The sequence below is a fragment of the Haematobia irritans genome, chromosome 2 (genome assembly GCF_050003625.1).
Source record: "Haematobia irritans isolate KBUSLIRL chromosome 2, ASM5000362v1, whole genome shotgun sequence".
NCBI classification, from domain to species: domain Eukaryota; kingdom Metazoa; phylum Arthropoda; class Insecta; order Diptera; family Muscidae; genus Haematobia; species Haematobia irritans.
In genome coordinates, this window is record NC_134398.1 from 228462057 (window position 1) to 228731787 (window position 269731).

General features: G+C 32.9%; 6 protein-coding genes and 2 long non-coding RNA genes across 12 annotated transcripts in view; 3 read left to right on the forward strand and 5 right to left on the reverse strand.

Annotated features, from left to right (window-relative positions):
* The window catches only part of Syt1 (Synaptotagmin 1), a 176477-nt gene extending 136042 nt beyond the window's left edge, over positions 1-40435 (forward strand). For 3 of the 5 annotated variants that reach the window (XM_075297700.1, XM_075297703.1, XM_075297701.1), the window contains exons 7-10: positions 22186-22300; positions 24068-24201; positions 38795-39232; positions 39388-40435. In XM_075297700.1, coding sequence (XP_075153815.1) covers positions 22186-22300; positions 24068-24201; positions 38795-39001 — 456 coding nt within the window. In that variant the 3' untranslated portion in view covers positions 39002-39232; positions 39388-40435. The remainder of the gene's footprint in view (positions 1-22185; positions 22301-24067; positions 24202-38794; positions 39233-39387) is intronic. The other 2 variants (XM_075297704.1, XM_075297705.1) reach the window with 1 other exon arrangement.
* Positions 40436-62578: 22143 nt separating this feature from the next.
* kl-3 (dynein heavy chain 8, axonemal kl-3) lies at positions 62579-96131 on the forward strand. The gene is made up of 29 exons (XM_075297706.1): positions 62579-63718; positions 63782-63885; positions 64156-64519; positions 67904-68274; positions 68338-68944; positions 71765-72339; positions 75351-75562; positions 75649-75957; positions 76023-76230; positions 76297-76426; positions 79113-80429; positions 80634-81070; positions 81133-81353; positions 81857-82094; positions 82147-83228; positions 86132-86437; positions 86697-87031; positions 87096-87904; positions 88005-88145; positions 88210-88499; positions 88553-88686; positions 90539-91165; positions 91224-91492; positions 91555-93878; positions 93946-94497; positions 95006-95184; positions 95269-95484; positions 95541-95870; positions 95939-96131. The coding sequence occupies exons 1-29, from the start codon at positions 62630-62632 to the stop codon at positions 96062-96064; spliced, it is 13902 nt and encodes a 4633-aa protein (XP_075153821.1). The 5' UTR covers positions 62579-62629; the 3' UTR covers positions 96065-96131.
* Positions 96132-105602: 9471 nt separating this feature from the next.
* osi (electron transfer flavoprotein regulatory factor orsai) lies at positions 105603-106414 on the forward strand. Its single transcript, XM_075297707.1, has 2 exons — positions 105603-105773; positions 105876-106414. The coding sequence occupies exons 1-2, from the start codon at positions 105732-105734 to the stop codon at positions 106086-106088; spliced, it is 255 nt and encodes an 84-aa protein (XP_075153822.1). The 5' UTR covers positions 105603-105731; the 3' UTR covers positions 106089-106414.
* A 4575-nt stretch (positions 106415-110989) lies between these two features.
* On the reverse strand, positions 110990-111498 carry LOC142227265 (NADH dehydrogenase [ubiquinone] 1 beta subcomplex subunit 2, mitochondrial-like). The gene has a single exon (XM_075297708.1). It carries the CDS (start codon positions 111379-111381, stop codon positions 111091-111093), a length of 291 nt encoding a protein of 96 aa, XP_075153823.1. The 5' UTR covers positions 111382-111498; the 3' UTR covers positions 110990-111090.
* A 3131-nt stretch (positions 111499-114629) lies between these two features.
* LOC142227266 (carbohydrate sulfotransferase 11) lies at positions 114630-154100 on the reverse strand. Its single transcript, XM_075297709.1, has 3 exons — positions 153290-154100; positions 115612-116080; positions 114630-115549 (listed from the first exon to the last, which is right to left on the reverse strand). The coding sequence occupies exons 1-3, from the start codon at positions 153716-153718 to the stop codon at positions 115320-115322; spliced, it is 1128 nt and encodes a 375-aa protein (XP_075153824.1). The 5' UTR covers positions 153719-154100; the 3' UTR covers positions 114630-115319.
* A 10-nt stretch (positions 154101-154110) lies between these two features.
* LOC142227267 (uncharacterized) lies at positions 154111-161337 on the reverse strand. Its single transcript, XM_075297710.1, has 3 exons — positions 160979-161337; positions 158757-158828; positions 154111-154614 (listed from the first exon to the last, which is right to left on the reverse strand). The coding sequence occupies exons 1-3, from the start codon at positions 161270-161272 to the stop codon at positions 154111-154113; spliced, it is 870 nt and encodes a 289-aa protein (XP_075153825.1). The 5' UTR covers positions 161273-161337.
* A 1320-nt stretch (positions 161338-162657) lies between these two features.
* Positions 162658-220982, reverse strand: LOC142227269 (uncharacterized). The gene is made up of 3 exons (XR_012719811.1): positions 220968-220982; positions 219184-220878; positions 162658-164065 (listed from the first exon to the last, which is right to left on the reverse strand). It is a non-coding gene; the product is annotated as an uncharacterized LOC142227269 (long non-coding RNA).
* Positions 181514-183773, reverse strand: LOC142227270 (uncharacterized). Its single transcript, XR_012719812.1, has 2 exons — positions 183637-183773; positions 181514-181810 (listed from the first exon to the last, which is right to left on the reverse strand). It is a non-coding gene; the product is annotated as an uncharacterized LOC142227270 (long non-coding RNA).
* Positions 220983-269731: the final 48749 nt, after the last annotated feature.

Sequence of the window (269731 nt, forward strand, 5' to 3'; positions counted from 1 at the left end):
GTTTATATGTGTCCTAGGAAAAAAAAAACAACAAATCATTTTGCTACAATATTAGTTTGTGAAGACAAACCAAAATCAAGTTCACTAAATGTCAGTAGAATAAATTATTTTTACATGGTTATTAGAGGGCATATACTAATATTACGTACCAAATTTCAATTGGATCGGATGAAATTTGCCATTCCAAGAGGCTCAAATTGGGGGATCGGTTTATATGGGGGCTGTATATAATTATGGACCGATATGGACATATTTTCCCATGGATGTTAGAGGATATTTGGTAACATCACATACCAAATTTCACCGGATCGGATGAGATTTACTCTTCCAGGAGTCTCCGTAAGGCAAATCTGGAGATCGGTTTATATGGGGGCTTTATATATCTAAGGACCGATATGAACCACTTTGTGCATGCTTGTTAGAGGTCATAACATGTTGGCTGATAAGTCCCCGGTCTAACAAAGAAAAACACATTTTTTTGTCAAAATTCATTTTTATTATTCAACATAGTTCCTTTCAAGAGCGATACAACGAGTACTCCTTCGGTTTTGCCTTAAAATAGACCTCAGTTTCGGCGATCACCTCTTCATTGCAGCTAAATTTTTTCCCTGCGATCATCCTTTTGAGGTCTGAGAACAAGAAAAAGTCGCTGGGCCAGATCTGGAGAATACGGTGGGTGGGGAAGCAATTCGAAGCCCAATTCATGAATTTTTGCCATCGTTCTCAATGACTTGTGACATGATGCGTTGTCTTGGTGGAACAACACTTTTTTCTTCTTCATATGGGGCCGTTTTGCCGCGATTTCGACCTTCAAACGCTCCAATAACGCCATATAATAGTCACTGTCGATGGTTTTTCACTTCTCAAGATAATCGATAAAAATTATTACATGCGCATCCCAAAAAACAGAGGCCATTACTTTGCCAGTGGACTTTTGAGTCTTTCCACGCTTCGGAGACGATTCACCGGTCGCTGTCCACTCAGCCGACTGTCGATTGGACTCAGGAGTGTAGTGATGGAGCCATGGTTCATCCATTGTCACATATCGACGGAAAAACTCGGGTGTATTATGAGTTAATAGCTGCAAACACCGCTCAGAATCATCAACACGTTGTTGTTTTTGGTCAAATGTGAGCTCGAGCGGCACCCATTTTGCACAGAGCTTCCGCATATTCAAATATTGATGAATGATATGACCACCATCATATATTGATGAATGATATGACCACCACCACGTTCCTTTGATATATTTAAGGCCTCTGCTATCTCGATCAACTTCATTTTACGGTCATTCAAAATCATTTTGTGGATTTTTTTGATGTTTTCGTCGGTAACCACCTCTTTCGGGCGTCCACTGCGTTCACTGTCCTCCGTGCTCATTTCACCACGCTTGAATTTTGCATACCAATCAATTATTGTTGATTTCTCTGGGGCAGAGTCCGGAAACCCATTATCAAGCCAAGTTTTTGCTTGCACTGTATTTTTTTCCCTTCAGAAAACAGTATTTTATCAAAACACGAAATTCCTTTTTTTCCATTTTTTTTTTCACAATAACAAAAGTTGCTTCACAAAAGACGCTCTATTTCATAAACTAATTGACTTACAGACGTCAAATTTTGACACGTATCATTTGAAGGTTGCTACAATATAAAAATAATATGCATTTAATACTAGCGACGCCATCTATGTGTCAGACCGGGGACTTATCAGCCAACCTGTTATACTAACATATGTACCAAATTTCAACCAGATCGGATGAGATTTATCTTCCAGGAGTCTCCGTAACGCAAATCTGGGGATCGGTTTATATGGGGGCTTTATATATTTAAGGACCGTATGCTAGTTAGAGGGCGTATACTAACATCACATACCAAATTTCAACTGGATCGGATACAATTTGCTCTTCCAAGGGCATCCGCAAGATATATCTGGGGATCGGTTTATATGGGGGCTTTATATATTTAAGGACCGTATGCTAGTTAGAGGGTACTAACATCACATACCAAATTTCAACTGGATCGGATACAATTTGCTCTTCCAAGGGCATCCGCAAGACAAATCTGGGGATCGGTTTATATGGGGTCTATACCTAGCAGTGGTCCGATATGGCCCATTCGCAATACCATCCGACCTACATCAATAACAACTACTTGTGTCAATTTTCATGTCGATAGCTTGTTTCGTTCCACAGACATACGGACGGACATCGCTAGATCGACTCTGAATTTTACCACGACCCAGAATGTATGCATTTTGTGGGGTCTGATATCAATATTTTGATGTGTTACACACGAAACGACAAAGTTAATATCGTTTGGTGGAGGGGATACAAATAAAAGTGTAATAAAAATAATTGTATAATTAGATGTAATAAAAAATTTATAAAAATAAAACGTTAAACTTGCAAAGATATTTTTTCATTCAAATTAACTTTCAAGGCATAAATTCTTAAGCAATGCTATGTATTCGGACAGAGGTTAACGGAATACTTCCGTCATAAATTTGAGATCCGAACCACTTTTTCTCTTTGTCGAAGAAGAAGTTTTCTTTTGCGAACTAATTGGAATTGCTATCGAAAAGATTTGTATCTGGCATTTTCTTTTAATTAACTTAATAACGACTATTCCTCAATCTTGATGCCTAAGTTGCTCGTATTAAACGAAGTTTTCGTTTGATGCTACAAAAGTTTCTTTTGAGGAAATTAAACAAGTACAAGATAATGGTAGATTCGTACTTTATAATCATGGTGAATTTTGTTTGTCTACAATTTTATTCTAGAGAAAAGTATTTGGGTGTAATTGTATGAAGGCCAGTTTATAACATTTAGGACTTTTACGCGCTAAGGCCCTACATGAGGTTTGGTACACGAGAGTTACACCAAAATTTCTCCCTGAAATTGGGAGAAAACGTTTTTAATTTTTTTTTTACCTTTCCATCACTCCTTAAATGTGAAAATTTCTAACCAGGGGCCAAGATATAAAATTTTCACATATACAATTTTATTTAATACAGAATTTAACATTTTCCCTAGTAATTCGTATGTATTTTTTTTTTGTCTTCATTCTACTGACATTTTACTTGATAGCAAAACAAGATCTAAATAATTCCTCATTTATTTATTTTTCATTTGAATACATTTTTCATATTTTTAAAATTGACATTTAAGTATGACGTCCAATTTCCAAGTTTCCTCTTTTTTGCACCAATTTTTAATAATAATTAAAAAAGTAAATAATAAATAATCCCAACAAATATTAACGAAACCTAATAAAAGTACGTAGCTAAACATTTTTTTAATGCACCAACAAAAAATCTCTTAATAAAATCCTTAACAATTTTTTTTTAATTCTCTTCCTCTTAAAATATTTTGTATAAACTAATAATGCAAAAAAAAACATCTATACAAATATCGTCTAATGACACATGTTAACGCACTCACACACACACACACCCTCTAGATGAATACTCGTCCTTTACAAATTCCAGTACCCAATACCACTTTTATAACTTCAACGTACACATGTCCATTTGTTGATTACACTCAAATTCGTTGAGTGAAATGCTAAGCTGCCATTTATAACAGTTATACACACAAACACACTCAAGTCATAATTGAATAAAGCTAGAAAACACACCACATCTAAACAAGAAAACAAACACAAGAAGTAATCGGTTATTGGCTAACACTATTAAAAAGAGGTCATTTAACATATGGGCCCATCTTCTCTATAATCATTATGCAACTCATTCATTCAAAGAAGTATTAGAGTTAACGACCAATATTGTTTTTTAATCAAAATATTTATAACAGCTTGACATAAGGCTTCAAAATGCAATTTCAGTTGTTTTACCCTATAATCATACTAACAGGTTAAGAATAAACTGTGTTCCAATTGCATTTACTGGAAAAAAAACAAATCATGAAAGCGGCTAAACACTTCAATCACTAGATCATCCACAAATTCGCTGTGGTGAATTTCAGATTTTCGGTCCGCATAACAAGTCGATTTTAGGCAATATGAAAACTAGATTAGATGACTTTGGACACCATGAAAAATTAATTAATCGATTTTGAAAAATACAAGCCAAAAGTGAGCCGAAATTTCAGATTAAAAAAAAACAAACTGGACTTCTGTGTCTCTATCAATTTCATTGAGTTTCATTTATTTCTAATAAGAGAATTATATGTTATTTTAGATTTGAATAATTGTGCTAAATTTTATATAATTTAGAATTTATCGATTTTATTTCGGGATAATTTTAAAAATGTCCTATTCTAGCCTACATCATTTTATTGTTATTTGAACACAGTTTCTTCTTGTTGTAACTCAGTGTTGCCAGTATTGGGGATTTTCCCAAAATTGGGGATAATTTCTCGTGGATGAAGTCTTCTTCATTTTTCAGTTGGGAACTTGGGATCTGGTGGAGAATTTACATAAAATTGGGGATTTTTCCTATCTCAGTTCAGTATAGTAAATCAGGTTTACAATAATAGTTTATATGAAATCCTTTCTATTTCTACTTTATTTAAAACCTAGTAAGGAAAGTCTAAAGTCGGGTGGGTCCGACTATATTATACCCTGCACCTCTTTGAAAATCCACATTTTCGATACTATATCAAATCCGTCAAATGTGTTGGGTGCTATATATAAAGAGTTTTGCCCCAAATACATACATTTAAATCTGACTCCATCTGAACAAAATTTATAATCTATAGACTTAAAATTTAACTCAGCTAATGCCCTGGGATGGTACACAATGTTAGTAAAAAAATATGCGAAACATTTTAATCTGAACCAATTTTGAGGCAACTTCGCAAAAGTGTATTTATGATTTATCGGTCGATAGATGTGTATTGGAAATAAAGGAAAATTTGAGTCACTTTTACAACTTTTCGACTAAGCAGTTGCGATTTTATAAGGAAAATGTGGGTATTTTGGTCATTTTTGCCTAAATCGGAAAAGCATATATACGGAAGCTATATAGAAATCTGAATCGATTTCAACCAAATTTGACATTCATACTTAGTATTTTAATTCTACTCCCTGTGCAAAATTTCACATAAATCGGACTACAACTTTGACCTCTGTGGTCATATGACGAAATATCTGGCGAAAGATATATATGGGAGCTATATCTAAATCTCAACCGATTTCAATAAAATTTAGCACACTTGACTACACTACTAATTGTACTCCCATTGCAAAATTTTAACCAAATTGTGCTAAAACTCTGGCTTCTGGGGCCATATAAGTCTATATCGGGCGAAAGATGTATATGAGTGCTATATCTCAATCTGAACCGATTTCCATCAAATTTGGCACACCTGACTAGAGTACTTATTGTTCTCCTGGTGCAAAATTTCAAGCAAATCAGGGTAAAACTCTGGCTTCTGGGTCCATATTAGTGCATATCGGGCGAAAGATATATATGGAAGCTATATCTAAATCTGAACCGATTTTTTTCCAAAATCAATAGGGTTCTATTCTGACCCAAAACAGGAACGTGTGCCAAATTTGAAGGCGATTGGACTTTAACTGCGACCTAGACTTTGATCACAAAAATGTGTTCACAGACAGACGGACGGACGGACAAACGGACATGGCTAGATCGACTCAGGGACCTAGGTCCTGGGTCAGGACCCTGGCTCCTCTCCTCCTTCTGGGTGTTGCAAACATATGAATTAACTTATAATACCCTGTTCCACAGTGTGGCGCAGGGTATAACAAGCACAAGGAATCATCAAAATTAAAAAAAAAAAAAAGTTTTTTTACTGTTTGGTAGATTGGTAGAATTTTTGATGTTTTGGCAGATTTTGCAAAATATTTCTCTCCCACTATGAAATGCTCCATAACTTTTCTAGATAAATAAAATACTATAAAAATAAAATTTTGACAAAATTTTGTATAGAAATAAATTTTTGACAACATTTTCTATAGAAATATAAATTTTGGGGGCTATATATAATATAGATCCATACGAACTAATTTTGGCATGGCTGTTATAGGCCATACACCAGTGAAATGTACCAAATTTCAACCGGAACGGATAAATTTTGCTCGTCCAAGTGGCTCCGTATGTCAAATCTGGGGATCGGTTTATATAAGGGCTATATATAATTATGGACCGATATGGACCAATTTTTTCATGGTTTTTAGAGACTATATACCAACACCATGTACCAAATTTCAACCGGATCGGATGAAATTTGCTTCTCTTAGAGGCTCCGCAAGCCAAATTTGGGGATTGGTTTATATGGAGCTATATTTAATTATGGACCGATGTCGACCAATTTTTGCAAGGTTGTTAGAGACCATATACGAAATTTGAGCCGGATTGGATAAAATATGATTCTATTAGAGGCTCCGCAAGCCAAATCTGGGGGGTCCGTTTATTTGGGGGCTATACGTAAAAGTGATCCGATATGGCCCATTTGCAATACCATCCGACCTACATCAATAACAACTACATGTGCCAAGTTTCAAGTTGATAGATTTGCTTCTCTTTGAGGCTCCTCAAACCAAATCTGGTGATCGGTTTATATGGGGGCTATATATAATTATGGACCGATGTGGACCAATTTTTGCATTGTTGTTAGATACTATATACCAACACCATGTTCCAAATTTCAGCCGGATCGGATGAAATTTGCTTCTCTTAGAGGCTCCGCAAGCCAAATCTGGGGATCGGTTTATATGGGGGCTATATATAATTATGGACCGACGTCGACAAATTTTTGCATGGTTGTTAAAGACCATATACCAACATCATGTACCAAATTTCAACCGGATCGGATGAAATTTGCTTCTCTTTGAGGCTCCGCAAGCCAAATCTGGGGATCGGTTTATATGGGGGCTATATATAATTATGGACCGACGTCGACAAATTTTTGCATGGTTATTAGATACTATATACCAACACCATGTTCCAAATTTCAGCCGGATCGGATGAAATTTGCTTCTCTTAGAGGCTCCGCAAGCCAAATCTGGGGATCGGTTTATATGGGGGCTATATATAATTATGGACCGATGTCGACCAATTTTTGCATGGTTGTTAAAGACCATATACCAACATCATGTACCAAATTTCAGCCGGATCGGATGAAATTTGCTTCTCTTTGAAGCTCCGCAAGCCAAATCTGGGGATCGGTTTATATGGGGGCTATATATAATTATGGACCGATGTGGACCAATTTTTGCATGGTTGTTAGAGACCATATACCAACATCATGTACCAAATTTCAGCCTGATGGAGTGAAATTTGTTTCTCTTAGAGGCTCCGCAAGCCAAATCTGGGGGTGCGTTTATTTGGGGGCTATACGTAAAAGTGGTCCCATATGGCCCATTTGCAATTTCATCTGACCTACATCAATAACAACTACTTGTGCCAAGTTTCGAGTCGATAGCTTGTTTCGTTCGGAAGTTAGCGTGATTTCAACAGACGGACGGACGGACCTGCTTAGATCGACTCAGAATTTCACCACGATCCAGAATATATACTTATGAGGTCTGAAAGCAATATTTCGATGTGTTACAAACGGAATGACAAAGATAATATACCCCGCCCCCCATCCTATGGTGGAGGGTATAAAAAATCTTTTTCCATGGCAAACAATAGGGTGCAGTCCAGCATTTGGACTCGAAATAGACATAGGATTTTATTTTGAAGACTCAAGCGCTAATTTATAATTTTACTCTGCTTGTGTTTTTCCACAATTGTGAAATCATTTCGGGAATCGGGTTGAGCCTCATAAGTTTTCATCACTGATTTGGACATCCCATAAATATAGAAATAATGAAAATGGCCCACCTTCATATTGATATACCACCCAACTTAGGGAGCCACCGTGGTGCAATGGCTAGCATGCCCGCTTTGCATACACAAGGTCGTGGGTTCGATTCCTGCTACGACCGAACACCAAAAAGTTTTTCAGCGGTGGATTATCCCACCTCAGTAATGCTGGTGACATTTCTGAGGGTTCCAAAGCTTCTCTAAGTGGTTTCACTGGAATGTGGAACGCCGTTCGGACTCGGTTATAAAAAGGAGGTCCCTTGTCATTGAGCTTAACATGGAATCGGGCAGCACTCAGTGATAAGAGAGAAGTTCACCACTGTGGTATCACAATGGACTGAACAGTCTAAGTGAGCCTGATACATCGGGCTGCCACATAACCTAACCTAACCTAACCTACCACCGAACTTTATTATTTAAATATTTAGAAGTAAAATTTCGTTCATAAATACGTGGTCTCCAAAAAACCCTTTTTCATTTCCCGAGCATTTAAAACGCAATCTTCGCTCTCCTAGATTTGTGTTTCAAAATCTTGATGTTATTGCAGCTCGCAAGCTGGTATAATAAAAATTTTATAATTTCAATTTTTTGCAGCAGAGCATATTCTTTTATAAAAATTTGTCTAATATTTATTGAGGAGAAATTTTTTTGTGAGGACTTTTAATTTAAGTTGGAGATTTTTAGTCCCATTTTATGGACAAGAGCCAGAAAAATACTGGTAACACTGTTGTAACTTGTTTTCCATATGCACTCATAAAACCATCACTACACCCCAACTCACCACTTTCTAATAGGAAAACAATTGGAAATCATGAAAATACAAAGCAAATATCTTGCATGCCACAGCTTAAGAACAATTTTTTCCAAACAAAAAAAATCCAAAACATTTTTCCTTTGCAAACTAACTTAGATGAGAGAATCATAAAAAATCATTCACTATAACCAAAACAATCGATACCATCATTCTTACTTATATAACAGGCATACATATCGCATATCTATTCTATTCGTATAAAAATCAAATCATCAATTAGAATCAAAACCAAAATGTTATCAACAATCCATATTTCGTCTTTTTTTATATAATATTTTTTATATATTTATATATGACTTACAAAAAAAAAGATACAGCAAAAAAGCATTTTTTAATCTTTTGTATTCTTCATATATTTTTTTCTCTAATTTCGTATGACAAAAAAAATATGTATCGCTATAATCGAAAAAACAACTTTAAAATTAAAAAAAAAAAAAACGAAAACAATCGTTCATAACATCTGAAAAAAAAATAATGAATACATACTGTGTATATGCATATTCGAACATCATCCTTCAAAATCAAAAACAAACAAAATATAATCAACCAAAACGAATTCGAAATCCGAATTCAAACCCGATTCAAAATTCGTCAACGCTGTGCTCACCACTCACGATTACTTGCTCAATCTCTTTCTCTGTCTCTCACTGACTACTGACTTACTGTGTGTGTGGTTGTGTTGTGTAAACGAAACATGTAAGTACCCGAGTTTAGAAGAAAAGAAACACATTTAATGACTACCAATTCCAAGTGTTTCATTTCGTTTTGTTCGTATTTATATTCGAAAATATTTAAAAAAAAAATCCTATAATTTGTGAGTGTTTTTATTTTTGTTTTTTATATATTTCATTGTTCAAATATTTTTGTGGTAATTTTGTTTTTTTTTTTGTATTTATGTTTATAGATGTTTTCAAGCAAAAAATAAAAATAAATATATCTCCGCTTTAGTTTTATAATGGGCTGGAGATAATATTGAATTGGCTGTTCGCAAAAATATATAAATTTATTTATTCATGTTGTAACTAAATGGATAATTGATAGTAATGAGTACAAAATAAAATCAGTATAAACATAAACATATATATAGCTATGGTATACGTATGAATGATGTTTAAATTTTTTTCTCTTTAAATAAACAAATGTACATCACCAACTGCTTGTTCCTTTCAATTTTTTTTTTTATTTTGATGCTTTTCTAGTTTTGTTTTGTTGTTTAGCTATATTTTGCATAATTTTTCGATTAGGGGAAACTTACCTAATCCCTATGAAAGAGCAGCTTCGATATACCTCATCCCCTTTCATGTCTATTAGATTCGTTTGTTTGGGGTAAGATAGTCATCCTTTCAGTTTTTTTTTCTAATTTTTAAAATTTCTCTAAGCTTTTATACTTTTTTTATTAATTTTGTTTTTGGTTATTTTCCAAATACTCGCAAACATTAAACACTTTACATATCAGAAAAATATTCTCACTCCAATTTCAATTTGTGGGTAAGTTAATCATAATCAGTGATATATATATTTTTAAACATTTTTTAAGCCTTAAGTAGTTGAAAGAATATCCCTACTGAATGTAACATAAATATCAAAATTTACATTTACACACAAAAAGAAAACATATTTAACATTAACACTTTGCATAAAATCTTGGATTGAATGTGCAAGATGTGCAAAAATTAAAAAAAAAAATTATTAAAGGTGTACCCAAAACTAATTTTTCGAATCTTCAAAAGTGTTTTGAACTTTACATGCATGTTCAAGTATACTTTAAACCAAAACGATCGTTAATAATTTTCCTATATAAAGAGTTTACCACTCAATATCATGATCACTATAAAGACATGAGTTGATGCTCCAGAATAGTTTCTCGAAAAGGGAACTTCAATCACAGTTACAATCAGGGCTTTGGAATCGAGTCAATTTTGCTCGACTCCGGCTCCGACTCCAGCATTTCTTATTAGCCTCGACTTCAACTTCGACTCCGGAGTCGACTCCAGGTGGTGTACCTATATCTCATTTTAACAGTATTCCAATAGTGATTTTAAGGTGTAGTGTTCCAAAAATAGACCGATATAACATATGTCCAAAAGAACTCTAATTATACCCTAAACCACATAGTGGTCAGGGTACAATAAGTTTGATCTGCCATAAAATGTGCCTACCAGATATATTGATTTTAGATCCTATAAAATATATACCGATCGACTCAGAATCACCTCCTATAAAATATATACCGAACGACTCAGAATCATGTCCATGTATTTGTTGTTCACAGGATTCCGGTCGCAATTATTAACCGATTTTGATAAAATTTGATACAGGGAGTTTCTGGGACGAACGCTATTGAATTTGGAAGAAATCGGATCAAATTTTGATATAGCTCCCATATATATGTATCGCCTGATTTCGACAAATGGGGTTACGTTGCGCTTTTTTACAAACGGATCGTCACCAAATCTGGCAAAAATAATCTTTTTCATCGTCCTTCAAGTCTGCAAAATTTCATCCAAATCGGTTCAGATTTCGATATAGCTCTCATATATATGTATCGCCCGATTTTCCCAAATTTAGCCACAAAACCCTTATTTATCAATCGATCTTACTCAAAGTTGGCTAAATGTAATCTTCTATAGCACTAACTATATATGCAAAAAATCATGGAATAGCTCCCCTATATATGTACCGCCCGAATTTTCTAAATTTGGCCATAAAACCCTTATTTATCAACCGATTGTACTCAAAATACTATCCACAAATGCTTATGATTACTAATTCAGTAATGGTGGTTTAGGGTATGATATAGTTGACTCCGCCCGACTTTATACTTTACTTATTTGTTTTAAATTTTGATACGACTCGACAACAAACCTCAGCATTTTAGGGTTGGAAAGAACTTTACATTTTAATTTCAGGCCTATAAATTAAAATACGACACGAGACTATATAGAGACCACATTAAAATATGGGTAGATAGCAACAATGAATTTATAACAAGTATATACGGCCGTAAGTTCGGCCAGGCCGAATCTTATGTACCCTCCACCATGGATTGCGTAGAAACTTCTACGAAAGACTGTCATCCACAATCGAATTACTTTGGTTGTGGTATCTTAAAACTTCTTAACATCGTTTTCTAAATTGTGAATTAGTCCATACGTGGTATATATTAGACAAAAAAGGTATGTATAGGTAAGTCTACAAAGAATTACGAATCGATATGGACTTTGGAACGGTACGTAGAGAACCAGAATTGAAATATGGGGGTGGCTTATATGTGGGCTATATACAATTATGAACTTGATATAGACCAATTTTTGTGTGATTGGGGATCTATTTATCTGAGGGCTATATATAACTATAGACCGATATGGACCTAGTTAGGCATGGTTGTTAACGGCCATATACTAGCACAATGTACCAAATTTCAACTAACTAGGATGAAATTTGCTCCTCCAAGTGGCTCCAAAACCGAATTTCGGGATCGGTTTATATGGGGGCTATAAATGATTATGGACTGATATGGACCAATTCCTGCATGGTTATTAAATATCATATACTAACATCACGTACCACATTTCAACCGAATCGTATGAATTTTGCTCTTCCAAGGGGCTCCGGAGGTCAAATCTGGGGATCGGTTTATATGGGGGCTATATATAATTATGGACCGATGTGGACCAATTTTTGCATGGTTGTTGGAGACCACATTCTAACGCCATGTACCAAATTTCAGCCGGATTGGATGAAATTTGCTTCTCTTAGAGGCTCGGCAAGCCAAATCGGGGGATCGGTTTATATGGGGGCTATATATAATTATGGACCGATGTGGACCAATTTTTGCATGGTTGTTAGAGACCATATACCAACACCATGTACCAAATTTCAGCCGGATCGGATGAAATTTGCTTCTCTTAGAGGCTCGGCAAGCCAAATCGGGGGATCGGTTTATATACTAGCACCGTGCACCAAATTTCAGGCGGATCGGATGAAATTTACCTCTCTTAGAGGCTCGGCAAGCCAAATCGGGGGATCGGTTTATATGGGGGCTATATAGAATTATGGACCGATGTGGACCAATGACGATGGCTCCAAAACCGAATTTCGGGATCGGTTTATATGGGGGCTATAAATGATTATGGACTGATATGGACCAATTCCTGCATGGTTATTAAATATCATATACTAACATCACGTACCACATTTCAACCGAATCGTATGAATTTTGCTCTTCCAAGGGGCTCCGGAGGTCAAATCTGGGGATCGGTTTATATGGGGGCTATATATAATTATGGACCGATGTGGACCAATTTTTGCATGGTTGTTGGAGACCACATTCTAACGCCATGTACAAAATTTCAGCCGGATCGGATGAAATTTGCTTCTCTTAGAGGATCGGCAAGCCAAATTTGGGTTCGTTCGTTCGTCCGATATGGCCCATTTGCAATACCATCCGACCTACATCAATAACAACTACTTGTGACAAGTTTCAAGTCGATGGCTTGTTTCGTTCGGAAGTTAGCGTGATTTCAACCGACTGACGGACGGACATGCTCAGATCGACTCAGAATTTCACCACGACCCAGAATATATATGCTTTATGGGGTCTTAGAGCAATATTTCGATGTGTTACAAACGTAATGACAAAGTTAATATACCCCCATTCTATGGTGAAGTTAATATACCCCCATTCTATAGTGGATAAAAATATGGGAAACATTTTAATCTGAACCAATTTTGAGGGAACTTCCCAAAAGTGTATATATGATTTATCGGTCGATGGATATATATTAGAAATAAAAGAAAATTTAAGTAATTTTACAAGTTTTCGACTAAGCAGTGCGATTTTATAAGGAAAATGTGGGGATTCTATTCTGATTCTATTCTGACCCAAAACAGGAACTTGTGCCAAATTTGAAGGCGATTGGATACTGCGACCTAGACTTTGATCACAAAAATGTGTTCACAGACAGACGGACGGACGGACAGAAGGACATGGCTAGATCGACTCAGGGGCCCACTCTGAGCTTATTGCCAAAGACACCATGTGTCTATCTCGTCTCATTCTGGGTGTTGCAAATGTATGCACTAACTTATAATACCCTGTTCCACAGTGTGGCGCAGGGTATAAAAATAATGGAAAGAAATTTATTTAAGAGTGATTACCATATAAATGCTATTTCTCGATTTTGCTGAAATGTAAAGTTTATTGCATATTTTGAAGAATTCAAATCTGTACACCTTGTTTTAGCTAAGAAAGTGATTTTGCAAAATTATTGAATGTGACGAATTATAAAAATATGTTCAGAGAAAATAATGTCAACTTTTAAATAAAATGGTACACAATATTAATTTGAAAACAAGTAAGGAAAGTCTAAAGTCGGGCGGGGCCGACTATATTATACCCTGCACCACCTTGTAGATCTAAATTTTCGATACCATATCACATCCGCCAGATGTTTTGGGGTCTATATTTTAAGGTTTGTTCCAAATACATACATTTAAATATCACTCGATCTGGACAGAATTTGATAGACTTCCACAAAATCTATAGACTCAAAATTTAAGTCGGCTAATGCAATAGGCTGGAACACAATGTTAGTAAAAAAAAATATGGGAAACATTTAAATCTGAAGCAATTTTAAGGAAACTTCGCAAAAGTTTATTTATGATTTATCGCTCGATATATATGTATTAGAAGTTTAAGAAAATTAGAGTAATTTTTACAACTTTTCGACTATGCAGAGGCGATTTTACTAGGAAAATTTTGGTATTTTGACCATTTTTGTCGAAATTAGAAAAACATATATATGGGAGCTATATATAAATCTGAGCCGATTTCATCAAAATTTAGCACGCATAGCTACAATGCTAATTCTACTCCCTGTGCAAAATTTCAACTAAATTGGAGTTAAAAATTGGCATCTGTGGTCCTATAAGTGTAAATCAGGCGAACGATATATATGGGACCTATATCTAAATTTGAACCGATATCAATCAAATTTTGCACACTTGAATACACTACTAATTGTACTCCTAGTGCAAAATTTCTACCAAATTGGTGTAAAACTCTGGCTTCTGGGACCATATTAGTCCATATCGGGCGAAAGATATATATGGGAGCTATATCTAAATCTGAACCGATTTCAATAAAATTTGGCACACTTGACTATAGTACCAATTGTTCTTCTTGAGCACAATTTTAAGCAAATCAGGGTAAAACTCTGGCTTCTGGGGCCATATAAGTCCTTATCGGGCGAAAGATAAAGGGTGATTTGTTAAGAGCTTGATAACTTTTGTTTTTAAAAAAACACATAAAATTTGCAAAATCTCATCGGTTCTTTATTTGAAACGTTAGATTGGTCCATGACATTTACTTTTTGAAGATAATTTCATTTAAATGTTGACCGCGGCTGCGTCTTAGGTGGTCCATTCGGAAAGTCCAATTTTGGGCAACTTTTTCGAGCATTTCGGCCGGAATAGCCCGAATTTCTTCGGAAATGTTGTCTTCCAAAGCTGGAATAGTTGCTGGCTTATTTCTGTAGACTTTAGACTTGACGTAGCCCCACAAAAAATAGTCTAAAGGCGTCAAATCGCATGATCTTGGTGGCCAACTTACCGGTCCATTTCTTGAGATGAATTGTTCTCCGAAGTTTTCCCTCAAAATGGCCATAGAATCGCGAGCTGTGTGGCATGTAGCGCCATCTTGTTGAAACCACATGTCAACCAAGTTCAGTTCTTCCATTTTTGGCAACAAAAAGTTTGTTAGCATCGAACGATAGCGATCGCCATTCACCGTAACGTTGCGTCCAACAGCATCTTTGAAAAAATACGGTCCAATGATTCCACCAGCGTACAAACCACACCAAACAGTGCATTTTTCGGGATGCATGGGCAGTTCTTGAACGGCTTCTGGTTGCTCTTCACTCCAAATGCGGCAATTTTGCTTATTTACGTAGCCATTCAACCAGAAATGAGCCTCATCGCTGAACAAAATTTGTCGATAAAAAAGCGGATTTTCTGCCAACTTTTCTAGGGCCCATTCACTGAAAATTCGACGTTGTGGCAGATCGTTCGGCTTCAGTTCTTGCACGAGCTGTATTTTATACGGTTTTACACCAAGATCTTTGCGTAAAATCTTCCATGTGGTCGAATAACACAAACCCAATTGCTGCGAACGGCGACGAATCGACATTTCACGGTCTTCAGCAACACTCTCAGAAACAGACGCAATATTCTCTTCTGTACGCACTGTACGCATTCGTGTGGTTGGTTTAATGTCCAATAAAGTAAACTGAGTGCGAAACTTGGTCACAATCGCATTAATTGTTTGCTCACTTGGTCGATTATGTAGACCATAAATCGGACGTAAAGCGCGAAACACATTTCGAACCGAACACTGATTTTGGTAATAAAATTCAATGATTTGCAAGCGTTGCTCGTTAGTAAGTCTATTCATGATGAAATGTCAAAGCATACTGAGCATCTTTCTCTTTGACACCATGTCTGAAATCCCACGTGATCTGTCAAATACTAATGCATGAAAATCCTAACCTCAAAAGAATCACCCTTTATATACGGGAGCTATATCTAAATCTGAACCGATTTCTTCCAAAATCAATAGGGTTCTATTCTGAGCCAAATTACATACTTGTGCCAAATTTGAAGTCGATTGGACTAAAACTGCGACCTAGACTTTGATTAAAAAAATGTGTTCACAGACACACGGACAGACAGACATGGCTATCTGGATTCAGGAGCCCACCCTGAGCATTTTTGCCAAAGACACCATATGTCTATCTCATCTCCTTCTGGGTGTTGCAAACATATGCATATCTTATAATACCCTTTTCCACAGTGTGGCGCAGGGTATAATGAATTCATGAGATTTGAAATGAAGAACAATCTACAACTTTAATTTAGATTCTAGCCTATATTTTGCACCTTTAAAAGATGTCATAATATGACTGGAAGATTTAACGTAGATCAAAACTTTTGGAAGACTGCAGTTTCATATTTTCTTTTCAAATCTAAAATTTCTATTGTAACCAAAATAAAAAGACGATTAGTCGCCCATCCTCAACAAAATAATTCGAATACCCGAGGTAAAATTTACTCTTGGCCAAGATATTTTTCTTCCAAATAAACTTCAGGGCCTCCTCTTCTGTGTACATGCCTGCTGATCTTCTAGTATGGTACGATATGCAAAATTCCGTATTTTTTTTTTTTTTGTTTTTTGTCAAGGAATTTCTTAAATCAATTGCAATCAACTTTAATAACCTTTTACTAGCATTGAATAGGAATATAAAAATATAAAATTCACAGACAGCTTCAATAATTTTGCAAAACACTCTACATCATATTGTATATATCCTAAAACACTCACACAAATGAAATGAAATTTGAATATCCCCTCGACTCTCCATCGACGAATGTCTTTTATGGGTTCATCTGAATTCTGGGCATAATTTTATTGTTTTTCTCATTCCTAAAGGTTTTCTTTGGATTTTTTTATGAGTAATTAAAAAATCAATATTTGTTTTCAATTCTACCTTTTTCAATATCTATGGTATGCTAAATATATATATATAGTATAACTAAAAAAAAACTAGAGCTTGAACATTTTTATTCTTATAACATATTTTTATTAAATCCAGATTTTTTTCTACTTTTTTCTATTGCCACTCAACACAATTGTAACAAGAATTGTTTCTCCTTTTTTAAGTTTTCATTCATTTTCTTCCTAAACGTATTTTAATTAATTAATAGATTTCTTAGAAATAAAATTATTTTACTTTGAAACAAAATTAATCTTATTTACAACTGAGAGAATTTTCGTAAGACTAGTAATGGTCTAACATCATCATGAGTGATAATGACCTTTTGTTTTTTGTATAGCTATACAGCGATGAAAACATAAATGTTTATTTCCTTAAATATTATTAAAAGCAAAATTAGAAAAAAAAACAACCAAAAAACACATTGAAATCGAATTTTGAGCTGGGTGTAAGCAAAACAACCACGTAAACGAAACTAAGTAACGCTATGAACATTTACTACCCTCCCAAAAAAAAAAAAAAAAAACTACAAAAAAGACATTTAGATATAAGCCTAAGTTGTAGACCACACAAATGACTAACAAACCAACTTACAACAAACAACCAAATAAACTACAAAACCAACAGGAACAACAAGTAACCAAACACACAATCAACAACAACAATCTTCTTACAATATTTATATACACTATTTTCCAAGTTCTTTTCTATTTTTATTTATATCTATCAATATGTGTTGCATTAGTTTATGTTCTATTCTTCGATTTATTTTTGTTTTATTGAAACGAAAGCAACTTTTTCTTTTTTTTTAACTTAAAACAATAAATTAATAATTCTAATCGAAGCTCTCGGACAAACAGCAACCATGAAGACGTGTCGTAATTAAATGTATTGATGTGTTTTAATAATTTCATATTCTTTTTTTTTAATTTTATTTTTCTATATTATTATCTAATATTTTGTGTTTAGTATTCGTAATTAATGATCGATGTTTGTGTGACCAATTCAAATGAAAAAACAAAAAACAAAAAGAATATATGGAAAAAGTAATTTAATACATATCTATCAATCACAAAAAAATATCCCTCCGATATGTTTTTGATCGATTTTGTATAAATCCATAATTGTAATCTCTGGTATATACATATATACGTAATTGTTTTATTTGTGTTCTACTTAATATCCTACATATATTGCGTACTACTCTACTCTAAATGTTGTCGATGTTGTCCAAAACCTGCAACAGTTAAATATTACTTTTATTGGATCCGGAAGGTTTACATGAATGCTATTACAATACAATGGTTTTAAATCTGTATGTTTGTCTTAGAATTGATGCAAATATTGAAATTTCTTTCTATTACTTTTATTTTAACAAAAATCTTATTTCAAAGTTTATTTAGCCTGGGCTAAGATAAGGCAATTACAAGTTTTAGCATTGTCGGGAGCCACCGTGGTGCAATGGTTAGCATGCCCGCCTTGCATACACAAGGTCGTGGGTTCGATTCCTGCATCGACCGAACACCAAAAAAAGTTTTTCAGCGGTGGATTATCCCACCTCAGTAATGCTGGTGCCAATTCTGAGGGTTTCAAAACTTCTCTAAGTGGTTTCACTGTAATGTGGAACGCCGTTCGGACTCGGCGATAAAAAGGAGGTCCCTTGTCATTGAGCTTAACATGGAATCGGGCAGCACTCAGTGATAAGAGAGAATTTCACCAATGTGGTATTACAATGGACTGAATAGTCTAAGTTAGTCTGATACATCGGGCTGCACCTAACCTAACCTAGCATTGTTGAGTTAATTCTAGTATCGGTGGGGCTTACCTTTTTGAAAAATTAAAATACAATTACAAATCGGTTATGTTTAGGACAAATTTATTTATTCATGAGAAGTATCTTCAATATCACGATGATTTCTCTACGAATGAAATCCCAATATCTTGATAAAGCAATTTTTTGAAAATATACCTATATATACATTCTGTTTAGGGCTAGGGCTAGACAACGCAAAAACTAGCTGTAAAAAGTATTAGCGATTACAAAATTGCTAAACACTTTTTTATGTTATGACTCAAATAAAAACAAGTATATACGGCCGTAAGTTCGGCCAGGCCGAATCTTATGTACCCTCCACCATGGATTGCGTAGAAACTTCTACGAAAGATTGTTATCCATAATCGAATTACTTGGGTTGTGGTATCTTAAAACTTCTTAACATCGTTTTCTAAATTGTGAAGTAGTCCATACGTGGTATATATTAGACAAAAAAGGTATGTATAGGTAAGTCTACAATAATTACGAATCGATATGGACTTTTGCACGGTACGAAGAGAGCCAGAATTTAAATATGGGGGTCTCTTATATGGGGACTATATACAATTATGAACTTGATATGGACCAATTTTTGCATGGTTGTTAAAGACCATATACTAACACCATGTACCAAATTTCAGCCGGATCGGATGAAATTTTCTTCTCTTAGAGGCTCCGCAAGCCAAATCTGGGGATCGGTTTATATGGGGGCTATATATAATTATGGACCGATGTGGACCAATTTTTGCATGGTTGTTAAAGACCATATACTAACACCATGTACCAAATTTCAGCCGGATCGGGTGAAATTTTCTTCTCTTAGAGGCTCCGCAAGCCACATCGGGGGATCGGTTTATATGGGGGCTATATATAATTATGAACCGATGTGGACCAATTTTTGCATGGTTGTTAGAGATCATATGCTGACACCATGTATCAAATTTCAACCGAATCGGTTGAATTTTGCTCTCCCACGAGGCTCCGCAAGCCAAATCGGGGGATCGGTTTATATGGGGGCTATATATAATTATGGACCGTTGTGGACCAATTTTTGCATGGTTGTTAGAGACCATATACTAACACCATGTACCAAATTTCAGCCGGATCGGATGAAATTTGCTTCTCTTAGAAGCTCCGCAAGCCAAATCGGGGGATCGGTACAAAATTTCAGCCGGATCGGATGAAATTTGCATCTCTTAGAGGATCGGCAAACCAAATTTGGGGGTGCGTTTATATGGGGGCTATACGTAAAAGTGGACCGATATGGCCCATTTGCAATACCGACCTACATCAATATCAACAACTTGTGCCAAGTTTCAAGTCGATAACTTGTTTCGTTCGGAAGTTAGCGTTATTTCAACAGACGGACGGACGGACATGCTCAGATCGACTCAGAATTTCACCACGACCCAGAATATATATACTTTATGGGGTCTTAGAACAATATTTCGATGTGTTACAAACGGAATGACAAAGTTAATATACCCCCATCCTATGGTGGAGGGTATAAAAATACTATTTTCCCCTTAGGTTTTCATAAAAATTAATTGCCATTTGGGAGTTATACTCAATTACCAGATTTTCCTATGTTGACACTAATAATCTTCCTCATAAGAATTCAGTAGTTTGGTTATAAGATTGAAACAAATTTGTTGCAATTCCATATTTAAAACAATCCACTTAAATTAAGTCAACATTCGCTGGAAAACAAAAGACTTAAGACACAAACTCAAGTATTTATCGAATGGGAGAGAGATAGAATAGTTGGAGGCCTCCTCTCCTATATCTTTTGTCTTCGCTCATTTTGGTTACCAATAATAGGGTTTATGTCTTAAGTCTTTTGTTTGTCAAAGTTTCATAATTACCATCTATACGTAAAATATAGTTTAGTTAACAGAATTTTTTCAATCTGACATAATTTTTTATTAAAAAATGTACTTGCTCCCAGTAACTTTGTCCTATTAGTGAGCATATTGTATTTAGCCTTACAATGAACTTTGTATTAAGGTAATCAGTCAGTTAGGTTTTTCAAATACGGCCAGTGATAAGTTTGCATTATCGTGCTAAATTGGTTATTTGTTCATGGTTACTTTTCTTTAATAATGCATTTGACCGATAATAAACATTTTTAATTTTTGCATATAATAAAATTTGCAACAAGAAGATATAGTTTTATTTTTTTTTTGCAGATTTAGTTTTTAATTTAGCGGCTAAACTCGAACTTGCAATAATTTTTGAATATTTATTGCTTTAACATTGAATGAAGTTTTTCCAAGTTTAAATATAAAATATCTTGTTTTTATGAATTTTAATTGTACAGTGCACTCGCGGTAACGTGAACACCGTATAACGTGAACACGCTTTTTCTTGCCCTACGTAACGCTAAAAAACATTAAATTTAACGTTAAAGACACTACGTAACGCTGAAAAACATTAAATTTAACGTTAAAGACAGATTCACAATGTCAAATACAATTTCAAATACACTTACGGAATTTGTTAGTGATCTAGTTTGGCTTTTTTCGTGAATTTTAATTATTAATTTAAATTGCTTTATAATTCCATATCCACTGATATTTTTCCGATTTTTGTTTTTATTTGTTCATGAAAATAAATTAAGTTTTTAATATTACTAAAAACAAAAGTAAAAGACTATCACGCTGCTATGCGTAAAACTCCCGAATATGGTTATGTTTTGTTCTGAAATTCGCTGAAGTTCAACATTTTCGCTAAAGTGAACTCTCTTGGTTTTAATTAGTTCACGTTACCGCAAGTGCTCTGTATATCTATTGGCACAATTTTGTTAACTAACAACATACAGATTTACTATCATGAATTTATTAAAAACAACAAACGAACGAACAAAAAACTGTTGCAATGACTGTACTGCTACACTAAAACTAAATATACGTTTGTTAAACGGAAAATAATAATTTAAATTTATTTAATGTTTGTTTAATGGAGACCACGAAACAAACAAAAACAAAACTTAAAATAAATCCAATACTCATTTGTAGTATTATGTATCTAATTTAAATAAACTCAGGAGTCTATAAAATTATTACATTAAAATATGTGTCTAAAAACTTTTGTGTTATGTTCAATACAAAAACAAAAAGTTAAAATAAAAATTTTTAATAATCCACAATGTTTGACATTTTTCTTCTCTTCCCCCTCCTTATATTATTTCGTGAAATATATTTTATAAACAACAGGAAAAGCTTGGAGATATCTGCTTCTCACTGCGTTATGTACCAACAGCTGGCAAGTTAACCGTTGTCATCTTGGAAGCTAAAAATCTGAAGAAAATGGACGTCGGTGGATTGTCTGGTAATAAATTTTGGCAGCCAATTTTTTGTGAAATAATTTTTGAGTTTTATATATATATGTATTTAATATTTGCATTTATGTGTGTATGTATGTCAGTCAGTATGTGTTTTTTGCAATATTTTATGTTGAAAGCAAAACAATATGTATTACATACAATTTTTTATAAAATTTTATATTGATTCATAGTTTTAGTTTTGTGTTATTTTTTACATAAATTTTATCACAAATAACTATGATGTTGATAAAGAAACTTATGTAGTTTATTCATAAACTAGAAGCATTGCGATGGATATGGTTTTTCATATTACCTAATACCACTAGATGATGGATAAATATTCGAAGAATTTATTTTTTGATAATATTTTTTCGTTTTAAATTGTGTCCAGATTAAGTGTAGTACACTTAACCAGTTTATGCTGGGAATTTCTATTGATTTGTCCCTGTTTAATGTTAGAAACAAAAAAATGAGTTTTCTAATGCTAGAAACAAAAAAATTTATTTACGCTCTCTCTCTCTCTTTCTTCCACTCTGTTGATACTCATTGTAAAGTACTATAGTTCGTGTCTTAAGTCTTTCGTTTTTCACAGCCTCTACTAATATGTTATTTATTTGATTTACAAACGATTTCTGAAATCCATCACAGTGCTTCAGGGTAGAAGTATTTAAATAATCAATTCTTATGTTAACAACGTTTTTCAATTAAAATTTACTTTTACATTTTTTTCTCAATCATTAATTTATCAAAATTAGTTGTTCATTACAAAAATAATTGCTTAATATTTTTTGAGATTTCTAACAAAAAAAGCTTTTCAAATGCTAATGATTACTTTCAAATCATTTATCAATTAACAACAAAAAAAAAGCTTTCATTCTTATTAACATAACTTTTTTCCAATTCTTAAAGCCTAAGACATTTTTTATATTATCAAGCATAAAATTTTTTTCATATCTACCTTAAAAAAAATGATATTTTTTGAGACAACAACAACTACAAAGTGAATGAATGAATTATTTTCCGCACCTAAGTATAAAGAAAAACCTACAAGGGTTTCTTTATGCTTAAAGCAAACTGCCTGACTAAATGTCTTATTTATAATTTTTATGTTGAGCTTAGCTTTATATATTTATTATTATATTAGTGGTTGGCTTATAAATTAGTGCTTGAAATGATTAGTCTAAATTTTCATTATTTTACGCAGTTACGTTGACCTTTATTTCTTATTTGCATTTGTTATTTTACTTTATGCTTTCTCATAAAGTTGCCTCAAAAAATATCAGCGCCCCCTCTAATCCATTAATGAGAAAAAAGATCTTCTAGGCTTTTACAAACAAAAATATTTTGAGAGAAAATATTAAAAATAAAAATGCGTTTTTGGTAAATTTTTATTAATTTTGTGTTCATCGAAATTGTTGTAACTTTCCGTTGATATTTATTTGAAACATTTTTTGGTGTTTATTTATCTTTTCTTGTTTTTGAGATTATAATAATAATGTTAAATTTGAATATATATATGAGAATTTGTGTTTTAAATTATATATCCGATTTTGTGTTGGTTGATAAAATTTTTTACAAAAAAACGAATAAAATATAATCCAAAAATAGAGTTAATATTGCCTTAATCGTAAATGATAATAATGATTTAAAGACTATTAAATATGTGTTCTTTTGGCAAAACTTAAGAAAGATAACCATTCAAAAATAAGAAAAAATATGGAATATTTTATTATTTTCTCTTTCTTTTTATTTATTTCTATTTTCTTTTATAGATCCATATGTGAAAATTGCCATTATGCAAAATGGAAAACGTTTGAAAAAGAAGAAGACAAGTATCAAAAAATGCACCCTCAACCCCTATTATAATGAGTCGTTCTCATTTGAAGTACCATTTGAACAAATACAAGTATGCGAGAATGTATTATACTATCCTATATATGAAAAGAATTACAAAAACCAACAACTACAACTACTACCCGCCCCCACCCCACCTACCCTACCCACCTAGCAAATACCAGACAAAAAGAAGAAATTTAATAAAAATATATCAACTATCGAATATTTTAAATCCCACCCCACTCAAGGCCTGTATTAAAAATATCCCTAAGCGTATCTCAGTCTGTTCAGTTCTATTTCTCTGTCTATCTCTGCCTCACTCTCAGTTTCTTTCTCAAAAACAAACTATTCGAAATCAAATCAAATGACACTAAAACTTTTGTAGAGAATTTCAATCCCTACTCCAAAAACAAAACAGAAAATGCCCCTAATCACACTTTGCCCCCCCTTTAACATTACACTGAAAGCATAGTGGGATATTTTTGTGCGAAAGACACCAAACAATCTCTAAACAAATGCATCTCAGCTTCCCCCAAGTAGGCGACTGACAACGACTATGACATTATCCATGCCCTAATGAATGAACAAAAATCTTTCCTTCCGTGATTTGATGATTTACAAATTCCTATAAATAATAAATTGATGTTTTGATGTTTTAATGTTGTGCTTTACCCAAAGAAATAATCACTAAACAAAAACAATTCAAAATACTTAATTGTGTTTATTTTTTATTTGTGTAAACAATATTTGTTTTTATATATTTATATAATTTTGTGTAAAAATTTTTGTATTGTGTGTTTTTGAGTATACTTTTGACTCTGCAAATGTATAAAAATAATGGCAACAGACGGTGTGTTACTTATACGTTAACATTAATTCAAATTAAACTATTAGAATTTTATTTTAAAAGAAATACTAATAAATTAATGATTTTTCAAGCTCGAGGTCTTTTTTTTTTTTGAATATTTTATTTATTTTCCCAATATTTCGCGATTGTCATATTGAATCGCTTCTTCAGGGGATCTACAATAGATTTTAAGAAATTACATTTCATATTTAAACAATTTTATAATTTTTTAATACTGTGATATTTATGAAATTACATTTCATATTTAAAAAATTTTATAATTTTTTAATACTGTGTTATTTATGAAATGTAATTTCTTAAAATCTATTGTAGATCCCCTGAAGAAGCGATTCAATATGACAATCGCGAAATATTGGGAAAATAAATAAAATATTAAAAAAAAGGCCTCGAGCTTGAAAAATCATTAATTTATTATTATAACATAAAAAGGTCGAAGAAAATCAAAGAAAACAATAAAAAAATACTGTTAAGTCTTTTGAAGATTAGTAAAATACTTCAAATTTGTAGCATATTTTAGGATTTGCTGTAGTATGTTTGTGTCTTAAATCTTTTGATTTAAGTGCGTAACAATGAAGACCTTAATCAGATTATATTTTCTCTACGAATAAAAAAAATATTTCAGCTTTCTTTAGACTTACACAGATAGATTTAATGGAATTTTTAAATATAAATGTTAATATGCCATAAACATTAACGCCCATTTTCATGAAGCTCCGTTAGTGCACCGTTAACTAACGAACTTTTAAACCGTATTATGGGCATAGCTGCCATCTTGCATATATATTCCATATGCCAATTAGGAACTTAACTGCCGAAAATTTTTCAGTTAAAGTTAACCGGAGAGAATATATTTTGAATTTACTTTCTGTTAACTGGCAGTTAAAGCCTAACGGAGCTACATGAAAATGACCGTAAGAGAGTATTGTGGCATGCGTAAATGAATAATAAATAACAATTTGTAGCATATTTTTGGGGGCTATATTTTAGTATGTTTGTGTCTTGAGTCTTTCACTGAAGTTATAGGATAGTGGGGTGGATTATTATACTAATCAATGAAACAAAACAGATATGAATATATTGCTAAAATTTTCTAGTGATTAAGAATGTTTAGGACTTATATCCTTGGTAGTAGATTTTCTGTCAACACCAATCGATATGTGCTTAGTAATAAACAGTAGGCGCTCAAACTTCTATTATACTGCAAAATTATTTCTAAATAGTTTTTTATAGACCGGATAACTTATTATAACTCGGACTCTAATAAGTACGACAATGTTCGTTGTTCAACCAGTATATGATTTCAAGTATTTATTAGTATGAATTCATTAATTTGTTTTGAAATTTCCCTAAAAATCTGGTTTCTTTAATTGTACACTCATAGAAAAAAGTCTGCTGTTATATTTTTGTACTTCAGGGCCTAATGAACAACAATTTATAAAATTTTTAGGTCATAAATTTTTCCCCAAATATTTATTTAAGTATTTTAAGAACCAAAAGTAGTTTTTGGTATATTTTTGCAATGTAATATATTTACAAGCTCCTAAATACTATCAGCAAACATTTAGTTTGCTGTTATAGGTCAATTCGATAAATATTCAGATTTTTGGTCAAATACTATAGATATTCATAAAATATTGTTTTAATTATGTTAGGATAGCTCCTAAGTTGACATTTTTATTTGATTCGGCCAAAATAAAACATGTTTTGGTGTAATCGAGCTTAAAAAATAGCAGGAAATGTTTGCTATTTCAGCAAACAGTGTCTGCTGTCCCTTTTTCAGCAGACTTTCTGCTGTTTTAGCAGACTTTTCTGCTGTCCCTACTAACAAATTTCTTTGGGTTTAATAAATATATTGCTAAAATTTTCTAGGGATTAAGAGTGTTTAGGACTTATATCCTTGATAGTAGATTTTCTGTCAACACCAATCGATATGTGCTTAGTAGTAAAAATTATGCGCTCAAACTTCTATCATACTGCAAAATTATTTCTGAATAAATTTTATAGGCCGGATAAAAATCTTCGGTTTTGCTGAGGATGTTGTAAACTCTAATAAGTACGACAATGAGTATACTAGTTGATTTCAAGTATCTATTAGTACGAAGTCATTAATTTGTTTTGAAAATTTCCCTAAAAATCTTGTTTCTTTAAAAATTTATGGACTTTAGGTCGATATATATGTACGTGATATTAAAGAATTGTCCACTTTTTCTTCTTAGTTCTCCTATAAAGAAATTCAATATAAAATATAATTCAATTCAATATAAATATATAACTAAAATAAAAAAATATGTATACATTTGAAACGGATATAATTTAGAGAAAAAAAATCAATAGTTATTCTAACACACTGTTCTGTTTGCCATGGTTGATTTAAAAAAAAAAAAAAAACAAAATCTAGTAGTATTGACAAACAAACACAAAATAATTTCATTACAATTACAAAATTGCAATTACAAATAATCGAAAAATCTACTACAAGAATACAAAATATTACACGTAGATTGATGTGCTTTTATTTGTTTTCTATTGTTTTTGATTTTTAATATTTGTTTACCATTTGATTTGCCTAAACAAACTAAAAAACAAAGCAAAGGTTATATACTTCAAAACTTAGTTTGCAGTAATGACAAAATTTTTTCAAAAAAACCAAAAAAAAAATTGAACTTTCTCCTAATATCCAAAATAGTTGGAACCCCTTTCCCTAAACCTAAAACCTATCTATCTGAAATTTTAACAAAAAAAAAAGCAAAACGAAGACATAACAACAAACAGCAACAAATATATACAACAAAATGCATAGATATTATATTTTGTTTTGTAGTTCTAAAACACTACACATTAGATGTTATATACTAAGTATAAATTAAATTATGTTGCTTTTCAAATGCCACACAGAGCATACACCACTTTACTACAACCAACCAATCAATCAATCCAATACAACAGCTAACAGAACTCAATACTAAGGGAAAGAATTTAGAAAACAAGAATCCAGAAAAAGTATAGTTTCTTATTACAAACCCTAGAAGAACACACTTGCCATTATTAAACACTCGTTGTGTTAGTTTTGGAGTTTAGTTTTTTTCACCTTGTGGCGAGAAAACCACTTCAGAAATAATTTAACGAGACCAGATAACATTTTTTTTTTTTTGGGAATACATCAGTGAGTGTTTCATGGTGACGTGGCCATGGTAAAGCTCACTGCAGCGTCTTCAAACACGCCCCTGGGGTTCGTTGTTTTGACACTGTCTTCTGATTTGATACAAAACCAAACCGAAATAAATATGCGAAAAGTGAAATGTAAAGAAAATGATTAACAGGCAACAGAACACCAACAACATCTATTACTACAACAAAGAAAAACACCTTCTCTTCCACCACTCAACAACAACTACAAATAAAGAACAACAACAACAACAACATCAACAACAGTAACAAAAGTAACATCAAGTGAACTTCCATAGAAAAGTTTACTCATGGTATATTCTAGGATTTTCGGAAGACAAACCTAAGCCGGCCTTAATGAAAACCGAACGAAAAAACAAATGCCGGTTACAAATTTCCAACTGGTCTGGTGAATTCTATAGAATAATAATGTCCCCATTTTAAGTTAGTTTTTAGAAATGAGAAAGTCTCTTATACGATATAAAGACTATAAACTAAACCCTAACGCCCTGTCAGCTGTAGGAGAGAGAAAACGAAAGTCCCCCCTTAAAAGCATAACCCCGCCCTGAAATGATTACCAAGTCGTCAACATTAGGATTGAATATTATACATTTTCGTTTACCAGTATTTAATGAACAATGTTCTTTTCTCCCTAATAATTTTCGCATATAATAAAAAGTTCTACTACAAAACCAAGCTAAGGAAATTACCTTTAATTTGGCCCAACCAAAATTGGAAGAAAAAGAAAATTGTTCATTTAATTAAGAAACAATGTTCTACACCACCACCACAATACATTCCAAATATGTTTATCTCCAAAACTAAAGGGAATACACAAATCGAATACATTTGTCATTCACTCACATACTAACACTAAGCCATAGCATCCAAAAGCATATATTAAAAAATTTGTAAAATTGCAAAAACACCAGCAATTTCCTTCAAAAAGGCTATTGAATTGGATGTAGTAGAAAACAAAAACTAAAAACTAAGAACACTTTATATCACCACCAATATGCATGTTTCAAATATGAAAAAAAAACAAATTCAAGTTTTTCACCAAATTCACTACAACAAAAAAAAACTCTTAACTATCTCTCAACAATCACTTCTGTTATCATAATTAAAAGTTGACAATATTCACTGGCTCAATTTCACTCAAATACCTATCAATCATTCTAAGTCGAGCATACATACGTATATACATATCCACTTATGTCTTATATACACACACTCTAATTAGTTATGTATGTGTAAGCCTCACATTTGTATGTATGTAAGTTGTCAACAGCAACAATCTGCAAAACAAACAAAAACTAAATGAACATGGCTGTCTTTAAACTAAAAACTAAAATGCCCTAAGTAGTTAATAAATAGCTTTTAATTTGTGTTATCTCTTTCATTAATTTTTTTAATGATATATTTATTTTATTTTTTTATTTATGATACATATATATTTTCCATAATATTTGCATTAACCAACAACAACAAATGTTTATTTTCAGCGAATTTAATAATATTTTTGTAATGAAGTCATATTATTATATAAAAACAAAACATGTTGAATACTATTGAGAAAATTTAATATTAATTCTACTCTTCCGAAAAATTTATCTTGAAAATTAAGCATATCATATGACACTAAACCCCAAACGCAAAAAAATAGTTTTTAAATGGAAAAACATTGACATTCTTTAAATAATTGTGGCATTGATTTAAAGAAGAAAAATCGATTTTTTATACAATACCAAAGGCACCAAGTATTGGTAGTAAGTTCCTAGAGTTGAGTACAACCAAGTAATTGAAGGCGATATTGTTCTTACATAGATGTTCATTTTGTCGGCCAATTCACGTGTTGTTTGGTGCCCATTTTTTTTTTTTTCGTAGAATTCTATAGGTCGTCCGCTTCAAGGCGTGTCTTCAAGGTCAAAGTCGCAATTTTTGAAGTTCGCGAAGCATTTTTATTCAGTACAAAAACCTAAGACACATTTTTCTTACACAGTATATGTAGAGCTTGACTTCGGTGGCTTCTTGATTTCGATAAAAAGTGGATGTTGAAGTCGATGCCCAAATAAATCATTTTTCCTAGAAGAGAAAGTGCTACTCCAAACTAAAAAAAAAACAAGTATATACGGCCGTAAGTTCGGCCAGGCCGAACCTTATGTACCCTCCACCAGGGTTGGCCTGTCACAAACTGTGACTTTTGCGACATACATTTGCGACGGTATAATACGTATGTCGCAAAAGTCGTAAACCTACTGTAGAAAACCAAATTTTGAATAGAAGAAATTCTGAAAATTTTTTTAATTTAGTTTGACAGCCTTCGCTGTGAGTTTCTGCAGAAATTTGTGAAAGCTTTCCCATGGTCATGTCTATTTTCTTAGGTGGTATCGAAATTCCCGTTGGTGAGTGTGCAAAATACCTCGGGGTTATATTGGACAGGAGTCTGAACTTAAAGCAAAGAAAGGACGAGAAAATCCACGGTTACCCTGTAATCGTGCAAAAGGCAATAGGACAACTGTGGGGACAAAAAAACCGAAAATTGTGAACTTTCCTAAGAATTGCAACTTCTTCGCACATACCATCGTCTTGGATATCATCGAATTCGCTGCCTAGCTGACGCGACTAAAGTATTTTGAGTTTGCGACTTTTGTTACTTTTTCTACATTTACGACGCGTATGTGACGTTTACAACTTTGCGACAGTCGCAAACCTAAAAATGTTTGATACAGACCATCTCTGCCCTCCACTATGGATTGCGTAGAAACTTCTACGAAAGACTGTCATCCACAATCGAATTACTTGGGTTGTGGTATCGTAAAACTTCTTAACATCGTTTTCTACAAATAATTACGAATCGATATGGACTTTTGCACGGTACGTAGAGAGCCAGAATTGAAATATGGGGATCGCTTATATGGGGGCTATATACAATTATGAACTTGATATGGACCAATTTTTGTGTGATTGGGGATCGATTTATCTGAGGGCTATATATAACTATAGACCGATATGGACCTAGTTAGGAATGTTTGTTAACGACCATACACTAGCACAATGTACCAAATTTCAACTCACTCAGATGAAATTTGTTCCTCCAAGAGGATCCAAAACCAAATCTCGGGATCGGTTTATATGGGGCTATATATGATTATGGACTGATATGGACCACTTTTGGCATGGTTGTTAAATATCATATACGATCACCAAGTACCAAATTTCAAGCAGATCGGATGAATTTTGCTTCTCCAAAAGGCACCGGAGGTCAAATCTGGGGATCGGTTTATATGAGAGCTCTATATAATTATGGGCTGATAGGAACCAATTCCTGCATGGTTGTTGGATACCATATACTAACACTACGTACCAAATTTCAACCGAATGGGAAGAATTTTGCTCTTCCAAGGGGCTCTGGGGTCTACATATAATTATGGACCGATTTCGACCAATTTTTGTATGGGAATTTGAGGCCATATATTAACACCACGTACCAAATTTCAACTGAATCAGATGAATTTTGGTCTTCCCAGAGGCTCCGGAGTTCAAATCTGGTGATCGGTTTATATGGGGGCTATATATAATTATGAACCGATGTGGACCAATTTTTGCGTGGTTGTTAGAGACCATATACTCACACCATGTACCAAATTTCAGCCGGATCGGATGAAATTTGCTTCTCTTAGAGGCCTCGCAAGCCAAATCGGGCGATCGGTTTATATGGGGGCTATATATAATTATGGACCGATGTGGACCAATTTTTGCATGGTTGTTAGAGACCATATACTAACACCATGTACCAAATTTCAGCCGGATCGGATGAAATTTGCTTCTCTTAGAGGCCTCGCAAGCCAAATCAGGGGATCGGTTTATATGGGAGCTATATATAATTATGGACCGATGTGGACCAATTTTTGCATGGTTGTTAGAGACCATATACTAACATCATGTACCAAATTTCAGCCGGATCGGATGAAATTTTCTTCTCTTATAGACCTCGCAAGCCAAATTTGGGGGTACGTTTATATGGGGGCTATACGTAAAAGTGGACCGATATGGCCCATTTGCAATACCATCCGACCTACATCAATAACAACTACTTGTGCCAAGTTTCATGTCGATAGCTTGTTTCGTTCGGAAGTTAGCGTGATTTCAACAGACGGACGGACGGACATGCTCAGATCTACTCAGAATTTCACCACGACCCAGAATATATATACTTTATGGGGTCTTAGAGCAATATTTCGATGTGTTACAAACGGAATGACAAAGTTAATATACCCCCCATCCTATGGTGGAGGGTATAAAAAAACAGAACAGAACAAAACAAAACAAACAAAAAACAACCACATATATCGGCTTTATAAACGGTCAGGTTAACCGTCTGTCTGACTGGTTGCTGTACACCTGTTAGTATTGTGGATACTTTATTTTATTAACCCTTTAAAAAATATACAGAATTCCTTCTATCCATAGTGCCATCTAGATCATTGACATTTTCTCTATCAATAAAAGAGAACGAATTCTGTCATATTACTAAATAATATATAAATTAATTCCTACTAAAAACCAACTCAATGGGTTTTTTATTGCAATGATCTAATTACAATATTTTAAATAACTAGTAGGCTGATAAATCCCCGGTCTAACAAAGAAAAACACATTTTTTGCCAAAATTCGTTTTTATTATTCAACATAGTTCCCTTCAAGAGCGGTACAACGATTATAACGACCTTCCAATTTTTTGATACCATTTTGGTAGTATTCCTTCAGTTTTACCTCAAAATAGGCCTCAGTTTCGGCGATCACATCTTCATTGCAGCCACATTTTTTTCCCTGCGAGCATCCTTTTGAGGTCTGAGGACAAGAAAAAGTCGCTGGGGCCAGATCTGGAGAATACGGTGGGTGGGGAAGCAATTCGAAGCCCAATTCATGAATTTTTGCCATCGTTCTCAATGACTTGTGGCACGGTGCGTTGTCTTTCTTTCTTTCTTCTTCATGTGGGGCCCCTTTGCCGCGATTTAGACCTTCAAACGCTCCAATAACACCATATAATAGTCACTGTTGATGGTTTTTCCCTTCTCAAGATAATCGATAAAAATTATTCCATGCGTATCCCAAAAAACAGAGACCATTACTTTGCCAGCGGACTTTTGAGTCTCTCCACGCTTCGGAGACGGTCGAAGCCCAATTCATGAATTTTTGCCTTAGTTCTCAATGACTTGTGGCACGGTGCATTGTCTTGGTGGAACAACACTTTTTTCTTCTTCATATGGGGCCGCTTTGCCGCGATTTCGACCTTCAAACGCTCCAATAACGCCATATAATAGTCACTGTTGATGGTTTTTCCCTTCTCAAGATAATCGATAAAAATTATTCCATGCGCATCCCAAAAAACAGAGGACATTACTTTGCCAGCGGACTTTTGAGTCCTTCCACGCTTCGGAGACGGTTCACCGGTCGCTGTCCACTCAGCCGACTGTCGATTGGACTCAGGAGTGTAGTGATGGAGCCATGTTTCATCCATTGTCACATATCGACGGAAAAACTCGGGTGTATTACGAGTTAACAGCTGCAAACACCGCTCAGAATCATCAACACGTTGTTGTTTTTGGTCAAATGTGAGCTCGCTGGCACCAATTTTGCACAGAGCTTCCGTATATCCAAATATTGATGAATGATATGACCCACACGTTCCTTTGATATCTTTAAGGCCTCTGCTATCTCGATCAACTTCATTTTACGGTCATTCAAAATCATTTTGTGGATTTTTTTGATGTTTTCGTCGGTAATCACCTCATTCGGGCGTCCACTGCGTTCACTGTCCTCCGTGCTCATTTCACCACGCTTGAATTTTGCATACCAATCAATTATTGTTGATTTCCCTGGGGCAGAGTCCGGAAAATCATTATCAAGCCAAGTTTTTGCTTCCACTGTATTTTTTCCCTTCAGTAAACAGTAACAGAAGTTGCTTCACAAAAGACGCTCTATCTCACAAACTAATTGACTTACAGACGTCAAATTTTGACACGAATCATTTGAAGGTTGGTACTATATAAAAATAATATGCATTTAATACCAGCGACGCCATCTATGTGTCAGACCGGGGACTTATCAGCCAACCTGTTAAACCCAAAGAAAGAATATTTTAACACGCAAGTTGTTAACTCACAAGTTCTCTAATGCCAATCACCAATAACTTCTTCGAGAAATAACGTAGTCCTTAAAGTTTTCTCGTAATGTTGCACGTAGTGTCGTCTTGTTAAAAGTACATGTTGTCCAAATCTACAATCCAACTTCTGCCACAAGAAATCACTCGATAGTGCAATCTATTTACATTAGCTACTGATCCAACCTCATTTTCGAAAAGTAAGTTACAATGGCCTCGCAAGACCATAAATTACACCAAACAGTTACAAGTTGTGGATGGAGAGGTTTCTCACGAACAATTCATGTATTTTCCGAGCCCCAGATGCGATTCGACCTGTGCCTGCAAAATTTTCACAATTTTATAGGGAATTTTAGTGATTTCAATGCGTTTTTTTAAACGTGTATTCTTCAATTTTTAATTTTGCCACAGTTTTATTTGTCAAATGTCAAAGAATAAAATCTTCAAAAGTGACAGCCATTGCGTAATTTAAGTACACTTCTTGTGGGAAAAATTAAAAATTTTATTTCTGTTAATTCTGGCGCCTGAAAGTATGCACCTACTGTGGCGTGCAGAAATGAGTACATAATTATTTTTTTTTCAATTCTAATCAAATAAAATAGCAGCAATAAAGAAATTCAAAATAATTTATATTTTTCTTTATTCCTTCTTCAATTCTTAATAAAACAACAACAAAAAAATCTAAAAAAACTAAAGAATTCAGAGAGATAAATAAACATAACAAAAAAAAAACTCGCATGTACTCAATTTTGCACTTTTCTATACCGGTGTCAGTTGGAACATTTTCTAGTACCTGGTCCATATCCCTTATTTTTTAATACCATATTTATACGTTATGGCATACTTTCAACCAATTCCTGTATAATTCATCTGGTATATTCTGCCATTCAATCTGTACTCGTTCCCAAAGGTCTTATAATTTTGATGGAGCTGATTTGTACAATCCCAGCCGTCTTCCCATGATTGACCATAAATTCTCAATAGGGTTGAGGTCGGGGCTTTGCCCTGGTCAATTCGTTACTTGAAATTTTTGCTCACAAAGCCATTTTTTCACTATTTTTGCATTATGCTTCGGATCAACATACTGTGGAAATACAACTTCATCTTCATGATAGAGTGCCTATCAAACTCGGGAAGATGAGTATGCAAACTGGCGAGGTAGTCTTCCTTCTTCACTATACCATCAATTTTCTGCAATGGCCCAATGTGCCACGAATTGAAACAGCCGCAAACCATGATGCTTCACAGTTTGCTTAACAGGGTGGCGTTGAATGGTATCACCAGGACCGTCCGATTGGAAACGGTTAAATTTTGATTCATCTGACCAGATAACACGTTTCTTGTCATCTGTCGTCCAATTTTTATGCTCTCTTGCAAACTTCATTCGCGCCTTTTGATTCTTTTCGAACAATGCAGTTTTATTTTCTTTACAGCTGAAACATAACCAATGTTGTGGAGCGCTCGTCTTGTTGTCCATTCCCTAACTTACTTATTTTTGGCAACAGTAGTATTTTTCGGCCTGATCTCTGCCATCAAGCGTCCGCTTCGGTCAACAGTTTTCGGCAGCCTCTAGTTTCCTTTTTGAAGTAGTATTTCGTTTTTTTTTGGATGCGGGCATGCTAACAGCAATGGTTAGCATGCCCGCCTTGCATACACAAGGTCGTGGGTTCGATTTGACAGAACACCAAATAGTTTTTCAGCGGTGGATTATCCCACCTCAGTAATGCTGGTGACATTTCTGAGGGTTTGAAAGCTGCTCTAAGTGGTTTCACTGCAATGTGGAACGCCGTTCGGACTCGTCTATAAAAAGGAGGTCCCTTGTCATTGAGCTTAACATGGAATCGGACAGCACTCAGTGATAAGAGAGAAGTTCTCCAATGTGGTATCACAATGGACTGAATAGTCTAAGTGAGCCTGAAATAAAGGGTGATACGGTCAAAGGAAAGGGAAAACGCGCGTAAATCGGTGAAATCGTTTATTTAAAAAATCAAATTAAATTTCTTTTTCAAGTTCAATTAGTATAAAATTCAGGAAAAATATTCAGTTAGGCTTTCGCTTTTCCAAATCCGAATTGCCGGGCCTCACGCTTGACACCTGCCATCAAAATTTTGTGCAACCACCTTGTCCACCTTCTTCGCCGCAGAAAGCCAGTTTGTCTTGAACTGCTGCTCGTCCTTAGCAGTTTTTTGGTCTTCTTTAGGTTCCGCTTGACAATAGCCCAGTATTTCTCAATTGAGCGGAGCTCTGGCGTGTTGGTAGGGTTCTTGTCCTTGGGAACCACCTGCACGTTGTTGGCGGCGTACCACTCCATGGCCTTTTTACCGTAATGGCAAGATGCCAAATCCGGCCAAAACAGTACGGAACAACCGTGTTTCTTCAGGAAAGGCAGCAGACGTTTATTCAAACACTCTTTCACGTAAATTTCTTGGTTGACAGTCCCGGAAGCTATGAAAATGCTGCTTTTCAAGCCACAGGCACAGATGGCTTGCCAAACCAGATATTTCTTTGCGAACTTTGACAGTTTTATGTGCTTGAAAATATCTGCTACCTTTCCCCTTCCTTTTGCCGTATAAAACTCCTGTCCCGGAAGCTGCTTGTAGTCGGCTTTGACGTAGGTTTAGTCGTCCATTACCACGCAGTCAAACTTCGTCAGCATCGTCGTGTACAGCCTCCGGGATCGCGCTTTGGGCGTCGTATTTTGTTTATCATCACGATTTGGAGTCACTAACTTCTTGTAAGTCGATAGTCCGGCTCGTTTTTTGGCTCGATGCACGGTTGTAGACGATACACCCAGCTTATTTGTGGCATCTCGGAGAGAGAGGTTAGGGTTTCGCTTGAAACTACCGGCAACTCTCTTTGTCGTCTCAGCGGCTTCCGGTTTTCGATCTCCCCCCGACAAACGTTCCCCAAACACTTTAATTACATTTGTAACGGTTGATTTGGCAACTTTTAGCGATTTTGCCAGCTTTGCGTGCGAGTAGCTCGGATTTTCGCGATGCGCGAGCAAAATTTTAATACGCTGCTCTTCTTGCTTGGACGGCATTTTGACAACTGAAGAGTGAATTCCAAAATCAAAATAGGAGCAACATTTTACACACACACACCTTCAAAATGAGGGTGTTAAGGTTTTTTAAATGCAAAATTGAAAGAAATACGTCAAGTTTATATTGACCAAATTTTGACCGTATCACCCTTTAACCTAATGGTATATTTTGGTTTTATCCTGAGTACATCAAAAAGTGAAAATTTGAGTGTATGCGAGTTTTTTTGTTATGTTTATTTATCTATCTGAATTTGAGTTTTGAGTTTTTTGTTTGTTTTATTAAGAATTGAAGGATGAATAAAGGAAAACTAAACTTATTTTGAGTTTCTTTATTGATACTTTTTTATTCGTTTAGAATTGAAAAAAAATATGTACTCCACGAAAATGTCTTTTAATGAATTTTTCTTTCAAGACAATGTCGAAGGTCATCTCAGACCTTCCAAGTTAAGCTGTTGGTATTATATGACTTAATTTTATTTAAAAAGAAAGAAAAAAAAAACAATTATTTGTAAACAATTTTCGAAAGATTCCAGGTACACTTCACTTTCTTTTTTTAAATATAAATATTTTTGTAAATTATTTACTAACATATTTAACACTGAATTTTTTTATAACATTATTAAAATTCACCTAACAATGTACTAAGCAAAATGTTCAGCTATAATAATAAACATTTGTTGTTTTTGTTTTTCTTTATATGTCATATGTTCATTGTAATATGGTTTATAATAATTTATAATTTTATTTTGTAAATATTTTAATGCCTTAATTATAAGTGTTCAAAAAAATAAATAAACTATGGCACCAAATCCCGAGTATGTATAACACCTCCGATATAAAACAATCAAAAAAAATAGCATTTAACCCTTAAATGTATTTTCTACGACTCTTTTTGTATCACCACTTCGACTGAATAATACCTGCCTCTTTTAATGTTTGAAAGTCAAACTCTTAAACTATCACAAAAAGAAACAATTAACATCACCAAAATGACTCTTGACCGAGTAACCACAGTCTTCTTACGCCCGAAAAAAAAAAAAACAAAAAACCTATTTTTCCAAAGCAAACCGAATACCACGAGATGATACATGACCATGTAAAAGAAAAGAAAGAAACCTAAACATATCTGCTCTACTTACAATCAAGAACAAGCAACAATTTTTTGAAAACATTTTTGAACAATAATATAAACAATAACTAATAATGATTTTTTCTCTCTCTCCCTATTCTCTATTTCCTTTTGTCGCTCTATGCTTTTGCTCCATGTATATGTGCTTGATATCGAAACTATACATTCATCTTTAATCATCAATCAATTAATCGATCAATCGCATTGGTCTTCATCATGTATATATTGTCGTTGTTGTTATTGTATATCATTGAAAATATGAAAAAAAAATGAAAAAAAAACTCCATCAAAGAAAATCTGTCTGGTTATTACTGTTGTGGATTACGATCGTATCGGTACTTCTGAGCCCATTGGACGCTGTATATTGGGATGCATGGCTACGGGCACTGAATTGAGGCATTGGTCAGATATGTTGGCTTCACCACGACGACCTATAGCCCAATGGCATACCCTCAAAGATCCCGAGGAAACAGATGAAATTCTTAAGAATATGAAGTAAAATGCAAACAAATAAAGGGATACGGACTAATCCATCATCAATCATAACCAGCAGCTGAATCGATCGTCATCATTATCAATATACTTTCTCAATCTCAATATATATATATACAATCATCTCAATGCAAAATGCATAACAACAAGCAAGCAACAACAGCAACAACAAGAAACCCAAATGGAGAAAAGGAAACTGGAAGATCACAACAACAAAACTAAGCAACTACGAAAACAAGTAAGCATTTTCGTTAAGTGGTATGAGACCAAAAAAACACACAAAAGGGCCTTTGATTGTTGGATACCTTGACTAGAAAAGTTAAAGGTTCTCAAGATAGCCAAATTATTTACAAAAAAAAAAAATTATCCTCAATCTTAATTTTCTATTTCAAGGATTTCAAGTGAACTTTTATCACCTTTTGTAATCACAATTTCCATGAAGAAAGAGAAAACCTCAAACGCCATCATAGACATCAGTAAAATAAAACACCGGTAACAGGAAACCGATCAAACAAATCAAGTAACCAACCACAAACCATCGTTCACCATTGTTGATAAGTAGTATAAAATAAAACACAAAGTATATAAATTATAAAATCCAACACTGTATTCCATGGAAAAAAAGAGATATTCCTAATTCTCCTCGTAGCCATCCTTTTCATATCTAACACCACCCCAAAAACATTGAAACAACCAACCCCCATATATAGTAATAATAACAACAATAACTACCGAAACCAAAGAAATTACAAAAGAAAAAAATAGTTAAAATTTTCAAAATAAAAACAAAAAACGAAAATTAAAACAAAAAATTTAAAATCTTTACAAAGATGATGGCCATTCCATTCCATTAAAGAGAAAACGGAAACTAAAGTAAACGAACAACTATACAATCAAGTCTGTATAACAACAAGAACAACACAAGCTCACCACCCACGACTACATTGCAGACAAACTATCAACCAACACTAAAACACTATAAATGGATGGGTGATAAAATATTATTAATCATATCTACTAAAAATATATAAACAAAAATATTGTCGTTTCGTTATTAAATAATTTCTTTAAATATTTTATTTTAGAATTTCTATGAAATGTTAGAAACAAAATTTACAAAATTTTTTAAAAATTATTAAATGAATTCTTTAAATATTTTATTTTAGAATTTCTATGAAATGTTAGAAACAAAATTTACAAAATTTCTTAAAACTTTCTTAAGTTGTTTGATGTCATCATTGTTATCGTATGTTATCCTTTTCAATTGCTTAATCCTTTCCGATTAATCAGCTAATTCGTTGTATGAATTAAATTAAATCCGTTGCTTTTATATTAATATTAACTATAACCACATATAGTTAAAATAAAATATTTTTAGTCTATCAAGCCGTACTGTTTCTAACAAATACAAATTATTTTAAAATTAAATTAAATTAAATTAAATTAAATTAAATTAAATTAAATTAAATTAAATTAAATTAAATTAAATTAAATTAAATTAAATTAAATTAAATTGAATTAGAAAAACAAATTGTGTTAATAGAAAAATATTAAAATAAAATTAAATTATTAACCATGATTCACAAAAATTGTTTAATTAAAAGATATTTGAGACAAAATACTATTAAAAATATGCGAAAATTCTATAAATCATTGCCTTCTAGATTAATGCAACAAAAAACAAACAAAACACATGCGTCCTTTCAAAATTATGTATCACATTCCTAGGTATTCACGAGATCTGGTTAAATTGGGTATAATTGGAGGCATGCGCAAGGCTATCTTATAAGAACCTAAACTTGGTCATTTACTCATATTTTTATCGATTTACTAGCGAATACCAAAGCAAATGTTAATGGAGAGACCTATGTTGTCTAGATATCAATGAGTGATTTTGAGGATCAATTCCATAAACAGTCCTTATTAGACTCTACACTCAAAAAAAGTTTACTTGGATTCAAAGATTTTGACCTTCCTTTAAGGATTTTGGTATTGATTCCGAGCCAAAGATGCGGCTTCTTTAAAATAAAGACATTTTTTAGGGACCTCCCTGGCTTTAAATCTAGGATCGATAAAACTAAAATTGGATACAGATCTCATTCATCGAATTTTTATTCTCTGTTTGCGATATATTAATAAAGGAATTCATGTACAAACAAAATCCAGTTTCAAAATCCAAATTATGCCAAGTACTTCAAAGTAAAAACTGTTTTCTTGATGCTAAAAAAACTTTAAACCAAAGATGCAAATCCTTAAAAGAAGTCTTAGCCTATATTTGAAGCATTTTTATCTTAAATTTAAAAATTCAATATGTCAGTTGAGTTAAAGACGATTTCTTTAAATTAAAAATGTTTTTTCTTTATTTTAAGGACCATTTGCCTTACTTCAAAGATCTACAACTTCAACAGAGGGACGCAAAATTTCAAGATTTGTGTCATAAATTTAATGGAAAAAAAATTTTGAAGCAAGGATTATAAACTTTCTTTTAATTGAAATACCATTATTTTAAAGAAATTTGTCCTTAGTACTGCATAACTTTCGAGTCCTAAAATTTAAGTTGCATAATCTTCCATATTAGGTCAATATTTTTTTTCAGTGTAAAAAGACTAGACTGGAAGTGGAAAATTAAACAATGAAAGTGTGGAATTATTAAGCAATTTTCAAGAGAAATAATTTAGACGATTCGTAAGGGTTTCTACATTATGCAATGATTATGGCTTTACTATATACTGAATAATATGCCTACTTTTTATCATTCAAGTGCTTAAGAATCTCGAAGAATAAACGGAAATTTTTATAAAACGAAACTGGGATTAATCTATTGACCATAATTCAATGAAGTTTAAGAATCTCGAAGAATAAACGAAACTGGAATTAATCTATTGACCATAATTCAATGAAGTTGTTTAATTTTATCTGGTCCTTAATTTTGTTCGAGTGATATTATCATTCACAATAGTTGATATAGAAATATTCTTCATGATCCTAAACGTATGCTATATAAATGGAATTTAATCTAATGATGAATGGGAAAGGATTCTACAGCTTACTAGAGACATCGAAAAACACAAACAAACTACCGAGAGATTTTAAATACACTTGAATTTGATTGTAAATTGCCTCCACACGAGAATGTTTCAAAAATGTAAAAATTTAAGTTTAAAAAATAAATCGCAAACCAATATTTATTATTCTATTGATCGGAATGAAAAATTCCATGTTAATGAAAATCTTCTTCACATTACTAAAACAGTATAAGAAGGTATTTTCACGTTTTTTATCAATTTTTCAATATCCATAAATGTGGATGTTAAATAAAATTAAATCGCAACTCGATTAATGACAGTATCACAATATTTCTTCATGTGGTTTCAACTACCGAATTATTGTATATTGAGGTTAAGAGACATCCTAAAAATATGCTGTACTTTTAATTCATGTGCATATTTACACATATGACCAATTGCATAGATTTATTGGTCAAAATGCAAGTCAAAAGAAAACAACCAAGGTGATTATTAAATTAAATAAATATATAAGTTTCAATCTTTACAATAGTCCTAAAATTGTTTTTATATTATTTGTTAAAAATTGTTGTTTGTTTCGTTAGTATTATGACAAAATATCAAGAATAATTCAATAATAAAAGTATAATTCTGCAAACTTTCAAAGTAAATTTAAAATTCCTATTATTGGTAAAAATTTAATTTCTTCGTTACACACAAAAAAAAAAATTTCTGATTCAATCACGAAATTAATTGATCCAATTAATTGTTAATTGAAATGTCTTCAATCACAGAAATGATAGTATCAATTAAAAAATTAATTGAAGGTCAATTAAAAAGTTAATTGATTCAATTAAAAAATTAATTGATACTATTATTTTTTGATTGATTTTTGTTTCAATTAAAAAATTTGTTGAATCAATTAAATTTTTAATTTAATATTTTTTAAAACTCAATTAAAATTTTAATTGGAAAAATTTTCGTGAAATTTTTTTATGTGTATTTATATTCTCTTTAATTTATTTATTTCCCATTCTTTTTCAAAACTGATTAATAAAATGATCACCCATCCATACATGAGCAATCTAAGACGTGTTGTATATTCTTTAACCTACCGGTTAATATAAACATAATTTCTATATAAATTCGAATTGTGCTTACATATGCATTTGTTTCTTTTTCATATGTCATTTCTTTTTGTAAAAAAGATATTTTTGTAAAAGATACCAGATACAAATTCAAAGTCATACAAATACAAACAAATGGTTTGTGGGCTATTCAAAGACAATATTTATTGAGAAAATTGTTTACTAAGAAAACAAAATGTAAGCAAGGCAAATAATCAAAGGCGACTATAATCTCAAAAGATGGTTACTTGAGTTAAATGTCAAAGAATTTCTCTTATTACAAAAGAAAACGATAAAACAGATTTTTTTTTAAAAAATATCTCATTTGAATAAATCAATAATTTTGCAAAAAAAAACAAAATAAATAATAATAATTTTAATTATTTGTTTAAAAACTCAATTATAAAATAAAATTGTAAAGAAATAATTTCTTAGGTTTTTCTTTTATTCTTTTATAAAAACGAATTTAATATATATCTAAAACCTATAGCTACTTTGTATATTTTTATTTAATTTTCACTTTCATAATTCCATATTCCTAACTCAAAATCAATATTTGTTTAATATATATTTTCATTAAATGCCTTGCTTACTTATGTTTGTCATCTTTAACTCTTGAGAAACTACCAAAATGAATATCTGAAACTTACAAAAACGAAAAGCTTTTCCTTTAAAGATCTCTATTATTGTAAAAAATAAAACACTAAAAATAACTGAACAAAAAATTCTATTGAAAAATTATTATTATTATTATTATTATTATTAACAAAGTCTATATTGAAAAATCGATTTCAAAGTTGTTAAATTTTAGTCAAACCAAAAAGATCTTACCTTTCAAAAAAAAAAAAAATATGCAAAAACCTAAAAAAAAAATGTTAACCTATATAAATAATAATTCTTATTATTTATTAAGAAAATAAAAATTAAATGCATATATATTAAACCTCAGATGAAAAAAAAACCAAACTAAAAATACAAAAATATTTAGTTTCAAATTCAGTTACACAACTTTTTAATTATAATTAGTCTGTTTATAATTTTTGAAATGAAATAAAAATAAATAAACAATGTTACTACTGTTAAAATGTTAAAAACAAACAAAAAGAAAGTCATAATAACAAAACGAATGATATATGCCAGCAACAAATAAACAGTGTTAAATTAGAATGAAAACAAAAATAAGTAAAAAAAAATGCAAGATATAGAGACACACACAAAACACTCAAAAAATTTAACGAAATACAGAAGACGGACCTTAAACGGACTTTATGAAGACTTTCTAAGCTGAAAACTCCCGCAAAGAAAACTTGTTATGTACATTATAATATTTTAAAAGAAAACAAATGGAAACATGATTATTTAGCAAACAAAAACACTTACAATAAAACAAAACATATATATTAACTAAAAAATATAACATACATTACACTTACATATATATATACAACTAAACTCTATATATATATAAATAAATAAAATATAAATAATAATAAAATAAAATCTCTTTCTCTACAGTAAACAGAAATAAAAAGAATTCCTTTGAAACTATAATGATAATTACAACTAAAAGCAAATACCACAAAGTTTAACTTTAACCAGTGATTTGGAAAGAAAATTATACATATTGTAATTGAAAATTATTATTATAATTTCACAATAAAATAAACCAAAATAGTATACATATATACGTTTTAATTTGATTATTTATGTTCTTCCAATTGGTTTCATATGTATAATGTATGATGAATAGCATTCAATAACAAACAATTAATATAACAAAAAAACATATTGAGTAGAATAATTTTGTTTAAATATAATTTTTCAATTTCTTGTTATTTTTTATTTACCATATTTTCAGTGATCGTTGGTAATATGTCGCCCTAAATTAATTAGTAGATTTACATTAAACTTAATTTTATATGTGAGTATTTTTTTATTCTTCTTATAACAAAAACTCAATTAAAGGCACGACATAAAATAGGGTGTAGTTTTTTTTGCTATTATTTTCCAAAAAAACAAATAAATCAGTCATTTTTTTTATTCATTTCTATAATTGTTTTGTTTACATTTTTCTTCAATCTCAATTGAATATATATTTAAAGTTACCTTTATTTTCTTCTTTTTTAATTAACTAACAAAAAATAAATCAGTCCTTTTTTTATTCATTTCTATAATTGTTTTGTTTACATCTTTCTACAATTTGAATTGAATATATATTTAATTTTTATTTATTTTCCTCCTTTTTAATTAACTAACACCTTTTTTGTTTACTCTCCTTTACTTACCCTTCAATATTTATTATAAAAATAATACGTTTGCTTTAATTTTTATAAACATTTTAATATTTTATTGGAATTTATCATATTTAAATATAATATTCTTCTTCTATAGTGTTTGGCAAAAGTTGTCCTTGTTACAGTTTGAATTTTTCCAAAATATTTTCTAAAGCAAATTTATTATACATTTGCGTATAAGGAAACTGTATTAATACTGGAAAATTTAGTAACTATACATATACAACATATACAAATATATATCTTTATAAGCTTAGTAAATTTAATTAATTTAAAATAAAAATTGTTGTAATAAAATAACAATTGGCTCCAAATAAATTATATTTAGTCTGAAAAATTAAACATACACCCTCTTTTGAATATTTGGCACAAGGTATGAATTGATTCCTTCAAAGTTGGAGAGAAAACTGATAGATATAGGTATTTGAAATTCTACTGGAGGCAATACTAACAGACATGGCGATTAACCCTCCGATGGAAGGTAAGATCCCTGTGGAAGTTTCTGAATTTTATTATTTCATAACTCTATAGTATACTTGATCTCAATCAAGATAGTTTACTAATTAGTAAAACAACCATCCAATTTGAGATCATATTAAAAAAAAACAAATTTATGCTTGAATAAAAATACACTGGGAACTTATCACCCATGGAAGGGTTAATAGTCATTTTGAGGATATTATGGACCAAAAAGGGGAAATGATGATTTGATTTTTATATCCATTAAAAAGATGACTAAATAAACAGCCACTTGGAAAAGTTACTCAAAAATCGAAAATCTAACAATATTTCATTTTTGAGTCCGTTTCACTTTGGCAAAGGAAATGAAGCTATTTGACATTGTTAAAACACAATGAAGCGGTAGTCTATGTAAAATCATCCACATCTTACGTAATCTACAACCAAATTGAAGACAGTTAAAAAATTAGCAAATTTTATCTTTTTTCCCGGTAAAAACCATTCAAACTTTGATTTTTAATATTCTGCTTATCGCTTCACTAAGACTCAATGATTGGAAACACATTCTGTTATTTCAATACAGACTGGGAGTATTTCTCCCATTTCGTTCTCAATCCCTTTTTTACATATCATATTTCGTGATTTCTGCAATGGCTGAAATCAGTTATTAATGAACTTCTTTCATTCATTAATGAACTTCTTTCACGATTTTGTTAATTCTTCTTCTCTGAAGAACATTAACTTCAGAGAAGAAGAATTAACAAAATCGTGAAAGAAGTTCATTAATTATTCTCTGAAGTGGTAGGAGGTTGGGAATAAATTCCAATAAAATTTTGTCTAAAATTACATTCGAAATGATCTTTTAAAAAAATAAAAATTATATGCATATATAAATATTTATATTTTATTTTTGTTAATATGAAATTCTAATTTTATTAATTAAAATGATTGATAATATACAAAATTTTATTTTAATATGCTATATAAAAAAACAATTTTGATTTTAATGTTTTAAAATATGTAATCTTTCAAAAGAACCCCTTTTTGCCATAAAAAATATTCTTTAGGGCATACCAAGCCCACTTTTATAATATAAAATCCAATCCCCCTAAATAAATTTCTTGAAAGAAAAAAAACAAATTTTCTTTCTTTCTTCTGTTTCCATATATTGAAATTTTAAATTCTCAAAAGTGGAAACTTCCCCTGTAGGAAATTGAGGTGACTTTAAGTTAATAAATTGTTAGTCTTAAGTGAGTCACAGGTGACTAAAATCCTAACTCATTTCCCATGTAAAATCCTATTCAGTTTTAACACGTGTTGTCATTGGAACGAGTCAGTCCTCACTCAAACCTGCATAAGCTTCAGCTAACCAAAAGTTAGCTCAAAGTGAGTTAGTTTTAGGCTGATAATATATGAGCATTCTATGAGTTAGCTCTTAACTGATTAGTTTATGGTGAGCTCTTTGTGGATAATAAAATATTTTGTTTTTGTTTTATTATTTTTGATTCATTTTATTTTGAATTAATTAAAAAATAATAACAATTCAGATTTTTTAAAATTATTTTACAATAAATAAAATATAACGTAAGTAAAAATTCGGATAATATTAGTTGAGTTCATCTTGTCTTGAGTTTGAGTGTTGTGTTAATTTTCTCGTTTAACAGAGAGGGAGTTGTACCTACTTTTGTAATGACGTACACTGAATGGAAGTGGCATTCGTCAGGAAAGTCCAAAAGGCTTAAGTGTATTTCCCAATATCTTCGTCCTCAAACAGCCATTTAACACTTTTATTCGAAGTTTCCATTTATTCCTTCACTGATAATTATGGTATGGTTATATGGTTCTAGTGGAAATAAGGAAAGTTTAAAGCCAAATCCAAATTGACAGTTATAGAAGTCAATACATATTTTTTGTTTGTTTATTTGAATTGTTTCCATGACTTTACTTCACTTAAATATGCATCAGCTTAGAGTGAGTAAAAAGGTAACTCATTGCTGATCGAGAAAAAGTGAGTTTGGGAAAAATTCAACTGACTCAAGACTGCATAAATAATGAGTTAGCTTAAAGTCGCCTCAAATTAGTTAGTAAAAAGTTAGTTTGATTTTGAGTGAGTTCGAGACATTCCTACAGGGTCTATATCCTTTCATTTTAAACAATTACACATATATAGATTTTCTATAGAAGCTGATGGCCTTAGCAGCCAATGCTACATTTCTCTTTTTATCATACATTTACTGTATGATTAAAATAAACAATAAATAAATAAATAGATTTTCTATAGAATTTACAAAATTTAATTATTTATAAAAAATATGTATTATTCATAATATTGAACATTTGGTTTAGGTATTTACGTTTTTTATTTTGTTTTTTTTTTTTTTTTGTTGTTTATTTAGCCAACCTTGTATGATTTTTTGTTATTATTTAATTTTAGCTATTTAGGCCTAAATTATTTTTGAAATAAAACTCTTTTATTTCATATTCTCCCGACGTTTCTCCACAATTTGGTGGCTTATTTATTTATTGTATTTATTATATGAATGATTTTATTTTTATTATATATATGATTTCCTTAAAAAGCGCTAACCAAAAGTAGCGAATAAATCATTTTGATTTTGTTACTTATTCTAAATCAGGTCTTCAACTTTTGCCAGACTCTATATATACAATCTTGTCTAAATCAGAAATTTTATCTTAATATAATTTTTCATATTAGTACATGAATTAAAGTTTTTTGTTGTTTTTGCATTTATTATTTTTAAACCTAAAAATATAGATATATTGAAAAACTTGCAGAAAAGAGATTATTAAGAACAATAATAGTTATTACTTACTTATTTATATTATATATGCATATTATTATAAAGGAAAAAAATATATATTATAATACTAATGATAAATATTAGCATACAAAAAAATATGAAAAAACACAACTAACTATAAAAACAAAAACTATGTAAAACAATAACTAAAGTAACACAATATATTATGTATGTGCATACAAAACAAATAATATATTGATGAATTAGTTAAATCCAACACAAAGTAAAAAAAAAAAAACAAATAAATTAGAACATATATAATATACTTAATTATATATATATACATTAACAATACAATAATATTTGGTCTTTTTTTAAACACAAAAGAACTCCAGATATAAAGTAGATGTTTTTTGTCTTGTATAAATAAGAAGAAACAAGAAAAATTAAAAAAAAAATGGCCATACAGAAAAATGCAACTAAACTAAAAATGAAAAGTATAAACTTATGTATAATATTAAATATATAGAAAAACAAAAACAAAAAGCCACAAAAATAAATTTTGGTTTCTATTTGTTACATTGTGTTTTGTTGTTTTTTGTTTTTAAGTTTATATTAATTTAGAATAGTTTAATAAATATAAAATAATAAGATGTATAATATTAATTTGAAAACAAAAACAATATATATAATATACATATAAAAAAAAATCACTCACCCACACCGATTCATACATATACAGTGGTTATCAGCACATGACATATTAATACAAACATACATTAAATAAACTAACATGTTAATATAATTTATCATACACACGAACACTCTCACACATATACACATCCATTGGTGGTATATTATATACACATACATTATATACAAATACAAACCATACATATATTGAAGATGGAAGAATACGAAGAAGAAAAAAAAAACAAATAATAAAAATGTGTTGAATGTTTCAAATTTGATTTATATAAAAAGCAAAAACAAAAAAATCTTATTCTATACGTTCCAATAATAAACGATAACAAATTATTATATTATTATCATGAAATCATAAATGAGTTTTAGTCCGTTTTTTTATGACTTGGAGGAATTCCAGATAAATTTTCTTGGACCATTCATTATCGTTATATCGCATCAGAGAAAAAATGTTTAATCTGGTTTCCCAAAATTCTAATATAAACATAAAACAAAAGCATTTTTTTGGAGATGTTTTGTCAAACCTCGGGAAACTTTTCGTATTATGGAAACAAATATTATTTTATTTTTAAAATATTTTATTTTCCTTTTCATTGAAAAAAAAATTGACCAATCAACAATAAAACATATAATATTCCACAAAAACTAAAGACGTTTATTTTATTCATTACAATTTAGTGCGTCCGTTTTTGTCAAATAGATATATTAGTTGCGCCTGGAAAGGGAAAACAGAATTATAGTATATAGGAAGTTCTAAAGGTAATATCCATAAGTAGGGCATTATCGAATCTATCTATCGAAATTTAAAATGGAAATACTCAATAGAAGTTCGATTACATTGAGTTTTCGTCACATCATTGACTTTGTCATGATTCCTTACTATGATACCACACTGAAAAAAAATTATACTCGGTTCCAAAGATTTTGTCTTTACTTTAAAAAATTTGGCATTGATTCCGAGCCAAAGAAGCGGAGAATACAAGTAAGGATACTTTTAAGACACAATTCTCTTTTAAATTTAGGTTTTGTGTACTTGCTTCTAGGAAGCAAATTTTAATTTTTCGCTTTCTCAGCTTTTTTTCTTCATATGCTATCAAAGTCCTTTAAAAACGAGTTAACGGCAACTTTATTTTCCAAATTAGGACTCGACTTCCAGTAGAAATTATGCTATGTTTGAAGTAAAAAACTTCTTTAAAATAAAGTTTTGAAAAACATGTCCTATATTTGAACGATTTTTTGCTTTGTAGTCAACATGCAAAAAGACAACAAATTTAAAGACAATTTCATTAAATTTAAAGAATTTTTCTGAATTATTAAAGTCAAGTTGACCTTAGACTATAAATTTTTTCTTTCATGTTAAGATACCAATTTTTAAGTCAAATAACTTAATTATAAGGACAATACGACTTCATTGAAAAGTTTATCGACTTTTGTACAAGGAAAATAACTTTATTTTAGAGAAATGCGTCTTCTATGCTAAGCAAAATTTGTATTCGTATTTTAAAGACATGAAATCTTTGACCTCACGGCAATATTTTTTTCAGTGCAGTTAAATACCTACAAAATTCCCAATAATATCCTATGAAGGATAAAGGAGAACTACTATTAGTATATCTCAACGTATTGGGCATACTACTCTCAGTCTAGTGAGAAGGAACAACAACTACAAAGTTGAAAGGACTGAAAATACTACAAAATATTGCAGGCATTATTACCCTACGGGAAATTGGTGCAAATTGACACTGACGGACCTATCACAGGTGATAGGTCCGGTGATCCAGTTTATCGCAGTTTTTAAATAGTGATTTCCATACACGCTTAATATAAAAATCTGTGTGGATCCACATTTAGTGAAGTAGAATTACCAGAATAACCTCCCAGAAAAAAAGAGCCTCCAAAAAAGTAGTTTGGAATCCCAATCTGTGATCCGGAAGTAGTGCAAACTTGGATCATCTCCAATGAATTTTACACGGGCTTGTCATAGGACGGAAGTACTCCCTTTTTGGATCCTTTGCATTACTTTAGAAGTTGTGCCCTGGAAGTTAATTTGAATGAAGAAATTTAAAAACCAAAAAATTTTTTTTTCAACCAATTTCACTTTTTTTTTGCAACCATATATTTTATTACACTATTATTTTTCTATTATCTAATTTTTACAATTTGAAAAACTTTTTCGCTCCGACCAGGGGTTAAACCTGGGTTTGCTGGCACCATAACAGAACGCCTTAGCACACTCAGCCACAAACGCCATTGAATATAAAGCGTCAAAAGGTCAATTCAAATGTGCGTAATATGTTCGTAATACGACACCAGGGAATAACATTCTAATTGCTTCTCGAGAAGTTCTTTATTAGTATGAACGAAGGGAGCCACCGTGGTGCAATGGTTAGCATGCCCGCCTTGCATACACAAGGTCGTGGGTTCGATTCCTGCTACGACCGAACACCAAAAAGTTTTTCAGCGGTGGATTATCCCACCTCAGTAATGCTGGTGACATTTCTGAGGGTTTCAAAGCTTCTCTAAGTGGTTTCACTGGAATGTGGAACGCCGTTCGGACTCGGCTATAAAAAGGAGGTCCCTTGTCATTGAGCTTAACATGGAATCGGGCAGCACTCAGTGATAAGAGAGAAGTTCACCACTGTGGTATCACAATGGACTGAATAGTCTAAGTGAGCCTGATACATCGGGCTGCCACATAACCTAACCTAACCTAGTATGAACGAAAAAATAAGAAACGCAGGTTCAAATCTCACCAGCGGCAATTTTTTTTTAAAAAATATTTTTCAAAAAAATTATTTTTTTATATTATGCATCCTTTTTATTTTTTATTTTCGGCATATATTTTCGTATAAATATATTTTTTTCATTACAAATCAACAAAAAAAATTCTCGTAATTTGCAAAATCTTCTCAAAAGAACTTCCATGGAAGCGAAAAAGCCAAACGGCACAGGTTCAAATCCCAGCGGGGATGAAATTTATTTTTTGTTATTATTATTTTTTTACCTTTTTATTAATTTTCTATTTTTTTATTAGTTTTCTATTTTTTTAAATTTAATTGTCCAAAATTTGCACTTAAAATAGCCTGATTGCGTTCTTTCAAATACTTGTCCAAAAGGACTGCATCGGAAGTAGAAACAAATCATTGGGGGATCCAAAGATGAGCTTTAGAAGAAATATTTGTGCACTTGTCCGAAAGGACTGCATCGGAAGTGGAAAAAAATCATTGGGGGATCCCACGATGCTCTTTAGAAGAAATGTTTGTGGACTTGTCCAAAAGGACTGCATCGGAAGTTGAAGAAACTCGATGGGGGATCCTGGGATGGGCTTTAATAGAAATGTTTGTGGAACAACTTCCAATTTTTTTGCTGGGCTATTGTTCAATAGTATTCAAAAGTTTTTTTTTCATTTCTGGTGTGATTCGGATAACCAAACTGAAAGAGAATTCTAAGAGTTTGTCCGAGACTGGTTCATGAGGACCTGTCTATGGAGTGCTACTACTAACATGCCCCAGGATGTGTCATTAGGAACGAGTTCAAGGCGTGTTCTAAAGTGGAAATTTACCCCGTCAATGACAAACCCATGTTAAAGTGACCGGTCCATTCCATACGTCTTGACCAGAACTAGGACTGGTCCATGCACACCAGGGACCAATCCTGTGTTTGATCCATTTCCCGTAGGGTAAGTGTTTGAATTTATAAATGTTCTGAAATTAATCCTCTCCCCTGAGTACTACACACAAAAAAATATTTTCTGATTCAATCACGAAATTAATTGATCCAATTAATTTTTTAATTGAAATGTCTTCAATCACAGAAATGATAGTATCAATTAATTGAAGGTCAATTAAAAATTAATTGATCCAATTAAAAAATTAATTGATACTATTAATTTTTGTGATTGATTATTGTTTCAATAAAAAAATTTGTTGATTCAATTAAATTTTTAATTGAATATTTTTTAAAACTCAATTAAAATTGTAATTGGAAAATTTTTCGTGAAATTTTTTTCTGTGTAATATTTAATATCTTTACGAATTTGTATCATATTTTACAAACAAATCGAAATATATACACCCAAAAGAAAACTACCTTCCTTCTAAACGAAATTGTAGAGAAATGAAATTACGCTTTTAAAAAAAATCTTCAAGAGGAAATAATCCCACATTGTGAACAGCATTGTTTTCAGCCTTTTTATACGCTTCACCACTACTGTGTTACAGGGTATAATAAGTTTGTGCATTTGTATGTAACGCCAAGAAGGAAAAGTCTAAGACCCATCGTTTAGTATACCGATCGTCTTAGAATTAAATTCTGTCTGTCTGTCCATCTGTCTGTTCATGTATTTTTGTGCGCAAAGTACAGATCGCAGTTTAAGTCCGATCGTCCTCAAATTTGGCATAGGGTCGTTTTTTCGGGCAAAGACAATCGCTATTTTGGAAAAAATCGGTTTAGATTTAGATATAGCTGTCATATATATTTATCCCCGATCTGGTAATAATTGGCGTGTTTATCAATCGATGTTCTTCAAATTGAGTACATCCGAATATTTTATGAGTCTCGAAAAACTTGCAAAATATCCGCTAAATCGGTTTTCAGATTTAGATATAGCTCCCATATATATCTTTCGTCCGATTTAGACTCATATGACCACAGAGGCCAAAGTTTACTACCGATCTTCGTGAAATTTTGCACAGAGGGTAACATTGACATTCTACCAATGCTTGGTAAATTTGATTGAAATCGGTTCAAATTTAGATATAGCTCCCATATATATCTTTCGTCCGATTTGAACTTATATGGCCACAAACGCCAGAGTTTTGCCGTGATTTGTTTCAAATTTTGCACAAGGGGTACGTTTAATAGTATCGTTAAGTGTGTCAAATCGGTTCAGATTTAGATATAGCTCACATATATATCTTTCGCCCGATTTGGACTTATATGGTCTCAAAAGCCAGAGTTTTGCACTGACTTACTTCAAATTTTGCACAAGCGGTACTTTTAACGATACTATTGTATGCGTCAAATATGGTCAAAATCGATTCAGATTTAGATATAGCTCCCATATATATATATATATATATATATATATATATATATATATATATATATATATATATATATATATATATATATATATATATATATATATATATATATATATATATATATATATATATATATATATATATATATATATATATATATATATATATATATATATATATATATATATATATATATATATATATATATATATATATATATATATATATATATATATATATATATATATATATATATATATATATATACATATATAGATATATATATATATATATATATACATATATATATATATATATATATATATATATATATATATATATATGTATATATTTATATATATACCCAAATTCCCACACTTTACACAAACGGTTGAGTTTTAAATAAGGCTCCAAGTTGCCCGACTTGACCAAATAATATATCACAACCCACACTTGACTACATACCTTGGCAAGATCTAACCAATAACCTTGTAAAATCGTCACTGCTGAGTAGCAAAAATTGTAAATGTTACTCAAATTGTCCTATATCTCGAATACATAAGTATCGCCTGATAAATCGCAAATGCTCTTTTGTACAATTGCATATAAATTTCTCTCGATTCATATTTTTTTATTAACATTGTGTTTCATTCCAGGGCGTTAGCCTATTTCAAATTTGAAGTAGTTGAGATGGTAACACAAATGTTGGTCTACATGGTGGTGAAGGGTATAATATAGACGGCCCCACCCGACTTTAGACTTTACTTACTTGTTTTATTTGTATTTAAAGTGAACACTTCGTTTGTGTAAAATTTCGTTCATCTAAAAAGAAAACTCTTCTTTCAGTGTAGGTAATTTGGGAACATTATTCCTATACCAGCAATAAAAATTGGAGGTCATTACTTTAATGGACTTCATTTTCACTTCACAAGAAGTTCATTAGAGGTGATATATAAAAATTCTCTGTTTTACTCGTATTCAGTTTAGGCAATAAAATTCAGAATTCCTACATTTTTAAGTGTATAGACACAAAAAGAACAATTGTACCGATCCATTTTTCGGCAGACATGGAATTTGCCATATGACAATCCCATGAACAATTTAATGTGTCACCACTTCCGAATCCTAAAAGACCATTTTCATAGGATTTTTGGCTGCGATTTTTTCTGAGATGTCCAGCATTTGTATTACATATGGAATGGTCAGTGTTGCCAACTATTGAGAAGTAAAAATAGTTAGATCAAATAAACTTTATAAGAAACAAATCGATTTTTTAAAAACTCTCCAGAAAATATGAACCACTTAGGGGGGAAGATATAATTTTTTTTAAACAAAAAATCAATTCTTCAATTAAATTAATAATTCCGCCCATGTATTTTCTGACTCAATTAAAAAAGTTAATTATTTCTATCTAAACTTTATATTGATAACCATTTTCACCTATTCATGGAGGTAAGTTTTCTCTTTTGGTCATGACAAAGTCTATCGCTCTCCCTCTCTCTCTGTCTCTCATTGACATTTAAACTTTTTCTCATTCCGTTAGCCCCGCCGATTAATAGTTTTTCAGGTCCTTTTAATAGGAATCTATAGCAAAGCACATGCACGATATATATGATCTATTAGGATGTCACCAATATATAACGTATGATCTGATGAATGTAAGTAAGTATTATGGCTTATACATGGAGATGACGTTTAAACAAACAGTCATTTCTGATAATATAGCCTACTCCTCTTATTACATGACAAAAGCATAAATATTGAATTTATATACAAAAGATATACACCACAACAAATACAATATATACTTATGTAAGACGGATAAAAATTATACACATATGTAAACCATTTTTTTCCAAAATGGATTAAATCCCTGAATTCTAATTTGTATACATACCAAACCCCCAAAAAAAACAGAAATAGTTATAAAATAAAAATAGCAACAAAACACATAGTTTTAAACTATAATATCGTACATAATTAAATGGAAGACAACAAATCATTTATACATAATCATCAGCACCACATAGTATGAACTAAAACCAATCACTATATAGTTATAAATTAATACTTTAATTTAGTAAACGAAAAAAATATGCACCAAGTTCCACAATATACTAATCAAATAGAAAGAAATATAGGCTTTTATTTTTATTGATAAAAAAACTGTATGCTCATCTGATTTACAAAAAAAATTTCCTATTTTTGTAATATAAATTTTACTGATTTTTTTTCCCCATCAATAAATTGAAAATCATAACATTAGATAATTATCATAATTTTTATTTTTATTTATTCAAACATTACCAAAACAATCTTTAGATTTAATTATGATAAACTAAAATTTAAAATATAAAAATGTAATCCTAATATTTATAACTAATTCCCCAAATTCTCATTAAAAACTTTTGAAATTTATTATTAATTCAAAAAGAGCAACAATGCTTTGATACAATTGAGTTGACAGCAAAGAAAAAGAATAATAAAGGGACAAAAATATGAACGAAATCTGTTAAATGTTAAACACAAGATATACTAAAATTAAAAGAATAACGTATATTAATCATATTTCTTAAAATAAATAAAAACAACAACAACAATAACCTTATAATAATTGGATGACTACAAAAAGACAAAGAACATTTTATTTAAATGAACGCAAGGACATGTGTTTGCTGATATACAGCAAAAACATCTTGTAATGAATTTAAAAAATAAATTTACCAATAACAAATCCAACCAAAACAAAAAATAATATTAAAAAAAAAACAAACAGAGCAACAAAATCCAACAGACATGTGTAGTTAAATGAAATACAAAATTTATATAAGTTAAAATAAAATATGTTTGAAACTAAATATCTTGGTTTTATTCTAAACAATCATTTGGTTATAAAGGGTGATTTGTTAAGAGCTTGATAACTTTTTTTTAAAAAAAAACGCATAAAATTTGCAAAATCTCATCGGTTCTTTATTTGAAACGTTAGATTGGTCCATGACATTTACTTTTTGAAGATAATTTCATTTAAATGTTGACCGCGGCTGCGTCTTAGGTGGTCCATTCGGAAAGTCCAATTTTGGGCAACTTTTTCGAGCATTTCGGCCGGAATAGCCCGAATTTCTTCGGAAATGTTGTCTTCCAAAGCTGGAATAGTTGCTGGCTTATTTCTGTAGACTTTAGACTTGACGTAGCCCCACAAAAAATAGTCTAAAGGCGTCAAATCGCATGATCTTGGTGGCCAACTTACCGGTCCATTTCTTGAGATGAATTGTTCTCCGAAGTTTCCCTCAAAATGGCCATAGAATCGCGAGCTGTGTGGCATGTAGCGCCATCTTGTTGAAACCACATGTCAACCAAGTTCAGTTCTTCCATTTTTGGCAACAAAAAGTTTGTTAGCATCGAACGATAGCGATCGCCATTCACCGTAACGTTGCGTCCAACAGCATCTTTGAAAAAATACGGTCCAATGATTCCACTAGCGTACAAACCACACCAAACAGTGCATTTTTCGGGATGCATGGGCAGTTCTTGAACGGCTTCTGGTTGCTCTTCACTCCAAATGCGGCAATTTTGCTTATTTACGTAGCCATTCAACCAGAAATGAGCCTCATCGCTGAACAAAATTTGTCGATAAAAAAGCGGATTTTCTGCCAACTTTTCTAGGGCCCATTCACTGAAAATTCGACGTTGTGGCAGATCGTTCGGCTTCAGTTCTTGCACGAGCTGTATTTTATACGGTTTTACACCAAGATCTTTGCGTAAAATCTTCCATGTGGTCGAATAACACAAACCCAATTGCTGCGAACGGCGACGAATCGACATTTCACGGTCTTCAGCAACACTCTCAGAAACAGACGCAATATTCTCTTCTGTACGCACTGTACGCATTCGTGTGGTTGGTTTAATGTCCAATAAAGTAAACTGAGTGCGAAACTTGGTCACAATCGCATTAATTGTTTGCTCACTTGGTCGATTATGTAGACCATAAATCGGACGTAAAGCGCGAAACACATTTCGAACCGAACACTGATTTTGGTAATAAAATTCAATGATTTGCAAGCGTTGCTCGTTAGTAAGTCTATTCATGATGAAATGTCAAAGCATACTGAGCATCTTTCTCTTTGACACCATGTCTGAAATCCCACGTGATCTGTCAAATACTAATGCATGAAAATCCTAACCTCAAAAGAATCACCCTTTAGTATGGAGGGTAAGTAAAATTTTACAATACGACTTGACTTGCAATGTTTACATAACCTTAGTTTGGTTCCCTGATAAAGGGTGATACGGTCAAAATTTGGTCAAGGGAAAACGCGTGCAAATCGGTGAAATCGTTTATTTAAAAAATCAAATTAAATTTCTTTTTCAAGTTCAATTAGTATAAAATTCAGGAAAAATATTCAGTTAGGCTTTCGCTTTTCCAAATCCGAATTGCCGGGCCTCACGCTTGACACCTGCCATCAGATTTTGTACAGCCACCATGTCCACCTTCTTCGCCACAGAAAGCCAGTTTGCCTTGAACTGCTGCTCGTCCTTAGCAGTTTTTTTGGTCTTCTTTAGGTTCCGCTTGACAATAGCCCAGTATTTCTCAATTGGGCGGAGCTCTGGCGTGTTGGGAGGGTTCTTGTCCTTGGGAACCACCTGCACGTTGTTGGCGGCGTACCACTCCATGGCCTTTTTACCGTAATGACAAGTTGCCAAATCCGGCCAAAACAGTACGGAACAACCGTGTTTCTTCAGGAAAGGCAGCAGACGTTTATTCAAACACTCTTTCACATAAATTTCTTGGTTGACAGTCCCCGAAGCTATGAAAATGCTGCTTTTCAAGCCACAGGTACAACTTTGCGAACTTTGACAGTTTTATGTGCTTGAAAATATCTGCTACCTTTCCCCTTTCTTTTGCCGTAAAAAAATTCCTGTCCCGGAAGCTGCTTGTAGTCGGCTTTGACGTAGGTTTCGTAGGGATCGCGCTCTGGCCGTCGTATTTTGTTTATCATCGCGATTTGGAGTCACTACCTTCTTGTAAGTCGATAGTCCGGCTCGTTTTTTGGCTCGATGCACGGTTGTAGACGATACACCCAGCTTATTTGCAGCATCTCGGAGAGAGAGGTTCGTGTTTCGCTTGAAACTACCGGCAACACTCTTTGTCGTCTAAGCGGCTTCCGGTTTTTCCCCGATCCAGACTTCCTGGCTGTCGACAAACGTTCCCCAAACACTTTAATTACATTTGTAACGGTTGATTTGGCAACTTTTAGCGATTTTGCCAGCTTTGCGTGCGAGTAGCTCGGATTTTCGCGATGCGCGAGCAAAATTTTGATACGCTGCTCTTCTTGCTTGGACGACATTTTGACAACTGAAGAGTGAATTCCAAAATCAAAATAGGAGCAACATTCTACACACACACACCTTCAAAATGAGAGGTTTTTTAAATGCAAAATTGAAAGAAATACGTCAAGTTTATATTGACCAAATTTTGACCGTATCACCCTTTATTCTAATAGCGGGGGCAATTTAGCTACGAAATAGTAAACGAAAATAGGTCAAGAGGAGTGCATCTGGATATTTGATTTGGATTTGGATTCAATGATTTTAACCATCATTTAAGTATTGTGGTATTAATATTAAACAACAAATAAACCCAATTTAATCCATGTTTTGTTATTTAAAACTTGAATACAGATTGCACTTAACGAATATTCAACTTCCATTGAACTGAAGTGAAAAGAGTTCAAGATTTCAAAGATGAAATTTTAGGATGCTATATCAATAGAATTTTAACCAATTTTAGGATGTCGAAATGACCAACGGTAGTTTAGTTTAGCGCAAACGTCTAACGGATTTAGATCACGGTTGGTAGAATTCTAACAAAAAATGTAGATTTTTTACTGTTTGGTAGATTAAAAGAATTCCTGATGATTTGGTAGATTTTGCAAAATATCCCTCTCCAATAAATAAAATATAACATTTTGACAAAATTTTCTATAGAATTAAAATTTTGACAAAATTTTCTATAGAAATAAAATTTTGACAAAAATTTCTATAGAAATAAAATTTTGACAAAAATTTCTATAGAAATAAAATTTTGAAAAAAAATATATAAAAATAAATTTTTGACAAAATTTTCTATAAAAATAAAATTTTGACAAAATTTTCTATAGAAATACAATTTTGACAAAATTTTCTGTAGAAATAAAATTTTGACAAAATTTTCTATAGAAATAAAATTTTCAAAAAATTTTCTATAGAAATAAAATTTTGACAAAATTTTCTATAGAAATAAAATTTTGACAAAATTTTCTATAGAAATAAAATTTTGACAAAATTTTCGATAGAAATAAAATTTTCAAAAAATTTTCTATAAAAATAAAATTTTGACAAAATTTTCCATAGAATTAAAATTTTGACAAAGTTGTTTAAGAAATAAAATTTTGCAAAACAAAACTTTGTGATTTGGGAGTTTTTGGTACAATTTTCTTCAAAATTTGGTAGATTATTTTTGACTCGAGTGGCAACCGTGATTGAGAGGCGAAGATTTTGGTGGTTATAGTGCGAGAACATCCTTTTTAAACCATTCTTGGTTTATGGCCGAAATGTCTTTCTGCACAGTGTTTTAATGCTGAAAAATTTTCCTATAATTTTACGATTTTTTTTTTTGCCCCGCGGTCGATCGTGGGCCATCACGACGCCTTGAGTTCTAGTGGTCAATCTAAGGTATACATTTTTAATTAACTCTTTTTACAAATTGAAATAGCTTCTCATCGGAGAAAAACAAATTCGGTAGTTCACCACTTTCGTGCAAGCGAAGCAATCCTTTGGCTCTTTCTAGTATAACTTTGTTTGTCGGTCAGTTCTTTTTTGAACTTTAATGGCTTCAAAATCATTTTTCAATATGTGTTGCATACTTCCAGCTCACGAGCATGTTTTCTACCACTGCGGTGTGGATTTCGACTAGAAATTGTCCGATCACTTTTCGGATAATTTCTAGTGTTGTTACCATTACTTTTGTTCACTTTTTGGACGCCATGTAATATTTCCAGTATCACTGTAACGAGCAATGTTAAGAGAAACAAAATATTTATCCACATTTAAATGCTGGGGAGCTCTAACGATAGCCATTTGTTGTTTTCCAGTCAAATATAAAGCAATCACACTATCACTCTTGAATTCCATCCATGAATAACTTTTGGAGCTTGTAAAAAATAAAATGAACTATTACTGGAATAACTCTGTCAGCTGCCAGACGAGCGGTTTAAAAATTAGCATCCCTATATTGACAATTTTTTTCCGAGTCAATTACGAAATTAATTAATCCCATTAATTTTTAACTGAAATTGATTCAATCACGATCAATGTTCAATCGCAGAAATATTTAGACGTCAAACATATACTTGATTAAAAATTTAATTGGTTTCTTGGACACATTCAATTAAGTTAATTATTATTCAACACTAAATTCAATTAATTTTTTTTTTATAGAGACAATCAATTATTTAGTTAGACTTTCTACTTTTTCAATTAATTTTACAATTTGTAGCCATTTTTAATAATTTAATTGATTATGTTTTCAGTTTCACCCCCATTTTCATAAAGTTCCGTTAGTGCTACGTTAGCTTACGATTTTTTAAACCATACTACGGATACATCTGCCATCTTGACTATATATTCCATACTCAGCAAAAAAAATTAAAGTTACTCTAACGGCACAACTTTAAAAGCACTTCCAAAAAGTCCTCCCAAAGATGTGCTTTATTTCAACTACACAGGAAGTTCTTTTAATTCAAATTGTAATTGTTCAACTCGCTTTTTTCATGTTTTAATGGGTTATTTTTATTCAAATAAGTTGCTGAATCCATTCTAGAAAAATTGCGAATTTTTGTCAGTTAGGAACTTAACTGCTGATAATTTTTCCGTTAAAGTTAATTAAAGAGAAGATTGACTGGCCGTCAATCGATTACATTTTGGTTATATTTTTTTGTTTGTAAGGAGATGTACTGCATTATATGTCAAATTGTATGCTTAGCTGATATCAGCAACCAAAAAAATAACCCGAGTGGTGAATATAACAAAATATCCAAACCTAGGACTTCTCTAATATTTTAAATTTGGTAATACCACATTTGAATTTTTCTATCCAATTTTCAAGTAAAATTGACAAAGTCAGTTTTCAAATCGAAGAAAATTTTCACATACACATATTATAGAGCTTTTGTCAATTCGAAATAAATCTCAATTGCAAAAATGAACACGGAACAAAAAATGAAGGTCGATGAACGTAGTTCCTATTACATACAAGTAAAAGGTATAGATCCTGATCGCAATATAAAGAAATTGCGAAAAATTTTTGGTGTCTCACATACCATACAAAAACAGGCTCTAAGACGATTCAGCGTCACCGACGAAGAGAAGGAAGAATTGGCACGTAAACGTGGCCAACAGCTAAAGGAACTGAGGCAACAACGAATTTCATCTTTGGGCGCTAACCACAGATATATGCTAGAAATTGTAGCAGATCTTATGGACACAGAAACGGAAGAGATCATAAGGGGTGTAGTCGATGACCCTGCTTTTGTCGACCTACTAACACAAATGTTGGAGAAAAATGGTCTTAGGGCTTGCATGATTAGTTATGCCAGCTTGATGGGATATCCCCCTGACTCGGGACGCTATGTTGAGAGTATGAAAAGACAAACAGTCAATCGTGCTATTGTCCATCGAAGTGATAATGTTGAGGTGTTTGGCAAATGGGTGGTTGTCTATCGCAACAGTAACAGGAAGAGCATAGACAACCGTACTATCTCAGAAGATATAGGCTTTTTCTGCTGGAAAACCGACAAAAAAGAATCCGCCTTATATGTGATTAAAACGTTCATGGACCGCATACTCTTGAAATCCATAGAAGCTGTTTCAGAATTTGGCGTTGCTGAATTAGAGCACAAACGGAAATTCTTCCATACCCTCAAAATGTTCAATACGTTTCTCAAATCGTCTGAGGCCACTGTGTCGAGTCGCGTACATTTTGAAGTATCACATGAGCTGTTCAAAGGATTCCTTTTGGTTAAATTCCAAATAGAGGCCAGTTCGAAAGATGTGAATCGTGTACGTCTAGTGGAAAAATATTTCAATCATTGGATGCGTCAAATTCAAGGAATACTCGTTGAAGGTAAACAAATTCAAAAGGATTCTGCAGATGTGGGACCCTTAGAAATGTTGGTCTTTTGGAGACGGATTTTGGCCCGATATACATCCATTAAGGAGTTTGTTTCATCTCAGGCCTTTAACAATCACAAGGAATGTCTTACTTTATCTCGATCATCGAAACTATTGAAGGTATATGTATTTCAATTATTTCCGGATGAAATGTTAATACAAGTATCTATAATTTGGTTTCAGAAATGGGCCGAGATAGACAATTTAGTAACCGTGGCATTAAATGAGGCCAAGGATAATGTATGGTATATGACTTCTTTACAAAAGTTTTGGGATCCCTTATATAGGTATGCCTATTTTTTATTTCAGTTCGAAATAGCATACTGTAAGTGCTTGAAATATACAAAAAATAATAATATTTATATTAGAGATAGAAAAGTCTAAAATCTAATTTTCGACTATTCAATCTTGTGCTAAAAAGTCTAAGTCAACTTTTGGTAATCTTTAAAACCTGAAAATGTCATTAACAATTCCATTTTATTTGGACATAAAATCTATGTACCTTATTTCATTGCCGTTTTTTGTGAATATTAATATGTTTTGGCTTTTCTTTTCAGATCTTCTCCAGATGAAATAATAAGCAGTTTACCTGGCCTAATGGTAGCCATAAGGAATGTTTCGAAAACAGCTCATTTCTTTAACACACCCACTAACATTACCGGATTATTTGTAAAGATATCCAATCAATTGACTTTAGTCAGCAAAAACTTTTTAACCGACAATGGCAAAATGAACATATGGAAGATGTCTGCCGATGATGTGATTACAAAAATAGAAAAGTGTCGTGATGTTATGGAAAATTATAAACAGCAGTATTTCGCTACATGTGGAGATATGGCTGAATCTGATGAAAAACCATGGGTTGTATCATCGGTGTATATATTCACATGTCTGACGAAATTCTTAGATCGCTTGGATAAGGTAAATAGAGATAGTTTCTAGATTTTTTTTTTAAGAAAAATATTTAAAACCTTAATTGATTCTATTAATTATACCCTGCGCCACACTGTGGAACAGGGTATTATAAGTTAGTGCATATGTTTGTAACACCCAGAAGGAGACGAGATAGACACATGGTGTCTTTGGCAATAATGCTCAGGGTGGGTCCCTGAGTCGATATAACCATGTCCGTCTGTCCGTCCGTCCGCCCGTCCGTCTGTCTGTCCAAATTTAGCACATGTTCCAAATTTGGGTCAGAATAAAACCCTATTGATTTTGGAAGAAATCGGTTCAGATTAAGATATAGCTCCCATATATATCTTTCGCCCGATATGCACTAATATGGACCCAGTAGCCAGAGTTTTATACCGATTTGCTTGAAATTTTGTACAAACATAACACTTAGTCGTATAGTCAAGTGTGCAAAATTTGATTGAAATCGGTTCAGATTTAGATATAGCTCCCATATATATCTTTCGCCCGATATGGACTAATATGGTCCTAAAAGCCAGAATTTTGGCCCAATTTGGTTGAAATTTTGCACAGGGAGTAGATTTAGCATTGTAGCTATGCGTGACAAATTTGGTTGAAATCGATTCAGATTTAGATATAGCTCCCATATATAAATGGTGGTGAAGGGTATAATATAGTCGGCCCCGCCCGACTTCAGACTTTACTTACTTGTTTTTTTTTAAGAAAAATATTTAAAACCTTAATTGATTCTATTAATTATACTCTGCGCCACACTGAGGAACAGGGTATTATAAGTTAGTGCATATGTTTGTAACACCCAGAAGGAGACGAGATAGACACATGGTGTCTTTGGCAATAATGCTTAGGATGGGTCCCTGAGTCGATATAACCATGTCCGTCTGTCCGTCCGTCCGCCCGTCCGTCTGTCTGTGAACACATTTTTGTGATCAAAGTCTAGGTCGCAATATAAGTCCAATCGCCTCCAAATTTAGCACATGTTCCAAATTTGGGTCAGAATAAAACCCTATTGATTTTGGAAGAAATCGGTTCAGATTAAGATATAGTTCCCATATATATCTTTCGCCCGATATGCACTAATATGGACCCAGCAGCCAGAGCTTTATACCGATTTGCTTGAAATTTTGTACAAACATAACACTTAGTCGTATAGTCAAGTGTGCAAAATTTGATTAAAATCTGTTCAGATTTGGATATAGCTCCCATATATAGCTTTAGCCCGATTTACACTCATATGACCACAGAGGCCAATTTTTTACTCCGATTTAATTGAAATTTTGCACAGAGAGTAGAATTAGCATTGTAGCTATGCGTACCAAATTTGCTTCAAATCGGTTCAGATTTAGATATAGCTCCCATATATATGTTTTTCTGATTTCGACAAAAATGGTCAAAATACTAACATTTTCCTTGTAAAATCGCCGCTGCTTAGGCGAAAAGTTGTAAAAATGAATCTAATTTTCCTAAACTTCTAATACATATATATCGAGCGATAAATCATAAATAAACTTTTGCGAAGATTCCTTAAAATTGCTTCAGATTTAAATATTTTCCTATATTTTTTACTAACATTGTGTTCCACCCTAGTGCATTAGCCAACTTAAAATTTGAGTCTATAGATTTTGTAAAAGTCTATCAAATTCTGTCCAAATCGAGTGATATTTAAATGTATGTATTTGGGACAAACCTTTATATATAGCCCCCAACACATTTGACGGATGTGATATGGTATCGAAAATTTAGATCTACAAAGTGGTGCAGGGTATAATATAGTCGGCCCCGCCCGACTTTAGACTTTCCTTACTTCTTTTTTTTAATGAATCGCATAAATTAGTTACATCTATCAAATTTTTAAAATAAATTATTTTTTAATTGACATTGACGACTGATGTTGTAATTTCCGTGATTGAAGCAATATTAATTAAAAATTAATTGGATCAATTCGTAATTATTATAAGATTTAAGGCCATTTTCATGTAACTCCGTTTGACTTTAACAGAAAATAAAGTGCCAATATTTTCTTTCCGGTTAACTTTACCTGAAAAATCTGCAGCAGTTAAGTTCTTAACTGACATAGGGAATATATAGGCAAGGTGACAGGTATGTCCATAGTGCGGTTTAAAATTTTGTTAGCTAACTTAGCACTAACGGAGCTTCATGAAAATGGGGCTTAGAGGTTTTATAGTTTAGGTAAAACAATTTTTAAGAATTACATTGTTTCATTTAATGTTTTAACCCTTTCGCTACCGATGTCCACTAGAGAGGACATTCGAAAACGACTCCAAACTCTAACTTCCCACTTAGTTTCGATTTATTTCTCGATGATATTTTAAAGTAGAGGCTCTTATCTAAATAAGCTATACATTTTTTTTATATTGCTGGGCACTAAAATGTATTTTCATAACATCCCAGCAAAAAAAATTCGAAGTTCTTCCAAAGGCACAACTTTAAAAGCACTTCCAGAAGATGCACACCCAATGATGTACTTGTTTTACTTAAAAATGTACTAATTTCTAAAATAAAATACATCTAAAATTTGATCAAAATCTTTTAAAGGAACGGATAGATTAAGATTACAATTTAAATTTATTGAATTAAATTCTCTCAAAGCTCTTGTAATAGACTCATTGCAAGCATAATTATTCCAATGCATACACTGAAAAAACAGTGAACCCACCAGGAAAGATAATTTTCGATTAATTTTAGAAAATTTTGATTTTTTTTAGAAAATTTTAACTAAACAGTATTACAAGCGCTGGCATCACTCCGATATGGTAAAAATAAGTAAATATTTTTCGACAAATTCAAGAAAATTTATTAGACATAACTAAGTTTTTGCACTTGTTCAAGAAAATTTTGTAGTTTTAAGAGAAATCTTGGAGTTCAAAATTGCAAGAATGTCTTTAGTGCCATACGAAGTTCATGATGGACACATTTTTGGTAAAATTTACAAATTTAAAGAAATAATGAACTATTTTGTGAGAAATACGAAATTAGGAAACCTTTATGCTTTATTTTTGTATAATTTTTTCCTGTTTTTTAGTTCATTTAACTAACGTACGCAAAAAATTATTTGAGTAAAGTAAACTTTTTCCAAACATAATGATTCTATGAACTAATATAAAGTTAAATTGGCTTTAGTGAAATAGAGAGTTCACTTTTTTTGAGTGTAGGTACATGAAAGTATTGGAAAAGTCTTAAACTCCTAGCAGGAACATTTATTTAAACATATTAAACATATTATTTTAACATATTAACATATTTAAAACAACAAAAAATTAAAAAAAAAAATAGTGGACACCTAGGTCAGGTATAATTAGACCAGTCTAACTGATAAAGATTTTCCTAAAGGTTTTTTTTAATCCATTTATTTAGATAAAATCAATTCTTAACACGGAAATCACATATTCCATTTTGGATCGCATACGCATAAGCGGAATGGAGAAATTTAATGCCATAATAAAAAACGCAAGGACCATAATCAGTTCTAAACCCTACGATCCCTTGAACTATCGTAGTGATTCATTCGATAAGGATTTTGAAGTATTCGTCAAAGATGTGGAACAAGCAGAAGTGGGTATGCAGCAATTTGTGAAACAGCTAATAACCGATGTACCCACCACCGAATCTATACTCCTAATATTACAACGTTTCGAACGTTTAAATTTGGAATGCCTATGTCTAGATCGGCGCTATTTAGAAGTATGTGAAATGTTGGAAAAGGAAATGGTGGAACTAAAAGATGTGTAAGTGGGGAGGGATAAACAAATAATAATTGATGATTCATCACACTTTTCTGTCTATTCCAGATATAATGCAGAACGTGGTAGTCCTAGTATAGCACGTAATATGCCTCCCGTAGCCGGTCGTATAATGTGGATACGTTCAATATTTAAAAAAATCGATGTTCCCATGAGCACTTTAAAATCTAGAACCTGTGTCTTGGCTCACAAAAAAGCCCAGAGAATGATACGCTATTACAATTATATGCAAAGTATCATTTGCCACTATGAGATGACCTATCACAAGGCATGGTTTGACTATGCCGAAGAAGTTCGATGTCTTCTTAATTCGCCCGTTTTAACACGTAACAAAGAAGCTGCAGAGTATAGCATTAATTTAGATCCTGCTATTAGACAAATGATAACAGAAACCGAATGGATGTTGAAATTGAAATTGGATGTTCCTTATATAGCCTCGGTGATTACCTATTGTAAGCAGAACATTTTAAGACCAGCAGAATCTTTGCAAATTGCCATACAGCATTTTGATCAATTTCGCCGAACTATAACACCAGTTTTTATAAATATTATGCGGTTTCGTTTACAAGAGGTATCGGTTTTACTGAAACCAGGTTTGTCCTCCATAACATGGTTATCGGAAAATTTGGAGGATTTTGTGGCCAGTGTAGAAAAGGTAAGATACGCAGAAAAAAATATTTCCAATTAAAAATTTGACTGTTGAAGTTGATAATGTAGTCAATGAAAAAAGTTAACACAATTACGGTCATTTTCATGTAGCTCCGTTAGGCTTTAACTGCCAGTTAACAGAAAGTAAATTGCAAATATCTTATCTCCCTTTAACTTTAACTAAAGTCTTCAGCAGTTAAATTCCTAACTGGGTATGATATATATGGGCAAAATGATAAAAATCCCAGCAAAAAAAGCGTAGCCAAAAAAGTAATGAAAATGTTCTTTTTGGATCCGGAAGTGGTGCAAAATTGACGCAGAAGCGATGAATTTAACATGGACTTGTCATAGGACGGAAGTCCTCCATTTCAACAGCCGTTGCACTGAATTTGCATCACTTTTTTAGGTGTGATCCGAATTCAATGTTTTGGATGTAAATTAAAAAGTTCTGTGATATTTTGTCAATTAAATAATTTTTATAATTTTTAATGGATTCTAACGCTTGTTGAAAACGTTTGATCTCAAATATTTTTAAAAATTCACAATTTTTTCAGATTGGATTTAGCATTTTTTCGACAAAATTTAAACGATTTGTACCATTTTATGAAGTTTTACTCTGTTTTTAACCTATTTGAAGGGAGCCACCATGGTGCAATGGTTAGCATGCCCGCCTTGCATACATAAGGTCGTGGGTTCGATTCCTGCTACGACCGAACTCCAAAAAGTTTTTCAGCGGTGGATTATCCCACCTCAGTAATGCTGGTGACATTTCTGAGGGTTTCAAAGCTGCTCTAAGTGGTTTCACTGGAATGTGGAATGCCGTTCGGACTCGACTATAAAAAGGAGGTCCCTTGTCATTGAGCTTAACATGGAATCGGTCAGCACTCAGTGATAAGAGAGAAGTTCACCACTCTGGTATCGCAATGGACTGAATAGTCTAAGTGAGCCTGATACATCGGACTGCCACATAACCTAACCTAACCTATTTGAAACAAAAAAGTTAAAATTACCCATTAAAAACATGAAAAAACCAAGTTATTAAAAATTGAATTAAAAGAACTTCCTGGATAGTTAAAATAAAGAACATCATTGGAAGTGCATCTTCTGGAAGTGCTTTTAAAGTTGTGCCTTTGGAAGAACTTCAAAATTTTTTTGCTGGGATATCCATATACCCAAAAAAATTTTTTCTGATTCAATCACGAAATTAATTGATCCAATTAATTTTTTAATTGAAATGTCTTCGATCACAGAAATGATAGTATCAATTAAAAAAATAATTGACAGTCAATAAAAAATTAATTGATACTATTAATTTGTGTGATTGATTTTTATTTCAATTAAAAAAATTGTTGAATCAATAAAATTTTTAATTGAATATTTTTTTTAAAACTCAATTAAGATTTTAATTGGAAAAATTGTGGGGAAATTTTTTTTCTGTGTAGTGCAGTTTAAAGGTCCGTTAGCTAACGTAGCACTAACGGAGCTTTATGAAAATGGGGGTTGATGTTTTAATTAAATTAAAAAATAAATTCAGTTAAGAATATATTTGATTTTGTTTTTAATTAAATTTATATTTTAATAAAATAATAAAATATTTCCATATAATTAATAGTATTCAAGGATTCATTAAATTTTGACTCAAATCCAAACAAAATTACATTCCAAAATTCCATCTTTAGTTACAATCGGAAGAAAGTATAAACTTATAAAATTACAAGAAAATTAGTTCATCTATTTGATACAAATTTTAAAGATAAAATAAATATGAATACACAAAAAAAAAATTGTTTCCGATTCATTCACAAAATTAATTGATCCAATTAATTTTTTGATTGAAATATCTTCAATAACGAAAATGTTAGTATCAATCACAGTTTTAATTGAGCATAAAAAAAATATTTTATTAAAAAATTAATTGATTTCATTAGCAAATATCAATTAATTTTTTAATTGATTCAATTAAAATTTTAATTGATGTTGATTGCAAAATTCAATTAATTGTTTAATTAAAAACGAAACTATTTGTAATCGCTAAAAAAAATTATAGTTTAAAAAAATTGGATTAAGAATTTAAAAAATATATTCATATTTTTTGTCTTGTTCTTTCGTGTTTGATTAAAAAGTTAAGTATATCAATTGATTTTTTAATTGAAAATTTAACAATTTTCAATCATTGACTTAATTGACTTAGTGTTTCTAGTTTGATTAAAATATTAATAGTATTAATAAATTTTTTAATTGAAAAAGTTGTCAACTTCAATCAACTTTTTAATTGAGAATATTTTGGTGATATTTTTTTAGTGTATATAAATAAAAATTCAACAATTTTTTATTGCGGTCAAAATCCATTAAAAGTTTCATTGAATCAATTAAAAAATCAATCAATCAAAATCAATCTATTTTATGTATAATTTTTATTTCTAATTTATTCTGTACTATCATTTTTGTGATTGAAGCAATTTCAATTAAAAAATTAATTGGATTAATTAATTTCGTAATGGAATCATTGAAGTTTTTATACGAACAAATCTATACTATGAGCTTTAATGTGAAATTCATTAATGTCGGAAGGAAGTACATTTTTTATATTGGTCAAAGTTCATTTTGAAGTCGGTATTGATGTTGGATAAATTTCATCGATATTGAACATAATCGACATTCAAAACAATTTCTTCTACTTTTGCAAATTTTGAAACTTTGATTCCATATATAAAATAATCGTTTTTAGCAAAGCCATAACCAAATTCGACTTAGTTAGACCTATTTTCTACTCTAATTAAATGTAATGTTTTTATTACAAAAATGAATGACCTACCATTTCTTACAGAAAGTAAACGAAGTTGCTACATTTTATAAAGCCGTTTTGGATCTTGAATCGATACGCATTATGGATGAGATGACTTCAATGCAACGCTATCTTTATATCTACATACCCAAGTCGCCAGAATCTTCGGGGAAATTCTACGATAACTGTAATAATTTACGTCTCGAAATTGAAAAGGAACTTGAAAGGAAATCTATATGCATGGAACGTGCTGTTATAGCTTTGTGTAACATGTTCGTGAAGTTATTGGATTTCCCGCCCACAGATTCGAAAGGTCGCAGAGTCTTTCAATTGCCACCCGATCAAATTAATGATAGCAATTGGCGTGCAGAAGGCAGTATGCCCATTGATAAATGGGATTGGATACAATTTCAGAAAATCTATCGAACCATTTATATGGTTCCCAATGACATATTAAAGATTGCACAATTTAAAAATTACGAAAACATACGTTATGAGCTGTATCATTTGCATAATGATTGTATGGATTTATTTTCATATTATAATTCGAGAATGATACTGGCATTGGTTGGCTGTTGCAAGAGATCTTTGGATTACGTTCGTCAAAAGATATTGAGGTGAGTGAGAGTTCTCATACTAAATGAGATCTTATTGAACTTAAAAACAAGTATATATGGCCGAAAGTTTGGCCAGGCTGAATCTTATGTACCCTTTACCATGGATTGCGTACAAAGATCTACTTAAAACTGTCAACCTCAATCGTCTTACATAAATTGTGGTTACAATTTCCCATGGAAAAGTACAGTTTTATTTTCTATCATTGTCTTCTAAATTGCAAGTTATTCCATATGGAGTCTATGTTAGATAAAAATATCAGATTAATAGAAGTTCTTGATCGGTTTATATAGAGGAGTCTCTAAATAATTTTGAACATCTATGAACCAATTTTTGCATGGTAATTAGAGAGCCAAATTTCAACGGGATCGGGAGAATTTGCTACTTCAAGAATTTCCGATATATTAACATCACGCACCAAGTCTCAATAGGATTGGATGCAATTTTGAACTTCTATGAGGCTTCGGTCCAATATGGCGTATTTGCAATACCATACGATCTACATCCATAACAATTACTCGTGCAAATTTCAAGTTGATGGCTTGTTTCGTGCTGAAGCTAATGTGATTTCAACAGACGGACGGACGGACATCCAGATTGTGGATGGAGGGTGATTTAAAAAAAAAATTAAAAAAGTCTATGAAAAAGTGGGATTTTTTTTCATAAAAAGTACGAAACTTTTCCATAAAAAGAACGAAATAGTTTTATAAAAACTACGCAAAGTATTCATTAAAAGCACGAAAATTTTTCACAAAATTATGAAGAACCATTTCGTTAAATGGACGTAACATTTTGTTCTTTAAATAAATAAAAATTTCAATGACAAATTTTGTTCATTTAATAAATTTTTTCGTTCATTCTACGTAGAGAATTCTTTCGATGTGCTAAAGTGAATTTTTCCTTTTTATACCCTCCACCATGGGATGGGGGTATATTAACTTTGTCATTCCGTTTGTAACACATCGAAATATTGCTCTAAGACCCCATAAAGTATATATATTCTGGGTCGTGGTGAAATTCTGAGTCGATCTGAGCATGTCCGTCCGTCCGTCTGTTGAAATCACGCTAACTTCCGAACGAAACAATCTATCGACTTGAAACTTGGCACAAGTAGTTGTTATTGATGTAGGTCGGACGGTATTGCAAATGGGCCATATCGGTCCACTTTTACGTATAGCCCCCATATAAACGGACCCCCAAATTTGGCTTGCGATTGCTCTAAGAGAAGCAAATTTCATCCGATCCGGCTGAAATTTGGTACATGGTGTTAGTATATGGTCTCTAATAACCATGCAAAAATTGGTCCATATCGGTCCACTTTTACGTATAGCCCCCATATAAACGGACGCCCAAATTTGGCTTGAGATCGCTCTAAGAGAAACAAATTTCATCCGATCCGGCTGAAATTTGGTATATGGTGTTGGTATATAGTCTCTAACAACCGTGCAAAAACTGGTCCATATCGGTCCACTTTTACGTATAGCCCCCATATAAACGGGCCCCCAAATTTGGCTTGCGATCGCTCTAAGAGAAACAAATTTCATCCGATCCGGCTGAAATTTGGTACATGGTGTTAATATATGGTCTCTAACAACCATGCAAAAATTAGTCCATATCGGTCCATAATTACATATAGCCCTCATATAAACCGATCCCCCGATATCGCTTCCAGAGCCTCTAAGAGAACCAAATTTCATCCGATCCGGCTGAAATTTGATACATGGTGTTAGTATATGGTCTCTAACAACCATGCAAAAATTGGTCCACATCGGTCCATAATTATATATAGCCCCCATATAAACCGATCCCCCGATTTGGCTTGCGGAGCCTCTAAGAAACGAAAATTTCATCCGATCCGGCTGAAATTTGGTACATGGTGTTGGTATATGTTCTCTAATGACCATGCAAAAATTGGTCCATATCGGTCCATAATTATATATAGCCCCCATATAAATCGATTCCCAGATTTGTCCTCCGGAGCCTCTTGGAGGAGCAAAATTCATCCGATCCGGTTGAAATTTGGAACATGGTGTTAGAATGTCGTCTCTAACAAACACGCAAGGATTGGTCCATATCGGTCCATAATTATATATAGCCCCCATATAAACCATTCCCCAGATTTGATCTCCGGAGCCTCTTGGAAGAGCAAAATTCATCCGATCCGGTTGAAATTTGCAACGTGGTGTTAGTATAAGGCCGCTAATATCCATGCCAAAATTGGTCCATATCGGTCTATAGTTATATATAGCTGATCCCCAATCACACAAAAATTGGTCCACATCGGTTCATATTCACGGTTGCCACTCGAGCCAAAAATAATCTAACAAAATTTTATTTTTATGGAAAACATTGTGATTGTTATTTCTATAGAAAATTTTGTAAAAATTTTATTTTTATAGAAAATTTTTTAAAAATTTTATTTCTATAGAAAGTTTTGTCAAAATTTTATTTCTATAGAAAGTTTTGTCAAAATTTTATTTCTATAGAAAATTTTGTCAAAATTTTATTTCTATAGAAATTTTTTTCCAAATTTTATTTCTATAGAAAATGTTTTCCAAATTTTACTTCTATAGAAAATTTTATTTTGTCAAAATTTTATTTCTAGAGAAACTTTAAACTTAATTATATACGTATTTAATCGACCTTTTTTAGTTTAATATATACTACGTATGGACTACCTTGTAATTTAGAAGACGGTGTTAGGAAGTTTTAAGATACCTTGCCATCGGCAAGTGTTACCGCAACCCAAGTAATTCGATTGTGGATGACAGTCTTCAGTAGAAGTTTCTACGCAATCCATGGTGGAGGGTACATAAGCTTCGGCCTGGCCGAACTTACGGCCGTATATACTTGTTTTTTATTGATTTTTACTTATAATAGTGAAATGCACATCATGTCAAAACGAAGTTTGTAGCTAAATGAATAGATGATCTCTGGATGAAATGTTTGTCCAAACAGTTTTGCTGGGATATTATGCAAAATGTCTTTATTATTTTGATTGATTCTTTTCCAGAACGAATTGGCGAACTAATCCCCAACCACCAATTTTGTATACTGAGCTCAATATTGATTTCGAAAATGGTTGTAGTATTGAGCCAAATATTGAAGTCATGCAAACTGATTTTCATCGAGCAGTTTTAAATTGCACTGAAATAAATTACTTCGTTACAACATGGGGCAAACAAGCAAAAACACAAGCAAGGCGTCAGCGTCGTGTGACTGTGGGTGAGTTTATACAAAAGTTGCTGTTATCATCCTAAGCAATATAGTTTTTTTTTTTAGTGTATTTAATTTATTTATTCCCACTTCAGATGAAAATCGTTACGAAAGAAATTATTTTCGCTATGTCATAGAACACAAGGATATTGGAAGAGCCATAACGAATTTGGCAAACGGTCTAATGATGTACAAAACGCATATCGATGATTTCTTAAAACATATTTTTGAAAAACACAAATATCTCTGGTCCTCGGAACGTGAAAATATTATACAGGCATTTGTTCAAACGAATCCCCTAACTGTTGATATTCGAGATAAATTTATATATTATGATAATATCACCAATAGTTTGGAAAATGCCAAGGTTCATCATGTCATAGGTCCCATAGAGATACGCATGGGTAAGTTTAAGAAAACCTTAAAAAAAGGTTTTGAAAAAAGTTTATTTTTGTATTAATCCGTTTAGAAAAAGCCTATGATAAATTTATTGAGGAATCGAAAAAATGGAAAACTTGTTTGGGTCAGCTATTAAGTGCCATGTACAAAAAACAATTGGATGAAATGGTTGATTTCATATCAGAGCAAGAGAATATATTGGGAAAGCCTATTAATGATCTTGACGATGTACGCTTGGCCATGTTATGTTTGGAAAAAATTCGTGACAATTTCATACGGTAAGTTTGCTATGCTATAGTCCGGCCATTTGCTGTCATTGACGGTTTTGGAAATTACTCTTGTAGAATGGATATGCATTTGGGAGTTATCACCGATACTTATGGTCTTTTCTCTCAATTTGGAATTTTCATACCACAAGATGACTATGATAAAGTTGATAGCTTACAGTTGTCATTTAACAGGATGTTGGAAAATGTAAGTGTAAAATTTTGTTTTAATAAAGCAAACTCGCATATATCTTGCATAATGAAAGTGCTGGGTTCGATTCAAATTGAAATGGCGCTACAAAATTTTTTTCTGATGCAATCACGAAATTAATTGATCCAATTATTTTTATACCCTCCACCATGGGATGGGGGGTATATTAACTTTGTCATTCCGTTTGTAACACATCGAAATATTGCTCTAAGACCCCGTAAAGTATATATATTCTGGGCCGTGGTGAAATTCTGAGTCGATCTGAGCATGTCCGTCCGTCCGTTCATCTGTTGAAATCACGCTCACTTCCGAACGAAACAAGCTATCGACTTCAAACTTGGCACAAGTAGTTGTTATTGATGTAGGTCGGATGGTATTGCAAATGGGCCATATAAGTCCACTTTTACGTATAGCCCCCATATAAACGAACCCCCAAATTTGGCTTGCGAGGCCTCTAAGAGAAATTTCATCCGATCCGGCTGAAATTTTGTACATGGTGTTAGTATAAAGGGTGATACGGTCAAAATTTGGTCAAGGGAAAACGCGTGTAAATCAGTGAAATCGTTTATTTAAAAAATCAAATTAAATTTCTTTTTCAAGTTCAATTAGTATAAAATTCAGGAAAAATATTCAGTTAGGCTTTCGCTTTTCCAAATCCGAATTGCCGGGCCTTACGCTTGACACCTGCCATCAGATTTTGTACAGCCACCTTGTCCACCTTCTTCGCCGCAGAAAGCCAGTTTGCCTTGAACTGCTGCTCGTTCTTAGCAGTTTTTTTGGTCTTCTTTAGGTTCCGCTTGACAATAGCCCAGTATTTCTCAATTGGGCGGAGCTCTGGCGTGTTGGGAGGGTTCTTGTCCTTGGGAACCACCTGCACGTTGTTGGCGGCGTACCACTCCATGGCCTTTTTACCGTAATGGCAAGATGCCAAATCCGGCCAAAACAGTACGGAACAACCGTGTTTCTTCAGGAAAGGCAGCAGACGTTTATTCAAACACTCTTTCACGTAAATTTCTTGGTTGACAGTCCCGGAAGCTATGAAAATGCTGCTTTTCAAGCCACAGGTACAGATGGCTTGCCAAACCAGATATTTCTTTGCGAACTTTGACAGTTTTATGTGCTTGAAAATATCTGCTACCTTTCCCCTTCCTTTTGCCGTATAAAACTCCTGTCCCGGAAGCTGCTTGTAGTCGGCTTTGACGTAGGTTTCGTCGTCCATTACCACGCAGTCAAACTTCGTCAGCATCGTCGTGTACAGCCTCCGGGATCGCGCTTTGGCCGTCGTATTTTGTTTATCATCGCGATTTGGAGTCACTACCGTCTTGTAAGTCGATAGTCTGGCTCGTTTTTTGGCTCGATGCACGGTTGTAGACGATACACCCAGCTTATTTGCGGCATCTCCGAGAGAGAGGTTAGGGTTTCGCTTGAAACTACCGGCAACTCTCTTTGTCGTCTCAGCGGCTTCCGGTTTTCGATTTCCCCCCGATCCAGACTTCCTGGCTGTCGACAAACGTTCCCCAAACACTCTAATTACATTTGTAACGGTTGATTTGGCAACTTTTAGCGATTTTGCCAGCTTTGCGTGCGAGTAGCTCGGATTTTCGCGATGCGCGAGCAAAATTTTGATATGCTGCTCTTCTTGCTTGGACGGCATTTTGACAACTGAAGAGTGAATTCCAAAATCAAAATAGGAGCAACATTCTACACACATACACCTTCAAATTGAGGGGTGTTCAGGTGTTTTAAATGCAAAATTGAAAGAAATACGTCAAGTTTATATTGATCAAATTTTGACCGTATCACCCTTTAGTATATGGCCGTTAACAACCATGCCTAACTAGGTCCATATCGGTCTATAGTTATAGTCAGATAAATCGATCCCCAATCACACAAAAATTGGTCCATATCAAGTTCATAATTGTATATAGCCCTCATATAAGCGACCCCCATATTTCAATTCTGGCTCTCTACGTACCGTGCAAAAAGTCCATATCGGTTCTTAATTATTTGTAGACTTAACTATACATAACTTTTTTGTCTAATAGATACCACGTATGGACTAACTCACAATTTAGAAAACGATGTTAAGAAGTTTTAAGATACCACAACCCAAGTAATTCCATTGTGGATGACAGTATTTCGTAGAAGTTTCTACGCAATCCATGGTGGAGGGTACATAAGATTCGGCCTGGCCGAACTTACGGCCGTATATACTTGTTTTGATTGAAATTCAATTATTTGGTCCAATAATTCGATTAATTTTTTAAATAAGTATATTTTTTATATCCAATTAATTCTGTGATTGATACTGTTACTTATTTTGTTGGGGGGGGGGGGGGGGGGCAATCAATTATTTATTTTATTATTGCTTATTTATAATTATTTTCCTTTAGATGGGAATTTCCTTGTATTTAAAAAAATATTCAATTAAAAATTTAATTGGTTCAATAAATTGATTAATTGAAACAAAAAACACTCACAACAATTAATTGTGTACATTAATTTTTTATTTGGAATTCTGTGATTGAAGACATTTCATTTAAATATTAATTGGATCAATTTATTTAGTGATTGATGCCAAAACATATATTTTTCTGTGTACAAAAAAAAGAATGTCCAGGTTTAATTTGAAATATTTTGATGATATATTTTGCTGTGTAACTAATAACAAATGAATTTTTAGGCAAAATCAACATCTAATCGCATATCGAAAATGGAAGGACCTCTACTCAAAGAACTTACGGATGGTATAGCAACATTTGTCAGAGAATTCGAAGAATTCAATATAGATTTTGATGCCAATGGGCCAATGGTGGAAGGCATAAGTGCCAAAGAGGCTAGCGATCGGGTATTTCTCTTCCAAAATCGTTTCGATGATTTATGGCGTAAATATGAAATGTACAATAGTGGCGAAAAACTATTCGGTCTTCCGGTCACCGATTATCCTCTACTACATCAACGTAAACGTGAATTCAATTATCTGAATCGCCTGTACTCGCTCTACATACAAGTGTTGAAAACTATTGCCGATTATTATGACATGCCTTGGTCTGAAGTGGACATTGAGAAAATTAGCACGGAATTGGCTGATTTCCAAGTGCGCTGTCGCAAATTGCCAAAAGGCATGCAAACCTGGCCGGCTTACATAGTTTTGAAAACCAAAATTGATGACTTCAATGAAACATGTCCCCTGTTGGAGCTAATGACCAATAAGGCCATGAAAGATCGTCACTGGGTGCGCTTAAATGCTTTGCTCCAGACCGACTTTGATCCCACAAGTTTCAGTTTTACTTTGGGCCAGCTGCTAGAAGCTCCGATTCTAAAGAACAAAGAAGACGTAGAAGATATTTGTGTGAGTGCTGGCAAAGAATTGGATATAGAAGCTAAACTCAAACAGGTTGTCATAGATTGGTCAGTGGTGAATATACAATTGGGAATGTTTAAGAATCGCGGTGAGCTGGTCCTTAAAGGTGGAGAAACATTGGATATTATAGCATCACTGGAAGATAGTATTATGGTTATGAATTCTTTGTCATCGAATCGCTATAATGCTCCATTCAAGAAGGACATACAGTTGTGGCTAAGTAAATTGGTAAACACCGGTGAAATTCTGGAGAAATGGTTGATGGTCCAAAATCTATGGATTTATTTGGAGGCTGTATTTGTGGGAGGCGATATTGCAAAACAATTGCCCATGGAAGCGAAACGTTTCACTAATATAGATAAGACTTATGTGAAGATCATGTACCGGGCCCGGGAAATACCCAATGCTGTGGAATGTTGTACGGCCGATGAGAATTTGGCAAATTCGTTGACATGGCTTTTGGATCAATTGGAGACTTGTCAGAAATCCTTGACTGGCTACTTGGAATCAAAACGTTTACTATTCCCTCGTTTCTTCTTTGTTTCGGATCCTGTGCTATTAGAGATTTTGGGACAGGCCTCGGATCCCACATCAATACAGCCCCATTTGCTAAGTATCTTCGATGCTGTGGCCTACGTAAGTACATATATAAAGATAAGGAATATGATCACCTCAAAATATTATTTTTGGACAGGGAAAAAGTAACATTTTCTCGGGAATTATGTAAATATGTTTGCGACATGCTTGCGACATGTTTGAGGTGAACAAATTCCTTCTCTCCAAGAAGGACGAGTTATGTATTCCGCATATTTATTTCCTTATCACATTTTCTCTCACTAGGTTGACTTCCAAGAGAAAACAACCGATGTTATTGTAGCTCTCAATTCTTCGAATCATGAGAAAATAATGGTGGAAAATCCCGTACAATGCACAGGAAGTGTAGAACTTTGGCTGAATCGTCTTCTCAAAGAAATGCAGGACACAATGCGAACCGTTTTAGCCGGTATGGCTGTAAGCCTCAATGATCCGGAATTTAATTTTGTTGAAGAGTTTCCTTCATTTTGTGGCCAAGCGGGAATAATTGGTGTCCAATTATTATGGACTCGTGATGCCGAGTATGCTCTTAGGAAATGCCGCACCGACAAGACTATCATGAAGAGAACCAATACGAAATTCCTAAATTTATTAAATCATTTTATTGATTTGACTGTGAAAGATTTAACGTCCTTGGATCGTATCCGTTTTGAGACCATGGTGACCATACATGTCCATCAAAGGTGGGAGCAATAAGCTTAAGAATTCCATTCTTACTTAAATTTTATTCAATTCAAATTTTCAGAGACATCTTTGATGACTTATGTCAAATGCGTATTCGATCGGCGGGAGATTTTGAATGGCAGAAACAGGCCCGTTTCTATTACAATGAAGATAATGATGACATAATTGTTGGCATAACTGATGTCAATTTCATATATCAAAATGAGTACCTTGGCGTGACAGAAAGACTGGCGATAACTCCTCTGACAGATCGTTGCTATATTACATTGGCTCAGGCAATTGGTAAGAAAATGTGCAGTAAAAGAAATGCTTCACTTATGTAAGGAAATTGCTTTGTGGAAAAAGATATGAGAGGAAAATCCTTTGTGATCCATTTGTCTGAAGATTTTCTTTTTCATTCTTCAAAACGTAGGGCGACTTGGGAAATTGTGAATTTATGACCATATAGGTAGAATTACATGCCATGCGTTCAATACGTCCGATGATTGAAGAGTTGAAATTTCTCTTTGAAATCAAAAGCTCGAATAGTCTGCCGCAAACAGAAAAAATCAACCCTTCCATCAACGCACGGATTGACACATGGTGTGTAATTCAACCTTATGTTTCCCAACCTGAAAACAATTTACTATTTTTCGATTCCCAGAAATGGGCATTTTCCCTATCCTTATGAAAAAACAAACTCATAACTCAAGCTTAATACCAATTTATTCCACTCCATTTTAAACCAAGTCTTTTTTGACAAAAAAAAAAAGAATATTCAAAATTTATGTGTCACCAAATTTTAGGCATGTCAATGGGCGGTGCTCCTGCCGGACCCGCTGGAACTGGAAAAACAGAAACTACGAAAGACATGGGCAGAGCCTTGGGAAAACTGGTTGTGGTATTCAATTGTTCTGATCAAATGGATTTCCGAGGACTGGGACGTATTTACAAGGGCTTGGCCCAATCGGGGTCCTGGGGCTGCTTTGATGAATTCAATCGTATCGAATTGCCTGTATTGTCTGTAGCAGCTCAACAAATTTAGTAAGTTTTAAATACACTATTGATCTCTATAACATCATCTTACTCTTTTCAGTATCGTATTAACTGCCCGCAAAGAGAAACGTACCTCGTTCATATTCAGCGATGGTGATCTGGTAACTTTAAATCCTGAGTTTGGTCTATTCATCACAATGAATCCTGGCTATGCTGGACGTCAAGAGCTTCCGGAGAATTTAAAAATTATGTTTCGTACTGTGGCAATGATGGTACCCGATCGTGCCATAATCATACGTGTCAAATTGGCCAGTTGTGGTTTCAAAGATAATTTAGTTTTATCTCGAAAATTCTTTACCCTATATAAATTGTGCGAGGAACAGCTGTCCAAACAGGTTCACTATGATTTTGGCTTACGTAACATTTTATCAGTGTTGCGGACTTTGGGAGCCCAGAAACGTGCCAATCCCAATGACACAGAAGAGACAATAGTAATGCGAGTTCTTCGAGACATGAATGTCTCCAAATTAATAGATGAAGACGAAGGGCTTTTCATTTCACTAATAGAAGATATGTTTCCTGGTATCAAATTGACAACAGCTGTACATAAGGAGTTACAACGAGCACTGGCTAAAGTTTGCGAAGATTTAGGTTATGTCAATAATCCAGAATGGAATTTGAAAGTGGTTCAGTTGTATGAGACATCTCTGGTTCGACATGGTTTGATGTTGATGGGGCCCACTGGTTCTGGGAAAACTAGTTGTACTGTTGCCATGCTTCGTTGTTTCACCGAAATGGGTTCTCCTCACAAGGAGATGAGAATGAATCCCAAGGCTATTACAGCCCCCCAAATGTTTGGTCGTCTAGATGTGGCCACTAATGATTGGACAGATGGCATATTTTCCACCCTTTGGAGGCGATCACTTAAAGTTCCAAAACATCAAAATACATGGATTGTTCTTGATGGACCAGTAGATGCTGTTTGGATTGAAAATTTAAATTCTGTATTGGATGATAATAAGACCTTGACATTGGCCAATGGTGATCGTATAAAAATGGCTGAGAACTCCAAACTTGTCTTTGAACCCGATAATGTGGACAATGCTTCACCGGCCACTGTATCAAGAGTGGGCATGACATTTATGAGTTCGTCTGTATTGAAATGGAATGTCTATATGGAGGGTAAGTTGAAGTTGTTGAAGGGAGCTGTAAAACCTTTTTGGCAATATTAATATTGGGTATTTTACACGGCTGGTAATAAACAAATATTGTTTTATTGATGCACCACATCCATTAAGATATGGTTTTGTGACAAAGTTGGTAAATTCGTTTTCGTCCCTTCAGTTGCAAAATATTCCTCTCCAAATAAGATATACTTCAATTTTGATGGAAATAAGATTTTGACAAAATTTTCTATAGAAACAATTTTGACAAAATTTTCTATAGAAAAACATTTTGAGAAAATTTTCTATAGAAAAACATTTTGAGAAAATTTTCTATAGAAATAAAAATTTGGCAAAATTTTCAACAGAAATGAAATTTGGCAAAATTTTCTATAGATATAAAATTTTGACAAAATTTTCTCAAGAAATAAAATGTTGAAAAAATTCTCTATAGAAATATAATGTTGACAAAATATTCTATAGAAATAAAATTTTGACCAAATTTTCTATAGAAATAAAATGTTGACCAAATTTTCTATAGAAATAAAATTTTGACCAAATTTTCTATAGAAATAAAATTTTGACAAAATTTTCTATAGAAATAAAATTTTGACCAAATTTTCTATAGAAATAAAATTTTGACAAAATTTTCTATAGAAATAAAATTTTGGCAAAATTTTCTATAGAAATAAAATTTTGAAAAAATTTTCTATAGAAATAACATTTTGACAAAATTTTCTATAGAAATAAAATTTTGAAAAAAATTCCTATAGAAATAAAATGTTGACAAAATTTTATATAGACATAAAATTTGGACAAAATTTTCCATAGAAATAAAATTTTGACAAAATTCTCTATAGAAATAAATTTTTGAAAAAATTTTCTATAGAAAAAAAATTTGACAGAATTTTTTATAGAAATAAAATTTTGACAAAATTTTCTATAGAAATAAAATTTTGACAAAATTTTCTGTAGAAATACAATTTTGACAAAATTTTCTATAGAAATAAAATTTTAACAAAATTTTCTATATAAATAAAATTTTGACCAAATTTTCTATAGAAATAAAATTTTGACAAAATTTTCTATAGAAATAAAATTTTGACAAAATTTTCTATAGAAATAAAATTTTCACATAATTTTCTATAGAAATAAAAGTTTGACAAAATTTTCTATAGATATAAAATTTTGACAAAATTTTCTATAGAAATAAAATTTTGACAAAATTTTTTATAGAAATAAAATGTTGACAAAATTTTCTACACAAGGACATTTTGACAAAATTTTTTATAGAAATAAACTTTTCTATAGAAATAAAATATTGACAGAATTTTCTATATATATAAAATTTTGACAAAATTTTCCATAGAAAAAAAATTTTGACAAAATTTTCTATAGAAATAAAATTTTGACAAAATTTTCTGTAGAAATAGAATTTAGACAAAATTTTCTATAGAAATAAAATTTTAACAAAATTTTCCATATAAATAAAATTTTGACCAAATTTTCTATAGAAATAAAATTTTGACAAAATTTTCTATACAAATAAAATTTTGACAAAATTTTCTGTATATATAAAATTTTCATAAAATTTTCTAGAGAAATAACATTTTGACAAAATTTTCTATAGAAATAAATTTTTGAAAAAATTTTCTATAGAAAAAAATTTGGACAGAATTTTCTATAGAAATAAAATTTTGACAAAATTTTCTATAGAAGAAATAAAATCTTGACAAAATTTTCTATAGAAATAAAATTTTGACAAAATTTTCTACAGAAATAAGATTTTGACACAATTTTCTATAGAAATAAAATTTTGGCAAAATTTTCTATAGAAATAAAATTTTGACAAAATTTTCTATAGAAATAAAATTTTGACAAAATTTTCTATAGAAATAAAATTTTCACATAATTTTCTATAGAAATAAAATTTTGACAAAATTTTCTATAGATATAAATTTTTGACAAAATTTTCTATAGAAATAAAATTTGGACAAAATTTTCTGGAGAAATAAAATTTTGACAAAATTTTCTGGAGAAAGAAATGGCAAAATTTTGATCAAAAACTTAAAAATATTTTTTTTTTTTTTAATTTGGTAGATTTTTGGTAAAATTTTCTTCAAATTTTAGTAGATTATTTTTTGGACCAGTGATTATAACACCGCTCTTATAGTTGGCCACTATTGCGTATAAGTCATAGAAATCTTTGCATACATAAATCAAATCAAGTATACGCTCACCCATACAATTTCAACAACCATGCACGGTTGCCACACTTGTTATAATTTCATCAAAAAAAGGGTACATTTTTATACTTTTTGGTAGATTGAAAGGATTCTTGGGGCTTTGGAATTAAAAAAAAATCCAACAATGTCAACTTCAACTATACCGTATTAAATTTGTATGTAATGTCGAGAAAAACAGTCTTAGACCCATAGAACCAAATAGTTGTGACGGATGTACGCATTTTCCCTTAGTGTGGCAAAGATATAGGATCGTAATACTAATGTTACCGAGTATATCGGGAAAATTTCAGATGTCATGAAGTATAGAAAAATCACGACAAAAGTTGATTAATATATATGTAAAATAGTTTATAATTGGAGATTCAACTTATTTAGAAAACAAAATGATCCGACGAGGATATGACGTTTTTGGAATTTCAAAAGAAAAACCCTTAATGAATGCTACGAGAAAAACTTGTGTGTATAACCACTTAAGAAAGATATATAAAAATAGGTTTGTCTAATATAAGGATATTCTTCAGTTTCTTTCCCATCGAGTGCATATTTTTATTTTTTGTAATAAATATATCTCCTTGTCAATAACTTTGATGCAAATAGCATTTGTAGGCCCTAAAACGCTTTATGTATTTTTCCAATGAATATTTCTAAGAAAAAAAAAATGATTTTCTTTCAATAGCTTGGGTCCGACGTCAACCACCATTCGAACAGGATGTATTCCGTCGCTGCTTTGGGGCTATATATGATGACGCACATCTATTTCTACAAACAAAACTTATAGCAAAAATGAAAATTCTTGAAGCGATTTATGTGAAACAATTATTGGAAATCTTAGATGGCCTTCTAGAGGACTGCAGTAATAGATCGGAAAGGTATTTGGAACGTACTTTCCTTTTTGCGATGATGTGGACATTGGGAGCAGTACTAGAGATTAACGAACGAGAAAAATTGGAAGAATTCTTTATTAAACACCATTCAAAATTGAGTAAGTAATCCGAAGATGAAGCATAGTAATCGCCAAAACAATGCTCAATATAATCTCTGTAGAACTGAACTGTTGAATGCTGCCTGATTCTGTCATTAAGCTAAACATAGAATCGGGCAGCACTGAGTAATAAGAGAGAAGTTCACCACTGTGGTACCACAATGCAATGAATAGTCTAAGTGAGACTCAAATATGAGTCTGCCACTATACCTAAACTAACCTAATCTCTGCTCATGTTCTGTTGTATATTCCCATTTAGAATGGCCTAAAAAACAACCAGGAGAAACTGTATTTGAATATTATGTGGACGATAGCGGAAATTGGCAACACTGGAATAATCGAGTAGAACAATTCATATATCCTGAGGATAGTATACCCGAATTCTCCTCGATCCTTGTACCGAATGTTGATAATGTAAGAACCGCATTCCTAATGCATAACATAGCCAAACAGAGGAAGCAAGTGCTGTTAATTGGTGAACAGGGTACTGCGAAGACGGTAATGATCAAAGGCTACATGACCAATTATGATCCAGAGATACATTTGTCCAAATCATTTAATTTTTCCTCTGCCACCACTCCTAATATGTACCAAGTATGTAACTAATATCAAAATCAGGAACAGATCACATTTTGATTTGTTTTTTTTTTATTTTCAGAGAATTATTGAATCATATGTGGAGAAAAGAGTGGGCACTACTTATGGTCCTCCAGGCCAAAGATCTATGACAATATTCATTGATGACATCAATATGCCAGTTATCAATGCATGGGGCGATCAAATTACCAATGAAATTGTACGACAAATGATTGAACAGCGGGGTTTTTACTCGCTAGATAAACCTGGAGACTTTTCTACCATATTGGACATTCAAATATTGGCTGCCATGATTCATCCGGGTGGAGGTCGTAACGACATACCACATCGTTTGAAACGCCACATGGCCATATTCAATTGTACACTTCCCAGCAATAATTCCATGGATCAAATATTTAGACAAATCGGTTGCGGTTATTTCTGTTTGGCTCGTTTTAATGAAGAAGTCGTAGAGCTAATACCACATCTAGTACCACTCACTCGTATATTCTGGCAAAATGTTAAGACGAAGATGCTACCAACTCCTTCAAATTTCCATTATGTTTTCAATCTTCGAGATTTATCACGTATTTGGGAAGGATTGCTTAAGGTTGCCAGCGAAGAGTGTCGCACAGTATCTGACGCTCTGAAACTGTGGCGTCATGAGTGCACACGTGTTATTGCCGACCGGTTTACTGATTACAAGGATACAGCGTGGTTTATAGATCGCATGAAAAACGATGCAAAAGCTCACTTAAGTGAAGAATATTGGGAACAATTTCCAGAAGATGCAACATTCTTTGTTGATTTTCTAAGGGACCCACCAGATGCTCAGGAAGACGATGAAGATATATCGATGGAACCACCAAAAATCTATGAAGAGATACCGAGGTTAGTCGATTTTATGGGCCATAGATTTTTAGGATCGAGGATTATTATATCAGAACACCACCACTGAATATTCTTTCATATTTTTACATTAACTCTTTAGCATGGAACAGCTAAATGATCGCATCTACTATTATATGGGTCAATTCAATGAATATGTTCGAGGATTCCATATGGATATGGTATTCTTTCACGATGCTTTGGTACATTTGATAATTGTTTCCCGCATTCTAAGTATGCCCAGGTGAGAAAATGTTTAGTTACAGTGGGAGCTTCTGGATAAATTTTATGAAATTCTTCCGAAACAGAGGCAATGCTCTATTGGTTGGTGTAGGCGGTTCGGGTAAACAAAGTCTTACCCGTTTAGCATCGTTTATCGCTGGCTATAAATTCTTTCAAATTACTCTGACACGTGCTTATAACACTGGGAATTTAGTGGATGATCTAAAATATTTATATCGCACAGCTGGTTTAGAGGGTCAAGGTATTACATTTATATTTACGGATAATGAGATCAAAGATGAAGCTTTCTTGGAATACATTAATAATATCCTTAGTTCTGGAGAAATTGCAAATCTATTTGCCAAGGATGAAATGGGTAAGTGGCCGCCTAGGGGTGTATTAATTCCTATAATCATAATTTACTTACAGATGAAATTTATAATGAAATTATTCCAATTATGAAGAAGAAGCAACCACGTCGACCTCCAACCCAAGATAATTTATATGATTTCTTTTTATCAACTGCTCGATCTAATTTGCATGTGGCTTTGTGTTTCTCACCGGTAAGTATACGAAGGGGGAGATGTATCACTCAGACTTTGTACAAACAAAGGGTCAAAGATGCAATCTCTAACCCACAACACACATGTTGTTCTCGTTGGCTAGGATACATTTCTGAGAATTTCAGACTTCGGACTTTTCCAGAAGTGATGTATTCCACTGTAATACGCTTTGTGTACTATTCACCCAATCGATTTTATCAATCCGTTTATCCATCCTGGTGGTTTTAAAAAAATAACACATTGCTGAAGTTAACATTGCTAATTTCCCAAGTTCTCTAAAATCATAATCAGCAGCGGAACACGTGTTTGATTCCTTCCTCCTCATTTACATCATGATAGCTCATGCAGTGTTAGGTTACGTTAGGTGGCAGACCGATGTATCAGGCTTACTTAGATAGCACAGTGGTGAACTTCTCTCTTATCACTGAGTGCTGCGCGATTCTATGTTAAGCTCAATGACAAGGGACCTCCTTTTTATAGCCGAGTCCGAACGGTGTTCCACATTGCAGTGAACCACTTAGATAAGCTTTGAAACACTCAGAAATGTCACCAGCATTACTGAGGTTGAATAATCCACGGCTGAAAAACTTTTTGGTGTTTGATCGAAACAGGAATCGAACCCACGACCTTGTGTATGCAAGGCGGCCATGCTAACCATAGCACCACGGTGGCTCATGCAGTATTGGAGCAGGAGTAACAAGACAAGCATGTTTGACGAAATCAAATACATAGTTTCCGAAAAAATAACATGGTTGCGACAAAACATGTTTAGCCCAATTCTCAATAACAACTCCCTGGGAATTTTTCTTTATTCCCTTTTCCCTTATTCTAAACAAACTTCGAAAATGGGAAATTTATCCTTGGGGAAAAATTGGTATTACAAATGACAATAAAACAGTTGAAGTAATACAGCTGACTTCGAATACTCTGAATTGTTTCTCCCATGTTATTTCCTTCCCCTACTGTTTAGAATAGGAGGATTTTATTCCCGGGGAAAATGAATTCCCAGGGAACACATTCCCTAGGGAATATTCAGAATTGGGCTAGTTACATATTCCACGTCCAAAAATAACATTATGCTCTTGAACCAGGTTTGAGGTCATCATAGTAAATCTCTTCCACGATTATAGTTTTTTGATGAATCCTATTCACGGCCATGTGGTATGCCGTCTGGCCTAGATGCTCCCTTTTGCAAGTCTATACCTCATACTCTATAAAAAGAAGATCTGGCCTAAATGTCTTGAGTGGTGCAATGGTTAATATGTCCGCCTTGCATTCAAAAGGCCAAGGGTTCAATCCCACTTTCGACCACGCACCAAAAAGTTTTTCAGCGGCGGATTGTGCTCTCTCAGTAATGCTGGTGACATTTCTACGTGCTTCAAATCCGTTCGGGCACCACTCATTTATAAGAGAGAAGTTCACCCGTTGTGGCATCACAATGGACTGAATAATCTAAGTGAGCCTAAAAATATCGAGCTGCCACTACACATAACCTACATAACTCTAAATGTAATACCCTTATTCTGGGGTCTAATTACTCTTGTTTACAAGTTAGAAGATATAACTCACCTAGAAAATTGTCCAGGTAATATGAAGCAACCGCCTACTATATTAAAGTCTGAAAATTTTCCATAAATAACATGAACTTGAGAAAGATAAAAAGAGCGGAAGGTCTCGGAACTACGATTGGATTATGCAGCACAATATCGGTACTGGCTATTATTACATGGAAGGAGTCTGGATGTTTTGTATGTTTAACAAGAAGATGAATTATTGAACAATTTTTTTGTAACTCCATTCAAACTCACCTTAAATCCTGCAATAAAATTTTTATTTCTAACATAAATTTCAGATAGGAGAAAAATTCCGTGCCCGCTCTTTAAAATTCCCCGGTTTAATATCTGGCTGTGTCATTGATTGGTTCCACAAATGGCCAGAAGATGCTCGAGTAGCCGTATCACGTCACTATTTGGAAAATTTTGAAATTGTTTGTTCTCCCACTGTAAAGGAGAGTGTTATCGACATTATGAGCTGGATACATGAGTCCGTATCAGAAGCGTGTATTGCCTATTTCGAACGATTCCGACGTACAACATTTGTAACGCCCAAATCTCTGATATCGTTCTTGGAGAGTTATAAGAAACTTTACAAAGATAAACAAGAGAACATAATTGTATTGGCCGAACGAATGTCATCCGGCTTGGACAAACTGGACGAGGCAGGAGCATCAGTGTCGGTGCTAAAAAAAGATTTGGTTGAAATGAATAAAGTGATAGCGGTGGCAACAGAAGAGGCCGAAGTTGTTCTACAAACTGTGGCTGAATCAACAGCGGCTGCCGAAATCATAAAAGCTCAGGTTGCCGAAAAGAAAGGTAAAGCTGCAGAACTGGTAAAAATAATATCTGCAGATAAACAAGTGGCAGAAGAAAAATTGGAAAAGGCCAGACCAGCTCTAGAAGAGGCAGCCGCAGCTCTGAAGGTATTTACTAATAACCCGTGCTTAGTTTTTATGCTAATCGCAATCTTCACCATGATAGACCATTAAAGCTGCTGATATTGCCACTGTACGAAAATTGGGAAAACCTCCATATCTGATTACCTTGATTATGGATTGCGTATGTATATTGTTTAGGAAACGGATAAAATCTATCAAACCAGATCCGGAGAAACAATTTTTACAAAGTTCTTGGGAAGATTCTCTAAAGGTGATGTCCGACACTAGTTTCCTAAAGAAAATTGTGGAATATCCCACAGATATAATCAATGCTGAAATGGTAGATTTATTGCAGCCCTACTTCAACTATAGGTAAAGTTCTGTGAATTTGTTTTTTTTTTTCGGTTTCCAGTTAATTTTCTTGTGTTCCATAGCTTGTATAACATTGATGCAGCCAGAAGTGCTTGCGGCAATGTTGCGGGCCTCCTCTCTTGGACTATAGCTATGGCGAAATATTTTGAAGTTAATAAAGAAGTTCTACCTCTCAAGGCCAACTTGGCAATTCAAGCTGCTAAATATGCCAAAGCATCCAACGATCTGCAAGAGGCAGAGGAATTATTTGCATCGAAAGAAAGAGAACTGGCCAAGGTACAAAAACAATTCGATGAAGCAATCGCCAAAAAGAATGCTGTCCTCGATGAGGCTAAGAAGTGCCAAGACAAAATGGATGCTGCCACCGCTCTAATAAACGGTTTGGCTGGAGAAAAGATTCGATGGACAGAACAGATAGCTCAATTCAAGAGTGAAACAGAACGTTTAGTTGGAGATGTCATACTGCTGACAGCTTTCCTCTCCTACACAGGACCCTTCAATCAAGAGTTCCGTAGTGACTTGCAAACCCAATGGCTGAAACAAATCGTTAATCGTCTCATACCGATATCCTCCAATCTCAATATCATTGATAGTCTAACCGATCGTACGCAAATAGGTGAATGGAATCTCCAGGGTCTACCCACCGATGAACTCTCCATACAGAATGGTATAATAGCCACGAAAGCTGTACGATTTCCCTTGCTTATTGATCCTCAGTCGCAAGGAAAAGCTTGGATCAAAAATAAAGAGAAAGAGAACAGCTTGATAGTTACCAATTTGGCACATCGCTATTTTAGAACACACATAGAAGATGCAGTAAGCATGGGCCTACCCGTTATTATCGAAGATGTGGGTGAAGAACTAGATCCCTGTTTGGATAATGTATTAGACCGAAATCTTCTGAAAGTTGGCACCACATTCAAAATTAAATTGGGCGATAAGGAAATCGATTACAATGCTGCCTTTAGATGCTACATCACCACCAAACTACCAAATCCTGCTTATACCCCCGAAGTTTCGGCACGTACCTCGATTATAGATTTCACCGTAACCATGAAAGGCCTTGAAGATCAACTACTGGGTCGTGTCATACTTACAGAGCGCAAAGAGTTGGAGGAGGAACGCACCAATCTGGTGGAGACCGTTACGGGAAATATGAAGAAAATGAAAGAACTTGAAGCGAATTTATTGCACAAGCTATCCACCACAGAGGGAAGCCTGCTAGATGATGTTAGTGTCATTGAGGTTTTGAACACCAGTAAAAATACCGCCATAGATGTTAAGGAGAAATTGGATGTGGCCAAAATCACTGAGGCAAAAATTAATGTTGCCCGCGAAGAATATCGTCCGGTAGCAACACGAGGCAGTGTCCTATACTTTCTGGTATGCTCAATGGCTAATGTGAACATAATGTATCAGACCTCATTGGTTCAGTTCCTGGATCGTTTCGATGCCAGCATGCATTTGTCCGCCAAAACTCACATCACCCAGAAGAGGATCAAGAAGATTATTGACTATTTAACCTTTGAGATTTACAGATACAAATCGAGGGGCCTATATGAAAAGGATAAATTCCTATTTGTATTGTTGATGGCCTTGAATATCGATCGTCAAATGGACCTGGTTAGTTATGAGGAGTTTCAGAATTTCATTAAAGGAGGGGCTGCATTAAACCTAAATGATTGCCCTCCGGTACCCCACAAATGGATCACGGACGAGACTTGGCTTAATTTGGTGCAGTTATCGAATTTGGCGCCATTTAGCCAAATACTCAACAAGGTCTCGAACAACGAACGAGGCTGGTTTAACTGGTACAAAAAAGAATGCCCAGAGAGTGAACCCATTCCGGATGGTTACAACACCTTGGATGCATTTCGAAAATTACTTTTAATTCGATCCTGGTGTACGGATCGAACTTTATCTCAGAGTCGTCAATATATAAGTAAATCCCTGGGGGAACGATTTGCCGAACCTGTAGTTTTGAATTTTGATGAACTCTTGTCGGAGAGTAAACCATTAATGCCAATCATATGTTTCCTATCCATGGGCTCGGATCCCTCTTCGAATATTGAAGCATTGGCAAAGAAAAATGAACTAAAATGCTACCCCATATCCATGGGTCAAGGTCAAGAGATTCATGCTCGTAAACTGGTGTCTATGTGCTTGGAAGATGGGGGTTGGGTGTTATTGCAAAATTGCCATTTAGGTTTGGAGTATATGAATGAATTGACCTTACTCTTACTCGATTTGGAAAGAGGTGAAGAATCGGCATACAATCCAAACTTTCGAGTATGGATTACTACAGAGCCCCATTCGGGATTTTCCATAACCCTACTGCAAATGTCTCTGAAATTTACCAATGAACCACCAGCAGGTGTACGTGCAGGTATAAAAGTGTCTTGATATGAATATTTTAAATCACATGTAAATGATTATTGTAAATCTAATTGAAGGTCTCAAACGAACCTATGGTAATTTATCTCAAGACTTTCTGGACTATTCGCAGTCGGTGTTCTACCATCCCTTGGTATACGCGATATCATTTCTACACTCTGTTGTACAAGAGCGGCGCAAATTTGGACCACTTGGCTGGAATATACCCTACGAGTTTAACTCTGCTGACTGGTATGCTAGTTGCCTATTCGTGCAAAATCATTTGGATGACCTTGATCCCGCCAAAGGCACCATTAGTTGGACCACGGTGCGATATATGTTGGGGGAGGTCCAGTACGGTGGACGTGTTACCGATGATTATGATAAACGCTTGTTGAACACATTTGGTAGAGTGTGGTTCCATGACCAATTATTTGCAGAAAACTTTGAATTTTTCAAGGGATATAAAATTCTCAGTTTTAAGGAACAGGAAGCTTATTTAGCTGCTATAGATGACTTGCCCAATATTGATCCACCACAGATTTATGGATTCCATTCGAATGCTGAAATTACTTACCAAACTAATACTACAAAATCAATCTTAGACACTATTATATCGATTCAGCCAAAAGGTAAATGCTGAAAGATTTTATTATTTTGTATTAGGTTAGGTTAGGTTATAACCGATGACACCAATCCGTAGAAACGGAATTGGTATCCACTTAGAGCATATTGGTCCATTGTGATTCCTCAAACTCCTTTTCTCTTCCTCTTCGTTCTGTGGTAAACCCATCATATTTGTAGTGTACCCTCAGGTTTGCCTAGGTGTTCCACTCAGAAGCCTTGATGAAAGCGAGAGAAATCCTCAGACTTCTGACACTATCCCTTCGTACCCGACCAAGCCTGACACTATCCCTTCGTACCTGACCAAGCCTAGATCAATGATACGCGATTTGCTAAAACTCCCCAACTCCATTGTCTTTCTACGAGTTGCGTCGGTTGCAGGTGATATTCAGCTTGATCTCCAGGATCAACGCGACATCAGTTATTTTCTTATTCATAGCTTGGAGTTTGAAGTTTTGAGACCATCATAATATAAAGATGAACGTTGTAATGTCTATTTTTTTGCATTCCTTACAGAATCTTCGGGAGGTAGTGGAGAAACCCGTGAAGACAAGGTTGCACGCCAAGTAAAGGAAATGCAAAGTAAAGCCCCAGTTCCCTACGATCTATTTGAGGTTAAAGAACGCTTAAAAGCAATGGGAGCTTTAAGCTCTATGAATATTTTCTTAAGGCAGGAAATAGATCGCATGCAAAAGGTATGTATCACTTCACAGGTTTTTAACCTCAGGAATTTTGATATGGAACATCGCAATCCTTATGGTATATCATATAATTTGCAGATAATAATCTTGGTAAGATCAACTCTCAAGGATTTACTTTTGGCCATTGAGGGTACCATTATCATGAGTGAACAGCTAAGAGACGCTTTGGATAATATTTTCAATGCCCGTGTACCCACAATGTGGCAAAAGGGTAGTTGGGCTTCTTCAACACTCGGTTTTTGGTATACGGAAATGTTGGAAAGGAATGCACAATTCCATAGCTGGTGTTTCGGGGTATGAACTGCACAAATAACGCTATAAACTCGTATGTAATTTTGTTATATTTTTAGGCCCGTCCCCCTGTCTTTTGGATGTCCGGATTTTTCAATCCCCAAGGATTCCTTACCGCTATGAAACAGGAGGTGGCTAGAGCTCATCATGGTTGGGCTTTGGATCAAGTGTCCATGACAAATGAAGTCCTTAAGATCGGAGAAGAGGAATGCAAGAAGCCACCAAAAGAAGGGGTATATGTCCATGGCTTGTATTTGGATGGTGCTGGTTGGGATCGTAAGACAGCACGTTTGGTTGAGTCCACTAATAAGGTTCTATATGTGTTAATGCCTGTAGTTCATATATCGGCCATAAACTCGACTGCTCCGAAGAGTCCAAAATTATACACGGTACACATATCCATACATATTTAGGACTTAATTCAGACTAAAAGTATTTTGCATTAATTTTTTTTCAGTGTCCTGTCTACAAGAAAATGAACCGTACCGATTTGAATTATATCTCACCACTTTGGTTGAATACCCTTAAAAATCCAGATCACTGGATTTTGAGAGGCGTTGCATTACTGTGTGATATCAAATGATTTAGAAAATACTTTAAAAAATTATCAATAAAAACTTTTATTTTTTATTGTATTTGGAAAAATGTAATTGTCGGCAAACATCAATTGACATTTGTAAGCCGACGTTTGAACATTTTGTTTTGCTGTACCAACAACGTAAAGTTCTATATTGCTGACCTTTCCATAAATTTCACTGCTAAATTCAATGAGTGCAAGTAACAAAGTAATACACTCACTTAAATGCAATATGATTCTGCAGCCAAATTAATTACAAATAAGAGGCCTGCTCTTTCTGATTTTGCAGAAATTTTATTCACTAACTGAATTTATTTTCATTCACGCACGACATATTTGGTTTAGTCCCATTTTAGTTCAATCGACATCAAATTTGGCTGATTTTGGAAGAAATCGGTTCCGTTTTAGATATAGCTATAGACGTGTTATTTACACTTTCGTGTAAATTATCATAAGGCATTTGTGGTTTGGTTGATGATGTACACCCCCACAAAAAATCGCTTCTGTAACATATACTCGCAAACATATTTTGCTTCAAGCATATACATTTTTGGGTATTGCCCAAACATTTATATGTTTGATCTCTACCAATATATAATATGTTTGAAAGCATATTGGTCTAAACAATATATGCTTGGGTAGTCTAAGTTCCAAACATTTTGTATTTTTGCATCCAAATTCAATAATGTTGTCTTCCAAAAAACAATATGTTATTATGTGACCATATAATATGTTTGGAAGCATTTTGCACCCAAAAATATTATATGCTTAAAAAAAATCTCCCAAACAATATTGTGCTCAAAATTTTATTTATTTATTTATATATCTACAATCATAATGAATTATGAAAATAAACAGGTAATATAGGTGCTAACAACATAGGTTTTCGACCTGTATGCTCAAAATTTTGTTTCTGCCCAATTGTATATTCCCCGACATCTTTCTCACTTCCACGAGATTTTTTAGTTCTTAGCACCTTTTTCTGTAATACAAACATTGTAGAAAAATTATTCAATTTTAAGATTTTTTATTTTATTTTAATTTTACATTTTGCCGGACGGGGATTCAAACTAGAGGTCTGCATCGAATAACTTTTCACTACATGTATGCAATTCGCTGTCGAATATAGTACATACACTGTCTTTCTCTCAGAGCGCAAGTAGTGAAGTGAAGAGAACACTTGCTTGTCAAATACCACCAAGTACTTATCCGAAACAATATGTGTTCCGAAAAAAAGGAACAATAAAAATGTAAGTACTTGAGAAAAAGTACAACATGGATTCTCTTTACTTCACGTGGTACCACAAGTATTTCTCAGTTATGTGCGAAGCAAAACTTTCCACACTCAAAAAAAAGTGAACTCTCTATTTCACTAAAGCCAATTTAACTTTATATTAGTTCATAGAATCATTATGTTTGGAAAAAGTTTACTTTACTCAAATAATTTTTTGCGTACGTTAGTTAAATGAACTAAAAAACAGGAAAAAATTATACAAAAATAAAGCATAAAGGTTTCCTAATTTCGTATTTCTCACAAAATAGTTCATTATTTCTTTAAATTTGTAAATTTTACCAAAAATGTGTCCATCATGAACTTCGTATGGCACTAAAGACATTCTTGCAATTTTGAACTCCAAGATTTCCCTTAAAACTGCAAAATTTTCTTTAACAAGTGCAAAAACTTAGTTATGTCTAATAAATTTTCTTGAATTTGTCGAAAAATATTTACTTATTTTTACCATATCGGAGTGATACCAGTGCTTGTAATACTGTTTAGTTAAAATTTTCTAAAAAAAATCAAAATTTTCTAAAATTAATCGAAAGTTATCTTTCCTGGTGGGTTCACTGTTTTTTCAGTGCATTATTATTAATCATAGATATGTATGTATATCACATATTTCATATATTTATGTAAGTCACACACTTACCTTAACGTTTGCCGTTCTTTATAATAAACCAAAACATATATTATGGAGATTAACTGTTTTTTTGTATTTCTGAAACTGCACTTGGTACATGGAGTACTCTATGAAGTTTTGTTCTCGCAACATACTCGACGTGATCACTCTGAGTACACTTCAATAAGAGAGAAAGAGGAATATGTGTTTGTTGGTAGTGAAGACATCAAAGTAGCAACAAGAAGTTACTCGTGGCTTTTGGTGTTCATCAAAATGTGTACCAATAGTTTTGCGACTCTTTTAAATAGATGTACTCATGTAGCAAGTACACGTGTACTCTGCATTTACAACTGGAATTGTGCAGACCTCTAATTCAAACAGCGGACCACACAGTTTGTAAGGATCAAAGAAGTAGCTGATCAATTGCCCAAGGAAAAATAAAATGTTAATTTTGTACACCCAGAAAAAAGTGACCCCTTCTTTAAGTTAAAATGAACTCATTGTGAAGAAAGGTGAACTTCGTATAGCGCCAAAGCCATTTTTATTTGTTTGAACGATGTGATTTTCGTAGAAATTAGGAATAATGTATTCCATATATTAGTTAACATTTTCCTATATTTATATACCACTATACTACAGAATGAAAAAATTTAACTAATTTGAATTCATATATGGAATGATTTTATTGAAATTTTTTCATTCATTTGGACAAATCTTACACATTTGTGGTAAAACTTTTACTTCATAATTAGAACTGCTTACCTTCGTTTTTAAATACAATTTTATTTATTTCTATAAGCAACTTTATCTTCAATAAAAGACATATTTTATTAATATATTGAATATATTTATTAAGAATCAACAGCATCGAATCTCTTTGAAATATTAGTTTATTATTCCACTATTTCCAATTTCCGTGTGATATTATCAACTGTAAAACGCACTTTTTCTTCTTCTTGTACTTTTCACTTTTAATAAGTTGCTGCCTAACGATTTTGTCCTCCTTTTACAATTTCAATACCTACAAATATAAAAAATCATAAAACATTTTTGTTGCAAAAGGTTAGCGTCACTGAATATTACCTGCACAGAAAAAAAAGTGTCTCGTAAATTTAAGAAGATTTTTACAATAATTTATTACAAGAATTTTCCAGAATTTTAGTTCATTTTTCGTATCTTCAACGAAAATTAACTACTCGGAAGGAAATTTTACAAATTCTAAGTAGCAATCGTTTAGTTCATGGCCTACAAAATACGATGGAATATTCCTTAAAAAATTTCTTAACTGGTAGTTAAAAATTCATTTGTCTTGCTATAAAACTACTTGTGAAATGTAAAGTACTTTCTAAATAATAAGTGCAATTTACTATAAGATTTTTTTGTATGAGAAAATATTTTTTTACGAAAAATGGACTTGAAAGTGGATAGCAATTTCTTACTGACAATTCTTATAGTTAATAATTGTTGGTAAAAAATTACCCAATGAAATATTTTTAGTTCACATGTAATAAAATTTATAGACATTTTCGTCAAAAATGGTAGATAACATTTCTTGAAAATTTGGCAAATTTTAAGTTAAACGTTTCATCGTTCATAAACTGGTGTGTCTTTACGAATATTATTCTTAAAGTAAATTTTCAGCAGATGCGACGAACTAATGAATAGTACAGAGATTTTTATCGGCATAGTGGAATGTGATTAATGTAAAGATGATGTTACTTGAGTTTTGTTGTGTATACATGAGCGTGGGTTGTTTTTATTTTTGTTCATTTAGTGGTTTGTGTGTGTGTGTGTGTTTATTGTGTGGATGGTTTATTTGGCTGGATGAGGTGTTGTTTTCAATAAAGGCACATGTGTTTTTGTTGTTGTAGGAATGTTTTGGCTTTGCTTGGTTTTGTTTGGCATGCTTCAGTTGTATATTTGGCGTTGGCGTGGACTGTTGCATCTTTTAAGTAGGTATGCAACAAGGGAATATCAAGGCATGGAATATTTTGGATTTTTGAGACATATATTGGTGTTTGTTTATTAAACCTTTTAAATGAAAGTTATTAATATTTTATCGGTAGTTTAGAAAAAAGTTATTACGAATATTTAGGAAAATATGTTGAAAGTGTATTGACATTTTTAGTATTCTATGTAAAAAATTAATATTCAATTCCAGATGAATTTGGAAAATTTTTATTATATCTCAGCGTATAGTTTATTCATAAATTGGTAAGTATTTTTTTAACATGATTTTCTTTTAAAAAGAATATTTTGTATGTATATTATTATTTGTTAATTATTTTTTTGGAAACCAGTTTAATGTTTTTCTTTGTTGTAAAAACAATATTTAATTTCAGAGCAACTCCAGATGGATTCGGACAAATTTAAAAATAGAGAATTGGTAAGTTTTCTTTTAAAAATTGGCTTTATTTCAACTAGAATATTTACGTTTTTGTGACCTTTTTATCATCAAAATTACAGGTTTTTAATACCTTATTTTAGTATTTTTTTTATCAAATTTTTTGGAAACCACTGTAATATTTTTAATGTAAAAACAAATATTTAATTTCAGAATAACCCCTTAAAAATTTGGACAAATTTTTAGTACTCCTTTGCCTGTAATTTAATAGTGAATTGGTAAGGATTCTTTAACTTTCTTTTAACCCTGGACAGTCATCCTTATTTTTTGTACATTAACGTCATCCTTCGACATTTTGAATACGGCTGATTTCAAGACGCTATAATTTTCATCGTGAGCGAAAAAGTGAACCAAACTTGAGTTTATTTTCTTATTCTATTTGGTTTTAAGTAGTATAAAACAAAAATTAATAAAACGGTCGAATTAGTATAACTTAAATTTACCATTTCCCAATAGACTAAAATTTTAAATCGAAAATGAAATTACGTGTCGTCATTTTGACGAATGATGACTGTCTAGGGTTATCAAGAATATTTGGTTTTTTATGCATATTATTATTTTTTTCATTCAATTTTTTGAAAACTTATTTAATAATTTTATTTAATATTTAATTTCAGAGTAACCCAAATAAATTTGGACAACTTTTTATATTTCCCCTCAGCGTACAATTTAATAGAGAATTGGTAAGTTTTATATTAAAACTTTGGCTTTCTTTCAACTAGAATATTTATTTTATTATATCCTTCACATCAATAAAAACACAGTTTTATGAGTTTATATAGAATACTTCATTATTTCTCTAATTGTTTCAGGTACAAATTTTATGAGATACGTTTTCCAAAGAAAAGTTGAATTCCTTACACCATTTGATAAAATGCCCCCAAATATGGTAAGTTACAAGCTAAAATAAAGATTTAAAAAATTATATTTCATTACATGGTGTTAATTTTTAACAATTTTCATCATTGCTTCCATTTTTTTTCAGCAAGATATGTGAAAGAATTACCAACGATGAATAAAACAAGGATAAGTCAAAATGTTCAAACAGCGAGTTCAAATGAACTACTCTCTGTTCCACGTGGTCATAATTTTTATTCACAAAAAACATTGTATTAAGAACTTTCATCATAAGTTTTTATAATAAAGTACTTTTGCTTAAAGAAAGTTTAATTTTAATGTATGAAAATTTTCATAATAGTAAAACGGTTTGTTGTTCCTTTAATTATTTTATTTCTCTGTACTATGGAATGATTGATTTAAAAATAGTTTAGTCGTCGACATTTTAAAGAGACTGTTAACCAATTTTTATTATCGGGTTTCCCAAAAAATAAGCAAGTAAAACAAAATAATGCTGACTTTTTAACTTGGTAGTGGTATATAAATCTTATGGCGTTGTAAAAATGAACTAAAATACAATGTTATAGATGAACTAAAATTTAAGAGAATTATAAACTAGACAAGTTGAAAAAAATCTTAAGGGCTAAATCATGGTCAATATTACTACAGTTTAGTTCATTTTGCAATGGAAAAGGGTTCACTGTTTTTTCAGTGTGATAATTGAAGATTCCAAAATGAAGACAAATGAAAGGGTTGTTATTCTGCTGGCGTTTTCTTTCTTTATACACTATCACGAACATTGGTAGATTTATTTTTAAAAACGAAAATTTTTCTCACTAATTTAAAATAACAAATATTTTATATATTTTATTTGTTATTTATTATATTATTTTACCATATTATTTTTTAACAATCTCTCCATATACCAAAACAACGCGATTCCAACTAGAAAAAACAACCGACGCGCAAACATATCGATTACACCCACGCGCAAACACATCGATTACGATGACAGGTATCGATTACAGGTAGACAATAGAAATTTAGGAAAATTTCCTATTTTCTAACAAGTGTGTTTCCTTAAGTTTTGAAAGGATTGCATACTTCTTAGTACGAATGAACTAAAATATTTTTCTATGCCAAGTGTTGTTCGTGTGTATGAAAAACTTTCTATTATAAAGGAAGTCGCAATTATCATTTTATATGAAATTTTACTAATTTTGAGGAAACTTGGTTTTAGTTCGGTTTTTGTTTATTTTTACGAATGCTTTGTTATCTGTGAATAAAATTTTCTTTTTCAGTAGTAAATTCTTATACCCAGCGAAGAAAATAGTATGAGTAAAATTCCATGCCTTATTCTAGTTAATGAACTATTCCTAACTGCTTACAGTTTAGGATTTTTTTACTGAAACGAGTAAATTTTATTATTTTTCACAAAAATTTACCTTGATGGAAATAAAATGGATAAACTATATTGATGAAAATTTTTTCCTTTAGTTTCGAAGGCACTTTTTTCTGGGTGTTATAACAAGCAACAACCACCAACTTAATTCAATATCGCTCTCTGTTAAATAGGGCTTCAAGCTACTAAACACATATATGTTTATAGGCTATTTCTAAATTAATATATGTTTGCATCCAAGCATATTATATTTACAAACATTTTATGTCCCAAACATAATATGTTCTAACATATTAACTTATATGTCCCAAACATGTTATGCTAGTTTATGAACATTATATGCTTGCACTCAAAAATATTGTGTTTAAAAATTTGTGTTCCAAACATATAATGTTTATAGCCAAACATATGAAAAACAGTCTTTTTCATCCGTGTAGTCATTCTGTTTTTCTTGGGACATAATTAATGAGGCATTTTGATAGCCTCAACATAGGATAGAGAGATAATTATAATTAAATTAGAATAAATAGCAGTTTCATAAATTAGTTTTTAAAAAGGTTCTCTTTATATTAAGAAAATAGTTTTTTATACCCTCCACCATAGGATGGGGGTATATTAACGTTGTCATTTCGTTTGTAACACATCGAAATATTGCTCTAAGACCCCATAAAGTATATATATTCTGGGTCGTGGTGAAATTCTGAGTCGATCTGAGCATGTCCGACCGTCCGTCCGTCTGTTGAAATCACGCTAACTCCCGTACGAAACAAGCTATCGACTTGAAACTTGGCACAAGTAGTTGTTATTGATGTAGGTCGAATGGTATTTCAAATGGGCCATATCGGTCCACATTTACGTATAGCCCCCATATAAATGGACCCCCAAATTTGGCTTGCGATTGCTTTAAGAGAAGTAAATTTCATCCGATCCGTCTGAAATTTGGTATATGGTGTTAGTATATGGTCTCTAACAAACATGCAAACATTGGTCCACATCGGTCCATAATTATATATAGCCCCCATATAAACCGATTACCAGATTTGTCCTCCGGAGCCTCTTGGAAGACCAAAATTCGTCTGATTCAGTTGAAATTTGGTACGTGGTGTTAATATATGGCCTCAAACACCCATGCAAAAATTGGTCGAAATCGGTCAATAATTATATATAGACCCGATATAAACCGATCCCCAGATTTGACCTCCGGAGCCATTTGGAAGAGCAAAATCCATCCGATTTGGTTGAAATTTGGTACGTGATGTTAGTATATGGTCTCTAACAACCATGCAAAAATTGGTTCACATCGGTCCATAATTATATATAGCCCCCATATAAACCGATCCCCAGATTTGACGTCCGGAGCCTCTTAGAGGAGCAAAATTCATCCGATCCGGTTGAAATTTGGTAAGTGGTGGTAGTATATGATATTTAACAACCATGCCAAAAATGGTCCATATCAGTCCCCATATAAACCGATCACGAGATTTGGTTTTGGAACCTCTAGGAGCATATATATAGCCCACAGATAAATCGATCCCCAATCATACAAAAATTGGTCCATATCAAGTTCATAATTCTATATAGCCCCCATAAGCGACCCCCATATTTCAATTCTGGGTCTCTACGTACCGTGCAAAAGTCCATGTCGATTCGTAATTATTTGTAGACTTACCTATATATAACTTTTTTGTCTAATACCCTGCCAGCATTTCAAAGTTCCATTTCATCCTCATCGCTACCACAGACTCGTAAATGTCACCACAACCATCGCGAACTGTGATGGGGGAAGCATATCAAAAGTACAAAATGTACATGAAATTATTTTGCCGTCACTACTGTTAGAAGAGCCATTTTATTTTTTGTGAAACGCCAAGCGCAACCAGCTAGTTATATTTTATTTAAATAAAAACGAAAATAAAGTTCTGAAAACATAGATATTACGCTTAAAATTGTGAAAGGTGTATGATGAACAATTTTCGACTTTCCAAATAGAATAAAGTGATCGTTTTTCAAATATTTTTCCAGGCACGCTGTCTCCATCCAAAATAAACAAACTGGCTGATAGACGCTGCAATATGTAACTTGCTACTTAAAACTCAACATCATTCTTTTATTAATGCAAAAAATTATGTTAAATGTGATGAGATAAACCGAAAAATGTTATATTTATAAGAAATTACAAATGTTTAATCAAATCAATAAACATCTACACAATCGTGTTTTACTTGACCACAATAATTCTTCTACAATTACCTTAAAATGCACTTTTTCTGATAGTTTGCAGGGGTTCTTATTGGCGTCCTTCGAAATTGATCTAAATAGGCACCTAATAATTGCACTGATGAGAAACTTTTTCGTAGTAACTTGGCGTGGTACAACTTCTCAATAGTGACGGGGCTTTTCCGACGAGTTTTTGATGTCGTATATGATTGTTTTCGACGCAGTGGGGATTCTCTGAAGCGCCCCCAAATTCAAAAAATGTTGGCAGGGTATATACCACGTATGGACTAACTCACAATTTAGAAAACGATGTTAAGAAGTTTTAAGATACCACAACCCAAGTAGTTCGATTATGGATGACAGTCTTTCGTAGAAGTTTCTACGCAATCCATGGTGGGGGGGTACATAAGATTCGGCCTGGCCGAACTTACGGCCGGTCGTTTTATGGTTTTTGTTCGATGGATAGAGACACATGTTGGTACTTTAACATATTTAAGCATCATCATCCAAATTTTCGAGGGATATTTTATTTATATTCTAACGGTCTTTTTATTACTAAAATTAATTTTAAGACCTGAAAATAATTATGTAGTTATTAGAAAAACATTTGAATTTTAGCATTTTTCAAGTGGTTGTGTTTATTAGGATTGTATTGAAGATATTAAGTACTCATTTAATTGTAACAAGTACTCAAAAACTTAGTCAGTAACGAGTACTTGTAATCAAATACTCGCTACTTTCCCAACACTAATGTATTCATTGATCGGGTGAGGGGTGACGGTGGAACGCTTTTGAATTAGATCGCTTTAGCATCGCAATTCAACGAACGATAGACTGTTAAGGAGGATTTATATTCTTTCGCAAACTTATAAATAGATTATTAACAAATTTCACTTAGTCAATCCTAAACGTGTAATGTCAGAGCTGCGCTCCAAAGTTATACAATTATACAAGCATGTAAGTGGCCCATAAAATAATTTTTTGAAAATGACCTTGTGACTTGTTTTCCAAAAACCGGATTGTGTGATTGCTTAACATTTTTGTCTTCTTTTTGTGCAGTTGCAGTTTTTGGGACGTGAATACCCTGGGCCCAACGGCCCACAAAAATTCCGCCAACAGGTGCGAGATGCCTTTATGAAAAACAAAGATGTGACAGATCCCAATAAAATTAAGGCTCTTCTGGCCCAGGGGCGTTATGTGGCAAAGGAGGTTGAGGCACTATATTCATTAAAAAAATATCGGTCTATGAAACAACGTTATTCCCAGGAATAAGAAAACAAATTCATAATGGGTGGGTTAGGAATGTTTGAGATGTTGTTGCATCATCAACATATTTGGGGAGAGAGGCTGGAATGAGGCCAGTTATTAGACTATGCATTTTTTTCTGTCAAATATTACCATAGAATATCTAGTGATTTATTTTATTTTTATTTCATGTTTGACTTGTAATTCATAGAATATTTGTTTGTAGAAGAGTGTCCTTAACAACATGTAGTGGAAAAACTGAGCAGCTGGAAAAAATCAATCGCCAATGCTTAATATAATAAATACTTCCATATATTATACGAGATATGTTGGTTTATCCAATAACCCATAAATGGTCAAGTGTTTTTATTTGGAAACTTGTATTGGGCTGTAAAACAATATATGCAACTCCAATCATCTTATCTGAATGCGGAAGAGGAAGTCTCATGGTAGTTATTGTCGAAAATCTTTACCGTTAAGGTAAGTTAACCAACCGTGCATATTTAATATATACCACCGATGTCTTCATGAGTAAGAAACAAATACAAACAAAAGAAAAGTAGAAGAAAACAACTTGAGGTTTAACATGTGATGGAAGCTGCGTAATTAAACGACCAAATGCTTTGAAAACAAAATGTATATGTAGCGATGTGGGCGTTAATACATATAAAAATTAAAACAAGAACGCAAATTTTCGCATGAATCTTGTTTATTTTTCCAATGTGGTCGTCTTTTTTTAGAAAATTATCGCCAATTAAAAATGTAAACATTTTACACCATTTAATTCATCTTCGAAAATACCTTGTTTTGCATTCAGATGTAGATAACAAATCTCGTCGCCCTAAATATATAATACTTATTTACCCTTGCTGCCGCCAATACTATGTATTGCGATTTTTAGCATTTGTTTTTTATTTTTGTTATCAACAAACAAGAAGCTTCTTGAAAGTGAATATATGTTGTCTTTAGTTTATTTTATTGCTATGATCTCGTGATGCATTCATCAAACTATTGTCGATTGTGTATTTCAGTTTTATTGAAAAATCTGTCTATTGAATGTGGCTAGAGTTTTATTGACATTTTTTTAGTTATGTGATGTTTCAATGTATGTATTTTTAATTCAATTATTTTAATACAAATAAATGTCAAGCAGGGGAAATATTGAAATTGAAAACCACAATGAATTCACATAAAATTCCGGATTCGTATTTAAGGGCGACTTGGCGAAAAGGTGTAACCCAAAATTATAGTGCAATCCGATGTTGCTAATTCATAGCACAGTCGTTTATATTTTGCAAACAATTTCCTAAATGATGCACTTTTTATTACAATTAAAACCGTCATAAGACAAATGTAAGTATTCGAAAATTGTAAAAATTTGATTCTGCAAGTTTTAAACGATATGCTACGAGTGCCTTCAGGAACTTATAGGTCCAAATTTATTCTTAAGATTCATAAACTCCAACCACCCACACACAAGTTAATAGGAAAAAGACAGTGCTCTTGTGCAGTTTAATATTAACAAACATACTCCTTTAATCATTAGCGTAGCTAGACAATTTTCCTAGGGGGGGCTATAGCCCCCCTAGCTAAAAATTTATAGACTGAACTTATAGGTTCAATTAATGTTTTATTTCATAAATTTGAATAAAAAATTAGACATCAAAATAACTCGACAATTAATTTATAATAAAGCAACTAAAAGTAGTTCCATACTTTTCCCAGCAAAAAAATTGTGAGTTGTTCTAAAGGCACAACTTTAAAAGCACTTCCAAAAATGTCCTCAATTATTTTAACTACACAGGAAGTTTTTTTACTTCATTTTTTTTTCATATTTTAATGTGTAATTTTTTGTTTTCTATTTTTTTCAAATAGTTTAAAAAATGAGTAAGAATAAATAAATTGGTACAAATTATTCAAATTTTGCCATAAAACTGCTAAATCCATTATAGAAAAATCGATCATTTTGGAAATTATTCGAGGAAAAACGTTTCAAACAAGCGTCAGAATGCATTAAAAATCATAAAAACAATAAAAAAATATTTATTTGGGAAAATATCACAAAATTTTTTAATTCACATTCAAAACACTGAATTCGGATCTCACCTTAAGAACTGATGCAAATTCATTGCAATGGCTGTTGAAACGGTGGACATTTGTCCTATGACAAGCTCATATTACATTCATTGCTTCTCCGCCAATTTTGCACCACTTCTAGACCCAAAAAGAACATTTCACTACTTTTTTGGCGACGCTTTTTCCCATCATAATTAAGATATTAATTTATGAAGGAATAGTTTTAATATCAATTACTATTTTTTTAATTAAATTGACTAAACTAAGATTGTGTATACTTGTTTAATTGTTAAAAAAAATTAAAAACTATTGACATTTATTGAAAAATGGAAAATCATAAATAGAGTTTCAAATTCCGGGGGGGGGGGGCTAAAATTTTTCTGGGGGGGGGGGGTCAAAGCCCCCTCCCCAGAGGCCTTCCTACACTTATGGCCTTTAATTAAACTTATGAATGCCTATTGCGACCGAGTCGTTTCGCTTCGATGGAGAACCTATAAATGAGAACGTCACACCAACCTCCTTGAAATGTAAAAAGGCAATGCCATTGAAGTTTACCAAATACAGACGAAAACAATTAATTATAATTTTATATAAAAAAACGGTGAGAAGCTACAAGGTTAATCCTGTTCTCAGAGTTTGACCACCGCCCATAGCACCGGAGGAAAGATACCACCTACGGCAGACTAGGGTAGTTTTAGCCCAATTAAGATCAGGCAAGTGCGACCGCTTCAAATCCTACCTATCAGTGATTGATAGCAGCGTAGCTGACGTATGTCCAATTTGCAACCAAGGGCCACATGGCACACGTAATCTTTTCTCTTGCCCAGCTAAACCAACCCGACTTACCACCAGATCACTCTGAACAGGATTATCCACCCGGTTCAGACAACTTCAATGACAAAATAGAAAAGAAACCAAACGAGAGTATATAACGATATCTATTACTATTAAATTGAAATTTAATGGCCGTTTTCATGTAGCTTTAACCGTCAGTTAATAAAAAGCAAATAGATATTTTTGTTGTCGGTTAATTTTTCTACCAGTAAAGTTCATAATTGACGTGTGTGTTTATAGGCTGAATTAGATGCGCATTGATTGTACGGGTTAAAAGTTTATTAGCCAACTACGACCTAAGAAAGCTTTATTAAAAAGGGGGTAAGTCTCATACTTATATTCGCTTAATTAAATTCAGTCAGTAGCGTTCCTATTTTTACATTCAGTAGCTTTCCTTTTTTGCGTTAAACTCACTAATTCAAATCATTTTTAGCTATTCCAAAGAATTAAGTAATAATGTTTTGGTATTTTAAATGGGTCTAATTAAAGCTAGATCCAAATGTATATGGACGAAACAAGCGGATTTAATTTTTCTAAGGTTCATGATGTTGAGAGAGTGGACGGAGGACACACTTTTGGGTTAAGTTCACTGGTAAATCACTGATTTAATACAGGTAACTCGCAGTGTAACAAATTAAGGGATTTTAATTAAAATAAATAGTAAATTCTAATTTTAATTGATTTCTTTCTTAACATTTTCGAGAAAAACCTTTTGTAATTGAAAAAGTTGATATGGAAATTACGCGTTTACCGGTTTACAGGTACCGAAATGCAAAACGGCCATAAGCGTAGGATGCGAAGGGTGCTTAGACCCCCAGAAAAATTTTATTCACTTTATAAAATTAAACAATAATTGAACCTATAACTTCAGTCTATTAATATTTTGCTAGGGGGGCCATGGACCAACCCCACCCCCCCCCCCCTAGGAAAATTGTCTAGCTACGCTAATGAAAACGGCATATATGGGCTATATAAAGAGTTACTAACAATAATGCATGCAAACGAAATTTCGTATCGAAATAATGGTTTGTATGAGGTGTGAAATGTGTTTGAATGTTGTAATGCCTTGACAGATCTTTATAACTCGTTTTCGTTTATAGGGTTAAAACCTTGCTTGGTCCGTAAAGAAAGATATCAGATCTAGGCATTGATTTACTTCCAGGTGCAATTTTCCACCAGTACTATTTTGCACAAATTATATTTTGATAGGCTATAAGAAACTAATATGAAGGCAACATAAAAATATGGACCCAATTGAGCCATTTTATCCTCAATGACAGTTCTCCGCTACATCCCTTTAGGCATATAAGCATTTGAGGCAAATCTGAAATTGCTTAAGCCACTCACTGATAAATCCAATGCGGTAAATGGCGCAAGTGCAAATAATAAAATGAAATGTGTTTGAATGTTGTAATGCCTTGACAGATCTTTATAACTCGTTTTCGTTTATAGGGTTAAAACCTTGCTTGGTCCGTAAAGAAAGATATCAGATCTAGGCATTGATTTACTTCCAGGTGCAATTTTCCACCAGTACTATTTTGCACAAATTATATTTTGATAGGCTATAAGAAACTAATATGAAGGCAACATAAAAATATGGACCCAATTGAGCCATTTTATCCTCAATGACAGTTCTCCGCTACATCCCTTTAGGCATATAAGCATTTGAGGCAAATCTGAAATTGCTTAAGCCACTCACTGATAGATCCAATGCGGTAAATGGCGCAAGTGTAAATAATAAAATGAAATATTAAATATGAATTCAAATTATAATTAGAGAATGCATATTTAATGCATAATAGTATTGGACGTAGTTCAGAATTGAAATGTACTATTTGCGGAAGCTTGTTACTGTTCTCTATGGGAAGATTTTAATTGTAGCTCATAAGTGTTAAGCCTCCCTCTTTAACTTTATTATTCCGGGTTTGGTTTGATACCATTTTTAACATTACCATCTTTCTGCATTTATTTTTCTTGCATCTTAGTTCTGGGTACAAAAAAAAAAAACAAAGTCAATATAATTTTATTTACAGTAATATTTATTAATAATTTTAATCGACAGAGTATTCCTAGCTGCAGAATTCAATGTCGTCGATATTTAACTACCACTTTTTCTCCTTTATGCTGGTGGAATTCCAAGTTCCTTATTTGTCCATTCCGAGGGTTCTGGATAGGGAAATTCTCCGGTAATATGTTCCGATTCATGCCACAAATGCCAGAGTACCCACCACCACATAGCGGCACCAACCATTTCTGCTCCAATACTTGTAGCCTTCGAGTGTGGTGGTGGAGCTACACGATAGGAAACTACATGGCTTTGGCGAACGGTTTGTGGTGCCACTCTCTTAACAGCATTGCGTACAGCATGCTGCAACAGTGGTTTACACAAAGGCCTTAGTTTTGTGATCATTTGTACCGAGGGATAATGACCAGAAATGAACGATATAACAAAATTCACAAATTTTTTATTTTAGCTCGTGTCGTAACAGATTGCCCTCCGACAGCACAACAGCTGTTGAATTATTGTGAATGGTTTATCTGCATTATTTTTTACAGGGTATTGCCAAAAGCAATAGAATCTAAAAAATGTAATTACTGTGAATCTTCATTAATTTTTTACAGGGCATTGCCAGATTTAAAGTTCAAATGGTAGAAAAAACCGGTTTGAAAAAAAAGGCGTCGTATTGTCTCTGACGTATCCATGAATGGTGTTGCCCTATTCAAAACACACTACCCAATAAACAGGATAAGCATTTTTCATGAAATATTTGAAAATAAATGAAAAAACTCGGTTTATATAAGATGAACTTTTAAATTTTAAAATATGAAATTAGAAGCAACCAATACTATAGAGCTTTTCAACCCAATTTTTGCAGATATATGATAAAAAATATAACGCATTAAGCTATGAAATATAAATTTAAAGATGTGGATGTTAATTCCGGTTCTCTAGATGGTTAAAGGCCAGTATTAAGTTGGTGTATTGCGCTAAATTGGCTATTTACACGATTACTTTTCTTTAATAATTCATTCCACCGAAAATAAAAATTTTCAATTTTTGCATTCCCAAGTTATAATCAAATTTGTAACAAGAGCCGCTACACTCGAACTTAGTACTTAGATGAGAAATCGAAGCTATCAGTTTATATTAGTACTTAGCTGAGAAATCGAAGCTATCAGTTTATATTAAGGCTACCACAGAAATTAAACTGATATCAAACGAATGTTGTCCAAAGGAACATATAACCAAGATATTTCCACACATGGACCAATATAGCCAGCCCACTTTTGAACTTGACTTGTCTACAAAAAAGCGTCACACTCCCTCCCTTTTCAATGCGACTTTTTTTCTTAAAAGTCGATTTTGCTAACATAAAGTTTCATTAGGTCGTTAAAAAATATTTTCCCCCTATTGGTTAAAGGTGATTACTATGTTCGGGGTTTAAAAGTACAAAAATATATATGAAGACGGTTATATTTTTATCACGTCTTGTCAAATAATTGATGGAAACGATCCAAAGAATTGATTGTGAATTATTTTATATTTCTAAATTTATTAATTTAAAAAAGTAAAGCTGGGTTTCAGCTTGAAAACTGAACATATCACAACTATATCACATCCGTCAAAAGTGTTGGGGGCTATATATACATATATATTTTGTCTCAAATACATACATTTAAATATCACTCGATCTGGACAGAATTGGATAGACTTATACAAAATCTATAGACTCAAAATTTAAGTCGGCTAATGCACTAGGGTGGAACACAATGTTAGTAAAAAATATGCGAAGCATTTAAATCTGAAGCATTTTTAAGGAAACTTCGCAAAAGTTTATTTATGATTTATCGCTCGATTTATATGTATTAGAAGTTTAGGAAAATTAGAGTCATTTTTACAACTTTTCGACTAAGCAGTGGCGATTTTACAAGGAAAATGTTGGTATTTTGACCATTTTTGTTGAAATCAGAAAAACATATATATGGGAGCTATATCTAAATCTGAACCGATTTCAACCAAATTTGGCACACATAGCCACAATACTAATTCTACTACCTGTGCAAAATTTCAATTAAATCGGAGTAAAAGATTAGCCACTGTGGTCCTATCAGTGTAAATCGGGCGAACGATATATATGGGAGATATATCTAAATCGATTTCAATAAAATTTGGCACACTTGACTACACTATTAATTGTACTCCTAGTCCAATATTTCAACCAAATTGGGGTAGACTATTCAGTCCATTGTGATACCACATTGGTGGTATCAAATTTCGTTAGAGCTTTAGGAAAATTAGAGTAATTTTTACAACTTTTCGACTAAGCAGTGGCGATTTTACAAGGAAAATGTTGGTATTTTGACCATTTTTGTCGAAATCAGAAAAACATATATATGGGAGCTATATCTAAATCTGAACCGATTTCAACCAAATTTGGCACGCATAGCCACAATGCTAATTCTACTCCCTGTGCAAAATTTCAATTAAATCGGAGTAAAAGATTAGCCACTGTGGACCTATGAGTGTAAATCGGGCGAATGATATATATGGAAGCTATATCTAAATCTGAACCGATTTCAATAAAATTTGGCACACTTGACTATACTACTAATTGTACTCCTAGTGCAAAATTTCAACCAAATTGGGGTAAAACTCTGCCCTCTGGGAGGGACCGTATTAGTCCATATCGGGCAAAAGATATATATGGGAGCTATATCTAAATCTGAACCGATTTCAACCAAATTTGGCACGCATAGCTACAATGCTAATTCTACTCCCTGTACAAAATTTCAACTAAATCGTAGTAAAAAATTGACCTCTGTGGTCATATGAGTGTAAATCGGGCGAAAGCTATATATGGGAGCTATATCTAAATCTGAACCGATTTCAACCAAATTTGGCACGCATAGCCACAATGCTAATTCTACTACCTGTGCAAAATTTCAATTAAATCGGAGTAAAAGATTAGCCACTGTGGTCCTATGAGTGTAAATCGGGCGAACGATATATATGGGAGCTATATCTAACTCTGAAACGATTTCAATAAAATTTGGCACACTTGACTACACTACTAATTGTACTCCTAGTGCAAAATTTCAACCAAAATGGGATAAAACTCTGGCTTCTGGGACCGTATTAGTCCATATCGGGCGAAAGATATATATGTGAGCTATATCTAAATCTGAACCGATTTCAATAAAATTTGGCACACTTGACTATAGCCCTAATTGTTCTTCTTGTGCAAAATTTTAAGCAAATTGGGGTAAAACTCTGACTTCTGGGCCATATAAGTCCATATCGGGCGAAATATATATATAGGAGCTATATCTAAATCTGAACCGATTTCTTCCAAAATCAATAGGGTTCTATTCTGAGCCAAAAAACATACTTGTGCCAAATTTGAAGTCGATTGGACTAAAACTGCGACCTAGACTTTGATTACAAAAATGTGTTCACGGACAGACGGACAGGGCTATATCGACTCAGGAGCCCACCCTGAGCATTTTTGCCAAAGACACCATGTGTCTATCTCGTCTCCTTCTGGGTGTTGCAAAAATATGCACTAACTTATAATACCCTGTTCCACAGTGTGGCGCAGGGTATAATAATAGTTTCACTATGGAAGCCTAATTAGTCGATTTAAAGAGCAAGTCAAATGATGGAGAGAAAAAAATTTCGCTTTTATTTCACAAAATGAGGGAAATACAAATACATTATCTTGGCAATGTGGTACAGTTATAAAAATTCTTACATGCTATCTTATTTATATGAAATTCCTATGTATGTCTAATTTAAGAGAACTAAAGCGCAATTCATAAAGGGTTATCGTTAAATTTATAACCCTAATTTATAATGTCATATTTGGAATTTACAGCGGTTAATCTGTATGTGTTCTAAACAAAATTCGATATTATATCCGATTAATTTTTGGCCCATGCATAATTGTGAAAATGGATTTTTGAAACTGAAAAACATAGGATCTTTTAGTATACCTTACATCACAAATGGGTTACGAGCTATGACTAATAATATGCTTAAGAAAAATTGTTATTCTAGAGTTAATAAAAAAAATGATCTGGACAAAAAGTAACAAAATCTTGCATATAAATATCATACAATTATTTTATTTGTGCATCCTTTGGACTTATGGAATAAATTTTTAGATAGTATTTAGATGGCATGAGAATCAGCAAAGTAATATATTATTGTATTATTTTTTCCACTAAATTAATATAAATGTATTAAGGAATAAACAAAAAGATTTTCAAAAAATAAAAAATTTACAAAGTTTCTATAAAATAAGAAAATATACAAAATTTTTCATAAAGTAGCCAATTAGATTTATATTATCCAAATTCAAAGCCCAATACATCATCCAATCCATAATCGAACAGTTTAAAGTCATCTGAATACACTTCATACAAATGTCGAATGGCACTTATGGGCAAAGGATCGAAATATTTTCGTAAATAAGCACGAGTATTTGAAGGTTTATGTCCTGAAGGGAATGTGACATTTTCAGCACCGGTTAAGTAAAGAGCCAAAGCAGAGTCATCGAAAAGGGTTTCATATTTCCCTGTGAATTAAAAAAGAATATTAAAAAAAAAACAAATACTACGAATGTTTTTTTATACCAACCTATTACATTGTACTTCATTATACAAGGATTACACAATTTCGATATAGGTTCCCAGTGTTCATTGTATGACGATTGATTTTTGAGACTAAGTGAAGGTGTCAGCAGATATTGGACAAATTCACCAAATGATACATCATCACCATATTCCAGTGAATGATTGGTGGGATTCACACGTATTCCCCTCACAATTTGTCGTCCCACTCTTCGTTGAAAGTAACGTGAACTAGGAGCATCACCTTCCAGTTTATTTCGGTATGCTGAGAGAAGTCTTTCGAAGGGATGACGCACAAATATGAAGCGTGTATACTCGGAAAGAACTTGTTGTTTTTCTGTTTCATTGAGACTATTGAATTTTTTAAACATTCCCTCCGAATGGGCCAATGAACCGGGTATCTGCAAAGGGTCTGTTCCATTTTGCCACAGGCCTTTAAGTAACATTAAAACACGTTTCCAATTTGTACATGCAACCTGAAAAAAATGCAAATGATTCCATTACTAAATGAATATTAAAAGCAGAAGTGCAGTGCTATTGAGTTTTGCAAATGCATCTCTCACGAATAAATAAACAATTTGAGAATTTTGTTTATAATAATTTCGTTTGATTTGTTAAACATTTTCTTGACTATGTTTATAATTTGTTGGCAAGAGTGTTTTTTTTAATAGACCAAAGTCATAACTGTAGTGAATAATAGCAAATACCAATGATAAATTTAAATTTCATAGAACTACACTTTTAAAAAAGTACACCCAGAAAAAAGGGGCTCTAATATGAAATTTTCTTAAACAACAGAAAAAAAATTAATTATTTTCAAAAAAAAATTTCTTCAATTTGACAAAAAGTATTAACTTATTTGTAACATGTTGGAATTAGAAAACTACTTTAGTTAAAATTTTCTAAAATAAACCTACATTTTCTTCCACGGTGGGTTCACTTTTTTTGGGTGTAGGTGTTTAGTTTTTTTTTATAATGGACATATTTTCTATGATTATAGGGCGGAATTAAGATCAAATTATAATAAATTTTGCAAAAACTTATTTTTATATTTATAGTTTTATTCAGGGCTGTGGAGCCGGAGTCGGAGTCTGAAGATTTTGCTGGAGTCGGAGTCGGAGTCGTAAAAATTTTGCTCGACTCCGGCTAAACCAAATTTTTTAAAACACTTCACATTTTTGTAACTAAGCAAGTTTTTACGCAAATTAGTTTCCATTGCGTTATTCATTCGATCAATGTACAGCATGATTGTAAATGAAAATCAACTTCCAATTACGGCTATCTTTTGATGTTTCCTAGAATGTTAGACTAACAGATGGGCTGGATCGATCCATTTTAATGCCCGAAATTATTTTTTTTTAATTTTATTTTAAGGCCATATACATATGTGGAATATTGACAGAACATTTTTTCAAAGTTGTTTTTTATAGAAAATTTTGTCAAAATGTTATTTCTATAAAAAGTTTTGTCAAAATTTTATTTCTATAGCAAATTTTGTCAAAATTTTATTTCTATAAAAGATATATTCAAAATTTTATTACTATAGAAATATTTTTTTTCTATAGAAAATTTAGTCAAAATTTTATTTCTATAGAAAATTGAGTCAAAATTTTGTTTCTATAGAATATTTTGCAAAATTTTATTTCTATAGAAAATTTTGCACAAGTTTGTTTTTTTTTTAAATTTTATTTCTATTATTATTTCTATTGATATTTTATTTCTATAATTAAGTCAAAATTTTATTTCTATAGAAAATTTTGCCAAAATTTTATAGTAATAAATTTTTTTATTAGAAAATTTTGTCAAAATTTAATTTCTATAGAAAATTTAGTCAAAATTTTGTTTCTGTAGAATATTTTGCAGAATTTTATTTACTACACAGAAATTTTTCTAAAATTGTATTTTTATTGATAATTTTTTCAAAATTTTATTTCTATAAGAAAAAATTGTCAAATTTTATTTCTATAGCAAATTTTCTCAAATTTTTTTTTCTTACTGATGCTCACTGCTATAAAAAATGTATTCGAAATTTTATTACTATAGAAATATTTTTTTCTATATAAAATTTAGTCAAAATTTTATTTCTATAGAAAATTTAGTCAAAATGTTGTTTCTATAGAATATGTTATTTTGCAAATTTTTATTTCTATAGAAAATTTTGCAAAATTTTGTTTGCTACACATTTTTTTTAAATTGTATTTCTATTGATAACTTTTATTTCTATAAAATTTTTTCCCGAATTTTATTTCTATAAAAATTTTATTCAAAATTTTATTTCTATATATTTGGTCAAAATTTGTTTTCTATAAAAAATTTTGCCAAAATTTTATTTCTATAGAAAATTTAGTCAAAACTTTGTTTCTGTAGAAAATTTTGCAAAATTTTATTTACTAGACAAAAATTTTTCCAAAATTGTTGCTCACTGATACTCACTGCTAAGTCGAAAACTTGTAGAAATGACTCAAATTTTCAAATGATTTTCAATGAATGAATCATAAATGCATTTTTGCGAAATTGTCTAAACAATTATAAATATTTCCCAAATATTGCACGAGATTTTGTAGAAGTCTGATTTGAGATTGTATCAAAATGTAGATCTAAATTCAAAGTTGTGCAGAGTATATTATAATCGGCCCGCCCGACTTTAGACTTTCCTTGCATATTTATTTTTTGTTAAAATTGTGTTACGTCCCATAACGTTAGATTTAAATTTTAAGTACATAGATTTTGTAGAAGTATATACAATTTTGTCTAAATCGATTCAGATTCAAATTCATGCATATGAGAATATAAACCTTTATATAGCTCGCAACAAATTTAAAGGATTTGAGATTGTATCAATAATTTTGGTCCACAAATACATATACTGTTGGTATCTTCTCATATTATGATGGGTATTTATAGCATTATTTTATTTATTAAACATTGTCTTAAATTTGAAATATAGAGTTTAATTGGCATCTAATGTGAAATTAAGACCTTTTTTTGCACACATAAATAAATACGATACTTTATATCGATCCACTTACGGTACCCCCACAATAGAACTACAAATTAGTGGTATTAAAATGAGATTTAGTTATATTACCCGGAGTCGACTCCGGAGTCGGAGTCGAGCCGATGAAAAATGCTGGAGTCGGAGTCGAGCAAAATTGGCTCGACTCAACAGCCCTGGTTTTATTCTGCTTTTACAGATTTATTTTAACGGCTAAACTCGAATTTAATACCACCCTTCTTCCCTTATCACAAAAGTTAACAAAAACATATATGCAAAAGTGAATTTCGTCGTAAAAGTACCCTTGGTGTAATATACAGAGAACGAGGGAGAATACATTTTTTGTCAATATACAAATTGTTTTTTTTTTTTTTTATATATATTATTTATTTGTGCATATTATATGCGGGTATCATATAGGGCACTATTAAGTCGCTTTCGCACATTTTCCTTTACCAATTATTGGCAATTTACGTGCCACTACCATCGTGTGTAAAACAAATCTAAGACTATTTTCCATGACGAATATCTCGGTCGTTGTGTGATAAGGGAACCTCACAAAATGATTTCTTTGCAGTAAATTCTTTAGAAATTAAAATTGATATGTTTATGAATATGACAGGGAATTCATGATTAATGTATGACAAATTGAGCATAATGTGCAGGTGTTTCAGAAGTACCGACATGAATTGTTAACTTTGCTCAGAAATTGTATGTCTAATCATATGAACTGGGGAAGTTTAAATCGATACATTAAATTAATAAAAATTACAAAAAAATTTGCCTTTTACAAAAATACAAATGGGACTTTTACAAAAATACAAATAAATAATAATTCATATTCTTAATTTATAAATTAGTGTCTAAAAAAATTGGATAGGATTAGGCAAGAAATTTCCCTTAAAAAATAATCTACCAAAATTTAAAAAAAAATTTAAAAATCTAAAAATATGCCAATTATAAAAAATAAAATTTTAAGTTTTTGATCAAATTTTAGTGGATGATGTAGAAAAAAATTCTTACAAAGAAACCCTTGAATTATGAATTTTAGTTTGGACCAAAAATACAAATAAATAATAATTCATTTTCTTAATTTATAAATTAGTGTCTACAAAATAGGATAGGATTAGGGCAAGAAATTTCCCTTAAAAAATAATCTACCAAAATTTTAAAAAATTTTAAAAATCTAAAAATCTGCCAAATATAAAAAATCAAATTTTAAGTTTTTGATCAAATTTTAGTGGATGGTATAGAAATTCTTAGAAAGAAACCTTTGAATTATGAATTTTAGTTTGGACCAAAAGGGAAAATTACAACTCCCACCAAAAAGGGTAGTTACTATTGAAATGTACTATGATAGTCTGTGTCAAAGGACAGTAAAAATGACCTAACAAGAAAATTAGGACTTTTGAATATATTGATTAACCCCCCATATTAAAGGTCTAAAGTTAACGTAAACTTTAGACCTCTTGTTACTACATAAATTTCTTCCATAAATTGTTATGAATACGGGCATAAACATTTCTATCAAAGGCGTCCTCATAAAACATTTTGGAAATAAAGGCTACCAGCAGCAGCAGCCCACAGCAGTTCACATATGCAAAACTTAAGCGTGATTTTTCTTCGCTGTCAGAAATTTGTGGAAGGTTACGTTTACTGCACCATCGAGTAGGACTTAGTAATTTTGGCTTGGAGTCTCCTATATATAAGTCTATTCTCTAGTTTACTTTTTCCGTTAATATTTTTATGAATATTCCTGAGAATTAAATCTTCTTCAAACATATTTTGGAATATCATCGAATTCGCTGCCCAGCTGACGCGACTGAAGTATTTTGAGTTTGCTACTTTTTTTTTACTTTTTCTACATTTACGACGCGAATGTGACGTTTTCGACGTTTACAATTTTGCGACAGTCGCAAAACCTAAAAAAATTTTGATACAGACCATCTCTGATGTAACAGGTTGGGTGATAAATCCCCGGTCTAACAAAGAAAAACACATTTTTTTTTGTCAAAATTCGTTTTTATTATTCAACATAGTTCCCTTCAAGAGTGATACAACGATTATAACGACCTTCCAATTTTTTGATACCATTTTGGTAGTACTCCTTCGGTTTTGCCTCAAAATAGGCCTCAGTTTCGGCGATCACCTCATCATTGCAGCCAAATTTTTTCCCTGCGTGCATCCTTTTGAGGTTTGAGAACAAGAAAAAGTCGCTGGGGACCAGATCTGGAGAATACGGTGGGTGGGGAAGCAATTCGAAGCCCAATTCATGAGTTTTTGCCATCGTTCTCAATGACATGTGGCACTGTGCGTTGTCTTGGTGGAACAACACTTTTCATCCATTGTCACATATCGACGGTAAAACTCGGGTGTATTACGAGTTAACAGCTGCAAACCCCGCTCAGAATCATCAACACGTTGTTGTTTTTGGTCAAATATGAGCCCGCGCGGCACCTATTTTGCACAGAACTTCCGCATATCTAAACATTGATGAATGATATGACCAACACGTTCCTTTGATATCTTTAAGGCCTCTGCTATCTCGATCAACTTCATTTTACGGTCATTCAAAATCATTTTGTGGATTTTTTTGATGTTTTCGTCGGTAACCACCTCTTTCGGGCGTCCACTGCGTTCACCGTCCTCCGTGCTCATTTCACCACGCTTGAATTTTGCATACCAATCAATTATTGTTGATTTCCCTGGGGCAGAGTCCGGAAACCCATTATCAAGCCAAGTTTTTGCTTCCACCGTATTTTTTCCCTTCAGAAAACAGTATTTTATCAAAACACGACATTCCTTTTTTTTTCCATTTTTTTTTTCACAATAACAGACCGGGGACTTATCAGCCAACCTGTTAAATGGGTGATGTGTTTTCCACCGCATGTTAATGACGATGATGATGCCATTTTATTAGAATCAATCAACACACTCTACACTCTCGGGGTGCTGTCTCAAGGAAACCGGTATTAAAATACATAGACAGCCACACGTTTCACTTAAAAATCTCAGAGTTTCGGATGCAAGTGCAATTTTCATATCTCGTCTGAGGTTCATTAAGATAGTTTCAATGGAAAACTGAGCTATGATTAGCTTTCACCCGTCTGTGCAATTACTTCCGTAATCATCCAAAAGTATGTGTGTTGTAAAGGGTGATTCTTTTGAGGTTAGGATTTTCATGCATTAGTATTTGACAGATCACGTGGGATTTCAGACATGGTGTCAAAGAGAAAGATGCTCAGTATGCTTTGACATTTCATCATGAATAGACTTACTAACGAGCCACAACGTCGAATTTTCAGTGAATGGGCCCTAGAAAAGTTGGCAGAAAATCCGCTTTTTTATCGACAAATTTTGTTCAGCGATGAGGCTCATTTCTGGTTGAATGGCTACGTAAATAAGCAAAATTGCCGCATTTGGAGTGAAGAGCAACCTGAAGCCGTTCAAGAACTGCCCATGCATCCCGAAAAATGCACTGTTTGGTGTGGTTTGTACGCTGGTGGAATCATTGGACCGTATTTTTTCAAAGATGCTGTTGGACGCAACGTTACGGTGAATGGCGATCGCTATCGTTCGATGCTAACAAACTTTTTGTTGCCAAAAATGGAAGAACTGAACTTGGTTGACATGTGGTTTCAACAAGATGGCGCTACATGCCACACAGCTCGCGATTCTATGGCCATTTTGAGGGAAAACTTCGGAGAACAATTCATCTCAAGAAATGGACCGGTAAGTTGGCCACCAAGGTCATGCGATTTGACGCCTTTAGACTATTTTTTGTGGGGCTACGTCAAGTCTAAAGTCTACAGAAATAAGCCAGCAACTATTCCAGCTTTGGAAGACAACATTTCCGAAGAAATTCGGGCTATTCCGGCCGAAATGCTCGAAAAAGTTGTCCAAAATTGGACTTTCCGAATGGACCACCTAAGACGCAGCCGCGGTCAACATTTAAATGAAATTATCTTCAAAAAGTAAATGTCATGGACCAATCTAACGTTTCAAATAAAGAACCGATGAGATTTTGCAAAATTTATGCGTTTTTTTTAAAAAAAAAGTTATCAAGCTCTTAACAAATCACCCTTTATTAGATACAACACAGATTTAGAATTGAATGGCAATATAGAAAAAGAAAATATTTTCCTCTGATTGACATACAAAAATGTCTTCTATACCATAATGGGTTTGCAAGGAAAAACAAGCATAGCCAAAAAAAAGAAAGTGTTCTATTTCTTTGATTTTACTCTAATAAATTTGGTATGGATTCCGAGGAGAATTTAAGTAAGGATACTTTTAAGACAAATTTCTCCCTTAAATTTGAGTCTTGCATAGTCGATTCTAGGAAAAAAATTTTATGTTGTTGGTCTTTTCAGCATTTTTCTTCATGTGCTATCAATGTACTTTAAAAACGTGTTAATGACAACTTACATTTCAAAATTCAGACTTGACTTCAAGTATAAAATTATTTTATGTTTCAACTAAAGAAGTCTTTATTTCATTATAGCATTTCTCTACACGCAAAGAAAAACAAAACGTTTGGAAAACGTGTACCGAAAACGTTTTTCTTCGAAAAGTATACACTTTTATCAACAAAAAATTCGTTTGTTACAAAATGTTTATTTTTTTTAATAAAAAAAGGTATTTTTGAACCAACAACACAGTCCATTTCGTTTATATCAAACACTGTTCTTTTATGAATTTAGGTTTTTAATAATTTTTAATAGTAGAATGTAATGTTGAACATTTTTGTCGGAATCTTCCGACCATATCTGGAATATATGTAAAAACAAAAACTTTGGTCGAAGCAGGGATCGAACCCACGACCCTTGGCATGCAAGTCGGACGTAGCATGTATTTTTCTGTTAAATAAACTTTGTTTAATCGGCTCGTGGGCGCCGCAAGCTATGCTATATAAATATAACTTATATGGGTAATTGTCTATTGATGACAATAACGGCTACATAGCTCAGTGGATAGTGTGTTGGCTTACAAATTGCATGGTCCGCGGTTCGATTCTCCGTCCAGGCGAGTAGTAAAAAAAATTTTAAAAATTTATAAAATCGTATAATTTCTTCTACATTGTTTGTATTACAGAAAAAGGTGCTAAGAACTAAAAAACTTCGTGGAAGTGAGAAAAATGTGAGGGAAAATGCAATAAGCCAGACAAATTTGTTTTGAGTTAGTCTTTATGAAATTGTTTTTACATCCTGGAAAAGAATAAAAGCTTATCACAAAAAGTATATACTTTTCTTCCAAATACACTTCCTTACAGCGAAAAGCAAATGAGAAACGAACTTTGTTTGTCTAAAATTTCGTTTGGGAGGAAAGAATTATTTTTGCGTGTACTACAAAGATTTTTTTCTTTGTCTAAAAGTCAATAAACCATTCAATGAAGTCGGTTTGTTCTTATTGTTAAGTGATTGTACATAAAAATGGGTATCTTTACATGCAAGAAAATTTTGTTCGGCTAAGGTCAACTTGGCTTTAATAATTCTGAAATATTATTCAAAATTAATGAAATTGTCTTTAAATTTGTTGGTTTTTTATATTGACTGCAAGGCGAAAAACGTTTTAAAAATAGGAGATGTTTTTCAAAAATTTATTTCAAAGAAGACATTTATTTCAAAGAAGTTTTTAGTTGAAACATAGCATAATTTCTAGTTATAATCGAGTCTGATTTTGGACATTTAAGTTGTCGTTAACACGTCTTTGAATGAGGCATATGACGAAAAAGTTGAAAAAATAAATAAAGTAAAATGTATTTCTTAGAATCAAGTACGCGAAACTCAAATTTAAAAGACAATTGTGTTTTAAATGTATCCTTACTTCAATTCTCCGCTTCTTTGGCTAGCAATCAATACCAAAATCATTAGTGTACACCCAGAAAAAAAGTGATCTCACCATGAAAAAATATGTATACGTTAATATCAGAAAATTTTAACTAAAATATTTTAGTAATTGCAACATAATACAAATTAGTTAATAATTTTTGTCAAATTAAAGAAAAAATATTAAAAATGTTTTTTCTGTTAGCTGATGAAATTTCATATTTCGGAAGAAAAAATTGGAATTAAAAATTATTAAAATGTCTTTAGAGCTATATATAAAAAAGGGTGATACGGTCAAAATTTGGTCAATATAAACTTGACGTATTTCTTTCAATTTTGGATTTAAAAAACCTGAACACCCCTCATTTTGAAAGTGTGTGTGTGTACACGGATGAAAAAGACTGTTTTTCATATGTTTGGCTATAAACATTATATATTTGGAACACAAATTTTTAAACACAATATTTTTGAGTGCAAGCATATAATGTTCATAAACTAGCATAACATGTTTGGGACATATATGTTAATATGTTAGAACATATTATGTTTGGGACATAAAATGTTTGTAAATATAATACGCTTGGATGCAAACATATATTAATTTAGAAATAGCCTATAAACATATATGTGTTTAGTAGCTTGGAGCGCTATTTAACAGGGAGCGATATTGAATTAAGTTGGTGGTTGTTGCTTGTTATTACAAAATTAACATTTTATTTTTCCTTTGGCAATTGATCAGCTACTTCTTTGATCCTTACAAACTGTGTGGTCCGCTGTTTGAATCCCCGTCCGGCAAAAGGTAAAATTAAAATAAAAAAAAATCATACAATTGAATAATTTCTTCTACAATGTTTGTATTACAGAAAAAGGTGCTAAGAACTAAAAAATCTCGTGGAAGTGAGAAAGATGTGGGGGAATATACAATTGGGCAGAAACAAAATTTTGAGCATTCAGGTCGAAAACCTATGTTGTTAGCACCTATATTACCTGTTTATTTTCATAATTCATTATGATTGTAAATATATAAATAAATAAATAAAATTGTGAGCACAATATTGTTTGGGAGAATTTTTTTTAAGCATATAATATTTTTGGGTGCAAAATGCTTCCAAACATATTATATGTTCCTATAATAACATATTGTTGTTTTGGAAGACAACATTATTGAATTTGGATGCAAAAATACAAAATGTTTGGAACTTAGACTACCCAAACATATATTGTTTAGACCAATATGCTTTCAAACATATTATATATTGGAAGAGATCAAACATATAAATGTTTGGGCAATACCCAAAAATGTATATGCTTGAAGCAAAATATGTTTGGGAGTATATGTTACAGAAGCGATTTTTTGTTAGCGTGTAGAATGTTGCTCCTATTTTGATTTTGGAATTCACTCTTCAGTTGGCAAAATTTCGTCCAAGCAAGAAGAGCAGCGTATCAAAGCTGGCACGCAAAGCTGGCTAAATCGCTAAAAGTTGCCAAATCAACCGTTACAAATGTAATTAAAATGTTTGGGGAACGTTTGTCGACAGCCAGGAAGTCTGGATCGGGGGGAAATCGAAAACCGGAAGCCGCTGAGACGACAAAGAGAGTTGCCGGTAGTTTCAAGCGAAACCCTAACCTCTCTCTCCGAGATGCCGCAAATAAGCTGGGTGTATCGTCTACAACCGTGCATCGAGCCAAAAAACGAGCCGGACTATCGACTTACAAGAAGGTAGTGACTCCAAATCGCGATGATAAACAAAATACGACGGCCAAAGCGCGATCCCAGAGGCTGTACACGACGATGCTGACGAAGTTTGACTGCGTGGTAATGGACGACTAAACCTACGTCAAAGCCGACTACAAGCAGCTTCCGGGACAGGAGTTTTATACGGCAAAAGGAAGGGGAAAGGTAGCAGATATTTTCAAGCACATAAAACTGTCAAAGTTCGCAAAGAAATATCTGGTTTGGCAAGCCATCTGTACCTGTGGCTTGGAAAGCAGCATTTTCATAGCTTCCGGGACTGTCAACCAAGAAATTTACGTGAAAGAGTGTTTGAATACACGTCTGCTGCCTTTCCTGAAGAAACACGGTTGTTCCGTACTGTTTTGGCCGGATTTGGCATCTTGCCATTACGGTAAAAAGGCCATGGAGTGGTACGCCGCCAAGAACGTGCAGGTGGTTCCCAAGGACAAGAACTCTCCCAACACGCCAGAGCTCCGCCCAATTGAGAAATACTGGGCTATTGTCAAGCGGAACCTAAAGAAGACCAAAAAACTGCTAAGGACGAGCAGCAGTTCAAGGCAAACTGGCTTTCTGCGGCGAAGAAGGTGGACAAGGTGGCTGTACAAAATCTGATGGTAGGTGTCAAGCGTGAGGCCCGGCAATTCGGATTTGGAAAAGCGAAAGCCTAACTGAATATTTTTCCTGAATTTTATACTAATTGAACTTGAAAAAGAAATTTAATGTGATTTTTTAAATAAACGATTTCACCGATTTACACGCGTCTTCCCTTGACCAAATTTTGACCGTATCAGCCTTTAATGAAGTTCTAGACAGACACAATTAAAGTAAAATTTACTCATTTGAGAAACTCATGAATTCAATTTCAGCAAACTTCACTCATTTTAGGAAAATATGAATTATTTTCATATTTAGTAAAATTGTGTACTTCATTTGTATAAAGCTTTTTTTTCTCATTTGTTGTAATTTTAAGTAAGCAAAAAATAATTAAAATAAGAAAAATTTTCTCACATTTGGCAAAATTGGACTAAAGTCAAAAAATTTTCGTTGTCTTTCTACTGGGGGTAAAGACAAAATCTTTGGAGCCGGAAATGTATTTTTTCAGTGCATGCTTGACTATATGTAAATTCATTCGATTTACTTCTTCAGCGCCACCGTGGTGCAATGGTTAGCATGACCGCCTAGCATACACAAGGTCGTAGGTTCGATTCCTGCTTCGACCGAACACCAAAAACTTTTTCAGCGGTGGATTATCCCACCTCAGTAATGCTGGTGACATATCTGAGGGTTTCAAAGCTTCTCTAGTGGTTTCACTGCAATTCGGACTCGGTTATAAAAAGGAGGTCCCTTGTCATTGAGCTTAACATGGAATCGGGCAGCACTCAGTGATAAGAGAAGTTCACCAATGTGGTATCACAATGGACTGAATTGTCTAAGTGAGCCTGATACATCGGGCTGCCACCTAACCTAACCTATTGGTTTGAAACTTTCATTTTGGAGATTTTTTGCTGGAGATTGTCAATATCATTTAAGTTTTCGGTATTTAGTATATTCGGTGCTCGAAATACACACATTTAATCGGAATTTCATGACGATAGCATATAATAAATTTTATGGTATTTCCGCTCAACATGTTAATGTGTTAGTGTAATTGGTATAATAAAGCTCACACATTTGTCGTAAAACTGATTGATGTAATCTCTGCAATTTGATATGTGCAATTACATTTCGCCAAAGTGTGTGTAATGACGCACTTGGTAATTAAATATATTATTTTTTTCTCTTGCTCACAACATCTCTAGCCACAATAATGAATATGTATATATTTTTATAATAATTTTGAATTTTTTGCACTAAATTGTTGGTCAAGCAGAGGATCCCTTTATTAAAATAAAACGTGTTGACGATGAATAAAAATTAACGCTAAATATAAATGGCCAACTTGTTGAATAAAACAGGAAATCATTTCAATTGTTTCGAAATCATTTCAATTTTATCGGTTTGCTTACACTGTTTTTTTGGAACATATAGCACATTATGCTACACTGAAAAAGAATAACGAGGTCACAGGATTTTCTCTTCTTTTAAATAATTTGGGCATTGATTCCTAAAGGCACATTGCTGTAAAGACACTTTAAGATGGTTAATTTTTTCGAATTTTAAAATATACTATCACAAAATAAAATTTAGCATCATGAAATCAAAAATAGTTTTGCATGCGTATTATCTTGAACACGAATTTAAGTATAACATTTTCTAGGCCTTTATTAAATTATTTTCACATTTGAAATTAACACCCCAAATGAAAAAAAGATTGGTTCTTTCCAAAGATTTTGTCTATATATGAGATTTTGTCAATTAATTTAAAGTTTAATTATTAGCTGAAATCTCTGTGATATTTTATTTCAATAGAATATATGAGCTTCTGCTAAAACTTAATTAGCTTTTTTAATAGCCAATAAAATTACTCAGAATGTATTAAAAGAGAAATGAGCCCATTTTGAAATCTCAAAGTACAAATGTGGTTTATATCGATAAACAAACATTTTTTGATAATATATTACGTAGTTCAGAACTAATTAAATGCGATAAAGCTAGCATACAATTTTAACAAAATGATATACACATCGTGTTTTCAATAACATAAACATATCATTTAGAATGACATCAATTATAGGAACACATGGTTTCCAAATGTAAATGTGCTGATTTACATTTTTTTTTTATTTTTGCCTATAAGCAAAGTTTGCATTTCTAAGAATTGAATCAGTTATAGTTAGTCGCGAGTAAAACGTGTTTTAAAATTATGTGGATTAAGAAAACAAAACGGGATTTATTTAGTTTTTATAATTTATTCATGTTATATTGATCTAGGTACACGCAGAGAAAGAATATGATCACCTCAAACATGTTTCAAGAGCAAAATGTTATTTTTGGATAGTGACCATGTACCATTAACATTAAGAAAACATTTTTTACTTTGAAATATCCGTTATAATTTGGATTTTTTAAACTGGCATTTTTTTGTACGTGAGTACCTTTATTAATAAACAGCGAAAAGAGAATGAAAATTTGATAAATGAGATCTGTATCCTAATTTTAAACTTTCTTTTAATTGAAATGTAATTATTTTAAAGAAATTTATCCTTAATAGTGTGTAAATTGCACATACTAAATATATATATATATATATATATATATATATATATATAAAGGGTGATTCTTTTGAGGTTAGGATTTTCATGCATTAGTATTTGACAGATCACGTGGGATTTCAGACATGGTGTCAAAGAGAAAGATGCTCAGTATGCTTTGACATTTCATCATGAATAGACTTACTAACGAGCAACGCTTGCAAATCATTGAATTTTATTACCAAAATCAGTGTTCGGTTCGAAATGTGTTTATCGACAAATTTTGTTCAGCGATGAGGCTCATTTCTGGTTGAATGGCTACGTAAATAAGCAAAATTGCCGCATTTGGAGTGAAGAGCAACCAGAAGCCGTTCAAGAACTGCCCATGCATCCCGAAAAATGCACTGTTTGGTGTGGTTTGTACGCTGGTGGAATCATTGGACCGTATTTTTTCAAAGATGCTGTTGGACGCAACGTTACGGTGAATGGCGATCGCTATCGTTCGATGCTAACAAACTTTTTGTTGCCAAAAATGGAAGAACTGAACTTGGTTGACATGTGGTTTCAACAAGATGGCGCTACATGCCACACAGCTCGCGATTCTATGGCCATTTTGAGGGAAAACTTCGGAGAACAATTCATCTCAAGAAATGGACCGGTAAGTTGGCCACCAAGATCATGCGATTTGACGCCTTTAGACTATTTTTTGTGGGGCTACGTCAAGTCTAAAGTCTACAGAAATAAGCCAGCAACTATTCCAGCTTTGGAAGACAACATTTCCGAAGAAATTCGGGCTATTCCGGCCGAAATGCTCGAAAAAGTTGTCCAAAATTGGACTTTCCGAATGGACCACCTAAGACGCAGCCGCGGTCAACATTTAAATGAAATTATCTTCAAAAAGTAAATGTCATGGACCAATCTAACGTTTCAAATAAAGAACCGATGAGATTTTGCAAATTTTATGCGTTTTTTTTAAAAAAAAAAGTTATCAAGCTCTTAACAAATCACCCTTTATATATATATATATAATAAATTGTTTGGCATAGGTGCAAATTTCTTTAAATCAAAAATATTTTTCTTTACTATGAGGAATATTCGCCTTAATTAAAAGAAATACGACTTTAACGGATGGACTCAAGTTTCAAAGATTCGTGTTCTACATTTAATGTAGAAATTTGAAACAATTATTATGATTATGAACCTTATTTTAATTAATCATTTCTTCCACCATGATTGTCTCACACATAGTGTTGCCAGATACTTTTGACTAAATATCTTTAAAAAATGGGTCCAAAAATCGTCAATATCCCTTTTGGACATCGTCAAACTGAATATCTTTATTATGAGCAATTTTATCATACAAATGTTAGGTTTCGAATACTTGGGTTAGGTTAAAGAATTGTTAAACACAAAAAAAAAATCTGCTTCAATCACGAAATTAATTGATCTAATTAATTTTTAAATTTAAATGTTTTCAATCACGAAAACAAACACAGTTTTAATTGGACATAAAAAAATTAATTGATTTCATGAGCACTTTTCAATTAATTTTTTAATTGATTCAATTAAAAATTTAATTGATGTTGATTGAAAACCTCAATTAGTTTTTTCATTAAAAACTTAACTATTTTCAATTACATTCTTAACTGACTTAATGTTTTTAGTTTGATTAAAAAATTGATTGTTTGAAATAAATTTTTTGTTAAAAACTTTAAAAATTCCAGCACTTTTTTAATTGACTTACTCCCATTTTCATGAACTTCCGTTAGTGCTACGTTAGCTAATGAACTTTATAACCATTCTATGGACTTATCTGTCATCATGCCTATATATTCCATATGTCTGTTAGGAACGTAACTGCTGAAAATTTTTCCGTTAAAGTTTACCGGAGGCAAGATATTTGCAATTTACATTCTTTTAACTGGCAGTTAAAGCCTAACGGAGCTACATGAAAATGGCCGTTAGTCTTGCAAGTTTGATTAAAAAGTTAATTGTATCAATTAATTTTTTGAGTAAACATTTTTAACTTTTCAATCAATACTTAATGTTTCTATCTTGATTAAAAGGTTTATTGTAACAAATAGTTTATTAATTGAAAAAAAAAATCAACTTCAATCAACTTTTTAATAGGAAACATTTTGGTGATCCTCAGGATTTGGCTTCTTGAGTCTTCTGGAGGAGCCAATTTCATCCGATCCGATTGAACTTTGGTATGTGATATCAGTAAATGCCTTCTAACCCTCTAATGCCCAAGCCCGCATTTAGAAGGTCTTTATTTAATAAGGAAGCTTTTAGTAAAGCACAACTTAAGACAACAAAAATGGGCAAAATAAAACGAAAGCTTATTTGAAACTATTTAAGAGGCTTTGCAGCATATGCTGAATTTTACCGTAGAAATTTTTCTTGCTTAGTTCTCTTGCTTTTGTGTCGTTAACATTGAAAATTTAATCAGCTGACAAAAAATTGGGGCATTAGAGGGTTAATAACCATTCAAAAAATTGGCCCCAGATTTGATTTCTTGAGGCCAAGTATAAAGCGACCAAGAACTAAAGAGGCTTATTCTGCCTTTTGGTTATCTAACATAAACTACATTATTTTAAATTTGTAAGGCAATGTTAAGAAGCTTCGAGATACCTTGCATCGGCTAATACTACTACATCTCAAGTAATTTGATTGTGGATGAAATTTTTTACTAGATCTATGTACGCAATCCATCCATCCTTTTGAACTCGGCTATAAAAAGGCGGTCCCTTGCCTATGTGCTAAATATAGAATCGAGCAGCACTCATTGATAAGAGTTCACCACTGAGATATGACAATGGACTAAGTAGTTTTAAGTGACCCTGAAATATCGGGCTCCCACTGTACCTAACCAAACCATGGTGGAGGGTACATAAGATTCGAACTTTCGGCTGTTTATACAAAAAATCGACACTTCAAGTAACACTGATGAAACTATAGCCCCGTTGCAACAGCTACGAACTGCTATACCACTTCGTTTTGCTTCGAAGTCACTGGCAGTGCACACATATCTGGCGAATGAAGAGATCATCGCCATATTTTAAAATTAAATTACATGTGAAAAAAATTAGATCATTGTAATTAAATACTAATTTTTCCTTAGTGTATGCCATACATATCTTCATCGTCAAATTGTTTATTGTAATCATTCATTTCACCTAAACATTTCATTGGAATCAAAATCATTTGAAAAATACCACACACAATAGGAGATAGCTATAGGTTATTTTAATGGCTTATAGTAGACATACTTTTAGTGGGAACAGCAGGTAACCTCTATATCCCACGCGCCATTAATGGAAGAACAAAAATGAGCGATGATGAATAGAACAAGATAAATGTGTTATATTTAGGTGAATATGACATGAAAAAATATCTATGTAAATTGTTAAGTTATAAATAAATTTATAAAATATTTATAGAACAACATGTAAATATGTCATGAGTCTCTAAAGAATATTAAAGAGATGCACAATATGTTCTACAACTAATTTGATCAAAGTATTAAAGTATAAGTTTATCAATTGTTTCTTTTTTCGACAGGTTTTCTAATTATACATTTTATACTAACCTAACTAAATCCATAGAATATATTTGAAGTACTCGTATGTAAACAATCGATTACATCATTTATTTGTTTTATTAATGGAAACAATATAATATTCGCAACTCATTGCATACTCAAGCTATACATGAGAAGGCGTTCCCATTAAAGAATCTACCTGGTTGAGGAGCACTTCATGCCACAAATATTTTCCTTTTTGCTTATTTGTCTTTGTTTTGTCGAACCAAAAACAATAAAAGAAAAAGGTGGAGTGAAACATAGATAACCTAACTAATAGATGGGCCGTCGCTCTCCCACCAGAAAATGTTGAAGAAGTCCAAATGAATTTTCTGACATTTCGTTTTGTGTTTTTCGTAAAGTGAACATTTGCTCAAAATTAAATTTGTATTTCTGCGGTTTTAGTCGCAATTTATTGTTCAAATATAAACTTTTTTTAAATTAAATTTGATTATACATCATCTGGTGTATCAAAAATGTTAAAATTGTGGATAAAACAGGAAACTTGTAAAGACGAAACTCAGAGAGAATTTGGAGGGGGAAATCCAAATTTTCTTCGTTTATTCTTCATTTCGGGAACTGTCAAACGCAGTTTAACACTGATGAGCCATCTATTAGTTAGGTTATCTATGGATTGAAATTTTGTAGGTATTGAAGATGTGCGAGTGAGTAAATTTTGTTACCGCTGAACCACCATCACAATTGAAATCGAGCTGTAAGAACTCGAGCTCAGGAAGCAATGACCGATATTCACACATAATAGAAAATAGAACAAAAAAAGAAAAATAGATCAATACAAAGCTTTAAATAAATATTGAACTTTTATAATCTTAGGGTATGGTCACATTAGGCAAATATTTGCCCAAAATGAGTGTCAAAACTTTTTTCCTGGAGCACTTTTGAAATATCTGGATACCCTTCTTGGAAAATTCTCCTCTTGTGATGTCATGCATCCAATATGAGCTAGAAATGTTTACTGGTTTGACTGTGGGGACGAATTCTTTTTTGATTTCTGCCAAATATTTGCCCAGTGTTACCATACCGTTAGGCATGGTCACACTGAGCACTCAATCACGCACATTTTCGACATTACGACAATTTCAATGTAATTTATTTGTTAGTCACAGAAATATTCATAAGCCACCAATATTTAAAGTCATGTGTACACCTCTAATTCATCTACTAAATTATAAATATACATATTTTTTCGATATTTTTATGTAATTGGTTTACTCATCATTGAAAAAAAAAAACAAGTTTGTAAAGTATTATCCTATGTGGTATATTGATGTTGGCGCTCGATTAAAATCAACACAAGTTACAAAAGGCAAAATTCATGTGAGAAGTATGTATGATATATATCAGTGCAAATATGTGCCTACACTGAAAAAAAAGCTTGACTGGTTTCAAAGATTTTGTCTTTCCACTAATAATTTTGATTCAGATCTAAAGAAGCATATATTTAAGTAGACTCAAAACAAAGTGAACCCTATATTTCACTAAAGCCAATTTAACATTATTTTAGTTCAAGAAATTATTATGTTTGTTGAATGTTTCCTTTACTAATAATTTTTTGCGTACGTTAGTTAAATGAACTAAAAACTCGGAAAAATTATACATAAATTAAGCATAAAAATTTACAAAATAGTTCATTACTTCTTTAAATTTGTAAATTTTACTACAAATCCGGCCATCTTGAAATTCGTATTATTTTCTACCCTCAAACTACAAAATTTTCTTTAACAAGTGAAAAAAATTAATTGTGTCCAATAAATTTTCTTGAATTTCTTGAAATATATTTACTTATTTTTGTGATATCGGCGTGATGTCAGCGTTTGTAATACTGCACTTAAAAAAATATTTACGGATATTAAAGATTACGCAACCTCAATTTTAGGATGCGCAATTTACACACTATTAAGGACAAATTTCTTTAAAATAATGAAATTTTAATTAAAATTAAAATTTGCGTCGTTAAAGCTGCATGACATTAAACTAAGGCAAATTTTCGTTAAAGTAAAGAAACATATTTTTGATTTAAAAAAATCGTCCTTAAATTAACTGAAATATTGAATCTTTAGATTTAAGATAAAAACGCTTCAAATACCCAGCAAAAAAAATTGGAAGTTCTTCCAGAGGAACAACTTTAAAAGCACTTCCAGAAGATGTACTCCCAATGATGTTCTTTATTTTAACTACACAGGAAGTTCTTTTAATTCAATTTTTTATAACTTGCTTTTTTCATATTTTTAATGGGTAATGTTAACTTTTTTTGTTTCAAATAGGTTAAAAACAGAGTTAGAATTCATAAAATGGTACAAATTATTTAAATTTTTTCGAAAAAAAAATGCTAATTCCAATCTGAAAAAATTGTGAATTTTTGAAAATATTTGAGGTCAAACGTTTCTGACAAGCTTTAGAATCCATTAAAAATTATAAAAAATTATAAAAATTATTTATTTGACAAAATATCACAGAAATTTTTAATTTACATCCAAAACATTGAATTCGGATCACACCTAAAAAAGTGATGCAAATTCAGTGCAACGGCTGTTGAAATGGAGGACTTCCGTCCTATGACAAGCCCATGTTAAATTCATCGCTTCTGCGTCAATTTTGCACCACTTCCGGATCCAAAGAGAACATTTTCATTACTTTTTTGGCGACGCTTTTTTTGCATCTTTGGTTTAAAGTTTTTTGGAATTAAGAAAATATTTTTTACTTTGAAATATCCGTCATAATTTGGATTTTTAAACTGGCATTTGTTTGTACGTGAATAGCTTTATTAATATACCGGAAAAATAGAAAGAAAATTCGATAAATAAGATCTGTATCCTAATTTTAATTTTATAGATCCTAGACTTAAAGCCAGATAGGCCGCAAAAAATTTCCTTATTTTAAAGAACACGCATCTTTGGCTCGGAATCAATACAAAAATCCTTAAAGGAAGGTCAAAATCTTTGGATTCAAGTAAACTTTTTTTGAGTGTGTTTAGTTAAAATTTTCTAAAAATAATCCCAATTTTCTAAAATTAACCAACAATTTTCACCATGGTGGGTTCACTGCTTTTTTCAGTGTAGGACTCAAATTATAATTTATTCATTTTTCATTCTGTTTTTTTTTCAGGTAAAATCAAAGTCCTTCATAAACGTGTTAAGCACAAATTAAAATACTAAATTCAAAATCGACTTCAAATACGAATTGCAACGTTACAAGTAAAATAAAATACCATATATATCTTATTCTGAATACGTTGAGTTTTACAAAAACTCCTCGAATTTAAATTCTGTTATTTTTATTTATTTATTTTCAATTTTTAAAGAAAAAGCTCTATAGATTTTTTTATGTCGATTTTTAAGTCGAATATCCTAACTCTAAGGCAAAAAAGGCTTCATTGGAAACTTTATAGACTTTAGGTTTAGAGAAAAATTTGTATCGGGAAATGTTTTTTCTATATAAACCAAAACTCGTATTTTAGGGGCAAGCAATATTTGTACTCACGATGAGGGTAATTTTAATACCCTCGTTCATAAAATTGTTGGGATATGCTTGGGATAAGCAAAATTGAAAAATTTCAAAAAAAAATATATGAAATTTAACGAAACCAATATACTTTTTGGTTTCGTAGTTGTTCCACAAATATTTCTGTTTAAGGGCATACCGGGATCCTCCATCAATTATTTTCCACTTCCGATTGACTTCAAGACTTGAGAAAGACTTGGAAAATTCGCTATTTAACCGTTTAAAGTTAAAATTTAAATTTCGGACAATTAAATTAAAAAAAAAATAATAAAAAAAATTAAAAATTTCAGCCCGCTTTTTCACTTCCGTGGAAGTTCTTTTGAAAAGGTTTTTTTGTTGAGTTTAAATGGAAAAAAATATTTGTACAAAACTACATACTGAAAAAAGCAAAATAAAAACGATGTATAACATAAAAAAACATTTTTTAGACAAATATTTTACACAATATATACCGCTAGTGAGCTTTGAACTCGCGTTTTTCATTCTTTTATTAATAAAGAACATTTCGAGAAGTAGTTAGAATGTTAGGCCTTGAGGTCATGTTACGATCATATCACAAACATTTTAAAAGACGAATCGATGTTTCGTGTACAACGAGTGTGCTAAGGCGTTGTGTTATGGTGCCAACAAATCCAGATTTAAGCCCTGATGGGAGCAAAAAAGGTTTTCAAATTGTAAAAATTAGATAATATGGAAATAAAAGTGTAATAAAAATATTTATAAAAGTTGGTGGGAAAGTTTTTTAAATTTCTTTATTAAAATGAACTATCAAGGTACAACTTCTAAACCAATGCAAACTCTTCGAGAACGGTGTACCTCCGTCCTATGACAAGTTCATATAAAATTCATTGCAGATGATCGAAATTGACATTACTTCCGGATTATAGGTTGGGGATCCAAGTACTACTAAGTACTCACAGGACCACTTTAGTAGTTCCCATATATAAGTAAGATCTTCGTTACATTGATATTAAAAAAAAAAAAAAAAAAACAAGTATATACGGCCGTAAGTTCGGCCAGGCCGAATCTTATGTACCCTCCACCATGGATTGCGTAGAAATTCTACGAAAGACTGTCATCTACAATCGAATTACTTGGGTTGTGGTATCTTAAAACTTCTTAGCATCGTTTTCTAAATTGTGAGTTAGTCCATACGTGGTAGAGAGCCAGAAGTGAAATATGGGGATCGATTTATCTGAGGGCTATATATAACTATAGACTGATATGGACCTAGTTAGGCATGGTTGTTAACGGCCATATACTAGCACAATGTACCAAATTTCAACTGACTCGGATGAAATTTGCTCCTCCAAAACCAAATCTCGGGATCGGTTTATATGGGGGCTATATATGATTATGGACTGATATGGACCACTTTTGGCATGGCTGTTAAATATCATATACTACCACCACATACCAAATTTCAACCAGATCGGATGAATTTTGCTTCTCCAAAAGGCACCGGAGATCAAATCTGGAGATCGGTTTATATGGGGCTATATATAATTATGGACTGATATGAACCAATTCCTGCATGGTTGTTGGATAACATATACTAACATTTATAACATATACTAACCAAATTTCAACCGAATCGGATGAATTTTGCTCTTCCAAGGGGCTACGGAGGTCAAATCTGGGGATTGGTTTATATGGGGGCTATATATAATTATGGACTGATTTCGATCAATTTTTGCATGGGTGTTTGAGGCCATATATTAACACCACGTACCAAATTTCAACTGAATCAGATGAATTTTGGTCTTCCAAGAGGCTCCGGGGGTCAAATGTGGTGATCGGTTTATATGGGGGCTATATATAATTATGGACCGATATGGACCATTTTTTGCATGGTCATTAGAGACCATATACTAACACCATGTACCAAATTTCAGCCGGATCGGATGAAATTTGCTTCTCTTAGAGGCTCCGCAAGCCAAATCGGGGGATCGGTTTATATGGGGGCTATATATAATTATTGACCGATGTGGACCAATTTTTGCATGGTTGTTAGAGATCATATGCTGACACCATGTACCAAATTTCAGCCGGATCGGATGAAATTTGCTTCTCTTAGAGGCTCCGCAAGCCAAATCGGGGGATCGGTTTATATGGGGGCTATATATAATTATGGACCGATGTGGACCAATTTTTGCATGGTTGTTAGAGATCATATGCTGACACCAAGTACCAAATTTCAGCCGAATCGGATGAAATTTGCTTCTCTTAGAGAATCGGCAAGCCAAATTTGGGGGCCGTTTATATGTGGGCTATACGTAAAAGTGGACCGATATGGCCCATTTCCAATACCATCCAACCTACATCAATAACAACTACTTATGCCAAGTTTCAAGTCGATAGCTTGTTTCGTTCGGAAGTTAGCGTGATTTCAACAGACGGACGGACGGACATGCTCAAATCGACTCAGAATTTCACCACGACCCAGAATATATATTCTTTATGGGGTCTTAGAGCAATATTTCGATGTGTTACAAACGTAATGACAAAGTTAATATACCCCCATTCTATGGTGGAGGGTATAAAAATCGTTAAAATGCGGCCAACGAAATTTTTTCATTGAAATAACGAATATTTTTATATTGTATGTTTAAATCAAAAATTCATTATAATAATGAAAAATTTCATTGTATTTATGACATAGTTTTATTGGCTCAATTTTAATAACAATAATACTGCAACATTTTTTTTCCAGTAAAAATAAATTACAATAGGTTTTTGTTTACCTTATTTCAAATTTTTACACTTTCATTTCCGTTTTCATATTTTTGTTTAGCCAAACTTGTAACGGAAGTTTAAATTTAAATTTTATGGTATGCAACTGCAGTGTGATGCCTCAGCGGAACTCCCCCATCCGGCGAGCTAAGCCGCGAACAGCGTACCAATTTCGCGATTACCACATAGGGGTTTCTCACATTATAATAAAAGGTTTAATTCTCCTTATTCGATGCTCCGGTTAGGGTTAATAAGATTTGTTGTTTAAAATTCCGTCATAAATGTTTGCTAATCTTATCATTATGTCGGAAATATAGGCGTTAATCAAGTGCTAGAAGAAATTAATTGATAATGAGGCGTTTTAATAAAGTGGCATATTATTATTATCATCACATATTCCCAATAGTAAGAAACCTTAGAATTCTTTTCAAACAATCAACATGAACATGGACTTTCAGAGAGCACGGCCAGAAGGGAGGGTTATAATCTTAGACATAAGTTTGATTTTTCCCCATAACCTCAAGATTTAATAGTAGCTTCTAGCGCTCTATGCTCACCTGGCGGCATTTATAATTTAATAGTAGAAGACAATTATTTTTCAAGTGGGTTTTTTGTTTTCTTGGCTGGTATTATGTCCTCACTCTTATTTAATTAAAGTTGGCATAGTTATAAATATTAATATGGGTATTTTTAAATTTTAGCCATTATCATGGTTTATTATACCAATAGCTTATTTGTCTCAAATAGATAATTTTCAATATTTTTATAATTTATTTGGTATTGCTGAGCAAAATGGCAATAATTGATGTGTGTTGTTTTTATTTTGTAAATCAATAAAATATAAATAAGATTATTAAACCCCCAATGATAATATGCCACATGAGGTTAATAATACGTTAAGTGTATATGAACCTTTTGTGTATTATGATAAGGAAAAATTATTTTTTCTAATAGAAATTTCCACTGAATGAATTGAAATAACAGATAGACATCGTTCATCGACTTAAAATAAATCTTTATAACGAGCTGAAATGTATTGAGAACATTTTCAATGACCAATATTTTATATTATTTATTTATATATATTATTATGCCAATTGTCAATTATTCTCGAAATTTGGAAAATAGTAATTAGTATTTGATAACATTCTCACATTCCCGTCCATTCTAAACAAGGATTTAAGCTAAACAAACATTCTGAATGAATTCGTATGCCAGGCATACCAAACCCTCTTTTCACCTAAAAAATTAAATAAAGGGCGAGATAAACCTTAAATTTAGGAAGAATAATTTTCGTACGTAAATTACATAAGAGAATAGACCAAAATGAAAACATCTCACCCGGCCAGATCGCTAAAGACTATGGAAATGTGTAGTGACCAACACTGAAACATATGTATAGTCAGGCTTGCGGGATGGGTATCTGGCATTTTCATTTCAGTAACTTAATGATATCAATTGCCTTAGTCATCCTGTCCAATAAGCTCGAAAAAATATTGTAATAATATCTTAGTCAAATATCTATTTACGTTTAGAAGAACTTTAGACCAAAATTTTAGAGAAATCCGCTCTAAAACAGATTCCATATTCTAAGGTTAAGGTATCAATTGTACCAATTAAACGAAAAGATCTTCAGCTTCGATCAACTTTTTTTTTGGAAATATTTTGGCGATATTTCGATGTCATTATTCCAGAGTACGCTAAGTCGACTTAGCATTTTTTGATGGAGTTAGTTGTTATGTCCACCACCATAGAATGGTGACGGGGGTATAATAAGTTTGTCATTCCGTTTCTAACAGATCGAAATATCGATTTCCGACTATATAAAGTATATATATATTCATGATCAGGGAGAAATTCTAAGACGATATAGCCATGTCCGTCTGTCTGGCTGTCTGTCTGTTGTAATCACGCTACAGTCTTCAATAATAAAGCAATCGTGCTGAAATTTCGCATAAACTCGTCTATTGTCTGCAGGCAGGTCAAATTCGAAGATGGGCTATATCGGTCCAAGTTTTGATATGGTCCCCATATAAACCGACCTCCCGATTTGGGGTCTTGGACTTATAAAAAACTTAGTTTCTATCCAATTTACCTGAAATTGGAAATCTAGAGGTATTTTATGACCACAAAGAGGTGTGCCAAAAGTGGTGAGTATCGGTCCATGTTTTGGTATATCCCCCATATAGGCCGATCTCCCGATATGGGTTCTTGGGCTTATATTTAGAATCCGTAGTTTTTATCCAATTTGCCTGAAATTGGAAACCAGAGGTATTTTAGAAGAATAAAGAGGTGTGCCGAAAATGGTGAGTATCGGTCCATGTTTTGGTATAGCCCCCATATAGACCGATCTCCAGTTTTTACTTCTTGGGCGTCTAAAATCTGTAGTTTTTATCCAATTTGCCTGAAATTGGAAACCTAGAGGTATTTTATGACCACAAAGAGGTGTGCCAAAAATGGTGAGTATCGGTCCATGTTTTGGTATATCCCCCATATAGAGCGATCTCCCGATATGGGGTCTTGGGCTTATAGAATCCGTAGTTTTTATCCAATTTGCCTGAAATTGGAAATCTAGAGGTATTTTAGAACCCTAAGAGATAGATAGACCGATCTCCCGATATTACGTTTTGGGCTTCTAGAAACCGTAATTGTTGTCCACTTTGCCTGAAATCGAAAATCTGGAGGTTTTTAGGAATATAAATAGGTGTGCAAGAAATGATTCTATTTTTTAGCTTCTAGAATCCGTAGTTTTTATCTAATTTGCCTGAAATGAGAAATATAGAGGTATTTTAAGACCTTAAAAATAGGAGCCGAAAATGGCGTGTATTGGTTCATGTTTTGGTTTATCTCCCAAATAGACCGATCTCCCGATTTTACTTCTTGGGCTTTTAGAAACCATAGTTTTTATCAAATTTGCATGAAATTTTAAATCTAGAAGTATTTTAGAAACATAAAGAGGTGTGTCGAAAATGGTGAATATCGGTCCATGTGCACTGATAATGAAAATTGCTTGAAACTGAATTATAGTTTCCAGATTTTACTTCTGGTAATCATTTAAACAGTGGGGGTAAAAATCTACAGATGTTAGATTTTAAATCAAGGCGTTATTTCATCGTTTTCTTGTACACTTACACACGATGTTTATGATTCCTCTAAAACTCAAACAAATATGGATCTTATAAATCCAGAATCTGATCTAGTCTTCATAGGTAAAATCTTTGAATTTATCTTCGGGAAGTGTACTGGTTGAACTGATCTGCTTGTCATCAAAGCCCCCTGAAATTTTCATAGGAAACTATAATATTTGATTCATGGTGGTGGGTATTTAAGATTCGGCCCGGCCGAATTGTTTTTTATTCGGATTGATGTCAAAAGTTCGAATTTATTGGACACTTCTAGCAAAAGTTATGGTTAATATTCTACGTAGCCTGTGACTAAAGCCAGAAAAGCGTTAGAATGTAGTAAAAATCATAAAAAAACTATAAAAAATATTTATTTAGCAAAATATCGCAACATTTTTAATGCACATCCAAAACATTGAATTCGGATCGCAGCTAAAGAGTGATGCAAATTCAGTGCAACGGCTGTTGAAATGGACGACATCCGTCCTATGACAAGCCCATGTTAAATTCATCGCATCTGCGCCAATTTTGCACTACTTCCGGATCCAAAAAGAACATTTTCACTCCTTTTTTGGCGACGCTTTTTTTGCTGCCCAGCAAAAAACAGCCGTTGCACTGAATTTGATTCACTTCTTAAGGTGTAATCCGAATTCAGTGTTTTGGATGTGAATAAAAAAAAAATTGTGATATTTTGACAAATATATAATTTTTAAAATTTTTTATGATTTTTATTGCATTCTAACATTTGTCCGCCACGTTTGATATCAAATATTTTCAAAAATTCGCAATTTTTCTAGCATGGATTCAGCATTTTTTTCGGCAAAATTTAAAAAATTTGTACCATTTTACAAATTCTTAATCTGATTTTAAGTTATTTGAAACAAAAAAAGTTAAAATTTCCCATTAAAAATATGAAAAAGTGAGTTAAAAAAATGACGCATATGAACTCCCTTCAGAAATTAAATGATTTAAAAATATTTCTTATTAGTTTCAACATTTATATACAATCGATTTAAAAAGACAACAATACTGTTAATAACAGACTCTTTAATCGTGGCACTGGGTTTTATTAAGTAAAGTGATAAAAGGTTTTTTTGTTTTTTTTTTTTTTGAAAAATTTTATAGTATTTCTCAACCACCCTAATAATTTTTAATTTATATTACAACCATTTAGACTAGGTTAATGTCCAATGGAGTAAATTTAGTTCAACCAAAATTTAATGCCCCTTTCAGCTTCTGAACTTCGAACTAAATATGAACATGGTTTAAAAGCTATCTTTGTTGAAAATTTGGACTCAATTACAATTTCGAGGTAAAGTGTATATGTGTTTTCTTCAAACAAACATACAAAGGAATGTTTAGATATGTAACCATCATCTCATTACCAAGTGTCAGTAAAGCTTGCTTGGATGAATGACTGACTGGGCGATGAAATATAGTATTACACACTATCCAGACAACTAATGGTTGAGTTTTGCTGTAAGTTAATTCATTCAGGCTTGTTTTTCAAGTTGAATTTGATATATCTTAAATAACTCAGGTGTTGTATATAATTTTTGTGTTGTGTTTACTTGCTTTTTTCTGCTTGCAAAATGAAATATCATAAAATAATAATACTATATTTATTTTACTGTTTTTTTTTCTTTAGTTTTCTATTTCTTATTACATCCACTGCATGTGTTTAATTACACTGACCAAAGATCAAAAAGCTTATTGGAAATAGAGATGCCGTTAGAGACGAATGTTGATATTCAAAACAAGCTGCTAGCTCTTTATGGTGGAGGTTTAATGTTTACCTTAACTTTTTGGAAATATGAGTGTAAGATCCCATTCAAATAATTCGAGTTAAATTTTTACACTGAAAAAAAAGCATACTCGGTTCCAAAGATTTTGTCTTTACTTTAAAAAATTTGGTATTGATTCCGAGCCAAAGAAGCGGAGAATACAAGTAAGGATACTTTTAAGACACAATTCTATTTTAAATTTAGGTTTTGTGTACTTGCTTCTAGGAAGCAAATTTTAATTTTTCGCTTTCTCAGCTTTTTTTCTTCATATGCTATCAAAGTCCTTTAAAAACGAGTTAACGGCAACTTTATTTTCCAAATTAGGACTCGACTTCCAGTAGAAATTATGCTATGTTTGAAGTAAAAAACTTCTTTAAAATAAAGTTTTGAAAAACATGTCCTATAATTGAACGATTTTTTGCTTTGTAGTCAAGATGCAAAAAGACAACAAATTTAAAGACAATTTCATTAAATTTAAAGAATTTTTCTGAATTATTAAAGTCAAGTTGACCTTAGCCTATAAATTTTTTCTTTCATGTTAAGATACCCATTTTTAAGTCAAATCACTTATTTATAAGGACAATACGACTTCATTGAAAAGTTTATCGACTTTTGGACAAGGAAAATAACTTTATTTTAGAGAAATGCGTCTTCTATGCTAAGCAAAATTTGTATTCGTATTTTAAAGACATGAAATCTTTGACCTCACGACAATATTTTTTCCAGTGTAGGTCACTATCAAAAATGGAGTTTCGCTAATGTCAATAGTCGATTAGTCAATTTGACTTGATTTAAAAAAGTGGACTTGTCGAATTTGAAAATTACAAAAAGTCCATTAGTCGTATTGACTTTTGTTGCATCACAATTTGTGTCTTCTGTAACTATTTATGGACTTTAAAGATTTGGTATCCTTGGTGTTACTTGTCCCAATAATTTATTATTTTCATATTTAGAAACTAATAAATGAAAATAAGCCCTAAAGTCGAAATGAAATAGCACCTCAAAAATTATATTGAAAACAACAACGTCAAATTTTTATATTTTAACCTAATTTTATTTTTAGGTTTTGGATTGTGTTTCCTTTTGAGTGAGGCCGACTATGGTTCGTGGAAACCATACACTCCTTTTCAAAATGATACAATTTTTATAGCCTCCACCATAGGATGGGGGTATATTAACTTTGTCATTCCGTTTGTAACACTTCGAAATATTGCTCTAAGACCCCATAAACTAACAGGTTGGCTGATAAGTCCCCGGTCTGACACATAGATCACATCGCTAGTATTAAATTCATATTATTTTTATATAGTACCAACCTTCAAATAATTCGTGTCAAAATGAGATAGAGCGTCTTTTGTGAAGCAACTTTTGTTATTGTAAAAAAATGGAAAAAAAGGAATTTCGTGTTTTGATAAAATACTGTTTTCTGAAGGGAAAAAATACGGTGGAAGCAAAAACTTGCCTTGATAATGAGTTTCCGGACTCTGCCCCAGGGAAATCAACAATAATTGATTGGTATGCAAAAGTCAAGCATGGTGAAATGAGCGCGGAGGACGGTGAACGCAGTGGACGCCGGAATGAGGTGGTTACCGAAGAAAACATCAAAAAATCCCCAAATGATTTTGAATGACCGTAAAATGAAGTTGATCGAGATAGCAGAGGCCTTAAAGATATCAAAGCAACGTGTTGGTCATATCATTCATCAATATTTGGATATGCGGAAGCTCTGTGCAAAATGGGTGCCGCGCGAGCTCACATTTGACCAAAAACAGCAACGTGTTTATGATTCTGAGCGGTGTTTGTAGCTGTTAACTCGTAATACACCCGAGTTTTTCCGTCGATATGTGACAATGTATGAAACATGGCTCCATCACTACACTCCTGAGTCCAATCGACAGTCGGCGATGGACAGCGACCGGTGAACCGTCTCCGAAGCGTGGAAAGACTCAAAAGTCCGCTGGCAAAGTAATGGCCTCTGTTTTTTGGGATGCACATGCAATAATTTTTATCGACTATCTTGAGAAGGGAAAAACCATCAACAGTGACTATTAGATGGCGTTATTGGAGCGTTTGAAGGTCGAAATCGCGGCAAAACGGCCCCATATGAAGAAGAAAAGTGTTGTTCCACCAAGACAACGCACCGTGCCACAAGTCATTGAGAACGATGGCAAAAATTCATGAATTGGGCTTCGAATTGCTTCCCCACCCACCGTATTCTCCAGATCTGGCCCCCAGCGACTTTTTCTTGTTCTCAGACCTGAAAAGGATGCTCGCTCAAAATTTGGCTGCAATGAAGAGGTGATCGCCGAAACAGAGGCCTATTTTGAGGCAAAACCGAAGGAGTACTACCAAAATGGTATCAAAAAATTGGAAGGTCGTTATAATCGTTGTATCGCTCTTGAAGGGAACTATGTTGAATAATAAAAACGTATTTTGACAAAAAATGTGTTTTTCTTTGTTAGACCGGGGACTTATCAGCCAACCTGTTATATATATTCTGGGTCGTGGTGAAATTCTGAGTCGATCTGAGCATGTCCGTCCGTCTGTTGAAATCACGCTAACTTCCGAATGAAACAAGCTATAGACTTGAAACATGGCACAAGTAGTTGTTATTAATGTAGGTCGGATGGTATTGCAAATGGGCCATATCGGTCCACTTTTACGTATAGCCCCCATATAAACCGATCCCCCGATTTGGCTTGCGTGGCCTCTAAGAGAAGCAACTTTCATCCGATCCGATACATGGTGCTAGTATATGGTCTCTAATAACCATGCAAAAATTGGTCCACATCGGTCCATAATTATATATAGCCCCCATATAAACCGATCTCCAGATTTGGCTTGCGGAGCCTCTAAGAGAAGCAAATTTCATCCGATCCGGCTGAAATTAGGTACATGGTGTTAGTATATGATCTCTAATGACCATGTAAAAATCGGTCCATAATTATATATAGCCTCCATATAAACCGATCCCCAGATTTGACCTCTGGAGCCCCTTGGAAGAGCAAAATTCATCCGATTCGGTTGAAATTTGGTACGTGATGTTAGTATATGGTATCCAACAACCATGCAGGAATTGGTTCATATCAGTCCATAATTATATATAGCCTCCATATAAACCGATCCCCAGATTTGACCTCCTGTGCCTTTTGGAGAAGCAAAATTCATCCGATCTGATTGAAATTTGGTACGTGGTGGTAGTATATGATATTTAACAACCATGCCAAAAGTTGTCCATATCAGTCCATAATCATATATAGCCCCCATATAAACCGATCCCGAGATTTGGTTTTGGAGCCACTTGGAGGAGCAAATTTCATCCGAGTCAGTTGAAATTTGGTACATTGTGCTAGTATATGGTCGTTAACAACCATGCCTAACTAGGTCCATATCGGTCTATAGTTATATATATAGCCCTCAGATAAATCGATCCCCAATCACACAAAAATTGGTCCATATCAAGTTGATAATTGTATATAGCCCCCATATAAGCGACCCCCATATTTCAATTCTGGCTCTCTACGTACCGTGCAAAAGTCCATATCGATTTGTAATTATTTGTAGACTTACGTCTACGCATACGTTTTTTGTCTAATATATACCACGTGTGGACTAACTCACAATTTAGAAAACGATGTTAAGAAGTTTTAAGATAACACAACCCAAGTAATTCGATTGTGGATGACAGTCTTTCATAGATGTGTCTACGCAATCCATGGGTACATAAGATTCGGCCTGGCCGAACTTACGGCCGTATATACTTGTTGGGTTTGCTTTCAATACTTTCAATACTTTAATATTTACTTCAATACTTTAAATATTTTCTATCAGTTAGGATTCGTTTTCATACCGTATTTCAAATCAAAAGTAAAAATGAGCCTAATTTTATTTTGGGCCCGCTATCCATGCCTCGATAACATTTTGTTGGGGTGCATTTTCATTGGGGTCATATTCATTGTGAAGCCTCGGACCACAAAGCCCTGTTTCATTTGGGCTTTGGGGCTCATTTTCCTGGGGTCCATTTTCATACCGCCTGCTTTGGTAACACAGGTTTATGTCACACATTTTTTAAATTATTTTGTTTTTATATAAAGATCAAGTATTTACATTATTGTCTCTTACATATTTCAACCCCCTACACCTTTCTTTGGGAATAAGAATCTGCAGCATGACCGAACTTAGAAAATGGTTTAATCGATCATTAGAAATGATTATCACCTATTTACTAATTTGTATGTGGCCCACATTGCCACAGAATATTTTGATTATCTGTGGACTAGTGTAAAGTGAATGGTAAGAACAAACTTCAGGTCAATGTTTGTACTTCTGGTAGTGTCTTGACACACAGAAAGCAGAAACCCAACATGTGCGACTGCGCTGTCATCTGCTATTTCTGTTTTTTTTTTCTGTTGACCGGATTTTTTTTTGTACATGTGCTCAAACGAGATTCTTAAGAATCATAAGTGACCAACAACTAAAGCGACATAAAATAAGAAACAGTAGTATCAAGAATATATTTGCCAAACATGTCAAATGTTAATTTATTATCGTAGTGGAAAGCACAGTGGTAAGGCTACATCCAAGTACTTATATACAAAATTACTTTTTTTATTGTTTATTGGAAGATTTCTCAATTATATTTTATCAAGTCTTTCTTCTTGATTGGACAAATTATACTTTAACAAGCCCACAATATTTTTTTTGTTAGAATTTTTGAGTCAAAAAATGTTTGTGTTCTTTTGTTTTTAAGTCTCAATTTGGCACATTCCAATATTCTCAACGCCATGTAAAGCTTTAACTTTACGTTTACATTTTTCGAAGATTGCAAGCTTTAAACTAATCACAATGAAAAATGTCTTGAGATTAATAGCAAACTTAATATAAAGGATTTGGCCGAATTGTCCACATTTTAGTGGCCGTTAAAGTATTTTTATGTTTTTTTTTTTATTTTTTTTAACTTGAAAACCTGAAAACTCAACTTTCTTAGAATAATTCGAAGTCTGGTCGAAATTGTGACAGTTTGCTTTTGAATGCAAAAAGTTGTAGATTATTGCGACGACAAATGAAATATTAAAACCAGACATATTCTTCAAGAAGACATTTCTAAGCTAATTATTAGGACAACAGTTGCTGTCTTCCTTTATTCCTGTATGGGTTTGAAGTATTTACTGGGGCTTCCCAGAGAAATTTGATTCATTCAGCGGAATTTTAATAGTGTTATACGTTATGCTTACGGTTTGGGCTACCATGAATATGTTTCAGAATATTGTAAGATTTTTTTGCGATGTGACTTCAGAAATTTTATTGTTGTTAGAAGTATGCTTATTTTTTATAAAGTAATGTGCAACAGAATTCCAGAATACTTAGTAGAACGATTTGTTTTTGGTAATTCGTCAAGGACAACTCCTATTTTAATACCACCTTTTTCAACGCTCATAATGGCAAATTCGTTTCTGGTTCGAATCGCGCGAATTTTGACTAATTTAATTTCCTACAATAATCGACGGTTTTCGTATGATGTTAACCAATTTAAGAAAATAGTACTGGAAAGCTTAGAAGCATAATTGGAAAATGTGGAATTAGCCACTTGATAAAGAATTTTGAATTCATATACATTATATACATTATTATTTGTTCTTGTGGTGGGGGGGGGTATAATAAGTTAATTTAGTTATTATATTTGTATATATTGAGAAAGAAAAGAAAATAAAATAATGTATTGTTCACTGCGTACTCGGACAGATTTGGTCCAATGGGCTTGATGTCTATGAAAAATAAATAAATAAAAAACAAGTATATACGGCCGTAAGTTCGGCCAGGCCGAAGCTTATGTACCCTCCACCATGGGATGCGTAGAAACATCTTCTAAACACTGCCATCCACAATCGAATTGAACCGGATCGAATGAATTTTGCTCCTCCAAGAGGCTCCGGAGGTCAAATCTGGAGAATGGTTCATATGGGGGCTATATAAAGGGTGATTTGTTAAGAGCTTGATAACTTTTTTTTTTAAAAAAACGCCTAAAATTTGCAAAATCTCATCGGTTCTTTATTTGAAACGTTAGATTGGTCCATGACATTTACTTTTTGAAGATAATTTCATTTAAATGTTGACCGCGGCTGCGTCTTAGGTGGTCCATTCGGAAAGTCCAATTTTGGGCAACTTTTTCGAGCATTTCGGCCGGAATAGCCCGAATTTCTTCGGAAATGTTGTCTTCCAAAGCTGGAATAGTTGCTGGCTTATTTCTGTAGACTTTAGACTTGACGTAGCCCCACAAAAAATAGTCTAAAGGCGTCAAATCGCATGATCTTGGTGGCCAACTTACCGGTCCATTTCTTGAGATGAATTGTTCTCCGAAGTTTTCCCTCAAAATGGCCATAGAATCGCGAGCTGTGTGGCATGTAGCGCCATCTTGTTGAAACCACATGTCAACCAAGTTCAGTTCTTCCATTTTTGGCAACAAAAAGTTTGTTAGCATCGAACGATAGCGATCGCCATTCACCGTAACGTTGCGTCCAACAGCATCTTTGAAAAAATACGGTCCAATGATTCCACCAGCGTACAAACCACACCAAACAGTGCATTTTTCGGGATGCATGGGCAGTTCTTGAACGGCTTCTGGTTGCTCTTCACTCCAAATGCGGCAATTTTGCTTATTTACGTAGCCATTCAACCAGAAATGAGCCTCATCGCTGAACAAAATTTGTCGATAAAAAAGCGGATTTTCTGCCAACTTTTCTAGGGTCCATTCACTGAAAATTCGACGTTGTGGCAGATCGTAAGTCTATTCATGATGAAATGTCAAAGCATACTGAGCATCTTTCTCTTTGACACCATGTCTGAAATCCCACGTGATCTGTCAAATACTAATGCATGAAAATCCTAACCTCAAAAGAATCACCCTTTATAATTATGCACCGATATGGACCAATTCTGGCACGGTTGTTAGAGACAATATACTAACACCATGTTCCAAATTTCAATCGGATCGGATGAAATATGCTTCTCTTAGAGGCTCCGCAAGCCAAATCTGGGGATAGGTTTATATGGGGGCTATATATAATTGTGAACCGATGTGGACCAATTTTTGCATGGATGTTAGAGACCATATACTAACACCACGTTCCACATTTGAACCGGATTGGATGAATTTTGCTTCTCCAAGAGGCTCCGGAGGTCAAATCTGGAGAACGGTTTATATGGGGGGCTATATATAATCATGGACCGATATGGACCAATTTTTGCATGGTTATTAGAGACCATATATCAACACCATGTATCAAATTTCTGCCGGATCGGATGAAATTTGCTTCTCTTTGAGGTTCCGCAAGCCAAATCTGGGGATCAGTTTATATGGGGGCTATATATAATTATGGACCGATGCGGACCAATTTTTGCATGGTTGTTAGAGACCATATACCAACACCATGTACCAAATTTCAGCCGGATCAGATGAAATTTGCTTCTCTTAGAGGCTCCGCAAGCCAAATAGGTGGATCGGTTTATATGGGGGCTATATATAATTATGGACCTATGTGAACAAATTTTCGCATGGTTGTTAGAGACCATATACTAACACCATGTATCAAATTTCAGCCGGATCGGATGAAATTTGCTTCTCTTAGAGGCTACGCAAGCCAAATTTGGGGGTCCGTTTATATGGGGGCTATACGTAAAAGTGGACCGATATGGCCCATTTGCAATACCATCCGACCTACATCAATAACAACCACTTGTGCCAAGTTTCAAGTCGATAGCTTGTTTCGTTCGGAAGTTAGCGTGATTTCAACAGACGGACGGACGGACATGCTCAGATCGACTCAGAATTTCACCACGACCCAGAATATATATACTTTATGGGGTCTTAGATCAATATTTCGATGTGTTACAAACGGAATGAAAAAGTTAATATACCCCCCCCATCATATGGGTATAAAAAATAATTTCAGTCCATTGTGATACCACATTGGTGAACTTCTCTCTTATCACAAGGGACCTCCTTTTTATAGCCGAGACCAAACGGCGTTCCACATTGCAGTGAAACCATTTAGAGAAGCTTTGAAATAGAAGAGAAGCTTTGGGATAATCCACCGCTAAAAAATTTTTTTGCTTCGGTCGAAGCAGGAATCGAACCCACGACCTTGTGTATGCAAGGCGGGCATGCTTAACATTACATCACGGTGGCTCCCTTAGTTTAGGTTAATATCTCCTTGTTAAGATTATCAAAATTTTTTCGACTTTTTCTTGCTTTAACAAAATCGAGTTTCGACTTTTATCAAATTTATATAGAAATGATTTTATCCAAAAAACATATTTCATAGCATTTACCAACTAACTTAAATATGCATACAATCTTAGAAGTTTCCTGTTATAGGAAAGAATTTCCTCTTGTAGGAAACTCCATTTTATTTATTTATACCGAGAGTAGTGAAATCTTAGCAGTAGAGGGAATCTTTGTACCCTAGCTATTTGTAATGAAACAGTTACATTCACTCTATCTAGATTTTAAAATAAATATTATGGCCTGTCCCTGTATATCGAACGAAAGCTTTCTTTCGTATTCCAAACGAAAGAAAATTGATTTTTGTTCTTTTATTTCGAAAAGCGAGTCACTTCATATTTTGTTGTCGAGTAATAAACGAACATATACAATAAGTGTCCAGAAAAAAGTAAAAGCATTGTTAACATTTTAATGAATTGTCAGGCCAAACATTTAAAAATACTCATTTTTAATAATCAATGTATTCTCATACAAACGAATCGAACTTTCAAAAATAGAAAAACCCAAATTCATTCGAATTCGAGTGACTGCCTTTCTTTGGAACTGGTTTTCGTTCGATATACAGGAACAGGCCATAAGTGTCAAGAGAAAACTAAAAACATTGTTAACATTTGAACGAATTCTCAGGCCAAAAATTTGAAAATACTCATTTTTGATATTCAATGTCTTCTCATACAACCGAAAGGAACTTTCAAAAATATAAAAACTCAAATTCATTCGAATTCGATTTCTGCCTTTCTTTCGAATGGGTTTTCGTTCGATATACAGGAACAGGGCATTAGTATTTATTTGATTTTTGGTCGACCTTTTGTTAGAATAATACATTCATGTTCGAGCTTGAAAAAACATGAATTTATTTTTCAAAAAAAATTAATTTTTTTATTTGAATTTATTGGAGTATGTTTATTTTCAACTTTCACTATTCAATTACACTATGATTAAACTTTCAGACTTTTTTCCCAGCTACTCACCTTTGGTACATAGCAGTATAGAAATTTGAGGTCTTTATCGACTATCATATGTTCCATTTGTTCATCGGTTAAATCATTAAAATCTTGCTGATTGTAACCCAGAGAATCACATTGTTTTTGAAGATATTCCTGTCTTTGCATGTTGATCGTTTGCGTTAGCTCCAGACTGCGTTTGGTCATTTTCACTTTGTTGTTATTGACGTCTTCAAATGATCCACGAATCAGGTCAATTTGTAGAGTAAACAAAAATAGTATCGCCAATACAGACACTAGAACTGAATGACGATTGAAAAACTTGAAACTCCTAACAGATGGTGACCGTTTAATGGAGGATGAAAAGGAGCTCTGTATAATTGGCGGAAAATTAAAATCACTAGACGATGATTCGATAGAGGAGGAAGTCTTTTTTATTATTTTCGTCGCCAACATCTTCTTGGTTTGCTTCAAAACGGAATGTTGCTACAGTAGAAGGAGGAGGAGCAAGAGATCTTCTTATATATGGGGGATGATGCTGGTGTCCAAGTTGGTGTAAGAAACTTGAATGTGAATCTTTTCTTTTTTTGCTTTTTATATGGATTGCTGTTAATTGGCACATGGAATGTTCCTTTTGTTTAAGGCTGATGTTGGCGATGAAGTTGTAGTTGCTTTGTTTTAAATTCATTTGCTGTTTTGGATTGGAAATTACAATCTTTGGATTTCGATTTTTTGTTAAGTTAGAACTATATAATTCCCAAAAACGGTAATGACACAGCGGTAACTGCCGTTTAGTTTACGTACTTTAATGAGGTCACATGGAACGATTATCGGCTGAATCACGTTAATTATTGACGCTTTTTTCCGAAATATTTTTCGCGCTTAGTAAACTTTAATATTTGAGCGTTCTCAATACCGCATTCGCTTAATAATTTCCGACCGTTTTCATCGTTTATTATGGACTTTGTGGCGATATTGAATAAAACGTACGATCGCCATAGGAAACGCCAACTAACGCACGGACGATGTTGATGACCGTTGTGTGTTGCAGAACAAACTAATTCGCCTGTCAATTGGACAGTCTTACTTGGCTCCACCACATTACTTGATTCACAAGTTGTTTTCCATTGTGGTTTCTTCTCTTGGATTCTCTGCTTCCCATTAATGTGTGTAGCGCTCTTTTCTCCATATAACAAAGTTGTATTGTCCATGACAGTGCTTTGTTGGAGCACATGTTGTCGTCTTCGCATACGCTCTTCTTGTCTTTCTCTTAGTTCTCTTTTCAATTGGGCACGTGAAACAACTTCTATCGCTCTCTTTAGCTGTGCAATTGTCGGCTGATCTTGAGGTAACTAAAACGATATAGAAAATAAATGCAATACAATACGAAAGCGGTTTGTTGTGTTTATCATTTCAATTAATTTGCCCACAATACAATAGAAATGTGTGAATGTAAGATATATGATAGTGGAATCGTTGACAAGGTATCCTCGATGGGTAAAAATCGGTATTTTTCGAATGCTCCTGTTGTTTTAGAAAAAAAAACAGGGACCGTAACGGTTATAAGTGCTATCAAAAAAGTTAGTTTTTAATCGTTATTTTGTGACTAAAAAAATAAAAACTCTAATGAAACTGTTACAAAAGAGAGTTTTATTTATCCGTCATAAATAAATCACTTTTTATGAGTTTTATTTTTTCCTTCAGAAAATTATACTCTTTTTTGGAGTTTTATTTTTTTCTTCAGAAAATAAAACACTTTTTTTGGAGTTTTATTTATTTCTTCGGAAAATAAAACTCATTTTTAGACGATAAGTTAAAAATTATTTTAGAAACATGACTAATCATCTTAATTTACCGCAGACGCGATGGAATTCATCCTACTTGTGTTATAAATCCTTTTGATTGAAAAATTTCGATGCCGCGCTTAATCTAAGTCAGTCAGAATGGGAAAGTGTGGAAGACTTATTAGCCCTCTTGGAGCCTGTATAAGTCGCCACACATATGCTTCAAGCAGAGCGATTTTATAGGCTTCAAATGAAGCTTGACATTCGTCGAAGCCCGCCAGCTCAGAATTTCTGACAATATTAGAACGGCGTGAAAAATTGCTGCTAAAACATCCAACACTCCTTGCAGGCTTATATTTGGATCCGCGTCTTCAGCGCATCATTGCGAAGGAGCCTGCAACCCAAGTAAGCGTGGAAAGAGCATTCTCTGCTCCTAAATTGGTAATGAACGACATGTGTTCAATTCTTTCCGTTGAAAATTTGGAAAAAATTATGTTCGTTAAATTAAATAAATAAATTAATACAAACTTTATATGAGATAAACTCAATAAAACAAGAAACTGTAAAAAATGAATATGAGTTTTATTTAAGACGAAAAAAATAAAACTCCTGAAAAGAGTTTTATTTTCCGAAGAAAAACATAAAACTCCAAAAAGAGTATTATTTTATGAAGGAAAAATAAAACTAATAAAAAGAGTTTTATTTGTGACCTTTTATTTTTACGTTGAAAAATAGCCGTTAACTTTGGAGTTAGGAGCGTTAATATCACCATAGTTTCTGAAAGAGCTTTCCGAGATTAATCTATTGGTATATGAGTTTTTGAGTTTAAATTTTCTGGATAACAGTTAACATTAAGATTAGATTTTATTTATTTTCGTCTAGGGAAAAATTCCTTAGATATTAATGCTTAATTATTTTTCGACGAAAATTTCGATTCCACATGCGGCAAAAATCAAACCACATTATACCAGAGATTTGTTTGCATAAATAGGGAAGGGTGTAATGCCATTTTATTTACTTAATTTGTAGAAAAAATTCATATGATTCACTTTTTGAAAACTTCGTCATTTTCGAAAGAATTCGCATAGTCTTATAATAGAATTAACACCTCAAAATTTCTACACAAATATTTAAGATAAAATTCTGGCCTGGTCAGAGAAAAAAATCTTATATGACGTTGTCGAAATATTGTTATTATCGTAATATTTGACCTATTGGCATACATTCAAGATTCTTTCACAATATTTATTGTTGTCATAAGCAATTAGCGGTGACAAATCAAAAGTAAATACTCTTAACGGCAACATTCTTAGTAGATAATTCATTTTGTATTATGAAAGGAAAAGCAGACGAATTGCTGCTGTTTCAAATGTTACTTCAAAATTTCCTGTGGATTAGGTGTCGAACGTATACAATATGAGTCAAGAAAAATGTAAAAAATTTTGCTAAAATTTTAAAATATTCATTTTTGACAATCAATGTGTTCTCATACAAACGAAGCATACTTCTAAAAATAGAAAAACCCATTCGATCGACAGCTTTTTTTTTCAAATGGGCATTCGAACGATATATAGGAACAAAAATCGAAACTTTTGACGAGTTGTTTAAAAAAAATTAATGGAATGCCTGATTTAGATTTAGTAGGTACCCACCGTGGTGCAATGGTTAGCATGCCCGCCTTGCATACACAAGGTCGTAGGTTCGATTCCTACTTCGACCGAACACCAAAAAGTTTTTCAGCGGTGGATTATCCCACCTCAGTAATGTTGGTGACATTTCTGAGGGTTTCAAAGCTTCTCCAAGTGGTTTCACTGCAATGTGGAACGACTCGGCTATAAAATGGAGGTCCCTTGTCATTGAGCTTAACATGGAATCGGGCAGCACTCTGTGATAAGAGAGAAGTTCACCAATGTGGTATCACAATGGACTGAATAGTCTAAGTGAGCCTGATACATGGGGCTGCCACCTAACCTAACCTAGATTTGTTAATAAAAACGAAAATCTCGTATTTAGAATATCATCTTTTTCTAAAATAATCGGTAGTTTAATATTTATTAGTATTTAACGTTTTGATATATAACCGGATTTTTGTTGCTGTATTTCAGCAAATATTTTCTTGGATGGAATAGATTTAGCATTTTTTTTTAATTTCATTAACAAAATTTTTTTTTCAGAATATAACAACCGAAGTAATAAAATTCCAATTAACTTTGGATTAATTTTGTAATAGTAGATTTTTGTACCAACTGTAAGGCTATGGTCACACTAGGCAAATATTTGACCAAAATGAGTGTCAAACATTTTTCCATAACCATTTTCCAAATATCTGGATATAATTTTTGGAAAATAATCCTACCATGATATTATATATCCACCGTGGTGCAATGGTTAGAATGCCCGCCTTGCATACACAAGGTCGTGGGTTCGATTCCTGCTTCGACCGAACACCAAAAAGTTTTTTCAGCGGTGGATTATCCCACCTCAGTGATGCTGGTGACATTTCTGAGGGTTTTAAAAGCTTCTCTAAGTGGTTTCACTGCAATGTGGAACGCCGTTCGGACTCGGCTTTAAAAAGGAGGTCCCTTGTCATTAAGCATAACATGGAATCTGGCAGCACTCAGTGATAAGAGAGAAGCTCACCAATGTGGTATCACAATGGACTGAATAGTCGAAGTGAGCCTGATAGATCGGGCTGCCATCTAACCTAACATAACCTATATATCCAATATGAAATAAAAATGTTTGCTGGTTTGGCTGTGGCGATGGATTCTTTTTCGATTTCTGTCAAATATTTGCCCAGTGTGACCATAGCACAAGTATATGCGTTAATTAATGTACTTGTTGTCAACAAAATGACTGTTTATTGTTAATAGATCATGTCAAATATTTCACAACATCTTTATATACAGTCATTGGTATGCATTTCAAATATCATAAGTGTGGACGTTTACAGTTTAATTGATCATAAACACTAAACTAATCAAAGAAATCTTTAGTCTATGTTATACACATAGCTAATTAAAATTAGATTTATTATAAAAACAAAATGGTTACTTATTTTACACCAATTCAAAATTTATAAAAAAAAATATATAAACTAAAGAACTCATACTCACTAGCCTTATTATATATTTATGATAAAAGTTATGCGTGAAACGCACCTCCCCCCATAAAATGTTATTATTGAAACCAAATTGTCATATTTTTAAAAATATTCCCCTTGAAATTTTTCGCGTCATATATCCTCCTTTGCCATACATTCTACATGCTCTCAAAATAATAAATAAAAAGAATATAAACCGATTCATTTGAGCAACTTTTCATTGTATCTTAAAAAAATATTTAACGCTAAATTTTTTTCTCTTCATTAAACTAGATTTAATAGGAAGTATGTATGTGGCTGCATAATGAACATTAATTAAAATGTTGAACTTTACCATCCATGATTATTTAATTGTCTATGAGTAAAAAACATGTCAAGCTTTCACTACACTTTGCGTAAATAATTTTATGTTTACTCATCAGTTTAATTTGGTTGTGTATAAACAAATTACGCTTTCGTGAAAAAATTCTGGCAATGATTGATTAGTGACAGAGTTTCAAGTTTACTTAACTTACTAAATTAAATAAATGAATATATCAATCAATGAGCTTAGAAAATTCTGCTAGATGTTCACAATTTTAATGTAATTTTATTATCTTTTACTTACCACAACAGTAAGGGTGGAAAGGCCATCTCTTTCAATGTATATAGTAGTGCCACCACCTTGAGCCAAGGCTATCTAAATAAAAGAATGATACAAGAAACGTAATTAAATTTAATGTAACACATTTTATCTTTAATTTTACAATTATTATTCGAGCTTAATGGACAATTTTAGATTAAGGAACTTTTTATTAATGAGTCATTGAAAAGAAAACGCCAGATACAAATCTATACACGCCTATACTGTACATGTTTCGGTTCGGGCGAATGAACCTTTCCACAGTCTTCAGTATAGATCTGGCTGGGATAGATAACTCAATTTTGGGCCCTTTATGCTAACTCCTTATGAAGAAAACATTTGGGAATTATCCTCTTACAAATTGAATCATCTTTACTCCCACTGTACATCATCTTTTCATATAACTACAAGTCCCTTAATCTTATTTTTTATTTCGTTTTTGTTACTGCAGTAATGCAACAACACGAAAATTATTTTTAGAAAGCTATTTTGCTATTTAGTTATCATATTTTTTCATGGTAAGAATAAGAACATAACGTTCTAAACCTGATAAAACCTAACTGGATTTAAGGACTACCACATAAACATTTTTGTAAATGGATTATGCAATTCAACGTTAAACAATAATCATTTAATACAATATCATTTTTCAATTATAACGTAATTTCAACGCATCCCACGAATATACCATTCTTTCTTGGTTAATTTTGTGCCTATTTAAAATCTGATGTTTATTCATGAAGTACCTAGCTTTCCTGGCAATATTTCAAAGTTCCATTTCATCCTCATCGCTACCACACACGTAAGTGCCACAACAATCGCCAACTGTGATGGGGAAACGTATCAAAAAGTACGAAATGTACATGAAAGTACTTTCCCATCACTATTGTTACAAGAGCCATTTTATATTCTGCGAAACACCAAGCGCAACAAGCTTATTATAAATCATTTAAATAAAAACAACAAATATGAAGTGCTGAAAACATAGTTATTACGCTTAAAATTGTGAAAGGTGTATTGGTGAACAATTTTCGACTTTCCAAATGAAATAAAGTAATAGTTTTTCCAGAGACGCTGCCTCCATCAAGATTAAACACTGATAGAAGCTAGTGCATCTGCCAAATATAGCAGAATTGCAAATTTTAAACCAGCATAATTCCATTTTTAAGACATTATGTTCAATGTGTTTTTATTCGTATAATTGTTATTCGTAGAATAATTAATAAATTGTTATTCAAATTAATAAACATCTAAACAATCGAATTATACTTGACCACAATGATTCTTTTAAACCAATCTTAATCTTATTTAAACCAATCACTTTTTCTAATAGTTTAAAGGGGCTCTTATAGGCGTCGTTCGAAATTTATCTAAAAAGCACATAATAATATCACTCATGCGATACTTTTTTGTAGCAACTTGGCGTGGTACAACTTCTTAATAGTGACGGCACTTTTGCGACCAGTTTTGGATATTGTATACGACTGTTTTCGACGTGATGGTGTTTCTCAGAAGCGCCGCCAAATTCAAAAAATGTTGGCAGGGGTGGAACTTAGATCCGACCCTTGACAAAATTGATGAAAAATATATAATTTAATTGATAAGAAAAATTATGGTTTGAAATTACCCTATTATAGGTAATCAATTAACACAACCATTGGAGAAATGCCTATACTCAACACGCTTTCAAATATTTTTCAAAGAATTAGATTAGTATTTAATTTGAGATATTGTTGAGAATTTAACTCATTGGCAAAAACTTCTCAAAATGTTTCAAACATATTGGAGAATACGTTGAACTCAAATTGAATTTATGTATGTTAAGGATGCACCCTCAAAATTTCAAGTATCAAAAAATATTTCGAGCCTATTGTGAACCTAGACTAATATAACAATAAAAATAAAATATTTAAAAGTGCATATAAAATTCTATGCATCCGCACTTTTTTTAATGCAAATTGAATGATTTGTACGGTAATTCTCGTTTGCCAAAAAGAAATTGAGCCACTTGACAGCGAAATTGAGTGCGATGACTGCGCACTGCAAAACAAATTATTGTGAATTGATATGAGATGTCTATACATTTTCTTGGTCTACGCAACTCTTGCTTAGTAGTGTCTATTCACAATAACAAACAGTAATCAGCTATTTATGATTTATTGTTTTTGCGAAAATCAATTGAACACACATTATATTTGAATACTTACCTCTCCCTCAAGTTCTTCTGGTGTGTAACCGGTCGACGGCACATCCGAGAGCAGGTCTTCATTTTCCAATATCTCCTTTAACTCCTTTTCCGTCGCCTGTATTAGCGCATCTAATTCTGATTTTTCAAAGTCTTTGCATCTCGATTTTCTTTCTAGTTTTCGCCGTTTTCTTTCACGGTTCAATCCAATGCCACCATTTTTTATTCTTCTTTCTCTGTTGAATTTGCGTGCCAAGTTTATTGGAAGCTTTCGGTTACCGATGCGAGTTGGTTTAATAACATTTTTGGCGGACATAATTTTATTGATGAAAAAATAAACAATCGCACAAGAACTTAAACACAAAAGGCGATACCTAAATGTGATTTCGTGTGCGCTGCGCAGATGAAACAGAGCCAAGTGTATTTATCTCAACGGCGTTATATTTTTATTGAAGTGATGGTTATGTCCCTTGTTGCAACAAGGAAAAATAATTTTAATTTGAAATACATGGAAATAATATTTTTAACAATATTTATATCTGAATTAGCGCTTGCATTATTTTGATTTACTTGATATGTTGAAATCAAATTGAATTTATGTATGTTGAGGATTCACCTTCAAGTGCCAAAAAATATTTCGAGCCTATTGTGAACCTAGACTAATATAACAATAAAAATAAAATATTTAAAAGTGCATATAAAATTCTGTGTAGCCACACTTTTTTAATGCAAATTGAATGTTGTGTAAGGTAATGCGCTTTACAGATTATCAGTTATTCCGGAGTCCGAAGGCATAATCGATACTGCTGCATGTTTATGGGATCGATAACACATTTACCGATTATTTAGTCATCGCCGACAAGTCGTATCGATCCGACACACTGTAAGATTCTTTACAAACACCGACATTCCGTCCGGAATAACTGATAGTCTGTAAAGCGCATAATTCTCGTTTTCCAAAAAGAAATTGAGCAACTTGACTGCGCACTGCAAAAAAAAATTATTGTGAATTGATATGGTAGTAAAAAGTACTGTATATATTGTATATAGTACTGTACATATATTGTATAAAGTACTGTATACATTGATTTTAAATTTTCAATAATTTCGTAGCATATTTTTTGGCAAAATTAAAGGAAATATCTACAACATTAGGAAAAGATAGAAATGGCATGAGTAGAACAAATATTTTGTCACAATTAAAACGATAGTTGATCTAAAATACCGAGGGTGTAACCACAATGGAACAAATCTGGACAAGATTTATTGCTTTTATGCAGGCATATGAATTTCGAATAGTAGATTTTTGGTCATTGTTTTGGAATAGTCTACGAATGCACATCTTGACTACTCAGAAAAAAGTAAACTGTTGAAAAAACGAACTACTGCGTTCGAAAATTAAACAAAATTGTATTTCATATTTTAAGATTTCTATGATGCGTTTTCGGAATAACGAAAATTGACTGACCTTTTTTGATTTTTAACTATCATTTACGAAATTCTTCCTTTTCATAAAAGCAAAAAAATTAATTTATGCAAAGGAAAAATCATTACCATATTAACCACATTATAGTTTTTTCAGTTTCAATTAGTATTGAACCTATTTGTAAGGTCATTGAAATTTATACCTTTACTTACCTATTTGGTGCTGTATTGTCATCACCTTCCATTTCACAATTTATTTCATAAAATTAATAGACATTTTGGCTTCGCAGAGAGAGCTAAACGATGTTTTATTTGTAATAATTTATATTTTTATACATTTCTATGTTTTTTTTTTCAATGGATTGTTCCTTTTATGAAAGAATTACATTATGTATCTTGTTATTGAAGATGTTATTTCATAGAGTATAAGGAATATTATTATTATTGATAAATTATGCATAGTTGTAAGGATGTATGATAGATTTACTAATTTTTATCAAAGAAATAATTTCGAAATTTAATTTCTAATTGAGAGTGTTTTATATATGCCCACATTAAGATGATCGTTGTGAGTTGGGTTACTAGAACTGCAATTGTTTCAAGATTTTTATTATTTTGAAGAGATGAATGTATGGGTTAACTTATTTTACTTTTTATTAAGCTACAACTACATACTTTTTAAAAATGAACGGATTCTATATTAGATTTCTACAAAAAGTAGGTCATTCATTTAGGCTAGGTATAATTTATATGGTGTTACTTTAACATAATATTTACAAGTTTATAATAATATCGTTTTAATTTTAGAGCAAAAGTGGAAATAATATTTTTCTATCTTGACATAAATATTACCGCTTTATTCTCCTAGGATAAGCTTGTATTACTTTTCCATGGTATTTTATGAAAGTTTCTTTTTTTTTGTACTAAGGACACCAAAATCAGTGCCAAATAATGTTTATCTTTGATCAGTATACATATTTGGTTAATGTATTTTGGCATCCTTGTGTGGCTTCAAAAGAAAAAAATATGCGGTGCTTTACTAAATTTTTAAGAGATTCCTTTGCCTTTGCCTAGGCCTTGGGTAATTGGTCATTCATATACCGTTTTAAACCAATCAAATGATTGTGTTATAGGCCCTCCTTCCTTAAGCTAAGTACTACATAATACATACAACTCAAATATATGAGTGTGAGAGAGATGAGTTGGTATTTAATATCCTTCTTTAGAGAGTGTGTGTATACGTCTGTTGGGTTATAGACGAACCACTAGGCGTATGAATGTCTTGTGTGCCAAATATAGCTCTCATTCTCTCATTGCAAAATTTCCTCTTTGGTTCTCTTGCTTGCTCATACGTTTCATATGTGTATGTGTGCGCTTTTCAAGTTGTGCGTGCCTTTAGCACTGCATTTCCGGTTCTGTTTGGTCTCAACGATGATGACGGTGGTGGTGGTTGAAGCTTTATTTCTCTTTCATGCTTCTACCATTGGTTGGTCAGGCCAATGACTGAGAAGCTTTCCATTGTATATAATGTACATAAATGCCAGTGTCGTTTGGAACATTTACACACATTATTGCAATGCTTCAGGAGAAATAAAAACCACGACAAATTTCTTTATAAAATGGGCAGGATATTGGCAGGATTTTTCCAATTTATTGATGCGCATTTGAAGGATGTTGGAAATAGCTGAAAAAAAAAATAAAAAGATAGTAAATATTATAATAAAATGTTTATTATTGTTATAAAAATTATAAATGAGAATTTAGTGGTAAGAATCTACTTCGAAAACTTAAAATATTCCAATTTTGATATGCTTTACACACTATACTTTTGAACTCCATGATAAATAGGCTATCGGAAATTTAGGTTCACTGTGTCTATATGGTTCTAAATGAAAATAAGAACCTATGGGGGTTCAGCAAAAATGCACTATTCGACAATTCAAGTCTAGAAAATTGTTACATAACATACATAGTTAGTATGTAGGTCATCGTCGCGGAAACTAAAAGTTACAGATTCGACTTTTAGTTTTTTTATGTCACGATTGTTTTAATTGTGTTATGACAGTCCTTAAGTTGACATTTGTATTTTTTTAGCCCAACTAAAACAATTTTCTTTTCAGTAACTTAATAATATCAATTCCCTAAATCTTCCTGTCCAATAAGTTCGAAAAAATATTGTAATAATTTCTAGTTTAAATGCCTGCATTGATATCAGGCTAACATAAAAATAATAGCAGACCATGTTTGCTATTTCAGCAAACAGTGACTGCTTTCCCTTTTTCAGCAGACTTTTCTGCTGTTTCTACTACAAATTTCTTTGGGTGTATGTAGGAAGTCTTTTAAACCAATTTATATAAAATTCGATTTTTCTAATTTTTAATGCGTAATCTTAATTTTTTTGTTTCAAATAGGTTAAAAACAGGGTAAGAATTAATAAAATGGTACAATTAATTCAAATTGCGTTGATGAAATTGCGATTTTTAAAATTTTTTGAGTTTATACGTTTCAGACAAGCATTCACCAGAAAAAAGTGACCCCTTCTTTAAGTTAAAATGAACTAATTGTGAAGAAAGTTGAACTTCGTATAGCGCCAAAGACATTTTTATTTTTTTGAACGATGTGATTTTCGTTGAAATTAGGTAGAATACATTCCATATATTAGTTAACATTTTCCTATACTTATATACCCTTATACTACAGAATGAAAAAATGTAACTGAATTGAATTCATATATGGAATGATTTTATTGAACTTTTTTCATTCATAGGGACAAATCTTATATAACATATTTGTGGTAAACCTTTTTACTTCAAACTTAGAACTGCTTACCTTTGTTTTTAAATACAATTTTATTTATTTATATAGGCAGTTTTTTCTTCAATAAAAGACATGTTTTATAAATATATTAAATATATTTATTAAGAATCAACAGCATCGACTGGCCTTGAAATATTAGTTTATTATTCCACTATTTCCAATTTCCATGTAATGTCATCAACTGTAAAACGCATTTTTTTCTTCTTCTTGTACCTTTCACTTTTAATAACCCAGTAAAAAAAGAGCTTCCAAAAAAGTAGTTTGGATCCCCAATCTGTGATCTGGAAGTAGTGCAAACTTGGATCATCTCCAATGAATTTTACATGGGCTTGTCATAGGACGGAAGTACTCCCTTTTTGGATCCTTTGCATTGCTTTAGAAGTTGTGACCTGGAAGTTAATTTAAATGAAGACATTTAAAAAGCGAAAAAAAAAAATTTCAACCAATTTCACTTTTTTTTCATCCATATGTTTTATTACACTATTATCTAATTTTTACAACTTGAAAAACTTTTTCGCTCCGACCAGGGATTGAACCTAGGTTTACTGGCACCATAACAGAACACCTTAGCACACTCAGCCACAAACGCCATTGAACATAAAGCGTCCAAAGGTCAATTCAAATTTTTGTGATATGATCGTAATACGACACCAAGGAATAACATTCTAATTGATTCTCGAGATGTTCTTTATTAGTATGAACGAAAAAATAAGAAATCTCACCAGCGGCAATTTTTTTGTATCAAATATTTTTCTAAAAAAATATTTTTTTATTTTATGCATCGTTTTTATTTTTATTTTCGGCATATATTTTCGTATAAATATATTTTTTTCCATTAAAAATCAAGAAAACAAAAATTCTCGTAATTTGCAAAACCTTCTCAAAAGAACTTCCATAGAAGCGAAAAAGTCAAACGGCACAGGTTCAAATCCCAGCGGGGATGAAATTTATTTTTTTTATTATTATTATTTTTTTACTTTTTCTTATTAAATTTCCATTTTTTATACCCTCCACCATAGGATGGGGGTATACTAACTTTGTCATTCCGTTTGTAACACATCGAAATATTGCTCTAAGACCCCATAAAGTATATATATTCTGGGTCGTGGTGAAATTCTGAGTCGATCTAAGCATGTCCGTCCGTCCGTCCGTCTGTCCGTCTGTCCGTCCGTCCGTCTGTCCGTCTGTCCGGCTGTCCGTCCGTCTGTGGAAATCACGCTAACTTCCGAACGAAACAAGCTATCGACTTGAAACTTGGCACAAGTAGTTGTTATTGATGTAGGTCGGATGGTATTGAAAATGGGCCATATCGGACCACGTTTACGTATAGCCCCCATATAAACCGATCCCCAAATTTGGCTTGGGGAGCCTCCCGGAGCAGCAAAATTCATCCGATCCGGTTGAAATTTGGTACGTGGTCTTAGTATACGGTCTCGAACAACCATGCAAAAATTGGTCCATATCGGTCCATAATTATATATAGCCCCCATATAAACCGATCCCCAGATTTGACCTCCGGAGCCTCTTGGATGGGCAAAATTCATCCGATCCGATTGAAATTAGGTACCTGATGTTAGTATATGGTCTCTAACAACCATGCAAAAATTGATCCATATCGGTCCATAATTATATATAGCCCCCATATAAACCGATCCCCAGATTTGACCTCCGGAGACTTTTGGAGGGGCAAAATTCATCCGATCCGGTTGAAATTTGGTACCTGATGTTAGTATACGGCCTCTAACAACCATGCAAAAATTGGTCCATATCGGTCCATAATTATATATAGCTCCCATATAAACCGATCCCCAGATTTGACTACCGGAGCCTTTTGGAGGAGCAAAATTTATCCGATCCGGTTGAAATTTAGTACGTGGTCTTAGTATACGGTTTTTAACAACCATACAAAAATTGGTCCATATCGGTCCATAATTAAATATAGCCCCCATATAAACCGATCCCCAGATATGACCTCCGGAGCCTCTTGGAGGGGCAAAATTCATTCGATCCGGTTGAAATTTGGTACCTGATGTTAGTTTACGGCCTCTAATAACCATGCAAAAATTGGTCCATATCGGTCCATAATTATATATAGCCCCCATATAAACCGATCCCCAGATTTGACCTCCGGAGCCTCTTGGAAGAGCAAAATTCATCCGATCCAGTTGAAATTTGGTACATGGTGTTAGTATGTGGTCTCTAACAACCGTGCAAAAATTGGTCCATATAGGTCCATAATTATATATAGTTCCCATATAAACCGTCCCCAGATTTGACGTCCGGAACCTCTTGGAGGAGCAAAAGTCATCCGATACGGTTGAAATTTGGTACATTTTGTCAATATATGGCCTCTAACAGCCATGTAAAAATTGGTCCATATCGGTCTTTAGTTATATATAGCCGATGACTTATTACACAAAAATTGGTCCATATCGCCAAAAATAATCTACCAAAACTTTATTTCCATAGAAAATTTTGTCAAATTTTATTACTATAGAAAGTTTTGTCAAAATTTCATTTCTATAGAAAGTTTTGTCAAAAGTTTATTTCTATACAAATGTTTGTCAAAATTTTATTTCCATAGAAAATTTTGTCAAAATTTTATTTCTATAGAAAATTTTGTAATCTACCAAAACTTTATTTCCATAGAAAATTTTGTCAAATTTTATTACTATAGAAAGTTTTGTTAAAATTTCATTTCTATAGAAAGTTTTGTCAAAAGTTTATTTCTATAGAAATGTTTGTCAAAATTTTATTTCTATAGAAAATTTTGTAAAAAATTTATTTCTGTAGAAAATTTTGTCAACATTTTATTTCTTTACAAAATTTTGTCAAAATTCCATTTCTATACAAAATTTTATCAACATTTTATTTCTATAGAAATTTTTGTCAAAATTGTATTGGTATAGAAAATTTTGTCAACATTTTACTTTCATAGAAAATTTTGTCAACATTTTATTTCTATAGAAAATTTTGTCAAGTTTTTATTTCTATAGAAAATTTTGTCAAATTTTTATTTCTATAGAAAATTTTGTCAAAATTTTATTTCTATAGAAAATTTTATCAAACTAGATTATATACGTATTTAATCGGCCTTTTTTTTGTTTAATATATACCCCGTATGGGCTAACTTACAATTTAGAAGACAGTGCTAAAAAGTTTTACGATACCTTGCCATCGGCAAGTGTTATCGCAACCCAAGTAATTCGATTGTGGATGACAGCCTTCAGTAGAAGTTCCTACGCAATCCATGGTGGAGGGTACATAAGATTCGGCCTGGCCGAACTTACGGCCGTATATACTTGTTCTATAATGGATTTAGCATTTTTGTGGCAAAATTTGAATAATTTTTCCATTTTATTTATTCTTACTCTTTTTTAAACTATTTGAAAAAAGAAAACAAAAATTACGCATTAAAATATGAAAAAACCTGAAGTAAAAAACTTCCTGTGTAGTTAATATAATTAACTTCTTTGTGAGGACATTTTTGGAAGTGCTTTTAAAGTTGTGCCTTTAAAACAAATCCCAATTTTTTTGCTGGGAAAAGTGTGGAACTACTTTTAGTTGCTTTATTATATATTATTTTGATGTCTATTTTTGCATTATTTTTTATGAAATAAAACAATAATTGAACCTATAAGTTCAGTCTATAAATTTTTAGCTAGGGGGGCTATAGCCCCCCCCCCCCTAGGAAAATTGTCTAGCTACGCTAATGGCCTCCATATAAACCGATCCCCCGATTTGACTTTCGTAGCCTCTAAGAGAAACAAATTTCATCCGATCCAGCTGAAATTTGATACATGGTGTTCGTATATGGTCTCTAATAACCATGCAAAAATTGGTCCACATCGGTCCGTAATTATATATAGCCCCCATATAAACCGATCCCCCGATTTGGCTTTCGGAGCCTCTAAGAGAAACAAATTTCATCCGTTCCGGCTGAAATTTGGTACATGGTGTTGGTATATGGTCTCTAACAACCATGCAAAAATTGGTCCACATCGGTCCATAATTATATATAGTCCCCATATAAACCGATCCCCATATTTGGCTTGCGGTGCCTCTAAGAGAAGCAAATTTCATCCGATCCGGCTGAAATTTGGTACATGGTGTTGGTATATGGTCTCTAACAACCATGCAAAAATTAGTCCATATCGGTCCTTATTATATATAGCCCCCATATAATCCGATCTCCAGATTTGACCTCCGGAGCCTCGTGGAAGAGCAAAATTCAACCGATTCGGTTGAAATTTGGTATGAGGTGTTAATATATGGCCTCAAACACCCATGCAAAAATTGTTCGAAATCGGTCCATAATTATATATAGCCCCCATATAAACCGATCCACAGATTTGACCTCCGGAGCCCCTTGGAAGAGCAAAATTCATCTGATTCGGTTGAAATTTGGTACGTGAATTTAGTACATGATATTTAACAACCATGCCAAAAGTGGTCCATATCAGTCCATAATCATATATAGCCCCCATATAAACCGATCCCGAGATTTGGTTTTGGAGCCACTTGGAGGAGCAAATTTCATCCGAGTCAGTTGAAAGTTGGTACATTGTGCTAGTATATGGCCGTTAACAACCATGCCTAACTAGGTCCATATCGGTCTATAGTTATATAGAGCCCTCAGATAAATAGATCCCCAATCACACAAAAATTGGTCTATATCAAGTTCATAATTGTATATAGCCCACATATAAGCCACCCCCATATTTCAATTCTGGCTCTCTACGTACCGTGCAAAAGTCCATATCGATTCGTAATTATTTGTAGACTTACCTATACATACCTTTTTTGTCTAATATATACCACGTATGGACTAACTAACAATTTAGAAAACGATGTTAAGAAGTTTTAAAATTCCACAACCCAATTAATTCGATTGTGGATGACGGTCTTTCGTAGAAGTTTCTAGTCAATCCATGGTGGAGGGTACATAAGATTCGGCCTGGCCGAACTTACGGCCGTTTATACTTGTTTAATTTATTTTATTAGTTTTCTATTATTTTGTAAAATTTAATTGTCCAAACTTTGCACTTAAAATAGCCTGATTGCGTTCTTTCTAATACTTGTCCACAAGGACTGCATCGGAAGTAGAAAAAAAATCATTGGGGGATCCCAAGATGCGCTTTAGAAGAAATGTTTGTGTACTTGTCCAAAAGGATGGCATCGGAAGTGGAAAAAAATCATTGGGGGATCCCGCGATGCTCTTTAGAAGAAATGTTTGTGGACTTGTCCAAAAGGACTGCATCGGAAGTTGGAAAAACTCGATGGGGGATTCTGGGATGGGCTTTAAAAGAAATGTTTGTGGAAGAACTTCCAATTTTTTTTGCTGGGAAGTTGCTGCGTAACGAGTTTGTCCTCCTTTTACAATTTCAATACCTACAAATATAAAAAATCATAAACCAATTTTTTCACAAAAGGTTAGCGTCACTGAATGTTAATTGAAGATTCCAAAATGAAGACAAATGTAGGGGTTGTTATTCTGTTTACTTTCTTTATACACCATCACGAACATAATTTTTTCTCACTAATTTAAAATAACAAACAACCCACTCGCAAACATACCGATTACATCGATGGCAGTTATCGATTACAGGTAGATAAAAGAAATGTAGGAAATTTTCCTATATTCTAACAAGTGTGTCTTCTTAAGTTTTAAAAGGATTGAATACTTCTTAGTACGAATGAACCGAAATATTTTTCTATGCCAAGTGTTATTCGTATGTATGATAAGCTTTCTATAATAAAGGAAGTCAGAATTATTATTTTATAAGAAATTTGACTAAATTTGAGGAAACTTGGTTTTAGTTCATATTTTGTTTATTTTTACGAATGCTTTGTTATCAGTGAATAAAACTTTCTTGTTCAGTAGTAAATTCTTATACCCAGCGAAGAAAACAGTATTAGTAAAATTCCATGCTTTATTCTAGTTAATGAACTATTCCTAACTGCTTTCAGTTTAGGATTTTTTTACTGAAGCAAGTAAATTTTATTATTTTAAACAAAAATTTAACTTAATGGAAATAAATTGGCTAAAATATGTTAAATTGATGAATATTTTTTCCTTTAGTTCCGAAGGAACTTTTTTCTTGGTGTTAGAATGCATTAAAAAGTATAAAAATTATTTGTTTGGCAAAATATCGCAAACATTTTTTATTCACATCCAAAACACTGAATTCGGATCACACCTTAAGATGTGATGTAAATTCAGTGTAACGGCTATTGAAATGGTGGACATATTAAATCCATCGCTTCAGCGCCAATTTTGCACCACTTCCGGATCAAAAAAATAACATTTTCACTACATTTTGTCGTCGCTTGTTTTGCTGGGATAGGATTGGACAGCACTCACTGATGAGAAGATCTTTGACTGTAAGTGAGCCTGGAAGAACATGCTGCCACTATAACAGGCTTTCAAAATAATTTTATTTTACTAGAATATAATATTTTTGATATTAATGAGCAACATTATATTGTTCCCCAAGGTAAGTCTTCGACAAATTTATCATCTCATTGAACTAAAATATTGAAAATATTGGTAAGAGATATGATAATAGGTTAAAAACTATTATTCACGTCTAACTATAGACTATTCCAAGACAAGAGATAGTAGGACACGAAATCATTTACGTAAACCACAGCCCATATATATCCCGAGAAATAAATACAATCAAACATTCTCATTCATACACACACACATATATTTACAAAATTCTTGGATATATACTATCATTCGAATGGTTGTTTATAAATTTGGTGCCAAGAAAATAATTGCAAATGTGACGTAGATTTGAAAACACCCAAAGAAAAATGTTCGTTTATTAAATGGAAAATCCCCTGGCACCCCACAAACCCCTTCGCAGAGAATGATGATTATTATCAAAAATTAAAATTGTAACCTTTCTTACGGTATGGGGAGGGAAAATCTCATAGGCATGATGCCATTTTGGCTAGCTAGTATAGCATTGTCCCCTTCTTGGCCAATGATAAGATGACATAATTTATGATCGTGGAGTTGTGCCAATGAATGCCTCTGGACTATTTCTGAAAAATAAGAACAAACAATAAGAAAATCGAATAGCTTTTACATATGGGGAAAATACGTAGCAAGAAAGGGGTTTCGGGTAGGTTTGTCACTATTCGTGGTTATGTGTGACGTTGTAAAAAGAACACAAATTTTTGGCTCACGATCGATGATTGTTTTTAGGAATACCCCCTGATAAGGGATAATAGATTTGTGCGTAAACACATAAACATTCCTTGGCTGCCATTGCGTGCTGTTTGTTTGGTCATTGGGGAATGCCAACAATTTCGCATGCCAACTTGGATGTGAGTGAAGAGTGTGAATTCTTAAATGACCGCCTTATGTGCACGTGTTCCCCGAGGTCAGGTTTTTCTTCAATAATGGCCCTGACGTCACAATGAATCTGTGTTCATTTAGACATTTTGCCAACTAAATTTCCAATGAACTTGGCCATCAGGAATTATGCAAGTAACGTCATTATAATATCGATACCCACATAGAGGGGGATTTGTGATAGGAGGAAGATTAAGACTATTATAGAAGTGTACTATGTTGCACCACAATGGTGTTAATTATTCCATGATTTATTGTCATCGCCACAAAAAGGATATCTTATGAGACCATAGAGTAGTTACCACAATTCCTTATAATGTGCTAAACCGGTCCTGTTTTTCTCTTCTTTGGCCAATTTATTGCTAACGGATGTGAATAATTGAATTTGACTTCTTCCATAAGTTTTCCATAGTTATCGACAAGAATATTTGGTATCCTTTAGATGTTGCTATGATACACAGAATCCTCTTACAAGGACTTAATGACCTATGCAGCTTTCGTAACATGGTGTTTGTGATTTACGACCAAAAAAGAGAAAAATCAATTGTGCTAATATCTTTCAAATTTTTATTAGCACACTGTAAAAAATATTCACATAATAATTGAGATTATGTCAACTAATTTTTAGGACAAACAAATCTATGTCACACTAAGGACGAATTTTTTGTTGTATAGATATTTTATTTAAAATTAATTTTCTAAAAAAATTGTATAATTTTTTTGTTAATCTTGCTTACTACAGTTAAAGTAAGGCAAGATGTCTTCTTAAGATCAACTATCTTGTACTTGATGTCAAGTGTTATGTTATCAATTCAAATGACAATATTTTTGTGAAAAAAAAATTATATTTATATTTATGTTTGGAAGTAATCTAAATTTTATAATCCATTGATTTTGGCTCGATATCAATACCTCTTGCTTCGAATAGTGCTCTAACTCACACTGAAAAAATATTGTAGTGAGTTCAAATATTTCTTGTTCTTAAAATAAGAATGGGAATTTTGCTTAGTATAAAATTCGGAATTATGGAATTCGGTAGTACCATATGATAATAGGAACTTTTCGTATTCATGCAATCAATTCCGGGACATTGTTCTGCAGTGTTTTTGATGGCCTTCTTGGATTTTAATTATGCTAATGGTCCTATAGATATTCGATTTCGTCATCCATTTTCGTTCCACTAATTACTTTAGAATAAGCATTAGTTTATAAGTTTGTATTTTAATTTTTTAAGGATTTTTTATTAATTGTGCCTATATATATTAAACTGCGTAATCAATTAGGCCGAATACGGCTCACAGGTTATTGAATGAACAAATAAATGAAAAATGAAATGAAATGAAAATACTAATTTCTCTACACAAAAAAACACATTATGGGAAAAACAAGTAAGGAAAGTCTAAAGTCGGGCGGGGCCGACTATATTATACCCTGCACCACTTTGTAAATCCACATGTTCGATACTATATCAAATCCGTCAAATGTGTTGGGTGCTATATATAAATGTTTTTACCCAAATACATACATTTAAATCTGAATCCATCTGAACAAAATTTATAATCTATAGACTTACCCCCATATTCATAAAAGTTAAAGTGAACTTTAATCCTACTATTACCATATGAATTCCTTCCATAAACTGTCAGTAAATTATTATGAATATGGGCAGTAAAATTTAAGTCGGCTAATGCCCTGGGATGGAACACTATGTTAGTAAAAAAAAGTAAGGAAAGTCTAAAGTCGGGCGGGGTCGACTATATTATACCCTGCACCATCTTGTAGATCTAAATTTTCGATATCACATCAGTCAAATTATTGGAGGCTACATATAAAGGTTTGTCCCAAATACATACATTTAAATATCACTCGATCTGGACAGAATTTGATAGACTTCTACAAAATCTATAGACTCAAAATTTAAGTCGGCTAATGCACTTGGGTGGAACACAATGTTATTAAAAAAATATAGGAAACATTTAAATCTGAAGCAATTTTAAGGAAACTTCGCAAAAGTTTTTTTATGATTTTTCGCTCGACTAAGCAGTGGCGATTTTACAAGGAAAATGTTGGTATTTTGACCATTTTTGTCGAAATCAGAAAAACAAATATATGGGAGCTATATCTAAATCTGAACCGATTTCAACCAAATTTGGCAATGCTAATTCTACTCCCTGTGCAAAATTTCAACTAAATCGGAGTAAAAAATTGGCCTCTGTGGTCATATGAGTGTAAATCGGGCGAAAGCTATATATAAATCTGAACCGATTTCAATCAAATTTGGCACGCATAGCTACAATGCTAAATCTACTCCCTGTGCAAAATTTCAAACAAATTGGGCCAAAACTCTGACTTCTAGGATCATATTAGTCCATATCGGGCGAAAGATATATATGGGAGCTATATCTAACTCTGAATCGATTTAAACCAAATTTGGCACGCATGGCTACAATGCTAAATCTACTCCCTGTGCAAAATTTCAACCAAATTCGGCCAAAAATCTGGCTTCTGGGGCCATATAAGTCCATATCGGGCGAAAGATATATATGGGAGCTATATCTAAATCTGAACCGATTTCAATCAAATTTTGCAAGCTTGACTATACGACTAAGTGTTAAGTTTGTACAAAATTCCAAGCAAATCGGTATAAAACTCTGGCTGCTGGGTCCATATTAGTGCATATCGGGCGAAAGATATACATGGGAGCTATATCTAAATCTGAACCGATTTCTTCCAAAAACAATAGGGTTCTATTCTAACCCAAATTAGGAACATGTGCCAAATTTGAAGGTGATTGGACTAAAATTGCGACCTAGACTTTGATCACAAAAATGTGTTCACAGACAGACGGACGGACGGAGGGACGGACGGACGGACAGACGGACATGGTTATATCGACTCAGGGACCCACCCTGAGCATTATTGCCAAAGACACCATGTGTCTATCTCGTCTCCTTCTGGGTGTTACAAACATATGCACTAACTTACAATACCCTGTTCCACAGTGTGGCGCAGGGTATAAATATGGGAAACATTTTAATCTGAACCAATTTTGAGGCAACTTGTGTATTTATGATTTATCGGTCAATAGATATGTATTAGAAATAAAGGAAAACTTGAGTCACCTTTACAAGTTTTTGACTTAGCAGTGGCGATTTTATAAGGAAAATGTGGGTATTTAGGTAATTTTTGCCCATATTGAAAAAGCATATATATGGAAGCTATATAGAAATTTGAACCGATTTCAACCAAATTTAACATGCATACTTTGTATTTTAATTCTACTCCCTGTGCAAAATTTCACGTAAATCGGACTACAACTTTGAACTCTGTGGTCATATGATGGAAAATCGGTCGAAAGATATATATGGGAGCTATATCTAAATCTGAACCGATTTCAATAAAATTTAGCACACTTGACTACACTACTAATTGTACTCCTAGTGTAAAATTTCAACCAAATTGGGCTAAAACTCTGGCTTCTGGGGCCATATAAGTCCATTTCGGGCGAAAGATATATATGGAAGCTATATCTAAATCTGAACCGATTTCAATCAAATTTGGCACACCTGACTATGGTACTTATTGTTCTCCTGGAGCAAAATTTCAAGCAAATCAGGGGAAAACTCTGGCTTCTGGGTCCATATAAGTGCATATCGTGCAAAAGATATATATGGGAGCTATATTTAAATCTGAACCGATTTCTTCCCAAATCAATAGAGTTATATTCTGACCCAAAACAGGAACTTGTGCCAAATTTGAAGGCGATTGGACTTAAACTGCGACCTAGACTTTGATCACAAAAATGTGTTCACAGACAGATGGGCGGACGGACGGACTTGGCTAGATCGACTCAGGGATCCACCCTGAGCATTATTGCCAAAGACACCATGTATCTATCTCGTCTCCTTCTGGGTGTTGCAAACATATGCACTAACTTATAATACCCTGTTCCACAGTGTGGCGCAGGGTATAATGAACTATCTCGTGCAAAAATTGAACTAAATTGTATTCTAAATTGTGAGATACATTAAATTGACGAAAAATTTCCGAAATGCATCTTTTTCGAAAAGAAAAAAATGAACTAAAAATAAAGAAAAAATCTTAGGCGCCAGATCATTCCTATTTTAATCACGCTGTAGTTCATTCTTACTATTTTTGAGAAGTGTACGAAAAACTTCTTCTGTTTTAGTTAGAATTGAATTAATTTGTATGTTATTGAAATTTTACTGCCATAAAATTTTTGAGACCTACTTGGAATAAAGAAAAAATCGTTGGACTGGGGAAAATTTCTTACAAAATTGTAAAAATAAACTAAAACAAAATAAAATTTTTGCAATAAATATTAGTTCATATTAGCATCAGTGTTACAAAAGACTTATTTTTCTGTGTAATCTAAAGTTTTTTCCTTGTCCAAAAGTCGATAAACTATTCAATGAAGTCGTTTTCCAAATTTGGTATCCTAACATGAAAGAAAATTTCGTTTTACTAAAGTCAACTTGGCTTTAATACTTCTGAAAATAATATTAAAAACGATTTCGAAATTAATTAAATCGCCTTTAATATTGTTGATTTTTTTTCAACTTAACTATAAAGCTAAAAAGCGTTTAAAAATAGGAGATATTTTTTTAACACTTTAAAGTCGTTATATAATTTTTAAATTGTACTTTTAAAGTCGTTAAATAATTTTAAAGTCGTAACATAATTTTCACTTATAGTCGAATCTGAATTTCAAAATTTAAGTAGTCGTTCACTTGTTTTTGATGGTTTTTGATAGCACATGAAAAAAAAAATAATAAATTAAAATTTGTTTCCTAGACTCAAATTTAAAAGAGAATTGTGTCTTAAATTTGTCCTTGCTTCAATTCTCTTTGGCTCGGAATTAAGGTAGAATTACATACCATGCGTTCAATGCGTCCGATGATTGAAGAGTTGAAATTTCTCTTTAAAATCAAAAGCTCGAATAGTCTGCCGCAAACAGAAAAAAATCAACCCTTCCATAAACGCACGGATTGACGCATGGTGTGTAATTCAACCTTTAATACCAAATTCGTTATTGTAAAGACAAAATCTTTGGAACGGGAGCATGTTTTTTTTCAGTGCAGTCTATGTTAACAAAGAATGTACTCTGCCGAAATTGTGATTAATTTCCTCATTCCTCATTCTTCGGAGCTCAGAACTCAAAAGTAAATTATTTTGGTGGATTTTGAACAATACAATGAAGTATCAATAACACAGTCATCAAAAATCTATCAAATTGTTAGCACATCGTGTCAGATTCTCTGTATTTCTTTTACGGGAGCCACCGTGGTGCAATGGTTAGCATGCCCGCCTTGCATACACAAGGTCGTGGGTTCGATTCCTGCTACGACCGAACACCAAAAAGTTTTTCGGCGGTGGATTATCCCACCTCAGTAATGCTGGTGACATTTCTGAGGGTTTCAAAGCTTCTCTAAGTGGTTTCACTGGAATGTGGAACGCCGTTCGGACTCGGCTATAAAAAGGAGGTCCCTTGTCATTGAGCTTAACATGGAATCGGGCAGCACTCAGTGATAAGAGAGAAGTTCACCACTGTGGTATCACAATGGACTGAATAGTCTAAGTGAGCCTGATACATCGGGCTGCCACATAACCTAACCTAACCTAACCTTACGGAATTCAGGGAGCCACCGTGGTGCAATGGTTAGCATGCCCGCCTTACATACACAAGATCGTGGGTTTGATTCCTGCTTCGACCGAACACCAAAAAGTTTTGCAGTGGTGGATTATCCCACCTCAGTAATGCTGCTGACATTTCTGAGGGTTTCAAAGCTTCTCCAAGTGGTTTCACTGCAATGTGGAAAGCCGTTCAGACTCGGCTATAAAAAGGAGATCCCTTGTCATTGAGCTTTACATGGAATCGGGCAGCACTCAGTAATAAGAGAGAAGTTCACCAATGTGGTATTACAATGGACTGAATAGTCTAAGTGACCCTGATACATCGGGCTGCCACCTAACCTAACCTTATAGAATTCAACAATTCTGTAAAAAAGTTTTTCTCTTTTCCATTACATAAAATTTCCATTTCTTCGTAAACTTAAAATTAGTAATACGGAGTTTAGATGAGATGAAACTAGCAAGAAAATTTTTATTTATCGAACATTTTTCTGAATTTTTATCACCTTCTTTGATTTATTATTTATTTTTGTTTAAAAATAAAACTAAACAATATTGCCCCATAAAAATAATTAATTATTACACGGACCCCATTAAGTAAAAATGTCTCAGTTTATTTTAAATTACTCAATCAAAACCTGCAAAGATTGCAACCAAAACAAACCGATGTTATTGATGTATAAAATGCAGCAAAAACAAAAAGAAAAACTGCTAGAAGACATATAACAGAAGCGACAGAAATGGATTTATTTTTATCTAAAGAGGAAAGAAAAAACAAAATTGTGAAAAATAAGACAAACAAAAATAAATCAAATTGCATGCATTCACTCGATGCACATTTCGTGTATTTGATGGGCATCAACGGCTGTTGCAAATTCAAATGCAAATGAATTTTCGGGCAATGTCGGGCATGAAGAGAAGAAGACAGAAAACGCACAAATTTTACGACGAGACGAGACGCCTTTGTCCCTTGTTGTTGTCAATGAACAGTGTTCATGATGCGTTCTTAGAACCCTTCAATTTAAGCAATATAAACATGTAAAACTCTTCTATAAATTGATGTTGTAAAATATGTATCATTCGATTTGTAAGAAATTAAGATGTAGGTTTCTGACCATATGGAATATTGTTGATCAAGTGGCAAATTTGAGCTATAAAACAACTTCCGATATGCCCCCCTATTGTAGCCCGAAACCAAGTACAAATTGTCTTAAAAACGATTCCATATTACACTAGGTTAAAAAAAAAAACAAGTATATATGGCCGTAAGTTCGGCCAGGGCGAATCTTATGTACCCTCCACTATGGATAGCGTAGAAACTTCTACGAAAGACTGTCATCCACAATCGAATTATTTAGGTTGTGGTATCTTAAATCGTTTTCTAAATTGTGAGTTACGTGGTATATATTAGACAAAAAAGGTATGTGTAGGTATGTCTACAAACACTGAAAAAAATATTGTCGTGAGGTCAAAGATTTCAAGTCTTTAAAATACGAATGCAAATTTTGCTTAGCATAGAAGACGCATTTTTCTAATATAAAGTTTTTTTCCTTGTCCAAAAATCGAGAAACTTTTCAATGAAGTCGTAATGTCCTTATAGTTAAGTGATTTGACTTAAAAATGGGTATCATAACATTAAAGAAACAATGTTTGGGCAAAGGTCAAGTTGACTTTAAAAATTCAGAAAAATTCTTTAAATTTAATGAAATTGTCTTTAAATTTGTTGTCTTTTTGCATCTTGACTATAAAGCAAAAAATCGTTCAAATATAGGACATGTTTTTCAAAACTTTATTTTAAAGAAGTTTTTTACTTGAAACATAGCATAAGTCTGGAAGTCGAGTCTTAATTTGGAAAAAAAGTTGTCGTTAACTCGTTTTTAAAGGTCTTTGATAGCATATGAAGTAAAAAAGATGAGAAAGCGAAAAATTAAAATTTGCTTCCTAGAAGCAAGTACACAAAACCCAAATTTAAAAGAGAAGTGTGTCTTAAAAGTATCCTTACTTGTATTCTCCGCGTCTTTGGCTCGGAATCAATACCAATTTTTTTAAAGGAAAGACAAAATCTTTGGATCCAGGCATGCTTTTTTTCAGTGAATACTTAAGAATCGATATGGACTTTTGCACGGTACGTAGGGGGCCAGAATTGAAATATGGGGGTCGCTTATATGGGGGCTATATACAATTATGAACTTGATATGGACCAATTTTTGTGTGATTGGGGATCGATTTATCTGAGGGCTATATATAACTATAGACCGATATGGATCTAGTTAGGCATGGTTGTTAACGGCCATATACTAGCACAATGTACCAAATTTCAACTGACTCAGATGAAATTTGCTCCTCCAAGAGGCTCCAAAATCAAATCTCGGGATCGGTTTATATGGGAGTTATATATGATTATGGACTGATATGGACCACTTTTGGCATGATTGTTAAATATCATATACTACCACCAGGTACCAAATTTCAACCAGATCGAATGAATTTTGCTTCTCCAAAAGGCACCGGAGGTCAAATCTGGGGATCGGTTTATATGGGGGTTATATATAATTATAGACTGATATGAACCAATTCCTGCATGGTTGTTGGATACCATATACTAACATCACGTACCAAATTTCAACCGAATCGGATGAATTTTTGCTCTTCCCAGAGGCTCCGGAGGTCAAATTTGGGGATCGGGTTATAAGGGGGCTATATATAATTATGGACCGATTTCGACTATTTTTTGCATTGTCATTAGAGACAAAATACTAACACCATGTACCAAATTTCAGCAGGATCGGATGAAATTTGCTTCTCTTAGAGGCCTCGAAAGCCAAATCGGGGGATCGGTTTATATGGGGGCTATATATAATTATGGACCGATGTGGACCAATTTTTGCATGGTTGTTAAAGACCATATACTAACACCATGTACCAAATTTCAGCCGGAGCGTGAGCGTGAATTCCTACCCATCCCAGCAAAAAAAAATTGGAAGTTCTTCTTAAGGCACAACTTTAAAAGCACTTCCAAAAATGTCCTCCCAAAGATGTTGTTTATTTTAACTGCACAGGAAGTTCATTTGAGTCAATATTTTATAACTCACTTTTTTCATATTTTTAATGGGAAATTTAAAATTTTAGTGATTCAAATGGGTTAAAACCAGATTAAAAATTAATAAAATAGTGCAAATTATTTAAATTTTGCCGAAAAAATGCTAAATCCTTTCTAGAAAAATTGCGAATTTTTGAAAATATTTGATGTCAACCGTTCCAGACAAGCGTTCTAATGCATTAAAAATCATAAAAAATTTTAAGAATTATTTATTCGTCAAAATATCACAAAATTTCTTTATTCAAATCCAAATCACTGGATTCGCATCACACCTTAAGAAGTCATGCAAATTCAGTGCAACGATTGTTGAAATGGTAGACATTCGTCGTATAACAAGCCCATGTTAAAATCATCGCTTCTGCGCCAATTTTGCACCACTTCCGGATCCAAAAAGAACATTTTCACTACTTTTTTGGCGACGCTTTTTTTGCTGGGATATGGTAGGAGCGTGAGTGAAATTCCACTTATGCGCGCATCTAAGTATATATTTACTGTAAAATAACAAAAAAAATCCAATAAAACATAATACGTCTATCATTACAAAACAAATTATTTCGTAGTCATAATTGCCCAAAGTTGCCCAGAGGCAACATTCTCTACCGCCTAAACGAATGGGCGTGGCGACCAGAAATTTTGGCTAGACGCTTCTTAAATGACTTCAAAATGATTAAAAGTAAAAAAGAAAAATTGGCGATACCTATAAAAATTCGTGGTCGAAAGGATTAAGGTAATTGAATCTAATCGACTTTTGATATTGACCAAAATCAGCTACACTGAAAAAACAGTGAACCCACCAGGAAGAAAATTTTTGGTTTATTTTAGATAATTTTGAATATTTTTAGAAAATTTTAACTAAACAGTATTACAAACGTTGGCATCACGCCGATATCACAGAAATAAATAAATATTTTTCGACAAATTCAAGAAAATTTATTGGACATAAATAATTTTTTTCATTTGTTAAAAAAATTTTTGTAGTTTGAAGGAAAAAATTGGAGTTCAAAATTGCAAGAATGTCTTTATTGGATGTTCATGATGGACGCATTTGTAGTAAAATTTACAAATTTAAAGATATAATGAACTATTTTGTGAGAAATACAAATTTAGCAAATCTTTCTTTATAACGAACGCAAAAAAATTTTTAGAGTAAAGGAAACTCTCTAGTGAAGAATTCAAGAGAGTTCACTTTTTTCACTTCGGAGTTTGAAATGCAAGGAAAATCGGCCATACTAGAAATTGTAACAATATAAGATTTTTTTGTTGACAGATCATTATATTGTTTACAAGCCACTAAAAGTATTTTCAGACTTCAAGTGTAATTGTGTGGAAAATAATAACCAGGTGCTGTAGATCTTTTTTGCATTACATCGCTCACCAAAGCGATGTAATGAATTTCATCCTATCAATTCCAATAATATCTAAACGACACAATGCAATGTCGTTTAAGATATAGGAAGAACAAATTTTTACCGAATTCTACGAAATCAAGTTTGTTGCATTTAAAACATCATAACTCAGTTTCAAAAAAAAAATGAAACTGAGTTTGGCAAAGGAAAAGACATATGCTTGCAAATTTGTTTAGGCAGTAGCCGACTATCAAACCTTTTTTCGGAAGGTTCAAGTGTAGTTTACTTTAGGTTGAGTGAATTACCCGAATTTATTCTGATAATTGGTTGATAGTTTTGCTGCATGTAGAGGATGCTGATGAGGAATTTGGTAATTCAGAAACAGCTGTACATCCAACCATCTTACAGTCTATAGGGCTTTGTCCAAATAAATTTGACAAGCACACTTTTCCTCTGTTGTTTAAGCTACACTTGTAGTTTTGTCAATGCATGGTTTTAAGCTGAGATCAAAAACAACAATAAAAAGGTTTTTCCCCAAAATCAATAGTATTTACTTCTGTGTATACTGAAAAAATTTGAAAATAAAATTTCACCCGAAAATTTAAAAAACCTACAAATTGGAAGATAAATAATATTTACCAGAAATAAAAGTAATGTTAGTCAAAAATCTATGTAGTGTAAAAATATTTCTATTCTCTACTAAAATCAAATTGTTTATTTAAAAAACAAATTTATAAACAAAAACTTAGTTTAATGCGCACAACCACCATTTTTGCAAAATGACACAAAGAAGATTTTTTTTTGAGGAATCGGTGTTCTTTTGCATTTAAGGGTTAATAAATAAATTCTGCATGAGTGTCCCATAGTTCAATCTTTTTAAAGCCACAATATAAACTCTAGATTTTATTCCTAACTCTAACTTTAGTTGCAACATTTCTAAATTGTTTAAATTTAATACCACTTTGACCCACTGTATTAGATCGACGTCTTTGACTTTTTTTCTATCTCATCGTTAACAAATTTTCGTAGATTTTTAATGAAACGACACTGAAATGGGAAAGACAGCACCACAACCGACAAACACTATCAACAACTGGGAAACTTTTTCTCGAAATGATTATAGATAGCATGGTCACATAACACACTAAACCTTAAAAAACACTTTGAAAACGAAAAAAAAACGAAACAAAACGACTTGCTTTTATTCTTAATTTTTGTTTCTTGTTAATCTTCTATGCTGTGTTAGGTTCATGTGACTTTTTTTATAAAAATAGATTCGTTTCGATTCACTTTTAGTCAGTCCGAGAACATTTGGTGTACGTTAATTTAATGTCGATCATTGCCGTCGTCAACATCGCAAGAGACAAAAAAAAAATCGAATGGCTAACATGTAGTACTCGAAAAGAGATTTATATAGAACAGAAGTGTTCCTACTGATGTGTTTTTTGATATTTTCGAAAACTAACTCTGTATTCTTCTTACTTCGTTCGTAGTAGTTGAGATTTAATTTTCTTTGAAACGTTTCTTGAAAGCCTTAAAATCCGAAATATTATTGATATTTTTTATTTATATCAATAAAAAAAATTCACAAAAAAATATTGCGTTTGATTGGGTAACATAGCCGAAAATGTGACTTCTAAGGTGATAATGATTTGTATGATATGAAGAGCCTTTCACTAAAGATTATCCAGTGTATCAAGCATTTCTGCAGGCATGGACATTATTGACCAATGGTACACTCAAAAAAAGTTGACTTGTATCCAAAGATTTTGACCTTCCTGTAAGGATTTTAGTATTGATTCCGAGCCAAAGATGCGGTTTCCTTAAAATAAACACATTTTTAGGGGGCCTATTTAGCTTTAAGACTAGGGTCAATAAAATTGGGATACATACCATTTCCTTTTTGCGATATATTAATAAAGCTTTTCATGTACAAACAAATGTCAGTTAAAAAATCCAAATTATAACAGATATGTTACTTCAAAGTAACAAAATGTTTTCTTAATTCCAAAAAACAAAATTCTGAAAATAAGTTTTAGCCTATATTTGAAGCGTTTTTATTTTAAATCTAAAGATTCAATATTTCAATTAATTTAAAGACGATTTCTTTAAATCAAAAATGTTTGCCTTCGTTCAAAAACATATGACTTTAAGGGAGGGGGCAAATTTCTAATTTATTAAAGTTTTAAATTTAATAAAAATTCAAATTTCATTACTTGCAAGAAAATTTTAATTTTCCTGTGTAAATTGTGCATCCTAAAATTTAGGTTGCGTAATCTTTAATACTATGTACATTGTTTTCAGTATACATGGTAATTCTATCTTTCTTATCCCTTCTGTTTCTCGTTGTTTATACATGGACATACATATGTTTTTTTTCTGGACTGTTATGTGCCTCTTCCACTTTTAATAGCTTACCTCGTTTTTATGTAGAAAATCAAACGAAAAGATTTTTAGTTGTTTTTTTTTTCACGCTATGAAAAGTATCTGGTTTCTATTTTATGACACATCTAGAAGACAAGAAACACACTCCTACATATCGGAATACATATATTTCTGTTTGATGTGTCAATCTCATTTAATAATTTCTATAGAACAATCAAGTTGGTCACTTGTTGACAAATGGATCTCGAATCGCTCAATATCTCTATTTTATTTATACGTTATAATAGTGGTCATCCGGGCAAATTATTTTGAGGAAAATCTTTAACACTTAAATACACAAGAACACCGATTCCTCCAAAAAATATATAATATGCAAAATGGTTAAACAAAAATCAGCTTAACAATTTTTTATAGTTTGTTATTTTTTGCCAAAATAATGGTTGAATCTTAAAAGATACCGTGTGCATTTAACTAAAATTTTGTTTAGATATAAACAATTTGATTTTTTTAGAATAGGGATATTTTTACACTACATAGATTTTTTAGAAACATCACTTTTATCTCTAGTAGATATAATTTATCTACCAATTTGCAAGCTTTTGAATTTTCCGCAAAATTTAATTTTCAATTTTGATTTCAGATTACATAAGAACTAAAGATTTTCCGGAAAAACAAATTTTTTGAAACTGTGTTATGATGTTGTAGAGGCAACAAACTTGATTTCGAAGAATTCGATCTAAACTTTCAGACGTAGGCATTTTTTCTGGTTGTGTGCACTTAAGGGTTAGGGGATATGTTGAATAACTTTCATGGCGTCCAATTTTTATGCAGCTCAGATTTGGTGTAGATTGAAAGACCCGATTTCATTTCTTAACCATATAGATATTACCCAGTTGTCATTTTAAATCTGGTGTTTTCAAATGTTTATTCCCAATATAGACGATCTCTCAATTTGTTATCCAACATGTAAAAGTAGAGTAGGTTGAATTAGGAATCTGGAGCCATATACGATTTATATCGAATGTTTTTATAACGTTAAACTTTTTTTAATTTTTATTAAACAAGGAGACAAAATTTCATAATTTCTGAAAAGTGGTACAAATAGTGTCATTCGCAACAAAAATTTCCGTAGTTTGTAAAAAAAAATATTTACTAGTAGTTAAATTTTATTATTTTTTTTTCGAAATTTTACACAATCCCATGAAACGCTAAATTTAACTTATTGTTATTGTAAACAAGTATATACGGCCGTAAGTTCGGCCAGGCCGAAGCTTATGTGCCCTCCACCATGGATTGCGTAGAAACTTCTACTGAAGCCGATGGCAAGGTATCTTAAAACTTCCTAACACCGTAATATATACCACATAGTTCATACGTGGTATATATTAAACTAAAATAGGCCGATTACATACGTATATAATTAAGTTTAAAGTTTCTATAGAAATAAAATTTTGACAAAATAAAATTTTGACAACATTTTCTATAGATGTAAAATTTTGACAAAATTTTCTATAGAAATTAAATTTGGAAAAAATTTTCTATAGAAATAAAATTTTGATAAAATTTTCTATAGAAATAACGTTTTGACAATGTTTTCTATAAAAATAAAATTGTGGTAGATTATTTTTGGCTCGAGTGGCAACCATGATTATGAACCGATATGGACCAATTTTTGTGTGATTGGGGATCGGCTATATATAACTATAGACCGATATGGACCAATTTTGGCATGGTTATTAGCGGTCTTATACTAACATCACGTTGCAAATTTCAACCGGATCGGGTGAATTTTGCTCCTCCAGAGGCTCCGGAGATCAAATCTGGGGAACGGTTTATATGGGGGCTATATATTATTATGGACTGACATGGACCAATTCTTGCGTGTCTGTTAGAGACCACATTCTAACACCATGTTCCAAATTTCAACCGGATCGGATGAATTTTGCTCCTCCAAGAGGCTCCGGAGGACAAATCTGGGGATCGATTTATATGGGGGCTATATATAATTATGGGTCGATGTGGACCAATTTTTGCATGGTCATTAGAGAACATATACCAACACTCCATGTACCAAATTTCAGCCGGATCGGATGAAATTTGCTTCTCTTAGAGGCTCTGCAAGCCAAATCGGGGGATCGATTTATATGGGGGCTATATATAATTTTGGACCGATGTGGACCAATTTTTGGATGGTTGTTAGAGACCGTATACTAACACCATGTACCAAATTTCAGCAGGATCGGATGAAATTTTCTTCTCTTAGAGCAATCGCAAGCCAAATTTGGGGGTCCGTTTATATGGGAGCCACCGTGGTGCAATGGTTAGCATGCCCGCCTTGCATACACAAGGTCGTGGGTTCGATTCCTGCTACGACCGAACACCAAAAAGATTTTCAGCGGTGGATTATCCCACCTCAGTAATGCTGGTGACATTTCTGAGGGTTTCAAAGCTTCTCTAAGTGGTTTCACTGGAATGTGGAACGCCGTTCGGACTCGGCTATAAAAAGGAGGTCCCTTGTCATTGAGCTTAACATGGAATCGGGCAGCACTCAGTGATAAGAGAGAAGTTCACCACTGTGGTATCACAATGGACTGAATAGTCTAAGTGAGCCTGGTACATCGGGCTGCTACATAACCTAACCTAACCTAGAGCAATCGCAAGCCAAATTTGGGGGTCCATTTATATGGGGGCTATACGTATAAGTGGACCGATATGGCCCATTTACAATACCGTCCGACCTACATCAATAACAACTAAAGGGTGATTTGTTAAGAGCTTGATAACTTTTTTTTAAAAAAAAAACGCATAAAATTTGCAAAATCTCATCGGTTCTTTATTTGAAACGTTAGATTGGTCCATGACATTTACTTTTTGAAGATAATTTCATTTAAATGTTGACCGCGGCTGCGTCTTAGGTGGTCCATTCGGAAAGTCCAATTTTGGGCAACTTTTTCGAGCATTTCGGCCGGAATAGCCCGAATTTCTTCGGAAATGTTGTCTTCCAAAGCTGGAATAGTTGCTGCCTTATTTCTGTAGACTTTAGACTTGACGTAGCCCCACAAAAAATAGTCTAAAGGCGTCAAATCGCATGATCTTGGTGGCCAACTTACCGGTCCATTTCTTGAGATGAATTGTTCTCCGAAGTTTTCCCTCAAAATGGCCATAGAATCGCGAGCTGTGTGGCATGTAGCGCCATCTTGTTGAAACCACATGTCAACCAAGTTCAGTTCTTCCATTTTTGGCAACAAAAAGTTTGTTAGCATCGAACGATAGCGATCGCCATTCACCGTAACGTTGCGTCCAACAGCATCTTTGAAAAAATACGGTCCAATGATTCCACCAGCGTACAAACCACACCAAACAGTGCATTTTTCGGGATGCATGGGCAGTTCTTGAACGGCTTCTGGTTGCTCTTCACTCCAAATGCGGCAATTTTGCTTATTTACGTAGCCATTCAACCAGAAATGAGCTGAACAAAATTTGTCGATAAAAAAGCGGATTTTCTGCCAACTTTTCTAGGGCCCATTCACTGAAAATTCGACGTTGTGGCAGATCGTTCGGCTTCAGTTCTTGCACGAGCTGTATTTTATACGGTTTTACACCAAGATCTTTGCGTAAAATCTTCCATGTGGTCGAATAACACAAACCCAATTGCTGCGACATTTCATTCATCGACATTTCACGGTCTTCAGCAACACTCTCAGAAACAGACGCAATATTCTCTTCTGTACGCACTGTACGCATTCGTGTGGTTGGTTTAATGTCCAATAAAGTAAACTGAGTGCGAAACTTGGTCACAATCGCATTAATTGTTTGCTCACTTGGTCGATTATGTAGACCATAAATCGGACGTAAAGCGCGAAACACATTTCGAACCGAACACTGATTTTGGTAATAAAATTCAATGATTTGCAAGCGTTGCTCGTTAGTAAGTCTATTCATGATGAAATGTCAAAGCATACTGAGCATCTTTCTCTTTGACACCATGTCTGAAATCCCACGTGATCTGTCAAATACTAATGCATGAAAATCCTAACCTCAAAAGAATCACCCTTTACTAACATCACGTTGCAAATTTCAACCGGATCGGGTGAATTTTGCTCCTCCAAGAGGCTCCGGAGATCAAATCTGGGGAACGGTTTATATGGGGGCTATATATAATTATGGACTGACATGGACCAATTCTTGCGTGTCTGTTAGAGACCACATTCTAACACCATGTTCCAAATTTCAACCGGATCGGATGAATTTTGCTCCTCCAAGAGGCTCCGGAGGACAAATCTGGGGATCGATTTATATGGGGGCTATATATAATTATGGGTCGATGTGGACAAATTTTTGCATGGTCATTAGAGAACATATACCAACACCATGTACCAAATTTCAGCCGGATCGGATGAAATTTGCTTCTCTTAGAGGCTCCGCAAGCCAAATCGGGGGATCGATTTATATGGGGGCTATATATAATTTTGGACCGATGTGGACCAATTTTTGGATGGTTGTTAGAGACCGTATACTAACACCATGTACCAAATTTCAGCAGGATCGGATGAAATTTTCTTCTCTTAGAGCAATCGCAAGCCAAATTTGGGGGTCCGTTTATATGGGAGCCACCGTGGTGCAATGGTTAGCATGCCCGCCTTGCATACACAAGGTCGTGGGTTCGATTCCTGCTACGACCACCTCAGTAATGCTGGTGACATTTCTGAGGGTTTCGAAGCTTCTCTAAGTGGTTTCACTGGAATGTGGAACGCCGTTCGGACTCGGCTATAAAAATGAGGTCCCTTGTCATTGAGCTTAACATGGAATCGGGCAGCACTCAGTGATAAGAGAGAAGTTCACCACTGTGGTATCACAATGGACTGAATAGTCTAAGTGAGCCTGGTACATCGGGCTGCTACATAACCTAACCTAACCTAGAGCAATCGCAAGCCAAATTTGGGGGTCCATTTATATGGGGTCTATACGTATAAGTGGACCGATATGGCCCATTTACAATACCGTCCGACCTACATCAATAACAACTACTTGTGCCAAGTTTCAAGTCGATAGCTGGTTTCGTTCGGAAGTTAGCGTGATCTCAACAGACGGACGGACGGACGGACATGCTCAGATCTACTCAGAATTTCACCACGACCCAGAATATATATACTTTATGGTTTCTTAGAGCAATATTTCGATGTGTTACAAACGGAATGACAAAGTTAATATACCCCCATCCTATGGTGGAGGGTATAAAAAAATTATTTACTAGTAGTTAAATTTTATTATTTTTTTTACGAAGTTTTCCACAACACAATGAAAATTTCCAAATAAAATTAATATATTTGAGATGGCACTAAAAATGGTCTTCACAGTGCTAAAGGGTATAATATAGTCAGCACCGCCCGACTTTAGATATTCGTTACCTATTTCAATTTAGATCATTCAAATTTTCACTTCGTTTTATCTATAATTCATTGAAAACCAATAAATATTCTGGTCATTAACCCTGTTTATGTCCTATAGACAATTTTATTTGCATACTTTTAGGCGATACACATATCCACTAAAAACCTTTAGTAATCGACTTCAAAACACTATTAATTGTTAAGACACCATTCAAAAATTTACAAAAAAAAAAAATATTAATTATTAAAAAAAATATGGCACAGTATGATAAAAAGGTGGCACAAAAATCTAAAAAGCTAAGTATTTACTGGCGCAATAAAAAAAGAAAACCAAAGAAACAGAACATCAAAAAATTTATAATTTTTTCAATTTGTAATTTGTAATTATGTTTATTGATTGTTTTTTATTATACTCGTATGTGCTTTCGTGTTTGCTCCCGACACTTCCATATTATGAGAGTATGTCTCAAATACGTTATTCTTGCAACTAATTTTACTAATTACTAATTTTCTCACTAAAGTGGCACAACGGCAACCATATTTTCAGATAGTACATTAATCGGCTTGAAAACTCTATGGAAAGGGGAAAATGCTCACAAATACAGCACGAATCATATCCTTAATCTTAACGGAAATAAGCATTAAAATTTACAAAAATTTCAGGACTTAATTGCGAAGGGACAAAGCCTTAGAAAAAGGTGGCAGAAAAATGCAAAAAGTATGAAATGTAGTGGGACAAAAAAAAAAGTTGCACAAAAGTGTCATCGCTAGAAAAAGGTGGCACAAAATTTTCATTGCTTGACAAAGGTTGCAAATTTGCCACTACAGTGGCCCAGCATTTAACTATATTTGTGGTAATCCAATCCTATGGTTTTTTCATATCAAAGAAGACTAAGTGAATTGAATTTTTAACCCTCAAATGCCCCAATTTTTTTGCCAGATGATTAAATATTCAATGTTAATTAAATATTCAATGTTACAGGGTTAAAAATATTTAGCATTTGTAAATATTTCACATATTAATTTTTGCCATTTTCTCTATATAATTTTTATGGGTTACCCTGCCATTTTGTCAGACATACAAAATTAGTTATGTGTATCTTTGCTAAAATAATTGACTTTTATATTAAGCTATGCTGTTGTTGCTGTTTTATTTGAATTATTAAATAGAATGAAAAAGAAATATCTCGAATGTGCATCTGTTTTGCCATATTTCTTTTTTTATGTAATGAAGCTATTTCCTTCTCTTTGGACCACAAAATTCAAATGAAAATGTTCCCGTTTTGGGTTGATGCAATTAAAATCGTTCATTCATTTCGCTATGCAAGTCTGTCTGTCCATGGGCCTTTGCTACTACAGAGGGGCTGCAGCATGGCTAGATAACCGAAAAAAATCCCAAGTGAAGTGTTCCACTTTCTGGTTGATGAAAATTTGGATATTATATTCATAGCCTTTGTATAGGCTCGCCCATACAAAGTACAAACACCGGCCATTGAGTGTTCTCAAGTGTTTAGTTGCATTTTTCCTTTGATTTAAAATTTGTTTTGTTCCAATTGACATCAATATTTTGGCAGACAATGTCAAAAGATGCAGTGAGGGGTTGCAATAGTTGCAATGATAATTGTGCCAGTCTCGGACGATTTGTTGAACATTTCCCTGTTGTTGTTTTGTTGTCCTTGCTAGAGGATCATAACAAAGGCATTGATTAACATATAAAAGGCATTAAATACTGCATTAGTAAATCATTAAATCATGAGTTTTTATTTTTTGTTTACTCTTTGTGGAGATCTCTTCAACTATCTCCATCCCAAAAGACAAAGTAAGTACTAAAGTTCAGAACAAAGTAAAATTCGAAAGGCCAACGAATACGGTAGCATTATTCTTTTCTGCGATTTTTTGTTTTTCTTTCCTAGGACGTTGCTATTATATGACTTGTGATAATTGCTGTGGACATTTAGTTTATGGCCTGCAAAAATTTGTGACGCCTAAAAAGTTTGGTCGGCTATGCAGAAAGCAACCAAGCGTACACAAACAAAATGATAATGATTTACCGCATATTTGCATATTTTGACCATAAGAAAAAGAAATTGCAAAAAAACAAAAATTATGAGTATTTTCTTTGTTTGTGGGGGTGATGATAAATTAAAAACAAATAAATTAGAAATAAATCTAGTCGAAAAGGGTCGATGCCTCGATATTAAGAAAAAAGTAAAATATAATGAAAATAGAGAAAGTAAAAGGGTATTACTATTCTCCAGTTACTGCGTTCAGTTACTGGCCTATGGGACGTATGAGTGTTGGTATAAAAAATACTCATACCACCCGTTGCACAATGGCTTTGATTTAACACAATTGATGTGTAGGGATTGTAATGAAAATCATAAAGTCGAATTTCGACTTTTGTTTTTCGATTAGCCGTTTAGTAGAAAAGGCGATTTTATCTATTGAGGCTATATTTTTATTATTATGCTCTCCATCAAATTTTGAAATTTTATCTCATATATTATAGATAGTGGAAATGGTAATTATTAAAGTGATATTGACAAACTTTTTTGTCAAATGGATCAGACTTAGCAACCGCCCCCATAAATAAATTAGGTTATGTTACACCCAGAAAAAAGTGACGTCGAAACTAAAGGAAAAATTTTCATCTATTTAGTTTAGCCATTTTATTTCCATTTTTGTGTGAAATAATAAAATTTACTTGTTTTAGTAAAAAATCCTAAACTGAAAGCAATTAGGAATAGTCCATTAACTAGAATAAGGCATGGAATTTTACTAATACGGGTTTCTTTGCTGGGTATAAGAATTTACTACTGAACAAAAAAAAAAAATTATTCACTTTAACAAAGCATTCGTAAAAATAAACAAAAACCGAACTAAAACCAAGTTTCCTCATATGTAGTAAAATTTCTTATAAAATGATAATTCTGACTTCCTTTATTATAGAAAGCTACGAATAACACAAGAAAATACAAATGGAAAAAAATTTATTAAAAGTAATATTTTTTGTCTAACAAAATTTCATATTTTGGACGAAAAAAAGTGGAATTAAAAACTGTTAAAATGTCTTTAAATTGCTTAATGTCTATGAAATTCTAGACAGACAAAATGTAAGTAAAATGTACTCATTTCTCAACTCAGTTTCAGCAAACTTCACCCATTTTTATTTCATATTTAGTAAAATTGTGTACTTCATTTGTATAAAACTTTTTTCTCATTTTTAGTTCACGCTACGAGTATTAAAGCAAAGAATTAATATAGAAAAATTTCCTCACATTTGGCAAAATTGAACTAAAATCAACTAATTTTCATGAACTAAAATATTGTTATCCTTTTTCTTGGCGTATGTGTCGATAATCTCAAGAAGGCGCTTCGCCGGAAATGGCGCAAAACACCGCACAACCACATTCGTATAACATCCCAGCAAAAAAAGCGTCGTCAAAAAAGTAATGAAAATGTTCTTTTTGGATCCGGAAGTGGTGCAAAATTGACGCAGAAACGACGAATTTAACATGGGCTTGTCATAGGACGGAAGTCCTCCATTTCAACAGCCGTTGCACTGAATTTGCATCACATCTTTAAGTGTGATCCGAATTCAATGTTTTGGATGTAAATTAAAAAAAATCTGTGATATTTTGTTGAATAAATAATTTTTTATAATTTTTAATGGAAACGTTTGACCTCAAATATTTTCAAAAATTCACAATTTTTTCAGATTGGATTTAGCATTTCTTTCGACAAAATTTAACGATTTGTACCATTTTATGAATTCTTACTCTGTTTCTAACCTATTTAAAACAAAAAAAGTTAAAATTAGCCATTAAAAGTATAAAAAAACCAAGTTATAAAAAAATTGAATCAAAAGAACTTCTTGGGTAGTTAAAATAAAGAACATCATTGGGAGTGCATCTTCTGGAAGTGCTTTTAATGTTGTGCCTTTGGAAGAACTTCCAATTTTTTTCTGGGATGTGACTGCTTTGTCGTCCATTTGTGGTCATAATTCTTGTCAAAGGTAGCCAAATCGATACTGATTCTAAAATTTTATGTTTTTTCTGCCATTCATTGCTTTCGGAAAATAAAATTAAAAAATAAATAATGGCTATTTCATAACCGAAACCGAATACAGACAAACGAATCTATGTTAAATGTTAGACCGATAGCTTCAATATTGAAGATCATAGTGTGATTACAACAGACATACATATGGAAGGGAGAACCCTGATCAAGAATATATACTTAAATCTATAACTCGAAATCGTTATTTCGAATTGATACGAATGGAATGGTGAACTTATTATACTCTCATCACCATTCTATAGTCGAATCGATTAAATAGGTTCGTGTCAGCTTGCCTGTATTTCTCAAATCAAACGATCGAATTTTTTACCTTGAGCTGGATATAAAAATAATAATATTGTTTATAGTCTTTATAATATCGAGGAAATATTTAAATTCCACATTAATTTTTCCGTTTAATATTTAATGTTGTAACTTCTTTCTAGAATCCTTAAAAATTTCCCATCCTTCCATGAGATAGCCTTCTTCTTAGTGCCGCATTAAAAATCTGCAATTCGCAGCGCCTATTTGTCTGCTGCCATGACATGTCTTGTGGTGTGGTGTGGGACCATAGTGAATGGCACATAGCAAATTTTCAATTTCAAACATTTTCGCCTTTTGTACTAACTTGGTTTTGTCTTTTGGCCAAATAGTCTAACATAAATTTAATGTAAACATTAGGAATGGAGAACCCTTACACAATTGTGGTCTCTGTCGTTTTTGGCTGTAAGCAAAGGAGTAAATCAACTTATGATGGCTTTCGAAAGGCAGAACCACCAAGTAATTCAATGTTGCGTTTGCAAACTCCACAGATGCAGTGAACCAAGTATTCCAACCAAATCTTCTGCCATTTGCCATTCGCTTAACAAACATGTGGCTGGGTGCCATAATGTTCGTGTGCCACAATTATCATTATAAACAATGTGTGGGAAAGGGAATGAGGCATATGCGGGGGGATTTTGTCGCCTGGCAATCAAAGCCATCATATTTGTTGAGGTTGTTATTTTATTTTTTTCGTTCATACCACTACTTGGGACACACTCTTTTAATTGCTGACGCACATTTCTGATAAGTTGCCCAGTTTGTGGATTGGCTTTTTTTTTTTTTTTTGTTTACACTTTGCCACTTTCAAAAATTTCTTGGCATAATCTGCGCCCACTATTTGTGGACGACGACATCTTCAGAATTTCGGTGGCCAACACCATCGTCACACATAGTTGCGCTACCTCATGAACATTGGCTATGGTTTGAGTTATTGGCTCATCAAAATATTTGGCCAGCATTTTTTTTGTTTCGTGCAGAGGGTATTTCCCATTTGGCTCATGAATGGATATTTTCGATTTTATCTTCTATTCTTGGTGCATTGCAAGCATTCATTCATTCATGATACTGGTGATGAGGATCCTCAATGTTTGTTTGGTCACTGGTCCAAGATTTGCTGGCTGTTTGCTTGAAACAGGTGGTTGTTGCTCATGATGTGATTCCTTTTTGGTGAGAATTATTGTTTGATAATTTTTGATTTTGATTAGTTTGGCAAGTCGATGTGTGTACAATCCGGCCTCCTTGTTGCCTTCTGGCAAGCATATATTGGGTGCCACCCCACTCCACCCTTGTCATCCTTAGAGAAGGTTCATTGACCACATTTGTTGTTGGCACTCGAATAATAAGTGTGAAAGTGGGCTTGTTTACAAATTTTCACTCACAATTATTGGCTGGCAATTCAGACAGATGGATGGACGGACAATTGGATGAATAGAGAGGCGTACGAATTCAAAAAAAAAAAAACAAGACATTTTAATCTTGGCATTAGTTAATATTTTTCATTGTTTGCCAAATAATTTATTTCTTTTATTTATGGGTTCATTGATGTATGAGTGAATATCATATACTGAAAATAAGGAAATTCAAATACTTTGTATTGGAAAATACTTTAATGGGTTTTGAAAATAATTTTATTAAAAACGAAAGCGATGTATTTAACATTACTGGAGTCATCTAAAGGTTAAAAAACGAGTTTCGAATATTTTATTCTAATTCTTGTTACCAGAGTTGTTAATGTTTGCCTGAATTTTTAATTATTTCTTATTACTATACTAAGGGTTTGCCCCCTATTCCTACATCCACAACTGGCTAACGGTAAATTAGTGTAGGGTGTTAAAAAAATTTAATAAATTAATTTAATTGATATATAATTTAATTTCACTTCCAAGGCACATTAAAAAATCAACATCGGCACATGGGTACTCGACATCCGGTTTTCATGTAGACCCCGTAAATTTCAATTGGTTCGTAAAGACGAAGGTCGGTAATAGGGATACAAAAGTCGACTTTTCTATTAGTGAACTTATTTATTAATGTATTTTTAAAAAGTCGACTAATCGACTTTTGATGTTGGTCAAAATCGTCAAAAATTTTAGAATAAGTTTTGTCAGCAAAGCTATTTCATGTTGCTCTGCGAAGCGCCGTCTCAGGATGATCGACACTTTGGTATATTTTAGTACCAACCTTACTCCCCAAAATGTCACAGGTGGGAAAGTCCAACGAATTGAGATCCGGATATTTTTGGGACCATTATGCGGTAGAAATGAAAAGAGGGACCCGTTTCCATTCTTGGTTGCCAAATACTGATGCGATTGGCCTGATTTTTATTGGAATGTTTATGATCTGGAGCCGAAATGTTTGTTTGCCTAGGGCTTCAAAAATGTCCTAAGGACATTTCGGCATTTGGTTAGCTATTGCATTTTTATAGTGGTCAGTTCACAAGCAAGTTATCCAGCACTGCTGTGTAGATCAAATTTGAATATATAACTATAGACCGATATGGACCTAGTTAGGCATGATTGTTAACGGCCATATACTAACACAATGTACCACATTTCAACTGACTCGGATGAAATTTGCTCCTCCAAGATGCTCCAAAACCAAATCTCGTGATTGGTTTATATGGGGGCTATATATGATTATAGACTGATATGGACCACTTTTGGCATGGTTGTTAAATATCATATACTAAATATCATAAATATCATATACTACCACCACGTACCAAATTTCAACCAGATCGAATGAATTTTGCTTCTCCAAAAGGCACCGGAGGTCAAATCTGGGGATCGGTTTATATGGGGGTTATATGTATATATATATATATATATATATATATATATATATATATATATATATATATATATATATATATATATATATATATATATATATATATATATATATATATATATATATATATATATATATATATATATATATATATATATATATATATATATATATATATATATATATATATATATATATATATATATATATATATATATATATATATATATATATATATATATATATATATATATATATATATATATATATATATATATATATATATATATATATATACCGAATTTCAACAGAATCGGACGAATTTTGCTCTTCCAAGGGGCTCCGGAGGTCAAATCTGGGGATCGGTTTATATGGGGGCTATATGTAATTATGGACCGATTTCGACCAATTTTTGCATGGGTGTTTGAGGCCATATATTAACACCACGTACCAAATATCAACTGAAACAAATGAATTTTGGTCTTCCAAGAGGCTCCGGACGTCAAATCTGGTGATCGTTTTATATGGGGGCTATATATAATTATGGACCGATGTGGATCAATTTTTGCTTGGTTGTTAGAGACCATATACTACCACCATGTACCAAATTTCAGCCACATCGGATGAAATTTGCTTCTCTTAGAGGGTCTGCAAGCCAAATTTGGGGATCGGTTTATATGGGGGCTATGTATAATTATGAACCGATGTGGACAAATTTTTGCATGGTTGTTAGAGACCATATACTAACACCATGTACTAAATTCCAGCCGGATCGGATGAAATTTGCTTCTCTTAGAGGGTCTGAAAGCCAAATTTAGGGGTCCGTTTATATGGGGGCTATACGTAAAAGTAGACCGATATGGCCCATTTGCAATACCATCCGACCTACATCAATAACAACTACTTGTGCCAAGTTTCAAATCGATAGCTTGTTTCGTTCGGAAGTTATCGTGATTTCAACAGACGGACGGACGGACGGACATGCTCAGATCGACTCAGAATTTTTTTTAATATAAAAATAATAAAAACCATTTAAATATGTTAAATTAAGAAAAATTTATACACTGCAAAGGAGTCCGTAGTCCTTTATACACTGAAACAAGTCCATCCCATTAAATTTAACATATTTTTATTGCAAAAAAAATTATTTCTTTGTAGTTAAATTTTATTGTTTTTTTTCGAATTGTTCCACAGCCCAATAAAATTTTCCTTTTTTTAAGTATTTCTCAAACATATTATGAACTAAACGTGGGGATAAAGTTCAATGATCGTACACATAAGTTCAATATGAACTAAAGCAGAAAAAAGTTTCTTACGATTCCCAAAAATTGTAACAATGAACTACTGTGTGGTTAAAATGGTCATTAGTTGGCGCCAATGATTTTTAGTTCATTTTTCTTCTATAAGAGAGTGAAATTTCTTGAATTGTAGTTAAAAAGTAGACCTGGGAATTCAATTTTTCTGGTTTTGTGGAAATCGTAAAATATAGATTGCAATTTAGTTAAATGTTCAATTTCAAATTCAACAAAACTAATGTAATTGTAAAGCACTTTAGCTTGTGTCATTGAAATATATATATTTTTCTTATAATTCTAAACAAAAATCTTTTTGGTGCATATACATATCCTTGTCAGGACCATTTGGCGCCACATAAATATTCACAACTATCCTAGTGACAGCATGCAGCGATTGTATCTTTTCTAAAGAAAAGCCCCCAATGATATAGAAAGCCCATTACAATAAAAAAAGATGGTTCATATGAAAAATCGTTGAATGAGTGCATGGAGTGAGTTTCATATTTGTAATATTTAAGATTTAGAAGATATGCCAACATCCTTGTGTTGTAACTTATATGGGAATACAATTTCAAATGCCCTTAAGTAAACAATAATGCATTTAAAAAGACAACTGTCACATTAGAAGACGAAATTTATGGCTGTTTGTTTTTCCTTTTTAAATAAAATGAAGATATTCAACAAGGGCAAATCAAATATCAAAGATAGAAAATAATAAAAAAAGAGCTTTATAAATTGTTTATACATTATAATGGAATGATTGAGCAATGTAAAATATGAATTAGATATCGTAAGACAATATTTTTTTGAAAACTCATAGTAATTCATACACATTTACATATACCATGTACACGTTTTTTTTTTAAATTTATAAAAAAAAAAAATTTTTGAAGTAGTATATCAAAAAAATCAATGCATCATTGGTTTAAGTAATAAATATTCAATATCTCATATTTGTTTGTGTATAATCTCATCTTTATTTTTCAGTAAAACATTTTTTCTAGATTTTAGAGTTCGAGGAAGGTGTTTATGTCAAACCTTAATACCCCATAAAAGTCAAATGTTACTGTAACAAAGGTCACTTGGCTGAAGTATAAAAAATGTACAACATGTGTGAATATTTTGCATACCATATGGAATGGAATGTGTTCTTTTGTCTAAGCCCGAGCAATAGGTTGGGTCGAATAAAGTATATTCCAAAGTGATGGATTCAAAAACAACAATTCTAACCTTTCTCTAAGGATTTTGGTATTGATTCTAGGCTCCATAAAATATTAGATATTATTTTTCGAACTTTCATTTTCTTTTTGGGATATCAATTCACGTGCAAATAAATGTCATTTAAAAAAACAAGTAAGTAAAGTAGAAAGCCGGGCGGGGCCGACTATATTATACCCTTCACCCCTATGTACGCCAAAATTTGTGTTACCATCTCAACTACTTCACATTGGCTGGAAGCTATATAAAGGAGACAATTGTTTTACTTCTACAAAATCTCTAGAATTAAAATTTAAATCGGCTAACGCTAACCAGTTAATTGGAGGAAACTTCCATTGAAAATGGGTCTAAAATGTGTAACAGTCTACCATATTTCCCCAACTCTGGTGTACGTATATATGGGAGCTACATATAATCTGAACCGATTTTGACTAAATTTGACATGTATAGTTAGAATAATAATTCTGCTATCTATGCGAAATTTTACGTAAATGGGAGTATAACCTTGGCCCCCCTGGTCATATGAGTGCAAATCGGACGGAAGATACATATGGGAGCCATATCTAAATCTGAACCGATTTCAACCAAATTTGGCACAATTACCGATACTACTAAACGTACTCCTTGTTCGAAATTTGAAGCAAATCACGGCAAAACCCTGGATTTTGAGTAAGTTCATCGGACGAAAGATATATATGGGAGCTATATCTAAATCTGAATCGATTTTGACCATATTTGGCACATATCAATCAAATTTACCAAGCATTGGTAGAATGTCAATTCTACCCTCTGTGCAAAATTTCACGAAGATCGGTAGTAAACTTCGGCCTCTGTGGTCATATAAGTCTAAACCGGACGAAAGATATATATGGGAGCTATATCTAAATCTGAACCGATTTGGCTGATATTTTGCAAGATTTTCGAAATTCATAAAATATTTGGATGTACTGTATTTCAAGAAAATCGGTTGATAAACACTCTAACTATGACCAAATCTGGGATAAATATATATGGCAGCTATATCTAAATCTGAACCGATTTTTTCCAAAACCAATAGCCATTGTCTCTGTCCCAAAAAACGGCCCTATGCCAAATTTGAGGACGATCGGACTTAAATTGCGATCTGTACTTTGTGCACAAAATTACATATACAGACAGAAGGACAGACAGACGGACATCGCTAAATCGACTCAGAATTTAATTCTAAGCTAATCGGTATACTATAAGATGGGTCTATGACCACTATTTCTTGGCGTTACATACAAATGCACAAACTTATTATACCCTGTACCACAGTAGTGGTGAAGGATATAAAAATTGATATTATAACAGACACCTCAAAGCAAAATATGTAATACACCCATGTTCGGATATCCACTTCAACTCAATTTCTACTATTCTCGACATATCCACGAACGTGAAAATTTAGTGTCCTGAATTCTACGGCTTTTTTTAAACTTTTTTGTAATCAGGTGGGTTGAAAAAATCACCAAAAAAATTAAAATCAAGAGTCTTTTTGAATTCATTATTTGTTTATTTAAATATAATAATTTTTTAAAATAAAACTCATGTATTATAAATAAAACCTTTAACATTTTTTAATTGTGTAATTTTTTGAACTATAAAAACATCCCTCACGGACTTAGTTTAACTTTCACCATCACTTATGCTAGTGAATTAATTTCACGAAAACTCCGGTGAATATGGAGAGAAAAACGCACAGAAAAAATTTCCGTAGTTAAATTAACGCTAAATTTAACTTATTTTTTTTTTGTTTTGAAAAAAATTATATGCTAGTAGTTAAATTTTATTATTTTTTTCGAAATTTTCTACAGCTCAATGAAATCTTACTTTTTTTAAGTATGTCTCAAAAATTTTATCAACTAAACGTGGGTATAAAGTTCAATGACCGTACACATAAGTTCAATATGAACTAAAGCAAAAGAAGATTTTCGTACGATACCCAAAAATAGTTAGGATGAACTACTGTATGGTTAAAATGGTGATGATTTGGCGCCAATGATTTTCTTCTTTACTTTTAGTTAATTTTTTTCTTCTATGAGAGGATGTAATTTCGTGAACTGAAGTTAAAATGTTCAACATGACATTAAATTTTCCTGGTTGTAACAACGCTTTGTGGAAATCTTAAAATGTGGAGTAAAATTTAGTTCAATTTTCGTGCGAGGTAGTTCATTCTTCCTATAAAACAGTTCACTTTTTTTTGGAGCACCAAGATTGTGGCATTGATTCACATTCAACTTGAAGTGGATGTGAGAACATGAAACATTTGTAGGTTTTTACATCCATATGCAAAAAACTTAAAGCCTACTTTTACCATAGAAATTCTTTCTATAAAATAAGAACAAATTATTTTGCATATGGGCATTATTCTTTAATTAAAAGATTTAATATCACAATCAATTTAATAATTACTTCTTTAAATAAAACAAGTAAATACAGCACTAAGTTCGGCCGGGCCGAATCTTAAATACCTACCACCATGAACCAAATATTAGGGTTTCCTTTGAAATTTCAGGAGAGCTAGAGGACACTTCCCGAAGATAAATTTAAAGATTTCACCTATGAGGACTATATAAGATTCTGGATTTATAAGAACCATTTTTGTTTGAGTTTTAGAGGAATCAACATCTCTTGTAAGTGTGCAAGAAAATTATAAAATAACGTCTTGATTTGAAATCTTAAATCTGTAAAAGTAAAATCTGGAAATTTTACATTGAGTTTCAAGCAATTTTCATGATAAGTGCGCCTTCTACACCCTCAAGAAGTGAAGTCGGTCTATATGGAGGCATTACCAAATGACCGATAAAAACTTAATCCGATACACGTTTTTGTGAGCCTAAAATACCAGAATATTTACAATTTCAGGCAAATCAGATAAAAACTACGGTTTCTAGAAACCCAAGGAGTTAAAGCGGGAGGTCGTTCTTATGGGGGCTATACTAAAATATGGACCGATACTCACCGTTTTCGGCACACCTCTTTATTACCCGAAAATACCTCTAGATTTCCAATTTCAGACAAATTGGATAAAAACTACGTTTTCTATAAGCCCAAGACCCCAAATCGGGATGTCGTTTTATATGGGGACCATACCATAACATGGACCGATACTCACAATTTTTGGCACACGTATTTGTGGTCCTACAATACGTCTAGATTTCCAATTTCAGGTAAATTGAATAAAAACTGCGGTTTCTATAAGCCCAAGAAGTAAAATCGGGAGATCTGTCTATATGGGGGCTATACCAAAACATGGACCGATACTCACCATTTTTGGCACACCTCTTTATGGTCATAAAATACCTCTAGATTTCAAATTTCAGGCAAATTGGATAAAAACTACGATTTCTTTAAGCCCAAGACCCCAAATCGGGAGGTCGGTTTATATGGGGACTATATCAAAACCTGGACCGATATAGGCCATCTTCGAACTTGACTTGCCTGCAGACAAAAGACGAGTTTGTGCAAAATTTCAACACGATTGCTTCATTATTGAAGACTGCAGCGTGATTACAACAGACAGACAGACGGACATCGTTATATCGTCTTAGAATTTCTCCCTGATCAAGAATATATATACTTTATATAGTCGGAAATCGATATTTCGATGAGTTACACACGGAATGACAAACTTATTATACCCCCGTCGCCATTCTATGGTGGTGGGTATAAAAATTTGCTTTACTTCAAAGACATACGACTTTAACGGAGGGAAGCATATTGTAAGAATTCTTGTCCTATATACTAAAAAAAATATTTACATGATATTAAAGATTACGAATCCCTAAATTTTTTGGATGCTCAATTTACAAACTATTAAGGACAAATTTCTTTAAAATAGTTACTTTTTAATTAAAACATTTTCTTTTTTAAATTTTTTAATTAAATTTCCAAAATTTGCGTCCCTCGGTTAATATCGCATGTCTTTGAACTAACGTAAATATTCCTTACAATTAAAAAAATATATTTTTTATTTAAAGAAATCGTCCTCAAATTAACTGATATATTGAAATTTTAAGTTAAAAACGCTTCAAATATAGTATAAGACTTATTTTGAGGATTTAGCATCTTTGGTTTGAAGTTTGTCTTTTTGATATTAGGAAAACAGTTTTTACTTTGAAATATCCGTTATAATTTGGATTTTTAATCTGGCATTTCTTTGTACGTGAATAGCTTTATTAATATACCGCGAAAAGAGAATGAAATTAGATAAATGAGATCTGTATCTGTATCTTAATTTTAATTTTGTTCATCCTAGATTTAAAGCCAGATAGGTCGCTAAACAAATGTTTTTGTATTGTATTATGTATTTAAAAGAAGCCGAATCCTTGGCTCGGAATCAATACCAAAATCCTTAAGGGAAGGTCAAAATCTTTGAATACAAGTAAAATTTTTTGGAGTTTTTGAGATTACGAACTTTCTTTTGTCTTAATTTTAACGAAATTTACACTTAATATTTGTAGTTAATATTAATTCTATAAATAAAGTCGTAAATTTCAAACTGAAGTGAGGCAATTGTAACACTTTGTGACGCGTTAATGAAAAAATGTGTTACTTTTCATGTACTAACTGAAAATAAATTGAGAAATTTTTGTTAAATTACTCTAGAAATTATCTTAAACTCAAAGTGCGTATGTAAATAACGGTATCAATACTAACATCTTTGGTTTGAAATTTAAATAATAAATAAAATTCCAGGAAAAGACAAGATGCAAAAATATTACTTAGATATTTTTGAATTTTTTCATTCGTTTTGTTTTGTTATTGTTGGTTTATTTCTTTAATCATTGTTGTTATTTTTGATTTCAGCTTAAAACCATGCATTGACTAAACTACAAGTGTAGCTTAACCAACAGAGGACAATAATCTTTGTCAAATTTATTTGGGCAAAGCCCTATAAACTGTAAGATGGTTGGATGGACGCACGTTTCGGAATTACCACATTCCTCATCAGCATCCTCTACTTGCAGCAAAACTATCAACCAATTATCAGAATAAATTCAGGCACTCTTTATATTGCAATATTTTTTTTTTCTATTTAATTTTTTTTTATTTTACTTAGCATTTTATTTAACTTTGGTAATCGACCCATTTCAATATAAAGAAGATATTTTCAATGTATTTCGATTCAATAAATTTTCTATCCAAAAAAGCCACAGAATTGTGTTTTTCTAGCACTAATGGGTTGGTACAGCACTAATGCTTATTGTGGATGTGAGCGCTATTTAGTGATCACTTTAAAATTGTCGTGGTTTTCTTTGTTTGTTGAGAGGAAACGGAAATTGACCCTATGTTGTTAAATGGACAACCATGTCCACAGGATTAAAGTGGGTGTTTGAGTTTGGTCGCTGTGATAGTGTTTGTTTATTTTGTTGTAATATTATGATTGCTTGTTTATGTTGACAAAATTTAGTTGTTTTCGTATTGTCGTGGTTACTATGAACGTCCACATGTGGTCATTGTGTTTTGAAGGTCCATGTTGTCATATGTTATGTCCATGTTAGCATCTAATTAACTCTTTGTGTAAAACATATTTATTAGTTGCTAATGCTACGGGTATTTTTGTTTTGTAAGAATGTTGAGAGAAAAACAGTGGAGTAAAGTGAAGAGTAAAACGTAACTTCCAAAAATGCCCTCCTAACGATGTTCTTTATTTTATGCATTAACAAGTATATACGGCCGTAAGTTCGGCCAGGCCGAATCTAATGTACCCTCCACCATGGATTGCATAGAAACTTCTACGAAAGACTGTCATCCACAATCAAATTACTTGGGTTGTGGTAATATGTTACTTACCGATGGCAAAATATCTTACACGCAAAAAATAATTCTTTCCTCCCAAACGAAATTTTAGACAAACAAAGTTCGTTTCTCATTTGCTTTTCGCTGTAAGGAAGTGTATTTGGATATATATACTTTTTAAGTATATACTTTTTGTGATAAACGTTTATTCTTTTCCAGGATGTAAAAACAATTTCATAAAGACAAACTCAAAAAAAACATTGTTTTCTTGCCAATTGCATTTTCCCTCACATCTTTCTCACGTCCACGAGGTTTTTTAGTGCTTAACACCTTTTTCTGGTAATGTCAACAATGTAGAAGAAATTATACGATTTTATAAATTTTGAAAATTTTTTTACCTTTCGCCTGGACGGAGAATCGAACCGCGGACCATGCACTTTGTAAGCCAACACACTAACCACTAAGCTATATACCTGTTATGGTCATCAATAGATAATTATCCATATAAGTTAGATTTATATAGTATAGCTTGCGGCGCCCACGAACCGAATAAACAAAGTTTATTTAACAGAAACAAACATTTTGTTTGGCACCGTGGAGCAGTGGTTGCTACGTCCGACTTGCATGCCAAGGGTCATGGGTTAGATCCCTGCTTCGACCGAAGTTTGTTTTTGTTTTTTTTTACATATATTCCTGATATGTTCGGAAGATTCCGAAAAAATGTTCAACGTTACATTGTAGTATATTAAATTTTGAACTGTAAAATGTGTCTTATTAAAGACCTAAAGTCAGAAAAGAACAGTGTTTGATATAAACGAAATGGACTGTGTTGTTGTTTCAAAAATATTTATTGAAAAAGTAAAAAATTTGTAACAAACGAATTTTTTTGGTGACAAAAGTTTAAAATTTTCGAAGCAATTCAAAAAACTCTAACAAAAGAAAAACGTTTTCGGTACACGTTTTCCAAACGTTTTTTTTTCTTTGCGTGTAAAACTTCGTAACATCGTTTAAATTGTAAGTTAGTCCATACGTGGTATATATTAGACAAAAAAGGTATATATAGGTAAGTCTACAAATACTTACGAACCGATATGGATCGTTTTATCTGAGGGCTCTATATAACTAAAGACCGATATCGTCCTAGTGTGGCATGGTTGTTAGCGGCCATATACTAGCACAATATCCCAAATTTCAACCGGATCGGATGAAATTTGCTTCTCTAAGAGGCTCCGCAAGCCAAATCTGGGGGTCGGTTTATATGGGGGCTATACGTAAAAGTAGTCCAATATGGCCCATTTGCAATGCCATCCGACCTACATCAATAACAACTACTTATGCCAAGTTTCAAGTTGATAGCTTGTTTCGTTCGGAAGTTAGCGTGATTTCAACTGACGGACGGACGGACATGCTTAGATCGACTCAGAATTTCACCAGGACCCACAATATTCTATTTTATGGGGTCTTAGAGCATTATTTCGATGTGTTACAATCGGAATGACAAAGTTATTATCCCCCCCCCCCATCCTATGGTGAGGGTATAAAAATTATTTATTTGGAAAAATTCACATCCAAAACACTGAATGCGGATCACACCTTAAGAAGTGATGCAAATACAGTGCTCTTGGTGGATATCCGTCCTATGACAAGCCCATATTAAATTCATCGCTTCTGCCCCAATTTTGCACCACTTCCAGATCCAAAATGAACATTTTCATTTTCGGAAATTAAAAATTAAATTTTTAATTTCCGCTCCCAATATTATAGTGACGTTAGGGATCAGGTTCCCAAATTATTTTATGGTGCAGAATAATAAATCTTGTTGACTACTTATACTCGTAAGGCAATGGGTCTTTATTAGAGGTCTGCATCGAATAAATTTTCAATACATTTATGCAATTCGCAGTCGAATATAGTACATACACTGTCTTTCTCTCAGAGCGCAAGTAGTGAAGTGAAGAGAACACTTGCTTGTCAAATACCACCAAGTACTTGTCCGAAACAATATGTGTTCCGAAAAAAAGGAACAATACAAATGTAAGTACTTGAGAAAAAGTAGAACATGGATTCTCTTCACTTCACGTGGTACCACAAGTATTTCTCAGTCATATGCGAAGCAAAACTTTCCTTTATTATTAATCATAGATATGTATGTATGTCGCATATTTCATATATTTATGTATGTCACACACTTACCTTTATGTTTGCCGTTCTTTAAAACAAACCGAAAACATATATTTTGGAGAGTAACTATTTTTTTTTTTGTATTTCTGAAACTGCACATGGTACATGGAGTACTCTATGAAGTTTTGTTCTCGCAACATACTCGACGTGATCACTCTGAGTACACTTCAATAAGAGAGAAAGAGGAATATGTGTTTGTTGGTAGTGAAGACATCAGAGTAGCAACAAGAAGTTATTCGTGGCTCTTGGCAGTGTTGCCAATTTGGTGCTTTTAGCACCAAATTTAGTGCTTTTTGATTTCTAAAAAGCACCAAATTGCCTTTTTGGTGCCTTTTCAAAAAAAGCACCAACTTGGTGCTTTCTGGCATTTTCATTTAGTGCTTTTGGTGCTTTTTTTATTTTGAACAATTTTAAGTTTAATTGATACAGAAATTTTGATTAGACTTTCAAGAGCCGAAAAAACTCAAATTTATTGCCAAATATAGAATTTGATTGTTATGAAGTTGGTATTGATTATTTTTTAATTAATATTGTTATTTAGGGTATTCTGTAGGAAAGTCGAGCGATGAGTGTCGAATTTTTGAATTTGGTAAAGATGTCATTAAAAACGTTTGTATTAGATTCAGAAAAGCACGCACAACTGACATAAGCAATAGACTCCTTCCATATATTAATATTTTGAAAGTTGAAAAACATCACTGATCAAAATGAATTGGACAAAGCATTAAAACTGATCAAAGTGTATACTTGAATAGCGGTTCATAATGGTGAGTACTAAGTTCGAGTTTTGCCGCTAATGTGAAAACTACATCAATAAACAAGGCATAAAATTATGCATATTTGCTGCAAATTTTATTAAAACTTGATGGGGAATAGCCAAAAGCAAATTTTCACAAAGTTTGTATTCCTTAAAATGAATTACTTAAGAAAAGTAATTATGAAAAATGGTAATTTTAGCAGCTAAACTCGATCTTAATACCCACGTTAACTTCTTAAAATTCAATTCACAAAAGTTGTATAATACATCTTCGGAAGTTTTTTTTTTTTAGTAGAGCGTTTAATTTTCGATTTTGTGGTGGAAGGTGGTAGGTTAGAATTTATAATATATTTTGGTGCTTTTTGGCCTTGAGGAGTTGGCAACACTGGCTTTTGGTGTTCATCAAAATGTGTACCAATTATTTTGCGACTCTCTCAAATAGATGTACCCATGTAGCAAGTACACGTGTACTCTGCATTTACAAATGGAATTGTACAGACCTCTAGTCTTTATGTCATTCAACACACAATGGAATGGCATTCGATGTGTTAGATATGCGACCGAAAACCAGGAAAACTCACTGGACGATCTTCATGTGGAGACCAAGAAATGTCGCCAATTCAGAGCCTCGTAAATTTATTCGTAGTAACCGTTCAACGTTCGATATTCCAGAAAAAAAAACAGAGTCGGTTTTCGCTATCTAGATAGCACGGACCAGTATTATAAAATTGAGTCAGAATACTATAGAGAAAGTTGTCTCATGCTTCCACAGTATCCGGAGCATGGGCTGAGTTATGCACATTTACTCAAGGGTCACATGAAACAGTCTATTTGGGACAACATAAGTTGCAAAATGGGAGGGAGCTTTCCCGCTGACATACAACTAAGCAAGAGCAAGATCGCACACTTAAACAAAAGTCCGTAATTGAACTAACGATAAGTTTAACTTAGTTTTATTGCGAAAAAAATATTTATTTGTAGTTAATTTTTTTATTTTTTTTTGCAATTTTCCACAGAAGTTCATTCTTCCTATAAAACGGTTTACTTTTTTCTGTGCATAACTCCTATTTTAGAAAATCGATATCTTTAATGAATTCACTAATGTGTACCCAATTTTAATTTTCAATCTGGTCGAATTTTTTATGGTCGATGTTCGACTTATATATCCCTACAAATTAGCATCACCCCACTGTGTCAGTACAAACTTGCATAAGAATATCCATAAATTTTGTTAATTAAATTCATTGTAAGTTTAAGAAACTACTACATAAATCACCACTAATCAGTTTGTATGTTAAAATACCATTAACACAAAGACATTTCTAGAAAAATCTCTGTACAAGTAAAATCAACATGTTACGGATGCTGCAATCCAAATTTATATTTGCCATTAAAACAATTAACAGAAGTACAAAAAAAAACTAAAACACAAAAAACATCTTAAAATTGTAGCCCATACTCAACGATGAATTGAACTAATTAACACAAACAGAAAATTAGCATCCTTGGTGTTGGTTGGCCTTCAGGAATAAAGGACACTCACATACAGGACTATGGACTGCATTCGAAGTTATAAGACAAATTACTATGGAGTCATTACAACAAGATTTAATGGTGCGCGAGAATAGGCAAAAATATCTTCTGCATACTCCACCGCCAATGAATGAGAGTCCTGTAGAATGGTATAGGCAGCGTTCTTGGAAACGAGCTTCAAAAACATGTAAAACAAATAATTCTCATTTGCCTATGAAAAAATGCTAGTTGGTAGGACAATATTCTCCCATCGGGGTCACTTTTCAAAAATGACAATTTATTTGGAATGAAGCGCAAATTTTTGGCAAAGAAAACAAATCCCAAAGAATAATGGACCATGAAAAAGAAAAAAAGGACCATATTTAAATGTTACTGACTTGGACCATAAACTCAACGGAATATCCTGTTTAAATATGACTTTGAAAAAAAAAATATATGAAAAAAAACATTTTGCATTTTTCGCCTTCTTTGGAATTCGCTAACGGAAATTGGCAGAAATTTTCTTTCTTATTGTTAGAGTTCATGTTTTCTCCTCTTCTTGGTTTTATTTGCCTGGAAATGCGATTGCTTGGCAATTATTTTCTCTTGACTGCTTGCATGTGTCCTTTTGTTGGCATTTTTTTATCTTTGTCAACAGGAAATGCTGGTCAGTTCCTTAAATGGCTTAGAAATGCTTGTTCTCACTTGGTTTTTATTTCATCCAACAAATCCATTTTTATTATTTTCTTTTCAGCCGTATTGGTGGTGTCCAAATATCCTTTTTTTGGTATTGTTTCAAAGATTTATGGTTTTTTGGTTCTACTTATTTCATTCCATCGCTATTCCTGTGAATTTTATTGATGTTAGCTATTTTTAAATGAATTTCGATTTTTATTTAAATAATTTATTTGTATTGGGTATTGGAATAAATCAAGTGAGTATTGAAGGTAATTAATTTATTTCAGTGACTGCAGTATCAGGTGCCGAAATAAATTGTCTGTTTGGAAAGTGCAAGGAAATTTCTATGAATGAAGTTTTTTTGGTTAAAAATTAAAAGGAACCTATCTTCCATAGGGTCAAATAGAAGACTAGGTTGCAAGACAAGTGGAGAAACGAAATCGGCAGATCTACTCAGAAATGAGTGAATGAAATTTTTTATATAAATGTATTTTAGTTCATGAAAATTAGTTGATTTTAGTTAAATTTTGAGAACATTTTCTTTATTATAATTATTTGTTGCTTACTTTAATGTCATGCAAAAAAAGTACACAATTTTACTAAATTTTAAAATAGTTCTTATTTTCCTAAAATTGGGTAAAGTTTTTGGCTTCATAAGTTTCTGAAATTAGTACATTTTTCTTAAATCGTGTCTGCCTAGAACTTCATATAGCGCTAAAGAAATTTTAACAATTTTTAGCTCAAAATTTTCCCCTCAACATGTAAAATTTTAAGCAACAAACAAAAATATTATTTTTAATAATTTTATTATATATATTATTTTTAATAATTTTTTTAATTTGACAACAATTATAAACTTATTTATGTCATGTTGTAATAAATAAGCAAAGTATTTCAGTTAATATTTTTTAAATTAAACCTACATTTTCTTTCATGGTTGGTTCACTTTTTTCTGGGTGCAGTATATATGGGGGTATTTTTTTTATAATGTAAAAGTGTCCGCTTCATTTTGGTAGTCAAAGCACTATTATAATATTTATGGCTGAAGTTTGTGAGAATTATATTAACCCTTAAATGCACACTGTATCTTTTAAGATACAACCAGAAATTCTTACGTCTTAAAACGTTGGCCGAATTCTATGAACCCAAGTTTGTTGCATTTACAACATCATAACGCTATTTCTAAAAATTTTTCTTTCCCGAAAGATTTTACTACTTCTGAGTAATCTGCAGTCAAAATTGAAAATCAAATTTTAACCAAAAATTCAAAAAACTGCAGATTGGAAGTTAAATAATAAATAATATTTACCATAAATGAGAGTAATGTTGGTAAAAAAAATATGTGGTGTAAAAATATCTCTATTTTTATTATCTACTACAATCAAATTGTTTATTTGTAAATAAAAACTTAGTTCAATGCGCACTGTACTTTTTAAAATATCAACACTATTTTTTCAAAAAAACACAACATTTTTTTTTTGAAAAAAAATGTGGTATGCAGATGTTCTTTTTTTACCATTTGGCATATTATATATTTTTTTCGGAGGAATCGGTGATCTTGTGCATTTAAGGGTTAAAATATAAATGTACTGAAATGTATAGCATATGACCATCGGATAACAATTTTTGGTTAATAGGGCCCTCTTTGAGGAAATTGCCCAATACATTTGTATTAGAGCTACTATATCCTTAAACTTAAACCGATACGGTATGAGGATGGTCCGATAGTTAGGTTAGGTATACACCGAAAAAAAACAGTGAACCTACCAAGAAAGAAAACTTTCGATTAATTTCAGAAAATTTTTAATATTTTTAGAACATTTTAACTAAACAGTATTACAAACGCTGGCATCACGCCAATATCACAAAAACAAGTAAATATTTTTCGACAAATTCAAGAAAATTTATCAGACATATTTAAGTTTTTTTCACTTGTTAAAGAAAATTTTGTAGTTTGAAGGAAAAAATTGGAGTTCAAAATTGCAAGAATGTTTTTAGTGACATACGAAGTTCACAATTAACGCATTTCTAGTAAAATTTACAAATTTAGAGAAATAATGAACTAGGTTGTGAGAAATACGAATTTAGTAAATCTTTATTTTTTCCTCGTTTTTTTTAGTTAATTTAACTAACGTACGCAAAAAATTATTAGAGGAAGGGAAACTTTCTCCAAACATAATCCCATGAACTATAATATAATTAAATTGGCTTTAGTGAAAAAGGGAGTTCATTAATGTAATGGTAGCCCGATAATTTAGGCTCACTTAGACTATTCAGTCCATTATGATACCATAGCGGTGAACTTCTCTCTTTTCACTGACTGCTGCCCAATTCTGTGTTTAGCTGAGTTACAAGAGACCTCCTATTTATAGCCGAGTCCAAACGGCATTCCACCACAAGGTGGAACAACTTATAGAAGTTTTGAAACACTCAGAAATGTCGCCAGCATTACTGAGAGGAGATAAACCACCGCTGGAAATCTTTTCGGTGTTCGATCGAACCTAGGGTTGTAGCAACGACCTTATGTATGCAAGATGGGTATATTAACTTTTGCACCACGGTGCCTCCGACAATTAGTTCACAATGGTAGGAAGGATAAAACGGTCATATGGGACTGATTTTAAGAGAAAATATTCGAACTTGATTAAGAAACATGTGACATTCATCCGCTAACACCTACCGCAACATTCATACACTTTACATCAAGTGTTTCCAAAGTGTTTCCAAACTTCGCTAGACACAAATATCAGTTCAATGGATAAACTTGAAATTTTTGATATGAAAATTTTGTCAATACCCAATAAACACAAACGTTTGAAAAATACTAAAATGCAATAATTTTTCAAACATTTTTTCAAAGGATTAGGGTAATATTCAAGTTGAGAAATTGTTGAAAAAATCGCGTTCTCAACAAAAAACAGACATTACCCTCAACAGTAAAATTCAACACAATAGCAATAATCTCTCAATTGTAATCCTCAAATTGAAATGCATTGCTACTCAATAATTTCTCAAACAGTTTTCAATGTGAGACAAATTAAAAATTAATATTGCTGCGAATATTTTCTAACCACAATTTGCATGAAAGTCAATCCCAGTTCTTACTGAAAGTCAATACTAAATTTCTAGTATTTTGTACATTTTATTAATTTTTTTCGTTAAAAATATAATAATATTAAAAATAACATTAACAATATATAAAAATAATAATATGTTATAATACCAATCAAAACATAATTATCTTATTAAAGGTATTAATAACTAAAACTATCAATACAACTTTAAATAACTTAAACATTTTTCATGTATAATTTCCCACAAAATGTTGGTGTCACATAACTATTAATTAATTAATTATTAATTAATATGCTGACAATTTCAAATAATTACTATCGAGGAACTTGCTGGCCTGCGTGTTAGAATAGATTCCATCAAGAGGAATTCACAAAATATCAAACTGATGACGGAATGTAAATTGATGTAATGCACATTTTCATCCAGAAGTTCTTGATTTAGGAACTGTTGCACTTTGCTTTAATTGGTTGCACTTTGCAAGTTTTCTGGAATCTTTTCTTTGTTGTTTCCTTCATCATTTTTTCACCGGTCAACATCTTCCAAGAATATAACATCCAATGATTTTAGTTTTCTGCAAAACAATCGAGTTTTGTGATTTACATTACGTTTTCATTTCACTTTTTATTTTGACTTACCAATTATAATTACCGTTTTGGATTAATTGCAGTTTTATGTCAATAAAAATAACTGACCACGTACTTCGTGGCACAAAATGTATTGAAAACCACAAAATTCCTCAAGAACGTTGGTGTCACAAAATTGTTGTAAAACTCATTAAAATTCGGGAAATTAGCAAGGAACTTGATGACTAGAGAGTTAGAATAAATTTCCAGCAATTTCAATTCACAAAATATCAAATTAAACCGATGATGCGATGTAAATTAAACTATAGGCGTGATGCGAATTATCACCCAGTAGTTGATATGGAAAAGCATAAATACCAAGTTTAATTCATTGTACTTTGATTTATGGAAACTTTCTCTTTTCGATAAGCCACCATCATTTTTCATTGGTCAACCTCTTAATGTTTCCAAGGATGCAGCATCCAAATATTTTAGTTTTCTGCAATGAGATTTAAATTTAGTGACTTCTCTAAAGTGTTGATTTAATTTTTCATATTGACTTACCAATTATTATAAACTATTTGAAGCAGTTCCAGTTACTTGTCCAACATTTTTTCATGTTTTAAAGAACGTAGAATCCATAATTTTAGTTTTCGGCAAAGAGATATAATTTAGTGTCTTCCTTAAAGTTGCATATCATTTTTTTATTTTCACTTACGTATTATTAGAAACTATTTGGAGTAAATTCAGTTTTTTGTCTAAAATGTTTTTTATTTCTTTCAATTGACCACGAACTTCGTTGCACAAACAAGTATTGAAAACCACATGGTTTTTTCGTTTTACCCTAAGGTAGTGTTTTGTCAAAGTTTTCTCATATTATCTTCAACCCCTTTTCAAAGATTTCGTCAACATTTTGGCAAATTGGAAGTAATTCGCAAACAATTTGAAGATGTATTGAATATGAGCTGTTTCAAGTCAAGTTGAATTTATTTTGATAATTATAGTTACCCTCAAACTGCAAAGTTGTTGCATTTGAAAAACGCTCATCCTGTGTTTATTGGGTATCCAACAAACACAAGGATGAGTATTTTTTACATGCACACAAAAAATTTTTTTTCTGATTCAATCACGAAATTAATTGATCCAATTAATTTTTTAATTGAAATGTCTTCAATCACGAAAATGATAGTATCAATCACAGTTTTAATTGGGCATAGAAAAAATTCTTGATTAAAAAATTAATTGATTTCATTGCCAAATTTCAATTAATTTTTTAATTGATTCAATTAAAAATTTAATTGATGTTGATTGCAAAACTCAATTAATTTATTAAATAAAAAGGTAACTATTTTCAATTACATTCTGAATTGGCTTAGAATTTTTATTTGGATTAACAATTGATTGTTTGAAAAAAAAATTTTAACTAAAAATTTAAAAAAAAATGTTCATCATCATCATAAACTGACTTAGTCTTCCGAATTTGATTAAAAGTTAATTGTATCAATTAACTTTTTAATTAAAAATTTTAAAATGTTCAATCATTGACTTAATTAACTTAATGTTTCTATCTTGATTAAAAAGTTAATTGTACCAATTAATTTATTAATTGAAAAAAATTTCAACTTCAATTAACTTTTTAATTGGAAATATTTTGGTGATATTTTTTTCTGTGTGTAACACCATATCAATTTGATAGTGAATCCCATATTCAACATTAATTCAGATGGCCTTGCAAATTGATTGCCTTCAACAAATTTTCCAATAGGTTTGAAGCATTAAAATGAAATTTAGTTTGAAAAGTTGTTGCTAATATGTTGAGAAATTGTTGCTAACGTGTTGAATTCTACTGTTGAGGGTAATGTCTGTTTTTTGTTGAGAACGCGATTTTCTCAACAATTTCTCAAATTGAATTTTAAGGTAATTCTTTGAAAAAATGTTTGAAACCGTATTGAATATAAGCATTTCTCCAATGCTTGTGTTTATTGGGTATATTTAAATATTATGCAGAGCATTTTGAAACGTCACTCGCCCGATTGACTTTTTTCGGGATTCCATCTATTAAGAATTTTGCCGTTGTTTCATCTTGGAGCTTATATTCTGCTGTCATAACTTTGGAGACTGTGTTCTGAATTTTTATACCCTCCACAATAGGATGGGGGAGGGGTATATTAACTTTGTCATTATGTTTGTCATTCTGTTTGTAACACATCGAAATATTTATCTCAGGCCCCATATAGTACACACACGCAAAAAAAATAATTCTTTCCTCCCAAACGAAATTTTAGACAAACATAGTTCGTTTCTCATTTGCTTTTCGCTGTAAGGAAGTGTATTTGGAAGAAAAGTATATACTTTTTGTGATACACGTTTATTCTTTTCCAGGATGTATAAACAATTTCATAAAGACTAACTCAAAAAAAAACATTGTTTTCTTGCTAATTGCATTTTCCCTCACATCTTTCTCACATCCACGAGTTTTTTTAGTTCTTAACACCTTTTCCTGCAATACCAACAATGTAGAAGAAATTATACGATTTTATAAATTTTTTTACCTTTCGCCTGGACGGAGAATCGAACCGCGGACCATGCACTTTGTAAGCCAACACACTAACCACTAAGCTATATACCTGTTATGGTCATCAATAGATAATTATCCATATAAGTTATATTTATATAGCATAGCTTGCGGCGCCCACGAACCGAATAAACAAAGTTTATTTAACAGAAACAAACATTTAGTTTGGCACCGTGGAGCAGTGGTAGCTACGTCCGACTCTCATGCCAAGGGTCGTGGGTTCTATCCCTGCTTCGACCAAAGTTTTTTTTTTGTTTTTTTTTTACATATATTCCACATATGTTCGGAAGATTCCGAAAAAATGTTGAACATTACATTGAACAATATTAAATTTTGAACTGTAAAATGTGTCTTATTAAAGACCTAAAGTCAGAAAAGAACAGTGATATAAACGAAATGGACTGTGTTTTTGTTTCAGAAATAACTTTTTTTTATTGAAAAAATAAAAATTTTGAAACAAACGAATTTTTTTGGTGATAAAAGTTTAAAATTTTCGAAGCAATTCAAAAAACTCTAACAAAAGAAAAACGTCTTCGGTACACGTTTTCGAAACGTTTTTTTCTTTGCGTGCATACTCGTGGTAAAATTCTGAGTCGATCTAGCGATGTCCGTCCGTTCGTCCGTCTGTTGAAATCACGCTAACTTCCGAACGAAATTAGCTATCGATCTAAAACTTGGCACAATTAGTTGTTATTGCTGTAGGTTGGATGGTATTGCAAATGGGCCATATCAAGCTCCATATAAATCGACCCCCCAAATGTTTTGCGGATGCTCTAAGAGAAGCAAATTCCATCAGATCCGGTTTAACTTTGGTATATGGTGTTGATATATGGTTTCTAAATAACCATGCAAAAATTTATTCATATCGGCCCATCATTATATACAGCCCCATATAAACCGATAACCATATTTGATTTTTCGAGCCTCTTGAAGGTCCAAATTTCATCCGATTCGGATTAAAATTGATGTGGTGTTAAGATAATTCAAAATCGGTATATAAACCGATCCGTAGATTTGATTTGCTGTAGGTGCAAATTTCATCCGATCCGTTTGAAATGTAACCAATAACCGTGCGATTGAAATTGGTTCATATATATAAATTTCAGGAACTTAATTGTTTTATGTACACTGAAAAAAAGCCTACTCGGTTCCAAAGATTTTGTCTTTACTTTAAAAAATTTGGTATTGATTCCTAGCCAAAGAAGCGGAGAATACAAGTAAGGATACTTTTAAGACACAATTCTCTTTTAAATTTAGGTTTTGTGTACTTGCTTCTAGGAAGCAAATTTTAATTTTTCGCTTTCTCAGCTTTTTTCTTCATATGCTATCAAAGTCCTTTAAAAACGAGTTAACGGCAACTTTATTTTTCAAATTAAGACTCGACTTCCAGTAGAAATTATGCTATGTTTGAAGTAAAAAACTTCTTTAAAATAAAGTTTTGAAAAACATGTCCTATATTTGAACGATTTTTTGCTTTGTAGTCAAGATGCCAAAGACAACAAATTTAAAGACAATTTCATTAAATTTAAAGAATTTTTCTGAATTATTAAATTCAAGTTGACCTTACCCTAAACAATTTTTCTTTCAAGTTATGATACCCATCAGATCACTTAATTATAAGGACAATACGACTTCATTGAAAATTTTATCGACTTATGGACAAGGAAAAAAACTTTATATTAGATAAATGCGTCTTCTAATGCTAAGCTAAATTTGCATTCGTATTTTAAGGACATGAAATCTTTGGTCTCACAACAATATATTTTTCAGTGTATGGCTGATAAATTATGCACAAACTTTATCAATGTCACTTCGTATGCCCCTTTATTCCAAGATACCTAACAACTAGGAAATTTAAATATCTTCAAAAAGTTAACCATAGATGTAAAAATTCTTTTATAAGAAAATTATTTATTTTGGATAACTTATGCATCATTCCAATATATTACTTACCAGGCAAATGATTTGATTTCAGTCTCCCTTTGGATGTTAATGCTTTCTTCAGAGATGACGGTCAGCAGACATCGGCAATATGTATATGAAGATAGGTTAATATACAGTTTTTGATTATCAAATTATTAAATTATAAGCAATTAATATTTATTATTTTGCATAATATATTAGCATAGATTATTGCACTTTTATATATATATATTTTTTTTTATTACTACTGTAAATAGTTGCAACTTTAGTTTTGTTATTATGTAATGTTTGCGATAATTATATTTTTATATAATGTTTATTGATTTATTTTTTTTTTATTTTGATTATAGTAAATGAAGCGCTTGTATAACATTTTCAAATATTTCTTTTTCCACTAATTATTTTATATATACGTTTATAATTATATTCATTTATTTATATGGATATTCACTTGTGCTAAACTTTACTATTTTTTGCATTTCGTTTTTCTTAATTTGTCACTTGAATTCTTATTCACTTCACATCCGGCACTTGTAAACAAAAGTTAACCATTAATTAACCGCTAGTATTTGTGATGTTGTTGAGTTCAACTTGCCGTTATTCATTTTGAGGGATTTTAAATTTTAGCTGTATGATCGAGACGGACGTGTTACTCTGATGACTGGCGGTTATTAACAGAACTTCTATCCCAGTACTGGTGTTAGCTGGCAAAAATTATTTGACAAGTTGACCGTTTCTCAGTGTCTTGTTTTTTTTTTCTTCTTTTGTTTAACAGAGCTTGGTTTATTTGTTGGATTTTTAATATTTTGGCACTCCAAAATATTGGCTTCTATTTGATTTGGCTAATCTCGTACTTCATCGTTGGACAATGACATTTGTTTTCCCCCCCGCTCCAAAAAAAATAACTGAGTAGTATAAGCTAAAGCGGGGGGTGACACAAAATATGATTGTGATGGCCAAGAAAAAGGATATCTGATGAATCCTGTGCTGCTGCGTTGTTTTTTTCATTGCGTTCCAATGTTAGAGCGATGTTGTTGCTGTTGGTGCTTCATTCAGCATGGACCATCACCATCACTTGATGACATGTTGAGCTGGCCTAGCCAAGTAGCCAGAACGTATGTTTGCCATTTTTATTGATGTTGTTGGCTTCTTCCTAGGTTGGTTTTGTCTTAGTTTCCCATGCTAGGTTGTGGAAAGTGTGATGAGTTGCTGGTTTGGTTGGCACGTTTGGCGATTTTCTTGGATACGTCTCAATCAGCTGAGCTGAAGAGGAGATGACGAAGTTACTAATGCCGCCGTATGGCTGGCAGGCACACCAATTCCGTTGCCAGCCGCCAGTCAGTCAGCCAACAAATATGATGTTGCCCAGTTGTCGTACACACCATACGCTCGCGCTTAGCTGGCCTTTATTGTTAGCCAACTGACTGACGACTAAAGTTGGCTATCAACTACAAGACGGTGTGCCAGCAATCCAAGCAGCAGCCAGTACTACTAGCTGCAGCGGCAGCAGTTAGTGAGTGTCGCTAATGTTTTCATTTAAGCAATCGTTGTCTCGTCGTTGTTTTCATCGTTGCTGTTGTTTTTGTCGTCGTCATTATTATCTTCAGCAATGTGGCATCGCCAACAACATCATCATCAACCCCTTTCAAGAGCACAGTGGATGATGGGGACAGCAAAGTGATCACCTTCATGTACAATATTTTTTTAATTTGGTATAATCAAAACCTATATGAAGAGAATTAATATGATCACCACAAACAAACTCATTCAAAGGGAATAGGAACATTTTTGACTCAGAAAAGTTATTTTCTCACCAAACATGGGCATGGTTGCCAAGATCAGAAACATAATTTCCGAGCAAATGGCATGGTTGCGACATACATGTTATATGGTCCTCGCGAAAAAGTAACTTGGTGATATGATACTGGCTTCAATGGTTTTGGTGGCTCAAAACAAAGAGTTAAATGTTATTTTTGGATGGGGAACATGAAATGGTTGTCGGAATCAGATACTCAATGTCCGAGAAAAAAAAAACGTGGTTGTGACAAACATGTTACATGTTCACCGTCCAAAACTAACATTTTGCTCTAGGAGGTGATCATATTCCTTCTCTGCGTGTATGTCTGCACATACGTTTCCGTTCTCTGCCAGTATATCTGCAAATATTAAACTGGAGCAAATCTATATTTTTAATAATTTGATTAAAACGCTTGAGAAAATTTTCTATAGAAATAAAATTTTGAAAAAATTTTCTATAGAAATAAAATTATGAGAAAATTTTCTATAGAAATAAAATTTGGAAAAAAAATTCTGTAGAAATAAAATGTTGACAAAAAAAAAATTTTTCCAAATTTTATTTCTATTGAAAATTTTCTCATAATTTTATTTCTATAGAAAATTTTTTAAAAATTTTATTTCTATAGAAAATTTGGTATGTTTTTATAAAAATTTCTCCAAATTTTGGTAGATTTTTGTTGTCTCGAATGGCAACCGTGTGTGCAATTCCCTCTACCCAATGCTTTACATTTAGAAAAATGTTCTACCAAAAAATTTTTCTTTTCTATAAACACTGTGCATCCCCGATGACAATTACAAAAGAACAAACAATAACAGAAGGAAAACATCATTATCCCAAATCGGTGGGAGAAGAGTTGAGATGCGTTTTAAAGAGCATAGCCATATATTGGGGAGTATAACAATCTGATACACACGCACAAGGCCATGCGGGTCTCCATTTAATGCAGTGGCAGTATTGGTAGAAAACAATAACATCAACTCCGTATGAATATCTGCTGGCTGGCATAGGCACCAACTGGCTGCTCTCCAACCACCAAGCAACAGTGCTGCCGCTACTACTTCAATCGAAGTATTTTGCTTCATTTTCACAAAATTTACTTCGTCACTCCTTCTTCCAAAAATCTGCTTCACTTTTTGTTCTGCTTCAAATTTTAAAATTTTTCCCCATATTACCTAATTGTTTTTCCTATTCCTTTAACATAACGGTTTTAATCATTGAATTATTAACCGATGTGGACCAATTTTTGCATAGTTTTTAGAGACCATATACTTACACCATGTACCAAATTTCAGCCGGATCGGATGAAATTTGGTTCTCTTAGAGGCTCCGCAAGCCAAATCGGGGGATCAGTTTATATGGGAGCTATATATAATTATGGACCGATGTGGACCAATTTTTGCATGGTTGTTAGAGATCATATGCTGATACCATGTACCAAATTTCAGCTTGATCGGATGAAATTTGCTTCTCTTAGAGTCTCCGCAAGCCAAATTTGGGGTTCCGTTTATATGGGGGCTATACGTAAAAGTGGACCGATATGGCCCATTTGCAATACCATCCGACCTACATCAATAACAAATACTTGTGCCAAGTTTCAAGTCGATAGCTTCTTTCGTTCGGAAGGTAGCGTGATTTCAACAGACGGACGGACGGACAGACATGCTCAGATCGACTCAGAATTTCACCACGACCCAGAATACACTTTATGGGGTCTTACAGCAATATTTCGATGTGTTACAAACGGAATGTTAATATACCCCCCATCCTATAGTGGAGGGTATAATAAAATGAATTCTATTGTTTTGTTTTCAAAAATGTATGCTACTTCAATTTTATTCAATCTACTCCACTTTTTTCCAAAATCTACTTCACTCAATTTTTCACTAGCGGCAGCACTGCCAAGCAAGCAAACAAGTACTCACTCGTAAATGATGTCGTTCGGTGTTTTTCTCAGTTCCGTATTCAAGTGCACTTCTTCGTCGTATCTGTTTGTTAGGCATTCGTGTGCAATCGTTTGGGGCTACTCGTTTGTTTGGCTTTCTATGACTTTGGCACATTTGCATAGAAACTACAAAACGACGGCGGCAATAACAATGTTGAGATTGCATGATGACGCTCGATTGCTCTCAATGTTTCTCTCTCTCCTGCTCTGGGGTTTGTTTTTCTCATTCTCATGAACTTGGAGCATTTGTGATGGGGTTATTCGGGTGGGGGTCTATTTTTAGTGCAGTCTATTTGGCAGAGTATGCGATTTATTTTGGGTGGGAGCGAGCATTTATGTGATTTAAAAGGGATCGATGGTGTTCGCATAGATTCTCTTTCTCCCTCTTTGTAATGCTCTCGATGAAGGTTGTTAGATACATTGCGAAAAATTATAGCTGCTAAATGTTACAACAAAACTAAACCACAAAGAACTAAAAGAACACAAGCCAGATTTATCATGAAGCAGTGCAAAGATATGCAAATGTCTACATCTGATATGGCGAATATATATTTTTAATATATTTTTAAATATATTGTTTATTTTCTTCAGTTTGTTACAATTCATAAATTCTAAATTCATAAATTCTTTATGTTGCCCCAGCGCCCTAATGGCTTTATAGGAACTAACCTTATCAGTACCTATAGACCTGTTATGAATATTTGCATTTTACAATTGATAATTGCTGATAAAAACGGGCTCGAGGTCTGGATGATTAATTTTGATTTATTCAATATTTCGTCTTTTCATTGAAAGACTTCATCGGGAAAATTTTTGAAAAGAACAAAAATAATACACCAACTGTAGAGTAAATAGCTAACGACGGTGTCTGTTGCATTGTAATGCATAATCAATTGGAAAATCTATATACAGGTTGAATATAATAAAAACATCCATAATATATTTGCATTTTATATAACAAATTCATTTACAATTAAAAATTGTTTTACATCAAAATTTCAAAATAATTTAGTTTAATTTATATGAAAACTATTTACATCAGAAGCATTTCAATATCACGTAATAAAATTGAATTTATTTCTCTTTTAAATGTAGAAATTCTTGATATATTCTTCAAATTACTTGGAATTGTTGGGAATATGTTACAGCCAACTTCACGTTGCTATCATTTCTAAACCGTCCGTCTGAAAGATCACATATTTATTCCAGCGACAATTCATTTTATTGTTTACAAGCTTACAAAAACATATTTATAGCATTTAGAAATATATTTGTTCGTGATAGTGATTCCTTTATATTTGGCTGGAAAACCGCAAGTGGCTATCGTTATAGCCCAACAGCATATACATATCAATCATTTTTTATTTCTCGTACCATGTTCGTTACCTTGATACTACTAGTATTTTGCATCGCTGGCGATAAAAACACCAGAAATGGTCCGAAAAGTTAAAACCAGATTTGATCGAAATCCACGCTGCAGTGTTCGAAAACTTTCTCGTGAGCTGAACATATCATGGAAGGAAGGATGCAAAACTATTGAAAAATGGGCTTGGATTGAAGTCATAGAAGTTCTAAAAAGAACAACAGCTCACCAATGCACAAAAAGTTAGACTGAAAGGGCCAAGTAATATGGTCGAATATGGTTTTCTATGGCGAGAAACCATTCACAATTGAGCAGTTTGTGAACAAAAAAAATGATTGGGTTTACAAGCTAAAGAGGTTACAGTTACACATTCGATTGGTAACGGCCGTCGATGGTTATGGTGTGGGCCACCATAGCCACCATCAGGAATCAGGACCATCGCACTCAGAACAGTTCAATCTGGGAAATTTTGGAGAGTAAGGTTGACACTAAGAACTAACAAAATGTCGATCTTTTAAGGAAGGCGCTTCATTGTGAATGGGCCAAGATACCACAGAGCCAACTTCGTGCAGCGTGTGATGACTTTGTCGGCCGTTTGGAGGCCATAATTCGTTATAAAAATAGTCAATTCAATTTGATGTTATTATTGATTATTATTGTTGCTTTTGAACAATAAAATTAAAAAAAGATAACCTCGGGATACACAAGGTCGAGGGTTCGATTTCTGCTTCGACCGAACACCAAAAGTTTTTCAGCGGTGGATTATCCTACCTCAGTAATGCTGGTGACATTTCTGAGGGTTACAAAGTTTCTCTAAGTGGTTTCACAGCAATGTGGAACGCCGTTCGGACTCGGCTATAAAAAGGAGGTCCCTTGTCATTGAGCTTAACATAGAATCGGGCAGCACTCAGTGATAAGAGAGAAGTTCACCAATGTGGTATCATAATGGACTGAATAGTCTAAGTGAGCCTGATATAGCGGGCTGCCTCCTAACCTAACCTAAGGCCTAGATATCAAATTGGGTATCTGTTTATATGGGAACTACACCGATAAAAACCAATGTGTGGGCCAAATATACCTCTAGACTTCGAATTTCAGCCAAATCGGATAAAACAACGTTTTCTAAAATCTTAAGAAGACAAATCGGTAGAACGGTCTATATATAACAACATATGGACCGATAACTACCATATTCAGCACATAATAGATGTCAACCTAAAATATTAGTAGATTTTGAATTTCAGGCAAATCGGATGAATCTTACGGTGTCTAGAGTAGAGGTCTGCACAATTCCATTTGTAAATGCAGAGTACACGTGTACTTGCTACATGAGTACATCTATTTGAGAGAGTCGCAAAACTATTGGTACACATTTTGATGAACACCAAAAGCCACGAGTAACTACTTGTTGCTACTCTGATGTCTTCACTACCAACAAACACATATTCCTCTTTCTCTCTTATTGAAGTGTACTCAGAGTGATCACGTCGAGTATGTTGCGAGAACAAAACTTCATAGAGTACTCCATGTACCACGTGCAGTTTCAGAAATACAAAAAACAGTTACTCTCCATAATATATGTTTTGGTTTGTTATAAAGAACGGCAAACGTTAAGGTAAGTGTGTGACATACATAAATATATGAAATATGTGATATACATACATATCTATGATTAATAATAATGGAAAATTTTGCTTCGCACATAACTGAGAAATACTTGTGGTACCACGTGAAACGAAGAGAATCCATGTTGTACTTTTTCTCAAGTACTTACATTTTTATTGTTCCTTTTTTTCGGAACACATATTGTTTCGGATAAGTACTTGGTAGTATTTGACAAGCAAGTGTTCTCTTCACTTCACTACTTGCGCTCTGAGAGAAAGACAGTGTATGTACTATATTCGACAGCGAATTGCATACATGTAGTAAAAAGTTATTCGATGCAGACCTCTAGACTCTAGAGGTTCATGAAGTCAAATAGAGAAATCGGATCATATACAAACACATACACCGATTCACAAAATATTCTATTAGTGAACTTAAAGAAAGCAAATCGGATTACAACAGACAGACAGACATATATCGACTTAGAATTTCTCCGTGATCAATAATATACATATACTTTTTATAGTTGGAAATCGATATTTCGATTAGGTTAGGTTATAACCAAACTTAACCTCGTAAAGTTTTCTTTGGTCCAACGAGCAATATTTCAGGAAGGTGAGTTCTTGCTCATCATTCGAGTATCTGTGAACATTGTACTCGTGCAAAAATAACTTTTTACGACTCGCGAGTGGGAAAATTGTTTTAACGCACATTCATGGTCGGAAGAAGTCACTCATGCACTCGTGTAGATGAATCTTCGTGAATGATGACTGACTTGGTGACTGTGGGATTTTCCCAAATCGGGATGTATCATAGTGTGGATATAGGTATGAACTTAATTTTCAAATTTCACATGGAAAGCTCATTTGAAATGATGAATTTTATTGTTTTATTGATTTTTCAATAAAAATATAGATACTTTTCCAAGTGTATGTAATTGTTTCTCCAGATTGCACTACTTTAAGTGGAAAACAGTTCACATTTTTCCCAAATACGTAGAACCAATAGCGGCATAACCGTCATCGCTTAAGAAATAAAAACGTGATATGTTTCCTTAAAGAACTCAATGGTCTTATCTAAGCAAATGTGTCCATCCATCTGCCCATGATGTCGGTAAGTCTCCCCATTGTTTTTGCTCCTTATAATTTGCTATTTGAAAATGCGCGCTTTTTCTACTTCGAGGAAGATGTCTTGAGGACTCTCTTTGTGTGGCTTAGGTCTTTTGGTCTATTTGTCTTTTAGCCGCCACCATCAAACTGTTGGCCAACAAATACCCATCACTTGTTATGAACTATTTGTGTCTATCCACACTGTCTGTCAGAACATTTAAGGTCGGTCTTGCCAATCGAGTCGTTGTCGTTGGCAACAACTCTCGAACGCACTCTCCATTAGACATTACTCCTTATGCATGGGGATTTTGTGTTTGCATTTTTTTGTCATAAATTATAATTGAACATACCAACAGTTAGTAATTTCACGGATAGAAATTGTATAACCTTTGCCGATAGGATTAGAAATGAAATCATCAGAAAACCCCCACAATTTAGTTATACCATCCATATGGACTGTGTGGCATAACCTGCTCTATCTATTGCTGTTTGGCCAGAGGAATGTTGTTATTATGTGTACCACGTGTTGTTTACAACACGTTGTCCGTTGTTGCAATGTTTTGGTTTATGGGTTTTTGTACGTTGTGGCTGGGGAAAGTCAATTGGAAGGAAATCTCTCAATACGGACAAAGCACGTGGTACTGTAGCAAAACAAACATCAGATATAACTAAAAACTTGTTGGAAGAGTTTGAGGTGGAGTATCCTGTTTGCCGAGATTAGGGAAGAATCATTTGTGACAATTTGAGAATAGTCTCATAAATCGATAGATTATTCTCAAAAAATAATTTGCTCGCAAACAAAATTTTAGACCAAAGAACATAATTTGGAAAATTTTGTGGTAACAAAAGTTTCTTTTGAAGAGTAGTATATTAGTTTTGTAATAAACATTGACGTCGTTTAAAGGGTGTAAAACCAATTTCATAAATACTACCTCACCCAGCAAAAACTCTCATTACCCGGTAATCTTGTAGGTAAGCCTCTTTGAAAATTACAGCCTATTTCTGATATCCGAACGAAAACAATTGCGAACGAACGGCAGTCACTCACTTTCGTCTAGATTTGGGTTTCTCTAACTTCCTTTCGTTCGTTCGCATGGCTTACGTTACTGTCAAATGCTAGCATTACCAGATCTGCATTATTCCAATTTCCTGAAAAAGGTCCATACATTTTAAAAATGATTTTCCATAAAATTCAATCTGGCATCGCCGTTCATTTGGCAAACATTTCCCGCTTTTGATATTTGGTTTAGCTCAATAATTTTTTTTAAACAAATTAGCCCGCGTAGAGAGATAAGAATTTGTATTTCCATATTTCTACAATAATTACAGTTCAGTTGTCCTTTTAATGAGTGTTTCATTCGAAATGTATGTGTTTGCTCGTGTTAGACTTTCCCTTAAACGGTCTCTATGGCGGTTATAAAGAAAAAATAGATCGATATAATTAACTTTTATCACATATTTATAATAAAAGCTTTAATCAATTTATTAATTATTAACTTTTTCCTATTTATAAATGCCTTTTTCCACAAAACGAAAGGTCTTTACCAAGTGAGTGGTTTTGACATTTCAGTTCGTCAAAATGCGAACGAATCGAGTTAGAGAAACCCAATTTTAGAGCTTACGTTACGTCTTCGTTCGCATTGACTTTCGTTTCGATTTTCGTTTAGATACCCCTTAGAGAAACCAAAATCAGCTGTTTTTCGTTTTGTATGCGAACGAAGACTAGAATTCGGATAGCAGAAATAGGCTGTTAATAACCACTTATTAATTGGCATCGCCCCGGATTACATTTACATACGCATGTCCTAGGAGGAAAGTTCGTCTCTCCAGGCATACCTTCGGCCATGAAATAAGTAGTGCTTTTAAATCATATAATCACCTAATATGTAATCAGTTATTTGTAATATGTAATCACTTATTATTGTCTTAGGGAAACAAATCTCGAAAATATTGATTTCTCTCGCCGATTACAATGGATCAAAATATGACGAATAATGCTGTATGAGCACTTCTTGAATAGAAACGAATATTGTAGAAATAAACAAAAAATCTAAAAAATTATCTAAATAAGATTACACGCAAATTAATTTCACACTTAAAATAGAAATAAATGTAGCTTGCTTATGGGAGTTGGATTCGTGTATTACGTTATAATATACCTAATAGCCCATTCACACTGGGTTCGAAAACTACTAAAAGTGGATTTTAAATCCCTTGTTTATAAGGCAAATTACAGTTGAAATCTAGTTTAAGTGCATTTTGGAAGTGTAATGTGAATTAAGTATAATAAAGCATTTATTTAAAACATAATATAGTAATGTCATTAATTTAAAACACAACCCAATAAATACAAACGTTTGAAAAATGCTAAATTTCAACAATTTTTCAAACATTTTTTCAAAGGATTAGGGTAATATTCAAGTTGAGAAATTGTTGAGAAAATCGCGTTCACAACAAAAAACAGACATTACCCTCAACAGTGAAATTCAACACATTAGCAATAATATCTCAAGTGTTATCCTCAAATTGAAATGCATCGCTACTCAATAATTTGTCAAACAATTTTCGATGCGAGTCTAATTCAAAATTAACATCGTTGCAAATACTTTTCAACCTAAATTTGTATGAATGATATCCCCACTTCAAATTGAAAGTCAAAGCCAAAATTCTTTGAATTTTGTATAATTTATTCATTTTCATCAAAATAAAATATATAATAATACACTACACTACATAATACACTACAATACCAATTGATAAATAATAATCTTATTAAACATATAAACAAATAAGAACCAAAAAAAAAAAACAAGTATATACGGCAGTAAGTTCGGCCAGGCCGAATCTTATGTACCCTCCACCATGGATTGCGTAGCAACTTCTACGAAAGACTGTCATCCACAAATTTCAATTCACATGGTTGTTAAATATCATATACTACCACCACGTACCAAATTTCAACCAGATCGGATGAATTTTGCTTCTCCAAAAGGCACCGGAGGTCAAATCTGGGGATCGGTTTATATGGAGCTATATATTATTATGAACTGATAGGAACCAATTCCTGCATGGTTGTTGGAGGTCAAATCTGGTGATCGGTTTATATGGGGGCTATATATAATTATGGACCGATGTGGAGCAATTTTTGCATGGTCATTAGATACCATATACTAACACCATGTACCAAATATCAGCCGGATCGGATGAAATTTGCTTCTCTTACAGGCTCCGCAAGCCAAATCGGGGGATCGGTTTATATGGGGGCTATATATAATTATGGACCGATCTGGACCAATTTTTTCATGGTTGTTAGAGACCATATACTAACACCATGTACCAAATTTCAGCCGGATCGGTTGAAATTTGCTTCTCTTAGAGGCTCCGCAAGCCAAATCGGGGGATCGGTTTATATGGGGGCTATATATAATTATGGACCGATATGGACCAATTTTTGCATGGTTGTTAGAGACCATATACTAACACCATGTACCAAATTTCAGGCGGATCGGATGAAAATTGTTGCTCTTAGAGGCTCTGCAAGCCAAATCGGGGGATCAGTTTATATGGGGGCTATATATAATTATAAATCGATGTGGACCAATTTTTGCACGGTTGGTAGAGACCATATACTCACACCATGTACCAAATTTCAGCCGGATCGGATGAACAACTTCAACTACTTGTGCCAAGTTTCAAGTCGATAGCTTGTTTCGTTCGGAAGTTAGCGTGATTTCAACAGACGGACGGACGGACGGACATGCTCAGATCGACTCAGAATTTCACCACGACCCAGAATATATATACTTTATGGGGTCTTAGATCAATATTTCGATGTGTTACAAACGGAACGACAAAGTTAATATACCCCCCATCCTATGGTGGAGGGTATAAAAAAAAAAAAAAACAAACAACAAAACTTTAAATATCTTAAACATTATTAGTAAACACTTTTGCATTGATAATTCGTTTTCCTTCCTTTTGGTGTCATAAAACAGCATAAAAAATTAATTAACATGCGGGCAATTTGAAATTACACGCAGAGAAGAAACATGATTGCCACAATCATATTCGAAGAGCAAAATAATATGATAGCAGCTATTTTTGCGGCGACCATGTAACATTTTAACCTGCAACCATGTTGGCTCAGTGAACATGGTTCTAAGAAAAATACAATTGTCCTCATCTAAAATGTTATTATATTGATAAAAAGAATTTTGTTTCCATTAAAAGACAATGGTCACGATCTAAAATGTTATGTTATTCGTCAAAAATGTTTTTCTTCTAGTTAAAAGAACATGGTCACAACCTAAAATGTTTTGATTTTTATGAAAAAACTTTTTTCGTCGTCGAAAAAAGGACGCCACTTGAGAAAAGAAAACACAAAATCAACTTTATTTGTTTTTATATATTTATAAACTAATTCATTGTTTATTTGTATTTATAATGTCGTGCAAGCAAACTTCACATATTTTTACACACTCTAGTTTGGTTCAATTTCAACAATAAGTAATCATTCCATATTTACTTCGTGACCATCAAATGTACAAACGCAGACATCATGTAACTGCAAATAAAATTAAATTATACCATATATCAAAATGCAGAACAAAAACCAGGTATATTTTTTTCAATTACACTTTCCTTGTTTGTATTCACATAAAACCAAGTGCCATTTCTGAATAAATAAATAAACACAATACACAATAATTCCGTATTCTCCGTCCATTCCAAGAAACAATCAACACACGACTGACGCGCAAAATGAAAATCGTGTGTACCTGCTCAATGTTTTTATAAAATTCTTGTCGCTGCAAAAAAATTAAAAAATTAAATGGTCACGAAAACAATGTACATGGTCTTTATGGCCATGTAATGGTTGTAGACATGTCTATACGTAAACTATAAAAATATTTTTTTCTCTGCAAAAAAGTAAAAAAATTGAATGGTCAGATACATGATTTTCCTGACCATATAATGGTCTCAAATTCTATCATTTAAATAATAGAACATGTTTGCGGCATTTGAGAACCATTTAAATGCTTATTGCCAACATATATTTTTCTCCGCTCGAAAATTATTTTTACAAAGACAAAATACATGGTTTTCGCGACAATTACATACTCTAAATAAGCATTAAATGGATGCGGCAACCATGTCCAAACATGTTTTTTCTGTGCGTGTAGGAACGTACTGGACCGTGTGTTAGAATTCATTTCCAGCAGAAGGAATTCACAAAATATCCATTTTAAACTGATAATAGCATATGAATTAAACTGACGATGTGATGCACATTTTCATCCAGAAGTTGTTGATTTCAACAATTTGTTGTTTTTAACAATTTTAATTGGTTGCACTTGTAATGTTTCTGGAAACTTTTTCTTCTCGATAAGCCACTCATTTTTCATTGGTTTCAATGTTTGCAAGAATGTAGCATCCAAAGATTTTAGTTTTCTGCAAAGAGATTTAAATTTAGTGACTTCTCTAAAGTGTTGATTTAATTTTTCATATTGACGTACCAATTATTATAAACTATTTGAAGCAGTTCCAGTTAATTGTCCACCATTTTTTCATCGGTCAGCTTTTTAATATTTTCAAGAACGTAGAATCCATAATTTTAGTTTTCTGCAAAGAGATATACATTTAGTGACTTCCTTAAAGTTTTATTTCATTTTTTATTTTCACTTACCTATTTTTATAAACTATTTGGTTATTTATCTAGAATTTTCCATTTTTTTTATTTCTTGCAATTGACCACGAACTTCGTTGCACAAATAAGTATTGAAAACCACATGGTTTTTTCGTTTTACCCTAAGGTAGTGTTTTGCCAAAGTTTTCTCATATTATCTTCAACACCTTTTCAAAGATTTCGTTAACATTTTGGCAAATTGGAAGTAATTCGCAAACAATTTGAAGATGTATTGAAGATGAGCTATTTCAAGTCAAGTTGAATTTATGTTGAAAATTATATTTACCCTCAAACTGAAAAGTTGTTGCATTTGGAAAATGCTCACCCTGTGTTTATTGGGAACAATTATGAAATATTTAAAAAAAAATTAACGGAAAAATCTTCAGAATTACATTTACATTATATATTCTTTTTGAGTTTCTTAAGTAAATGATCAATTATGTGAATAATTATACCTAATGGTACCATCATTTACTTTATTTTATTAAGTCATTAACAGCCAACTGCATAAAATTTTTAGAAACAATTCGAAAATTGCCGAGAAGTATTTATTACTGTCATTACAAGTTAGTCATTATAACTCACCACAATGTAATGCAACGTGTAATGACAGCTTTACTACTGGTAATGCAAATTGTAATGAGGTGTGGTTACCTAGTTTTTGCTGGGTCAATTTTACTTTTATCATCATTTAACCATCCTCGAGGGAGCTAACAGTTCTTAGGGGGGGGCTAAAAATCTCCTACGCTTATTCCCAAAACTCAAACCCCATTGCCATACAAAGTATTAGCATTTTTGATATAAGCGATCAATATACATAAATTTTATGCATAAATTCTCATCGACTGTAATATGTCGTATACCGTAAATTCTAATCGCCACATAACTTTAAATTTGCCCATATATGTTTGTGTGACGATGCATTTTCTTAGATTCTTTGTTAAAACTGAAATTGCATTTCATCGGCAACAAAAAGTGGAAACAAAGTCTGGCGCCTTTTCTAACATAATTCTTACAATGTCGTATGTTTCAAGTGTCCTTTGTATTTTTGGTTTGTTTTTATATTCTTGCATATTAACATAAAATCTTTATTCATTGAAGTATTTTTCTATGGGTTTATTTTAGTATCATAAGATTCTGTATCTTGTGAATGACCTGTTGACCATTTGCATTCATTAGGAATGTCTTAGCAATGGATGTGATTTTACTTTCTTGATGTTGAACATATATAGAAGTGAAACGGTTCCATTCACATTTTATTTCTTTGTACTAGAATATTGTTCACAATGATATCACAACTAGTAGCCAGGTAAACATTAGACGTGTTTTATGAACGTTAAAATTAACCAGCGATAATATTGGGAGTTGTTCCAAAACCATTACTTTATAAGTACGCTGATTTATGCTCCAGTCAAAATTTTTTAATCTTCTATGATGTTCTTTGGATACCTTGTAGAAAATTCGTTATTTCACCATCTCAAGCAAAAAATGTAATAAAGAAAAAGAAAATAAAATCATTAATTCCTCTCACAAGGAGGAAAAATACTGTTTTTCATATGTTTGGATGTACAAATTATATGTTTGGAACTCACATTTTTACCACATTATTTTTGAGTGCAAACATATAATGTTCATAGACTAATATAGTATGTTTGGGACATATATGTTAATATGATAGAACATATAATGTTTGGCATATTATATTTTCTTAAATATAATATCTCTGGATACAAAGATATATAAGCTGCACACAGAAAACAAATTTGTTGTGCCAACCAATTTTTTTGCCAACCAAATTATTTGGTCCCATCTACTATCAGAATATAACCGACAAAATTTGTTGAAGCAACCAATTGTTGTCTGGCACAACAGTACATAAAGTAGTTTAAAGAACTAAATTTTGGGTACATTAACAGTCTAATTAGCCAACAGAACCATTAAAATTGCATTCGTTTGTACAACCAACTAATTATTGTCCGACGACCAATACTTGCGAATTTAAAGAAAACATCATTTTAGTTTTTATTTTATTATATATTAATGTATATTCTAGTTATTAACCAAAAAGGAACTTGTAAAAAGTCCTTAATGAACGGTAAAAGATAATCCCATGAAATAGCTAAGGTGGAAATTTTCAAAATCTTCAAAAGCACAATCAAGTATTTCCAATTGTTGTAGTACCACATTATCATCGTTGAACGCGTCCCATAGCAAATGAATTTTCCCAACTGCCGCCAATGTTGTTAGTTCGGCCACGCTCAGTTAGTTCGATCACTCACAATCATGTGATCAATTTTCAGTGTGACTTGGGATTCAATCATGGCTCATGAAATTTTTCATATATATTGGCATCAGGGGAATGTTGAAATTTTGAGACCGCTGATGAAGCAGACAATCTATATGTTTACCTTTCCCAACCTCAGTACTGGTAACATTTGCTAAGATATCTATAGAAATTTTATAGAAATTAAGGGAAATGATGAAGAGTAAGTTGCAACTTAATGTTTATCTTACTTACCTTGATGCTTAACTTACAATGCAGCTACCGGAATTAAAAAATTATGAAAAAATTTAATTTGAATTTTTAAGTTTTATATAACTAATGAAACAAAAGATTATTTGTTGTCATATATGTAGTCCATAGCAACAAGTTCCTTTTATAACTATCAAATCTGTTAACACAACTAACTTATTTGCTATACAGACTTTCAGTTGGGTTTGGTGACACATTGGCAAAACAAATTAGTTATCACAACAAGATGGAATAAATTGAAATAGTTGCTTACTTCAATATATAAATAACGACCAATATTTGGTCGGGTGTACCAACTTTTAGTCACACAACTATTATATTGGTTACAGAAACCATTAAACAAGGGAAGTAACTAAAAATTATTCCAAACAATTAAAAATTGTGGGTCACCACAATCTATTTGTTGTCGTACTCGAATTCCAACCAATCATTTCTCTGGGTGTGGAAATTTTATATAAATATATGTTTGGAAATGTTAGAGAGAGCGAGAGAGAGAGAGTAGATGAAATTATAAAGATGGCGACGGAGAAAGATAACGAAATACATATATAGATATGCAAATTTAATTACAACATAAGTGTAGATTGCTGATTACTCGTTCATGATTGCTTATCGATTTATATTTTACAAACATATGTGCTTATTTGTATTCTAACATAATTATATTTAAGACATTTTTCTGCAAGCAAACAAATGTTAAGAAACTGGAATTAACTATTTGCAGCCTGAAACAAAGATAAGCTTAGGGTGAAATATAACATGTATGCACAGTACAAACATTTGTTTGTTTGAACAATTTCTGAAAATATATATACTTGAAGAAGAATATGTTTGGGAGTATATGTTACAGAGGCGATTAATTTTTTAAGGGTGCAATGGGGATTTCGACCATTTCTCCCATTCCTAGAGTGTGATTTGTTTTGTGTTTAAAAAATTGGAGAAAGTGTCAATTTCATTTTTTTATCAGTTAAAAAAAAAAAAATAGTTATGTTTGAATTTGAATATTCTCCTAAGATTTTGAAAAAGACAGAACTTTTTTAAACTATTGGTGTGAATGCCCAATTTTTGATTCAGAAAAAGTAGGGCAAATTTGGATCATCCCCAAAGACTTTTAATTGGGCGAAGTTTTTATTAACATTTTTTAAATAGATTGGTTTTTTATCTATAAATAGGCTTTATTTTGTTATTGAGATTTGAAATATTTTTAGCCTTTTTTTATTAATATCTCAAACGAAACCTAACTTAGGTATTATTTCGTCCTTAATGCAATGCAATTGACCAAATATTTAATTTGATTGTCTTCACTACTATCGAAATTCATGCAAATAAAAATCAAATTCCTTGTTAGAATTGCCTCAATGGTGGTGTGAGATGGAGTACTAAACGTTTTCCACAGTTCAAGTATGCAACCATTTTAGAAAAAAATTGAACTTGTAGACAGACGCCAAAGGTCCTCGAAATGTCAACAAAAACAAAAAGAATGAGCATCAGCACAAGAAATGCCCACACGTCGTCAAAAACAAATGTAGCCAAAAATAATATGAACGTCATTTATGGTGTACAAGGATATAAACTAACATCCTCATTCCAGTGCCTACATATTTAGGAATTGCTGTACTACTTACAGGGATATGTAGAAAGGGGGATAGATAGATGGATCCAATTCATAGAATGCTTCCGTTCTTTAGAGGAATGTTGCACAGCCGGAGATAAAGGATGTTGTTGTATTGTTTCGTTTTTTGTTTTTCCTGAACGATTGCATCGAAGCATATGAAAAATATTTAAACAGAAGAAGCCAAAATACCAAAAAAAAAGACAAATACATTGGATGATACACTGGGGGAATATTGTTAAGCTCTTCAATTTAGGAAGTTGTGGACGTTTTTAGTTTCCCTTAAAAGTTATTTCATTCTCATTGCAAATATCGTATTAGTTATGTCGATTTAATAAAATCATTTAAATGTGATCATACAAAGGGAGTATCGCATAGTGCTTCAAAAGCGGCAAAAAATATGTGCTCCGATTTTTGTTCTAATTTCTGTTTTTAATAGTCCATGATATAGAGCTTTGAATACAAATATAAAATTTAACTATAATTAACTATAACTATATAATTAACTAAAAATATTTGAATTTTAAACTTTTTTTGGCCTAAAATTTGGTTAAATTACGTGTAAAAGAACGACCGGTCCGATTTAGTTAAATTAAACTTTTTTGGCCGAAAATTGGGTTAAATTACGTGGATGGTGTAAAATAACGATTTTAGCGATGTTAAATATTTTGTGTAGGTATTGGAAAATGTTTTTGAACTAGAAAAAAAAAACAATTAATTTGAGTAATTTACAATTTTGAAAATTTTTTAAAGTTTTGGAAATTTCTATACTAAAACTAACTAAACAAGTAAGTAAAGTAGAAAGTCGGGCGGGCCGACTATATCATAACATCCTTTTGAGGTCTGAGAACAAAAAACAGTCGCTGGGGGCCAGATCTGAAGAATACGGTGGGCGGGGAAGCAATTCGAAGCCCAATTCATGAACTTTTGCCATCGTTCTCAATGACTTGTGGCACGGTGCGTTGTCTTGGTGGAACAACACTTTTTTCTTCTTAATATTGGGATGTTTTGCCGCGATTTCTACCTTCAAACGCTCCAATAATGCCATATAAAGTCACTGTTGATGGTTTATCCCTTCTCAAGATATTCGATAAAAATTATTCCATGCGCATCCCAAAAAACAGCAGCCATTACTTTGCCAGCGGACTTTTGAGTCTTTCCACGCTTCGGAGATGGTTCACCGGTCGCTGTCCACTCAGCCGACTGTCGATTGGACTCAGGAGTGTAGTGATGGAGCCATGTTTCATCCATTGTCACATATCGACGGAAAAACTCGGGTGTATTACGAGTTAACAGCTGCAAACACCGCTCAGAATCATCAACACGTTGTTGTTTTTGGTCAAATGTTAGCTCGCGCGGCACCCATTTTGCACAGAGCTTCCGCATATTCAAATATTGATCAATGATATGACCAACACGTTCCTTTGATATCTTTAAGGCCTCTGCTATCTCGATCAACTTCATTTTACGTCATTCAAAATCATTTTGTGGATTTTTTTTATGTTTTCGTCGGTAACCACCTCTTTCGGGCGTCCGCTGCGTTCACCGTCCTCCGTGCTCATTTCACCACGCTTGAATTTTGCATACCAATCAATTATTGTTGATTTTTCTGGGGCAGAGTCCGGAAACTCATTATCAAGCCAAGTTTTTGCTTCCACTGTATTTTTTCCCTTCAGAAAACAGTATTTTATCAAGACACGAAATTCTTTTTTTTCCATTTTTTTCACAATAACAAAAGTTGCTTCACAAAAGACGCTCTATCTCACAAACTAATTGACTTACAGACGTCAAATTTTGACACGGATCATTTGAAGGTTGGTACTATATAAAAGTAATATGCATTTAGCGACGCCATCTATGTGTCAGACCGGGGACTTATCAGCCAACCTGTTACCCTAAACCACCTCTACTGAAGTAGTAAACATGAGCGTTTGTGGGGTAACATTGATATAGGTATGGGAGATAAATCGCAGTTGCATATTTAAGAAAATTAAGGGATACATTTTTATGGATGCTTTGTATCAATCTGACTATAGCTCATAGTCAGTGTTGCCAGGGAAAAGTTTCGGTTTACCCTACAAGAACAAAAAAAGTTCCCTACTTTCCCATACATTCCCAAATAATTTTCCCTACAATATTTTTCGTTAATTTTAAACAAATTTTACAAAACAAAAATTGCTCTTAGTACTTTATTATCTTAAAACATGAATATGCAACGTACATAACTTACAATAAAAATTTGTATTACTACCACGGTTGCCACAGTTGGTAGAATTCTACCCAAAATAGTATTTTTTTTTTGTTAAATCTCTATAAAAACAAAATTTTGGAAAAAGTTTCTATAAACAAATTTTTGTGACAAAGTTTTTCTATAGAAATAAAATTTTGACAATAAATTCTATAGAAATAAGATTTTGAGAAAAAAATTTTTTATAGAAATAATATTTTGAAAGAAATTTCTATAGAAATACAATTTTGATAAAATTTCCTATAGAAATAAAATGTTGACAAAATTTTCTGCAGGAATACTTTTTAGATTTTTTTTTGGCACGAGTGGTAACTGTTGTTACCACACATTGTTAAAGATCAAGCCTTGCCGGCTTCTAATTTCCTCCTCTAGAGCCACCAAAATGTAAAAATTATTACAAATTGTGTTGAGTGATAATGTCCCTACATTGTGGCCCTACGTCCCTACAAGACGCTTAATATTAGAAAAAGCCTAAAAAATTTTCCCCTACTTCTAGCAACACTGGCTGTAGTTGATATTGCACCTACGGGGTACATTATTAAAAAAGAGAAAATCTTTCAATTAGTGTGGGTAATAAATTCAAATTTGTAAAAATCGAGCAATATTCTTATGTAAGAGCTACAAGTACGTACACGCAAAAAAATAATTCTTTCCTCCCAAACGAAATTTTAGACAAACAAAGTTCGTTTCTCATTTGCTTTTCGTTGAAAGGAAGTGTATTTGGAAGAAAAGTATATACTTTTTGTGATAAACGTTTATTCTTTTCCAGGATGTAAAAACAATTTCATAAAGACTAATTGAAAAAATTTTTTTTCTGGCTAATTGCATTTTCCCTCACATCTTCCTCACTTCCACGAAGTTTTTTAGTTCTTTAGCACCTTTTTCTGTAATACAAACAATGTAGAAGAAATTATACGATTTTATAAATCTTAAATTTTTTTTACCTTTCGCCTGGACGGAGAATCGAACCGCGGACCGTGCAATTTGTAAGCCAACACACTACCAACTGAGCTATGTAGCCGTTATTGTCATCAATAGACAATTACCCATATAAGTTATATTTATATAGCATAGCTTGCGGCGCCCACGAGCCGATTAACAAAGTTTATTTCACAGAAAAATACATTTAGTTGGGCACCATGGAGCAGTGGTTGCTACGTCTGACTTGCATGCCAAGGGTCGTGGGTTCGATCCCTGCTTCGACCAAAGTTTTTTTTTTTTTTTTTTTTACATATATTCTATTCTATATTAGGAAGATTCCGAAAAAATGTTCAACATTACATTGTAGTATATTAAATTTTGAACTGTAAAATGTGTCTTATTAAAGACCTAAAGTCAGAAAAGAACAGTGTTTGATATAAACGAAATGGACTGTGTTTTTGGTTCAAAAATAACTTTTTTTATTAAAAAAATTAACATTTTGTAACAAACGAATTTTTTTGGTGATAAAAGTGTATACTTTTCGAAGCAATTCAAAAAACTCTAACAAAAGAAAAACGTTTTCGGTACACGTTTTCCAAACGTTTTTTTTCTTTGCGTGTATAAATACGATCGACTAGTACATCAAAATTTGAAATTTGAGTAAAATTGGTTAATAAATAAGAGTACTATAGCCAAATTTTGGAAAATCGAGCGATGCATACATATGGAAGCTATATCTAAATCTGAACCAATTTGCATAATATTTTTCGGGATTGATTAATAGCACAAAAGGTTACCTTGCACGCAAAAAAATAATTCTTTCCTCCCAAACGAAATTTTAGACAAACAAAGTTCGTTTCTCATTTGCTTTTCGCTCTAAGGAAGTGTATTTGGAAGAAAAGTATATACTTTTTGTGATAAACGTTTATTCTTTTCCAGGATGTAAAAACAATTTCATGAAGACTAACTCAAAAAAAAAAAAAACATTGTTTTCTTGCTAATTGCATTTTCATCACATCTTTCTCACATCCACGAGGTCTTTTTGTTCTTAACACCTTTTCCTGTAATACCAACAATGTAGAAGAAATTATACGATTTTATAAATTTTTAAAATTTTTTTACCTTTCGCCTGGACGGAGAATCGAACCGCGGACCACGCACTTTGTAAGCCAATACACTACCCACTGAGCTATGTAAGTTATATTTATATAGCATAGCTTGCGGCGCCCACGAACCGAATAAACAAAGTTTATTTAACAGAAACAAACATTTAGTTTGTCACCGTGGAGCAGTGGTTGCTACGTCCGACTTGCGTGCCAAGGGTCGTGGGTTCGATCCCTGCTTCGACCAACGTTTTTTTTTTTTACATATATTCCACATATGTTCGGAAGATTCCAAAAAAATGTTCAACATTACATTGTAGTATATTAAATTTTGAACTGTAAAATGTGTCTTATTAAAAACCTAAATTCAGAAAAGAACAGTGTTTGATACAAACGAAATGGACTGTGTTGTTGTTTCAAAAATAACTTTTTTTATTAAAAAAATAAAAGTTTTGTAACAAACGAATTTTTTTGGTGATACAAGTTTAAAATTTTCGAAGCAATTGAAAAAACTCTAACAAAAGAAGAACGTTTTCGGTACACATTTTCCAAACGTTTTTTTTTTTCTTTGCGTGTGTGCAAAATTTGAGTAAGATCAGTTAAGAGATGAGGCCTGTATGGTTAAACATAAGGTTATTAGGGGCGAATTTTTCGAAATCGGGCGATACATATATCGGTACATATATATGAGAGCTATATCTAAATCTGAACCGATTTGGATGAAATTTTGTAGACTTGAAGGGCGATGAAAAAGATTACTTTTTGCCAAATTTGGTGACGATCCGTTTGAAAAAAAAGCGCAACGTGACCCCATTTGTCGAAATTGGGCGATACATATATATGGGAGCTATATCTAAATTTGATCCCATTTCTTCCAAATTCAATAGCGTTCGTCCTTGTGCCCAAAAAACTCCCTATACCAAATTTCATCAAAATCGGTTTATAATTGCGACCGGAATCCTGTGAGCAACAAATACATGGACGGACCAATGGACACCAAGCGCTAGATCGACTCAGGATGTGATTCTGAGTCGATCGGTATATATTTTATGGGGTCTAAAATCAATATTTCTGGTAGGCACATTGTTTGGCAGATCAAACTTATTATAACCTGACCACTATGTGGTTTAGGGTATAAAAAGTAAAGTTGATAAAATTTTTCCATATTGAGGGGACCAATTTTAGAGTCCAGTCAGTAAGGTCTCAATTTGGCCATATCTCGGTTCTAACCACAAAAAATGTCAAAGAGTGATATATAATGTCTTCATCATGATCTATAACCTCATTGGTGACGAACATATATATGATCGTCTACTGAATAAAGGGTGGTTAAATTGTAAGGGCCGATGTTGAATGTGAACCACACCTAAACGCCAAGTTTTTTTCCGAATTTTATTTGACATTTCTCTATTTCAGACTTACTCAATTTGAACCATGGACGTCCTGAATGGGGAGAATGGTTTCAAGAAATGGCAACAGTGGATGATCAATTTTCGAAGAAAATCATCTTCAGTGATGAGACACATTTTCACCTCAGTGGATTCGTCAATAAACAGAATTGCCGCATTTGGGCGAATGAGAATCCAAGAGTGATTGTCGAAAAACCAATGCACCCACAAAGAGTGACTGTTTGGTGCGGTTTATGTGCTGGCGGCATCATCGGGCCGTATTTTTTCCATAATGATGCCGTTCAGGCAGTTACTGTGAATGGTGTTCGCTATCGTGAGATGATAACGAACTTTTTATGGCCCGAATTGGAAGATATGGATGTGGACGATATGTGGTTTCAGCAGGACGGTGCCACTTGCCACACAGTTAACGAAACAACGGCTCTTTTGCGCAACAAATTCAATGGTCGTGTTATCTCACGTAATGGCGATGTCAATTGGCCGCCAAGATCATGTGATTTGACACCGTTGGACTTTTTTCTTTGAAGTTATTTGAAAGAAAAGGTGTACGTCGATAAGCCAGCAACAATTCAAGAGCTAAAGGATGAGATAATTCGGCACATTAACGGCATAGAACCTCCATTATGCCTCAGCGTCATCGAAAATTTGGACCATCGGATGAAGGTGTGCCACCGAGGTCGCGGCGCCCATTTGGCCGATATTTTGTTCCATACATAATTGAGTAATACCAATATATCATAATAAAATAATATTACAATAATTTCCTAAATAGTTTGTGTTTTATTCAAAATCAACATCGGCCCTTGAAATTTTAACCACCTTTTATAATTTGGTTACCAATTTTGTTTCCCTCGAACAACTGACAACCACTGTGTGAGGATATCTGGAAAGGCACACAATCAATCCCTTGTATTTCCGCTGAATTTCTCATGTAATTTCGTTTTGGAATTAAAAACAAATGCCAACGCAAAATGTACAAGACTATATTTTTATAACTGTCGCAAACGAGAATTCAAACAAAGAGTTCAAAATCTCATCTCAATAATAAAACCAAAGTGAGTAACTCTGCACATTTTTAGCCATAAATCTTAAGGATGCTTTAAGCGACGTTGTTCAGTATAAAACTTCCATTCCCAAATAGTGAAGACACTTAAAAATTTACATTGCTTTAAGAGTAATTTATTTAAACGCATTGAAAAAAAAAAACTTAAAGTGGCTATGTGGTTGAAATTTATCCTCTACTTGAAAACTAAACCCACATGTCCTTACATTGGCATTTTTGCTAAAGCATGGTATGGGTGTGGTGGAACAATTACTCTTACTCGTCTATTGTAGCAGCAAAACTTAATGACCTGTTAACTTTTCGATAATAGCTGTGCAAATTCTAACACTTTGCTCGAACCTGATGTTGAATGAAATGGAACAACCCACAAAAAAAGAAGATGAAAAGGTTTTTTTTTAAGTGTTTGCCAGATTTAAGGCACACCCTTTCAATGTTTCTCCTGCTGGCTCATTACAGACCGAGGGATTAATTTGGCTTTAATTATTACTTCAAATATGTCCTTTATTTTACTTAAATGTTAGAAAATGTCATTTGAGAAATTTGGTTTTAAGTAAGGGTTTAACCCTTTAAGAGGACATTCGAAAACTTCACCAAACTCTATTTCCTCACATAATTTCGATTTATTTCTCGATGTTATTTTAAAGTCGAAGGGCAGGTCTACTGAGACCGCTTTGCATGAACTAGTCAGCTTTATTGAAAACTCACTATCTATCAAAGAATACACAATCGTGGCGTTTGTAGACATCGAAGGGGCGTTCAATAACGTCCATCCGAGCTCGATATTAAATGGACTGACAACTCTGAATGTTGATCCGGTATACTTAGGCTGTTAGAGGAACTTCTAAGGAAGAGACGCATTTCAGCCACACTAGGACAAGCAAACATACAAAGGTATGTGACCAGAGGCACTCCTCAAGGAGGAGTTCTACCACCTCTTCTTTGGAATGTTGCTATAAACAACCTTCTGGTTTCCCTAGAAAAAGAAAGGATACAAGTGGTGGCATACGCAGATGATGTGGCCCTAGCAGTCAGGGGAAAATTCCCATCAACAGTTAGAGATATTATACAGAGAGCCCTCCGGATGACTGAGAAATGGGCGAAAGATAATGGTCTTGGGGTAAATCCTGCAAGGACAGAACTACACGGTTGAAAAAGACTGTTTTTCATATGTTTGGCTATAAACATTATATGTTTGGAACACAAATTTTTAAACACAATATTTTTGAGTGCAAGCATATAATGTTCATAAACTAGCATAACATGTTTGGGACATATATGTTAATATGTTAGAACATATTATGTTTGGGACATAAACTGTTTGTAAATATAATATGCTTGGATGCAAACATATATTAATTTAGAAATAGCCTATAAACATATATGTGTTTAGTAGCTTGGAGCGCTATTTAACAGGGAGCGATATTGAATTAAGTTGGTGGTTGTGGCTTGTTATTACAAAATTAACATTTTATTTTTCCTTGGGCAATTGATCAGCTACTTCTTTGATCCTTACAAACTGTGTGGTCCGCTGTTCGAATCCCCGTCCGGCAAAAAGTAAAATTAAAAAAAAATATAAAATATAACAATTTCTTCTACAATGTTTGCATTACAGAAAAAGGTGCTAAGAACTAAAAAATCTCATGGAAGTGAGAAAGATGTGGAGGAATATACAATTAGGCAGAAACAACATTTTGAGCATTCAGATCGAAAACCTATGTTGTTAGCACCTATATTACCTGTTTATTTTCATAATTCATTATGATTGTAAATATATAAATAACTAAATAAAATTTTGAGCACAATATTGTTTGGGAGAAATTTTTTTAAGCATATAATATTTTTGGGTGCAAAATGCTACCAAACATATTATATGTTCACATAATAACATATTGTTTTTTGGAAGACAACATTATTGAATTTGGATGCAAAAATACAAAATGTTTGGAACTTAGACTACCCAAACATATATTGTTTAGACCAATATGCTTTCAAACATATTATATATTGGAAGAGATCAAACAAATAAATGTTTGGGCAATACCCACAAATGTATATGCTTGAAGCAAAATATGTTTGGGAGTATATGTTACAGAAGCGATTTTTTGTGAGGGTGTAGTCATGTACTGCAAGGATCGCAAAACTCCCACTCCCATTTCCTTAGGGGGTATTGAAATTCCATTTAGTGAGTGTGCAAAATACCTTGGCGTTATTTTGGACAGGAAGCTGAACTTTAAGCTTAATATTGAAGAAAGGGCGAGGAAAGCAACGGTAGCTTTATACTCGTGCAAAAAGGCAATAGGGAAAAAGTGGGGACTAAAACCAAAAATTGTGCATTGGCTATACACGGTAATAGTTAGACCTATAATGCTATATGGTGTTGTAGTCTGGTGGCCGGCACTTCAGAAACCGACTTGTTTAGATAAAGTTCAGCGTATGGCGAGCTTATGTATCTCAGGCGCATTTAGAAGGACAGGAACAGACTCCCTTAATGTCATGCTACATCTATTGCCTTTAGACATTTTGGCCAAACAGTCAGCTGCAACAACGGCTGTGCGGTTGCGTGAGCTATCGCTGTGGTCAGAAAAAATGTACGGTCATAGTTCGGTCCTCAAAGTAATGCCAGATGAGCCTAACGTAGTGGATTACACTTTGGCGAGACCACTTTTCGACAAAAAATTTGAGACTCTAATTCCCAATAGTGAGGCGTGGTGTACACGGATCCCGGGGAATAAAAGATATATAGATTTCTACACTGATGGCTCCAAATTGGATGGACAAGTGGGTTTGGGAGTATATTCTAAAGATCTGGAACTTCGAATAGCGAAAAGATTACCTGATCACTGTAGTGTTTTTCAGGCTGAAATATTAGCAATAAAAGAAGTGGTGAATTGGCTGAGAAGTAATGCTCCAAGCAATATTGGCATTAATATATACTCAGACAGTCAACCTGCAATAAAATCCTTGGACTCTGTGTTCCTCAACTCGAAAACGGCCATCGACTGCCGCAAATCTCTCAATGAGATGGCTGAGCAGCACAATATTCACCTAATATGGGTGCCTGGCCATAGGTACATACCGGGGAACTGCGAAGCAGATGAGCTAGCAAGGCTAGGAACTACCTTACATATTCCAGGGGAACTAGAATCTGTTGGTATGCCTCTGGTTACCTGCAAGCTCTTACTGCGTGAGAAGGCTGTCATGATGGCAAATGTTCGATGGGAGAATTGCTAGGGTTGTAACGACACCAAGCAAATATGGCTCCATTTAAACTTAAACCGCACACTAGATATGCTAGTGTTCTCGAAACGCCAGATATCACTCCTGATATCTGCTATAACGGGTCGCTGCCTGATACGCGATTTTGCAAAAACTATTGGTGCGAAGGAAAAGGAATCAATAAAACACCTCTTGTGTGAGTGTCCTGCATTTTGTGTAAGGCGTAAGCAAATTTTAGGGGCATATAGCTTCAGATTATTGGCGGACCTGGAAAACGTTAACTTAAGCAGTCTGCTAATGTTTTTGGAACAATCTGGTTGGTTCAACAGAAGAAAATAATCGAGAAGATTCAGCGGTTAAAACTAGAAGTGCCCATCTGTAATAGGTACTTTTAGTTAATGTGGTATCACAATGGACTGAATAGTCTAAATGAGCCTGAATCTTAATCGGGCTGCCACTTTAACCTAACCTAACCTATTGTAAAGTAGAGGCTTTAGCCTAAATAAGATATAAATATTTTCCATATTGTTGAGCACTAAAATGCATTTTTATAAACTTCTTTAACAATAAAAGAAAAATACGAAATTTTGAGACCATTTTTCTACTGTACGTCCCTAGTAAATGGACTTTCATACTATAGCTGATATTTTTCGGGTTTGTTTATGTATTTTTTCACACTTCGAAAGATATTATAGCGATTATTTTCGTAAGCCCATTTGGAATTCAAGAATCAAGTTATCAGAACAAATTCGTATATAGCTCTTAAAGTAATTGAGGTAGGTCCCCAAAATTCCATTTTTTGTTCTACATGTTGATATCACAAGTAAAAACGGAAGAAAAATTAAATTTTTTAATATTGGATTTATTTCGGTAGTAAAAGGGTTAAGAAGGGAAGGTAGTACATACACTAAAAACAAACGCTTACTTGGATTCAAAGATTTTGACCTTCCCTTAAGAATTTCGGTATTGATTCCGATACAAAGAGGTCCCATCTTTAAAACAACGACATTTTTTACTCTCAAAAAACGGCTTATTGATTCCGAGTCAAAGATGCTGCTTTTTTAAAATCGAGACAGTTTTAGGTAGCTACACCCAAAAAAGGGGCGCTAAAGCCAACTGAACTTTATTATACCCTCCACCATAGGATGGGGGGTATATTAACTTTGTCATTCCGTTTGTAACACATCGAAATATAGCTCTAAGACACCATAAAGTATATATATTCTGGGTCATGGTGAAATTCGGAGTCGATCTGAGCATGTCCGTCCGTCCGTCCGTCTGTTGAAATCACGCTAACTTCCGAACGAAACAAGCTATCGACTTGAAACTCGGCACAAGTAGTTGTTATTGATGTAGGTCGGATGGTATTGCAAATGGGCCATATCGGTCCACTTTTACGTATAGCCCCCATATAAACGGACCCCCAAATTTGGCTTGCAGACCCTCTAAGAGAAGCAAATTTCATCTGATCCTGCTGAAATTTGGTACATTATGTTAGTATATGGTCTTTAACAACCATGCAAAAATTGGTCCACATCGGTCCATAATTATATATAGCCCCCATATAAACCGATCCCCAGATTTGGCTTGCGGAGCCTCTAAGAGAAGCAATTTTCATCCGATCCGGCTGAAATTTGGTACATGGTGTTAGTATATGGCCTCAAATACCCATGCAAAAATTGGTCGATATCGGTCCATAATTATATATAGCCCCCATATAAACCGATCCCCAGATTTGACCTCCGGAGCCCCTTTGGTTTTGGAACCTCTTGGATGAGCAAATTTCATCCGAGTCAGTTGAAATTTGATACATTGTGCTAGTATTTGGTTTACAACCATGCCTAACTAGGTCCATATCGGTCTATAGTTATATATAGCCCTCAGATAAATCGATCCCATATCAAGTTCATAATTGTATATAGCCCCCATATAAGCATCACCCATATTTCAATTCTGGCTCCCTACGTACCGTGCAAAAGTCCATATCGATTCGTAATTATTTGTAGACTTACATACATTTTTGTCTAATATATACCACGTGTGGACTAACTCACAATTTAGAAAACGATTTAAGATACCACAACCCAAGTAATTCGATTGTGTATAACAGTCTTTCGTAGAAGTTTCTACGCAATCCATGGTGGAGTGTACATAAGATTCGGCCTGGCCGAACTTACGGCCGTTTACACTTGTTTTAGTTTATGAAGATTAGTTGATTTTAGTTATATTTTGCACAATATGAGCAAATGTTCCTTATTTGAATAATTTTTTGCTAAATTATGGATGTTTTTATTATATTCGACCTGTATATATAAATTTTCGTTTTTATCAACAATTATCAATTGGAAAATTTTTTGCTAAATTTAATGGCGTGAACTAAAAACAAGAAAAAAAAGTTGTATACAAATATAGTGCACAATTTTACTAAAAAATAAATTAGTTCATATTTTCCAAAAATGGCAGAAGTTTGCTTAAATTGAGTTCATACTTCGCTCAAATGAGTAAATTTTACTAAATTTGTATATGTCTTGAACTTCTTATAGCGCTAATGACATTTTAACAATTTTTAAATCCAATTTTTTCTTTAAACATATGAAATTTTCTTAACAACCAGAAAAAAAATTGAACTTATTTGTAACATGTTGCACACTGAAAAAACAGTGAATTCACTAGGAAGAAAAATTTCGGTTAATTTTAGAAAATTTGGAATATTTTTAGAAAATTTTAACTAAACAATATAACCAACGCTGGCATCACGCCGATGTCATAAAAATAAGTAAATATTTTTCGACAAATTCAAGAAAATTTATTAGACATAATTAAGTTTTTTCACTTGTTAAAGAAAATTTTGTAGTTTGAAGGAAAAAATTGGAGTTCAAAATTGCAAGAATGTCTTTAGTGACATACGAAGTTCATGATGAACGCATTTGTAGTAAAATTTACAAATTTAAAGAAATATTGTGGAAGACACGAATTTAGTTAATCTTTATCCTTCATTTGTGTATATTATTATTATTATTATTATTACACAAAAAAATATTAGAGTAGAGGAAACTTTCTCCAAACATAATAATTCCATGAACTAAACGAAAGTTAAATTGGCTTTAGTGAAATAGAGAGTTCACTTTTTTTTGAGTGCAATTAGAAAACTATTTTAGTTAAAATTTTCTAAAATAAACCTACATTTTCTTCCATGGTGGGTTCACTTTTTTTAGGTGTATCTAGCTTTATATCTATGCTCTATAAATTTAAAATTAGGACACAGATTGTCGAATATTTATTCTTTTGTTGAGATATATTAACAAAGTTATTCACATAAAAATAAGATTAAAAAATCCTAATTATAACAAATACTTCAAATCAATTTTTTGTATAAATTCCAAAAATAACTTTGAAACAAAAATGCAAAATCCTCAAAATAATCATTAGCCTATATTTTAAGCTTTTTTATCTTTATTACGAAAATGGAACATATCACTTAATTTTAGAAATTATTACTTTAAATTAAAAATGTTTTTTCTTTAGTTTAAGGAAAACTGGCCTTGATTTAAAGACTTTAACGGAGGGTCATACATTTCAAAAATGTGTGTCCTATATTTAATAAAAAAATTTGAAGCAAAATGGACCTTCATTTAATTCAAATATCATAATTGTAAAAAATTGGCCCTTAATATTAAATTGGTGGTCCTAAAATTTAGGTTGCATAATCTTTCACATTAGATCAATATTTTTTCAGCGTAGCGAACATCTAAGTCCATACTTTTGAGACGACTGTTTACAGAGTAGTTCTAGATCTATCAAGAATATTACAAATGGTCAACTCGATTAGTCGCCTAAGACCTTAAAAACTATCAAGTCGATATGGCTTGAACAATGTATCTAAAAGTGAATATCTCTTGCCAAATTTCATATTCAAAGTCCTTCCAAAAGCTTTTCCTACATATTTCTTTTGAAAATGTAAATTTTGTCTTGTTTATTTGTGAATTCATTTGTCAGATCTTCCTTGGTCTTATCTTAACTAATATTTTGTCAAGTGGATTAGGTAGGTTTTTGTTTGTCTAGAATGCCACCCTATCAAAAAGGGGAGATAAGAGTGTGCATATGCAAATATTTTCAAGTCAATAATTTGTTGTCAATCCTTTGGGAAGGTCGTCCAAAGGACCTGTTTGCTTAAGAAATTCCCAAACAATGATAAAGCCACACACACACACTCCCAATGCTTCTAGCTCAAACAGTGTTTTCGTATTTGTATTTTTTTGTTGTTGTTTGGTTTATTTCATGATTTCCATGATAACATCAGCGCAATGTCTTTGAGCAGGATCTAGACATGACAAATATTAGCACTATTGGCCGTATGCAAAACATGTCCAAGATATTTATAAACTGCTCATTTTAGATTAGGTTTGATGGCAAAGACTTGCCCACATTGAAAACGTGGTCAAATGAAAACGTCTAACAAAACAACTTTCTCAACCCACCGTGATTTTCATAACCTGATTTAATTTGAAAGCAAACATTCAACAGTCAAACCATCAACCGCCAAACCATCCATTGCATACCATCATCATCATCATTGTCGTTAACCACCACCGCCGCGTACGACTTGTGAGTTTCTTGAGTTGAATGTTCATGTCTTTCCTGCTGTCATCGTTCTTGTTTGTTTTGTTATCGTTTGCAAAAATACGCAAAATACTATATTCGCATAATAATTGTGGCAATTGCATTAAACAATTTACTTATAGCGGTGGAGTGGGTGAATTACAAAGTGATCTATCTAAGTGCACCCAAAAAAGTACTTTCCTCCGAAACGAAAGTACTTCCTCCTTTAATGTAAAGTATTTCCTGCAAAAAGAAATAAAGCAGAATTAATGACAAACTATTGTCTCAAAGAAATTTTATTTGCTTTAAACAGATGTTCCTCTGAAAGAAAACTCTTCTGTGAGTGTGGGTATTTTACTCGTAAGTTAGGTAGTTTAGGCGCAGCCTGTTATTTTAGACTCTGAATATTCAGTCCATGGAGATAATACACGTCGTGAAATTCTGCCCGATTCTATGACATGAGCCATCCTCTGTATAACCCACTCCAAACGGCAATTCACCACTTAGAGAAGCTGTGAAACACTGTGAAATGACACTAGCATTACTGGGAGGTGATAATCCAACATTGGGATTGCATTTGGGAAATCCTCCACCTCAATAATAAATCAGCCATCAATTGTGCTCACATAAAGTGAGAGAAGAGTTTATTTTCTGAGGAACGAAATGCATTGTGGGTTAAAATGCATTGTTTAACCAAACTGTCCATAGTAAATTTATTAGCAAACCGAACTCCCGTAATTTGGGCTTATTGTCTCATCAAAATTGTCCAATCTAATTTCTCATATTCTCCATGTGGTGGTCCTTGAGTATATTTTAGAAATGATGTCCTTCAAATGTGGGAGTTAATGTGATTTTAAGCATTAGCTGAATGAGTGAAAAACATTTGGTTACCTCAAAATTCTATTCTCTTATTGCAGTTGATTTCAATCACTCTCTATCAATGCATTATTCTCCCATGACTTCATTCTCCCATGACCTTCAGTCTCCCATGTCAAAACAAAAGCCAAACACAACAACAACACACACGCATACACAACAAACCAAACAACAATGTCAATATTTTTAGGAGAATGCAATTTTCTCCACTGAAACTGCATCATTTTAGAAAATTAATGCTATTCGCCATATCTACAGAAAATTACCTTTCTTTTGTACCCCCAAAAATGTGTCGCCTAATAATATATAATATTTATTATTATAATGTAATATATAAATTTAGTTTATTATTTAGTCTACATGGCATTTTATACCGCATAGAGGATTTTCTAAGCGCACAGCTGTGTAAATATTTTGTAGAATGCTGGTAATGCTTACGAATTTTTTTATTGCACGCTTAAATGTGGTTGAAGCTTAGAAACAATTCATTTATAGCCACTTCTTATCATTCGGCTAATGACCAAATGTATTCAAGTCACTCTGTCAGTCAAAGTTGGGCCAAATCAAATTTGTATGCGGCTCATTTTGTGATTGCAGTAAAAGCGGCATTTTTATATTGGCCAACGTTTGTGTCTACTACGTTGCAACTGCAGTGGCCGACATTTAAGTGTTCTTTAGTTTTCTTTTTTTTATGTTTTGTTCAAGAGGAGTTCATGGCTTAGTTTGTCTGTTTTTATTGTTTTCAATTGATAGAATAATAAAACCATTATCATTTATTTTATGATGTTTATGCATTTTAGTGCAAGTAAATCAATCTAAAAATTGTTTTTTTGTTTTGTAAACATGATGGGGCGATATATGTTATAAAGAAGGTCATCATAACTATTTCACAATATCCTCCCAATAATTACCATTATTATTTGGAATTTAAATATAGACAATTATTTAATTTATGTTATTATGTGATTGCAAATAATATGTATTTGCAAAATTTGTAAAATTTTGAAGGATAAAAATGTCAACAATTGTTTTGTCAATAATTATTAACATTTAATATATCAACAAAAAGTATGCAATGCAAATGGTCTTTGGTTAAATCGAATCGCTTAAATTTTAGGTTAAAACAACGTTTATTGACTTTTGCTTAAATATTTATAAAATCCTTTGTATCAGAGAAATGTGTTTCCCATGTTGAGTAAAACTCGTATACGCATCTTAAGGACATGAAATATTTGGGCTTATGACAGAATTTTTTTTTAGTGCTGGAGAAAGAGAGTAAGAACCTTCCCTTTGACAGTTATTCTTAAAGAAACATAAGTTAACTGAGTGTGATGATGTCTTCAATAAATTGAAAAGGAGTTCTTGAGATGTAAGGAAGGAAACTCTTAGTTTGGTATCTGCACTGAAAAAAATATTGTCGTGAGGTGAAAGATTTCATGTCTTTAAAATACAAATGCAAATTTTGCTTAGCATAGAAGACGCATTTCTCTAATATAAAATTTTTTTCCTTGTCCAAAAGTCAATAAACTTTTCAATGAAGTCGTATTGTCCTTATAATTAAGTGATTTCACTTAAAAATGGGTATCATAACATGAAAGAAAAAATGTTTGGGCTAAGGTACACTTGACTTTAATAATTCAGAAAAATTCTTTAGATTTAATGAAATTGTCTTTAAATTTTTTGTCTTTTTGCATAGGACACGTTTTTCAGCACTTTATTTTAAAGACGTTTTTTACTTGCAACATAGCAACATTTCTACTGGAAGTCGAGTCTGAATTGGGAAAATAAAGTTGTCGTTAACTTGTTTTTAAAGGACTTTGATAGCTTATTAAGAAAACAAGCTGAAAAAATGAAAAATTAAAATTTGCTTCCTAGAAACCCAAATTTAAAAGAGAATTGTGTCTTATACTTAATACTTATACTTAATACTTATTTGTGTTCTCCTCTTCTTTGGCTCGGAATCAATATCAAAATTTTTAAAGTAAAGACAAAATCTTTGGAAACGATCATGCTTTTTTTCAGTGTGTTTAGTACAACAACATAGAAATGGGATACCCCACTTACAAATTATCCATATGGGAAAATACTGTTTTGTCATCTTCTTCAGACCAACTCAACTGATAAATATAAAATATTCAGGGGATACAGAAGGAGCTCTCATAGTGGAAAAAACATAAATTTTTCATATCTCAATCGGAAAGAATCTTCCTATTCATTTATCGCCATTTTCCACTTTGCTGGGAAGTGAGTGAGGTCTTTCTCAGATGAAATTAGAGTATATGTTTTAATACCTTCATGGGTCTACTACAAATAACCAATAAGATATTTTTAATATTTTTTCCATTTTTAAAAAATCAATGCTCATATTACATGCACTTAAAAAAAGTTTACTTGGATCCAAAGATTTTGACCTTCCCTTAAGGATTTTGGTATTGATTCCGAGCCAAAGATGCGGCTTCTTTAAAATAAAGACATTTTTTAGAGACCTGGCTTTAAATTCGCGCTTTATTAATAAAGGTACTCACGTACAAACAAATGCCAATTAAAAGATCCAAATTACAAAGGATACTTCAAACTAAAAAATGTTTTCTTAATTCCAAAAACAAAAAAAAAACTTTAAACCAAAGGCGTTAAATCCTCAAAATAAGTCTTAGCCTATATTTGAAGCGTTTTTATCTTAAATCTGAAGATTCAATATTTCAGTTAATTTAAGAATGATTTCTTTAAATCAAAAATATGTTTCTTTACTTTAAGGAAATTTTTCCTTAGTTTAAAGACATGTAACTTTAACGAAGGAACGCAAATTTACAAAATTAGTGTCCTAAATTTAACGAAACAAATTTTTGAAACAAAGATTATAAACTTTATTTTAATTAAAAGTTCGTTATTTTTAAGAAATTTGTCCTTAATATTTTGTAAATTTCGCATCCTAAAATTTGGGTTGCGTAATCTTTAATATTACGTAAATATTTTTTTTTTAGTGTGGGAGCATTCCGATGATAATTAATTTTTGGAAGTGTTCATTTTGAAAAAGCCACAAAGGGTGATAAGTTCAACCACAATTTCTTCCGAGTACCAAGTTTTTCAACGGTGGTTTACCTTCTTCCAAGAAATATTTATAGCATTTCTGAGTATTTCAAAGGTTCTCTACAATCATGTAACCTAAATTTTAGAAATCACAATTTACATAATATTAAGAAAAAATTTCTTTAAAAATTTATTTTTTTTTTTTAATTTTTTTTTATTATTTTTTATTTTTATAATATAATTCGAATCCACAAATTTATATATAATTACAATGGACTACTTTTTAAGGCAGATCTTACTAACAACTATGGAAATGTGTATAACAGGTTGGCTGATAAGTCCCCGGTCTGACACATAGATGGCGTCGCTAGTATTAAATGCATATTATTTTTATATAGTACCAACCTTCAACTGATTCGTGTCAAAATTTGACGTCTGTAAGTCAATTAGTTTGTGAGATAGAGCGTCTTTTGTGAAGCAACTTTTGTTATTGTGAAAAAATGGAAAAAGGAAATTTCGTGTTTTGATAAAATACTGTTTTCTGAAGGGAAAAAATACGGTGGAAGCAAAAACTTGGCTTGATAATGCGTTTCCGGAATCTGCCCCCGGGAAATCCACAATAATTGATTGGTATGCAAAATTCAAGCGTCATATCATTCATCAATATTTTTTGATATGCGGAAGCTCTGTGCAAAATGGGTGCCGCACGAGCTCACATTTGACCAAAAACAACAACGTGTTGATGATTCTGAGCGGTGTTTGCAGCTGTTAACTCGTAATACACCCAAGTTTTTCCGTCGATATGTGACAATGGATGAAACATGGCTCCATCACTACACTCCTGAGTCCAATCGACAGTCGGCTGAGTGGACAGCGACCGGTGAACCGTCTCCGAAGCGTGGAAAGACTCAAAAGTACGCTGACAAAGTAATGTCCTCTGTTTTTTGGGATGCGCATGGAATAATTTTTATCGATTATCTTGAGAAGGGAAAAACCATCAACAGTGACTATTATATGGCGTTATTTGAGCGTTTGAAGGTCGAAATCGCGGCAAAACGGCCCCATATGAAGATGAAAAAAGTGTTGTTCCACCAAGACAACGCACCGTGCCACAACTAATTGAGAACGATGGCAAAAATTCATGAATTGGGCTTCGAATTGCTTCCCCACACACCGTATTCTCCAGATCTGGCCCCCAGCGACTTTTTCTTGTTCTCAGACCTCAAAAGGGTGCTCGCAGGGAAAAAATTTGGCTGCAATGAAGAGGAGATCGCCGAAACTGAGGCCTATTTATTTTGAGGCAAAACCGAAGGAGTACTACCAAAATGGTATCAAACAAGTAAGTAAAGTCTAAAGTCGGGCGGGGCCGACTATATTATACCCTTCACCCCTATGTAGGCCAAAATTTGTGTTACCATCTCAACTACTTCACATTTGCTGGAAGCTATATAAAGGAGACAATTTTTTTACTTCTACAAAATCTCTAGAATTAAAATTTAAATAGGCTAACGCTATCCACTTAATTGGAGGAAACTTCCATTGAAAATGGGTCTCAAATGTATAACAGTGGGATGCTTTATATATATGGGAGCTATATATAATCTGAACCGATTTTGACTAAATTTGACATGTAACATATAGTTAGAATAATAATTCTGCTATCTAAGCGAAATTTCACGTAAATGGGAGTATAACTTTGGCCCCCTGGTCATATGAGTGCAAATCGGACGGAAGATATATATGGGAGCCATATCTAAATCTGAACCATATTTAGCACATACAATAGTATCGTTAAAAGTACCGCTTGTGCAAAATTTGAAGTAAGTCAGGGCAAAACTCTGGCTTTTGAGACCATATAAGTCCAAATCGGGCGAAAGATATATATGTGAGCTATATCTAAATCTGAACCGATGTTAACAAAATTTGACACACTTAACGATATTATTAAACGTACCCCTTGTGCAAAATTTGAAGCAAATCACGGCAAAACTCTGGCTTTTGTGGCCATATAAGTTTAAATCGGACGAAAGATATATATGGAGCTATATCTAAATTTGAACCGATTTTAATTAAATTTACCAAGCATTGGTAGAATATCAATTCTACCCTCTGTGCAAAATTTCACGAAGATCGGTAGTAAACTTTGGCCTCTGTGGTCATATGAGTCTAAATCCGACGAAAGATATATATGGGAGCTATATCTAAATCTGAACCGATTTGGCTGATATTTTGCAAGATTTTCGAGACTCGTAAAATATTTGGATGTACGATATTTCAAGAAAATCGGTTGATAAACACGCTAACTATTACCAAATCGGGGATAAATATATATGGCAGCTATATCTAAATCTGAACCGATTTTTTCCAAAACCAATAGCGATTGTCTCTGTCCCAAGAAACGGCCCTATGCCAAAAATTGCGAGCTGTACTTTGTGCACAAAATTACATATACAGACAGACGGACGGACAGACAGACAGACAGACAGACAGACAGACAGACAGACAGACAGACAGACAGACGGACGGACATTGCTAAATCGACTCAGAATTTAATTCTAAGCCGATCGGTATACTAAAAGATGGGTCTATGAGCAATATTTCTACACGGATGAAAAAGACTGTTTTTCATATGTTTGGCTATAAACATTATATGTTTGGAACACAAATTTTTAAACACAATATTTTTGAGTGCAAGCATATAATGTTCATAAACTAGCATAACATGTTGGGGGCATATATGTCAATATGTTAGAACATATTATGTTTGGGACATAAAATGTTTGTAAATATAATATGCTTGGATGCAAACATATATTAATTTAGAAATAGCCTATAAACATATATGTGTTTAGTAGCTTGGAGCCCTATTTAACAGGGAGCGATATTGAATTAAGTTGGTGGTTGTTGCTTGTTATTACAAAATTAACATTTTATTTTTCCTTTGGCAATTGATCAGCTACTTCTTTGATCCTTACAAACTGTGTGGTCCGCTGTTTGAATCCCCGTCCGGCAAAAGGTAAAATTAAAATAAAAAAATCATAAAATTGAATAATTTCTTCTACAATGTTTGTATTACAGAAAAAGGTGCTAAGAACTAAAAAATCTCGTGGAAGTGAGAAAGATGTCGGGGAATATACAATTGGGCAGAAACAAAATTTTGAGCATTCAGGTCGAAAACCTATGTTGTTAGCACCTATATTACCTGTTTATTTTCATAATTCATTATGATTGTAAATATATAAATAACTAAATAAAATTTTGAGCACAATATTGTTTGGGAGAATTTTTTTAAGCATATAATATTTTTGGGTGCAAAATGCTTCCAAACATATTATATGGTCACATAATAACATATTGTTTTTTGGACGACAACATTATTGAATTTGGATGCAAAAATACAAAATGTTTGGAACTTAGACTACCCAAACATATATTGTTTAGACCAATATGCTTTTAAACATATTATATATTGGTAGAGATCAAACATATAAATGTTTGGGCAATAGCCAAAAATGTATATGCTTGAAGCAAAATATGTTTGGGAGTATATGTTACAGAAGCGATTTTTTGTGAGCGTGTAGGCGTTACATACAAATGCACAAACTTATTATACCCTGTACCACAGTAGTGGTGAAGGGTATAAAAATTGTAGGGTAGTTATAATCGTTGTATCGCTCTTGAAAGGAACTATGTTGAATAATAAAAACGAATTTTGACAAAAAAATGTGTTTTTCTTATTAGCCAACCTGTTATAGTCAGGCTTGTGAGATTGGTATCTGGCATTTTCTTTTCAATAGCTTAATAGTATCAGTTCCATTAATCTTCTTGTCCAATAAGCGCGAATAAATAAGTAGACAAATGTCTAATTAATAAAAATTTTAATGAAATGAAAGTTCGCAATCTTTCCTTTAAAAATATTTTTCTTTAAATTTGGAACAAAATCTTTGAAAACATTTTTTCTTTGAGCGTAAGCTTGAGCTGCCTTATCTAACTTAACCTACCTTAAACGGCTCGTGATCGTTTAAAGGAAATCAATTGAATTGAATTGATTCTAGTGAACTCATCTACAGTTTTACTCTATTAACCCTTAGTTTAACTTAATTGATAGATATCATTCACATCTGCAGCGTATTTAGATATTCCTTAGAGTGTTGTTACCCATAAACAAGCTATGCCAATTCAAACCATAAATGCTAGAGAAAATAAAACAAACAAAAAAAATTCCACCAATTTAGTAACATATTCATAAGTCATATTCTCCACCTGCACAATATTGGCACAGGAAGTTATGAATTTAGTCATATCCTTGTCCTATTGCTTTTTATTAGCTTTGAGATTTGCTTTGTTATAGTCGCCTAAATGGCTTTTTATGATTTTTAAACATTGATATGTGATATGGTACTAGCCGGTGTGAGACGGAGAGAGAAAGAGAGACAACAGGATGGACGGACGGATTGGCAGACAATCTAGCTGTGGAATATCACCGTCTGAGTGAAGTGCAACACTTTAGACATTGCGGTTGTCTCTGTATTTTACATAAATGCCAATATTCACCACAATATCAGCCACTAAGTCATTTTTATAGCCATCGCCTTGAGCTGTTTTTCGTATTGCCATCAAAAGTCATTGTGGGTTTTTTCTACGTCATTTCGTTTCTCCAACTCAGATATTCCCTTTAACAGGTGGTAGTTGAGTATAACAGATGTAACCGTACCACTACTATATATAAATCGTAGATTAAGGCTACATTTGTTTCCTAACGATATTTTGAAGAGAAATGTACTAAAGCAAAACAAAACCAGCAACAACCTAATTTATGCATGATTACTATTTTATTACCAAAGTTTTATGAACTTTTGTTCAAATCCTTTTCTACTTTATGGGATTCATATAGTTAGTTTTTTGGTTTTCATATTCATTGTTAAGAAAAAAAAGAAGCAAAACATTCATTTAATTTTAATTGTTTTTATAATCTCATATTTTTAATATTTAAAATATGTTTCAAATTATCTCTTGAATCGGAGACAGTGGAATTTGCAAATCAAAATATTCTGTTGAAAACTTCCCCAACCCAATGAAATATTCTCTATTCTCAGTATGCCTCAAACAAATGAGAAAAATATTTCGCCAAATTGAAGGAAGAATGCCCCACATACGAAGAAAAATGTTTCTTTCATCATACACGGACGAAAAGGATTGTTTTTCATAAGTTTGTGTGTAAAAATTATATGTTTGGAACTCAAATTTTTTAACACAATATTTTTAAATGCAAGCATATAATGTTCATAAGCTAGCATAACATGTTTGGGACATATATGTTAATATGTTAGAACATATTATGTTTGGGACATAAAATGTTTGTAAATATAATATGCTTGGATGCAAACATATATTAATTTAGAAATAGCCTATAAACATATATGTGTTTAGAAATAGAGACCTAGAGAGTATGCTGCAAGTAAAAGAATGGAAGTAACCAATTGGCGCCTTAAAAATATATATACACAAAGAAAAATTCATTAAAATTTTTTTCTACCCGTGTATGCTTAAGGTGAAACATAGTATGTTTGAACAATATTTTGTTTGGACCAATCCTGAAAATATATATTGTTGAAGCATATATATTTGAGTAGTATTTAAAATATTGTTTTAAGTAACTGTATAAGGCCTTTGTAAGGCTTAGTTACATATGAAAATAAATAAATTAAATTAAAATGTGTTTGGGGCATATGTTACAGAAGCGATTTTTTTTTGAGGGTGTAGTAACCCATCGACTCACATATCCCATTTCACCTCATCTCTGCTGGTTTAGAAATTTGAATGAGTTTTCTGGGCAACACAGTTTTGAATTGAAGTAGTTGTAGTATGGTTCGGCCAAACCGATTGAGTCAAGGGAGACTGTGTTGAAAATTAAATCACTTACTGTTTTAGGCTAAAAACTTGCAATTTATTTTTTTTTATTTTTTACGTCCAACCGCTCTTTGATCTGCCTGAAAATGTGCCTACCATCAGCGTTATTGTTGAGAATTTAAAAAAAAAAATTGTCAGTCGCAATAAAAGTCCATTTTAAAAACCAGAGAGTAAAGTAGAAAGTCGGACGGGGCCGACTATATCATACCCTAAACCACCCCTAGTAGTAAACATAAGCATTTGTGGGGTATCATTGGTATAGGTTTTGGAGAACATAAAGGTGGGTACATCTTTATGGGTGTCTCGTCACAATCTGAGCAGAAATGTCTAATATTAGGAGCTATAGTTTATTTTGCACCAAAAGAGCTATGTTAGTATGCCACTAATATTGAGTCCATTATTAAAAAAGAGGAAATCGGCCAATTAGTTGTGGGTAATAAATCCAAATTTCTACAAATAGGGCAATAGATTTATGTAAGAGCTACATGTAAGTCTAAATAGGATCGGCTAGTACATCCCAATTTGAAATTTGAGTAACATTGGTTAATAAATAAAAGTATTATGGTCAAATTTGGGAAAATCGAGCCATGCATATATATGGGACCTATATCTAAATCTGAACCAATTTGTATAATATTTTGCAGGTACGATTGATACCACTGAAGGTCACTCTGTGTAAAATTTGAGTACGATCAGTTAATAAATGAGGTCACTATGGTCAAAAATAAGGTTATTAGGGGCAAATTTTTCAAAATCGGGCAATACATGTATATGGGAGCTATATCTAAATTTGAACCGATTTCGATGAAATTTTGCACATACAGGTAGTGCTATAGAAGATTACATTTAGCCAACCTTGGTCCAAATTTGGCAAAATCGGGCGATACATATATATGGGAGCTATATCTAAATCTGAACCGATTTCGAACGGAATTTCGCACATACAGTTAGTGCTATAGTAGATTACATTTAGCCAACTTTGAGTACGATCGATTGATAAATAAGGGTTTTACGGTCAAATTTGACTAAATCGGGCGATACATATATATGGGAGCTATATCTAAATCTGAACCGATTTCGATGAAATTGCGCACCTACAGTTAGAGGTCTAGAAGATTATATTTAGCCAACTTTGAGCACTATCGGTTGATAAATAAGGGTTTTACAGCCAAATTTGGCAAAATCGGACGATACATATATATGGGAGCTATATCTAAATCTGAACCGATTTCGATTATTTTTGGCACATATTGTCAGTACTATAAAAGATTAGAGTAAGCCAAGTTTGAGTAAGATCGCTTAATAAATAAGGTTTTTATGGCCAAATTTGGGAAAATGGGGCGATACATATATATGGAGCTATATCTAAATCTGAACCGATTTCGATGAAATTTTGCAGACTTAAAGGGTGATGAAAAAGTTTACTATGTGCAAAATTTGATGACGATCGGTTTGTAAAAAAGCGCAACGTGACTCCATTTGTCGAAATCGGGCGATACATATATATGGGGGTTATATCTAAATTTGATCCGATTTCTTCCAAATTCAATAGCGTTCGTCCTTGTGCCCAAAAACACCCTGTACCAAATTTCATCCAAATCGGTTAATAATTGCGACCGGAATCCTGTGAACAACAAATACATGGACAGACGGACGGACACCAAGCGCTAGATCGACTCAGGATGTGATTCTGAGTCGATCGGTATATATTTTATGGGGTCTAAAATCAATATTTCTGGTAGGCACATTTTTTGGCCGATCAAACTTATTATACCCTGACCACTATGTGGTTTAGGGTATAAAAAGTGGCACAAAAAGTGCCACACTTTTTCAAAATGTTTGATACATTTTTGGATACATTTTTAGCTTACATTTTTTATAGAATTGTGAAATAGCATTTTAAAATTAGATGTAAACTAATATAACAATAATTTTGTATAAATAAGCAATATAAAATTTTTTATGTTTTTTTTTACTTTCCATTAAAATTTAATTCTTGAAAACATACCATTAAACCACGGTATTAGTATCTTTATTCATTGACAAAATAAAAACATCAAATATTCAAATTTTCTGCATTGTCATTATAAAATCCGCCCTAATGCAGTAAATAGGCTTTTGCGACAACGACAATACAAATAAAAAAAAATGCACGACTTCTTTTGCGAAATTCAAGTTTTCTTTGGCATCAGTCAACACCAAAACAACATCCTCGAAACGATAAAGAAAAAAAGCTCCATCATGTTCGTATTTGAAAATTGTTTCAATGCGACCTCAAACGAACTCATCCCGAAAATTGTTTCCTTCAAATAAATGCCACAAAAACCACGGAGTAAAAAGCGCCATTTATATTCACAACCATGTGCCATTTTTTCATTTTCCAGCAACAAATTTCTTTCAGGCCGGAAAGTGTTCCATTACATATCCGGACAAACTCGAAAGTTATAACCTAGACGGGTTTTGTAGTTATGCGGGACGGAGGGTTAAAGATAAGTTTGCGCATTTTCCAAATAAAATCAAATAATAATAAAGCCGAAGGATATAAAATCTTATAGATTTACTTGAATGTTAATATTAGCACACTATAATAAAAACAATATGAATTGTTTTTTTCGTCACCGAGTGGGGATTTTAAAGGAAAGTGGATTAAGCATAAAGCTTCAAATTTCTAAAAGAATAAAACCACACGCACAGAAAAACATGTTTGGACATGGTTGCCGCATCCATTTAATGCTTATTTAGAGTATGTAATTGTCGCGAAAACGATGTATTTTGTCTTTGTAAAAATAATTTTCGAGCGGAGAAAAATATATGTTGGCAATAAGCATTTAAATGGTTCTCTAATGCCGCAAACATGTTCTATTATTTAAATGATAGAATTTGAGACCATTATATGGTCAGGAAAATCATGTATCTGACCATTCAATTTTTTTACTTTTTTGCAGAGAAAAAAATATTTTTATAGTTTACGTATAGACATGTCTACAACCATTACATGGCCATAAAGACCATGTACATTGTTTTCGTGACCATTTAATTTTTTAATTTTTTTGCAGCGACAAGAATTTTATAAAAACATTGAGCAGGTACACACGATTTTCATTTTGCGCGTCAGTCGTGTGTTGATTGTTTCTTGGAATGGACGGAGAATACGGAATTATTGTGTATTGTGTTTATTTATTTATTCAGAAATGGCACTTGGTTTTATGTGAATACAAACAAGGAAAGTGTAATTGAAAAAAATATACCTGGTTTTTGTTCTGCATTTTGATATATGGTATAATTTAATTTTATTTGCAGTTACATGATGTCTGCGTTTGTACATTTGATGGTCACGAAGTAAATATGGAATGATTACTTATTGTTGAAATTGAACCAAACTAGAGTGTGTAAAAATATGTGAAGTTTGCTTGCACGACATTATAAATACAAATAAACAATGAATTAGTTTATAAATAAATAAAAACAAATAAATAAAGTTGATTTTGTGTTTTCTTTTCTCAAGTGGCGTCCTTTTTTCGACGACGAAAAAAGTTTTTTCATAAAAATCAAAACATTTTAGATTATGACCATGTTCTTTTAACTAGAAGAAAAACATTTTTGACGAATAACATAACATTTTAGATCGTGACCATTGTCTTTTAATGGAAACAAAATTCTTTTTATCAATATAATAACATTTTAGATGAGGACAATTGTATTTTTCTTAGAACCATGTTCACTGAGCCAACATGGTTGCAGGTTAAAATGTTACATGGTCGCCGCAAAAATAGCTGCTATCATATTATTTTGCGAATATGATTGTGGCAATCATGTTTCTTCTCTGCGTGCAAATGGTACTTTTGATCCATTATAATACAAAATTAAATTATATCTATTTTTATTTTAATTTAAAATAAAAATTGACAATAAAAACTTAATAAATTTTAAAAATTACTCATAAAATAATTTAAATAGATATTGTTATTTTCTTTACTAAATTCGACTTCGACTAAATTTTAGTTAAAATATTTTTCACTTTTCACGGACATTTTCATGCAGCTCCATTAGTCTTTAACTGCCAGTTAACAGAACGTAAATTGCAAATATCTTCGCTCCAGTTAACATTAACTGAAACATTTTCAGCAATTAAGCTCCTAACTGGCATATGGAATATGTAGACAAGATGACCGATATGCCTATAGTTCGGTTTAAAAGTTCGTTAGCTAACGTAGTACAAACGGAGCTTCATGAAAATGGGGGTCAATCACATTTGTTTAAAAATAACATTTAGTTAAATTTATTACATTTATTCTCATTTATTTATCGCTTCTTCATTGTAGACTAGACTATGATTTTTAGTTATGCCTAATGCTATGCTTTAAAAACAATTAAAAAGGGATTACTATAAGTTTCGCCATAAATCCGACTAAAAATATGTGACATATTATACGAAATAATATATGTTCACTAGGGATGCCATTCGAAGACGTTGAAGTTTCTTACTACTCGCTAGTGGAAAAAAAATTGACAAAAAAAAATATAAAAATAATATTTCATTATTGAAAAATTCTTAATATTAATTTATGGAATTTTTGTTTTAATATATTGGGTACACTGAAAACAACACTATTGTAAGCACATATCAGCAGATGCATTTTTCAGATATGAAGATCGTTTACCAATAGCCATTACACTATTTTGTGATGTCGTTTTGAGCTTAGAATTTTAGCGACCATTGCTGTAAATCTAATATGAAGAAAATTAAAATTATTATACATATCTCACTTACCAAACTATACACATACAATCAATTAAACAAAAATGTAAACCAAATATGCAAAATCCCCAAAATAAATTTTAGCATATATTTGAAACATTTTTATATTAAATCTAAATATTCAATGTATTAGTTAATTTAAAGACGATTTCTTTAAATAAAACAAGTATATACGGCCGTAAGTTCGGCCAGGCCGAAGCTTATGTACCCTCCACCATGGATTGCGTAGAAACTTCTACTGAAGACTGTCATCCACAATCGAATTACTTGGGTTGCGGTAACTTTTGCCGATGACAAGGTATCTGAAAACTTCCTAATACCGTAATATATACCACGTAGTCCATACGTGGTATATATTAAACTTAAAATGACCGATTAAATACGTATATAATTAAGTTTGACAAAATTTTCTATAGAAATAAAATGTTGACAACATTTTCTATAGAAGTAAAATTTGGACAAAATTTTCTATAGAAATACGATTTTAACAAAATTTTCTATAGAAATAACATTTTGACACAATTTTCTATAGAAATAAAATTTTTACAAAATTTTCAAAAGATTTAAAATTTTGACAACATTCTCTATAGAATTAAAATTTTGCTCGTCCAAGTGGCTCCGGAGTTCAAATCTGGGGATCGGTTTATATAGGGGCTATATATAATTATGGACTGATATGGACCAATTTTTGAATGGTTCTTAGAGACTATATACAAATACCATGTACCAAATTTCAGCCGGATCGGATGAAATTTGCTTCGCTTAGAGGATCCGCATACCAAATCTGGGAATCGGTTTATATGGGGGCTATATCTAATTATGGACCGATATGGACCAATTTTTGCATGGTTGTTAGAGACCATATACTAACACCACGTACCAAATTTCAGCCGTATCGGATGAAATTTGCTTCTCTTTGAGGCTCCGCAAGCCAAATCTGGGGATCGGTTTATATGGGGGCTATATATAATTATGGACCGATGTGGACCAATTTTTGCATGGTTGTTAGAGACAATATATTAACACCATGTACCAAATTTCAGCCGGATCGGATGAAATTGGCTTCTCTTAGAGCAATCGCAGGCCAAATTTGGGGGTCCGTTTATATGGGGGCTACACGTAAAAGTGGAGCGATTTGGACCAATTTGTGCATGGTTGTTAGAGACCATATACTAACACCATGTACTAAATTTCAGCCGGATAGGATGAAATTTGCTTCTCTTAGAGCAATCGCAAGCCAAATTTGGGGGTCTGTTTATATGGGGGCTATACGTAAAAGTGGACCGATATGGCCCATTTGCAATACCATCCGACCTACATCAATAACAACTACTTGTGCCAAGTTTCAAGTCGATAGCTTGTTTCGTTCGGAAGTTAGCGTGATGTCAACAGACGGACATGCTCAGATCGACTCTGAATTTCACCACGACCCAGAATATATATACTTTATGGGGTCTTAGAGCAATATTTCGATGTGTTACAAACGGAATGACAAAGTTAATATACCCCCATCCTATGGTGGAGGGTATAAAAATACTTTACTTCAATGAAATTTTGAAATTTTTAGTTCATCGACATACGACTTTAATGGAGGTACTCCGTTTTTCCAGGATTTGTGTCGTAAATTTAATTGAAAAAATTATATCATTAATTAAATTCAATGTATTTCAAAGAAATTTGTATAAATTGCGTGTCCTAAATTTAAGGCTGCATAGTCTTTCACATTAGGTTAACATTTTTTGGTGTTGGAATTTGATAAACTTGCTTCGTCGTAAGCAAGAAGTCGTGAATTAGTCTCTTTTCCCTACTTCAGGAAATCTTCAACACGATAATCATGATGGTTTTTATGTAAAATTTGAGGTAGCCAGTGTATTGAAAGTTGTAAAAAAACTTTTAAATAAAAACAAAAATTCTTTTGTTGTTTTTTTCTTTTTCTTTTATTTTATTCCACTTAAATATAAATACTTGAGCAACTCAGTGATTCGAAAGGGTTTAGAAATTAAAACAACACTTTTATGTCGAAATCTACACCCAGAAAAAAGTGACCCCTTCTTTAAGTTAAAATGAACTAATTGTGAAGAAAATTGAACTTCGTATAGCGCCAAAGACATTTTTATTTTTTTGAACGATGTGATTTTTATAGAAATTAGGTAGAATGCATTCCATATATTAGTTAACCTTTTCCTATATTTATGTACCACTTTACTACAGAATGAAAAAATTTAACCTTCGTTTTTAAATACAATTTTATTTATTTATATAGGCAATTTTTCTTCAATAAAATACACATTTTATTAATATATTAAATATATCTATTAAGAATCAACATCATCGACTGGCCTTGAAATATTAGTTTATTATTCCACTATTTCCAGTTTCCATGTAATGTCATCAACTGTAAAACGCATTTTTCCTTCTTCTTGTACCTTTCACTTTTAATTAGCTGATGCGTAACGAGTTTGTCCTCCTTTTACAATTTCAATATCTACACCCAGAAAAAAGTGACCCCTTCTTTAAGTTAAAATGAACTCATTGTGAAGAAAGTTGAACTTCGTATAGCGCCAAAGACATTTTTATTTGTTTGAACGATGTGATTTTCGTAGAAATTAGGTATAATGCATTCCATATATTAGTTAACATTTTCCTATATTTATGTACCACTATACTACAGAATGAAAAAATTTAACTGATTTGAATTCATATATGGAATGATTTTATTGAAATTTTTTCATTCATTTGGACAAATCTTACACATTTGTGGTAAAACTTTTACTTCATAATTAGAACTGCTTACCTTCGTTTTTAAATACAATTTTATTTATTTATATGAGCAATTTTATCTTCAATAAAAGACATGTTTTATTAATATATTGAATATATTTATTAAGAATCAACAGCATCGAAATATTAGTTTATTATTCCGCTGTTAGAATATTAGTTTATTATTCCGCTGTTTCCAATTTCCATGTGATATTATCAACTGTAAAACGCACTTTTTCTTCTTCTTGTACTTTTCACTTTTAATAAGTTGCTGCCTAACGATTTTGTCCTCCTTTTACAATTCCAATACCTACAAATATAAGAAATCATAAACCATTTTTGTTACAAAAGGTTAGCGTCACTGAATATTACCTGATAATTGAAGATTCCAAAATGAAGACAAATGAAAGGGTTGTTATTCTGCTGGTGTTTTCTTTCTTTATATACCATCACGAACATTGATAGATTTATTTTCAAAAAACGAAAATTTTTCTCACTAATTTAAAATAATAAATATTTTATATATTTTATTTGTTATTTATTATATTATTTTACAATATTATTTTTTAACAATCTTTCCGTATACCACAACAACGCGATTCCAACTAAAAAACAACCCACGCGCAAACATATCGATTACACCCACGCGCAAACACATCGATTGCGATGACAGGTATCGATTACAGGTAGACAATAGAAATATAGGAAAATTTCCTATATTCTAACAAGTGTGTTTCCTTAAGTTTTGATTGGATTGCATACTTCTTAGTACGAATGAACTAAAATATTTTTCTATGCCAAGTGTTGTTCGTATGTATGAAAAACTTTCTATTATAAAGGAAGTCGCAATTATCATTTTATAAGAAATTTTACTAATTTTGAGGAAACTTGGTTTTAGTTCGGGTTTTGTTTATTTTTACGAATGCTTTGTTATCGGTGAATAAAATTTTCTTGTTCAGTAGTAAATTCTTATACTCAGCGAAGAAAATAGTATGAGTAAAATTCCATGCCTTATTCTAGTTAATGAACTATTCCTAAC

What these genes read in the sequence shown, in the direction of transcription:
- kl-3 (XM_075297706.1), top strand. Translation starts at nt 62,630, where the DNA reads ATGAACACGGAACAAAAAATGAAGGTCGATGAACGTAGTTCCTATTAC. An exon ending in ATTCGTGACAATTTCATACG is followed by an intron (nt 76,231 to 76,296) that starts GTAAGTTTGCTA and finishes TTACTCTTGTAG; the next exon opens with AATGGATATGCATTTGGGAG. An exon ending in TATATCGATTCAGCCAAAAG is followed by an intron (nt 94,498 to 95,005) that starts GTAAATGCTGAA and finishes CATTCCTTACAG; the next exon opens with AATCTTCGGGAGGTAGTGGA.
- osi (XM_075297707.1), top strand. Translation starts at nt 105,732, where the DNA reads ATGTCAGAGCTGCGCTCCAAAGTTATACAATTATACAAGCAT. An exon ending in TTATACAATTATACAAGCAT is followed by an intron (nt 105,774 to 105,875) that starts GTAAGTGGCCCA and finishes CTTTTTGTGCAG; the next exon opens with TTGCAGTTTTTGGGACGTGA.
- LOC142227265 (XM_075297708.1), bottom strand. Translation starts at nt 111,381, where the DNA reads ATGATCACAAAACTAAGGCCTTTGTGTAAACCACTGTTGCAGCATGCT.
- LOC142227266 (XM_075297709.1), bottom strand. Translation starts at nt 153,718, where the DNA reads ATGTTGGCGACGAAAATAATAAAAAAGACTTCCTCCTCTATCGAATCA. An exon ending in TATACTGCTATGTACCAAAG is followed by an intron (nt 116,081 to 153,289) that starts GTGAGTAGCTGG and finishes CATTTTTTTCAG; the next exon opens with GTTGCATGTACAAATTGGAA. An exon ending in AATGAAGTACAATGTAATAG is followed by an intron (nt 115,550 to 115,611) that starts GTTGGTATAAAA and finishes TTTAATTCACAG; the next exon opens with GGAAATATGAAACCCTTTTC.
- LOC142227267 (XM_075297710.1), bottom strand. Translation starts at nt 161,272, where the DNA reads ATGTCCGCCAAAAATGTTATTAAACCAACTCGCATCGGTAACCGAAAG. An exon ending in CAGAAGAACTTGAGGGAGAG is followed by an intron (nt 158,829 to 160,978) that starts GTAAGTATTCAA and finishes TCTTTTATTTAG; the next exon opens with ATAGCCTTGGCTCAAGGTGG. An exon ending in TTTCCACCCTTACTGTTGTG is followed by an intron (nt 154,615 to 158,756) that starts GTAAGTAAAAGA and finishes ATATCGTTTTAG; the next exon opens with TTACCTCAAGATCAGCCGAC.